A 288358-nucleotide genomic window follows, 5' to 3' on the forward strand; every position below is an offset into this window, starting at 1 on the left:
GAATGCCATGTCAAGCAAAGTGAAAATGCCCTATGGTGTCCCTCAGGGATCAATATTAGGGCCAGTCCTTTTCATAATTTACGTCAATAGGTTGACGTCATCAATCCAGAATGGAAAGGTGACTCAATACGCTGACGACACGACTCTCTGCATCAGATTCAAAATCAAAACACGATCTCGAAGTGAAGGCATTTATTGAGTTGAATTCATGCATCGAGCATTTCTCAAAACTCAATCTGAAAACAAAACAGCTCGAAATCAAACGTCATGAATTTTTGCCTCCGGCAGCAACAAGACCAAGAACTACGGCCTGCAGTGATGGTGGACGATGTTCTTCTTGATGAAGCTGAATCCATTAAGTTCCTTGGAATGCACCTTGACCGAGGACTGACATGGGACGATCACATTGAAAAGGTTTGCTCCAAGGTTGCCTCGGGCATTTTTGTCCTGCGCAATCTTGCAAAATTTTGTTCTTTTGGATGTATTGAAAACTGCATATTTTGGCCTGATACATCCACATTTGACTTACGGCTTGAGGACTGTGGGGCAGCTGTTCTAAGTACAAATTCGAAAGAGCATTTTAGAACTCAAAAGAAAGCTGTCAGAATTCTTTCAAAATTGAACCCTAGAGAGTCGTGTAAAGATTCCTTTAGGGAGCTTGGATTGCTGACTTTACCCTGCCTCTACATTCTCGATGTCGCCCTGTACTGTAGACTCAAATGTGAGTTGCTGCAGTGGTAGGGATGTCCATCAGTACGAGACTAGAGGCAGGGACAACTTTAGAATCGACCAACACAGAACAAATTGCTTTTGAACACTTGCCGTCACAAGTTGGTGTCAGAATAATCAATAGGCTCCCTGAAGTTATTATCAAACAACTCGATGATCCAAAAAATTCAAAGCTCGTCTAAAACACCTCCTGGTATCAAAGGCATTTTTATTCTGTTGATGAGTTCATGATGGGCCGCTGGGATGAAAATTTTGAAAATTAAGAGCAACGAGAAAAATCCCTGGTTTCTGATTATTGCCTTTCATTAAATAATAATTTTAGTTCACAAATCATCAAATAACTGATGTATTTTTTGGACCATTACTGACGCTTGCAATGCAATTGTTGTAAATTGTTTTTATGCAATAAAGGAATATTATTATTATTATTATTGTTATATGTTGAGAGGTGGCACTGCGTTTTATTGCCCTAAGCCTCAAATCATATTCCTTCTTTTTCCGGACCATCAATTCTTTAACTTTTTGATCACCACTGGTTTGGTACTGGTGCATAGCCGCAAGGTATTCAGATCTGTACCGATCAGCAAGTTGATCACAAAATAATCTAGGGTTAGTTCTCACTTTTGATCGTGATTTTTTTCAAAGGGCATGTGCCATCAAGAGCTCTTCTTACTGTTTGATAGAAATTGTGGTATGCTTGATCTGCGTTTAATGCCAGGTGAACGTCTTGCCAGTTTTCTTCGTTTAAGAGGTCTTTTAAGGAGTCCAGGTTCTTGTTGCAAAAGTTTCTTCTGTATGTTTGAATTTGCTTTTGTTTTCTTTTTGTGTCAAGTGTCAATTTTACAAACTTGTCCAGTGTGGTCTGACATGCCAGCTTCAAAAACTTTAAATTCAATATGATTCTCCTGAATATTGGTGCATGTCATATCAATTTAAGTAGCCGTAGCTGTAGTAATGCGGGTTGCTGGTAGAGGTAATCTTCTAATATTATGTGAGGAGAGTTCATTTTCGAGTATTTTATTTCCTGCTGAGTCCTTGAGTCTGTCTATGTTTACATCACCCATTAAAACTATTGGCCTCTCTTTAGTGTGTGTTGCTTCTAGAATATTGCCAATAGTTTGTATAGCTGCCTCAACTTGTCCTCTAGGGGAACGGTACATTCCTAAAATGTAGAAGACTTTGTTTTTTGTTTTTATTTTCGCCATGGCAGCTTCACATGTAAATTGTGTGCACAATTGAGAGGTGTCGATAGCGCTTGTCTTGATACTCTCTGAATCTTTGGTGTATATGGCAACTCCTCCAAGTTTGTGGCTGTCTGTATTGTAGTCAGTCAGCAGAGTATATCCAGGGATTCGTGTGTTGCTAAGATTTTCGTGGTTTAATCCGTGTTCAGTAAGAATCAATATAGATGGCGAGATAAAAGTTAGAAAGTGATTTAATCTGTCAACTTTCTTTGCAAGCCCTCTTATATTCTGATGTATCACACTCAGTTTTGGTTTGGGACATGAGATGTTTGATAAAAGTGACTGTTGCAAGACCTCAAGGTTTGGCATTTCTTCAATTTGGAATTGATGAATGTCATGGACTTGTATGTTTTTGTCTGCTTTCTGACCTCTCTCGAAGCACTAAAAAATTATCTAGTTGACCTGATTTGATGTTTTTCCTCAACATTGCAACAATTCAGTTCTTCACTTGGCTGACTCTGGTGGATAGATGCATAGATGCAGGCCCTGTTAGGATATTATGAGGCAAACGGTGCAAGGAAGTTACAGTAGAAAGTGGTCTTTCTTTATCTTCAGAATCTGCTATTACTAAAAAAGTTCTTTGAATGGAGCCAATTAGTTTTGCACTGTATTTCAGAGTTTCTCTCTAAAAATTTCTCGTTAAGTGTCCCCTTGCTCCAGTAGTTTGGCTGTACAAGGAGGCTTTTTGTTGCTAATAGTATTTTTTATGTTTCTGTCTTCTTTTACAGTTAATATTGTTCCTTCAGAGTGAATGTCTGGCCTGTGCACTTGTGCTACAACTTGCAATTTATTTATGTTCCCCTTGTGATGGTCGACTGTAGAGTGAAAATATTTGCTTTCAGGAAGCTGTGTGATCTGAGTTTGTTGACCTACCCACATTTCACTTTCATTTAGACTAAGTCGGTCAGTTTCTCCTTCTTTTCCTGACGATGGACTTCTTGTGATTGAGAAGTGATATCAATTTGAATTGAATAATATAAAATGAACAGTAAAATAATCTTGGTTAACATGGGAGAATTCAAATTCGTACCCCTGGCAGTTTGCAACACTTTTAGAAATTTTGTAGTATTAAGATTAACAATATCAGCAACATGGGGAATCTCATATATTTCTTGACAAGATCTTTATATATATATATATATATATATATATATAATTATTATATATATAAATATAATTTATATATATGTGTGTTAGTGTTTTATTCACTTTGTTTTTAAATAATTAAAATGTTGACTTCTGCAATCAATTAGGCAATATTCCCATATACAAACATTTCAATTTAAAAATCAATCACTAACGTATAATAAATTAAATTACATTTTGTATGTTATTCTTTTATTAGACACAGTTTCTTTTGTAGTATAAACTATTTACTTGCGCGCAACCTGCTGTGTAGTCTAAATTGTACGGCAAATAGTACAGTATATGTAATATGTTTTTATTGATACAGTTTTATTAGCAGGTAATTCAACGCTCTACCTGCTGGCCATTTATCCCTACATGCTAGTATGGTTTAAATGGGTTTTTTTACTCTTAAAAGTACTATTATGGTTATGATTTAATAGTAAAGACAAAAAATAAAAACGTGTTTTGGGTCTGGTACACTCAAACCAAAATACACTATTCTGTCAACTTCCACCCAAGCCAACCACCATTAATTTAAGGTGGGCCCTCCCACCAGCTTTACAACGACCAGTGACTCTCATGAGTGCACAACAGACCGCAAAAATCTCATCTTCAGGCATTGGAATCAAACCCGCGACTCCAATGCCAACTCCCGCTTTCAAGAGTAGTGCCTTAGACCACAGTCATCCTGACTTGATGCTTGAGTGTGTAGATAATACACAATTTCACTCCAACAGAGCTTACTCACTTATTGCTTTGGCAGTGGTCTAATGTGTCACGATCACAACTCGTAGTGCTTATATGGTTAAAGTATTATATTCTGAGACAGTTATTTAATCTAATCACAGATATTTTGAGAAGATTTCCTTTTAAAGGAAAATAAAAGGCAAGCATGAGCAAATTAACTTCGTATGACCTCTTGCTTACTGAAAGGGGGTGTGACATCTTACGTGCTAGTATGTTTGATTTAAAGAATAAAATGGATAGTCAAATATTTGTTTTTTAAATAATAAAAGAAGACCAGTAAAAGCTTTTTCATAAAGTATGAAAAGAACACAATTTTTGTAATAGAAGAGTAAAAAAACAATCATACAATTGGTTAAAAAAATTGAAAAAAAGTAAATTATTTTAGAGTGGAAAAATAAATACAGTACATTTCCTTGTTATTAAAGAAGAGTTCTTTTATTTAAACATTGAAAGTCATAATATTTTTGAAAACCTCTAAGTGGTGGGATGGAACCAACGGGTTACTCACTAAAACACCTCTACTCTTAGGGTCGAATTTGGGACTGTTTTTTACATTACTTCAGGCTAGGCCTAAATTTAGCTTACAACCATAGGGCTCTCCATTTCGAGCATGTAATCATTTGGCCTAGTCCGCTTCTTCGTGGTCTAGATCAGTCTTCTTTAATCGAAGGACACTGGACAAATTAAGAAGTGCAATCCTAGTTGCCTCATCCTCCAGTATCTTTCCCCACACCGTGAACGTACTAAGTGAACAAGTGGCCTCCAAGCGAGGCCTTCCACAATGCAGGCAGCAGAGGAAAGTGTGTTATGCGTTGCCGAGAATGTCTGGGCAAATATATACAGTTAGGTAAACCAGTTTTCACATCCGATGCAAGTACGATTTGAAGTAGCCGTGAGCTGTGAGAAACAAGGTAAGACAATTTTGCACCCACAGTTGGACGAGTTTGATAAGTCTTGCAGTTCACAGGTGTCTTATACTCAGCTATGTTGCCACTGGTGGTAGGCTAGCAAAAGCTCTTCTGATCTGGCAGCTTCCTTGCTGATATCGCTGTCTCAGGTAAAATGCCTTCATCGCCCCTGCCAAGAGCTTGACAGGGATAACTCCAGCAATCACTAGGACGGCAAGTCGGACTCTGTGCGGTAGGCGGAACAGACTCGAAGCGCAGTCTGACGCTGCATCAGATAAACCTCTTTGTTAAGAGCGCCTCAGCCCTGTATAGTAGCACAGACTGGGTTCCAGACATCTGCTAGCCATGGGATTCCTAAGATCTGGAACAATCTTAGCAGCCTTGTCCGCCGTTCGGAAGATGTGGTTTCTCTAACAACTTACTGTCCATTATTACATCAAGGTACTTGGAGGCACACGTCGTTTGGACTACCTACCCCCACTTGCAGCGGGAAGACTGTCAATCCATTGCTTTGTGAGAATCATGACCTCAGCTCAGTCTTGCTCAAAGCGAACGAGAGGCCGTGATCGAACATCCAGGCGTTAACAACACGCGTTACTTGATTTCACCATCTGGGCCAGTTCAACATTGGGTGAAGTGATGAGTGCTGCGACATCATCGACGTACCTAACAAGATCGGTCTTCTTAGGTATATCGGATCACAGGAAACAGTTGTAAGCGACATTCCAGAGATCCGGGTCTAGTATCGAGCCCTTTGCTGCATCGGAGGTTAGGCTATATCAATCGTCCACATCCTGTCTTTCATGTCGTAGACCAACCGCCTAGAGCTCAGATAATTTCCGATACTCCACAAAAGATACGATGTGACATGAAAGGTGTTTAGCAGCGCATCCAACTCGCCAATCCACCTTGTCAAATTAAAAGCGTTCGTGACATCAAGAGTAATGAGAAGCACCACTCGACTGGAGCCCAATTGTTGTGGTTCTCAGTTGTTATTACGGTCGGTTGCAACTGCTCATGAGAGTTACTAGCTTACACAGGAGTACAAAACTAAAATAAAAACGTTTTAATATATTGAATCCGTAGATCAGTGTAACATTCATTCTACTACTGTTTGTTAGGATATCAAAATATCTTAGGTCTTCTAAATATGGATGAACTTTTAAAATTCTTGACCGCCCACAGCAAAAAATAAATTTATTGTTTTGTGTAGTCGTTGATGGTTAATTGATTCCTAAAAACAGCACTGAAATTATATGAAAACTACTTTTATCTATTCAAAATTAAGGAAAGGGTTCTGCTTGCCAACTAACCTTAAAAGGGTTCTGCTTGTATGTTTAAAGCACAACCACCAATACACTAAACTCTCACAAACCACTATATATCCAACTCAGAAAGCTCTAATGTTGCACGCTATTGAAAACAACTCTTCAGAGTTACCAGTCAATGTAATCTTCTGGGGAGATTCACTACCCTTGCCCCGGAGTGTTAAAGATGGCATAATGCTCCCTTAATTGCAGGGTAGTCAAAGAATAGGTGTTCAGCAGTTTTCTTCGACTCATTACACAATCTACAGAGCAGATCGCCCCGAAATAAAAAAATACTGAAAATGTATGGTTACACAAGCTGTAGTTGACAGAGAGATTTGTAAATTTATCACTAGCGCAAATAACAGATTCCACCCAAAAGTATTGGTCTCTCATCTCTCCATGATTAATGAAAGTTTTATAATGTTTGCTACATTGATGGATTAACAATAAAAATATAGTAAGTAAGAGGGCTAGAAAAGACAAGCTTGAAAAATAGCAGTTAAAAAGTTAAGTCTAGTTGTCAAAAATCACTTAAGTAACAAACACAGGTTGAGAATAATTATAGGTGTTAATACATTATGCATCTTTTGCATATAAAAGTATTTTGTATGGAGAACGCTAGAACACTCAGCAGCTATGGTACTCTTTGGACGAATATTTAAAACACGATTACAAAAATCCTACCGAAACTATGTTTGTATATCATTACTTGAAAAAGGAAATGTATTTAAAGAAATACTGTAATGTAATAAATGTGTTAGATGTGTAATAAATCTCTTTAGTTTTATAAGGATGTTTATTTTGTTGCCTCAGCCCTATTTATAATTTATAATGTCTTGAAGGCGGTCTACGCCGATATATAGAAATTGTTTGATATCTTACTCTTTATTATTGAAGATTATATATATATATATATATATACAAATAAGATAATATGCATTCATTTTAGGAAGTTAACAATACAACATGCATTATGTATAGTACAATACAAAATGTACACGATGGTTTAGAAATTTTCAACCCTCTGTTGGCAGCATTGGTAACGTTTGTTACTGTGTTGTTCTCTGCTCTTACTCATTGGCTGTTGTCTTTTGTTCTTCCCGAGTAGATCAAAGGCTAAAGGGGAAGCATTTCCACTTCGTTCGCTACAAGGATATTAGTAGTGCTTGTCCCTGTTTATATTGGTTTTGAGTAACGGAATGGGTTTTTTATTTTCGGTGTTAACTGTTAATCTGTGATTTTATGTTAACAGTTTGTAAAGTTTTTTAACTTTTGAGTTCTGTATGATCTAGTTTTACGAGGGCATTCTCTGTCCCGGTGTTCAAGCGTTGAACCGAACTAGTCGGTTTTGTTTGAGAAGGTAAGTTATACGTTTATTTTGTGAACTAGTACTTAAACTCAGAACCATATCTTTTCAACGGCTAATTCATTTATGCTTTTAATTATTTACTCAAAGTAGACTTTTATGCATTAGTCTGCAAAACTAATAATTATATTCATTGTTTTGGAGTTGACAGTTAAAATGGCGGCAATTTCGCTTTCCCGCCATTTTTGGTTTTAAAATCTAAGCCATAGTTTAGTTACAAATTGGAATAACATTGGTTTGTACACACAGTTTCTTATCATTTCATAAGTTTTAACCAAGTTTAGGTAGCTCACATCAATCATGTAGGCTATCCCTACTAGGTTCCTAATGCTCTGTACATTTGTACTGTATTGAGACTTAATGTGAAATTAGAGTGACTAATGAAACAGTTTGCTGCTTATATAGAGCAGCTATATGAGATAAGGTAACAAGTAGAGATGGTTGTTATGTAATTCATGGAATCAGGATGCATATTATGATATATTTTATATGAGCTTGCATTAAAATATAAGTATAAATAAATTAAAGGGGTAGGGTGTGATAAGCGGACACTGTTTTTTATATCGAAGAATGTAATCATCGATACCTAATATTCGCATCTCAAATCCTAGACAATCAATCGATATTAAAGTATCTATAGTTCTCAATAACAATCATATGTTTTAAATTAAAATATGAATCTAATATTCACCGTGATCAAACAAATTATTATAACCAAAATTAGGAAAACTGAAGACGACCATATTTATTTCTCTCACAGTTATACAGTTGTTTCTTTCCCACAAATTTCACATAATGAGGTTTTCGGTACGAGTCCAACATGTTGAAGCCACGAAAAACATGTCATCATCTTCCAAAGCAATGTCGCGTTGTTTTCTAAAATTGACTGTCATTTAAAAAAATCAAATGTTACTTATATAATATTGAAATATTAAATTAAGAGTATTATTTGAGAGTGTTTACAGCTATTGATATAGATTATTTAATTAATCGTTAAAAATAATTAATCAGTATCGATTGATTATATTGATGGTTATGATTAAGTGATATCGTTTGCCAATTTCGATATAAAAAACCGGGTCCGCTTATCGTACCCTACCCAATTAAAGTTTTTAGGTTATTTTTGGAACTTTGGATAATATTTTTCAAGTTGGATAGGCTATTCATATTCAGAAATAAGTAGCTAGTGAAAGAACATGGCTTATTAAAGTCTACCCAATACAGCTAACTAGGGATAACAATCACGTAAGCCATGTTCTTTCACTAGCTACTTATTTCTGAATATGAATAGCCTATCCAACTTGAAAAACATTATCCAAAGTTCCAAAAATAACCTAAAAGCTTTAATTTGTTTATACTTATATTTTAACCCTTTGAACCCCAGGCGACGAAATATCGTCGCCGAGAAGATATGCGAAGATCCCCGCGGCGACGATGTATCGTCGCCAATGAAGTTGCGAGAATCCCCGGGCGACGTAATATCGTCGCCATGGTATATGCGTTTAATACATATTTATTTGAAGTCGTAAAATACTTATTTTATGAGTATTAATACATATTTATATGTATTTTATTAAAAATACTAATTTTTTTATTTATTTTTTTACTAATTTATTTTTTTAGGTAATATCAGTGATATTTGTGTTGTACGCTTAGAGGTTTTTACAAGTCACATACTTTTATTAAAAAATTCAAAAAAAGTTTATTTTTAGAGATATCAATATAATTTTTTTTGTACATACACAAAACTAAATTTAGAAAAATAAAATGTGGGTGCCCATGATAAAAATATTTCTTATTTTTTAATTAAAAAATCTTAAAATCAATTTTTTTGCCTAAAAATTTATATACATATATTTTAAAATTATTTTAATGCTGTTAAACATTTTTTTATACTTCAGACTAATCTTTTTCTGTGTATACAATTTCATTCTGGACATTTTGGTGTGTAATACAAGACAATAGCATAAAAAATAGCAAAAGTATTAATTTTTTACAAACAGTATGCAAAACAGCTGTTTCTGCTCCGGGGATTCTCGGTAGTTCTTAGGTCAAATGATTTTGGTACGTTTTTTCCACCATCAATATTTTGGTCTGGGGTTCAAAGGGTTAATGCAAGCTCATATAAAATATATCATAATATGCATCCTGATTCATGAATTACATAACAACCATCTCTACTTGTTACCTTATCTCATATAGCTGCTCTATATAATTAAAGACCCGCTGTATTACGTGTGGAGTTCTATCATTTGAATAACGTTTTCGTCTTTACTGTTATTGGTATTGGTAGTTGGCGGTAGTCTATGGCACAAGGGATTTTTTTTGTTAACTCTGATGGGCACTTGGTACGTTCCATGTGTTTCAATAGAAACAAACACATTTTTAAGGAGAAATTATTGAGTTTAATAATTCCAATCACATATTACAGGATGGTTACCCGACTGGGAAACCAACAATTTAATGAACTGGGAATTAACTGTTGTACTGGAAAAATCTCCAAAACAAATTTCCGTTTCTAAGAATTTATGAAATCAATTTGATGCCTCCTTGGATCAGTATCTGATTAATCTCGAAAAATCATATTTTACACAACGTGGTCTGTGAAATTATGAATGAAGGTCGACATATGTTTGCGATGCCCACCTGATCCTGGTTGTCTCCACTGTAGTAGTGGAGTTTATCTTGGTTAGTTTTACCCCTGTGTCGCGGCAAGCCTACAAACTGGTATTGTCCAATACATTGGACAATTAAGTCAGCCAATTTATTGTCTCAGGCCTCGGCCAGGGTAGGGTACGATAAGCGGACCCGGTTTTTTATATCGAAGAATATAATCATCGATACCTAATATTCGCATCACAAATCCTACACTATCAATCGATATGAAAGTACCTATAGTCCTCAATAACAATCATATGTTTTAAATTAAAATATGAATTTAATATTTACAGTGATCAAACAAATTATTATAACCAAAGTTAGGAAAACTGAAGACAACCATATTTATTCCTCTCACAGTTACAGTTGTTTCTTTCCCACAAATTTCACATAATGGGGTTTTCGGTACGAGTCCAACATGTTGAAGCCACGAAAAAGCAACGTCGTCGTGCAGTTTTCTAAAATTGACTGCCATTTTTAATAATCAGAATTACTTATGTAAAATTGAAATATTATCCTACTTGTATTATTTTAGAGTGTTTACAGCTGTTGATATAGATTATTTTAAGTTAATAGTTCAAAATAATTAATCTGTATCGATTGATTATATCGATGGTTGTGATTAATTAATATCGTTTGCCAATTTCGATATAAAAAACAGAGTCCGCTTATCGTACCCTACCCCTCGGCCATTATACAAGTTTTTTCTGTAAGCGGTAGTAAGTAGGCACAATTCATACAATGTTTTTTGTGTTTGTTCTGTTCAGTCACAGAAATGTGGCAAACGAATTTGTCCAAGTCATTCTTGAGTAGAAATTTCATTTTGAAAAGATGTTTGTTAGAGATGACACCTAGGCCTAAAATGTAGTGTTTACCCTATAAACAGGATTAGAGTTTGGTTGATGGTTTGATAAAAAATGAAAACCAGTTTTTTGAGTACACCAGAATGTTAGTTGGATTTTTACCAGACCTGATTAGACACTTTTGGAGAAGGAAATAGTGGGTTTGCGACAAGTAAAACTGAGAAGGGAGTGTTTGGGTCCAACATTGTGGGCAGCAATGACAGAATGTGCTGAGTGCTGAGCGGCAGGGGAAAAATGTAATAATAGTAATATTTTATTGCCGTAAAGGTTTTACAAATTATTAACAAAGTTATGGTTACAGTAGAGTAATGTATGGAATTGGCACCGTGTGGTATCGCCATGCTGCTCACATCTGTCGTTGCCAGTGTCAAACGTTCTCCATATATGCATTTAAACATTAAACTTTAAGTCGACGATCTAATGCCCACCATTATCTGCTTGTATCATGGTTGTGGCATCGGTTGGTCTATGAACGATTGCTCCTCACACACACACACACGGTCCGATTTACATCTGTTTACATAAGTTAAAACCAAGAAAGTGATTTTATGTTTTGATGTCATGGCCACATCCAAACCTCAACTTAACTAGCTGGAGGATTAAAAAGTTGTGCAAGATTTGTGTACAACAGTTATAATCGCTAGTCTAAGTGGGTGCAAGATCTCGCAACTTCTGCTGCAACCAGTGTCAGACAGCTGTATACTAGATCTGGATAGCGGTGTTGGCCATTAAAATTTCAATTATAGGCCTAAACATCGTCGAGAAACCACTGTCATATGTGAACAACTTCTCTGCACATGTGACATTCGGTCGGATAGTATACAAACTGTTTAATTCAAATAATCCAATGTATATTATAAGGAGCCTTACATCAAGTTTCGTAGTCCATGCCTATAATATAACAAACCCATTCTGCCTTTCTTTTATCTATTTATCTTGTATTTGTGTTGTTGTGATGAGGTGATTCTATTCTTGTATTATATTACAAGATCAAACACATAATACTAAAGAGCTTGTAATTGATTACATTAATTGTGTTTGGAGGCAACTGTGGAAGATTCTGTTCTGTTCTGGTGTCTACTTATTCTATAGATTGTGAATTAACTCCAGAAAACTTTCTGATGCATTCTTCATATATTGGCTGTCAGTGGGATTTATTTGGAACAAGATACTTTCGCGAGACTGTAACCAGGGCTGCCATCAACGATGATAATCTGCAACAACGTGAATTATAGATGAATTTTGAGTTCCGGGCAAACATGTAGATCATGCGTGAATTTTTATAATGTCTATTAAATTTTTATTATATATATATATATATAGTACTTTAAATAAATAATTGTACAAATAACATTATTTTTAAAACATTGGCAATATATTTTGGTAAAAATCGTCTTCAGGCACATAAATAGTATAAAATGTAAAGGAACACAATACAAACAAAAGTAAACAAACAGTGAATAAATAATGAATACAGATTTGAACTAAATATTTCTTCCATGTGTTGTTTTCAGATTTAGACGTTTTTGTCTAATCTATCTGTGTATAGAATTTTCAGTTGCATCAGTGCAATGAACCGGGCTGCAGTAGGCTATAATATGCGGTCACCATTACAATTAAACCAATATTCATGACTATCTAAACTACCAAAACCAAAATATTAACCCAAATTAGGAGGCCACTATTTTTGGAAGAGGTTTTTTTACAGGTGATCTACAAATCTATGATATTATTAGAAAGATCAACTTTATTTGAATTAAAGTGAAAATTACATGTCATTATAACGATCAGTTCTTGTTTTCTACCTCCTAAAAGGAAGCGATGTTGTCAAGAAAGAGTCAAATCTGTTCCTATCTAATATGTTATTAGACTATAAAAGTAGGTTAAGATAAGGTTATCATAAATATGTTACTAGTAGCACCAAAGTTGAATAAAATAAGCGGCACAGCTTTTTGACCTCATGTGTAGATTGAAAAAATTAACTGCAAAATCAGTTATTAAGCAAAACATAAAGTGTATAATTATATAATTTTATTGGGAATAAAATATATATTAGAAAAGGAATAAAACTTTGATTTACTTTTACATTCGGATGTGTTGTGCTCAGAAGTTGAAATTTGTATTTTCTAAAAGCAGTTTTATATTTTCTGCAGCGCTTAAAAATCACTAAAACTATTTAACGTGCAAATTAAAAAAATGGTACTTTGGGATTATACCGACCACACCAGTATGAAGAACACAAAAATATAAATTTATAGAAACAAACATGATAGAACGAAAAATCAACTCTATAATTACAAAATTACAAACTTACAAGCATTTCCAGGTATTGTTGTCGCTGTTATCTTATCTTTCTCGAGAATCCCGATTACGGCAGGTCGCGCGGCATCACATGATTTGCACGGTACATAATTGCCTTTCCATTACAATTCAATTTATATCTGATCAGCCCCTCTAGAATTTGATATTTTACTGATAGGTACTATCTCGAGGGATGTTTTTCTTTCGTTGACATCAGTGCGGGGCAGCTGCCGAAGCCCGTGCTGATGGCCGGAGGCACTCGCATTTTGGGTGGCGGAATGTGATCAAGAATAAAAACAAGTTTTGAGTGTTTTTTCAATAAAGAGTTTAGTTTTAGTTTGGTAATGTTTGTTTTTGTTGAATTTTTGTCTTTGGAGAAATGTAGAGGTAAAACACGGAAGTAGGCCTACAACAAAGCGACGTGACTCTGCAATCACGTTATCTACTATACCGCTCGACTTTGACCTCTGTCTGAGGATGGGGAGGGGTTTGCGATAAGACAATTCCTGTTTTATATTGACGAAATATTGTTTTACGCTAATCTAGTAATCAGTAGAAGCAAAATGTCAAATAACAATTCATGTCTGGGTGTGGTCGGTATAATCCCAAAGTACCAAAAAAATATTAATTCAGGTTTTATGCTTATCAAGAAAATGTCTACTTGTAAGACTTCTATTTATAAACAAAATGAAAACAAACTAAAATCTTAACTATTTACATGACAGGTGAAAATACCTGTCTCTACTCTCAGTCATCTTCATCAGCATTGGCTCTTTCAATCCGATCATATCAGAAATACCACTACCATTGAATAATAATTAATGTATATCTATACTCTAGATGGTAAATCACAATTCATTTTCAATTACTACAGAACAAAAACAGCAGCAGCTGTCAACATTGCATAGCATGTCAGACATCTTTGGATTTTAATGACTGATAACAATATAAAGACACATTATACATATAAACATGAGTACATAAAAGGAAATCGTGTAATCTCCCGATTCAATGGTGTAACTGTTATTATGATTTGAATGAGGATTCTTTGAAAAATAACGTAATTAGCAGATGTTGTTTATTGTGAAAATTGCAAATTACAACTCTGCCACTTCATAACGGGCAAAATGCATTGTAATTTAGGACTTTACCTTGCCATTTACAGAATTTAAAAACTTACTGAAATTAAACGGTTTGTGGAATATTTACGTGTTTATATTGTGTGACTCCTACAGTAGGCTTGTGTGTGTGTTGCAGAATATCTGTAAAAGATGAGTGAAGGAGATAGTATGCAGGAGAATGGCATCTCTCCCGACACAGGGAGTGAGGAGCCACCAAAGAAGGCTCCAGCCAAGAAACTGACGGTGGAGAAGATCTACCAGAAGAAGTCACAGTTGGAGCACATCCTGCTTCGTCCCGACACCTATATTGGTGAGTTCTGTTCTTGTATGATTTGACTCTGTTAATAAACTCATAAAAGTTTGTGCAATTGCTCAAAATTGGGCAGTATGTTGTAACATTATATTATATAACATAAGTTTCGTCTTTACTAACACGTAGATATCACTTCTGTTATAGATTTTTCAAGTTAAATTAAATAGATATAAATGCCTTTTTCTTATTATTTGTAAAACTGTACAAAACCTAAAACATGTTATAGATCAGAAAACTTTATATAATTTAATGTCACAAAAAGGATTAAAAAAATTAAAACTACACAAGGAAACATAGCAAAGCTGTTTCTTGCATTTTTTTACTTCTTTATCGCTTCTAGGTACCAATTAGATCTTCTGTGTGCTCTAAGGATGTCTAGAGATACATTGAGTGGATGTCTTTGGTTTTTTTATTAAGTTAGTGCTGTATATTTCCATGATGTTGTTGATATGGTAATTTGTTTCCGTAGTGTTAATGATGCCTACAGTATGTTGGCCATCTAAAGAGAAGACTAGGACTTGAAAATTAATGTTTTTCTGGTAACTGCCATCAGGTTCTGTCGAGCCTGTCACTGAAACCATGTGGGTGTATGACGCTGAGCTGGAGGCCATGTCTCAGAAAGAAATCACATATGTTCCTGGACTCTACAAGATTTTTGACGAAATCTTAGTCAACGCAGCTGATAACAAACAGCGGGACCCAAAGATGGATTGTATCAAAATCACAATAGACGCGTAAGTATATTTGTGTATTATTTTTATTTATGAATTGTCTTAGTGCATGTACTTTGTTATGTTATACAATACTTGCGTGCATTACCCTGAAACCATGTATTATTTTGGTCTTGCCTAACAGTACACTGTTCTAAATATCACATATGAATGCAATCAAAACCCAATTACTAAAACTTCCATGATTGGAAAGCCTGGATTTTTTTCCTGAGGGAAAAGGACAGTTTGTCCTCGCGCTTAGTCCTAAAAGGACCGTTGCGCCTCCCTTACTTACATTTGTGTCCTCAAAGTCCGAGGCTTTTGCAGAAGCCAATCAGATTGAGGGTTTTTGTTCTCTGATATCCTTGGGGCTGAGGAGATATGCTCCCAGGAATCATTTCTGAATTTCTAAGATAGCAGGACAATCTAACCAAATATGCTCTGCTGATTCCTTCTATTATCCACAGAGTCTACATTCGTCAGTCTGACTAAGGCCCACCCTCATAATATGTTATCGCCCAATTTCCTTGATACCAATATTTAGTAAAATTTTAGAAGGGTGTATAAAAATGCAACTAAATCTTTTCTTTGTACAAAATAATTTGTTCTGCGATCAACAATTTGGATTCATCTCTGGACATAGTACTGTAAAAGCTGAAGAAAGAGTAGTGGAAAAATTCTTTTAACCCCGGCGTCAGATATATCGGGACAGAGGTGGTCTAGCTAAAATGCCCAACGTCCGATATACCGGACGTCTCGAGAATTTAATGTAGCTGGCTAATAATATGTCCCAAATGCCATCAGTTTCGGTATAGTAGTCGGTGAAGAAACGGGCTACATGCAAAAATAATAAACCTTCCAATTGGCATCGTATTTCGTCGTCATTGAGCGTCGTTAATTTGTCGATGTCAGTTGTCAGACGACTTCAGTTGCATTGTTGTTGTATGCTGACTTATAACCTCAATTAGTTTGCGTGATTGAAAGCGGTTGTTTTTCGTGTGATTTATTGTATTATTAGTAAAAAAAAACATGAGTAAAACGTCGTAGAGAAAAGTTACCAGTGAGTGAAAATACTTTGATAAACACTGGTACTTTGGGATTATACCGACCACACCCATACATGAATCGTTATTTGACATGTTGCTTCTTCTGATTACTAGATTAGCGTTTTTTAGAACAATATTTCGTCAATATAAAACAGGAATTGTCTTATCGCAAACCCCTCCCCATCCTCAGACAGAGGTCAAAGTCGAGCGGTCTAGTAGATAAGTGATTACAGAGTCCCGCCGCGCGGCCTGCCGTAATCGGGATTCTCGAGAAAGATAAGATAACAGCGACAAAAATACCGATCACAATACCTGGAAAATGCTTGTTGATTAATGAATGTTAGTTCTGTTACTCAACTACATCGTTTTATAACGTTCTAAGTTCATTGAAAAAGGTTTAAGCGTATTTAAATATTTCGTCAATATAAAAACAGGAATTGTCTTATCGCAAACCCTCCCCATCCTCAGACAGAGGTCAAAGTCGAGCGGTTCTAGTAGATAAGTGATTACAGAGTCCCGCCGCGCGGCCTGCCGTAATCGGGATTCTCGAGAAAGATAAGATAACAGCGACAAAAATACCGATCACAATACCTGGAAATGCTTGTTGATTAATGGAATGTTAGTTCTGTTACTCAACTACATCGTTTTATAACGTTCTAAGTTCATTGAAAAAGGTTTTAAGCGTTGGGGGCATATAACGGAATCTGACCCCCATTCCCAAAGTTACCATAAAATGTATATATATGTAAATATTATTTCTTTTACTTTTTTTGAAAAAATTAAACAAGTTTTAATCTTACAAACCATTACAATTAGTTTGTGTTATTTTTACAATTGTTATTATTTCAAAAGTGCAAAAAACAAGTAAACATATCTGTATACTTCTTACTGACGTGTATGTGGAAATATATGAAGAAGTGCTTATGCAGCAATTAATAGGATATATCTCCTGCATTTATCAAGGAAAAGTTCTTAAAATTTTGTGTGTGTAGTAAGAAATATGTGTACAACAAAATTGCTTCATTTTGCAGGGGCTACAATTTTTTTTTCTACCGTTTATGTATGTCCAAACTATAAAAAATATAAAAAAATAAAAATAATTTTATGTATAAATACGCTAAAAAAACAAATCATTCTGTAAAAGTACTTTTTAACTATTGCATCTAAGAGTTACACTTATTTGTGAACAATTTAAAACAAAAACCTAAAAATTATCTTAAAAAATAAGAAAACTAGATGAATTTTACCCTCAATTCTGCACTACGGTCCCTTATCGCCATGGGCTTTCTGGCAAGTCCATGGAAAAAATGGCTGGGGTTAAAAGGGTTAAATTTTGAAAGGAAGTTTCTGACGTCTGCAACACTGATAGATTTGTCAAAGGCCTTTGACTGTATTTCTCATGAATTAATAGTGAAAAAATTTGTTTTGTTATGGTATTAAGAATAATGAACTAAATCTTTTCAAATCATTCCTTAGTTATAGAGAGCAGATGGTTGTACAAGGGCAAGACAAAAATCTAATTTTAGAGAAATAAAAAGTGGGTGTCCCGCAAGGTTTCAGTGTTTAGGACCTTTACTCTTCGTTATTGCCATCAATGACTTAGCTTTTAATACACCGTGTACAACAATATTGTACGCTGACGATACCACTCTCTTAAATTTTGATCAAAGTCTTGATGAACTTGTTAAGTTAGAAAACCAGGCAGTTTAAAAGGGCATTAGATTGGTTTGAGGCTAATAAACTTATGGTAAACAAACAGCAAAACTGAAAACATAATTTTCTCTTTGAATCACACAATATATAAAGACATTAAGCCTGTAAAGCTTTTGGGAATGTATCTAGATAGTAGGTTAAGCTGGGATTATCACATTGAAGAAACTGTGTAAAAAAAACTGGCAAGGGTAACCTATCTTTTTGAGAAGGTTAAAAAACTGTGTATCAAGAAATATGCTAATTATGGCCTACTATACATTTTTCCAATCTCATTTGCGTTATGGCATAACCCTATGGGGTAACTCTTGTAATTCCGAAAAAGTTTTTGTTATGGCAAAAAAAAAGCCCTTAGGATAATAAAAAATGTTGAACCCAGGGCGTCGTGTGTAGAAATTTTTAAAGAACTAGAAGTAATGACCCTTTATAATTTTTATATATATTGTTGTTTAATTGGTGTTAAAGAGAGTCTTGAGTTGTTTAAAGTACGGCAGGAAGTACATAGATATCCAACTAGATCAAATTATTTTTTAGAATTGCCTCAAATAAAATTAGAGAAAAAACCAATAGAAGTCACATTAAAATGAAACTTAAATTTTTTAACAAATTACCTGAAAAGGCATGGACTGTACCCCTGCAAAGTTTTTAAAAAAATAACAGAAAGGTGGTTTAAACAAAAATGTTTTTTTATTCAGTGAATGATTTTTTGAACTGTGATAGTAGTAGCCTAAGATTTTAAATTATTTATTCATTTTTTTATGGTATTTTTAACTGTGTGTAGATTCAACTTTTAAACCCTACATTAACTTTAGTAAATAATTTATGTACTTAGTTTTAGTTTATTTATTGACTGTCATATTTATTCAATTGACCTACATGATAAATATGTGGCCTAATATGTATTTTTTTAAGGTTTATATGCTATGATCATTGTAGATAATTAGCTATGACTTTGTCAATTGCATTTCTATGGATTGCCTAACGACAATAAAAAACCTTGAATCTTGAATGTTTCCGGTGTCATGTCCTGTCAACATCCCTAACATCAGTCTTATTTCCTCCTTACTGTGATCCAAGGGAGCTGCCCACCCTTTATCGTAAGGAGAGATAAAACATTTTGGATAGTCAAACCTGAGGCTCTACTCAAATTAATGTTTCTTATCCTCTTTTCCCAATTTTTAAGAAGAGCTTTGCTATTGGAGAAAGCTATCCCGCAGCCTGGCTCAGGCCCCACCATAATGGACTCCGCTCCCTTTTTGGCGAGGATGTCTGCTTTTTCATTTCCATGAATGCCCTCATGGCCTGGCACCCAACCGAGTGTTACTCTGTTATTCGTTGCCAGCTCAGCTATAGCATTCTTACATTCCCAGAAACCCTGGTTATCTAAGACGACTTGAGAAGTAATGAAAATAGTCATTTGGACACATGGCAACAACAGTATTATTTTGACAGCACTCAAAATACTTTATGCATGAACTGTCAATGGAGGATAACACCTCAACTGTCTTACCACCAGGCCAATGTTCACAGAATAATAAAATACTTCTCTCCACCATCCCAACTTTCACTAACTGCACGTCCAGACATATCTGTACCGTCAGTAGAGAATCACCACAATCTTTCTACCCCTATTCACCACTCTTCCCACACTGTCGTCCTTTCCACATCTTATGTTGCAGTGATGAGTTAAGTTTAGTTTACTGTTGCCTCTAACTGAAATAAAATGACATGATTGTAAATGTTTGTAAAAAGTCTTGTTCTATATATATTATAAAATAATACAGTAATAATATAATTTTAAGCATTAACTTTTTTACTTTTCAGAAGTTTTTCGTATTAAAATAACCTTGTATTATCAAAAAGTTTGGTATTATGAAACTTTAGACGTGATTATTGATGTTTCACTGTGTATATAAAACTTCTCTGGAACCCATTAGAGTTTGGTACGTCACAAAAAACCTGCTACGAGCGCAGAGCTGCATATCTAATGAGGTTTGCCAGGGAGTGTTTTTAGTCTCTAAATTCCGAGGTTGGGAAGACTTCTTTATCTTGTGGCCTCCAACTAAAGGCACTCACTGTTCTTGCTTTCTATACAGCCAAAACAGAATATATCCTATTTCATACAAATTTTGTTAAATCAAAATACAAATTCTATGAAAGAAAGTTACACATCCTGCACAGCTCGCTCATCTGAGCTAATATGGGCCACAGTTCTTTTAGTGCTAATAATCATTAACCCAGCTGTCCCTGTATACAAAGTAAATATTTTAGTAGGGTAATACTGTAATAAAAATCACTCTAAAGATAGTTTTAATATTCTTCTTACTTTGTAATTTTTATAAGACCAAAATATCTCGGCAAAATGAAAGAACTGATGAATACTATGTCAGGGAACTAAGTGTACCAATACATAGAAAGCGATGTCATGTAACATGACGCAAAACTATCAAACAGATGTTAACATATGGAATAAAATACATGGAGCAAGATGTAATCTGTGAATTCTATTCCTTTTGTTTACTATGTTGAATGTTTCGCATCGCTTAATATTTATACTTTTTGTTTTTTTACATTAAAAATTCTGTGAATTTTACCTTATTTAAAATATTTTTAGTTGCAACACATGCCAGTAGTACAATAATTGCATGATTTTAATGAGTTGTAACAATGTACAGAGAAGCCAACACGGTGTCCGTTTGGAACAACGGAAAGGGAATCCCTGTGGTCGAGCACAAGGACGAGAAGATGTTCGTCCCCACCATGATCTTCGGGCATCTGTTGACTTCCTCCAACTACAACGACGAAGAGGAGAAAGTAACAGGCGGCAGGAACGGGTTTGGAGCAAAGCTCTGCAACATATTTAGTACCAAGTTCACTGTCGAGACTTCTTCTTCAGAGTACAAACGCTGTTTCAAACAGGTACAATGCATCATTTAGAATTGTAGAATTTTTCTTAGAGAGGGGCAGAGGAGTATAGAGTATCAGGCAGTCATTACAATACCACATATGCTCTTCAGCTTTATAATAGATTATTATTCTGAACAACATTCTTTGTAACACAGTTTAGTTTCAATGGCATTATCATAATCTAAGTATCAGTGTTGTGAAATACTTGCAAATCATTGAGTAACATTGTGGTCTAACACTCAAGGTTTAAGTTCAACCAGAAATTTATTTTAAAGACAAATATACATCATAACTTAGCACCTTCAAATAGTGTTTGGCTGTTTAATATACGTAACTGTCTCGTAGTTTCAGTTTGTACAGTGAAATTACAACGCTTGGATAACTTTTATGTTTTGTAGTGCCGCCTGGTGGCTAGTCACATCAATGGGCCTAGCATATAAAACCTTCTCTGTGGAAAAATACATATACATACAAACTTTCATAATGATCGGTCGCATAGTTTCCGATTCTATAAAGGACATACAAACAAACATTCATTTTTATATATAGATATATGTTGTTAACAATATTTTCACTTTCACAACTGATATCAGATTGATTGCTGGTGTGCCTAACATAGATTACTGTAAAGCTTGGTTTGCAAAGTTTAATCTAACCCTACCATCTGTTTATGTATTGGTGTTTTGATGTATGTTAAAGATAACTTGAATGACCTTGTTAGCCTCTGTGATAACCATAACTATTTTACGAGAAATAGGAATGATCTGTTGCTGATGAAGTGTAAATACACAAGCACCAAAGTAGCTTTAGGTATCTGGGAATCAAATTGTACAATGCTTTACCTGAACATATAAAAAAATTATCTAGCCCTAGGTTTGAAACCTCCATAAAAAACATGTTGCTTAAGAAGTGTATATATAGTGTAAATGAATGTTACAATGCTAGTAATAGTATGCTTCTTTAACTAGTTTCACATGTTATAACTTGTTGACGTTGTTATTCACTATTGTAGTGTCCTGACAATAAATGATTTGATTTGATGAAATGTTGCGTTTTGCATGTGTACATTCACCAAATGATTCTGATGATGAGAACTGAATAGCTTCATGTTGGATTGAGGTGACTTTGGATGGGATGTTTAGACGATAAAGATGATCAAGATAATTTTACAATTTAGAATTGAAAAATAGATAGATCTGGACATCTGACCCATACAATCAAATAATATGTAAAGTGACAAGTTATGATCAAGATAATTTTACAATTTAGAATTGAAAGGTAGATAGATCTGGACATCTGACCCGTACAATCAAATAATATGTAAAGTGACAAGTTATGATCAAGATAATTTTACAATTTAGAATTGAAAGATGGATAGATCTGGACATCTGACCCATACAATCAAATAATATGTAAAGTGACAAGTTATGATCAAGATAATTTTACAATTTAGAATTGAAAGATGGATAGATCTGGACATCTGACCCATACAATCAAATAATATGTAAAGTGACAAGTTATGATCAAGATAATTTTACAATTTAGAATTGAAAGGTAGATAGATCTGGACATCTGACCCGTACAATCAAATAATATGTAAAGTGACAAGTTATGATCAAGATAATTTTACAATTTAGAATTGAAAGATGGATAGATCTGGACATCTGACCCATACAATCAAATAATATGTAAAGTGACAAGTTATGATCAAGATAATTTTACAATTTAGAATTGAAAGATGGATAGATCTGGACATCTGACCCATACAATCAAATAATATGTAAAGTGACAAGTTATGATCAAGATAATTTTACAATTTAGAATTGAAAGATGGATAGATCTGGACATCTGACCCATACAATCAAATAATATGCAAAGTGACAAGTTATGATCAAGATAATTTTACAATTTAGAATTGAAAGATGGATAGATCTGGACATCTGACCCATACAATCAAATAATATGTAAAGTGACAAGTTATGATCAAGATAATTTTACAATTTAGAATTGAAAGATGGATAGATCTGGACATCTGACCCATACAATCAAATAATATGTAAAGTGACAAGTTATGATCAAGATAATTTTACAATTTAGAATTGAAAGATGGATAGATCTGGACATCTGACCCATACAATCAAATAATATGTAAAGTGACAAGTTATGATCAAGATAATTTTACAATTTAGAATTGAAAGATGGATAGATCTGGACATCTGACCCATACAATCAAATAATATGTAAAGTGACAAGTTATGCCTTGATTATTTTTGTTGATTTATACACAGGAGAATTTACTAGAAAAGCTACAATTGGAGTCTTTTTCTATAGAATTCAAAGCAGGTGATAAATGAAGGATTGTGATCCCTGATAGCTGGACTCAACAAATTTTCATTTCAGACTTGGGGAAACAACATGGCAAAGGCTTCCGAGCCCAAAATCAAGCCGTGTACTAAAGATGACGACGACTACACGAAGATAACTTTCTCGCCTGACCTCACCAAGTTCAAGATGGATCGACTGGATGACGGCATCGTCTCTCTCATGTCCCGGAGAGCCTACGATGTTGCGGCCTCCACACGTGGCGTCAAAGTTTTCCTAAATGGGAAGCGTTTGCCTGTGAGTTTGGATTAGTAATTTTTGGTTTTAGAATGGTGTTTTGGTATTTAAGAGAAATTTACAGCATTATAATTGTGTAGTGTCAAACCTTTTAACATCCTATTAATTGTTGTGTTTGAGTGTATTATATGATGCTGTAAAATATGTGTGTAATTAACAAACAACATATAACATAAATAAATTATTGCATAAGACATTAATAGTTTGTTGATATCCACTAAACATTATGCCAATATATACAATTTTTAATCAAAACTACAAACATGAACACATTTTACCTTTCTTTGTTTTTTAATCTTGTACTATCCATATAAGGTTGTTCAACAAGATCAATCTGATCTTGAATACAGCTAAATCGTGTAATAACTTGATCCTTTAAATTTAAACGCATATTTATCCAATCACTGTTCAGATGAAGATGGAACTTAAGCACAATTACGTAGACCTAACTTGACTAAGACTTGGTTATGTTTACAATCAAACTACTTCAGTAATTTGATTATTTTACCCTTAATTACTTTACTTATGTTTTATATTTTCTGTTTGAAATTCTTACTTATACTATAAGTTTTTTTTGAAATTGATACTGTCACTTTGAGTAGCCATTTTCAAGTTGCTGTGTTTTGTTGGTTTTTGGTACAAAGTTAAAAAGTACCAAAAACCAACATACTACTACTTTGTACTTTGTGCTTTTTTTGTTAGTTAAATTATTTATTTTTGTGTAACAATACACTTCTTTATTAATTAATCGTTTGAGCACTGCATACATTATATGTATAAAACTATGATGACCCGAAATAGTTGGTACTTTCAAGATCCACCTGTATCCATGTTTGTATAGTTAAAGAGTAGTATGACCTAACAAAGGATTAATTCAATATTTTTTCTAAAACTTTGTAGGGCAAACACGTTATAATTTTTAATAATGATTATTGAAATTTTCCACCTTACTATACTAGTAAGATTCAAAATACAAATAAGGGCAAATTTATAAAGTTTTTATTAATCTGCTTGGGGTTTCTTCAGATCAAGACCTTCAAGGACTACGTGGAACTGTACATTAAAGGCAAGGAGGATGAGACAGGAAACCCGTACAAAGTGATTTACGAAAACGTCAACGACAGGTGGGAGGTTGCTGTGACCATCTCCGATCGTGGCTTCCAACAAGTGTCGTTCGTCAACAGCATTGCTACGACCAAGGTTTGTGTTGCCACACTATGGTAATGTTTCTAGCTGTAAACTCTGAATGAATGTGTACACCTTCCAGGTTAAAAACTATATCAGTTCTTTGCTTGCACTTGATATAAATACTCATTGTAATATTGTGAAATTCCTGGACTTAATTTAACTAACCCATTGTGGTTATAAGGATGCTGCATCCTTCTGTTCAGTGAACCAGGGCCCTAAAGGCACACATGTTGAGTCCTCAATTCTGTTTTTATACCAATAACTGTTGAGTTTTTTTTATATTTATACTATATTACATTTAAACGCTTTAAGTTTAATGTGGTATATTGCTATTGTTAATAATAATAAGGTATTTATTTAGCAAATGTTCATCAGTACAAAAACTGTTTTTCATGAAAACTTTTGTCAGACATATAGAATACATGGAGAACAATAACGTAAACAATAAAATAAACGTAAAAACAATAAACTATAAAAACTAAACTTACCTGATGCATATGCATGGGTCAGGCAAACACCACCTTCACACTCCCCTTAAATTTCTTACAGCTATAACTTTTTAAAGTGGGTGGCAAAGCATTGTATTTCTTTGGTCCAAAGTAACTAAAACCCTTTTTCCCCGTTTCCAGCTTTGTCTTTGGTAGGTGCAATAGGCTGTTCTGACGGGTACTACGCACATTAATTTCTTGCCTGATTACCAGCTTATTCCTGAGGTATTCAGGTTTTCCCGTCTGAAGAATTTTGTGGACCAGATTGACGGTTTGCAAGTCGGATACACCCATGATAGACAACACCTTAGCATTTAATCTGTACTCGCTGATGTGGTCGAATTTTTTCAGATTGTAAACGAATCTCAGTGCTCTGTTCTGCAGACGAGTAAGTATCATCAAATTTCCCTGAGTCAGACAACAAGCAAAAGCTGGAAGAGCATAATGTATAGCAGGAAATATTGTTGACCGAACAATTTCCAGCTTGGAAGATTCTGGCAAAATTGTGCTTAATCTGTAAATTGCCTTTAATCTCATTGTCACTGTTTTACATATAGCTTTGACATGATTGGAAAAAAATTGTGTGGTGAAAAATAACAAACACTTATAGAATGAGCTCATATGGGTATATTTTGCTCTACTACGTCATCAGTTTTGTTTGTAACTGAAGGTTGCTAATGTTTTTGTTTATGAAACAAATTGAGAAATTATTTGTGGAAAGTAGAAATGACGGAAATTATAGTAATACTAGTAGTTACTCGTGGTTTCACATGCAATTTCGTAAGTTTTGCACCTGTATGAGTACTTCTGGCTCGAGCGAATTTATATTTCTAAGACCAATGTTGAATTTGCCTTCGTGCCACGATCAAGAAAATATGCCTTGTAAAACATTATTAATTTACTTTGGATTTTATATTTTAAGGCGTTCTTTAACTTTGTAATATTATTTTTGTAGTGGTTAAGACAATTGTTTAAAACAAGAACATAATTTAAAGATTTTTGAAATGTGTAGATTTTGTTTAAAGTTAAAATTCCCATTCACATTTTATATTTTGAAGTGTTTTGAATTCATTTGCACGGTATTCAGTGTTGAAAAAAATGTAAAGGAGGATTTCACTTCCCTGTATGCACAAAGCTGTAATATTTGAGGGATGCTACAGGTCAGGGAAAAGTCAGGGGAAAAAAAAACAGGACTGGAAATCAGTTAAAAGTCAGGGAATCCGGTCTCAAGTCAGGGAAAAGTCAGGGAATTTCGACGTTGGTCAGGGAAAAATATAAAATCCCTTTACACAAATAGACTTACTGCTGCCGCGCCGAGTCCAAGCCTGCAGACGACGGGGCGCATGAAGCAGGCTTTTTTATATTTGCCACCTTGTTAGCCTCAACACTGCTTTTTTACACCCATTAATTGCCAAAAACCCTGTGGATTGCGTCGAAAAAAGTCAGGGAAAAATGAAAAATTTGGTCTGGAAATCAGGGAAAAGTCAGGGAATTTCATTATTGGACTCCTGTAGCAACCCTGTATTTGAAGTAACTGCTCTCTGTTCACAATAGAATAAGTGGCTAATTACTCCTTTGGTATGTCTAGGGTGGGAGACACGTGGACCATGTAGCTGACATGATCGTTAAACAGCTGATCGACACCATCAAGAAGAAGAACAAGGGTGGGTTAACAGTGAAACCCTTCCAAGTGAAGAACCACATGTGGATATTTGTCAACTGTCTCATCGTCAACCCCACGTTCGACTCCCAGACTAAAGAGACCATGACACTTCAAGCTAAAAGCTTTGGATCCAAGTGCAACTTGCCAGAAAAGTTCATTAACAGTGTGAGTTGTTGCGTCAGGTTTGAATAGAATGATCGTCCTGTTTGATAGTCTAGGCTACTCTTACTCTTCATCATCATCTTTCTTTCATTCCAATATTGCACCAAATCTGTCTAACATGTTGCCTTTTCTTAGTATTCCATAATTTTTCTGAACTTTTTCCTCCACTTTTCTCCCTTCATTAAAACACTCTCCATCTGTTTCCTCATTTGAATCCTTCACTATCTCTTGGCATTCTGTATTTCTTTCATTATTTTTACACTTGTAAAATATTTTATCATATCCTCATCTCTCTCTAATTTTAACCTACTTATCTAGAATAATTATTTAAATCTATTAATTTTTCCAATGATCAATCCGTATGGGTGTACTCCAGAGGTGAAAATAAAAATTTTGTTCTGTAGAACAAAACTTTCATTTGAAGTTCAGTAGGGTGCTTCAAAGTTTGAACATATGTGTTTTTATATCTATCAGTTATGTTCATTAAACACGAATATGAAAGACTTTAGTAGAGTAGAATTGATTTATGCCATAATAAATTGTTCATGAAGTTCAAGGATGGTTTTACAAAAGTTTTGTTGTAAGGGACTTTTTTGTGTCTCATTGTAAAACTTTCCCAAAATGTTGCTGGTGTGGCCTAGGTAAATTAATTGTATACAGTAAGGCAATTATCTACAGGAAATAATTAATAGGTTGAATGTGTGGTAAATGGTAAAGTGCACTGCTATCCTAGGACATTTCAACTGGAAGATTTATAGTTAGCCACATATGTTCGCAGATAACGTTTCCTTCATTAAGATTTTGTTTGGCTTAGATTTCTTGATGTGCTTAGTAGTCGTTTTGTGCCTAAATATTCGTTGCATGTACCCAAATATAAATATGGAAAAGTAATTTAAATAGTAATACTAAAACCTCTAACGCTACTATGTTACCTGCAGGTCTCAAAGTCGGGGATCATCGAGAACGTCTTGTCTTGGGCGAAGTTCAAGGCACAAACACAGCTCCAGAAAACTTGCAGTGGCAAGAAACAAAACAAACTTAAAGGTAACGTGTGTTCAATTTATACCGTTGTAATTGGAATGTTCTGTTGTCTGTTAATTGTAGTTATACCACAACCCACACTGATACAGACAACTGATTGAAAAACAGTTGTATTGTCGTGACGCAAATTATATTAAACGTAAATATATCATTGTTTTTAATCTAAAATAGCAAATGTGGACTAGTCACACATACAGACTGTTTAGCATAATATAACAGTAACGACTTTGTAAGAAACAATTTTTCAGTGAAAATGTCAATAAAAGCAATCATAAAAGTGTTATTTAGCTTGTCGCATTGTGTATTCAGAAAATGTAACAAATACACAGCCAGCGTGGTCTGCAACAGATAGGAACATCTTTTGGGCGTAGATAGTTCTCTTCTGGTATCATAAAGAGAGCTGAAGACCAAAATTGCTGATTCCTCAAGATTCCAATGATCCAGGAATTAAAATCCATCTGTAATTCGTATAAAAACTGTCCTTCCAAGATTTTAAACATTGCTGTCAATTATAAAAATAAAAACAAATCACAATTATTTCCACAAAATACTAAAAACAGAAGTAAATATTTTATATTGAAAAAGAAAACAAATGTAGCATTTGGATATCTAATGGTAATAAAATATACAAGTAATACAATTCAAAATAGTTAACATTAAATAATTTAATGCTAATTATAGTATTGAAAAGTCATATCACAAAGGAATAAATCCATATATTGAAATAAAGAGAGAAATTAAAATTACTATATATATATAGTAATTTATATATATATATACATAGTATATATATATATATATATATATATATATATATATATATATATATATACTATGGGCCTTAATGGCCTGTGTGCGTAGACTCGAGTTGAAATTTTTAGGATTAGAATTTTATCTTGAGCACTGTGTAGATTAAATTTAAATTTATAAATTTTTTAATTGAAAGAAGTTATGTGAAGCAGAATAGCTTATGGATATGACTTAAGAATTCTGATAATTAGCAATATTGTAGAGAAAGTAGACAAAACAAATAAAAATATTGAGTGAACAAAAATTACTAAAAGTTGATTTAATAACTCATGTACATGGATTTTTTATCTTTAGTTTGGAGAGGAATGATTGTTACCAAAAGTTCAGAGTTTATTATTTTCTTATAAGTATGCAGATACGGGTTGAAGGGATGGTTGTAAATATGTTACAAATATTTTATGCATGACTGTTTTTTGTCCAGGAGTGCCCAAGTTAGAAGACGCAAATGACGCAGGCACGAAAAACTCACTGGACTGCACTTTGATATTGACTGAGGGAGATTCAGCCAAGAGTTTGGCTGTGAGCGGGCTCGGTGTGGTCGGCCGTGACAAGTACGGTGTGTTCCCACTCCGAGGTAAACTGCTCAACGTGCGCGAGGCCACGCACAAACAGGTGTGTAACGGTTTCGCTTCATTGTGACAAACCGAGAACTGAGAAACTCACTCTATGCAAATAGCATTTTAGTGTGAATAAATAAGATTAACTAATTCATGGTTTACGTTTCTCTTTTGTCAGATTTTGGAGAACGCGGAAATCAACAACATTATCAAGATTGTTGGGCTTCAGTACAAAAAGAAATACGAGACAATGGACGACTTGAGGACCCTACGATATGGCAGGCTCATGATAATGACAGATCAAGATCAGGTGAGTTGTCCAGGATCTAAACGGAGCGGAGTAGAGTATGGTTAACTCTTATACTGTAAGTCCATGGAGTTGGTACAAACCCTATACTAGTACAACAGTACAGACAAGTGACTTGTTACAAGCCTGCAACTTTCAGTAGGCAGTGGCAATTTACAAGGCATCACTGTTTCAAGGTCTGCTTGAAAATAGAATTGGCTTGTGTCACTGTCGCACTTCTCTGAAATCACGTGACCACAAATTCGAGACATATCGTTGAAAGCCTAAGCCCCTTTTATGTTAACTAATTGCTTGATCTGCTCAAAGTTCTGGGTGTATTTAGATTAATGCATTGATTCCATATAGTCATAATGAGGAACGTAGAATCTTGGAGCATTGGAAAAACAGATATATAATTTAAAAAATTATATATTGGAAAATGTTGTATTCCTTTATCTAGTGATACTACAATAATGAGGAACATTTAAATTTCAGTCTCAACAACTTTAGCATCCTTCTTCTCTTTGTGACATTGATATTGGGCATTTGGTATTGGTCTTGTCATCACAGGGGCTTTTGCCAAGTGCTCCAGGAACACCCTTGTAATCCTTATTGCAATATAAGCAGGAAAAACACTTATTGGTCTCTAGTTACAGCAGTTGGACACTACAAAATTAGCATGTGGTAATCCAGGTATATGGTGTTAGGTACCTTTGGCAAACTCTTCAGGGATGTTATCCCTTTTTCTTTTTTCTTTTTTCCTTGGGGCGGCCTACTGCCATGCACTTAAGCCTCAAGGGCTTTTTGCGCACCCCGGAAACACCATGAGGCCCACCAGTCTACAACTTCAGCAGTTCAACAAACCGCCGAAAACAACCTATCAAGTCCTCCTGGGAAAATTCACCACCCCTGTCCAAGCTACCAAAGATGGCATACCGCTCTCTTGCTATTGCAGGGCAATCAAAGAGCAGGTGCTCAGCAGTCTCCTCCTGCTCATTACACCTTCCACAGAGCGGATCCTCTGACCCAGTCCTAGGGAATCCAGTCCGTTCAATCTTTGATGGTACTTTCAGTGTTCTTATGAGTATCTTCATTTGGGAATGCTGATAGCCGAGCGGTCTGAGACGTTGGACTTTGAGTCTGAGTTAGAGATAGCGCAGGTCAAATCCTGTCTGTGACCGTTGCACTTTTTATCAGTACCATCGACCTTGTACTGTATCGTCTTGCCTCCTTATTCTGTTTGATAAGATCCTCGCACAGGCTAGTGGTCCATGAGGATGGGCATAATAAGGCTTAAAAGGAGATTGAAAAAAAATTTGCAATGTAACGGCAAGACGTTAAACATTTTCTTCACTGATAACCGAGTTGTTTTGAAGACACGTGGGTGTTCACTCCAATCTTGTCTGGTACTGCTATCAACCCATTAGGGGAATGAGAGAAGTGGATGAAGCCTTCATTTTATACCTTGTGTTGGGTCTTAATTGAGGCTTAACTACTACTTTAATTGTTTACTCGTTAATGATCAATTTGTTATCAGGTGGTCTTAGTGGTGTCTGTAGATTACAAAACATCCAACTGTTCCGTACTGAAGGACTGACATAACTTGTACTGTTCACTTAGGACGGATCACATATCAAAGGGCTCATCATCAATTTTATCCACACCAACTGGCCTTCGCTGCTCAAGCTGCCGTTCCTGGAGGAATTCATCACTCCCATCATCAAGGCGTCGAAAGGGAAGGAGGAGATCTCATTTTATTCTCTGCCAGAGTTCGAGGAATGGAAGAAAGAAAAGGACAACTGGCACACGTACAAGATCAAATACTACAAAGGTTTTTATTTTTTGCCATTCCTATTTGTTGCCTACTCTGTTTGGTAATTCAAGATACTTTATTTGTCTTTAAACATATTATATAAATGAAATTGACATTGTTAGTAAATTCATAACATTAGTATAACTAGCCAATACCAAATTCCTCAATTTCGTATAAACAAAATAGTTCGATAAGCCTAAGAAAATTAATAAATGATTAAAAACTAATGTACAACTACAATAAATAAATAAGTTCATAACATAACAACAACAAATAAAATATATAAGAAGTAATAATAGAGAATAAAACAAATAATAACTCAATAAATTTGTAACTGTGGCCTCAAAATTGACACAGGACAAATGCTCATCAAAAGGCTTTGTCCAATGAGAAATAATAAATAAATTTGAACAGAAACAACAAATATAAAAACAGTAGACTAAAATTTTATTTCACTAGTGTCATAGGACAAATGTTTGTCAATTGAATAAAAGGTTTTGTCCTTCAACCAAGTACTAATAGAGCTTTTACTCAATAAAACTGTATTATTTTTCATCTAATATAGATGTTTTTGTTTGAAACAGTGTAACATTGATATTTACAGGGTGTTCTGTAATTTGTCGAAAATTTTACGGAATTGCTCGTTGGGTCCAAGCAAACAAAATAAAAATGGACTTTTTCCTGTGTTTTCATTCCCGTTGATTTACTTTTGTGTAGTATACTTTTATTTCCACGATTTCGATTCAGTATATGACCAATTGGGGAATTGTACAGGTTTGGGTACCTCCACTTCAAAGGAGGCCAAAGAATATTTCTCAGACATGAAGAGGCACAGGATCTTGTTCAAGCACGGGGGAGATGAGGATGATAAACACATCCTGATGGCCTTCAGCAAGAAGCTTGTAGACTCACGAAAGGAATGGCTCACCAACTGGATGACAGACTGCAAGCGGAGAGCTGAACTCGGTGAGTACTCGTCGCTGTTCAAAATCTCGCATAAAAACCGGTACTTGTAAAAATTCCATAATTTTGGCAACAAAATGTTTAAAATCTTTACAGTTTATTGTGTTAAAGTCAAATTATAAACAGATGTTTTTGGCGTCTGGTTATTGGTACTTACACAGTTGCTCTTTTACAATTTTCTGGTACATTGGATGAGAGTTTATATGGTCGATGGTTGAATTACTCGTACATCTACTCTTACTCACATCTTGTGATGAATTTGCTCGTTAGATCAGTATTGTCCATTGTCTCACAATATGCCTCATTAAGTACTCAAAGCCAATATAGGTTATACAGGATGTTCATTATACTTCTCCAAATCACCATTCACTTTTTGATTCGTCAGTTCAAAATAAATACAATATGCCATATAAAGTATGGTCTAAAGCAGGAGTGCCCAACCTTTTTTACCCAAGAGCCACATTGTAAAGCCTTTATGGCCAGGCGGGCCAACATCCCAGGGAATTTGGAATCCCAAACAAAACGTATTGCCCGGGGGTTTGTTCCAGAAATCTTGTGCAAAATATGATTTTTAAGGTTATTTGGCGCTTGTTTCCTGATTATTGTAATTTCTTATTATTTATTAGTTGTTAGATAAAGGTTTATAATATATTATGTGTTTAGGTACTTTTAGTAGAAATAAATATAAACCCAGACTTTTGGATGTTTGCTCTAATTCTGAGAGAACAATAAAAAAGTCACCAATAAATTGAATACATTGATTTTAATTAATCCTACTAGGATACTAGGACATACAAATTACATGGCGAGTGGTGACCTTGAGTTGGGTAGGGGTTACGTCGCCGCACCGCGCGCTGTGCCGTGCTTTACGCGCGCTCTATTCGCCAGCCGGCAGCCACCACCGTAGTCAGTGAAATCTGTCTGCAACTACTTTACTTCTTTGAACACTCATACTCCACCAAATGAATACGGCTCGTTCTACGTGAAATCGGCTGGACTGCTTGGTTCTCAAAATTTGTATTTATTTAATATTTCAAATGCTTGTAAACAAATTTGGTTGTTTTGGCAACAAGGCGGGCCACATAAAACTGACTCGCGGGCCGGATTCGGCCCGCGGGCCGTAGGTTGGGCAGCCCTGGTCTAAAGTATAAAGTTCAAACTTAGCGTATTGTTTAGTCTAATTAAGATCTTTTTATTTTTTTTTACAAATTTCAGAAAGATATCATACCAGGTTTTGTAAAGGCGGCCTTACAAAATGTTCAAACGGTAATAACTAAAAAAAACGGGAGATTTTATGAAAAGTTTATAAGAATTACAGTAAATATAGATTACTTTTAAATGAACATTTTGATACAAAATTTATGTCACTACGGCAAATAATAACTGAACATTTAAGGTTTTACTAAGCTCCATCCCTCACTTTAAAGTACAATAATCGAGTTATTAATGTTGTTCAACTGCTGATTAATTAAGTAATCAGCTCTGATTGTTGCAGATTACTAGCTCATTTTATAAACTTGTTTGCATGCTGTACACATTTTTGCCGACTTGATCTTTAAACTTCATCTCTCGATTGATATTTCTCCTCGAGCCACTTCATCCATTAAAATGCAAGCGTTAGTCACTCATTTTCACGATGCAGCTAAATACATACACCAAAAGTGTTATTGACCTCGTACTTCACCGGAAGTAAAGAAAGAAGTTATAGCAAAATTTACGAAACAGTTGGCACACCTTGTGTAAAAGTATTTTGCTGTAATTCTAGTAGGTGTGGTGAAATTTAAGTTATGGCCACAAGCACTGAAAAGCATATCATGCATTTTACGATTATGTAGAGAAAATCAAGCATACTGATGGTCTGTGTTACGCAGGTCTGCCTGAGGACTACTTGTACACGAAGACTACTCGTGTCGTGAGCTACAAGGATTTCATCAACAAGGAGTTAGTTCTGTTCAGCAACATGGACAACGAACGCTCCATCCCCAGCCTCGTGGATGGTCTCAAACCTGGATCCCGGAAGGTCTGTACCATCCTGTCGACCGTTTATCACTAAGATCATTGATCTATACAAAGAAGTATTTAGTATAGGTTGATCGTGATGTACGAGATATATTAAAAAAAACACAATTGGGATTGGAAATATAACAAGTTAATGGATATATTTAAGGATTTAAAACTTGAATTGTTAACAGTATTTTTTTTCTCCTGTGTTTTTAGATATGCTTTCACCCAGTGCCACTTACATTGCTAGAAGCAGGTCTTAAAATAATTTTTTAACCATGTAATGTCCATTGCTCGCATGTTCTGATATCTTTGCAATATCTTTTATTTAAAACCTGTATAATACTAAAATATTGGATACAGATATTCTGATAGATTATTTTATGATAAATTAAAATGCGATGAATGTGTTAGGAAGGATACACTATTGTGAAAGACTTAATCATATTTGGTCCACTGTGCAAGTAAGTGGTAGAATTTCAAATTCACTGAGTTTTTATACGGTAATATTTTGTTGTAGGATCCTTGAAACAACCATGAGTATGAACGCAATAGCACTTAAAAAAAGACGGATCATTCTTTATAAAATTGACCAAATCTCTGCAAACGGAGCTGTAGTCTTATTTTATTTAGCATCTGAGCATTCAGTTAAAAAGTCAATATTCCCAAATGGAATTAAGTGGCAGCATTAAATGCTTTCATGAATTTACTTGCTTCAATCTAAATGCCTTAAAATCTGTAATGAGAACATTTGAATTAAGAATAAAATCTAATCCCAAATTAAAAAAAAAATCTTTAAAAAAATCCCTTATCAAAATTAGTAACAGTAAATTTGCAGTTTCAAGAACTCAGTTGTTTTATGCAATAAGTGGTCAATAAACTGTAACTCTGGTTCTGATCTAGGTCCTTTTCACGTGCTTGAAACGTAACGATAAGCGGGAGATCAAGGTGGCGCAGCTGGCAGGTTCAGTGGCCGAACACTCGGCGTATCACCACGGTGAAATGTCGCTCATGTCCACAATCATCAATTTAGCGCAAAACTACGTCGGCAGCAACAACTTGAACCTGCTGCAGCCTATTGGTCAGTTCGGCACAAGACTACAGGGCGGCAAGGACGCGGCCAGCCCCAGATATATCTTCACAATGATGAGGTTAGCAGTTTAATCACATCTTTGTCATCACTCGAATCATAAGGCTTTAATGTGTTAGTATTAATGTATAATTAATTAAATTCTTAAATAACGTTTTTATCAGCTCTTTCTGGTTGATAAAACTTTGTTTTCATTTAAATCTATTGGGAATATGTGAATAAAATCGCAATAGTTTGTCCATAAATAATATGTTATTTGAGTCATTAGACCTTGTGTCATTGATAGTTTATTATTAGTATAGTCTTTGTTTTCTGAAATACTTGTTTTTGGTATAAATATTATTTATTACAGTTTATTAGGGTATATATACAATATTTCATTGAAAATGAAGTTAAGATAAGAAACTTATACAATAAATAAGACATTTTTACTCTAAAGGCGTTAACAAAATTGTATTAAACTGGGGCTTTAACTTAAAATTAATATACAATTTTGTAAAAAAAAGTAAAATCAAACAAAAATTATAGTTTTGTACCTTGTTTGAGACTATATTTTTTAAAACCTAATCATGAAAGAAACCATGCATTACCTTAATATTTCATGATAAGATGTTGTAGGTTAAAAACTATCATGTCGTATTTTGTGAATTTGAATGCAGATTCATGTAAAAATTTACACTTTTTATGTAGTCTTGAAAGGATTAAAATTATGTGCAATTACTTCTATTTAAGATTTTCAACATAACTGTTACGGTGATCTCTTCCACAATTTTATTAACACTGCGTCATGCTGCGTACTAATCTCTTATGTCATATATCCAGTTTTGTCTCCAAAATTCCAGTTTTTCTTTAGTTTAGGAAAACTAAAATTATCAGTTTAAAATTTGGATTCCTCAATTTTCTTAAAATAAAGTATTTTTTGTATGAAATACAGAAGTAACGTGTGTGTACTACTTTGGAAAAATTTTAAAGCTGATGAGTTTAACCTTTCACACGTTTCTGTTTGTGATATATCTCTGTATCTTGTCACAGCCCCCTGACAAGACTCATCTTTCATCCCCACGACGATCCACTGCTCAAATATCTAAAAGACGACAACCAGAAGATTGAACCTGTTTGGTACATTCCAATAATACCGATGATCCTGGTGAACGGCGCCTCCGGTATCGGCACTGGCTGGATGACAAAAATACCCAACTACAACCCTCGTGAGATCATCCAAGTGCTAAAAAGGATGATGGAGGGAGAAGAAGCGCACAATTTGGTAAGTAGCTTGTGCTGATTGTTGAAATCAAGTGAAATTTCCTCAAGGAGCAATTTGAGTGTATCTCGGAGTCAGATTGTATGTGCTGATAACCTTTTTAGTAGTAATAACTGCCTTATTTTTTTGTCCATGAAATCTGTGGGTGGACAATACAATATTTTCTGTTTTAAGGTTTCAGTGAAGTTGTGGTTGCTTTGGACTTTACCCTTAGTGTTTTAATGGAAAAGACATTTTTCATACTTCCACATTTAATTTATTTAAAAAGCACTTTCGCCGGTTAAGGCATCATCAGTTAGATATTTAAAACCTACTCACTTCCATCAAGAATACAAAGCAGAAAATTTACCCTTAGTGGTTTGAAGCGTATAACTCCTAGTCCCTTTCAACTAATCTTATTAATTAAAGATTCTTTCTTGATCAGCAAGAACCTAAATTATCAGCAAGACTATACATCACCATATTTCATTCAGTTAAACTTTTAGAATTTTGTCTGAAAATCACATTTTTTCTAAACATTAGCAGATCAAATATGTCTTGACTTTCAATTTATGTTTTGGTTTTTCAAAACTAAATGGATTATTTTTGTTAAATTCATGTTTATTTCCTTCAATTAAAGAATCACTTTTGAATTGTTTCCAATTTGTTAGATAATGTGATGATTAATTGGTTGTCATATCGAACAATCGGCACAGTAAATTATGGTAAGAGATTTCCTGTAAGATTTTCAGTCAGTAGAAATGAAATTTGGTCAAAACACAGTATACAACATCTTAAGTGATAAAGAACTTGTAGCCATGACATTAATGAACTTGTATATTTGTCAGTGTGTGGCATTATAATGTTTATGTCTGTCGTTTGTAGAAACCATGGTACAAGAACTTCCGCGGAGACATAGAGCAGTTCGGCATGGACAGCTACATGTGCAGTGGGGAGTTGTCTGTGATGGGGCCAGACAAGCTGGAGATCACGGAACTGCCTATCGGTACGTGGACTCAGGCCTACAAGGAGGCCGTCATGGAGGTGATGCTGCACGGAGACACCGATAAGAAACCCGCAGTCATCTCGTAAGTGCTCTCTCATGTTTTTTTTTTTTACATTGAGGTGTAACTGAGGAATATCATATCAATGCTGGCATGTTATCAAATTTCTTGGTAGCTAGATACTCTATTGTGCTTACAACTTCAAACTAACACTTGAAAATACTTTTGAACTTTTTGAATTGTAATAATATTCAACAACTTAATCACAATGTGGTGGTCCACTTAATTATTGATGTAGCAATTCTCAATTTTAAGTTTTAGGTCATCAAATAGTTTTGTGAATGTTGTGTAGCTATAATTTTAACCTCTGTGTGGATTGAAGGAGGAAGATTACGTTTATATTTTATAAATAAAAATAACAGAAGCAAGTAATTTTCTCAATCTAAATATATCAATGATATTAGCAATAGATGGAAAATGAAATACATTAAATGTAGCGTTGATGGTCTTTGCTCATAGTATGAAGTCCACCAGCAAAATACCATGCTTTTTCCGGAATGCAGCAAAGTCTTTGCGCTGTAACTTTTCATCTCCTGTAATAATTTGATTCAATATGTCATCTCTCTCTTTGTTGTAATAAAAGAGTCAAGAAAATGTCAAAAATCTTTTACTTGTCTGGAGTTTGGGTACCCACCGAGAACATAATTTTAGATTTTTTGTCACAACTTATACTTTGATGGAGTGGTTATCTTGAATTTTTGTCGTGGCGGACATATTTTTCAATTTCACTTATCAAATCCAGTAATCACAGATGGTCTACTGGAACATCCTACTTTTGAAACTAACTTTTACTTATTTCGTTTCACCATAAACTTCACGAAGCTGTCAATGATCACTGTCATCCAAGGGACAACAGTCCTTACTCCAAAAACACCCCTCGTATTTAGGGAAGTATGTGGAATTTAGCCTTGTATTGAAGCTAGCCATTGTTTGATGACATCTGTGTGTCCCCAGAGACTACAAGGAGTATCATACTGACACGACAGTCAGATTCGTCGTGACACTGTCTGCAGACAAACTACTGAAGTTGGAAGAGGAAGGTCTCCACAAAGCTTTCAAGCTGCAGTCCAGTATGAGCATCTCTTGCATGGTACGTTACAGTTGTACAAGTCCTTGTGTTTTGTTTAGTCTTATTTATGAGATTGATGAAATAAACACAATGAAGAATTAGTTTGGGGTGGCAGGTGGGTGGAATTGTGTAATGTGTACCAACTGTGGATGTTAAAGAGAGCCTAGTGGAAAGCATAATAATGTGTTAATTGCGTTTTACTCTATGTCTCTGTATTTATTATATTTTACTTTATCCTAAACGATATCACAATTCTGTACACCGAACGCAGAACTACATATACTCAAATTACTACGACTTCTTAGAATAATTTCTAAAGAATTACTCTACCATCTCAGTGTAGCTCTCCAGATGGTACAGATATATTACTAAAAAATACAACGTAATTATATAAAAATAGGATGTTCACGTCAAATTAAGCATTTTGTTTTCCTTGTGCTGAAGAAATTTGTGTTTTTAGTCTTTATCCAGTTGTATTCGGGTGCATAACACATGCCATAATAGTTTTAGATCCGTTATACAGATTTTAATCTCTGAGTGTTATGAGTTTTAAGTCATTGTATTAATTTTCGTTTGACTTTTCTAATGTTTCAGTGCGCATTTGACAAGGACAATGTCCTGAAAAAGTACGAAAACATCAAAACAATCCTCACAGAGTTCTACGAGGTGAGACTGGAGTACTACGAGAAGAGGAAGGCTTACCTGGAGGGGATGCTGCAGGCTGAGGCGGCCAAGCTAAGCAACCAGGCCAGGTAAGCAGTGATGTGTTTAAATGTAAAATAAACCTCTGTGGATATTCCCGTGAAGATACCGTTGGAGAGTGTCTCTCACCTGGATACCTCCATTCAGCTGTTTGGCACGGATTTCACTGAAAACTCCACAATTCATCACCACAGTTAATGTCAGTCACTGCTCCACATAGTTCCTTAATCCTCAAACTCGCTGCTCTTTCTGCTCTTAAAACAAATTATTCACGCAATTTTCCTTTTTCCAAAAACTTGTGCACTACCATACCAATCTGCTCGACTATTAATTTGTTGCTAAGGAGCCGATTTTCAGCGAGTAGTGCACTCAATTTTCAACATTTTCTTTTGTATTTTTTTAAGAAGCCGATTACCTTTTATGCTTTATTGCGCCCGTCCTCAAGGGCCTGTGCGAGGATCTTATCAAACAGAATAAGGGGGAGAGCCGATACAGTACAAGGTCGATGGTACTGATAAAAAGTGCAAGGGTCACAGACAGGATTCGAACCTGCACTATCTCTAACTCAGACTCAAAGTCCAACGTCTTAGATCGCTCGGCCATCGGCACTCCCATTTCTTACTGACAGTTGACCTGTTCTTAAATCATCTTCAAGATGACCACTTTTAAAACACAAAAACTACTTGACACCTTTGGAGGCTCAAGCATTCATCGCGATGTGCTGTGTGTATCATTGTATACACTTCCGATGCAGTATTACCGCATTTAAAACTGAATTTAATTGCAGCTCATTGCTCCATTTTGCAAATTCCGATTTTGGCCTCAGCAAGCAAATGATCTTTAATCAACTAAAGCTACATAGTTCAACAATTTTCCGAGAGATAGGAAAGTCACTTGTAAGTCTGTAAGAAACTTTTTCAGAATGTTTTGAAGGCACTGTGTGTTAAATATAAATTATAAACTATTAGCATTTACAAATCATTGTGTATTTAAGTTTTCATTGGCAGAGAGACACTAAAATCTAAATTTCTGAAGTGTAACATTTTTGAATTTGAGTTGAGATGCTATTAATAACACAATTTTTAACTCCAGCCCATGTTATAGGCAAAGCCTTCAGATGTGTACTGACAAATTTTCTTTGCCTTAACCCTTTAAAGAGTTACCTTTTTCCTTTTAGCCTCCCTTTATGCGAAATATTTTGGTTTAAATATATGAGAACTATTAAACCACAGAGGTCCTACCTTTTTACTATTCAGTTATTTTGTATTTAACCTTTTAGGTCAGATATATGTTTTAATAACCAAATTAACATAATTATGATCGGAAGACCAAATACTTGTCAAACAACCTTTTACATTTATTACATTTGTTTAAATGGCAATAGCCTGATTAAATTTCAATAGATTGAATCAGAATATTGCTGTTTATACAAATTTAATGTACGAGAACTATTAACAGTATATTTAGGTGATTAATACTAATGTCGTTTATAGTTACCTTGCTTTACAGATAAAATAAATCCAAAGAATACAGTTAAACTTTACATTTAAATAACTGCATGCATACTGAAATAAATGTATTGCCACAAATGCTTTGTCCGAGAAACATAAACCTCATAAAAGTAAAATAGTGTGTAACGAGGAAATTTATCACGTATTTCAGGACAAAATTGAATTAATTCATCAAAAACCATTTAGATGTTAACTTTTTTATTAAAATTTTGAAAATGTATGTAATGACTTTATACAATTGTTGAATTAATCTCGTAATGTTTCAGGTTAATTTTTTGAAGATTGTGGTGGCATATTAAATAAACGATTACCTTGTTATTTTTAGTTTAATTCTTTTAAGCTGTAACTGCTTTGTTACTTCTTATATCCATTCTTGAGAAACGTGTCAGAATATTAACTATTAACTACGGACTTGTTACTCCTCAGGTTCATCGTTGAGAAATGTGATGGCATTTTGACCATTGAGAACAAAAAGAAGAAGGCCATGATTGAAGAGTTGGTCAAGAAAGGTTACGACTCCGATCCCGTAAAAGCTTGGAAACTGAAGCAAGACAGGGAAGCAGTTTTGGTGAGTAAATTGCTGGTTTTTAAATATGTTTATTTTATTTCTTAAAATTAGACATTTGAATTGAACTTGATCAGTAATCGTAATTTTGTGCTGAAATATTTGTTGTAACAAACAAATACTCTTGTAAGAGCAGTGCTGCATTATTCGGCTCAGCTGATGTCCTAATCTTGTAGTGGTAATATTTTTATTACGCCAAATAAATGTTTTTTTAGCATTTTTGTTCTAAATTTAATATGTTAATGAATGCTCTTATAATTGAAGAATAATGCACCTCAGAATTTTATTCAATATAGAATTAAAACGTAAAATTATATAAAAGTTTATAAGAAATTGAGAAGAGCAATTCTTTATTATTAAAGTTGTTCCTTTATTGGTGATTAAAGACTGAACTGAAATGTGGTAGATGGATGTCTGAATCGACATTTTTAAAAGCCGTGACCCTATTCAAACTTAAAATTCTTGGGATGTTTGAGGCTTGAAACAATTTGCATAATTCTTGCGGATAACACAAACTTTTTTTTTTTTTTTTGAGAAAGAGAACATAACTGTATTATTAATGTAGGTGAAACCAAATAATTTTCATCTGTTATTAAAACTAACATAATATCATTCGAATAAGCGTAATTGATGAATAAATTTATCATTATGAGATAATAAGCTCATCAGAAACATATTACATGAACATTTTTGTTTATTTCGAATGTTCAGGTCTCTTTAACACAGAATTCAATGTGTAAAAAATAATGTCTAAAATAAGATTTGTATTACGATAACAAAATATACTAGTATAGTATATTATGTTTATGATTAGAGGTTGGTGGCTTAAGTCTGCTTGTTATTATTCCACAAATTAATTATATATTACATTTTCACTTCCCCCAGCTCCCCCATGCCTATCAAAGTTTATTTTAGATAAAACAATTGTATTCACGTTGCTTGTTGATTAAAAAGAGGTAATACTTGTATTAATCCATTGATTTACAATTGTCGTGTTTTGACAGTTCCATTCATGTGATTCATGAAACGTAACATTTAGATCAGCTCACTATTAATAAATAATAATAAAAAAACAACAACATTGAATTATACAATGCATATTTCAGAATGGGCTTTGAAACTAAATAATTTTGCACTACTTGCTATTAACCCTTTGACCGCCGTGAGCCACTATAGTGGCTCGCTGTATGCGGTACCTTGAGCGCCGCGGGCCACTATAATGGCTCTGTGAACTTTACGTCTTTGTCCTTATAGTTTAAACATAATATATATAAAATATATTTATATCAACTTTGAATTGTATTGCTCTGCTTCATTTCAACTATAAAATATTGATATTTACTTGTTTCTATAGTAACAAGTGTATATTCATCCTACAGTGGAATTTTTGAAATTTTTGAATTTTACTTAAATTACATTATTTTATGCAATTTCTGTGGAATATATTTGTAACTTTTAGTATATGCTCAAAACAATACGTACTTTTAGGTTAAAAAACGTTATTTGAGCCCAAGTTACTTATTCAGTGTGTTTTTGGACCTTTTTTATTTTTTATATTTTTTTATTTTTTTAATTACGACAGGCATACATACTACTAAACAAATGTAAAAAAAAATAATAAAACTGTAATTTATTACATCAACTGAAAGTACATCTCTTCCCCTCAAAAACAAAACCAAAACTAAAAGGCTAGCTCAAAATTTACGAAAGTTATGTAATTTTAATATGTGACCATGCAAAAACGGGTGATTTTGCCGTGGCGATATTGGATCCGTGCGGTGCTCAAACGTCTGGCGGTCTAGTGAACGACGGCGCGCGGGAGCGGCGGCGCACAAAGGGTTAAAAAGGGCTGTCTGTGTCTAGTTTAAAATGTGTAAACTTAAACTCTTGAATCAGTACTATTTTTTAATCATCTTGCTTTACATCAACACCAATAAAAAAAAAAACAATGGTAAATGGTTCTAATTTTGAGTTTTATTCCATTCAAGTCAATATAATTTTAGATCAGCCTCATATTTTATTTGGAATCTTGAATTTTTACCTATCCCTGATTTTTTTTTAACTTTCTAAAACGTTCCTTTCCAAGGCACCCATTCCTTTCTCATATACGAGTAGTATTGTCAGAAATATGTCCGCAATTGTATCATTAACATAACATTGCTTAATTGTTTTGCTTCTGGGCTGCAGATGAGCGGGGTACGTAACTAATGTTTGTGTGTGTGCATGTTTGTTGTCAAATTAATGTCGGAATAGATGTTTTTACAGTAAATGTTGAATATAAAGTTGCATTGTAAACTATTCCCAAGATACTAGTTGTGGTGTTCTGCTCCAAACCGTTTACTTATTGTTTGTGCTTGAGGGCTTCTCGAATATATTAGTTTTAATAGTTGTTTTTATTACCTTAAGTTAATCAGTTTCTAATTGCCTTCAGTATTGCTTTCTATGTCTAAAACTTACTTTGAGTGCAGGGTAGCTGGGATGAAAATTTTCTTAGCAAAAATGATACAAGCTCTATAAACCCTTAAACAAAAATATTTTTTAGCACTTATTAATAGCATGTTTAGTGGAAATTCCAATTATACGTATCAAAACCTGTCTGAAGGTTTTTTTTAACACTTTAAACCTCCAGAACCTGAATATTAAGCAACGAGATTTTTGTGAAGAGGTTAACTAAACATTAACATTTGAAGAGGTTAAATAAATTAACATTCTAATTTATTGTAAAAACATACATAATTAAATAATATAGTGATTTGTTTTTAATATGAAACAAGTTACTTTTAACATAAGTTTAACTTAAGAAAACTAATTTGTCCTAGATTAAGAACCAACCTCATTAAATCTGAAACCCCTCTCTGTTTTGTAAACACCAGTGTTTAAACCTCATTGAAATCAATTCCTTTCTATTAAATGCTTAAATTGGTTATACTTAACCTTTTAGAAATGTTAGTCATTCCAAATAAAATCTGACTGTAACATAATCAAAAAATCTGTAACAGTACTAGTCATAGACGTTCGTGTTTGTTTGTATGCATGTCAGCTACAGTGCATTTGTTGTTAATGTTATAATTATTGTTTGTAAATATTTTTATTTATATGTCTAGACAAAAAAATAAACAAGCTAAATTTTATTGTAACTCCCATAATTTTTGTTCTATTAGTTAATTTGTGGTTAACGATCTAACTCTGGTATCTACTTTTAGTGATCATCTAATTATCATGTGCTTGTGTTTAGACTTTTGGGGGCTGTCAAGTAAGGAAAACTGAGAGAGCATTCCACCTTCAGAAATGGTGGTTATATATATATATATATATATATATATATATATATATATATATATAAAGCCACTTTACAAAAGTACTTGCACCATGAGAGTGACAGGAAGGTTGTTCCCCCCCCCCCCCACAGTTCACGTATGTACATGCCTCATACACCACCAGCCCTTGCCACTTGTGAAAGTGGAGCGCACAACTGCCTAATACTGCTGAGAGACCAGCATATTAGTTTAATGTTTTTTTTAAAAATTAGTTTATTTTTAAACAATTATAAATTGAATAACAATTTTTTTTAATTGAAATTGTCTTAACCAGAGGAATATTTTTCTTTAAATACAAAAAAAGACTTAAAAAACAAACTGTTCTTAAAATAATTGGTCAGGATCAATGTATTTGACTGGAACTGGTCTTAAGGACCTGCAACACTGAAGTTGGACTCTGGTATATTGGAATTGGGTTGGGTTTTCCATGCCACTAATTGATGGCAAGCAGATGAACTTGACATTAGAAATTGGAATTCATCAAATTAATACATTCAGGATTGACATTCAACATTGACTAATTATACTCATTTCCATCTCAAATATTTCCATATTTAAGAAACTCCTCATTCACATATATTTTTGCTATTTTTTTTAAAGGCCAATCCCATTTTTAGCCTCATAGGGTGCGTTCTCATGGCGAGAATCGTATGAAACAGATGAAGGGGAGAGTTGATACAGTACATAGTCGACAGTACTGTTAAAATGTGCAAACACACACAGACAGGAATGGAACTTGTGCTGTCAGTGACTCACTGATAAAGTTTTAGACTATGCGGTCATTGGATTCCCCCCTTGTTTTCAAGGAAGGATGAGTAAGATTACGTGTGCGTGCGACGGGAGTAGGCCAAAGTTGTACAGCCATGAGTAAAAACATCGGTCTGCATAATTATAATCACCAGCAGGGGAAGTTGCCTTGTCTATGTTTACAGAATCGCGTGCAGTTTTTCTCTGCACCATGCCTTGTACTTTATTTATGGCTGTGTCTGGGTCTTGTGTTGGGAATTGGTATTGTAGCGTTTTAACATTAAACTTTTATGCATTTAAGATGCCATATTCTCAGAAAATAGAACAGTGGAACCCCCAAAAATATTTCTAGTAAATCTCTATTCAATAGCCTATGAGCCGTTGTAAAAGGTACAAAAGTCTTATAAATGTGGTTTGACACAAACTACTCTGTATTAATAATTTGTAATAGTATGCTGATTTATCTAAATATATTACAGGAGGAGCAGGGAGATGATAGCCAGGAGGAGGTGGAGGAGGAGGAAAGTACGAAGGGTCCAGACTATGACTACCTGCTGGGCATGACCATGTGGAGTCTGACCAAGGAGAAGAAGGACGAACTGCTGAGGAAACGAGACGAAAAGCAAACCGAACTGAGGATTCTGCAAGCCAAAACCCCTAAAATTATCTGGAACGAGGACTTGGACAATCTTCTTGAGAAAGTAAGAATATAATATTCTATAAATAGTCTTACAGTTATGGCAGAGGTTTAAAAATAATAGATTTAATTAGTTTTCTAGCTTATGCTGATTAGCTAACTCATGTACCTATGCTAATTCTTGCGAATGCCATGCTGATCAATTTTTCAACATGATTGAGGTGCCATTGAAAATATGAATTTGTGAGTTAAATCAATGCATATATTTCATTAGATAAACGGTGACTAAAATCATGTTTGTCTAACTATTTTGCCAAACCTTGTTTCAACCACAAATCAGGTGTGTATTGAAGCAATTTATCAATCTTTAAATAGTATTTAATATTGCTTTATCATTTATTTGTACTTTTAGCCGGACATTTTTGTACAAATTAAGAAATAAACAAAATAAGTATATTTCATTTTACAAATAAAGTGTTTTCTTTTCTCGTAATATTTTAATTTAATGAGAACAATGGTATATAAATATATATTCCTTTATACACCCTATACTTTACTAAAATAATTGGTAAGAATACAAGAATAATTTTCAAGAAATATTAGGTTTTTTTTATCATGAAGTCCTTTCTAATTTAGTTTTTCAATCCTTATTAGTTTTCAATTACAGTTCTATATTTATGAAGTAGTTGAATGTTGACCTAAAGTTTAAAATGTGAGTTGACACTGTCCGTTTGTGGCAGATGGATGAGGTTGAGACTCAGGAGAGGCTGGAGGAGGCGGCAGGATCGTCGCAGACAGGTGGCAAGAAACCTCTCAAGCTCAAGCCTGGCGCCACCATGTCGAAGAAGGCACAGCAGTTGGCAGCTGAAACCATGCCGTCGCCCAAGGGCCGTCGAGTCGAGCCGAAAATCCCAGAAGAAACCAAGAAGAAGCTGGAAAAGGCCATTCAGGCCAAGGAGAACAAGGGGAAGAGAACGGTAATATAAACTTACTGTCAATGTATAATTCTATTATAATTGTTATAATAAAGTAAACACCATACTCTATTAATAATATCCATATATTTATCAATGATAAATTAGGATTCAGAGAGGTTTTTGTAAATTTTAGTATAAAAAAATATAACGTATAGGTGATCCAAGTTGAAATGTTCCCTTTGGAAGATAGGTACTTGAACAAATTGTAAGTTCCAAATAATACTTTAAAACTGTATTAAAATAAATTAAAAGAACCAGTTTTAACACTTCGTACCCTGAGCCCGAGTATAGGTCGGGCCGCGTCGGCAGCGCCTGCTACCGGCGCCCGAGTATAGCTCGGGTCGTGTTATTTAATTGTATTATTTAGCTCAGTCATCTTATTTTTGGATTCAAACATTTTGATTATGTTCATTGGTTGTCTAAGTTCGTATTTGTTGGTTTTGAGATCCCTGGGTCACGTTTTAGTAATGAAATACGTATATTTATCGTCGTACTACAAGCGAGTCTAGACAGCTGATCGTAGGCGCCGCGGCTGATCGTCTGTACTGTCAGTTTGCTTTGTTGTGTTTCACGTTGTGTGTTGTTGTAAGTCTTAGTGATGTCTTCTACAAATCTTGCCGACAAATACTGAAGCAAATATTATTATAATGTATTATAAATGTGAATTTAACTGTTTGTAAATAATCATAACTTTAGTTTCTTACTGAATGAAGTAAAGGCAAATGCAAGCAATGTGAGGTTATCCGTGTGTTTTGTTTTGTATTTATACTCGCTTTGTTCTTTCTTCTAGACTTTCCGTTGATTTTATTTTATATTATTTACTTATTATTTTCGAGTTTAAATAATATGGGTGATGAAATCAAAAGTGATGCAATTCGCGATCTTTTGTTTGACTGCGAGTCGGAAAGTGACGATGATTTTGATACACACCTGGGACCAAATATTGATTTTATGAACGATCTAAACGAAAATTTGCGAGATCCTGTATTTGATTCAGACCATTGTACTTTAAAAATTACCACTCTAAGGCGAATTACCTGAACTAACAAGCTATGTAGCAAAAACTTTTTTTGTATTTTTACATAACATTCAATATTATGTAATAATTTTATTTTGAAAATAAACTTTATATTTGTATACATTTAAAAAAGTATGTATCTCTATCTTTAAAAATATATATAGTATGAGTTTATAACATAATTACTGTAATAACACAGAATTTTTTAAAAGCATCATAAAACCCCCAGGGAGCCACGCCGAAACATGTATTAAGGGCCCAGGGTACAAAGTGTTAATGAATAGTTGAACTCACTAGTTGAACTCACCGAAAGACACATAAAATTAAAGGCACTGCCTTTGCTCGTGTCTGTTGACAGTGTAGACAACTGTTGCTGCTGATTTGTACGATCTATTTATTTAGATTAACTACATCTCAATCAGTTCCTGGTCCTTAGTGTCAAGTACTTAAAACACTTCTCTACTTTGTTTAAAATAATGTATAACAAATTACATAGGGTTATGGAAGTGCAAATGATCATGGTGCACGCCACAGGTAATAAATAGCTGATAAAAACAGGCAGTTGGCATTTTATAAATTCGCAGTTTCCTCATAGTAACTTCATATTGCTTAAACTGGTCTTAGTATTATGATTCTCATCTTCATCCTTTTTTAACCCTTCATGCAAAATATCTTACGCAAAATCGGATCTAAACCATATCAATTAAAAAAATATATATAAATCATTTAAAACTGAATCTATCATAGGTAATCATGGAAAATATAATTTTAAAAATTGGAAGGCAGTCGCGGGACTGACCAACAGAATTGACTACTTCTTATAACAGGAAGTTGTATTTTGCTCATTTTAGGTTGTTCACGAAGGGTTAAAACTATTTAATACATGATATCGTAAAAATCATATCTACAACATAATGCAATTAAATTGTAGATTTTGAAAATGAAGTATATTGGTTACAAATGGTAAGTATAAATAAACTTTTGTAAATCTGCTCACGTGATACCTCTTATTTGGTTGCAGAAAAAGATAAAAGAAGAACCGGATGACAAGGACGAGTTTGACATGATAGCGGAGGATCAGAAGTCGCTTGTGGACAAACTTGGCTACTCACCAGAAAAAGGGATGAAGAAAGCTAAGGGAGTGAAGAAGGGTGAGTAATCGAGGAATAAAACACAATCCCTTCTGGCTGGTTCTCTATGGGTGAGGTTCATATTCCTGTTCCCAGCACCAATTGGTAGTATTCCTATAGAACATTAGAGTCTGGTATTAATAAAATATTTAGTAGTCGTTTTGATCACCTCAAATTTACACATCAATAGTTAAACAAATATTATAATATTTTTTTGTCCAAGACTTGCCGTTGCAAAATTATTGTTACTCCGAGTGTGTCAGTCTTAAAATCAATTGAATCTGAGTCAAATAATAAAAATATTGAGTTTTAATTATTTGTGTACCCTTACCGCTAGTGTATATTCAGCAGAAAATTTACCCAACATAGTCTCCATTAATTAAATCACAGTGGCTTGTTCAATTTCGGATTCTTTCTGAACAGTAAAAAAAGGAACCTAAAACATATTTATTACTACTAGATTAAATGTGATTAAATATGTGGTCGGTTGTTTAGTCTTTTCCTGTTTCTTTGAGAATATTTTGTGAACTTGGGGTATGTGCATTGTTTATTTACATTTTACACTATTTTAATGGGTACAAAAATAAATTGTTTTCACTGTCATAATAATTTTATAATTTTTAAGTCTATATGTTATGTAAATTAAATGAGTATGTGTCATTCTTTGATTATTCTAAATAAACTTTACTAGTGAGGAAATTTAAGTGATTTTATGTTTGTGTTTGTTCTAATTTTTACTGACAAAGTGATCAATGTAGGTGAGATTGCAGATGGCTTTTGGGTTTTGATACCTTTTCTGACTTTCTCTGGCATTCATTGGAACTGTATTTTCAGAACCGAAACAGTCAAAACCAAAAACGAAAGGCTCGCCTAAGAAGAAGGGCAGAAACCCCTGGAGTGATTCTGAAGACGACGGATCATTCAGTTCTGGCAGCGATTTCGATCAGTCGCCACCTGAAAAGTCTACTCCCGTCAGGACCACTGCAAGACGTTCTGCTGGTCAGTGAAATCTTCTGTTAAATTCATATTAATTACAAAGCATGCACCTCTGTTTTCTACTGTCAAGGTATTGTAATGAGTACTTTGTTAAAGCTTTCTACATTTTTACCTGCCATTTCACAGATTTGTTTGACTTATTAGAATTTAGATGAATAATGGAATAATGTGTGGTAGTAATAATAATATGAAGAAAGTTGTGAAATTTAATGAAATGGAAACTGATGTGCATGCTAAGAAAAGGGAGTACTTAAACAATTAATGATATTATGTTACTAAGAATATACAACATGTTAATGGAAAACACTCTAAAATTGTTAGATTAATTAGAATACACAAATTTCAAGATCTATGTCATAAAATTAAATGTTGCTAAAGAAGTGAATGCCTTAAAAATAACTTTTTTGCCATTTATTCATTTATTTGGTTTATATATATATATATATATCAAACAAAATAAACAGTGTTTATTTTTCCAACATGCTTCATTCGTCATTAATTAGTTGTGAAAAGGGTTGATTTTCTGGAAGCTATTATTGGGAATTATTAAAGCTATTATTCTAGTATTGGGAATTATTTTTCCTCCCAAATATCGGGGATAAAATGCTGTTGATGGAGCTTATATTGGTTACTGTTAACTTACATTAAAACATAAAAATAGCCTCGCTATCGAAAGGCCTCACAAAAAAATAAAAGTATTAAATATTGGTTTTGTTTTAATGTAAGTTAAATCGAAGATAAACATTTAAATTCTCTTGTACAAGATCATATTTTACAATTAAATAGCTTAGAATAACTTATTACTAATAATTTATTATTCTTAAATGACTGCCTTTGATATATTCTACTTAATGTTTATTCATTTTAATTTGTATGTATTGAGATATCTGTTTCATTTTTGTAACTGTGTCGTGTTTCAGCTGCCAACATAAAATTCAATTTCGACGAGAACTCCTCGTCGGATGAAGAAATGGAACTGAAGGACAACGAGGCTGTACTCAATGGAGATGATATAAAACAGGAAATTGATGATGACCTTGACGACGGTGACTTCCAGTAAGTAACTTCTAGAAAAAACAAAGTCTTCCCTGGGAGGGGTAGTTTCCTAGGGCATTGTTTTTCATTCTAGTTCATCTAAATCTGTATTATGTTGGATCAGCTGGCCTGACTCAACAAGATTCTGCTATATAGTAAATAGATGAAATTGTGTACTTTATTTTATAGTTCTTGTGATACAATTTTACATGCTTTATATATTTTATATTGTACAAGATCATGTTTGCCCAATCATTTACAATTAATTAGAGGAGTATAACTTATTTTTTATCTCAAATTGTTGTTCATTGTACAGCTCAGAGAACAACGTGCCATCAGACAGCGAGGATGAGAAACCAAAGAAGAAGGCAGGTGGTGGCCGCAAGAAGAAGCCAGGTTCAGATGGAGAATCAGAGCCTAAGAAACCCAAGAAAGGTAAGATCATTGTTATTTTTACATTTCACAGAAACGGACAGTTCGCTCAGCATAATGTAAATTCTTAAATTCTTCTAACATTCCATAATTTTCAGCCTCTTTTTGTAAGTAAGAAAAAATGTGTTCGGGTTCTCTTTGAATACCATTATTCTTGTTTTGTATTCCTCTCGACATGGTTCCAAAGAGTGAAATGGTGCCTCAGCTTAAAAAAAAGAAAGAAAAACCGGAACTACTTATTTACTGCATCTGTCTTGTCCTTTTCTACCTCTCTTTCATTTTTCTCTTGGTGAACTTCTGATTAGCCAAGCCGGTCGTTGAGCTGGAACAGTTAATTAAGGGGCAACAGCAGTTTAGTCTCTCACTCCCTCTTAGCTAAATTTAATATGACTAATTAAATAAGACATACTTAATATACTTAAAACTAAACTGTGCTTTTAGTTGAATATGACCGCATTGATTTAACAGTAGGAATAATACATCTTTTGTACGAATTTCTTGTTAGTCTTTTCTCTTGTCATATCTCTTATTTTATGATTCTGTTCTATCATTAACCAATAAAAACGCTGTTGTAGCACCAGCAAAACCCAAGCCCAAGAAGAAGAAGGGATCAGACTCAGATTCGGAGGACGATTTTGCACCCAAGAAAACTAAAAGTAAAGGTAAATAAATTTTTATTTTTATAATGTGTTTTACATCTGTGATACTATCCTTAGATGTATTCAGCTGCAGTTTTCTTATTGATTCTTGTTTAGTATAATGACAATAGGAAATATAATGTGAGTGCCAAAAACGTGTTAAGGCACAATGAGTGTATATGCTACTGAGGTATTGTGTCTGTTACAGCTGCCCCCAAGGCCAAAAAGGTGACATCCACTGCTACCAGTGAAAATGACAGTGACTCGGACTTTGGAATGAAACAACCTCCCTCTAGAGGTAATTTTAAACAATTTTTGATGAAATTTATTTTTAATTACTCTCACTTTTACTTTTATCTCAAAACCTCTTAATTTAATATGTTAACAATGTGTTAGTTTTTTTTATACTTACAATCTATTTTCAACATATGCTTGCAAAACTCCTAAAGAACATGCAGTACTACAAGTGAACATAGCACTTTAGGGTTAAAAAGATGTTATCGTTACACTTTTAAAAATTCCCTAACAGATAAACCTGCAAGGACTTCTGCAACTGTTATTGTTTTTCAAAAACAGTAGTTACTTGAGTGTCATCCCGGTCAAAAACTACACAGCAATAATTAAAATGATTGGTTTTTTGCCCCACAGCGGTGGAAGAAGACAGGGACGCCCTGTTTGACTCGTTATTGATGTCAGAACCAGTGAAGAAGACAACAGTCGATACTTATAGCACAGAACCAGATTCACCTGTAAAAAAATCAAAACGTAAGTAGATATACTTTTAGATTGTTTGGTTTTAAACACGGACTATCTTTAAAAATTTTCAATATCGCTATTTTTTTTTTTTTATCGTATAATATATTTTTATATCAAAGATAAATAACTGTTGTTTGAAACTATGTTAATTTGTTATTCATCACGAAATTCGAGTAATCGTTATCCACTGTAATATTTGTATTTTCAGAACAATTTAGTTTCTAATTCTTTTATACTTTTTAGTCTTAGTGAGTTTAAAGCATTTGATATGCATGCAAGATGAATTATTGTTTAAGCACAACTCTGTTGTTTAAGTTCTAATTACAGTACAATGTTTTGTGCGTGCGCGCACGCGCACGTTTGTGTGTGTGAAGCAGCATTTATGCCTATTGCCAATCCATGATTTAAAATCACTGTTGTGGGTAATATTTATTCAGGCTCTTTGTATAACCATTTGCATATACAATGGAATCAACTGCTTTTTATTCAAGGCTGAATCGTACATTGATTCTACTGTGATTCAACATTTCATAGTCAGTATTGATGACACTTTTAAATTACTGATGCTAATCAAACTTCGGTTGACCAAGCAATTGATTAGGCATTTGATAGCACACCAACTTTATTCGACTATTCATTTTTCATTTGGAAATCAAACTATTCATGTCTCTACACGTAACGTAGCTACGGTGGAAAAGGTTGATTCAATGTGAACGTTGAGTTGAATTATGTTTTGATGATTAAAGAAAGTACTCCACAAGTGAACAACTACATCAGGTATATCTCGAAATAACGTCTTTCTACTAACATACCTCGTATAGAGATTCCTCTTGTAAATGCTGAAAATTTCAAACCTACAAATCAGATGCCAAAATGCAAGTAAGTTGGATGAACTGGTTAATCAAATCACCCATTTTACTCATAGGATGAGTTCTATTACAGAGGAAAGATATTTCTCTTTGAAGAGAATTTATATTTCCTTGATCACATGCAATACTGTCTGGCTCACCTGAGCTGTGTTGTGACCTTGGCAACATCTACTGTCCGATAATACCATTCGGAAATTGTTTTATTTTTAATGAGTGCTTCCTTGGACTAAAAAACAATGTGATACAATACAGTGAGTGACTTGACACACTCAAATCTGTTGTGTATCCAAGACAAATTCCATCCGTTTCGCCCATTTGCAGAAAAACTGGTTAGAACCACAGGTCTCCTTTGGTTTCATATAATTGTTTCGTTGAGCCATTCTTTAGTTGCGATTACCCTCAGTAAGTCTAAAGCGAGTTTTGCTTACCTGCTTTCAAAACGTACCAACCTTCCCGGCCGTCAATCAGTTCAAGTAACAATTCTGATATAATAATTTATGTTGTTTTTTCAGCTGCCCCTAAACCCAAAAAAGCAGAGACAGCGAAGCCCAAGAAAGCAGCGACGAAGAGGCCTAAGAAAGCAGCAGGCTCTGACTCCGATGACATGTTCGGTGAAGAGCCCAAGAAAAAAGCAGTGAGTATTCCCGAATTTGGTTTTTTATTCATACATTAGTGGTGGCAAATCGTCCGGCCACGTCACGTGACCTAGTCTCGACCCCACAGGCTGAAATAACTACCTCGTGAACGTATTACATTTAAATCATTATAACCTAAATTTGTATTACAAAACGTAAATTTGATTCCTGTTATGGCGGAAAAAGCGTTTGGGTACGATGTTGAAATGGCCATAGAAGTTCATTTTGGCCTTAGACCCTGAACGAGCCACACCTGCGAGAGTTCACACACATTTTAATACAATGTATTTTAGAAATTATTAGTGAATCATTGACTTTAATGAGTTATCGTGTTAATTTGATGCAGTATTGATTAATATACACAAGAGAAGTTTTATATGTGTAATAATAGATAAACTTTAATTACTGAGCACATCCATGTTCCTGAATGCGCTTTAACCTATGTGTGTGATATGTGGTGTTTCATAAATAAAATGTTAATGTGAGATCGGTATGAAAATAAAATCTGGATTATATTACCCAAAGTGGTAAATTTCTCACCGCCTCCTATTTTGGGCTTGAGCATAGCTGAGTTGAACTCTCAGGCTTATATTTGGTTTGATAGGTATTGTGTCCAAATTAATTGTTTTTTTGACAGTTGGTATAAGCTGTTCGATTTGCTACTTTGCGATTGGCTACTACTCAAAGGGAATCTTTCATGGAACTTGATATAATACATATACATTTCTAGAAAAATTAGAAAATTAATAAATTTGATACAAATACAGGGATGCTACAGGTCAGGGAAGTCAGGGAAAAGTCAGGGGAAAAAACAGGACTGGAAATCAGGGAAAAGTCAGGGAATCCGATCTCAAGTCAGGGAAAAGTCAGGGAATTTCGACGTTGGTCAGGGAAAAATAAAAATATAAAATCCCTTTACACAAATAAACTTACTGCCGCAGCGCCGAGTCCAAGCCTGCAGACGACGCGGCGCATGAAGCAGGCAGCCGAGGTGGCTCGGCTGGCTCACCCATTAATTGCCAAAAACCCTGGGGATTGCGTCGAAAAAAGTCAGGGAAAAAATGAAAAATGAAAATTTGGTCTGGAAATCAGGGAAAAGTCAGGGAATTTCATTATTGGACTCCTGTAGCAACCCTGAAATAAAGGCAACTATATATTTTTTATTGGGGTTATAAACATATAAACACGCTTATTAATATTTACTGTTTATAGTACTCTTGTTTATTGCTTAATAAATAAAAAATGTATACTAACCTATTTGTTTTTTAGAAAAAGAAGAAAGCTGCAAACTCAGACAGTGAAGACGACTTCATCATCAGCTCCGGTGACGAGAAGGCCAAAGCCCCTGCTCGATCGACGACAGGGAGGACGAGAAAACCGATAAAGTATGATTTTGATATTGAAGATTCGGATTAAACCGGCTCGTATTTGTACAGTTTTCCAATGTGATTTGTGGAGGAACCTCACTGTTTACAGATGAAAACAATGTGTCTCAGAAATGGATATTATTTTTTTTATATACATGGCTAGTACCAGTACTTTTTTATCTTTGATTTTATTGTATTTTTTAATTCAGCTCCTTCAATTTTATCCGAGTAAGTAGTTTGTCGAGACCACACATTGTACACGAGGCGCGCGAATGTTTGGTGGTCAATGCGTGAAGCACAGACTCATCTATTTGTATAGATTTTAAAAGTATTTACGATGCGCATCACTTTGTTTTTTTACTTGTTCATAGTAGTTTTGTTTTAAGTTAAGTTGTACAATACTGTATTAATTGGTGTTGTGTTCTTTCCACTCTGTCTAAAATATACTGTTGTCTTTCAACAGTTAAAACTTAATTTAAAGTACTCTTGTAATGTTTTAGTGATTAGTTTATAAGAATAAATTATAACTAATTGTTTATTATTTTATAAAAATGTGTATTTTTTTCCCCATGAGTATACCTAATTGTAATATCCATTAGTCTTATATGATTTAATGTACTCTTATGAGTGATAGTCAAACCCTGTATTTTTCATCTTAAATTCAATTTCAAATCAGTTTTCAAACTAAGCGTCATATTATATTTTAGCCTTTTGAGAACGTCCCTGATAACGTAAAATGTAATCCAAGAATATCACTCTTTTAAGGAATATGCAGAGCTTCAGAGAAATGGTTATTATAAGAACTAGGTTATATCATCCATCTTCTACTTTCATCACATAAATCACAAAATGGACTTCCAGAATATATACCATTTACTACTTGAAAAATTCTAAATACTCCTATCTATAGCAAAAAAAGGTATATATATCTCCGAGCCCCAGCGGAGCAAGTACATTTTGCGATTCAATTTATACTGAAATTAAACCAGGGTTTATACAGATTTAATGAATGTGAAAAGTTGATTGATAAGAAATTTGTTCCTCCAATCATATATTAGTTTGGTTATTTAAACAAATGTGACAAATATAAAACAATATAATAATGAAAGTAAGGGGTCTGTGGTATAGAAGTAGCATTCTTGCCCACCAAATTAGAGATCCGGGTTTGAGTCCTGATGGAGCAGGTACTTTTTGTGATTGGTCTTTATTGAAATTAAATCAGGCTATTGCGATTTTTATACAAATTTAATAATGAATATATAGTTATACAGAAGACATAGTTATACAACTACACGGTACAAGAGATAAATGGGGAAAATATTCTGGTTTAATTACATTCAAATCTTAACCTAATTTTATTGATTAAAAAAATACAGAAAAATTATTGGTTTTTAAATTTATTTATATATATATATATATTGTTAATTTATATTTAAACGTTAGGGTGTAACTGGGCATTAGGCGACATTCAAACCGTGCTTTTTCCTTCAGGTGCAGTTTTTCAAGAAGGAAAAAAAATATAACTTGGTTGTGGCTTATTTTATTCATAGCTTTTGCATTACTGGTAATTATGATGATTTTAAACTTATATAAAGTATTGAAACTAAATTTTACCAAGAGAATCTAGTTTAAATTTGGTGAAAACGCTTGGGTAAATTATTCAGAGAAGAAAGCACATATATTGCATTATAAAAAACAATTTGTTTAAAAAAATTAGCTGATTTCCATTCTTACACACAACAAATTTAGAAGAAAAATATCTCTTGATATTTACAAATTGTAATAGAGCATTTATTTAAAACAACAGTTTATTTTTGTAACTATACGTATATATTTTCATTATTTTTTTATATTTTAATGTGAAGGCCGGCAAACTGTCTTGAAATGGGCACACCAATTTAGGAAGTTTGCAGGGCCAAAGCACTAGGGTTAATAACAAATAGCCATAACCTCAATGAAAACACTACCAACGCTGCTGACAGCTGAGAATCACGTGAACAAAAAGGAGGTTCTGACTGGCTTGCTGGAGAAATCACTGTTTGACTGAACGGTCTTTTGGGAGAAACATGTTTTGATTGAAAATGATATTTCCGTTAAGTGTACTTCAGCATAGAGTTCATACAAGTATCAATATCTCAATTATTGTTTTATTATAATTAGAGTTGAAGAAAACACAGTTTGAATGTATGCTCATCAACTAATGAGCGGGGGCGGATGTGTGCCAGGCAAAGAATGATTCTTAATTTATTTGGTTTTATAATATAACTAACTGGACGTTAAAGATCTTCACTACAACCAAAGAGACACGAGCACTTAACTCTCCATGAATGACCGTCGTCGGTAGGTTCAGTTTTAATAGCTGCTCTCACTTTTTTATTTCACTTGATACTGACAGAATTAGCGGATTTGGTATATTACTCTTTAGTCAAGGAACGTAAGTTGATAAAATATCTTGTTCCAAAAACATTTAATTATGAGGTAACTGGACATTGAAAAATACTTCAGCACTAACCAATGAGCAGCTATGAGCCAAGATTGTCAGCTGGTTTCGTCTCTGTTGCAGGTCTGACTTTTATCTTAATATTGTGCAGTATTGACACAATAAGACATGGGGTAAATTACACTTTAAGGGAGAAAAATCGTTAGCCAAAGAAAATATCTTGTTTCGATAAATTTATATATATATATATTAGAATAATGAATGGTCAACTAAAACCCAGACATGTTTCAGTATTATACCATCATCAGTATAAACATTTTTTTTTTTTTTTGAACAAGGAGAAGCCAATCCCCCTTTAAGCCTTACTCTGCCCGTCCTCATGGGTCACTGGCCTGTGCGAGGATCTTAACAAGCAGAATAAGGGGGAGAGTCAATACAGTACAAGGTCAATGGTACTGATAAAAAGTGCAAAGGTCACAGACAGGATTCCAACCCACGCTATCTGTACTCAGACTCAAAGTCCAACGTCAGACCGCTCGCTCTCGGCTATCAGCACTCCCAACCTCTAAATAGATAATGAACAAGTAAATATACATATGTGGACCACTTAAACACATGTTAAATTTATGACACAGCTGTAATTTTGATTAGTATTCTGTATTTAATATTTTAATTTTTTCACAGATTGGGTTTGTCTTATTTTTTAGATTGCTATTTAAAATGTTGTGAGGATCTTTGTTGTAATTTAGATAGATGTGTAATTCTTCTTTCGTGTTTTAATTTTTCTCCTTTTCTTTTCGATATCAAAAATTTTCAATATTTGTGTAGTTATGGTCAGTGTTTAGCGTCAAGGGCGTGTTCGTCTATTGCCGGTTCTTGCGTCTCAATTCTGCTCGAATACAGGTGTTTTCTTTTCAGTTCTGATGTTATTACCTGTTAAAAAAGGGCGACTTAAACTTTGAACGGCTTATAATAGAAGTAGAGTGTAGTCCTGTGTTGTGGAATCAAGAAACAAGTTAATATTCCGCATGTGTTCGTAGAATGATTTTTCGGACATTTGGTAATAATTTTTTAAAATTATGGCTTCTTTCCTAAGCTCAAAGTGCAGTAGCATTATGTAAAAATCGTTGTGATTATTTGCACAATTCCCGCTTGTGTGAACCGCTCCTACAGGCCAAGTAATAGTAAGAGCTTTTGCTTACGATCGGTTTTTTAAGTGTGTTGCCCCTCGTTGGTTGTGCGACTTGCTTACGACCAGCTTTTTAACGAGTGTTGTGGTCCCCTGTTGGCTGACTCATATTGTTCCAAGTCGGTATATAAATAATGATCAAACTTCAATGTCTGTGGTGTTGTTGGAAGTGTACTTTGTGTTAATGAAAGAAGGCTACACTTTATATATCACTAGCACTAGGTCTATATTTATCTCAGGTTTTTTTAAGTAGGTTGAATGATAGTTCAAACTGAATATCACTCTATTGAAGGCTCTGATAAATATGATTATTTATATCATGATAAAGTTCACAAAGTGTTCACTGGGTTCTCATCAATCATTTTGATTTTAATAAGTTTTGAAATGTAATATTCTTTAAGCTAAAGCTTATTTTCTTTACTTACCACACTTCTACGCAGATGGGATAGTCAATGAAAAACAAAGCAAATCACTGATGTCAATTTATTTTGATGTGATACTGACTAATTGTACCTACTTTGCTTTGTTAATTTATTCACTAAAACAATGTCCCATCCCTGATTATAACTTTAATGCACTATTGCACAATTTCGTATTGCATCACTACTGTACCAGGTGGATCTACACGAGTACACGTCCCTGCTTCAGCTCTAGAGAAAGGAGAAGGATTCTCCGGCTAAAACCCAGCGTACCGGCTCAAACAATGCTCATCCCCCTCCCCGTTCAAATCAGCGTCTTCACGATTGAATATAATTTAATTCTTTTCTCATAATTATCTAAATTTATCACGTTCACTATAATTGATCAATTTAAGTCTTTCTATTTTCTTTTATTATTTTTCTATAGCTTTTTGTTTAAATTTTTTGCAACATGTGCTTTCTGATGTCATCAATACGCAAGTCATTTTATCCCACAATTGGCTTTTTTGCGTAATTTTATTTGGTACTTTTGTAAAAACGAATTTTGGTTATGTTTACTTCATTTTAATTAATCAAATCTTTTCCCGTATAAAGTTTAATATATTTCTCCATTATTAATTATTTAAATCTCAATTCCGATAACATGTGATTTACTTACGTCACAGTCTGCTAATTCCCCGCGAATATTTAAATGTCATAATTTGACCTGTCACACTTTGGTATGACAAAAGCTGTAAATGTTGTCTCCTTTTATGTTAATTATTTAACAAACCATACCATTTGGACGCTACCACCCCTTTGCTGCTTGTGTCGTAGCCAAGACCTAAAATCAATTCTTACTTTTCAGATGAATCCGTCCATTTCTGCACAAATGATCGACATCGTTAGTGAAAAAAAGAAAAAGTTTGAAAAACGGAAACGCTTGTAACAGAGCTTGCAACAGACATCTAACGCGCTCGTGGCGCTAGATACTGAAATCGGCCACTCAATGAGAAAAACACCAACTTTTTCTATTTTTGTACAGTAAAACTCGTGAATTTGATGATTAAGATTGAGTGGGAACCCTGTCTGGACAAAGGTGGTGAATTTCTCAGGGAGGACCTGATCAGTTGTTTTCGGCGATTTTAGAACTGCTGAAACCGCAAGCTGGTTGGCCTCATGGTATACTTTCGAAGGGTGCAAAAGGCCCTTGAGGCTTAAGTGTAAGGTAATAGGCTGCCCCTTAGAAGAAGAATAAGGGTGTTTGAGCTGGCACGCGAAATATTCCAACCAAGATGGCGGACATTCATCATATACTGTGATAGTGCTCCCTCTTTTTAGTGAAGTTTAGGTGGTAAAAACCAACAAATACCTACCTGGCTACTCTACAAAACATACCTCTCTACTGTAAGTACACTTTAAAAAGAGAAACCAAGACTTTAATACCTTGAACACAAAAACATTTCAAAGAAACAGGACACACTGCTACACAAGCTTTACTCAGTAGCTTAAACTCATTAACCAAGACAATCAAACACAACTAAGAGCCTAAAACAAATATCATAATAATATTTATGTCAGTGACTAAGGCAAATTCAAAGAATATTTGAATAATTATTACAGAAAGGTTTAACTCAATATACAATACTAATAAAAAAAGAACTGTCAGTGACGTCACAAACACTGCCAACACACAAGTTGCTTGTATACGTCACTGTCTATATAGAAAACTATGCCAACAAATTTATTGATGAGGACTTTCTGTTAAAGCAAGCTTTTCTTAGTACTTTGAATAGCTGAACATAATAACACAAATATCTTGAACTTGTCAGACAAAGTGGAATGTTTGGAAAGAAACTCCATCTGTGGGGGAAGGCTATAATGGCTAAAGGCGATTACACAAGATTTCTCACTCTTAAACAGTTTATTGAAGAAAACGATTTGACGGTGGAAGACGAGGTTAATGACATGTTTTTGCAGAATCTTTATAAACTCAAGGTGTTTTTATTAATACTTCCTTATCAATTCTATAATGTCGGTATCAAATCCATGTAAAGAAGAAATACCCACCCCCTTGCATCAGTTGTTCATGAGAGTAAACAACTGATTCCTAACTTGTTTAAGTCTGACGGAATTCCTTGTTAGAGTTTTGGTTCAACGTCATAAAACGATACTTGCAAACTAGCAGGAAAGTGTTGTGCATGTAGGTACCATTTGCTACTTCCTACCTTTGTGAGTCTCCAGGGATGCTACAGGTCAGGGGAAAAAAACAGGACTGGAAATCAGGGAAAAGTCAGGGAATCTGGTCTCAAGTCAGGGAATTTCGACGTTGGTCAGGGAAAAATCCCTTTACACAAATAAACTAACTGCCGCCGCCGCGCCGAGTCCAAGCCTGCAGACGATTGCGTCGAAGTCCAAGATTGCGTCGAAAAAAGTCAGGGAAAAATGAAAAATTTGGTCTGGAAATCAGGGAATTTCATTATTGGACTCCTGTAGCAATCCTGGCAGACTTCTCTCTCGGCTGTGGCAGTCATAAAATCAAAATACAGACCAAACTTAAAAATTAAAAAAGAAGTGCGTGTTACAATTTTGAATATGAGTCTAGATTTTTATGTATTAATTAAAGAAAAACGACTTCATCCTTCGTACTAGACTTTTAGCAGATATGCCCGATTAACTGAAACTTCACACAAATATTATGATGAATTTATGAATATATATATATATATACAGTAGAACGTCGGTTATCCGAACGTCAATTATCACGAAACGTCAATTATCCGAACACGAAAAAAGGTTGCGTGTTAACCTGAACTAGACCTAACGTCACCGCGTAATAAACAGTCGTCAGTTTGACCTTGGTAGTCGGCGCCGCCGTGCGACGTAGCAGACGTTTAGACGGCACTCACAGCAGTCGCTTCCTTGTCAATCATTCACTCGCATAGTGCAGCGCTGAAAGTACATTACAGTTTAGTTTATAATTTGTGAAGTTAAGTTTGTTTGGAAAGTACAGTACAGTTTAGTTTATAATTTGTGAAGTTAATAGTATTGGACTGTACAGTAGTTTCAAGAACATCCAGTAAGTTAGTTTTTTCTTTTATTCTGTACATTATTGTTGTTTTAAGGTTAGATTAGTTGCAATATTGTAGGCCGTAGGATGTTTATAATTTGACATGGCGACCTCTAGTAAACCTAATAAAAGAAGCAGAAATGTTTTATCTATTGAATCAAAATTAAAAATCATTGAAAAACTAGAAAAAGGTGAAACAGGGACATCTTTTAGCAAAACAATTTAACGTTGGCAAGGCAACAATTATCAGAGATAAAAAGTAAAAAATCGGAAATCCTTAAAATTTGCCTCCAAACTGGACAGCGAAGATGGATCTAGAAAAAGGAAATCGATGGAAAAGACCTCAAGATGAAAAATTAGAAGAGGCGATGTATCTATGGTTCATTCAAAGGCGAACAAAGGGGGAACCAATATCAGGCCCTTTGCTTTGTGAAAAAGCCATCCAAATCAATAACAAACTTGGTGTGGGTCAGCCGACTTCAAGGCTAGTACCAGGGTGGTTGAAGAATTTTAAATCACGCCATGGTATACGTGAGCTCGACATACAAGGTGAAAATATTATCTGGAGATTCTCGCAGCTGCAGAAAAAATATAAAGAGACATTTTCCAAACTGTTAAAAGATGAAGGATATTCATTGGATTTGGTATACAATGCTGATGAAACAGGCCTTAATTGGAAGGCACTGCCGCGTTAAAATCATTGGCATCAAAACAAGAAAAGGCGGCGCCAGGATTTAAGGTTAGCAAGGAGCGTGTAACAATCATGGTTGCAGCAAACGCTACTGGTACGCATGCATTGCCTCTCCTAATGATAAGCAAATCTAAAAAGCCTAGGTGTTTTAAAAATGTGACTTGTTTACCTCTTACCTACAAATCACAAAAGAATGCGTGGATGAATTGTGAAAATTTTTTTAGACTGGTTTACTAATGAATTTATCCCTGATGTCAAAAAGTACAAAAAAGATAACAATAAGCTGGGGAAAGTACTTTTTCGTTATAGACAATGCCCCAACCCACCCCGGATGTTGAAATATTGAACTCAATCGACGAGGACTTTAAAAGTGAACCTATTTACCACCTAACGTGACAGCGTTACTTCAGCCCATGGACCAGGGCGTTATAGAAAAGCTTAAAAGGATGTACAAAAAGAAAGTTTCTTCGTCGCTTGTTACTTGCTGATGCCAATGAAGAAAGTGTTGTGCAATTTTGCCAAAAAACTCAATGTCAAAGATTGTTCTTACATGATAGCAGACTCTTGGAGCACCATGAAAGAAAGCAACTTAAAAAATGCTTGGAACAAAATTTTAGAAAAGACTCGTGAAAACATAGAGTCTAAAGTTACAGACAAGGAAGATGTTGATGAATTTTTTGGAGTTGTATGGAGAAATTCCTTGATTTTCAGAATGTGACATACAAGATACTGAAGATTGGCTAACAATGGACAACGACCCAGGCTTCCAGATCCTTAATGATGAGGAAAATTGTTTCTCTGGTGCTGGCTGAAGATACCACCCAGCATGACAGCGATGAAGACTGTAACACAGATACTGCAGAAAGCACCAAGAATCGTCCCAAGTCATGAAGAAGCTTTTTCGGCCTTTAATACTGCGATGTCTTGGCTTGAAAAGCAAGCAAGAGGAGAGCTGCCAACTCAGCTTTTACTGCTAAAGAGGCTTAGGGACTTAGCAGCTAAAAAAACGGTCCTCAAGTTTAAAGCAAAAGACAATAAAAGACTATTTTACAAAGTATTTTTTCCAATGCAATACATTACAGTATTAAAAATGTTACTTTATCATATTTTTTATGTTTCTATTTTTTTTTTTTTAATTTGACATTACTCTTTATAAAATGTGTGAATATTATATTAAATTCAGTACAAAATTACATAAAAGAGTTGATTAATATAATAAAAGTATTATGTATACGTAAATATGTTGTGTTTTTTAATTTCCACATGCTTAATCAATAATTTACCTATCAGTAAGCGCCTCAAATGGCATTATTAAAAACTATGTTTGATTATCCGAACATTTGATTATCCGAACACCCTCAGGTCCCAATTAGTTCGGATAACCGACGTTCTACTGTATATATATATATTTATGAAATATTGTGATGAATTTGAGTAGATATGATTGAACCAGCCAAACTGATTTTTGTATTAACCAATTATTGAATTATTTAAAATGAGTTTTCTACATATGACATGGGGGAAGGATTGATTGAATGCAAATAATGAGTTTAGCTCCATTACTCGAGATTCCTGGAGCCAAAACGATAACAGTGTGATTTCAGACACTGCACTGTGCAGAAGGCAAAAGTGGAGTTAAACTCAATATTCACAAAGTTATAATATTAATATTCAGGTAAAGAAAAAACACATTGAACATTTTTGTTAACTTTTAATATACAACAAACTGTATCAAATATAAAAAATACTACGTATCTTGTTTTTTTTTATTATTTGGCAGTTTTTTTTTATTATTTGGCAGATAAAACTACTTTTTCTTTTCATAACAGTAAATAACTTAAAATCTTGATTCCTTAAAATGCTATATTTGCTTAGGATGATGTACTTTCTGGTTGGAGTGCAATAAATAGTGGCTTCATCAAGAGAAGGTTCCATCTTCAACTTTAACTGTTGCGCTCTTACACATCTGTAACAGTAACAATGTCCTTTTACAAACAAGTTGATACCTTCCATTTTATTCATTATTTCTCAGGCACCATTCACTATTTCATGATGTGCAGATTTTTCACTTTGGCCCTAACATTAGTAATATCTAAATCAATCCATCAAAATTAACATTATTTTATATTGTACAATTTGCACATTCCTTGACATACTATAATACATGTATGTATTTGTATATCCATCACATACACGTGTGTAAAACATCTGGAAACACCTTAATATTTTTTTAAACAGTATTACATAAAATCTATAATCTTTGCACGTGTTAAACGGCTATCTTAACTACATTTTAATGCAATAACCATCACACACCTGTATTCGGGGAGTATAGCGATCGGTGAAGAAACAGGCTACATGCAAAAACAATAAACCTTCCAATTGGCATTGTATTTCATTGTCGTTGAGCACAGTTTATTTGTCCATGTCAGACAACATCTGCTGGATTTGCTGTTGTATGCTTTTACTTATAACCTCGATTAGTTTGCATGAAAGAATGGTTTTTTTATCATGTGATTTATTGTGTTAATAGTAAAAAAAATGAGTAAGTCTTAGAGAAAAGTCACCAGTGAGTGAAAACATTTTGATAAACAATATTGTTAACAGTGCTATTTTTGTGTCCATGATGCTTGTTTTGAATGACACCAAATGTTAGGTCACACAAAAAAGTTGTTTATATAAAATGTAAATATTATATCTTTTACCTTTTTAAAAAATGAAACAAGTATCGTTGTTATTTTATTTTACAAATGTTATAAATTCAAAAGAATATGAATAAGTATGCGTATCTGTACACTTTTACTGATATGCGTTTGTGCAAATGCGTGAAGATGTACTCATGCAGTAAGTTCTTCAAATTTTGTGTGTGTAGTAAGAAGTATGAGTACAACAAAATTGTTTAATTTTTTTATGGGCTACAAATTTTTTTCTACCTTCATATATGTCAAAACAAAATAACAAACATAAATTTTTTTAAGTATATATATATTTTTTTTATTTAATGAACTTCTGTAAAAGTACTGTTTTAACTATTCCATCTAAAAGTACACTTGTTTGTGAAAAATAAAGAAACTCAAAATTGTTTTAAGAAATAAGAAAATTAGATGTATTTTTCCTCAACTCTGCACTACGGTCCATTATCACCCTGGGCTTTTTCGCAAATCCACAGAAAAAATTGCGGAGGTTCAATGAAGCTTAGGTTAATATATTGAGTCTACAGATATATTGGTGTTTGTAGCTACATTGTAAGGGCACGGGAGTTTGTTTTAATTGTTCCATATACCATTTTGGTTTCTATCAAATAATTTTAAACCTTTAGTAGAAACAGCTGAACTTAGAAATATTCATATAAAGAGAAATAAAATAATATACGTGTAAAACCACCATAAAGAAACGTTAAATGAAGCATATTAAGTTAGTACATGTTATAAACAATCCGCTGATATTAAGTTGTTTAGTTGATTGAGAATATCTGCGTAAGTAACATGTGTTTTAGTAATTAGCTGTTTTAAACTACAAAATATTTTCATAAGATTAAGGTTACTTTGGAAGACCGTAAGGAGAACCTTATTGTTGGATGAATTTCAAATCCATAAAAAGCACATTAACAGCTTTCAACTGATATAAATTATGCATATAAAGTGATACCTAAAATCATTGTACATAAATCAAGAAATTCTTTAAAAATATAGATACTTGTCCTCTGAGACCAGAGTAAAATAAAAATTAGTATGCTTACATATGGATCATATAGAATCACTGTGAAACAAGCTGAATGTAACTTATTCAAATTGTAATAAACATGAGATCTGGGATTATAATGATAATATGGACACTTACTTTCAAGGAGTCTGAAAAACTGGAGAAAAGTACTTTATAAAATTGGTGATGTCCTCTAGGTAGTACTGTATCACTATGAAGAAATCCTGAAAATAAAAAAAAATAACTACAGTAAAATCTCAACTTGCAATCTCGATAAGGGAAATAATATATTTCTGGACATTATCGTCTAGTCCATCTCATTAAACTGTCAATGATAGTAATAAACATTACAACAGGTTTAAATAGGACAGCAATTTAACTTATGTTTTGTTAACACAGTACTCTCTCACCTGCTCGGTAATACTGAAAACATATACAACGCTTCATGTAGGCAAGTAATAGAGAGAGAAAATTGAGACGGCACAAGTACCAATTTTTAAACTTATTAGTTCTACATTAGTAATCTTTGGATGGTAAATTCAGAATAACTCGTGTTATTGTCAATTAACGCAATACTGTGTTACTGACCAATTTTCAATTTTGCTCTGATTTCTTATCAAGAAATGAGTGTGATCAATCTAGCCAAGAACTTTGATTTGAACGAAGAAAATGTTTGACGAGGTTTCAGAAGGAACCTTAACGGGAACATTTCATAACCTCCAGGTTCATAATGTGGGTCCATTCAATTTCAGTTTGGAGATCTGTGATTTCAAAACATCCAGATTTTAATTCATAATGTTACAAAAAGAGTGAGTTTTATAGAGTAAAGTTTCATATCACATTTAAATTAAAGATAAATTCGACTGAATAGTAAATACCAATCTAATTTTGAAGTAAAACATAACTAATCTACATTAAAATATATTATTAACTCTTTTGAATCTGCAGTCAATATGTAATGCAATGATTTATGTAATGTTTAGTTTTCTTTCATTGAATGCTCTTTAACATACAAAGGCTATCTAGAAAGTAGGTTACATGTAGCCGCTAGGGGTTTATCACAGTTTTTATATGTCAGGGCATTTCTCCGTTCAGTGGCTATCCAGCCGTGAAAGGTTACTGTCGCTCCTTGTTGTTTTACAATAGCAGTTTAAAATATGTGACGCAATTGAAAATCCTGCAAGTTGTGAAGTGCGGTCGGTAATACGGTTTTAGTTGGCTAAGCACAATACACCAATTGAGATTTATATCTCCAGTTTATGGGAATGAAGTAATTACTGAAAATGGAGTGCGTCAGTGGTGCATTGGGTTTAAAAATGGCCAAACTAATATGAACGATGATGAACGAAGTGGACGACCAAACATTGTGACCGATGATATTGTCTTTAAAGCTGATGAGAATATTAAAGAAGACTGCCAAGTTATCAGAACAGAACTCTCACTGTTTTCCTCAAATTTTAAGAAGTTTGTTACGCAGAAGTTAGGTTACCATAAATTTTGTTTTTGCACGACAACGCCCAACCACACACAGCAATTCGGACTCGAGAAGTCCTGGATGCTTTTAAGTGGGAGATGTGTCCACATCCGCCTTACAGTCCGGACCTTGCACCCAGTGACTACCACCTATTTCCTGGCTTGTGACGCAGCACTTTGATGATAACATGGAACTGCAGGAGGGTGTGACTACCTGGTGGAAGTCTCACGTTCACGGCTATGATAAGTGCCTACATTTGTAAGGTGACTATGTTGATAAATAGTATTGTATTGTCACTTACAAAATAATGTACGTAATACAATTTGTTTCTTGTACTTTGTTTTTGCTTATACCAAAATACAATCTACTTTCTGGATAGCCCTCGTAAAATAATATTATATGTTCCTTAATATTTAAAAAAAAAACCAAAGATGTGTACTGACTTTCTTTTGCTTGAGAAAGTCGATGCCGTTGTTCTCTCTCTCACGGATGAAGTAAGGTAGAAATATGGTGTTGTGGGTGAGGTCCATCACCGTGTCCAGGTCCACCTTACACTTGAGCTGGTTGGTAATAGACTCCTCGGACCACTGCTTTAACACAACGCCGTCTTCCCTCCTGGACATCGCCTGTCACAGCCATACATGCACACCAGCATTTAGTGACAGTACACCAATTCTTCTGACAGTTTATAGTTTTGATGGGTAAAGTTCTTTATTAAGGGAAACATAACTTTAGATAAGGGAACACTAAAAAGTGAAATATTTTTATTCAATCTCATGTGATAAGAAGGCTACTATTAATAATACATTTCTATTATTAAGAATCTCTATTAATACTAAACAGAATATTTACATTTATACATAGACTAGCAGTTACCTGCGGCTTCACACGCAATTTCACAGGTTTTGCACCTGTATGAGCTCTTCTGTTTTGAGTGAATATTATTTATAATTTCCTCAATAAAAGATTAGATTTCAAATGACAGATTACACACTTTTCCAGAATAATATCAGCTTAGTCACAGCAATCCTTATCTTCCGTATTTTCTTCTCATCAAATTGATTACATTATAATATAAGTGGGTATCTCTGATCAGATACTGGTTTTCAAAATATCTTAAACGAACAGGATGGATGTTGTTTGTGAGGCACGCCTATGACTGATGAATAAAACTAAAAATGTAATTTTAATCGTAATTGTCTCTGAGTTAATTACGTTTTCACTTAACAAGTTCTGTCACGTGGAGCCACAATAGTGTGTGACGATGAGTGAAGGAGACGGAAGTCTAACATACCTGTCCAGTCCATAGCATGTTGATGAGCTCTTGAACATACTTCGAGCTGATACTGATTTTGTTTTGACATTCATTGTAGAACTGAGGGTGGTGCGTCCGTAGTTGCGGCAAGTAGTCCCTGTGGTACCTGTAAAACACAGCACTATCAGCTGATGGATCTTTTGGTTTTAAAAGATTAAAGAGAGCAAAAAGTCAGGTTTTGATATGAGATTTCTTTCTGACATAGGCTATGACTATGTCTACATAGGCCCAACAAACAGTACATACTGAGCAAGGCAGTGTTTGCATGGCTTGTCAATGGCCATAGGCTATTACATGTGAAGTCTACATAGAGAGATAGAGAGAGATAGAGAGAGAGAGGGAGGGGGAGGGAGAGAGGGAGGGAGGGATGGATGGATGGATGGAGGGAGGGAGGGAGAGAGAGAGAGAGAGAGCGCTTTAATCGAAATCATTAAGATCTGACAGGCGTCATTTTTTACAAGTATTGAGTTACAATCACATGCTATTTTTGATATTTAAAAGTCGTGTTTGAGAGTTCTATATTCCAGAGTCTCTCCAGGTCAGGAATTCACCGACTGTGTAGAAGGGCCGCAACGATAGCCACTGCTTCAGGTGAGGCTTCATCCTATGAGAGGGGCAACATTTTGAGCTCGACTGGAAGGATGTTGAAGTATCTCGAACCGTCGTAGGATGGTTTCTTCTCGAAAAGTGTTCTTCTATGGGATGGAAGGTTGAAGTTTTTGGCGAATCTGGTGTTGTGGTCGTGTATCTGGGCATTTCGAGTGATCCCCCTTGAGCAAGAAGAGATGATCACCTCGAGAATGTAAGCAGCCACCACTGTCATTATTCCCCATTCAACAAAAGCCCCTCTACAACTATCTCTCGCCCCCAGATCTGCCATTATTCTCACAGCTCTTTTCTGGAGCACCAAAACTCGATCCAGACTAGTACGAGATGAGCCACCCCACAATACTATGGCATATCTCATCTTGCTGTCAAAAAGCGCATGGTAAGCGGTTAATGCTGTTTCTTTAGTTCCAATAGCCATTGATCTTCTTATGGCGAAGAGAGCAGAACTTAATTTTAAGCAGAGTTCTTCAATGTGGGTGGACCAAGATAGATTGTCATCTATTGAAACTCTAAGATGTTTAATCCAGAAATTTCATTTTTGTGGGCTCCAAACATCAACTGCTTTGTTTTTTTTTATTGAATACTAAGTCGTTATTTGAGCAGTAGTCGATTGCAAGGTTCATTGCTACATACGATTCGATTTCCAAGTTTTCAATGGACTTGTTGGATGAGAGTATCACAGAGTCGTCGGCGTACATGTAGCATCGCCCGTAGGGGCTGACATGGGCCGGGAAGTCATTAGTAAAGAGGGTAAAAATAACCGGTCCCATGGACTGACCCTTGTGGCACACCTCTAGAGACAGGTAGAGAGGTGGATCTTACTTTGAAGATTTCATTGTTGCTGAGGTAACCCAGCTCCACAATCTGAGTCCTATCACCCAAATAACTTGTGAACCACTGCAGGGCTTTTCCGCAAATGCCCAGCGAGCCGAGTTTATTAAGGATGAAGTCGTGGCTTAAGCAGTCGAATGCTTTTACTCATGTCAATGAAGATTCTGGTGGCATTGTGACCATTTTCAAGGTTATTGATAATATCTTCGATTAGGTCTACAAGAGCTGTGATGGTCGGCTTGTCTTTTTTGAACCCGTGCTGATACTCTGTTAGTAGCTTATTAGCATTCAAGAATTGGAGCAGCTTCTTAAGGACGACTCTCTCGATAATTTTCGAGAAGGTTTGGTACCAGTGATATTGGCCTATAGTTGTCCATGATGTCTTTTTTGCCACGTTTGTGAAGAGGAAAACACCTTCGAAGTTTTCATCCTTGACGGGAAACTTCCTAGTTGGACGGGATAGATTTGTTATATGTAGAAGCGGTAGTAAGAGCTCCTCCTTGCAATGCTTAACTATTCTCGAAGATATCACGTCAAGCCCTGCAGAATCCTTTATCTTCAGATTGTCTATTATTTTAGATATTTCGGCCATGGACGCAGCTGAAAACTCCGATAACTTTGGTTGTAAGCTGTTATTTGGATTGGTTGAAGAGGATGGAGTAATCTGGTTTTGCTCTAGAGTCTTTGCTGCAACTGTGGTACATAGGCCTAACAAACAGTATATACTGAGCAAGGCAGTGTTTGCATGGCTTGTCAATGGCCATAGGCTATTACATGTGAAGTCTACATAGGCCTAACAAACAGTATATACTGAGCAAGGCAGTGTTTGCATGGCTTGTCAATGGCCATAGGCTATTACATGTGAAGTCTACATAGGCCTAACAAACAGTATATACTGAGCAAGGCAATGTTTGCATGGCTTGTCAATGGCCATAGGCTATTACATGTGAAGTCTACATAGGCCTAACAAACAGTATATACTGAGCAAGGCAGTGTTTGCATGGCTTGTCAATGGCCATAGGCTATTACATGTGAAGTCTACATAGGCCTAACAAACAGTATATACTGAACAGGGCAGTGTTTGCATGGCTTGTCAATGGCCATAGGCTATTACATGTGGAGTCTACATAGGCCTAACAAACAGTATATACTGAGCAAGGCAGTGTTTGCATGGCTTGTCAATGGCCATAGGCTATTACATGTGAAGTCTACATAGGCCTAACAAACAGTATATACTGAACAGGGCAGTGTTTGCATGGCTTGTCAATGGCCATAGGCTATTACATGTGAAGTCTACATAGGCCTAACAAACAGTATATACTGAGCAAGGCAGTGTTTGCATGGCTTGTCAATGGCCATAGGCTATTACATGTGAAGTCTACATAGGCCTAACAAACAGTATATACTGAGCAAGGCAGTGTTTGCATGACTTGTCAATGGCCATAGGCTATTACATGTGAAGTCTACATAGGCCTAACAAACAGTATATACTGAGCAAGGCAGTGTTTGCATGGCTTGTCAATGGCCATAGGCTATTACATGTGAAGTCTACATAGGCCTAACAAACAGTATATACTGAGCAAGGCAGTGTTTCCATGGCTTGTCAATGGTCATAGGCTGTTACATGTGAAGTCTACATAGGCTTAACAAACAGTATATACTGAGCAAGGCAGTGTTTGCATGGCTTGTCAATGGCCATAGGCTATTACATGTGGAGTCTACATAGGCCTAACAAACAGTATATACTGAGCAAGGCAGTGTTTGCATGGCTTGTCAATGGCCATAGGCTATTACATGTGAAGTCTACATAGGCCTAACAAACAGTATATACTGAACAGGGCAGTGTTTGCATGGCTTGTCATGGCCATAGGCTATTACATGTGGAGTCTACATAGGCCTAACAAACAGTATATACTGAGCAAGGCAGTGTTTGCATGGCTTGTCAATGGCCATAGGCTATTACATGTGAAGTCTACATAGGCCTAACAAACAGTATATACTGAGCAAGGCAGTGTGTTTGCATGGCTTGTCAATGGCCATAGGCTATTACATGTGGAGTCTACATAGGCCTAACAAACCGTATATACTGAGCAAGGCAGTGTTTGCATGGCTTGTCAATGGCCATAGGCTATTACATGTGAAGTCTACATAGACCTAACAAACAGTATATACTGAACAGGGCAGTGTTTGCATGGCTTGTCAATGGCCATAGGCTATTACATGTGAAGTCTACATAGGCCTAACAAACAGTATATACTGAACAGGGCAGTGTTTGCATGGCTTGTCAATGGCCATAGGCTATTACATGTGGAGTATACATAGGCCTAACAAACAGTATATAATGAGCAAGGCAGTGTTTGCATGGCTTGTCAATGGCTATAGGCTATTACATGTGAAGTCTACATAGGCCTAACAAACAGTATATACTGAGCAAGGCAGTGTTTGCACTCATGTTGTTTTATTAGATTTGTAGTGGCACAAATGTTACATCATTTTTTTTGGTAGATGACTTCTTGAACTGCTTTTTGGATCTTGCATAATAAGTCATGCTCTTGTTCCCACATATATAAGACCCACATTCTGGGATGGATTACGATGTTCTAGGGATCTGTAATATCGACCTGAGCATTGTACGCACATTATGCTCCAGAATCATATAATTAAATATACATTTTACAGTACAACTTTTTCTTACCGATGAGTTACCAGAAGTCTATGAAACAAACTATAATGTGCTGTAACTCACTTGAGCAGAAGCCTACACACTCTGCAGAGTGCGACAGGAGTCACCTTGAACAGACTGTGGTAGATGACTCCAGCAGACATCATTGTCCACATGGGTAACTGGTAACGCGACTCTAACACGTTCATTGTGGACACAACATGTCATCAGCTACCGCCGCTGTGGCTTATGCTTATTTAGAAATTAAAACTACAAAAATTGGTAAACATGTTGAATTGTTTTATTTTGAAAACGTACAAACAAATTTTATTTTAACATTGTCCGAGGGGAACATTGTTTGTTCGGAAAGTAAGTTACCTTAATAAATAAACACTTACAAGTGTCTTTACAACATTTTTACTAAACATATTTGAATGAAAAACTCATCAATACAGTAGTTGCACTTACATTTAATCACTTATGATAACTACGTATTAGCTTTTCGATACCTTCTGTGCTGTCTATCTGAAAACTTTACAATATCTTACAAATATCCCAAGTTTCTTGATATATATGGAAAATGTTTAGAAAGGTCTGTGATTGTGAAACTTCCGACTGTGTTCGTCTATTTTGTTTTTAAGTCAGTATCAAAACGCGATGAGGAAGAAGTCGTTTGTGTCAGTGCGCTGCAGGTTGTTGAGTTGTCTGTAAGATATGGTGAAGATTCAATTTGCAACTTCAGCATGACATTTAGCCTTTTATTTTTGTTACTATAATCCTTACTGCTGTCATCACCACTCTTCAGCAAGAATAGCAACAAACCTATTTTATGTTAAATGATCTTAGTTTGAAGTCCAAAACACAGATAATAAAAAATATACGCAAATTACCAAAATGTATATTTTTTATTAAATAATTGGCTAAAGGAGTGATCGACTACCGTAAAATGTGGCTTTCACCAACTTGGGGCTTAAAATAATCGTCATACAAAATCAGCAAGAACATTACCGTCTCATAAAAGTTGATTGCTTGCAGCAACAGGGTGCTACTTTTGGGCTCCAGACACATTCCCACCTTGCAGAGGTCCTCCGTCCAGCGAACCAAGGGTGCCAACATCTCAATGGGTTCGGAAGTCCACGCTCGTGGTTTGTTGAGGAAAGGGTGAGGCAAACTGGCGAGAAACTCTGCCTATTTCTCCTACATACTGAGGACAGAGACAATGTTACTGTAACCAAATGTATCTTGTATCTTTTTAGCATCAAGCAAAACTACTATTTCCAATATTAATGTTTCTTGCTGAAGTTAAATTTACAGTATTATGTATTATGTTGAGTTTTTATATTGCAATGTAGTTGTAACCCAATGCCATGTTGAATCACTCTTCGCTCTGCTCATTTCTATCAAACTACTGCCTCCTAGAAAATTCAAGAGATTTAGCACATAAATGAAATAACAGTCTTTTCTTAACCTCACCCATCTGTCCATATTAATCCATCTCATTCACACCATTTTCAACCTCTCCCAAATTCCTGCCCATCATTTTAAAGAATTATAGCTTAAACAGAACTAGTACTTTATCCTAAATTAGGTTCAATTAAAAGATACTTCAACAATTCAAACATAAATGTACGTAATTAAAATAAACATTCTGATTTTAAATTAATAGAACAATTAGCACAATATTACTATTTGTTAATGTTGATTTTTGTGTTTTTTAAGTAGGTTTACAAGTTGGCATATTGCTTTCCTGTGATAAGTTAATTAATACCCTGTTTTTTATTGTGTGTGTTTTATTGCTGTTTATACGTGTTTTTTATTGTATTGTGTGTTAGGTTGTTTGGATTTAGTTAAACAAGAGTAGTGTAGGTTATAATTGACAATGTCATTTGTTTTATAGCTGTGCTATATTATCATGAAACATTTGTGACAATAAAGATTTATTATTACTATATTATTATTGTTATTAATTGTTCATTTATCAAATGATTTTAGGTCCAGAAAAACAAACAAAAAACAGATGTAAACTAAAAAAAAAACCCATCTAATTTCCAAGATTTTGCATTAATACATCCCTTACTTTGCTTACTCCTCAAAAGCTACAGATCTTCACCTGAGTATTATAAACTAGAATAAGAATGAGGTTTTGGAACAATGTAGGTAGATTGTAACTGGTTAAAACGCAATCCTGTCTAAACAGTAACAAAACAAGTGCTAATTCCTGAAGGAGTCCAAAAAAAACGTCATGCCCACATGGCCACCAATTAAAAAAAAAGTCAGTAGAAAGGACAATTTTGATGTCCAATTACAATAAAATGCCAGCACCGATATAATGGTTTTATTCATAGACAACAATTCACTCCACTTCACTTGCAGGTTTATCAAATAAATAATTGTTGAAACGGATTGTTTACCAAGTTCTTAATCAAGCGCAGTTGTGACGGTCTGGATAATCTGTTGCTTCATCGTAACGTTGTACGATACAAACAGATGCCCCCCCCCACCCCCCCCCCCCCCCACCCCCCCCCCCCCCCACCCCCCCCCCCCCCCACCCCCCCCCCCCCCCACCCCCCCCCCCCCCCACCCCCCCCCCATAGTTCTTTAATTTTGTTAAATTTGACTCAACAGTTATCAGTAATTCTTTGGGGAAGAAAAACGTGACAACTGTATTTGGACATGAAGGCATCATCTCCAGCTTGCTGGAAAATTATAGTTATTTAGGTAATTGACATCATACCATACCATATAATACATAAACAAAAATACGAGTTCAAATCTCAGTGGACCGGGGCATGTTTCATTCATCAATCTTTAATTGAAATTGAATTAGGTTATTCCCACTTATACGAACTCTATTAATAATATGTATTTGTGTGTGTGTGTCCATCATACTTTGTGTAAAAAAGTAGCTAATGATTTTAATTCCTTTTTCTCCGCGGTTGGACACAGTCTGGCTAGTGCCATCGACTCGAGTGGGGACCCAGTTTTGAGTGATGCGGATTACAGACAGAACACCGTGTTCACATTGACCACTGTTACTGAACTTGATGTAATACGGCACGTGACTGGACTGCGTGGGGGATCCGCCCCCGGACGTGATGGTGTCTCGGCTGACGTGTTAAAGGACAATGTTTATGTCTTCTCTTAAGCCCCGGCAGCATTTAAATAAATTTCTAAGGATTTCTTTTCTTCCGGTATTGTTCCCGGATATCCTTTAAAATCGCTAAGTCCATATCCACATGCATAAAGGAGAAAGCTTCTTAGATAAAAATAATTTTTCCGCCCCATCAGCCTTCTTAGTGTATTCTCCAAGATCCTTGGAGAGCGTATAATTAAAGAACAATTAGATGCCTTATCATTCTAACAACCAAATCTTGTGGTGAGTGGTCAGTATGAGGGTTCAGAAAGGATTTGAACATTTCTGTTGCTCTTTTATGATGTCAACAGACAAATCAATGATGCTATTTCTAAGAAACCTGCGCATTATTTTAATATATCTCTGATTTGAGGAAGGTCCTTTGATAGCATTGATAGAAATAGGTTGCTCCTTAAATTTCGGAGGCCACTGGAGTTCGGTGGTTAAATGCACATCACTGGTTCTCCGACCTACCTCACAAGTAGGCTGCAGACCGTGTCTGTCTGTGGGACCGAGAGTGACGCGCTTCCGGTGGACCTACGGGGTGGGTTCAGGGCAGGTACGCTGGGCCCAATTCTGTTTTTGATTTATATTAACAATATCTCTAAATTGAACTTAAATGGCAATCCTGTTTTATTTGCAGATGATAGCTTAATTTTTAATAAAAGGTATCGACTGGGTTGATGCCCGTTCTAAACCACTACATGACCTCATGGTACTTAAAAAAAATGGTTTAACCAAAATATCCTTTCATTAAATACATCAATGACTAAAGTTTATGCCCATCTCTCTCCGGAGACCACAGACTATGCCCTCGGCGACCTCGTGGTACATAATTGTGGCAGTTACAACAATGAACTATGGTTCTTGTGAAACTATTGAAAACATGTATCGACTTATAAATATTTGGGTGTATTCTTTGATAAGTGCATAATAATGGTCCTGTACAAGTTGAATATTAAAAAAAGAGAGCAAGGAAATATATATTTGCGTTTAAACAATTAAGTGAAATTTTAAATGAAAAAGAAATTAAACTTGCTTATTTTGCCTATGCCCAATCGTTTGTTCTTCGTTTGGAATAATAGCCTGGGGTGGAGCGTATAAAACTCAATTTGCAACCTCTGCAAGGGTTTCAGAAGGCAATCTTAAAAAGCCGGTTTCCAAAAAAATCTAGGAGATATACAACTTGACACTTTATATCAAGAAACTGCCATTCTATCAATTCGAAAAATATTCATTAAAACACTCCTCGTTCATATTTATAAACAATTTTATAACAATTTTCTCTACAACTTCGCATTCTCATACACATCCCCCCGCACGATTACTCACGGAATAATTGTGTCTCATCCTATGCAAATCAGTAAATCCTTTCTCATCTACAAATTCTCTTTATAAATCCCATAATCTGTATAGAAATATCTGTAAAATTCTTTCCTGACAACCAAATATACCAACTCACCAGTCGATATATACATGCAAGAAACGCTCGAATGAATGGCTGTATGCCTATCAGCCGCAGAATAGGCCGAGGCAAATATCACGGCTGACTACAGTGACGGACCTGACTTTTGACCCTGCTCTCCCTCCTCTTAAATAAATGGCCTACTTCAACAGTCACGTGATGCCTCTACGGTTTTTTCCTAATTTTATACATTTATTTTTTATTTCATAACATTTTCGTCAAGAAATCTGCTAGTATATAGGTTAGGTTGTTCATGCGTGTTGACCTTTTTATCTTGAAAATACACCATTCCTTAATGTTTTTTTCATCTCAGTAAATCTATCCTTTAAAACTATTGGTAGGTATGTACGCTGATACATTTTCAATACCGAAATAAGTATATAAGCGGTTTTTTATTTTGGCGCGCCGCGCGTTTGTGTAGATGTGTTGTGAGTGTGTGTTTTGTGTTGATGTTTATATGATATTTAATCACACCCGATTCAATTCGAATTTCGCCACAATCTCCATGAAAGCAACTCGAGCCTACGCACAGGCTTTCTGCCCATGTAAGGCTCATTTCCCTAGGCCACTTTAAATTTTGATTGAGTGTTAATATTTTCTTGTTTAATGTTTTTTAAGTACACATTAAAAGTATTATAGTAACAAGATAATATAGATTTGATAGTAAAATGTGCTAGCATGTAAATATTTTTGGGAAATAAATTATGATTTGATTTGATTTGATTTGATCATTGTGTAACGAAAATAGTCCATTCTAAAGATTCTATTTTAGAAAACTTGAATGAAAAAGTGAGCATGAAAATGAGGTATCTAATAAATTCTTAGCGTTGGACTGGCAGTGGGTCATGACTATTACGTTTTCCTGGTTCACAAAGCGCATCATAAAAATTTTTTAAACACAGTTAGAATTTCCTAAAATGAATCAATGCCCACTACAGCCATGTTAGGAGCCTCATCTACAGTGAACCTGTTTGATAAAACCGAGGCATGTTCATCGTTTAATGAAAACGTTTTGTGAACCAAAAGACTTAGATGGCAGTACTTGATTGTTTAATTGTCATTTAAGATACAGTGGTGAGAAGCAGGTTTCAGTTGATTTTGCATCTCACAAAATTCCAATATACATGAGTTAATCCTTAACTGAGACAGCCTAGTTTAATTCTATCAAATCTAATATAATTGAATAGATATAGAAATAACTATTTTAAATTTGAACTACAATCTATTAAATCTGAATCAGCTTATCAATGTGCAGACTATTAATTAGAGGTAAAATACTAAAGTTCTCTGTACTGTTAAATTTAAATTTTTTGTAAAAAAGATTCCTAAAAGGATCTTTGCGCTGCTTCAGGAGTGACAGGATATTCTTGAGTGGGTAAATTTGGGGTAGAAAAGGGGCCGCCGTCTCTGTCCAAGATCAACGATGAAGAATTACTTAAGGTGTTAATCTCAGTCATGTCTCTCGTAAAAGGGGAAGCCCAGCTCTGAACCCAGCCTCTCCAGTCAAAGCATGGCATGGGAGCACACCCCTTATGTCTAACTTAGCAAGAACCTTTAACAATTAGGGAGCCCCCATCAAACTCCCAATCAGTCATCTTCCGCAGTAACTTAGACCTATACAACTACCCTTGCACCCCCCACAATCTCGACATTTGTCAGTTAGTGATGTGTCGCTCCTGACATTCACCATAAGGTTGGCCCAGATTTAAGTGACACATCGGTTTTTTTGCTGTGCCCATTGTGGGTTCAAAACTGAGAAAGTATAAATCAAGCCAGAAGTGAACCATCTGGGGATTGAAAAGAGCCACATAGCCTTCTACTAAACAAAACAGTGTATGTGAAGTCTTTTCTGCCCTGTATGTTCCTTAATTCTCAATAACAGGTATTTTCTAAATAGGAAACTATAAGACAAAGAAAATAACAGATTAACTTTTACACTCGATGAGCTTCCCGAACCTCGCAAACACAGAACCGTCCTGCAACAGAAAAAGTACAGTATACAGATGGCGTTTGTCCTCCATCACGCCCAGCCCGGCCGTGCTTCTTGGTAAAATATCCTATCGATGGACTTGGCCGAGAGTGAAATGTATGAGCGAATCGGACGTCAGGTTTTGTCTACTTTCCCATGGCCCGAAGGCAAGATGGTCGCCACCCCGACCACCTGTGATTCAGGCATTGTGAGTGTTTTATTTATACATAATTTATGTCTGTTTTGTGCTAAAGATTATATCGAACATTTTTCCAACAATTGTTGTGTCTTTAAAATGGCTTCTCAAGAAGTTTTTGCAACAACGAACTTTTGTTCTCCCTCTGCCTTTGATTGTGTATTGTAATCAATTGACCATGTTCAGCAGCTCTAGTTTAAGAGTACTTCTAAAAAACTGTGCGTAATATGTTACATACTTTGTTAGAGTTGTTATATATTTTATTGTTATGGTTTGTTACTGCTTATTATTTACATTGTTGTTGTTTTTTAGCATGGTTATAATCGGATTGGCTGAAATTGAGCTCTTTTTCAAGCACTCCAATTTCTGAAACAACTCAGAATTGGTGTTTTACTCTTACAAGTAGTAATCCACCCATATTAAAGCTGTTTCTAATCTTAATCCTAGTGGCCGATCTTGATATGCACTGACATTATAAAGTTGTTGTAATATAGTATTAAGGATAAAAATTAAAATGGCGTTGACCATAAATAAATATAATATTTATTTTAAACGTGGTATCGAGTCAGTGTTTTTAAAATAAACCAGGTTGGAGCAAACTAAAATCCAAAGAAAAGAATTCCAAGTTTTTAAAAAAAGGGTGCAAATCAAACACAAATTAGATTTAATTTCGATATCAAACATGAAATTTATCTCTAATAATAAATTAAAGTAAAGATATCTTAATTTTAATCCCCAGGTGAAGTTAGGGCTTAGAAACCCTTAAAAAAACCACCAAAACAAACAAAATAATTACAACAAAAAATAAGACTGTGTGGAAAATTAATTAAATTTCTGTCAACCCCTGGAATGAAAAACAAGTAAAGGTTTGTCACCTTAATCTTGTTGAGCACCCAGTCGGTCTGCACTTTGGTCCTGCTGCTTAATCATTGAGTCCAGCATGGCTAGCAGTCCGCTGAGTATCCCTTGTGACTTCAGAGTCCTTGCAGTCGACTCTGCACTTCCTGACACCAGTCCAGTTTTCAGTTTGTATCCAAATATTATTCAGTAAACAGTGTTTGTAAGTGAAAAAGTCATACAGATCAATAGTTGAATTGTTTCCGACAGAGAATCCTAGCTTGAGCCATTAATCTAGCAAAGTTTCCTGTGTTCCTCTAGACCCCTTAGTCAGTTATTAGCTCAAGACTGGACACATGTATATTAAAATTACTTCCTTTAACTATAAAATCATGCCTGGCTGTTTTAATACCCCTTCATGGGGTTTACACGTAATATTTAGTACACTTCATAGCGATTGCCGTAAAGAAGTGTGCTATGATAATATTACGCATCAATTTGTTAATGTTTATTCCCGTTTTATATTTATATACTTTCTTTGAAAATGAATTTTTATATCACTGATGTTCTGTGAATTTGAACTTTCATTTAATTGTAATTTAAATTGGAGTGCTGGATGTATTTGAGAATTTAAACTTTTTATTATATTGTTAAACTTCTATGATTACGTTAGTTTCAAATTCACTTTTCTTGTTCTTTGTTATTAAATTAAAATATTAATGCGAATCTCAAATCAATTTTCGTTGCTATAGTTACTTTCCTTTTTAGATCAAAACCTTTTCTCCTTCGAACCTATCACTCATTTTGGTAATTCCTTGGAAATTGTCTTGAGGCAAAGAATTTACTTTTTGAATCTCAAAACAACATATGAGGAATAATGATAATTCACTTGACTCAAATATGTGGCCTTGTAGATTTTATTTCCAACTGAGCCACTAACAATTTACAAGTAAGCAGTGTAAACAGGGGATAGAAATTAGGCCTAAACAAATTGGAAAGTTGTTAATGTATATCATAAGATTTTAAATAGAGGGAAATAGATTATTGTTTGGTAACAAACTACAAACTATTTAAGTATTCAAAATCATAATATAATAACCTTTTCCTCTTTGGTGGATGAATTTGATTCCCTATGACTCTTTAAATGTAGTCCTTATCTGGAAGGGAATTCAAATGACGCAATAAAATAATTGTTTTAACTTGATTTATTGCACAACTTGCCATACAGAAATTTCAATTTCATTTTATTGAACAACTATTAATTTCGAATTCCTAGTACTGATGAAATAAGAATAATTGTAAAAATAAAAGAATACATAGGATTAGTGCAAAAGATAATAATATTTGTTGGTCCTTTTTACAAAATAGATCAGCTCCTACATTTATTGTAATTACGCGTTCATTATGTTCTATTCACACTGGACAAGGGTATTTCCAAAGTCAAACCAGGTTTCACAATTTTTTATTCTAACCACATATATCAGGCAAACAGCGATCTTTCCATAGTCATATTTTCGTCACTGTCGCATCATAGCTAGTAACTGAGAATTAAAAATTTAGTTTACATATTACAAGCTTTAAATATAGAATATTAGTTTTTTTTTAGTTATAAAATTAATTTACTAAAGTTTCTACACAGAAAGGTTTTTAGTCTGTACATTGATATAATAATAGTTCACTAGTGACTCTGTGTGCAGATGACATAAGATGATTTGATGGATTATCCACCTGAAACAACTCTGCCTACAATAACCAACCATAGACGATGTTTTGGTTTCATTGCATAGAACAATAAAAGATTTTATAGTTTATTTTTAACCCGCCTTTGGATAGGCCTTATTTTTTAAGTTCTGCGCCTAAAATTGTGCTTGACTTGTTTTTTCAATGCTGTTTATATTACTAATAGACCAAATTTTATGGAGTATATAAATATACACTTTTTGTATTACACAAAAAAAGTTATTTTTGAGTGTGCCTATTTTTACAATTTTTGTTATTTTTTATATATAAATTAGTTCCAAGCGTTAATTTTTCACTATTCAATGTCCGGTGGTCATCAGTTAGAGTAGTTTTTTAAGTCTTGAGAAAATATTCCCGATATTGATTATTTTGGCAATTATTTATAATATATATAAATTGATGGTCATAAACCCCCCCTTTTTTGTTTTCTATTTTTGAAGCGTGGTCAACTCTCTTGAAATCGACTGTCGATGACATTTTTCATCTATTGGATGGTTTGTTTTGATTAGATTTCCATCTGAAATGATGTCAACTGGTTACCACCCTTTTAGATAGACGTAGACAGAAATGAAATTTTACCAGGCCACCACCGAATGATAGGCTTTGCTAACACTGCAGCCATTAAATAGAACCAGATATTTTTCCCTGTCCACAAGTATTTAGAAATTTAAATAATGATTAGAATCAGTAAATTACTGCTGTACACAAAAGTGCAGTTAGTAAACCAATCATATCTACCTTGCCGAGAAAATCCATATATGATGCCAGACCTTGCGTGCGTACTTGCTTTTTATCGAGCTCTGCGATTTCTGTCAAGGTGTTTTTTTCCCTTCCCCAACACACCTGTTACGCCAAGGTTCGGCCGGTTCCAAAAACTTGTTACAAACCTGCAACATTGACAATTTTTGTGAGTCCTGTACAGAACTGTTGAGTAACTTATTTTAAGTTATCACCGATTTACGGTTCAAACTGCATAGAACACACAATAATCTTGAAAATAGTTCCGCTTTGGCTGTAAGCAAAAACTGTTGGAGCCAAGATTGAATTTTGATCCAACATTTTAAATTCCCCCCCCCCCCCCCACCCCCCCCCCCCCCCACCCCCCCCCCCCCCCACCCCCCCCCCCCCCCACCCCCCCCCCCCCCCACCCCCCCCCCCCCCCACCCCAGAACCTGCGGAGGATGGTGAACTACTGCGAGAACAGATCGGACTGCAGACGTGCCATCCAGCTGCAGTACTTTGGCGAGAACTACAGACAACGTTGTCCCAACAACCCGGCTGTCGCTTGTGACAACTGTCTCAGTCAGGTACGCGTAGCTGAACTGTGTGTACAATCTATCAAAGTGTGAGGGCGTACAGGTGGTGGCTGATGCCTTTGCATACCCACACCCTCCCTGCCTTCATTAGTGGCACATGTCAGGTAGCAATTTGATCTGTTAGTAATGACTATGTTAATTTCACATGCTAATATATAAATCTCTAATGTTTACAACAGCTCAATTCATTAAGGTTATTGATTTTTTCCCTATTTGTTCTACTCATGTAATTTTGTAGTTGAATCGTTACAAATTTTGAGCACAATTTTTTCAATCAGATTAGTATCATTTGTAAAATATTTTTGATAAAAGAAGTATTATCTTGTTTACAAGAAAGAAAGTGTATCTTGGTTTGATGCTTAATGATTTTTTTGGTACTTAACATTAGAAGGTTAATTGCAGTCATGTTTCTAACCCTTAAAATTATTTCTTTTATACAAGAAATATTGACCCTTTGCATGCTGCTGATGAATTCCAAAATCTTCCTTTAATGTCAAGACATTTATAAAATATTTTTTTAAAGTTGAAAGCTAATTTTTATTATAAATATACTATAAGAAGTAAACACAAAAAAATATATAACAGAGCATTTTAGTTAAAATTTAATAGATTTATTGATAAAAATCTAAAAATAACTATTTACCATATGGTTTTAAATTCAAATACATGTCACAACCTTATAAAACTTATAAATTACAGAAACTAATAATTATTAGAGTATTTTCTTATTTAAGGTTTCTTAGATAAGGTCTATCAACTTATCTTATCATCTATGCAGACAAGGGATATATTTGGTTATGGCTCTGTAGGACTGCAAAACATGATCTGGAGCTAGACAAAGGGCGCCTTCCTCCCCCCCCCCCCGCTACAGAATTTAGGTTGTTTAAAAATACTTCCTAGTCAACCATGATTAGCATGGAGTGTTCGCCTGACATTCTAAAGGCTTTTTGTGAACTAAAAACTCTCCAAGACACACAATGTATAATTTAGGATAGAATCGTATTTGGCATCTCGGTCAAAGTCTATCATTAGAATATATCCATCTACTATAAGTTATATTTAGTGACATACAAATTTTATTGAAATTTGAAGTGAAACGTAATATTTAACATATTTTGTATATTATTATACCATGTAAAAAATCAATTAAATTACATTGTGAAATGAATAATTCAGATTATTCACAAAACAAGAGAATAGTAACATGTTGTAACTTGCAGGAGAGCTACAAGGTGGAGGACGTAACAGAGCAATGTCAGGTGCTAGTGGAGACGGTACAACAGATCTGCACATAGCGTCAATACAGTAACGTGTTGTAACTTGCAAGAGAGCTACAAGGTGGAGGACGTAACAGAGCAATGTCAGGTGCTAGTTGGAGACGGTTACAACAGATCTGCACATAGCGTCAATACAGTAACGTGTTGTAACTTGCAGGAGAGCTACAAGGTGGAGGACGTAACAGAGCAATGTCAGGTGCTAGTGGAGACGGTGCAACAGATCTGCACACAGCGGCAATATAGTAACATGTTGTAACTTGCAGGAGAGCTACAAGGTGGAGGACGTAACAGAGCAATGTCAGGCGCTAGTGGAGACGGTGCAACAGATCTGCACACAGCGACAGTACAACAACTTCACGATCAACCATCTGGCTGACATATGGAAGGGGAGCAAGTGCCGCAAGGTTTTAGACAATGGTGAGGAACATTATCTTTTGCTTTTTTATAATTCTTGCTCAATCTGTTTAAAAATCACTTTTGACCAGTTGAACTAGCTTTGGCTGTTATAGTGTTACAGTTTTGAATATTCTCCCACTACAGTTAATTTCCTTATAATTTTTCATATTAAAATTCATTATGTTCTGAGGAACTTGTATGTCAGAGATATTTTCACATTAAATGTTACGTATTTTTTAAAAGATTTTTTCAAATTATTATATCAGAAAATTAATTATTGGAGTGTGTTATATGGGAAATCCACTATATTATATAATGTTTGTAAGAAGGAAACGTACCAAAGATTAATAATTCTTGTCCTTCTGCACAGATAAAATCATGTGAAGTATATATTGTCTAGCTATCTCTTTCCACATACTTTGAAAACACAATTACTTCAGTCCATTGTAAATATAATTATAGGTATTAAAAAAAAACAATTAAATTCCCTAAAAAAAATTTTTTTCCTATGTATGTTGTTTTGAAACTGATAATAAACAGCTGAAATGTCACAAACTTACAGAAAGGATTAAATATTTCACTGTCTCTTATAACACATTAACGATGTCAATAAAAATCATCTGATGGATTTAGGTCATGACACTTTGAGATCGTTCGGCCAGCTAACGGGATGGGACAAGGTAGACGTCTGTCGGCTCATCAACAAGCTGGTGATGGAAGACTACCTGGCCGAGTATCTGGTCACCAGCAACGACAACACACACTCCTATATCCGCATGGGACCTCGGGCCAGGGAGTTGCTGCACGGAGGGAGCAGGGTGCGTTACTGTGACACAATACATTCCAGAAGCACTGTTCTTATTGGAATTACTTAAAAATTTAAAACTAACACTCCAATAATATACTTTTTTTATTTCTGTGAGGCCTTTTGTGCTCAAGGAGCACATCATCAGACCCACATAAATGAATAAAAGTAGTTACAGTAATAATATAAACAATTTTGTACTAAATAAAAACATGTGTTGTTCCAAACAAAAAAAAGTTTAAAAAAGTTAGCTAAGGAACATAGAACATGTTTAAATTACCAACAAGAAGAAAGATCGGCCGTGGAAAAACATGCACTTTGGACTTGATACTCTTTTTCAAATGCAAAATTATTAAAAGAAGTCCAAAATAAAAAATTCCTTGATGCATGTGAAACAATGTTTATAAAGAAGAACTGAAATAATCTAGTAAATAACGAAACTGAGCCTTTTCAAAATTCACCATTACTTTATTTGATCTAAGTAATATCAACTTTATTTCTTTATATATACATAGACATACTGTACTGTGATAGAGATACTGTGTCTTCTTGTATTTTTAATGACATGTGTTTTTATTTAAGTAAAAGATTGTTTATATTATTATTGTAACCACTTATATTCAGTTATGTGGGTTTGATGATGTGCTCCTTGAGCACAAAAGGCCTCACAGAAATAAAAAAAGTATATTATTGGAGTGTTTGTTTTAAATGTATAACTATTACACAAGTTGACTGCCTTCAAGGTCTAAATGTTTCTCGAAATGTCTTTTAACTCTCTCCTGTATGCATTAAGTAGTGGCGATGCACCCGTAGCAAGACCTATTTATCCAGCTGCTCAAGCAAAAAACGTAATGGTTAAATCTTCCTTAACCTTAAATTATTATTTTTAGTACCGTTTTTAAAGCGTAGAAACGTGCCTTCAAAACTATCACTGACTAAAGCTACCAAAATGTGTTTTAAAGGTATTTTTTAAGGTGATAAATAAAATACTTTTAGTTTTTTGTCTTTATTTTTGAAGTAATTGTTTTTATTTTTAATGTCTAAGTTGCAAAAATACTAAGTAAAATAATTTTTGAACAGCATACTTATCACATTCACTTATGTCGAAGATGTCTAATTCACAATCTATTTCGCTGCAACTGTTGTTACAATTTGAACTCGCCATGTTTGCAACGATACTAAAATGTAACAGCAAACAACCACAATCGTGCTGAAACATAAACGATCAAGAGAAAAATAAAAAAAGGAAAGGGGAATAATCTGCAAGTATCAACTAGTCAAAATAGTTCCCAGTATCACATCTAGAGCGCAGCATTTGTCAAGGAACTAACATATTGCGTAGTTATGAATGATGGGCTGATTCTGACTAATTATACGGGAGGGGCTATTTAGCCTGCGAGTCGATTCGGGCCTCTTGTATGGGAAACGGTTAATGGATGAAAAAAAAATCAGAGGTTTTATTTGTGATCAGTTAAAGTTTCTATCTGTCCTTAAAAAATCATAGTAATTTCGTGATTTAGCCAACAGTGGATTAATCAAACATGTACAGGAGAGGAGATTGTTAGTTTTACACATTTAGAGGATAGTGTAAACTATCCTGTTGAACTATTCAGAAATTTATTAACTTCATCATCCATTTATTATTTTATTCCTGTACTTCTAATTAAGATATTTTTTTATTTCAGGTTGTGTTCTCAATGCGAGAAGTGAAGGCCAAGAAGTCAGCCGTCAACTCTCCAGCTGCAAAGAATGGAGAGGAGTCGAGGTGTCCTGAGTTGGACGCTATCTACGAACGCTGCTTCAGTGAGCTGATGGATGTTGTCACAGCAATCGCAGAGATCAATGAGGTCAATACCAACACCATCATGAATATTCAGGTCAGTTTGCCCACCGTTTCTACCAATCTGTTCTGAACTAACCTAGATACTGGCAATTGTATCAAATCCACATCTACGCAATTATCGCTGTAAACATGGAAAATCCACAACTTCGCAATATGTGCTTCAGAATCATTTTTATTGTAAAAATATGTGTTAGCCGCTCACATTTTACACATCATCCAAAAACTTGTGTACCCAGCAACAATTATACCCCATCAACTCCTTTTTTTAGTTATTGTTGCATATCAATTATTGTTTGTTATTGTTCCACTTTTAATAAATTGAAATCAGGATCTGGTTCTGCTTTTTTGTGTGTTCTTGCATAATACAATCCAGTTTTGTAGCTGAGGCAAGTAACTACTCTCGGATAAAAACGTATAGATACACGAGTTTGAAAGCTAACCACAAACTGACTAGCAGAACTACAATAACAGGAGTTACATTAAAATTTAGCTTGTTTATTTCTACGTTTAGATATATAAATAAAATAATTTACAAATAATAACTTCCAGTTTTTATTTCAATAACACGAAAAAGGTACCAGTCTTTAGCACTTTTCAAGCAAACTACAACTTTAAAAATCAATAACTTGGAAACTTGTGATCCAATTAAGACCAAATGTTTACTTAAGATAGGTACAAATGTACTCTTAATGATTATATAACTTTATAATTATACGAATAAAATGTTCTTATTAAACTATTATGTTAACCTTTATTCGTGACTGGCTAGATAAAAAAATTTGGTATTGGTCACATTATTGAGCTCTTAAAGTTATCTTGGGCATGTTAATTTACACATGCTCATTTGAAAGTGTGAACTACTAGATTTCCAAGGTAATACCGGCTTATAAACAGTTGATCCAGTGAAACTTCTATATTTGTCCTCTTTCCAGTGCTGGTGTTAATTTTCATTGTATTGGCTTTTACACAATATTTAATCAAAAGCTCACTTTAGTTATTTATTTTCTTTGTCATTAAAAGTCTAATAAATGGGGAAAAAATCAGTGATTGTTTACATTAATGTAAGGATGTTTCCTTAAAATTTTGTTGACGTCTTCAGGCACTGAAGGGCATGTCCCTGACTCTCCCGGAGTCCCGGGAGGAAATGCTAACCATCACGGGAGTGACTCAGGCCAACTACGAGAAGTACGGTAGAGACCTGCTCAAGATCACCTGCAGATACGCTGAGGAGAAGAGCAAGCTGAGTGAGTAGAGTACAGAACAAAGTCTCACTGAATAGTTTAAGTACTTTAGTTTAATATCATAACATTTTAATTGGATTGGAACACATTTATTTAGTTCCCACTCTCGTATTTCATCTTTTAATGCCAGTCAGTGATATTTATTTGTCTGAAGTTTCTCACCCTACCAATTTCACTACTAGATGTTATCAGCTCAAAATTACTTTTTCCACTTAAATAATTTTACAAAAATGGTCCCTCACAATAGCAATAAATGTATGGGAGATTTTTATAACCTGTTATCAGTGACCATCCGAGCAAAGAGAAATACAACTGTGAAAATCACAAGACGGCGAGGAATAGGCTGTGAAAATTAACTCTCCATCTGCTGATAAAAAAGTTAAACGTGTTACACCACTTGCAAGATTTCAGAGGATTTGCATAATTTCTTCTAGGTAGACTTTGTTTACAAAATCGGCCTGTTGCAATTGACATATAAGATTTATTTAATATTTAATGTAACACACTTAGTGATTCTTTGAAATCCCTATAAAAACAATGTTTAAGAATACCTGGTATCAAGAAGTCAAATTTTGTAACGTGAAAAACAAGTACATTCTTTGCCCTAGAAGTTGGTATGTAAAGTAACCATAGTGGCACAGTATTTTAGGTCAACTGTTCATGTATTCATGTATCTCTTACTTTAATCACAACAAGTGCTCAAAAAATAACAAGTTATACGCCATTTAACTCATGAAAGAACTCAGAAAATTATTTCCTAATTCATTTTTACATAAACTGCATGGCTATTTTATAATGCTTCAAAAAGTATATAAAACTGTAATAAATACTATCCCGACTTTATGTTTTATATCTAACTTGTAGTGTATAAAGAAAAAAATGTAACATGTATATACATTATTTTCAAATGTTATGTTAATTTCAGAAATATATAGTTTATATGGTTTAAAAATGTGATAAGACTTATGTAAAACAAATATATAGAAAAAAGGCTTAAAACATTTTTATTTGTAAATTACATTTCATACCAAATACTAGTATGTAAAATCAAATCAAATTTTTTATCCAGAATTATATGCTTAAATCAGCATATAATATAATTTATATGAAAAATTAATTTTTATAATTATTTTATGCAACTTTATGGTTTATTGCAAATTTACTCTGGGTTTGCATTTTAGAGTGTTCACTGTTGATTTCTATATTACTCATGTAGGGTAAATATGTTTTATAAATTATAAACTAATGTTCTAGGAATAATTTATTGAAATACTTTTTTTTTTTTTTTTTTTTTTTTTTCTTAGGACAAGAAGCTTATAAATTGCACTTAGTCCTGTAAGGACCTTTGCGCTGCTTCCGGAGTGATAGGATATTCAGGATGGGTAAGGTTAGGGAGTAGGGGCCCCTCGCCTCCTATCGAGATCCATGAGGAAGAATTAGGGCACTACATCTCAAAGTCATCCCGGAAGAAGGGAGGCCAGCTGTGAACCAGCCTCTCCAGTCAAAGTAGGCAGGGGGTGGCACACCCTTGTTGAGGTTAACAAGAGCCTCTGAGGTAAGGGAACAAACCCCACCAACTCCAACAGCCATCCTCCACAGTAGGCTAGACCTATCGAATTGCCCATGAATCCCAGAATCTCAACATTTGCGGTTAGTGATGTGCCGCTACTGGACATCCATAAGGTTGCCCAGATTGAAGTGGCACATCGGTTTTTGCTGTGGCCAGTGGTGGGTTCAACTGGTAGGTATAAACCAGCCAGAAGTGATCCCTGCTGGGTGTTATTGAAATACTTCCAAAATAATCACTCGTACAAAAATAAGAAAATCAAGATTGTGCGATAGCTGATGTGCCGAGCAGCTGCTATAGCCGCAACTGACACGTAAACATTAGAGGAAGGTCAAATCAAAATAAATTCAACAATTCCCAATACTAGGAGAAGTTTGATTTTTCCTCTTTGCAGGACCGTTTGAATGTGACCAAAATTGGATAATACGAGGATCATCCAGAAAGTAAGGTCTAATGACTTATAAAAACTAAATAACAGTTAAAAAAACTTGTTTCCATTTTGTTTAAGCATTTGTTATAATGTTCTATGAGCTTTTGAATGTCAATGTCATAGAAGTCTGCCACCTGTGAGGTTAACCAATCTTTAATTGTTTCTTTCACCTCGTCATCAATGTTGAAGCATTTACCACCAAGCAACTCCTTTAGGTACCGGCCATATCGCTTATTCTGTATAGAAAGTCGTAGTTAAGTCAGAGCATTGCAATAAGTAGCTGCATTTACTGTTACAAAAACAAAACCGTTACTGGGTTAAGTAAAGTCTCCTGATTTTAAGTATAGTGCAGGAGCCTGTTCAAACTTGTGTACATAGATGACATCAGGATTTTTGACGTTGGTTTTATTTCAGATTTTACTGACATAACAAAGAAAAAAGAGGTCTCTGTCACCCTCCTCCAGAAGCAACGGGGGAGCGAAAAAGAAGAGGAAAAGTGGAAATGCAAAGGAAACTCCTGCTGGTTCATACGTGGCACCCTATGTGGCCAAGTTCAGGTATGTATTGTGTTGTATTTTCTATTTCAGTACTATAAAAGACTCTTTTTTAGGTAGACCCTTTAGTAGTATACTTTGGGCCGTTCCTGGGACAAAGCACCTGAGACCGGTTTCTGGGACAAACCGTGTGAGAACCGAATCTGGGACAGAATTGTTAGAGAGCGACTAAGAGTGTGAGTATGGGTAGTCAGAACCGCGTCGCGCGAATCACCCACGCATGTCATCGCTGTCCCGTCACCGCCACCGCGCAGACACCACGCGTTGTTACTGTAAGTATACAAGCAATCGGCACGCGCCTCGTCATCACCGCGCCGCGCGACTGCTGAACCGTCACCACCACCGCGCCGGTGTGAGACACCGCGTGTTGTTTCTTATAAGTATACAAACAATCGGTACGCGCCTCGTCACTGTCCAGTCACCGCCGCGCCGCGCGAGAACTCCGCACCCTTACTCATCCCACTCACCCACCTTCTTCCTACTCCTCTTCCTTTCAGAGTCAAATGTATTAGTAATGCTATCATCCCTCCTTCCACTCATCCCACCCTCTTCCTACTCCTCTTCCTATTCTCATCCATCCATACCTCATCCTTTTCCATCGTCAATCGCCCATACAATAAGAGAGTAACCAGCTCTATAATAATGGTGTCTTCTCCTGCTAGCAAGCAAACAGCATTTCTCAATGCTACGGATGGTCTTCGAAGATCATCAGTCAAGAAATGTTCGAATTGTGGAGCAGAGGTTACTGCATCTAACCTATCCCGCCACAAAAAACAAAGAAGTGCATCCATACCTCATCCTTTTCCATCGTCAATCGCCCATACAGTAAGAGAGTAGCCAGCTCTGTAATAATGGCGTTTTCTCCTGCTAGCAAGCAAACAGCATTTCTCAATGCTACGGACGGTCTTTCGAAGATCATCAGTCAAGAAATGTCCGAATTGTGGAGCTGAGGTTACTGCATCTAACCTATCCCGCCACCAAAAAAACAAAGAAGTGTATGTCAGCGTCAAATCCACCAGCTTATGCTTCTTCCAACGGATTCAATGAAAAACCTCCTTCGATGAAGCAAGTATGTTCAAGGTGTGGTGTTGAAGTCAGGAACTCCTCCATGTCCCGCCATAAAAAAACAAAGATATGCATGTCCACGTTAGATAGACAAACTCCGGATTTTGATATGTCTATGTTGGAAAACTACGCTGATGCTGTGAGTGACAATCAATTCCAGAACGTGATTGCTGATTTTGATATGTCTATGTTGCCAGAGTCCTATTCAAATCTCAGACCTGAAGAACAAGACGTGATTGCTGATTTTGATATGTCTATTATTGCCAGAGTCCTATTCAAATCTCAGACCTGAAGAACAAGACGCGATTGCTGATTTTGATTTGTCTATGTTAGACACTCCAGATTTCTATTCCAAAATTAGAGCTATAATTGGTCCATCTACAGCTGACGCTCCAAAGTTTGAACCACCAGTAAAAAGGATACACCCCGATTCATCGAAAAATTATATCAATACTTGGTCCACCACCATTTGAAGTTCCGGATAAGTCAGGACTATTCACTGCATATACCATATAGTCCTGTATACCATTCACCACTACATATCCCAGAGAGTCCAACATACAACGTGCTTAGTCCGACCGATGTACGTGCTCAAATAAAACCCCAGAAGAAACCATGTCCAAAATGCAGTAAGGAAATAACGGTTTCCAACATGGCTCGGCACCAAAAATCTCAGAAATGTGCCAAAAACCAGCATGGTATGACATATAACGAAACGTCTGAAAAAAGATGGAAATCAAACCAGCTCCTAAAAGTAAAATGTGTTGGATTTGTGAAACACCAATAGAGTCATCCAACTGGAACCATCACAAACAATCGAAACGTCATATCCGTTTGTCAGCACTTCATGAAGGTCCTCGATACAGGAGTGAAATATTACCCATTACGAGACTGACACCAAGACTGCCGGCACCCACTCCAGACATCAACATGCTGGTAAAGAAATACCCAAAACGACCAAGGGAAGTCAAACAAGTACCGAAGGTCAATACAAACGATATAGCTCTTGAAGCGATGATCCGAAAACCGACTAGACCACAAAAGATTCCTACAGGCCGTGAAAAAGATTATTAGTGAGACACCGACTTGTGTACAATTAATAGTGAGAATTCGATTAGCCCTACCATGGAAGAGAGACAGCTTCTGTCTGAAACAGAATCACCTTCAACACCTCATCTGGTTCCGGTACGTACTCCAGAGGAGTCGCAGACAATACTTGATGAAATATCAGAAGTCCAGTCGGCATTCACGGAAGATTGAAAACGTATGTGATTATGAACAAACGTGGGATCAAAGATCCAAAAATGTTTCTTGAGATATGCAAACCACTCGTTGTGAAAAACTTCAGGAAGCTGTAAAAGAAAAAAATCTTAAGGTAAACATGGTTTATCATGCTGAATTCAAGAAAATAATAAACGATGTGGAGGTGACTCAAGTCATGAACTTTAAAAACGAAAAATGAAATTCTTTACTCGACAACGTCTCTGTCTGACTATTATAACTCAGCAAAAACTTAAGATGTTGGTTGAGATGGAGGAGTTTGAGGCAAACGGTTCTCAATGGTCACTAAAAAGTGTGAAAGACTTGGAGATCAGAGTCAACCGATACGTTCCCTTTTCATGGATCCAGCTATGTGGTTCTACCAAAACAGATTCAATCCAAAAAGGCTGTTATTAATGTAAAAAAACGAAGATCAGAAATGTTTTATGTGGTCTATTCTGGCAGCTTTACATCCAGTTAAGGTTCATCCAGAAAGAATCAGCAATTACGAACCTTTCAAACGAGAGCTGCTTCATGCACTAGCAACTTGCGAATGCCCCATGAAACTTGATGATATAGCAAAGTTTGAAAGACGTAGTGGAATTTCTGTTAATGTCTATGCTTATGATGACAAGTTCGATATATTCCCGCTGAGAATAACTGATAACGAGATGGAAAAACATGTTAATCTACTGTTTATCAGAGAAAAAAACAAACACACTCACTACTGCTGGATCAAAGATATGTACCGTTGGTTAGTTCACAGATCTCACGAAATGGACATAAGATGTGGATATGCAATAGGTGTTTTGCAACACTTTACGAGAGAGGATTTACTCATCAAGCATAGAGAAGACTGTAACACACACGAATGCTGTGAAATTGGAACTACCAGAGCCAGGAACTGTAATTAGATTTAAAGATTTCAATTGCTCAATGAGAGTGCCCTTTGTGTATTACGCAGACTTTGAATGCTGTCTAGCACCTATTTCAACATGTCAACCGTGTAAAGTGGATTGTAATGGTAATCATCAGTCGTTCACTATCAAATATCAGAAACATAATGCCATTTCCTTCTGTATGTATGGGGTGTCAGAGGACGGCTTTTCCAAACCACCGATTAAATACTTTGGAGACGATGCTGCACATGTATTTGTAAAAATCATTGATTGAGGAGTCGATAAGGATTAATGAACTTTACAAGAGTGAAGCAATAGTCCCCATGCAGTTGATGACAAAAGAGCAACAGGAAATGTTTGAATCTACTACTACGTGTCATATCTGTGGAAATTTTCTTGGTGATGATCGTGTTAGAGACCATAACCATTTGACGGGTTTGTTTAGAGGAGCAGCTCACAACAAGTGTAACATCAATTTCAAAAAACCTAGGTTCATTCCTGTTTTCATTCATAATTTAGCAGGTTACGACACTCACCTATTCATTAAAGAGTTTGGTAAGTTCGAAAATCGCATATCATTGATACCCAACAACGAGGAGCGGTACATTTCCTTTACGGTCAGTGTGGAAGGTGGAATTGAACTACGATTCATCAATTCATTCAAGTTCATGTCACAAAGTCTCGATAGGTTGGTAAAGAATCTGACAAGATCTCAATTCAAACACATCTCAACATATTACAATGGTAAGGACCTCAATTTATTGCTACGAAAAGGAGTGTACCCTTACGACTACATGGACAGTATAGAAAAAATATAGTGAAACATCACTACGTAAGTCAAGAAGAATTTTACAATAGAACTGAATAAACAACACATAACAAATGAAGATTACAAACATGCGTGCGATGTATGGACCGCCTTTAACATTCAGAAACATGAAAGAATATACAATGCTATATAACGAAACGATGTCTTGCTGCTTGCAGATGTTATGGGAAACTTCAGGGATGTATGTCTCAATACATACAAATTAGATCCTGCCATGGTATTTCACAGCACCTGGGTTGGCTTGGAACGCAATGCTAAAAATTACAAAAGTCGAACTGTCCCTATTGACTGACATCGATATGGTACTCATGGTTGAAAAGGGTATTCGTGGTGGTATTTCACAGTGTTCTCATCGATATGCGAAGGCAAACAATCCCTACATGAAAGACTACGACAAATCGAAACCAAAACAACTACCTCATGTACTTGGATGCAAACAACCTGTATGGGTGGGCAATGTCTGTAAAACTACCATATACAAACTTTCAGTGGAGCAGTTACAGACATCGATGTAATGAAAGTTAGTGACGATTCACCCACAGGTACATATTAGAAGTTGATTTGGAATATCCTGAAGAACTACACGACGTACACTCTGATCTACCTCTCGCTCCAGAACGTAGAGTCCCACCAGGATCGAAAATGGCAAAGCTTCTGACAACTCTCTACAGCAAAGAAAAGTATGTCGTACACTACAAAAATTTAAAGCTTTATTTGAGTCTGGGTATTGAACTAAAAACATGTTCATAGAGTTCTTAGTTTCAGTCAAAGCAATTGGTTGCAGCCGTACATTAATCTGAATACCATGGAGCGTACAAAGGCGAAAAATGATTTTGAGAAAGACTTTTTTCAAACTTATGAACAACTCAGTTTTTTGGAAAAACTATGGAAAATATGAGAAATCGTGTGGACATTCGTTTGGGTACTAAGTCCAAATTAGTGGAAAGATGGGTTAGCAAACCGAACTTTAAGAGTTCGAACCATCTTTACAGAAAACCTAGTTGCTGTACATTTTAGTAACAAAAAACTTTTGTTAAATAAACCTATTTACGTAGGTATGAGTATTCTAGACATATCAAAGACACTGATGTATGATTTCCACTACAATGTAATGAAAGAGAAGTATGGATCTAATATAAAAATGGTGTACACCGATACCGATTCCCTGATATATGACATCAAAACTAAAAACTTCTACGAAGACATGAAACATATAAATTGGATTATTTGATACAAGTGACTACCCCAACCCCAACCAATATGGGCTCCCCCACGTAAACAAAAAAGTTCTGGGGTAAAATGAAAGATGAACTTATTGGTCGAATCATGCGAGAATTTGTAGGACTACGATCCAAGATGTATGCGAGCAATATAGAAGACAACCCATTACATTAAAGAGGTCTAAGGGCGTGAAAAAAGCTGTAGTTGAAAATGAAATTACCTTTAGCAACTATAAAGACTGTTTGTTTAGTAACATCGAGCACTACAAAACGATGAATACAATTCGGAGTCAAGCACACAATCTCTACAGCGTAGAACACCATAAAGTGGTACTTTCATCAAAGGACGACAAGCGTTTCGTACTCGAAGACAATATCCGAACCCTAGCATGGGGGTCATCATAGAATATGCGAAAACTGTTAAATTTTAAATGTATGTAAGAGAACATACTATGGAAATTCAAGTGTATTGCAGAAGAGAAATTCGAAGACCAATTTTTACCTAGACCGTTACGGTGTCTTATTGTAGGACCGTCTGGGTTGTGGTAAAACGAACTTGTTATTGAATTTTCATTTACAACAAAGATGGAGTTCCGTTCAAGAATCTATACGTGTTTAGTCGTTCAATAGAACAACCTGCATATGTAGATCTGCGTGAAACAATACAGTAGATTAGAAAAAAACCTTAGAAGACACATTGCGTTTTTCTATTCTTCTTGTCAAGATCTCATTTCTATCGATGACTGCAAACCAAACTCACTCTTGTGGTATTCGATGACTGCCTCCTAGAAGAGCAAACTAAAAATCAAAGACTATTTCATTAGAGGGACGTCATAAAGGGATTTCTTGTGTCTACCTGAGTCAGAGCTATGGTCGGATTGATATGCAGGTCATACAAAAACAATGTTAATCTGTTGTGTCTGTCAAAGAGAGTGTTCCAGGACTTTGTAGGTTCTGACATGACTTTCAACCAATTTGAGGCTCTCTGTTTTGAGTGTTGGAAAACACCTCATGGATTCATATCTATTAATACTACAGCTAAACCACAAGAAAGGAAATATATGTGCAATTTAAAAAGGAAAACTAAGTGTTGAATAATACTTCGTTGTAAAACGTACCAGTATAAACGTAATTTGACGTTTAAGTATAAACGTAATTTGACGTTTAAGTATAAACGTAATTTAACGTTCATAAACGTAATTTGACGTTTAAGTATAAAACGTAATTTAACGTTCATTAAACGTAATTTGACGTTTAAGTATAAACGTAATTTGACGTTTAAGTATAAACGTAATTTGACGTTTAAGTATAAAACGTAATTTGACGTTTAAGTATAAACGTAATTTGACGTTTAAGTATAAACGTAATTTGACGTTTAAGTATAAACGTAATTTGACGTTTAAGTATAAACGTAATTTAACGTTCATAAACGTAATTTGACGTTTAAGTATAAACGTAATTTGACGTTCATAAACGTGACTTGAAAGATTTGAAGAATAACTCTGTGTTATTACTATAAGTATACAACATGGCGAATAAACTAGACGCAAAAGAAGCAAGGCGACTTGAAAAAATTCAGAGTGTCTTGGCTGCAAAGTTCAAATGTGCTGAACAGAATGAATTAAAAAACTTCTCAAACAAAAATACTATATCATCAAATGCTAATGAGACGTCTGCCAATCGTAACATATCAATAACACATGATCGACCGCTCTCACTGTTTCTAAAGCTAGAAAGTTGGATGAGTTAAACCGGAAATTACAAAGTGAGTTTGCTCAGACCCATTTCAAAGAGTTAGAAGATGTTCGTGGAAAATGAGAAAAAGTACGAACCAATCACCAGAGCCATTAGGGAACAACAACATAGAGAATTGGAAACACAAAAGATACGTAGTCAAAACCGTATGAAAACAGTTGGTAAGATTTCAACCTCAAGCATCAGATCGTCGAACGTTTGAGGATGTAGATTACGATGATGAGCCAGAAGTACAACCTCAAGAGCAATCGATGAAACAGTTGATGGATTCTAAAGTAGTAACACTTGGTTCTCTAGGAGCCCGATACCTTCCAAAATCCAACGACAAACAGTTTGGTATTTGGTACGATGAAAATCTAGAGCAGCCGATGATCGGTTCCGAACCGATTACATTTGATTATGATGACATTATATTAGTCAGCTCTCAAAAGAAAATACAAAGGACTGAGGGTCTTTGGAGATTGTTGACGAAAAACAATATAGTAGAGAAGGATCTGTACACCGATGAAGACTGGAACACTTACAAGGACATATTGGTGAGGACAAACTCGCTTTTCCAAAGAAAACAATCCCAAAAGTGGTCGTCCCAAATCAAGTCAAGGACCTAAAGTGGAAACATATGATAAAACCTATTTGGGATGAGTTGGTGAATGGAAAAGTGGCAACAATTGGTTCAGGGTTTAAAGGTTTACAATGAAAGTCCGGTCGAATATAGGTACATAAAGAACTTCAAAGACCTCATTGACAGGTTACACTACATTCAAGCTCAGGAAGAAGCTGGGAACAACAACTTTCATAATGAAAAACTGTCTGTGGTTGATTTCCTTCACGATGAAATGGAAGACCTAATTGCTACACCTAAAGGGTTGAAGTACCTAGTCAGATGTTTGTCTGTTTTGCCTGAACATGTTATAGAAGTAAAGGGCTTTTGAACGACATCATTAACAAGTTACCATTCGAGTTACATGCGCCCAAGAACTGGAATCTTGACACGTACAACTACTGTGGGCCCGGCACCCAGCTTGACAAGAGACTTGCTAGGGGAGATAAGGGAATTAATCCCCTCGATGAAGCTTGTAAGAAGCATGATATATGGTATAGGGATCATAAAAAACACAGAAGACAGGTGGGAGGCGGACAAAAATATTACAAAAGAAAGCTTGGGAAGAGGGTTACCTCAGATGATGCTGACTTGAATGAGCGTATGGTCGGTCTAGCAACAACAGGAGGAATGTGGTTGAAACGTAAACTCGGTATGAGGTTAAGAACTTCAGGATGTATCTACCCATCAGATATATAAAGCAATGAAAGCAAATATTTTTTACCCTATATATAAGAGAGGATATAATAGAACAGTGATCAGTGGTAAAACCAGTGATGGAGAAACTGTATATTGAATTTTCGAGCGGTATAGCAAGAAGTGAGTATAGAACTGCAATGCCAGTTTCAGAGCTCAACTTCAAATCAAATCAAATCAAAATCTTTATTGTCTTTAGGCATATAGCAATCGACATGGTCATCATTTTATGTTACAAATCATAACTTGTCATAGTTAATGTTTATACTACTTAGGTAGGACTAACTAGTGTAAATTGATAATATAAAACATCATTTTTGCCTATACCTAATTCTTGAATTAAAAATAACATTGATAAATATCAAATAAAATCTTAAACTAAATAATTAAACTAAAATAAATAGTCAATAAATAAAATAAATAAATCTTACATATATAACAAACTTACAAAACATTAATTTCAGAATTTGGCATGTTTAAAAAAATCATCGATACTATAGAAGGGGATGAGCAGCCAGCCATCTATGTAACTTACATTTAAAGAGACTAAAAGATAAATCTTTGGTTGAGAGTGGTAACTTAATTATATAGTCCTAATACACATTATAGTATGGCTAGATCTAATTTTTTCCAATCTTGTGAAGGGTACATCAAGATGATTACCATGCCTTGTAAATCTTTCATGGATTTCATTCCTTACATTATATGATAAAATATCTTTATGAATATATAAGAACAAATAAAAATATATTGAGATTAAAAACAGTTAAAATACCTAAATTAATAAAAAGTGGTTTACAATTAGTCAGGTAGTGAGACTTGGTAATTATTCGAACAGCCTTCTTCTGTATCACAGGGATATCTTTAAGGTTGCTGGAATTGCCCAGAAAATCAAACCATAGCTTATTATGGACTGAAATAGACCATAGTAAACAGTAACAATATACTGTTTAGGAACACAACTCATAAGACGTCTTAATAGATAAATCACACGAGATAGTCTAGTTGATATTTGTTCAATGTGTTTTGCCCATGACAGCTTACAATCAATGTACACACCTAAAAAACTTGACACAATTATCAAACTCAATATCATCTTTAACAGGCCTAAGACTAAACAGAACTGATTTAGTTTTGTCATTATTTAAAAGTAAGTTATTAGCTGAAAAACCTCAATTTTGAAGCTAGTTCTAAGGTATTATTGACTTGTAATTGTAAATCAATGAAGTTATTATCAAAAGAAAGAAAAATTGGTGTCATCAGCATACATACCAAGTTTTTAGACTGTTGAATATTAATAGGTAAATCATTTATTGCTATTAAGAACAAAAGAGGGCCCAATATAGACCCCTGTGGAACACCACATCTAAGCTCCCTAGCTGAAGACCACCGGCCATCAAGATAAACAGCTTGACTCCTCCTAGACAGATAAGATCTAAAAAAATTGTTTTGCAGATCCACTGATGCCATACTGTTCCATCTTTTCAAGCAACAAGCTATGATCAACACAGTCAAAGCACGGCTTAGGTCAATAAAAGTGGCCCAGGCATACTCTTTGGACTCAAAAGCGTTGAGAATCTCCCTTACTACAGTATCAATGGCAGATATTGTTGATCTACCTTGCCTAAAGCCAAAACTGTTGATCAGACAAAAAATCCATGCGATTCCAAGTACAGGCTTACCTGCTTATAGACAATGTGCTCAATTACTTTACCAAAGACTGGAATAAGCGAGATGGGACGGAAACTTGCTGGACTTGTTGTAGGCCCTTTTTAAATACCGGTATATTACTTTAGAAATTTTCAGACTATCAGGAAATACACCCTGCTCAAGGCATAAATTAATACTAATGGTAAGTGGTTCACTGCAACATGATCCACTATTTCCTTCAACATATTGCTAGATAGGCCATAGAAAATCCTTTACTATCTGTTTTTTTCATTTGACTTATAACAGACCTTATTTCAGAAACTGACACTTGATTCCACTTAAAACTATCTGGGTTTGCAAACATTGGGCACATTTCAGTAGCCAATACTGAGCTAGGCTTTTTTTATATTAGACCTTATTTCAGTTATGGAATCAATAAAATAATTATTAAAACTATCAGGGTTTAAGTCCCAGTTCGACTTATATTTAACTGTATTGTTAATATCATTAACAATGGACCAGGCAGCTTTACACTTGTTTATTTGAGTTTTCTATAAGATTAGCATTGTAATTTATTTTTGCTTCATCAATGGCTGCTCGATAAGACCGTTTAAGTCTGGCATAACAATTTTTATCACATATAGACATAGAAACTTTGTACTTGTCATAAGCAACCATTAACAAAGATCTAACATATTTTAAATCGTCATTAAACCAGTTACCCCTGTTTTTAGTTTTATTATTGGGCATACAACTTAATTCCTTAAGAGGAAAAATATTATCAAAGATATACATAAATACCCTAAAGAACCTATTAAAAAAGGCATCAGCATCATTAAAAACACAAAACACTAAAACATAATGTATGATTTCCAGTTGATCCTTGAGAGTTCATTCCTTAGTTGAAAGGTTTTTGTCCCGTGAGTAACTCGCTTCTGCACCGGTTGACTCCTTACAGGTGCTGGGTGGACAGTTGAGGAATTACTGGTGACATAGACCCTGAACCATAGCGCGTTGTGGTCTGAATATGGGAAATGTTCCACAAAAGAAAAATAGTTTTGAAGTGGGATATTTGAAAAAACATTATCCAAACACGCATTAGAACGAGTAGGTTCAGAGTTATGAACAATACATATTGAATTGTCTCAAAAGATTTAGAAATTCTTTGACAGACCTTACATCTTTGGTTACATCAAACTGAGCCATTAAATGTCACCACCACACACACCAGTCTATTAATTAGCCCACTTAATCAAGTCAAAAATATCAAGAGACTTTCAAGTTTTTTCCAAAAACAAACACTCATCACTTGCAGGAGTACGATACAAACTGTATAACAATATTAACTTTTCTCTGATATATTGAAACTAAATTAAAGTGTTTTATGCTACAGGCATTAATTTCAGAACTGCTCAGCCAATGCTCGGATAAACAAATAATGTCACAGTTATTATTCATAATCACAGACTCAAGAGCGTTTAGCTTGCCAAGCAATCCGCCCTGAATGTTTAAAAATAAAAAGGACAAAGGAAAACTGTTCAAAAAAACTAGACTCAGAAACTAGTTGTTCCCAAGCCTCCTGACCCAGGGCCTGTGTTAAGCTGTAGATTTCTTATAACATTAGGCTCAGTTCTTAATGTAGTCTTAGGTTCTACCGAAGAGGGGATCTTTAGAGGACAAGAAGAGTTTCCCAGAGACATACATCCAACGTCTTTTTGTGACTTAAGAGCAGGACTAGAATTGTCCATCGGAATAAACTTAAGTTCAAAATCTTCTACCCGCCTTAATTATTTGATTAGACAACCATTTTTTCCCTCTAAGATTAAAATGCATCCCATGCCTTGTATGAAGAGGTCCTTTCAGCCTTACTAGCCTCTACTAAAGCTAAATTTGGATTTTTGCTACATAGTTCCTTAAGAATTGAGTTAGTTTTTATTAACTTCCATGTTTACACATGACCATTCCACCAGATCATACCTTGTTGGCAAGTCTACCAAAACTATCTTGCAGGTTCCATTAACTCTCTTGAGAATATCAGAAACTCCATTGATGAGTACCTGTGACTCATTCTTTGCCACATCGTTCCGTCCCACACAAGAGAACCAGAGTGTCTTCCTTGTGAAGTTCTTCTAGATTGTTACACATTTCTATCACTTGTTTTGAACCAGCACCGGGTCTGACAAAGCCAACAGCCTTATGTTTATCCTGTTGCGAGTTTACATACCACGACAAATCCTTGCCATGGCTGTCAGCACAAATCCATATTTTCTTTTCAGTATTTCGTCCGGAAGACTCAGGCCCCATACCAATCTGTATACTCTCTTTTGCAACCATATTTTCCTCTTCGACTTCCAATACCTCAAAACGGTTAGTGGAATTAAAACTATAGTTTGACCTTCTAAGCCTACGCTTAGACTGATTTAGTTTTAAATTATTACTTTTGTTTTGTTCCAATTTCAATGCACCCAACAACAATACAACATTCAAAACTGGATCATGGAGACGCATTTTATGATTCACGCATAATGTACCACATTCAAGGGAAAGTATGTGCAAAAATCTGATGGATCGGATTATCAAACTAACTCTACCGTCAAACTGGTAGACAACTTCGCGGCCTTCTTGTTTTCAAGAATAGAGCTGAGGAAACACAATACATTGATCGACACAGTAGAACTCCCCGGCATCACCAGCACTATAAAGGGGGATTGTTAGTTACAGTAACACTGAAAAACAAACACTCTCAAGTAGTGGTTTCTCATCATCGTTTACAGGAGGTGGGAAGTTTGAAGCACTCGGCACACTTGGGCATTTAGGATTAGGGTTCTTTGACCACCTACGTTACCCGATGTACAAGGGAGGTTTTGAAATCACATTTACTAGGAATGAAGATAATGATGCGTTGTTTCACTGGAAAGGGGCAGGGTCCACAGCAACGGATCCTGGTGATGGAAAAATTGTGATAGAGTCGTTTGTGTTACGAGTCCCCATAGTCGAATTTATACCAGCACTTCCAAAATCCAGTTAATTGATGGTTTGAAACATCTGAGTGACAAGGATGCTTTAGTCTACAACTTCTTTCAATGGCAATGCATCGACAAAAGAGGGGTGTTCGGTTCATCGTTCAGCTTCGATATTACAAGTGTTTACATAAATGTGTTACAATCCTAGATTTGTTATAATCGCACTTCAAACAAACAGAACAAACACCCAGGCAAAAGATCCTAGTAGATTTGACAGCTGCAACATCAAAAATGTGTCTGTGAAAATTAATGGAGAAAGGTACCCTCAGGAATTGCAGAATTTTGATATTACTAATGGTATATACAGGATCATGTACGATCAGTACCTAGGGTTCCGAAAAAATAAACTTCGGAGACAATAACGTGTTAGTAAACCTGAAAGAATTTATTGATAACTCACCTTTGGTTGTAATTGACACACATCTACATCAACCAACAACAGACAGATCACGAAGTGACATTCAGATTGAATTAGATTTTGTAAAAGCTATTGCATCTCCACAGGGGAGCAGCGGCACCACAGCATATGTTGTCGTTGTATCTGAGGCACATTTCTCATATGACATTACTCGAAACATAATCAAATTCCTGTAAAAAACAAATAAAAAAAACAACAAAAAACAAAAAAAGTAAAATAAAAATGTTTTTTTTTTTTTTTTTCATTAGTAGGCGGCAATTGTTGTTTTCATGTAAGTGTTTTGTATATAAGAAAGCGTATAGAATGGAAAAGTCAGCATAATTATACAGTTCGGGCTATCCGTAGCTCAAAAACGTAAGCTTCGTACAGCGTACAAAAGACGGAAAACCTACAGTAATCAGATTATCTAATGAACAGCTGTCTCACGGAAGTGATCGTATACTTCTTTCTGGAGAGCAACACAAAGCCGTTTCTAGAGCCGTTAAGAACAAAAAAGGTTTACAATTGCTTCTAAGTTACAACCAACTCGTATCTAATAAACAAGGAGGGTTTTTTGAAGGAAATTATGGAAATGGTGGATTCGTCAGTTCCTGGAGGTAAAACGCTTCATCTCTCCATTAATAAGAAGAAAGTTGGCTCCTTTACTGAGAGAAAAATTTATACCTTGGTTAAAGAGTTTAGTCGATGAGGAGTTGGACACCATTATTGAAAAAAGACCCTACGGTAGAGGGTTGAAACGAACGTATTGGTCGGAAGCTTGATGCACTGTTGTCTGTGAATAAAAAAAGAGATCTTCCCGCTGTCTCTTGGTGAAATAGAAAAATTAGCAGGTATATTAAACATTAATGAGTTTAGAGGTGTTTTCATGCGACAGTTACTTCCCGACAAACCTACAAATATCGAACGTGGTATTGTAAATCTTGGTGACCTTTCATCTGGTGGTACTCACTGGACGTGTTATGTGAAACGTGGTGAAAAGAAATTGTACTTTGATTCATATGGCGATGTCAATCCTCCAATAGAAGTAGTCAGGTACTTGGGGCCAAAAGGGTTGGTTTATAACTCAGAGCGTTATTCAGGGGTTTGATGATCCTCCTATCTGTGGACATTTGTGCCTGGAGGTTCTACGACGAGATTCAGCTGGTGAGGACTGGGAACATATTCCTTCGTAATATAAGGAACAATAAAAATGCATGGAAACCGTGGTTTTATTTTCAACAGATTTGGAGAAGAAATTGAAATTGGATCAATACCAACTCAACCCAATTCAGACCCTTCTCCTAACGAGATAATTGAGCTTGCAAGTGATGTATCAAAAGTCTCACAAGATTTATCCGAAGTCAAGAAATTATTGAAATCGCATTTGGTAAAATCGGAAAAAATAATAAATGCGATCGAGATTGTCCCCACTAGTACCGTAAATGGTGAAAAGATATGGGGCAGCTTCCTACTGAAAAAACCACCAGAGAATTGGTCAAGTGAGCAAAGCAGTGGAGCCATATGATGTGTGGTTGTCAAAGTTCAATTGAGTGAATTAGAAGGCAAGATATACATCATGCAGAAAAAAATTCAACAACGAAATAAAAAATATATGGAAAGAGGTTTTGAAGACTTCCATGATGGTAGTAACTTCATCTAAAACTTGTATAGAATTATAAGTATATAAAAAACTGCAACCATGCCATTACTCAAACTAACTGGAAATGAGTCTGTATTGACTCTCCATCTAGAACACCCCATCCACTTGGATCCAAACGCGGAGTATTATATAGCTCTTGTTGGATTTTACTCTGAGAACAACATATACAACTTGTTGCAACATGCAAAAGTCTATTTTTGGGACTTGGAAATACATTTCATTCCGAAACCGCTGATACTTCAATGCGGTTACTGGACCATCTGAAAAACTTGAAAAGAGTTTCAGAGATTACATACAATCGTTGAATCTTAGTGTAAATTCTAACGATTTTAAGATCTTCAAAGATGGTGACAAAATATCAATTAATTCTCCAATTAAATTCTACTTGGATAAAACCGTTATGATCTCTTAGGTTAGAAAAATCGGATGCAACAAACTTACAAAAAGAATCAACTTACTTCAACTCAAATGAAAATGTAATTGCATCGAATCCACCGAATCTCAGAGCCGTTGATGTCATCGAGATACACTGCAATATTGTCAACAACAGTCTTGTCAATCATGATGTTCACTCTCACAAACATTTGGAGACAGCAATCCTCTACTCCTTTTCCCCTAATGTACCACACGGCTACAAAATATCTCAATCACCTCAAGAAAAACACTACATACCTCTTCGGAGCGGTTTACGAAAGATTCAACAGATCACAATCACACTTGTAGACCAAAACAACACCAACTGCTCCAGAACAACCATGTAAACAACATCGTCTATTTAGATCTGATCAGTAAATCACAAACACATACATACTCACAAATTGTGGTAAATAAAAATGCGTGGTGTCTGCGCGGTGGCGGGACAGCGATGACATGCGAGGTGATTCGCGCGGCGCGCGGTTCTGACCACCCGTACTCACACTCTTAGTCGCTCTCTAACAATTTTCTGTCCCAGATTCGGTCTCACACGGTTTGTCCCAGAAACCGGTCTCGGGGTGCGTTTGTCCCAGGAACGGCCAAAGTATACTACTCCCTTTTTTTGTCTTATCCTCATGGTCTGTGCAAGGATTTTGTTATCAGACAGAATCGATCATACTTATTATTTGTGGTCACACAAATAAGATTTGAACCTCCTTTTTACATGTCCAAAACATCCCTTTCTTTTCATTCTTTAGTGGCCCATTATTAATCAACCTGTTATTTCTTATGTCTCTCATTCCAACCACCATTTAGCTGTTATTCGTAAATCTAAAATCACTTACCTACAGATTTTGCTCTTTCTCCAGCTTTCAAAATCTTTTTTATGCGTATAGCAAAATTGATTCATGATTTATTTACACTTTTTGGGATTTATCTTTACCTCTGATCAATCCCCAGGAAGGATTTATTTGAATTGAGAAAGATTCTTAAACCATTCTTATCATATTTTAATCTATTTCTCATACACAGCTGTCTAATAAGTAACAGACTTTTTAAAATAAAAAATTAATGAAAGAAAGAATTTTATCATTTACATTTGAGAGGTGCATTTTTAACTATTTGTTTTTTGTATACGTCATAATCTCCACTCTTAGAGTTCTTAGTAAATTAAAATCTTTGAAAAATAATTAGAAAATTAATAATAATTAATGTGGATATGTTTGAGTCAATAATGACTTGTTCCGCATATTTGGAAGTTTTTCAATATGCGGAACAAACTTCATTGTAAAGAATATAAAGAGTGATGTGTTTTAGTAATCTCATTCTTCTTTTGCAGGAACAATGGAAGGAAGAAATACAAGTCTTCTCGGGGGAGAGGAGGGGGCAAGGGTAGGGGTGGGAGAGGTGGGGGGTCAGGCTATAGGGCGACAGCGTCCTCAAATTCGCACCAGACCATGCAATCTTCTCGGCCTCTCCCACCCAGCAACAGACCGGGCTTCATGCCTGCTCCTAAAGTTACTCTTTTGCGTAGATGATCATGCCCAAGGCATTAGATAGAATGTATCCACCAATTGAAACAGAATCATCCTTCTAGAAGGTTGAAATTTCGTTTTGGTTATTTCAGAATGTACAATTTGTATATTTCCCTTATACAGAGCAAGGAATGCTCGACATTTATGGACAGAAGTTTTAAACTTCACGTTCTTCTTTGACAAAGTGATTTATCAGCTTCATTTACGTGAATCCACTTTACAGACACATCACATCTGATATGACAATACTATGACTTAGAGTCTAAGAGATTCCAAATAGAAATAGTATGGCATGTTGTAATATTCATTGTTATCGTAGCATTAATGAATTACCTATGTTATTGTAACTGTAGTGAATAAATAGTAGCTGTGCAAGTTTCAATATGCACAGCTACAATATGCAGTTTCTCGATGCATTGGATGTATTAAAAAAAAATGTGACCTTCAGGTCTTTTGGTGAATGATCAACGTATCATCATTTACAACTGTATTACATACCTGCACAAGAAAATTGGTATGAGATGAAATCCTTTGATTGTACGAAGAAAATATTTTGTAAATTAACATTGAAATGTATTCAATTTCATAGAATGCGTGTTAACTGTAAATAAAATCATAATATTCTTGTATGTAAGCTTTTTTAAGACTATATAATATGTAACAGTTATTGTTAAAAACTAATAGAGAAATATTACGAATCAAATTTATTAAAATTAATTCAATATTTTAAATAGTTTGTAAATTAATTTTTAAACATTTTTAGAATAACAAATTCTGGGAAATTAGTGATTGTAATATTTTTTATTTTCAACTCAACATCGGCAAACGATAAAAAGCTAACACCATCAATAAGGCAAACTTGCTCACTTTCTCTTACATGCCTTACATACTCTTTGATCTGGAATCTTTTTAATGATATAAATTTTCCAATTATTATTTTTATATTCTTATATGCATATGTATTTATATTAATCTAATTGTTATTAAATTATTTTTAAAAAATGTTGTCTTCTATCTACATTACCCTGCCTTTAACCTGTTGACGAGTGCGCACAGCATGTGCCGTGCCGCTATGACGGTCCATACTGAGTGCCTCATTGACCAGTGACAGACTTTTAGGGAGTAAAACAAAACAAAACTTTTAAATGTTAATAAACTTGTTTATTATTGTTTAAATGTATATAAAAATACATTGTAGATTGTTAAAAGCAATAATCTCGTTTAAAAACTTTGCTAGTGTGTGATACTGACAATAGACAATAGACAATACACTTTATTGACATGTTCGTTGAGAACAGTACATGCGTCATTGGTACAGATTTCATGGTTGTATAAAAAATTACATAGCTTAAATCTAAATTACAAGTTTAAAAATTCACTTTCTGAGTAAAAGGGTCTCTCTTGTAGCCAGGCAGTAATGCTTTTTTTAAACGTTTGGGTGGTTCATTCTTTAGGGATTCTGGAAGTTTATTGAAGTAGGCCGCTCCCTTATATGATGGTTTCCTGGCTGTGAGGCTCAGGTGGTGTACAGGCAGTGTGAAGTCAAGGACATGGCGTGTGTGATACTGGTGAAGGTCTCTGTTTCTAGTTTTTCTTGAGTGTACCGCATGCAGAATTACTTCTAGGATGTACAAGTTTTACTACTGTGAGGATCTTCAATTTTCTAAATGCTTCCCGGCAGCTTTTTTGGTATTGGAGTCCTTCTAGAGCTCTTATTGCTAGTTTTTGCTACCTGAGGATCTTCTCCATGTTGCAATTAGCTGTTCCTCCCCATAGTGCTATACCGTATCTGAGATGTGTCTCAAATAGTGAAAAGTAGGCGGTTTTAGCTGCGTCTTATTGCTAATCTGTTTAATTCTGCGGAATTACAAATATGCTGGTGCTTAATTTTTTTGCAAAGCTGTTCAGTGTGTGCTTTCCAGGTTATATGTTCATCAATTAATATACCAAGGTGATTTGTTTGGTTTTTTTGTTTCTAGGTCAGTGATTGGAAGATGTGTATTTTTTGCCTGGTGGAGAAGTTTATTTGAACAGTTTTATTGCCTTTTAGCACTAAGTTGTTCAAGATGCAGTATTGTTTTGTTGTGATTAGGGCGCTGCTTAGACTTCTGGCAAGGTGTTGCGTGGTTTTGTTAGATATTGTTATTGTTATGACAGTGTCATCTGCGTACATGGTTGTGTGACAGATGCGCTCTAGGTAGTCGGGGTAGGTCGTTTGTAAGCAGTAGGAACAGGACCGGGACCGGCCCAGCACTGATCCTTGTGGCACTCCCATCTGCATGTCGGCAGTTTTTGACTGAACTTTTTCTAATAAATTGTTTTTAGTGTATTGGATTTCCACCAGTTGTTTCCTGTTGTTTAGGTTAGTTCCAGAAACCAGTCTGCAGTTTTAATCTTTTACACCCATGCTTTTTAGTTTTTGAAGAAGGCGTTTATGATTTAAGCAATCAAATGCTTTTGTAAAGTCTAAGAATAAAACTAGTAGCAGTGTGGCCCTCTTCCAGTTTGTCTATGACATGCTCTATAAGTTGAATTAGGGCTGTGGTTGTGGATCGTCCCTTTCATGAAACCATGCTGATGTTTAGTTAGTAGGTTATTGTGCTCAAGATATTGTAAAAGTCTTTCTAGTACTATCTTTTCAATAATATTGGATAAGGTGGATATGAGTGATATTGGTCGGTAGCTAGTCATGTCGGTGGTTGGTCCTTTTTTTTGTATTTCGGGTATACTTTTTGCTGTTTTTAGTTTTTCAGGGTAAATCCCTTGTTGTAAGGATATGTTTATGATGTGTGTTAGGGGATCAGAAATTTCTTCTTTACAGATTTTTTGCTAGTTTTGATGAGATGTTATCTAGGCCAGATGAGGTTTTTGTTTTCATGGGAGTCTATTGTTTTCTTCACTTCTTCTTTTGTTGTTGGTTCGAACTGAAAAAGTGTTGTTAGTGAGTGTGGCGGGGGATTTTGGCTTGTAGTATTTGTGGCATTTAAGTGGCTGTCTTGGAGAGTTCTTTTCTTTGTGCTATTGAGGAGAAAAATTTGTTAAAGCAGTCTGCTACTTCTGCAGGGTTGTGAAGTATTTTTCCATTGATTTGAAGGTATATTTGGTTGTTCGATTTGTGTCTGGCTGTCTTCTCTTTGTTTATTATTTGCCATAGGGCTCTGGGCTTATTTTCGGAGTTACTTATATGTGCTGCTACCGACTCTTGATCAAAACAAGGATATATAAAAAGGGCGACCTCACATGTTGAACATTCATACCTGGTTTCTTTTCTTCTTTGTCCAGTTCGAGTGGTGTGTTTGCACACATAGCACTGCCTGAGTAGTTTACGCTTCTTTGTGTCATTCTGGGGGAGTGGCCTTATATAATGGTGACCTTGGTGGCGTAGCGGGTCTTGTGTCCCGCCTCCGTAAAATAGTCACCAGGTGCCACCACGATACAGGACTAGCAACACTGTACAGCGACACTATTAGGAACAACTGAAAAGTTCCAAAAATCTCCGCTAGACGTCACAGTAAGTCAGTGAGAACGAATTGACAGTCATTAGTTGGAACAACGGAAAATGCTGTGCTCCCTCATATGGGACCAAACGGCAAATGCCATGCGCACTCATTTGGGTATGTTTTGCTGCACTCGTCAACAGGTTAAAGAAATAAATATTGAATTATATGATCAACAGTAGATTTGGATTATTTCTACTTTGTAATTGTTACAAGCAGTTTTACCGTGTTTTGTCTCGCTGATCACATATTAGTTTGGCTAGATAACACGTTCGCTACGGGTAAATAGTAGTGTGTTCCTCGCAAAACTACAGGGGACTGTTCGGACAGCGTTATTTTGTCTACCACGTGCTGTAATCTTGCCACAGATCTCTGAAACTTTTCAAACATGTTCTATATATGAAATATACTTATTTCCTGTTATTTCAGTTTGGCCTGCAAATGCTGTTTGGAAAGTTTCAGTAAATTACATACATATGAACTCTTAAAATGTCCTTTCTAAATGAATGTTATATTTCTCATGCTACAATTAGTCAAAAAATATTTCTCTGTTTTTTATTCTGTCGTACCAATACGTCACAGGGCTGTCCACATTGCCCAGTTATGTACTATGTAGGGAAGCACTGTGTGGACAGTTACGTTGCTTAGAGACAGAACTGTGTATTTACACTCTGTATCTGTGTCATCATCACGCAATCAAAGCCAATCGTCTATTTGTGTGTCAGATATTTCCATGATACAATAAACACTAGGAATAAAACCATAAAATACTCCAGGACGGGTAACATATAACAACACGTGGTAGCTGTCTACACTGTGTGACTACATCGAACTCACCAAGGTGCAAACACTCATAACAGAAGACCAAGGAAGTGCTGACATCTAGTAGAAAATACCAGAACTACTTGTGCAGTGTGAAGTTCTCATATAAATACTTCTTATGCAATATTACAGCAGAAAACAGAAACAATATAACGATGCGCATATTACGTCAGCAGCACACTTCTTTGCAATTACTATAACGTAATATTACGTCAAAACTGTGAAGAGCTTGCGTATTATTCTATATTTAATTAAATAATTATGAGTAATTTCCCTACAAAGCAATATTTTTTATGAGTCTATAAGATCTTGGACAAACTTTTGATAACAATGTCAACACCATATTTTATGTAATTATTCTACTTTTCAATTCATTCAACACCATATCTAATGTATCAGTTTTTGAACAATTTTTACAAATGTATTGTATAAAACTCACCTACATTTCATGTATCCCAAACCGTCACCTGTGACCAAACAGAACGGTTTTTGTCTCATTATTTTGGCCAAGCAAATTTTGCATGCAGGTACAGTTGGCACCAGGTTATGTATGTTGTTTTTCTAATTTGTATTCAAAACAAACTTTGGTTAATCTGGTGCTTTACTTAATAAAGCCACAACTGGATGAGGATTGAATTTCATAACTGAGCAATATATTGGGCCACATGTAGTAGCCTGATAAGCTGAACGGTCAAAACAGCGAGGACCACTAAGAGTGGCCTGGGCGAGCTGAGGGTCAGGACAAGGTCATAAACCTCCCACCTACCAGATGGCGGCCTCACGAGCCGAGAGACTGACGTCACTTAAGTTCAAAGGGTTAATCCCCCCTTAACTTAAAAATTAAGTTAATCCCCCTTGGTTAAATTTTTTAAATTCAATTCTTTAATTATTTAGTTTTTTACTAACAATATAGTATGTGTGTGTGTGTTGTATGTATGTATATATATATATACAGGGTGATTCATGAAGTTCTCCCCCCACTTCTACAGCACATTGTACTAGTCAAAATAATGAAAAAAATGTTATATAAACATAGGTCCGAAAACGCTTCGTTAGCGAGTTACAGCTAGCGAAAGATTTCGCCTGAATTCCCTGGGTAAAGAGTAAAATAAAGCCATACTGAACTTTTGGAAAGGTTAATTAAGTAAGAAATATCGTGGATTCTTATGTATTTTTACCTGATAAAGCTAATAAAATAGGTTTCAGAACTGTACCTGTAGTAGTTTTTGAGGGATTCAGGTTTTAAATGCAAAAAATTGGGGCACGAAAACAATGTTTTTTTTAAGTTTGATGTACAATAACTTTGTTTAAATTGGTAATAAATACATAAAATCAACAAACATTAATTGTAGAGAATTTAATTCTGAGAAAATTGAATATAATCAAAGTCTAAAATAAAAACAGAAATAAGTACCAAAAAAATCGATTTTATTCAGTATAATACATTACTAGTTTTAAGCAAAATTAATCAGGTTGGGCCAACCGTACGCACCTTTTTATAATAGATGTTCGAAAATGAGGCAATCATTATCAATACATTTTGCAGCACGTTTGTGTATTGCTTTTGTGTTGCGTTTCTTAATTTTTCAGGACTTCCCTGTATCTGCACAGCACAGCGAATCCATAATAAGGGCAATTAAATCCATCACGAGAATTCACTTTTGTCTTGTATACAATGTCTTTTCATCCATCCCCAGATGCAATAATCCAATGGAGATAGATCTGGTGATCTTGGTGGCCAAGGGTGAGGCCCTCCACGACCAATCCAGTGTCCAGGAAATTGATGATTTAAGTAAGCAGAAAACGGCACGTGAAAAGTGGGGAGGTGCTCCGTCATGCTGGAAGTTCAAATTTTGTCTGAGATGTAAAGGAACATTCTCTAACAGCTGCGGCAAACTCTTCTTGAAGGAAATGCAAATAGAACTCAGCATTTAGGCGTCCAGTAATATGAAAGGTCCAATCAGCCGATTGTGCAAAAGGCCACACCAGACATTGACGCTAAATCGGTGTTGAAAGTTCTGTTCCACTACCTCATGTGGATTTTCTTCTGCCCATGAGTGTTCATTGTGCAAGTTATTGACACCATCCCAAGTGAATTGTGCCTCATCCGTAAACAAAATACGCTTGTAGAGTTTCATTATTAATATTCAAAAAGTTGCAAAACTCCAAGCGAAGCGGACCATCCCCTAGCTGTAGATGTTGAACCTTTTGTTTATGAAACGGATAAAAATTTGTTTCGATTAAGTGACCTCCACACCGTTGACTGCGAAAACTCCTATCCGCCCTAGAAGAAATACGTCGTGTACTTACACCTGGACTGCGATGAACAGCATTAATAACAATATCATCATCAAATTGGACAGCTCGTTCATAATTGGTTCTAGTACTTGGTAGTGATCCTGTTTCCCGAAGAGTACGAAAAGTTCCTGAAATTGTTTTGGTATCTGGAATCCTCCTATTAGGGTAACGTAGTTCATATTTTTTCTACAGCAGGCTCTAGCATTACCATTACAGTAACCCAAAATAAAAAACCATATCAGCGTATTCCTCTGATGTAAATAAGTAAGGCGTTTTTTCGCTGAATAAACAATCGAATTATAACTCACAGAAAAATTGCATTTAATAACACGATTCACAGAACCCGATCTCCTGCTGTAGCTTGCAAAACACCACTAATACACAGTTCTAACGTAACAGTACAGAATACCATTGTTGATCAGCTGTTATTCGTGCGTTACCAACTTAGAAATTAATAAAACAAAAAAAACTGCATTTCGATGATTAGTAAGCAATAATGGGAAAATGTTTTGCTTCATTTATTTTCAAACATTTGATGTAAATTTTTATTAAAAAAAAAATTCAACGTAATAAAACATGATATTTTTTATTTACAAACAAATTTATTTAACAGTTAATCTTGTTTTCTCAATTTATCTCATCATTAAGGAACAAACATTTTGTTTTTGTTTTATTTTAACTAAATATTGTACGGTATTTCTTTACAGCTAGTAATGTATTATACTGAATAAAATCGATCTTTTGGTACTTATTTCTGTTTTATTTTAGACTTTGATTATATCAATTTTCTCAGAATTAAATTCTTTACAATTAATGTTTGGTTGATTTTATGTATTTATTACCAATTTAAACAAAGTTATTGTACATCAAACTTAAAAAAACATTGTTTCGTGCCCCAATTTTTTGCATTTAACCCTGAATCCCTCAAAAAAACTACTACAGGTACAGTTCTGAAACCTATTTTATTAGCTTTATCAGGTAAAAAATACATAAGAATCCACGATATTTCTTACTTAATTAACCTTTCCAAAAGTTCAGTATGGCTTTATTTTACTCTTTACCCAGGAATTCAGGCGAAAATCTTTCGCTAGCTGTAACTCGCTAACGAAGCGTTTTCGGACCTATGTTTATATAACATTTTTTCATTATTTTGACTAGTACAATGTGCTGTAGAAGTGGGGGGAGAACTTCATGAATCACCCTGTATATATACTATTTATTCATATTTCATTATTACATATGACTTTATTAAAGTAAATTCTTCGTATACGAAAGATTTAGAATAATAACAGGATTGTTACCGAATTATTCCTATTTTTTTTCTTACTGATTAGGTGTAACAGCATGGAAAAATGATTAAAATTATTTGATACTTCATAGCAAATTTATATTGCAAGCAACTATAATACAACTAAATCTACATGTGGCAGCCTATGTTTTCTGTTCCAACTTTTCTCTGTAGAACTCTGGTATGTTGTACATCTGAGGGGAAAGCGGTTTCCCTTTGCCCCCTTTGTAGTCAATCGTTGGAGTTTGATCTTCCTCAGCTAAGTGGTACATAAGATCCTCTCCACTAATGTCTTTCTGGCGAATTATAACTTTCATTCTCGGTTCCTCATCTGAAGGCAGCCCCTTGGCAATCCTTTCTTGAATTATGAGTTCCTAAACACCAATATTCGTTACTACTACAAAATTTCATTCTTTATATGAATACAATCATTATTTGCCATACTTAAAATACTACAATTACTGTTGACTTGTCATTGAGTAGTTTTGTAGCTTTGCCTAATATTGTATGGAGTAAATCTATTCTATTTGGAGTTGCACTTGAGAAAGTAACAAATAGCATTTTTAGATCTTTGTAATATATCGGATAATAAATGTACATAGTCTAAAATTTAATCTGTCTGTTTAGTATGGCAGTCTCTTTAGCACCACTCGTTGGTAATTAGGCAACCTACAGAAATTGTAGGTGTGTCATGTTGCCTTATATACAGTTCGAGGACTTTAGCTGTGTGCGTGACCTTGAGTGTGTGGTGATAGGCGGGAGGGGTGGCGGGGTAGCATTATGCGCTGCGTCCCGAAAATATTTCCTGTGACTCAAGGGTAAAACCCTCCTTTCAGGAATCGTATTGGCCCAAATAACTCATCACACTCGCTAAAATCAGTCTGTTTTGTGACAGTGCTGTGTGGTGGTAGCTTGTGTTTCGCTTTTACCGATAATGTCTGTTGAGTTAAAGTCGAAAGTCAAAGGTAGAACTATTCATAGCCAGGCTCGCGAAATTGTGAGTAATACTTATACATTTATGAAAGTAGAGGCAGACCATCAAATAGTTGATATTCCGTTGTCAAAGGCTCGCCAAAGAACTGTTGCAGCAACTGGAGTGTCAGAGTGAGTTGTGACTCAAATAAACAGTGAGCTTAAAAAGTTGAAGGTTAGTAACCTGTGTAAGGCAAGTTTTACTTCGCCAAACAAAACCTGTCAATGAAGTAGAACAGTTACTCATTTAGATGACTTCGATAAATGTGTAGTGAGAAGACTAGTGTACAATTTCCATATTGAAGAACATCGAATACCGACTGCAAAACTATTGAGGGAGGTGCTAAGGGACAAAATAAATTTCCAGGGTTGTGAGAAAAGTTTGAGGTGAGTATTAAGAACCTGGGATTTACTTGGAGAAGAACAGCAAACAATAGGAAATTATTGATTGAAAAGCCAGAAATCTGAGAGAAAAGGATAACATACTTGAGAGCGTTGAAAAATTACAGGGAACAAGGACGCCCAATCATTTATTTAGATGAATCTTATATACTATCGTCTCACGTATCTAACCAAACTTGGTCGGATAGATCAAATCGAAATCGTGAGTTTAAAGTCGCTAAAGAGATAGTTGCACCTTCACCTCAGCGGCTAGCACGTAAACGCAACCCGCCACACAGATAGCGTTTATTTGTTGAAAGGGTAGTACTGGGGCAACATGAGCACAGCTAAATTCCTCCAACTGTACTTGGGCACAAATCCGGATTCATTGTTTCCATTAGATTTATTACAAAATTTCACAGGGCAATCACACGTATGTTCTAACACGCCTCATTGTAATCACACTCAATATCCAGTATTTTTACAAGATAAATTGAAAGATCTATCCATAATTGGTTAAAGTACCTTTTTTTATTTACTATTACTTTTATAGCAAGAAAATAACTGTTATTGGTTAAAATGTTGAATTTAATTCAATTGCCAAATTGTGCTTGGTTGGGATGCAGAAGGGAGTGCTGATCTATCAGAAACAAATCGCCAGTGTTATAAATTACTATACTCACATGGGCTCAATGCTCAAGTAAAACTGTCACAAATGCATGCACTTAACCCATTGCGGATCACTGACGAGCTGGGCTCGTCACGCAGCGGCCGGGCCTAAAGGCACGATGACGAGCTCAGGTCGCAAAAGCAAGTTTCCCTCCAAATAGTTCTAGTAATGTCTGAGAGATCGGGCGATTGTCTTCACTTGTCAACTAAGAGTGTTTAACAACGGTCTACGTTTAGAGTTTTCAAAAGTTTTATAAATATCCTACAGATCGCAGTTGTATGTCGAAGTTGAAAAATCATTCATATGAGTTACTCTCTGCTTTTTAGCGCTTCTGATTGGGTGTTTTCCTCAGTTGTTATTATAATACTTTTGAGGTTAGTGACACAACTAAACGACGCAGACGTACATATTGGGCGGGTTTAGTCTAGAGAATGGCCCGGATATTGTAATCGCTTCGCCCGAGCCGCTTTATTTAGACTTTGATTCAGACATCATCCCTCCCAACCGCGGAACCTTGCTCGCGTGTTATCGTTCCTACATCACGGATACCTCAGCAGGCCCATGTTCCATCTGAACGAATACCTTCACAGCTGAATATTCTAGTATACAATAGCGAGCGACATGATGTGGTGCACCATTGCTGTTCGTTCGGCCGCTGACCGTAAATTAATTCGTGCCCGCTGGTGCCCGCACGCCAAAACAATACGATCCGCAATGGGTTAACTGACTAAATAGTAATCTTTCTTATTGACAAAAATCTAAGTCCCATGTACATGAACATGATATTTTTTTCTCATATCTTAACATCTCTCTTGAAGGTGTAGCCAGGACTACAAGTGATTATTAGATACAATATTAAATGTACACCCACCTGAAGGAGTGGGGGGAAGGGGATGGTAGATGGCAGAGATCTTTTCGTCACAGTTTTAGCTGCTGCTTCAGCTTTTTCAATCAACGTTTTTTCCTCCGACTTTGGCACCAGTACAAAATCAGGTTTCCATGACTCATGGCAAATTTCAAAGATTTTTTCAGACTTTCTACCTCGAAAAACTTTTTCTGTGTATGCTCGTACTTTTCTTAAATCTCTTGTGTCCTGAAACAAACACACTAATACTGTTAATCTAATGACATAAATAAATTAGCTATGGTAGATTATAATAATTAAAATTGTTTGTTTTTCACAAGCGAGCACATATGCTTATTTATTTCCACGATGGCACCCATTGCAGTAATTTGCTCAAATCTTATTATATAAATCCTTTTAATACAATTTTTTTTTTGTATTGTTTGGTCCTTAATAAATAGTTGATATCATCAAGTAATATTCATTTTATAAATTTGATCCCAACATCTTGCAAATTCATAGTTTTATTTAGCTATGCAGTGGCATGTACCATTAGCAAATTGCTGCGTATTGATATGAGTGTATATGATTTGATATTGATACGAGAATAATTTAGTTTCTTGAAACAAACAAAATACGTTGACAATAAGATGCGCATTATAACAGATTTATTTTTCCTTTCTGCGCCACCTCGCACCTCTGGCGAAAATAAAAAAGAAACTTCGCGAAAGTACCCAAATTCAAGCTCAGTGTGCGATTATAGATATTAACTTTAACTTTGGTAGTAAACAGATTTATAATAACCTATTCTAAACCTCTTATATAACATAATAACAAGGGCAAACGTAAATAGGGACAGAGTGACCTCTAGATAATACTGTTATTGTTTTCTTATACAGTCTGATTCTATAGCTCTTTACACACAAAAATGGTGTATAATACTTATAAATAATTAATTATATTTATTGTAGACATTTCAAAAAGTTTGTGAAACCCTTGAAAACAGGTGGTGTTTCCTAAATCCTATTAGGAATTTGAAGAAATAGTAAACTAAGAGCCTAACAAGTCTCTTCTCTGAATAGTGAAACACAACTGAAAAATGTAATTCATAATACTGTACTAGACAGGACAAGATCTAAAATTTACATAAATTATATAGCAATGTTTACAAACTTACTGTAGGTGGAGGAAGTGTTTCGATTTTAAGAATCCTATAATATGTGGGTTCGGGATACCTTTCATAAATGTTACGTTGAACTAATCTTCCTACACCAAAGTTTTTTAGATTACCAACAATCTCCCAAAGTGACTTTCCAACGTGATGAGTGGAGGGACCGACAGGAATTAATTTTGGCATTTTACGTAATATATAGAGATATTTTAATAGAAGTAATAGGCTAAATGTTCAATATTTTACAGGTTTGTATCTACATCCACTTATTCACCACTAAATCACACTAGGTCTATATTTGTTTACACTTTTAACGACACATAACCTCAATTCTAGATTCAAGCCAATTATAAGCAATAATCCGCAAGAAATAAGGAAGGACTGGTATGTTGCGAGACATTTCAGGAGCAAAATTACGTCACGTATTTATGATAACGTTATACATATATTTAATTCCGTAAACGAGTTGGTTCCCATGACATTTCTTGAGCTGTAAAGAAAATTAGATAACTTTATGATATATTTAAAGCTTAGGTGCCAAGGACGGTGAGAAAATACCAGATATGAAAAAATTACCCGAGCTCCATCCCACCAAAAAGCCGGCCTGTATCTTTAAAGTTAAAGAAAATCCCATAAGAAATGCATTTGTGAATAAACAATCTGAATTTTAGTTACATATGCAAAGTATAATTTGTCTAAATTATAACTTTGATCACCCTTATGGGTTATAACTAGGTAATATTTGTTAATAATGTGAGTAAAAAGTTATTAAATAGGTTTTTGTATTGTGTATAGATTATCAACTTTTAAACAAATTGATGAAATATATGGGCATTTTGATAGAGTACGAAAAGCTGACTTCATATCAGTATTATCAAATAATATTGCTTAATTACTCCATCGATATAATCAACAGATATCAATGAATTAATTTTGAACTGTATCAGTCAATTTTCGTCTGTAAATATTAATTTATTAAGTTACTTCATACAATATTAGTTCACTTCAGTAAACTAAACAAAATACCATTGAAAGATGAATACCTATGTGTCTTTTGTTTCAATTCGTTTGTTTAGATGTTATTGTTTCTTTGTTATTTCTTTCAATGGAAAATACATTACATTACATAAAATTCATTATAAATTAGAATTTATATTGAAATGTATGTATTTAATTCTTATTAGTTTTTATTTAAGTTTTGTCTTTGTCTTATTATTTATAATAGTTTAGGTCTATTGTTTGTTTTAGGAGTGACATTTAGCTTATAAAATTGTTTAAAGAGACATACAACTTAAAAGTAACTAATACAACAACCTGCTTCTACATAATGGATGTTTAAAAATGAATTTACTTACAGATTTTTAAGCGCACCACTCCATTTAAATCAACGGTATTACCGAACAACTTATTGACAGCAAAGTTAATAACCAATAACAAAATTACCTTGAAAACGTATAAAAAGTTATTAATGTGTAATAACTAAGCGTTTGAAAACCTACACTATAAAATTCTTAAATTCTGTTAATTATGATACACGATAATATGTGGCACTACTATAATACAGAGCCACCAGTTCGGGATTCGAATGCAAGACTCTACAGTTCAGTAAGTACTTACTTACTTCAGGTATGCAGGTATACAATATTATCTCTTTTCCAAATAATATTGTAATGAAACAAGACTTGCTTAAAGGAAGTCAATACTAGGTACTTTTACAATATATAAAACAAAGGCCTCCAATTAAAAATAAAGAATTTGTTCTAGTCTTGAGTTCTGTCTTTCGTTAGGACAACGATGGTTCGTTTTTTATTTATCTATCTTTGGTACATTTTTTTTATATTGCACTGCATATGCGGCATGATATTGCTTGCTAAGCCGTATTTCGATTTTGTTCAAACACTCACTGTGTATTGTGTAGTCTTAGCGTGGTAGTGTTGATTTTGACGCACATATGTCTTCTTGAGTAGTTACAATAATTTACACTGTCAATTAATAATATTGGAGAAATAGAAGATACTCTGGATGAACCTTTAACAAATTTGCATTTTATTAAATACAGTAGGTGCATTAATTTTGTATAGCCTAGCTTTTTCTCAAAATTTATAATTTATAGGAGGGGGTAAAAATATAACTGCATTGAGTGGTGAAAAAGACCTGTACACTCAATGAAAATTATTTATTATGATCTTGTTAAAGGGTGCATAATTATATTGCTTTCATATATTATTGGGTACAGATGTTAAGTGTATTTACTTATGCTATTATGATGTAAGTTGGCCTGAACCTGTTTTGTTTCATATTTTCACCATGGAAATGTATCTTTACATAAATATCTTCACTGAAGCACTTTACTGAGTGACATTAGTACTCCAAGTACTGACTGTAGAAGGTGTCTACCACAGATAACCTGCAAAGTGTCATATCAGGCAGGCTGCAGTATAATTAACAGCCACCACTGCAAATGAGTCATCGGTATTCTTGATTAGGCTGCAGTATAATAAGCGGCCACCATCACAATCGTACGGCAGTATTATCAATTGACATGAAATCATAAATATTCATAACCATCCAAGGACTTAAAGAAACATGTCAGACCAAACAACGTAATAGATATTTTGGTATTTATTTACATTAGCGTGACTATGGAAAATGGACTTTATTTTCATGGGTTGGGCATTTATAGCCAAGTATTACTATCACAGGTGCATATGAACTGGGGGGAAAGTATATTATTGTATTATATTGATGCCTTTCGGACATTATTGCATTAACGAGTAGGGGCATCACGTGATCTGGGATTCGACTTTTGCAAGCTCGAGTTAATTTTTTTTCTAAAAGAGCAAGCAGTGCGCAGCGGACAGGCATCGTTGACAGGATTAACGTATTAGTCAGCATCAAAAGGTGTGCCATGTTACCACTACTGAACTAGGAGGTTAAGAATAGACGCGGAGGAACAACAGTAGTTCAAAATGGCGTCCCTTCTTTATTTGAGAAGGCGCTGAGTAATACCAAACTGTCAAATATGTATAGTGTTGCCAGAGGTACGATAATTTTATTGATTTTATGCACCGGTAAGATACACGATGGGTAGTTATTATCGTACCATGAAAGATTTTTGACAAATTTATACAAGTAACAAACCAAAAGTTAATTATAACATAATTTATTATACGAACATAACATAATTTTTCATTAAATGTGTTTGGTACGATTATTTTATATGAAAGTACGATAATTTCTCGTTGTTGGTATGTTAATCAGTTTTTAAAATCTGGCTATATTGAGTTTGAGCAGACGCGGAGTTATAGGAAACTGTCAAAAACGGAGTTTTGAGAGGATTTAAAAAAATCGTAGCTCCTTTGATTTTTGTTGCCGACGAATTTTTTCTTCAATATTGTTTTCAGAAAAAATTGTAGTTTTCAGGGAAAAAAAATGAACATACCTTTCCATGGTCACGTTAATGTAAATTGATACCAATATTTTAAAGAACTATATGATTCGGCTAGTTTTTAGTTCGAAATTAATGTATAAATATTAATATAATGTACAAATGGGGAGACTTTAATAAGCAGTCTACACTCGTTATTCGATTGCTATTATCGAACAATTCGATATATAAAAATCATATAGAATATGAGTTATAAATAACTGTAGCAAGAAGAATCTCGTACATTACAATTTTTAACCCAAATTTAACAATAACATAATAAAACCAACTATGGCTTAGACTTAGATATCAAAAAACCTTACAATATTACAACTTGCCCAGCTTGATATCAACAAGTAACCGCTTTTGTGATATGGAGGAAGGAATTCTCCCCATGGGTTACCAGGAACCAAATCTACATTTTGAAGCCACTTAAACAGTCACTTGTGAGAAATATCTCGCATATTTTCCTCATATTCATCGCTATTTTCGAAGTTCCGAAATATTAGTTACCTCTTGTCGTTTATTGTTTACATTAAAATTACTATGACTTATAAGTTGAAATTATATGCTAAGTTAAATAAAGTGAAATATTGAATTATTCCTTCGGATAAAAACAATCAAACTGTTCGATAGTAGCAATCGAGTAATGAGTGTAGGCCGCTTATTAAAATCTACCGTACCCTTACAAATTAAAATGTAATATTTAATTACAACAAAACAATAACACGTACTTTATAAATAAAATATAATTAACACAACTTGCTTTTGCACAAAACATAACGATAAATTAAACCTGTTAACTTGTCAACAAACTCTCAACATATTAAAAAAAAATCAATAATTGTTCATAGTGGTTCTTGTATAATTTTTTTACAACATACTAAATAAGTCAATCAAAAGTTTATATATAACAAAAATCACTCTATTGTCCATCAGAGAAATTATTGTCCATCTCAAATAAGTCGTTTACAGTTTTAATTGAAATAAGTCACTCAAAAATTTATATTAAGAAAAATCACTCTATTGTCCATCAGAGTAAGATTATTTCTTAAGTCTTATTAGCACACTGTTCATTATTACATCAAAAACTTGAGTTTATTTAAGTTACATCTTCTTCAAATTTAATTACCTATTGTGTTCATTTTGCATTAATATTCTTCATTATCTTGGTTCACATTATAATTCAAGTATGAATAAATTTTCTCCATTACCTCATTGTATTTCAGACTTCACTTTAAAAAATATTATTGCCATTATACATTATATCTCGCTTCAAAGTTTGTATAAATTGCCATCTAATAACTATTCATCAGTCAACGCACTTAAAATGTTAATTTTTTATCAACATTACAATTATTATTTATATTTATTTAAGTGTATTCATTAATATTTAAATGCATTAGCCAGCTTAATATATCGTAAACTATTTCATTCCATTCATACATTCTTCTATACTAAACATATTTCATATACATTATACTTCTCAAATAAAATATCATATTACTTTAAGGTAATAAACAAAATCTTCCAAACATGTTTTTTTTTTTTTTTTTTTTTTTTTTTTTTTTTTTTTTTTTTTTTTTTTTTTTTTTTAAAAAAAAAGATTAATGCTTTGTTGAACTTCAATACTTCTCTCTTTGTATTTTCTAAGTGATGTAACATGATATGGTCCAAGTTTATTATTTGAGTTTTCTTCTTTAATATAATATACTGTACATCCTACTCTATTTGTAACAATAAAAGGTCCATTGAAAATTAAAAAAAAACTTTGCTGTTACCCTTTCATAACTCTTTGATACTGGATGTTGTAATAATAGTACTTTGTCTCCTGTCTTGAATTCAGTAGCTTTTCTAGGTTTATTAAATTCTAACATACTTCTCTACATTTATCTTGATTCTATTTCTAGCAATTTCAATCTTATTAAGTTGTGACATCTTCTCTCATTCTGGTATTTTAATACAGGGTGACTGCCGGGAACCGGACGAATTTGCAACAGCTGTTACATTGTTGTTACACGTTCTAGGGAGATTGAGGTTATGTCATTGTTTTGAGTGAGCTTTACCATTTTAGTCACGATGGATCAGTGGTCAGTTCAGCATCGTGTTTTTGCATATGACACATTTATTAAAAATGGCGAATCCGTTATCAAAACACAGCGTATCTTCCGACGCCACTTTAATATTGCGCGAAATGACACGGTTCCAAGCCGGAATACATTGCTAAGATGGGTGCACAAGTTCAGAACAACAGGAACAGTATCAAAGAAAAAGCCACCCGGTCCAGCAAGAACAGTGAGAACACCAGACAACATCGCTAGAGTGAGAACTGCTTTGATGAGGAGCCCGGGTCGCTCTGCACGAAGACACGCACAAGAGCTACGCATGAAGCGCGATTCTGTCAGAATAATTTTAAAATCAGATTTGAAATTTCATCCCTATAAAATACAGGTGGTACAGCAACTGAAAGAGAGGGACTATGGACAAAGAGAAGATTTCGCAGTACGTATGCAGGTGTTGTTTACTGATAATCCTGATGTAATGATGTTAATGAGCGACGAAGCTCACTTCCACTTAAACGGTTCCGTGAACAAACAAAACTTACGATATTGGGCTCCTGAAAATCCATGTAACTTTCATGAAAAACCACTCCACTCTCCAAAAGTAACGGTTTGGTGTGCTGTAGGCCACTTTGGGATAATTGGTCCGTATTTTTTTGAGGAAAATGGAGTCACAGTGACAGTGAATTCTGCACGCTATGTTCACATGTTGGAAACATATCTCAAGCTACAACTTCGGAGGCGAGGAATAAACGTGAAAAATGTTTACTTCCAACAAGATGGGGCTACAGCGCATACTGCCGCTGCATCGATGCGAGTTGTGAAGAAGATGTTCCCTGGCAAGTTGATTTCACGTTTTGGTGACGTGCCGTTGCCGCCGAGGTCACCAAATTTGTCGCCCTGTGACTATTTCTTATGGGGGTATTTGAAAGCTCGTGTCTATGTTCACAAACCACGAACATTATTGCAGCTAAAAGATGCAATCACCGAAGAGGTGAATTTGATTGGACAAGACATGTTGATGAGAGTGCGTAATGATTTTCTCCAGAGGTTGGAAACCTGTATCCAGGTTAACGGCCATCACATGCATGATATCATCTTTAAGAAATAAACCCAAACTAGGATAAAAGGTTCCATAAAACATATGTTTTTTGAAATGGTATGTTTTCACCAATATATATTCCACAATTAAATAATTTTACTATATAAAATAAGGTTGTACTATTCATTTAAAATACGTCCAGTTCCCGGCAGTCACCCTGTATGTGGTTCCCAAAATCTACGACACTCTTCTCCTGTTTGTAGTTCCTTTGGTGTGAATTCGGTTGTTGTGTTGTGTAGCTCATTTAAACAATTATTTATCCATGGAATATACTTACACCAGTTTTATTGATCATTATGACATAGTGTCCTAATAGCTCTCTTTATATTTTGTATGTATCGTTCAGTCATGTTCATTTGTGGTCGTCTTATTGGATTAAATATAACATCTATTCCTAAATTTTCTAATGTGGAAATGTATTTGTGACTTCGAAATTGTATACCATTATCTGATTGAATTCTGTGTTGTGTTCCATATTTAGGAAAATAATCTTTAAGTAATTTGTTCAATACAGTGTTAGTAGTACATTTCTTAATTAGATAAAGCATAATAAATTTTGTGAAAATATTCAAAACAACAAATATATATTGTACACCTGTTTGACTTCTTGGTAAAACTCCAATAAAATCACAAGAAAGTTGAATTACATTTGCGTCACATTTAACCCTCCATCGGGCGCTAAACGGAGTTTTCCTCCGTGTATTTTTTATTATTAAAAATAGTACTACTTTTCTGATGTTAGCAGTCGTGTCCCGCAGTGTACTTCACGAGCATCTTTCGGGGAAGCGAAACAATAGCCTCCCGCTTATCTTTGTCAAAATCTGTCAGTATGAGGTCTACTTCCGTGCGAGACTGGACGATTCCTCCGTGAGCGCCCGATGTCGTGTTTGTAGTCCTTGGACGAAATCTCCTTGAGCGCCTTATAGTGTTTAGTTTTTATGGAGTAATAATCCGTGTGCGCCTAAATGTCTGACCTGTGATGGTTTCTTTTTAAGTTTTACAATATATTTTATTTCAATTTTGTGAAATGGAGAATGAAGACGAGAGACTTGTCAGTACAGTACCCGTGTGCTAGGGAACATTTCAGTACTGTTTATGGAGTGAACATTGTCGTTATAAGAACCAGAAGGAAAATGTTTTGAAACTTTGTGTAGTGTTTAAAAAATGTTTAGTAAAGAATAAATTTTGATTTTAGAATAATAATTGACATTACAATTGTATAATATCTCAAGAATTGAAGTAAGTTGTTTTTGTAAGAAGTTAAAAACTAAGTTAATTTCCATATATTATTACAGAAGGTTAAACATTTTTACAATTAATTGCATTATTCCTTAAAATAAATCATGTTGTTACTATACAATAACATTTTTTTAAATTTCGAAATTCTTATTTGGAAAATTCATTACATAAGAGAGTAATTTTTATTTAAATTCTAAAAATGAATATATTACATTGTAATTAAATCAGTATGAATATTTAAACAAATAAAAACAGTTTAAACGACTATAATATCCATTATTCACTAACCTGGAGGAAACCTCCGTGAGCGCCTGATGGTGTTTCTAATTTTAAGCGCCCGATGGAGGGTTAATTCCAACATATTCTGCAATGCTTGGATGTGTGTCTGGTTTACTTTTCTGACATGAGTCACATGTTGATATAAATTGACGAATACGTTTTGCCATTTGTTTGAAAGTAAAAGTCTCTTGTAAGATCTTCAAACATTTGTTTGCCCCACAATGTATATAGTATTCATGACACTCGTGTATCGTAGGAATTATTAAAACTTCAGGTAAAATAATTTTCCAACCATCAAAATTTTGTTTAAAAACGATGTTGTCATAAAGAATATATTTTCTTGGGTACAATGGTGAAATAAAATCCTGATCTGCTTGTAAAGATAGCATACGGTGAATATAACTTAATTTTAGGTCCTCTTTCTGTAAATTAGATATACCTAACTTAAATAATTCTGAGTTCTCCTTTTGACATTTAAACTCTTCTAAGTTACCCTTTTGGAATTTTGAAATATTAGTGAGTGCCTTAATAAGTACTGGACTATTTTCATAGTGTAGAAAATTTAAGATAATCGCAGGTGTGTTATTTTCTACTGATGCGACTTCATCCTTGATTTCGATACGACTTAAAGTATCAGCTACTATGTTTTGTCGTCCTTCACAAAATTTTATAGAATAATTATATTCCTGCAAATTGAGAATCCATCTAGTTAGACGAGAGTTTAACAATCTACATGTTTTTAAAAACGTAAGTGCTTTGTGATCCGTGATTATATTAACATGGTTACCAAGTATTATATGTCTCACCTTCTGCATGCAATGAAGAATTGCCAAACACTCCAATTCTGTTGTAAAATAGTTTAATTCACTCTTCTTAAGTGTCCGAGATATAAATACTAACGCTGCCTTAGCCTTACTTCCATCATCACATATTTGATACAAACGACCGCCAATAGCCTTAATAGAACTGTCAGTCTGAAGAAAGAATTCCTTCTTGTAGTCAGGATGTGATAATACTTCTGTCTCTAAAAATAATGATTTATCTGAAGGCTGTATCCTTTTATGCGTAATCGTCGACACAACACACGCCGCCAGATGGACATGTTGAGCTGTCGAGCAGCGCAGCGAACGGATTTCTGAGGGCTGCGTGTGAAGCAATGGCGCTCCATGTCTTCATCGGACACTCTGGGACGGCCCAGTGACTTGCCTTTACACAGACAACCTGTTTCTTAAAATTGTGCATACCATTGTCTAATGCTCTGTGATGTAGGAGGATCAACACCATTTTTTTTTTTTTTTTTTCTCTTAGGACAAGAAGCTTATAAATTGCACTTAGTCCTGTAAGAACCTTTGCGCTGCTTCCGGAGTGATAGGATATTCAGGATGGGTAAGGTTAGAGAGTAGGGGCCGCCTCCTATCGAGATCCATGAGGAAGAATTAGGGCACTACATCTCAAAGTCATCCCGGAAGAAGGGGAGGCCAGCTCTGAACCAGCCTCTCCAGTCAAAGTAGGCAGGGGGTGGCACACCCTTGTTGAGGTTAACAAGAACCTCTGAGGTAAGGGAGCAAACCCCACCAACTCCAACAGTCTTCTTCCACAGTAGACTAGACCTATCGAATTGCCCATGAACCCCAGAATCTCAACATTTGCGGTTAGTGATGTGCCGCTACTGGACATCCATAAGGTTGCCCAGGTTGAAGTGGCACATCGGTTTTTGCTGCTGTGCCCAGTAGTGGGTTCAACTGGTAGGTATAAACCAGCCAGAAGTGATCCCTGCTGGGTGATCAACACCATACTTATTAAGAAAGTCACGCTGAACAGTTATTACAGACTCACACTGCGAAAAACGTAGAACACAAAATGCTTTTTGTGGTGCAGACGCCATTTTTACTAGAAATGAAGTAGGCGTTCACTCAAGCGCACTGCTGCTACCTAGCGGGAACCATGTAAAACTTTAAAAGATACTCTTTTCAACATTACATTGTTGGCGCATTAGCTCAACAAACAGAATAGTTATGATTTTATTAAATCTGATGATGATTCTTTTTGATACACCCTGTATTTCCAAACATGTTTTTACTTTGAATAAATTTTGAACGATGATGTCGAACTGAATTATGTTTTAGGGTTTAAAAATGTGAATATAGAGAAGTTATATACTTTTATATGTAAAAGAAATGTATTTGTTTCAGATTACATAAATTAACTAAACTTTATTTAAAGTCTGTTTAAGCAGGGTAATACTTAAGATTAATTTATCCAGTCTGAAATGGTATTACTGCTGGTACTGATGCTGTAAAAACTACATTCTTTAGTTAAAATGTCGTAGTTTGTTTGATTTCAACTAAAATAGTATATGACTTTTGGTATATTCACAATATAAAATGTTCCAAGAAAGTCTTCTCAAGTGCATTTTTTGCAACATCGTGTTTGTTCTGACTTTTCTTATAATGAAACACTTTGATTTCCACCTTTAATTCTAGTTTTCATCTCATCACTACAGAGAGGATACTTCAGATTTAAGGAGCTAGCTCCTTTACTTGCTTACCATAGCTGGCAATAATTATTTATGAATATCTATAGGTCAAATGTCTTATTCAATAGTATCAATATTTAAAATCAATAATCATCATCTGATTGTTGGTGGCCGCTTATTATACTGTAGCCGATGATTATTTAAACTACAAGTAACCAAAATCTCTAACCGCATTATGTTGTAGGTATTTCAAATTACAGCATAGCTCAACTGTTTTTTATATCTTAAAAGTAATAATGTAATGATAAATAAAAGCTGTCTAGGCTGTGTGTATTTGTAAAATGTAACTAACAAAACAGTGTAACATTTAGTTACTTTTAACTAGTTTAAAGGTTTTTACTTCCTTTGAATTAATTTGGAACAAGATTGTTATTTAATACATTAATAAAGAGCTGGCAATTTTAATTAACTATAATTAGAATATTTTCGTATTCAATAGTTTAGATCTCTAATTGATAATTCATTTGCAGTGTTGGCTACTTATTATACTGCAACCATCAGGCATGTAATGTCATGTAAGTGGCAGAGTCCAATATCAGACATGAATGAACACGGTTGTTTATGTTACTCCGAGGCTGCAGTATAATAAACACAAACACTTGAGTGATTAATAATTTCAAATCATCGATATTCATGAGTAAAAAGTTTTCGCCACAACTACTTAAACCAAATTACGTTATATTTAAATTTATAATATGTTTGTATGTATAGTCTAATAGCAAATAGTAGATAAGGCCTTCGTAGTACCCAATGTTGTACCCAATGTGTTGTATGGTCAAATTTGAATTAACCCGTTTGTAAATTTATTAGTTTATCAGTCAGATTGAAACTTAAACAGGTGAGATTCAGTAAAACAGCTATTTAGTAAGCTCAAAATTCCAACAATTTATAGTCTTTATGTTACGGAGATCATTAAATACGTTAAAAGTAATTCTACAAAATTGTAGCTATTGGCTGAGTTTCAGTGAAGGGCTAGACAAGTGTTATTTCTGTTTGTCTGTCCGCACAATAGTATGTAGAACATCTCGAGATAGAAATGAGCTATACTTTTGCATTTTTGCATACCTCAGCAAAGCCTGCTACGCAACATATGGTGTGGCGTACTTCTACATAGTAAATGCTAGAATGAATATTATATTTTCCTACTTTAGTATGTTTCTCCCCTTAAAAATTAACAGCAAAATTTAAAACGTGTCTAGGAGGGAGTTGCAGATTTTAAAGATAAGTAAGCATCTCTCCCTAAGTGTATTATTATGATAGCTTAATATGTATGCTCTATCATGTGATGTATCCAGATGCCCGCTGCCTGTAGTGAGATCATAGGTGATATTGAAGATTTGATCTCATCTCAAGATCTAACACCAAAAGAGAGGTACAGCAATAAGAAGAATGTAACTGCAAGGGTCAAAAAGCGAGTCGTCAAAGCTTCGAACATTGAAGAGTTTGTCAATAATGATGATGTTCCTCGCAGTATCATACCGGGAACACAGACAATTTACGTCAAAACTTGGGGATGCACACATAACAGCTCGGACAGTGAATACATGGCTGGTCAGCTGGCAGCGTATGGCTATACTCTTACTGGTGAGTGACTCTTGTAAATGTTACTACCTTAATCGGAAAGTACTTAGAAGAAAATAGGAAAGCATAATGGGAATACATTTTTTTTGTACTTTTAGTACAAGAAGCTTATAAATTGCACCTAGTCCTATAAGGACCTTAGCACTGCTTCCGGAGTAACAGGATATTCCGGATGGGTAAGGGATGGGGGTAGGGGCCGCCTCCTATCGAGATCCGTGTAGAAGAATTAGGGTACTAATCTCAAAGTCATGTTCCCCTGAAGAAAGGGAGGCCAGCTCTGAAGCAGGCAGGGGTGGCACACCCTTGTTGAGGCTAGCAAGAACCTCTGATACTTAGGGAACAAACCTCATCAACTCCAACAATCATCTCCTGCAGTAGACTAGACCTAGTATCGAATTATCCTTGCACCCCAGAATCTCGACATTTGCGGTTAGTGATGTGCCACTCCTGGACATCCATAAGGTTGCCCAAATTTAAGTAACACATCGGTTTTTTGCTATGCCCAGTGGTAGGTTCTACTGGAAGGTATAAGCCATCCAGAAGTGATCCCTGCTGGGTGCACTTCAACATCTTAGATAAGGTGGACAATGCTGTGTTTCTGATGGTTAACTTGTTCTTGTTACAAATGTATTGAAGAATCACTGTAATTATTCCCTTTGTTAGCCAAGAAGCTAAGGTTCAATTATAAGGACCACTTCACATTCTGAGACAATCGGAAATTTTGCCAGTTGATTGTGCCTGCTGAGACTACAATTTTATTGAAATTAATAACGATAATTTTGAGAGAGCCAGCCACAATTACTGGTTATCTGGTTTTATTGTCCATTTAGACTACTTAACTCAATCACCATATGTGTGAGCCCTAAAAGTGTTGACTATCATTTTTTTCTGATCTCTTCTAAAGCAAAAATCAAATTGTAAAACAGTCAATTCATATTCACCAATAAGAATTATACCATCATTATCGGTTGCAGATGCTTAAATTATTCACTAAATAAAATACTGTGAGTTGTATTTTTGTACTTAAGAGTTTTTTACTTTGAATTATTTCAAACTTGCAAAGATTTTTATGCCTGTTGCGGTGTTCTTTTCTTTCAATCGTGTAAGCTCAGATAGTGAATTAACTTAAACAAATTACTGTTTTTTATCGTTATTACTGGTCATTTGTTTCTTGTAGTATTGTATTTCAATTGTATTCATCCCAATTAGCTTTAGGCTAATATCACCTCAATAATAAATAAAGCAATAGAATCCAACACAGAAATAGAAGATGCTGTAAAAAGATATTTGATTAACTTTCAGCCAAAACCATTATTACAGTACACCTTGCCCAAAGAAAATGTAATGGCCCCTTGAGTCAGGTTGACCCCTTTTGGATGACATGCCCTAAAAATTTTAAAACACCCATAGGGTAGCTACTCCCATTAACTCAAAAATCTTGGATCCAAACTCCCAAACTCCACTTGTGGGTAGGGCTTTAGATGGTTATCATGAGATAACTATGGCAAGCAGTCAATATAATTGTTTCTAGGATAAGCTCTCATGTACTTGTAAGCAGTCCAACCATCAACAATGATGTGGAAAACACCTGATGATACTGTTAATCCACTGAATTTATAAAAGAAACATAGGTACAGTCATTAGGCAAGACAAACTGTCCCTTCACTGACGTCCTGTTACTGGAAGTTTTTCAGTAATCTAATTTCAATTCCTTATGTTTTTTCCACACTCTGTAATTTCTCAAAAATTATTAGAGAGCAGAATTTTAATCACTTTATACAATTAATTTTGTTTTTATAGATTAGTTTGTATTGAGCGTTTCAATTGAAACTTGATTTTTAAAACATGACCCTGCCCAATGTTATATTTTAAAATCTGTGTAATATTTGGAAATAAATACTAAAGAGTATTAGTTATCTTAGTTTTTTAGTCCATCAGCATATGTGGTCAGTGTCATAACAAACTTCTAGTTTTTCTATTTCAAACGGAATCAAAACATTGCTAACACAATGTTTTAGATATTTCCTTCTTCTTCTTCATTGGATTATAATTATGTATGAGTTACTATAAAATAATCCTCTGTATTGGAATATCCAGGCTTGGTCATTGACACTAGACCTTGTTTGTTACAGATGAAAAGGAAAAGGCAGATCTTTGGCTTTTAAACAGTTGCACGGTGAAAAATCCAGCTGAGGATCATTTTAGGTCAGGTAGTACTTCATTGTATAACCATTACTTACATAACATTATTTAAACCATATGTGTATTAAAGTAAGTTATGTTTAGTTATAAAAACTAACTTTTAACACATTCAAATTTTCCTTGTTATCGAGAATAAAAAAAATATGGTACTTTTCCTTGTTGACAGTTATAAAATTAATTTTTATTGAAATATTACCACATGTTTCAGGATGAAAGTCTTATCGTCAGGTGTATAAAAATGCGGAAGTTAAAAATAACATGTAATAAAACACACAGATTCAAGAAATAAGACATTTACAGGATAAATCATTTACAGTGCATATAAGAGGTGTGTCCAAAAAGTATCCGACTTTGACGTCTGGCATGAACTGACGTTACTCGGCGGCAACGGCAATCTGATCCCCTTCAAAGTACTCCCCTCCACAAACCACTACCTTATTCCCACTTCCGGAAACACTCCTTAAATTCATTTTGCGGAATGGCTAACAGGTCCTTCGTCGCATTTTGTTTTATTTGTTCAACATCGTCAAATCTTTTTTCTTTCAAAGGAATTTTTTATTTCGGAAATAGCCAGAAGTCACAAGGAGCTATGTCAGGACTGTAGGGAGGCTGTCGTAGTTGGTTGATGTCGTGTTTGACCAAAAAACCCTGAATAAGATTTGAGGAATGAGCTGGCACGTTGTCTTGGTGCAGGATCCAGTCACGGCTTGTCCACAGTTCAGGTTGTTTCCTTCGCACTGCATCTCGTAGCCGCCTTAGGACCTCAAGATAATACTCCTTATTCACTGTCTGGCCTCTTGGAGCATATTCATGATCAACAACGCCGTCATGGTAAAAAAAAACTGTCAGCATTGTCTTGACATTGCTTCGACTTTGTCTTGCTTTTTTCGGCCGTTGCTCTTCGCGAGTTTTCCACTGTGAAGATTGAGCCTTTGTTTCAGGGTCTGTAGCCATAAACCCATGACTCATCACCAGTAATAACTTTTATAAATAGCCCTGGGTCACTTTTTATCAAATCCAGATTGTCCTGTGCGATTTCAAGTCGACAGTTGTTTTGGTCTTCTGTCAGCAGCCGAGGAACAAATTTTGCCGAAACACGGTTTATTTTAAAATCTTCATGTAAAATGTTACAAACTGACAATTTTGGTATTCCTAAATTTTCTTCCAGCTCTCAGACAGTCAATCGACGGTTTTCATTAATTGCTGCACGAATACGTTCGACATTTTCAGCATTTCTGGCCGTTGAAGGCCTGCCAGATCGGTCTTCACTTTTCACTGATATGCGGCCATTTTTAAACCGCCTAAACCACTCTTTTATTTGTGTATCGCCCATAGACACGTCACCATAAAATTTTCGTATCATAGTAATCGTCTCTGATGCTGAATGGCCAAGTTTTTGGCAAAATTTAATGCAAATGCGCTGCTCAACACGTTCAGTCATATTGAAATGCGACGCACACACATGGCAGTACTGTACGGAACAGAGTGCTGTGACTCACTGAGTGACCGGATCGTATTCAATGCCTAATATGGGAAGGATTAGGCTCGCCCCTCCCCTCCAATAACCGGTTCGAGCCAATCGGTTACGCCGCGGCCGCCTACTGGTCGGCGGTCGGATACTTTTTGGACAGACCTCGTACATGGTAGACCTATTGCACAACCACGGACACAAACTGTACCGGTCGGCAGCGTAAACACTCCTGACAATGGGATTTTCGTCCCGAAACATGTAGTAATAATTCAATAAAAACGTATTTTCGAACCACTGTTGACAAGGTAAAATACCATATATTTATCTATAATTATTTAGAGGGTATTACATACATGGATTTATACAATATAAAACTACAGCTGAGAGCTATTTTTCCTCACAAATGCCTTCTTCATTATGACACTTGTGACAAACAATTTTTTCAATGATCTCATAGAATTCTGTCACTTGTGAACTGTGCCACAGATTACACATACTATACCATTGGGTTTAGCTTTACATTTAACGTTCAACCTTTACTTACTGGGATCGGAAACATTACAGGAATGAAATCGAGGCAGGAGTGGGCCGAGGCAAGGCGGTGGTGGTGGCGGGGTGTGTGCCGCAGGGGGCCCCACGTGCCGACTACCTCAGGGGCCTTAGTGTCATCGGTGTCCAGCAGATAGACAGGGTCGTAGAGGTTGTTGAAGAGACTCTTAAAGGTAACCAAGTAGAACGGAATTGGTTCAACTGACTGTTCTTAAATTTGACATGGTTTGTAAATAAAAATGACGGGATACTTTTTTTATTTAAAAAAATCTAAACGTAATATTTCTGTAAAAAATCATGGTTTGGTCAAAAAGTTTAGTGTTCTTAAATCTGCAGTAACGAATTTTATCACGTTACTATTATTAATTGTTACTGCTTAAAATTATTTGTAGTCAACTTATTACTTAATGATGCAAACAAGATCTATCTAAAATGATTTTCAGTTATGCCATGTGGACACATAAGTACGTACAATATTTATACCCCAATGTGGTACTGTCACTTCATTACCTAGGCTAATTAGGGGGAAAGTTAATTTTTTTGTGAAATGCTTTTGAAACCATTATACAAACATGTTGAAAAATGAAACATGTTTCATTTATTTTTGTTGTAGTTGAAACATGTTGTTGTGTTGTTGGAAAATGTTGATTTTTGTAACATGCGGTTTTAATTAGTAACAAATTTTTAGAGAACCTCCCAATTTTTTAAAATTATAAATTCAATATATTTTGATATTTATGTTTAATATATTTTTTGTATGAAAAGAACTTTCTCGGTTTAGAGCTCAATATTTCATTACCTGTTCTGATTTAAAATTTCAGTTATTTCAAATATATAGGAAATACCTTTTTGAATCGCTTTGTTTTAAAGTACTGTAGATGAATGTGTGTAAGATGCTGAAAAGCTGAGCATTAGCAAAGGGGTTTGGCAAAATTTCGGTCTGTCGGGACTGTTTGTCTCCCTGTCTGTCCACAGGATTGTCAAAGACAAATTAAGCTATAGAGTTGAAATTGTGTATCAATCTTCATTTCTAAATAGGCATGATCAAGTACGATGATAGTGCATATCCACACTTTTTATTTGTGGTTTGCCTGAGAGTTAGCAAAGCCTGTCACTTAAGAGAATATCTCGTTCTCATGATTATAAATTAAACTACTGGTTTGAAATTTAGCATGAAATATCATTTCTGTCATTAGCGAAGCATTTTACGCAACACAGGTCTGGTGTATTTCTACCTTGTTCATTTGTAGAATTATTTATTACATCCCTTGGTTTGCTACCGTACTTTATTTTGATATTGGTTTTTGGTTGTGAACAATAAATTGAGATTGAAATAGAGGCAGATGTAAATAAGCCTGAGTGGCAGTGGAGGGAGAGTCAGCAGGTGAGAGAGAGTTATTTATTTAAAGAATAATAGAGAAGAAATATATCCATCACTTAATTTTCATGGGTTTATTCTTGTATCGTACACAGGTCACTCTGCTTCACCACAAATCTTCCTGGTGGGAATTCTGGCACTTATATCGTTGTGTTATCTCAAGGTTTTTGTTTCCCCATTTATGAGTCATATACAACAATGAGGGGTATGAGGAAGCTTGACTCCTCACAACAATACACAAAACCTAATACATCTTTTTAGAAACTCTTAAATATGAAATGAGTGATGAACTCTAAATTTGATCGCCTTCTTTAGGCCAGAGAAGCCAAAGCCATCGTGACTTCTATTGGATAGTGTCAATTGTAAGTTTTGGGAATGAAATCAGAATTTAAATTCAAGATAGATGTGAAAGTTTTTACACAGTGTTTTGTATTTCTTATCACCAAAATTATCAAACAGTCACCCCCCCTCCCCCACAAATTTAAAACTATACACAGCAATGAGTGGATGTAACAGTGTTTTCGAAACTGTATTTGGCTGTCTTGGCTTAATCACTCTCGTAAGCTTTGACAGGTGTAGTGATTCACCATTCACAAAAGTATTTTTTAAACCACTAGAACAGTAGACTTTTGTAGTCATTAGCAAAATGTGCAGGGAAAAACAATCCATAAGACTTATTAAGATAAGCTTTATGGTTTATTCCATCTTTTTAACATTTAGTTTATATTGTGTCATTTCATACAAGTCTGATGTAGGTAATTCGGTGCGACTATTTGGTCAAAAGAAGGTGGCTGGGAAGAAACTGGGTGGTGCTTCTCTCACTCTGCCGAAGGTGAGACGCAATCCTCTTATCGAGATAATAGCCATCAACACAGGCTGCCTCAACCAGTGTACGTACTGCAAGACCAAACATGCCAGAGGGGACCTGGGAAGCTATCCTCCAGGTATGTAATGTCTGGATGTATGTATATGCATTATCAATAACACAGAGATCACCTGTCGTCAGTGCATCCAAAGTATTGTTAATTAACAAAAATGATATATTTTTAAGCTTACACAAAGCTTTGTAAGCCATACCCAGCAGGATCACTTCTGGCTGGTTTATTCTTTCCAGTTGAACCTACCACTGAGCACAGCAAAAACCGATGTGTCACTTAAATCTGGGCAACGTTATGGATGTCCAGGAGCAGCACATCACTAACCGCAAATGTTGAGATTCTGGGGTTTAAGGGCAATTCGATAGGTCTAGTCTACTGTGGGAGATGACTGTTAAGGTTGGTGGGGTTCGTTCCCTAAGTTTCAGAGGTTCTTGCCACCCCCTGCCTGTTTTGACTGGAGAGGTTGGTTCAGAGCTGGCCTCCCCTTCTTCCGGGGAGACATGACTTAGAGATTAGTGCCCTAAATTGTTCCTCATGGATCTCAACAGGAGGCGGCTCCTACCCCCAACCTTGCTCATCTAGAATATCCTGTCAATCCGGAAGCAGCGCTAAGGTCCTTATAGGACTAAATGAAATTTATAAGCTTCTTGTATTAAGAGAAAAAAAAACAGCTATACATGCAAAACATACACAAAAAATTACATTTAGAGTTCGACAAGCACATAAAAGTCTCAAGGTTTTGTCATGGACAGTGGTTGACACCCGCGACTGGTAATGAATTATGGGTAGCAGCATTATTCATAGTCATCGCTGATAAGTCTGTTGGGTTATTTTTGAAACATCTGGTTTTGTTTATGGACGGAAATTGATGGCTCATGGGTCAAAATTTCTTGTACAAAGATCAATTAAAAGTTCTTATAAAAATCATAGGTAGTGTAGACATAAAGGAACAACAGAAAGTCAGGTTCTAATCACTTTCTCAATCAGAAAAAAAAAATAAAAAAAGGATTGCAGTCACAAAACCACAACTCTTTCTGCTTTAGTTATCATCAAGAGCAGAATACTCGTTGAGGTGATACTGCTCCCGTCATTGCACATTTTTCATCCATACCAAGAATATACTCTGTGTGTGTGAAAACCTGCCTATAAAGTATTTTGAAATAGTAATGTGTAAGTAAGACCATAATAAAAGTCTCAAACCAGTTCTTACTCAGAAAATATTAAATGTGATTTACTATTGAAGTCAAACCTATCTTAAACGTGAATATAGCAAAGATATACTATTTTATTTCTCAAAAAATAAATATATTGAATCGGTTATATTTTCTAAATCTGAATGCTGTTGCAGAGGAGATAGTAGAGCGAGCGCGGCAGTCGTTCTCGGAGGGTGTGAAGGAAGTGTGGCTAACATCGGAAGACACAGGGACTTACGGAAGGGACATCGGGAGCTCACTGCCTCAGCTGCTGTGGCGATTGGTCGACGTCATTCCAGAGGATTGCATGTTGCGCGTAGGCATGACCAATCCCCCGTATATTTTAGAACATCTAGAGGTGAGCGGGCTTGTCTCTTATTTACTAGGGATGTATTACTGTATTTTAATGTAACTGATTGCAACATAAAATTTATTTTGTAATTTGTTGTCTAATTTTATTATTTTATTGGCTGAGTACTAGCAAAGCCTACCATTTCAGGAGGCGGAAATATCTCATTTCTCCTATGTCAAAAAAACTGACCTATAGACTTGAAATTTCGCATGAAGCTTCATTTCTCTATGAGTAACACAGAGTTTGATGATGGTACATGTTACTACATGGGTTTTGGCTGAGCGTTAGCAAATATTTTTACAATGGTCTTTTGGGTAATCATGATAGCAACGAGAAAATGGTAAAATAAATATGTACAGTCATTTGAGATTTTAACATGTGATATTTTTATTCATAGTGTAAAAAGATAAAATAATAGAGAGGAAAGTCAGTATTAAAAGTCAATGACAAGATTTTATTTTATTGTGCTCTTGCATTGTGTACCCTCACTAGCTCACCGGAACTTATTATTTAACCATTAATATGAAACCTAATTTAATTTTTTTTAATTTTGAATGTATCATGTGGCGAAATATCTCGAGAAAGATTTCATCTGTAGATTTTGAATTTTGCATGAAACTTCAATGCTACATAGACAAGAATGAGTTCTGTAATGGCGCATGTCTATCCAGTGAAACCTGTTATGTAACACTTGGTGTGGTGTACTCATACGTTGTATATTTTATTTCATCTAAACATAACTTTTTCCTATCAGTTGTCAAGTTGTCACCTGGTTGAAAGATCTCATTTGTATTCTTTAAGTCAGCATATTTTTAATGTTAGCAACAATATCTACGTAAAAAGATAGCATCGGTGTGTTTCCTTGCAGGAGATGGCTGCCATATTGAGTCACCCACGAGTGTACGCCTTCCTCCATGTCCCAGTCCAGTCCGGTAGTGACTCTGTGTTGGCTGACATGAAGCGGGAGTATTGTCGGGAGGACTTCCTCAAGGTCGTGAACTTCCTGCGGCAGAGGTGAGCTTCATTCATCATATCAGTCTGATCCTCATATATTGCAATATTGTGAGGCACACAGAAAGCAGTTTTTATTTTCTAAAAAAATGCAAGGATTGATACAATTTGGAAACTGTGATTAAATATCTCCAATAGCTCCATATCTCTTGTTTTCAAACGCAATTTGCAAAAAACTCAATCCATTTTATAGATCAGTTATTCCATTTTTATACAACTCTTACACCATTTCACCCAACCAAGGTTAAATGAATGAATTCTTCCACTTTTTTTGTGTCAGAAAATCTTTTTACCCAAACTCAATTTTATTTGGTACTTTCTGATTAAACAGATGCCACTGATAATCAATGGGATTTAACAGCTTTGGGTGGGCAGTTACACAATAAATACTAACCGTTAGGTTAGGTTAGACCTAAATCGCCTAACCACATCAGCTGCAGCGTGCTTTGAATAGTTGGCCTCTGTTTAATCAGAAAGTACCTTTTATTTTAGTAATGTACAGTTTGTATGTAGGAAATCAAGACTAAATTATTTTTTTCTGAAGAATCCAGAAAACTTTCACAAATTATTCAAGGAAAGCTCATCTATTTTCAACGTTTTTGATGGCAGTGAGCATTTTTTGTACTATCAAGGACAACATGTTTTTAGTAACTTAAATAAAATATTCAGGAATTGTATCATTCAGAAGAAGGTTTGTTACACCTTAGGAGATATATCCTGGAATCTCATTGCATTAAAAAACATTCTATTCACTTTTAACACATATTCGTCAGTAACGATGAATGGGTGCCAGATATGTTGTCATGCTGTTTGTGCGTTTCTCACAATTTTATCACATTATAGTGGTTTGTTGAATTTTAACTATTTGCGAACAGTGGATTTTCAGCTCAAAGGGGAATTAGTGAAGCAGATTCACATCTTAGGTAAGTTTGAAATTAATGAAAATTCTTTCCAAAGGGTTCCTGGGATCACGATTGCTACGGATATCATCTGTGGGTTCCCCACAGAGACCGAGGCTGACTTTGAGGACACAATGAGTCTCTGTGCAGACTGTCGTTTCCCCTCTCTGTACATCAACCAGTTCTTCCCCCGCCCAGGTACTCCAGCCGCCCGACTACCCAGAATACCCCCAACAGAGGTGAGTTTTGGAAAGCTTTATTTGAATAATTTATTTATATAGACATAGAATTTTGTGTTTTTCAAAGCTCGCGTCAATTCTATTCTCAATCTTATGCAGTACATGAATTTTCAGCAAGTTAATCTCGGTGTGGCTAGATAGAACACCCCGGGCTTAGTCATCAGCTTAATCCATTTCTTGAGATAAGCTATATTTATCTCTCAAGAAAGACTATTTAAGTCTCTTGAGATAGGCTACATCCATCTCTTCAGATAGGTTACATCCATCTCTTGAAATTATGTTCTATTGTCTGAAATGAATTCACAGTGGAGAGAATTGGCGAGTAAGTGGTATGGATGAATGTAACGATTGTATGTCTGAATGTGGTATTGTGAACGAATGTAAAAATTTTAGATTTATTCGGTATGACCTTTGCCACATAATTGTAATATTATCAACGGCAATAAAAGACTTGACTTTGACTTTGACAAGGAAGAAAAAAAAATATTTCAACTTTCTTTCTAGGGACTATCCTAATAATGAAATTGCTAAACTGAATTAGTTTGATATCCTTTTGAATTTTTCTTATCGATGCTGCCAGTGAGGATTTTAAATGTTGCATGGTTTGAAAAATAATGTAACTCTAAAAAAAGCTGACAGAAATAAGAATACATAATTGTTTTTTTTTCTTCTGTCTATGTTTTTATGTGCAACATTTTATGTTCGGACACTTTCAGATATACTTGTAATTAGGGAAAAGTTATATTAACCCTTTGGATGCCAGCCCATTTTCCAAAAGTACTACCCAGAAACGCCAAGGGCATTTACAGAAGTTTTGCAAGCTTTCACTAAATGTATCATAACTTTTTTATTTTTTAACAGATATTGATGATTTTTTTACCATTATTTTTCTTATGAAATGCCCTTGTTCTGTTGGTAAATTTTAGTTGCATAAATGTAATTTAAACTTATAAAAAAGTTAAAAATTAAGAAAAAAAATATTAAAATTTCCAAAAAACATTTTTTTTAGCACAAATAAGTGGTTTAAAAGAAAATGTATGCTGATTTTCTGTTATATCCTAGTAAACTATATCTAACCCTTAACCTAATTACAGAATTTCAAAAGCCTACCTTATATAGAAGTCCAGTTATGATTTTTTTCACTAAATGTGACACGGGCACAGTTTTTGTAATTTGCATGGACGTTGTATGTAATGTTACACTATATTCACAAATCAATATTTGACACTATACAAATCGGTACTTTGGGATTATACCAACCACACCACTATGAAGAACACAAAAATATAAATTTATAGATATATTATAAACAAACATTGTAGAACGAAAAAAACAACTTTTTAATTACAAAATTACAAACTTACAAAGATTATCAATTGTTAATGAGGTCAGATTCGCTTAAACTTTTTTCAATGAACTTAGAACATTATATAAAACGATGTATTTGAGTAACAGAATTAACATTCCATCAATCAACAAGCATTTCCAGGTATTGTGATCGGTATTGTGGTCGCTGTTATCTTATCTTTCTCGAGAATCCCGATTACGGCAGGCCGCGCGGCATCACACGATTATTTAAGTTTTTTGCAAGGTACATAATTGCCTTTCCATTACAATTCAATTTATATTTCTGATCAGCCCCTCTAGAATTATATTTACTGATAGATACTATCTCGAGGGATATTTTTCTTTCGTTGACATCAGCGCGAGCTTCGGAAGCACCTTCGGCCGGAGGCATTCGCATTTTGGGTGGCGGAGTTTGATCAAGAATAATGACAAGTTTTGTGTGTTTTTTTTTTCAATAAAGAGTTTAGTTTTTGTTTGGTAATGTTTGTTTTTGTTGAATTTTTGTGTTTGGAGAAATGTAGGGGTAAAATACGAAAGTACAACAAAGCGAACGGGCGGCGAGACTCTGCAATCACGTTATCTACTACACCGCTCGACTTTGACCTCTGTCTGAGGATGGGGAGGGGTTTGCGATAAGACAATTCCTGTTTTATACTGACGAAATATTGTTCTACGCTAATCTAGTAATCAGTAGAAGCTAAATTTCAACTGTCTGAGTATGGGGAGGGGTTTGCGATAAGACAATTCCTGTTTTATATCGACGAAATATTGTTCTACGCTAATCTATTAATCAGTTGAAGCTAAATGTCAAATAACGATTCATGTCTGGGTGTGGTCTGTATAATCCCAAAGTACCAATGAATCTAATAAAAGGGGCATAGTAAAAATGCCCTAACAACAAAAGTAATGAGAGAATTACAAACGTAAACAACGCATAGCAACACGAACGTAACCTCAATCTCGACCAAACAATTCAACAGCTGCGAAGCTCAAATACGACCAAACAAACAGTCCATAAACGAATTAACTACTTTGTGGTTGCAAAGCAACTAATCGACTATCGATTAGTCAAAATTTTGCGGCAATAAGATGAACTATAAGAAAATTACAGGTGAAAAGCGTGACGTACCTATATTACGGCCGTTGGCGATTTTCAGTTGAGTAGCCGACGGCCGTAATACCGGTACGTTGGCATCCAAAGGGTTAAATCAAAAAGAACCATTCAATGATTTTGCTTTGGTGCTCATTAACAGCTTTACTAAGGTCAGTTACTGTAGGGAAAAAGATATTTCTTCAAGTCCTGGAGCAATATAATTGAAAATCCTTAATTTGTTTGTGAAGTTTCATTATCAATTCCACAACTTCTTTTACAAAGTGGCAATTTCTTAATTCATCTTATTTCTTTACAATCACTATTATAATATGAATAGGATAAATATTAACTAGACTCACAATAATATAACAAGTAATTAATTTATGTTGATTGCTAAAACACAACTGCTTAGTAAGCCTAATACCAACAAGAAAAGACACAATTTTGTCCAAAAATATTTACCAAGTAATCAAACAACAACCATTTCAGTTTGTTGAATAAGGATTTATGAAATAATACATGCTACCATTTCTTTAGAATTACTATCAATTTTCACTAATTTGCCTGCCAGTTTGACTCACAATTCAACTCCACAGATATCTTTAAACTGAGCAAACCTCTCAAAAATATGTACACATGTTGAACGACCATCATAATCTTGTTACAACATTAGAATGATTATAGCATCTTTGATGTTAACCCATTGCGGATCGTATTTTTTGGCGTGCGGGCACCAGCGGGCGCGAATTAATTCACGGTCAGCAGCCGCAAGAACAGCAATGGTGCGCCACAGTATCGCTCGCTATTGTATACTAGAAAATTCAGTTGCAAAGGTATTCGTTCAGATGGAACATGGGCCTGCTGGGGTTTCCGTGATGTAGGAACGATAACACACGAGCAAGGTTACGGCGTGGCAGGGATGATGTCTGAATCATAGTCTAAATAAAGCAGATCGGGGCGAATCGATTGCAACATCCGGGCCATTGTCTAGACTAAACCCACCAACATGTACGTCTGCGTCGTTTAGTTGTGTTACTAACCTCAAAAGTATTATAATAACAACTGAGGAAAACACCCAATCAGAAGCGCTAAAAAGCAGAGAGTAAACTCATATGAATGATTTTTCAACTTCGACATACAACTGCGATATGTAGGATATTTATAAAACTTTTGAAAATTTTAAACGTAGACCGTTGTTAAACACTCTTAGTAGACAAGTGAAGATGATCGCCCGATCTATCAGACATTAACAGAACTATTTGGAGGGAAATTTAAAAAGCAGACCGCTTTTGCGACCTCAGCTCGTCACCTTGCCGTTAGGCTCGGCCGCTGCGTGACGAGCCCAGCTCATCAGTGATCCGCAATGGGTTAAAGGCCTTGTGTATTAAATTTAAAATTATTAGAAAATCGTGTATTTCTTTTACTGCAATAACTTTAGAATGGTTTCTGTTGCGTTATTCTAAGTGTGAATATAAATATCATATATGCTGTATATATGCTTTATATGCTCTTATTCATATGCTGGTTGATCTGAATCCTCAGCATTTTTTAAACAGTGTCAAACCGCATAACCTTAAATTATTACCTTATCGTAGACTGAGTAAGCTAGGAAGAAAACTCAATTAGTACGTTAATGAAATCAACAGTAACAAGCTACGGCCATTTTATCATTTGTTAGTCATAATAACAGTTTAGTACTTTTTTGTCACACTTCCTGTATGTATACCACAACCAACACTTTAATAGTTTTCTATTTATATGTGAGGTCATATAGCCAAGAGATATGTATAAAAATCTTTACTTTATCCTGCAGATACTCAAAATTGACTACACAAAATTTCTGTTTACGTGCTCACAGTGTTGTAATGTCTAGCGACTCTGTGACAGGTGAAGAAAAGGACCAAGAGGCTTTCAGAGCTGTTCCAGTCGTACGAGCCGTACACTGACAAGCTCGGCACCACACAACGGGTACTCATTACTGAAGAAGCTTTCGACGGCAGACATCTTGTCGGACACAACAAGTTCTACGAGCAGGTACTAAAATTTAATGAGAGTGGTTCAATAAGTCTGTGAAAGTCAGAAGACAAAAGTGTTGGTTACTAGTGAAGTTGTTTTTCAGTAATTAATTCTCTTGAAGGACCAAGAATATTTTCAGTTGTATTGGAGTATATTCTGTGTATTAGATCTAGTTGGTGAATAATAAAAGAAAAGTAGGTATTTGTTTTAGCAATATCATTCTTGTTGCAATTTTTTATACTGTGTGATAAGTAATCATTAAGGAACCTATCTCTAGAGGTTGTGGATCATTTCAATAGTGCTAGAATTTAGTCTTTAATTTTTCTGGCCACAGCTCCTTCATTGGGATGAAGCCAACATAATACATCGGGAACCACATTTCTTCAAAAGGAAATTAATTGAGGCAACATACATTAAATTGGCAGACCAACCAATCAGTCAACCATCAGTCGAGATTAGGCCGCTTTGGTTGCCAATTCTAAAAAATGAACTAAAGAAAAAACCAAAAGTATCAAACGGATCAGATATTTGTAATAAACCAATGCGGAGTCACAATATGGTTTTAAGAAGTTCATCTCGCATGAACCAATAATAACGAAAGGGCCCATTCCTGTACCCCTTCCCTTTTATTTCCGCCATCTTGTTTTAGCCAGCCGTGACGATTACCATTGGCTAGTCCCTCTGGTCAGTCGTAGGTGGTTAGTAGACGAGTGAAGACGTATTGTGACCTGTATTCCGTAGTTCAGTTTTAATGATTAGTTTGTGTATAGTTTTTTATTAAGTGCATGTTTATAGAGTTAGTGAAGTTGACAAACAACATGTAGGTTGTGATTCCTGACTTAGGCGTGCCACAACGCTTTGGTAAGATTTGTTTATTTTAACCTAGTTTGTAATTATGTATTAGGTTAGTTATTACCTGAAGAAGAGATCAGATTGCAGATCTCGAAACGTAGTGTTACTGATTTCTTGTTTCACTGAACGGAACGATGGCAAAGCAAATGTCCGGAAAAATCCTGTTTCCTTCACAGCTCCAGAAAGTTGAGCTGATCTGTTTCTGTGAAGGGAATAAACATTTTTTTCTGCCTAACTAAAATGTATTTTTTCCAACTTTTTTTATTTAATATTATAAAAATTCTTTATTGTCATTATGTTATATATTGTACTACAGCGATAGTTACTACAAATCTACTCTGTTCAAAATAATCTACTAAGTTTCTTAATTTCTCAGAAATGTAATAAAACAGTCTCCATAATTGCTAATTTTATTGTTTCCTGCTAGGATTATCCGTAGTGTAACGTAGTGTTTAGTGTGTCGCACTGATAATTGAAGGGTTGCCTTTTCAGTCCAGCTGCGAGCCATTGTTCAGGTACTTTTTCTCATCTGATTTAGCTAATCTTATAGGACCTGTCAAGACAAAAGTTTAAAAATACAAACAAACAGATCAACTCTTCAGCTGAAGAAAAAGGCTTTGTCTTTTTTGATGCACACTCTTCTCCAGCACCTCATTGCTTGGACAGATATTTCGTTTCAGGCATGTACAGGGAAATCCATATTCAATTCTTGAAGGTTATGGACAACTTCATTACACACAATGAAGTAACATCTATAAAATCATTATCTAACTTTGGTGGGAAGGGTTGATTCAATGCGAATGTTGAGTTCATCTCCATCTTCCGTTTAGTGCAAAGTCTGAATCTGACTTGATTCCTGGAATCTGGAGTCAATGTTTACCTAAGGAGATGCAAAATAGTCTATGACAAAGAAGCTGAAAACAACTGTTGTGCATCGTTTCAACATCACAGACACCTGGGCTACAAAATCAAGTGCAATCGAGATGAAAAGGAGTTCTCATTGTCTCATCAAATGCACAATTGAGTGCACTACGATGTTTTAGACACAATCCAAAAGCATGGCGGACCAACCGAGTCTTCTGAACTCAACATTCATGATCATTAGTATTTGATTGAGCAAATGTTTTTCCTCGTTACACTATGATTCAGATACAACTCTGGGATACCAGTGAGACCTTTGTATAAATTAAATGTTCCAACATTCTGTTTCAGATATTGGTGGAGAATAGACCGGACCTGATGGGGCGTTCCGTGGAGGTAGTGATTACGGCTACCAAGAAACACTGCATGATAGGCACCCTCAAGACCGAAGTAGTGAAGCCACCAACCAGACCAAACATCTGTAGTGTGCTTCAGCCTTCTCTGTGTTCATTTGTACTGGTTGCCTTATTAGCCAAACTTCTATGGTTTTTATTTGTAAATATATGAAAGTGTAATATAAAAAGTGTATATGAAAGTGTGTGATTAATTGTCCTAGTATCCTCCAATAATAACTTTGTCAGTAAATAGGTGTAATTAAAATAATCATTTAAAAAATTTGCAATATAACCTTATATATTAGTAATACTAGCCCACTTTATGTGCTATAAACAGAAATATGTATATAGTAATAAGAAAAAGATAACTTAAAACACATGAAAGTTGAGATAGGCTCTATCTCACCTTACATTTAGTGCAGCGTCTGAAATCTGACACTGTCACAGACTTGACTCCTGTAATCTAGAGCCTACTCTGGCTGAAGAGGTCCAAAAAATGTCTGTGACAAAGACGTTCAAAACAAAGTCCGTGGCATTGTCAAAGTCAGATGCTGTACTAAGCAGAAGGTGAAATGGAGCTGAACTCAACATTTGCATTAAATCAACCCTATTCGTCATAGCTACATTGAAGCGTGTGGTGTAGAACGCTGGTACAGTCATTAGATCTTTTTGCAACTAAATAATATTTGGCAGCAGCAATTTACAGAGAACTTTGTGCTGTGAGTTGGCTGATGTGAATTAGTAAATGGGTGTTTTGGAATGGTCATGCTTGTTTAAAAGTGTTAAAACAAATTAAGGAAGACAACAGTCTGCCTGTGGTTATTGAACTTTTTGAGAAAGTGAACATAAAAATTCATATCAATCAATATTTCATCATATTCTCTGAATTCAATCATACAAACTTCCAGGACTGTTTGCATAAGATAGTGACAGAAACAACTATAGGCTACTGAAAGTTACGCTCACAAAATGAGGAACAACGAGCGACAAAACAACAAATTGCGTTGGCTTTAGGCTTTGTTATGCGCTGTGATCTAGACGAGTGGTTTTTGAATAGAACTGTACCTGAAATGAACTTGGTCTAAATACATGAATCCTGAGACCAGAGTAGAATCAAAAGATGTGGGACACAGCTTCATCACACAAACCAGTAAAACTTCAGATAGAAAGCTCATGGGGACAGTGTTTTGGGATAAAAAAAGAATATTGCCGGTGAAGTTCATGGAATAAATACAGTAAAACTATCAATGTAGACATACATGTACCGTAAAATGGGGTGAGTAAAACAACTATGAACATGATATCGTAAAGTATTATAATTTATGTGGAATTGAAACATCTTAGTTTATAGGTCTTCCTCTGAGAGCCTACCGTACTGGCTTTATTTTTAACAAAACTCCAGCAGTTGGGGTCAATAGAAACAGATATTGATTTATTCGTTACTATAACTGTGAGTTATGTTAAAGGTTATATAGAAACGCATAAATCAATGAACATAAAATGTATTGGGTGTCAAATTTACTTTTATACATAATAATAATATAGTTGAAATAAAAAGAAAACATTACAAAAGTAGTCTGTCTGGCCATATTAACTTAATAAATTCACTAAGATCAGCAAGGAAACTAATTTTATTTTTCAAACGTTTTAATGATGTGGTGGCATCTGCAGGTGCCATAAGTTTTTGGTGTTGTCATTCCTCTTCAGTTGTTAAAATGTATTGCTGTTCAAATATATCTTGTAAAAAGTTCAATATGAGCATTATTTTGATACTGAATGACTTTGCAAATGTACACTCTAAACGTATTTTGAGTTTTTCCATTCAATTTTACGACTGCAAAAACATGTTGAAAGCATGTGTTAAACTCTTGAAAGTGGCTTGAATTCTCAAGATCTGCCGTATAGTCAAATATTATGAGATCTTCATCGCCGTCATGAGCAGAATAGGCCGTTTTCTTCTGATGACTATGCCTCATAAACATAATTTTTATTTTTCTTCTTAATTGTACCGGTATTAGTGTCAGATACGCTTGGCGAGTTCTGATCTGGATGAGCTGTTAATGTAAACTCTGTAGTGGAAAACACTCTTTCCAGGCTTAAAAAGCTACTTTAACTCTTTTTCTGTGATCTAGTTGTACCTGGATTTCTTGGAGCTTTGAAAGTTCTTTGAAAGAACACCAATTATAGCGGCAACGAGGCCGAGGTGGAGTTACCAGTTAGGCTCCTGAAGACTGTCGTGATTCACTTGAGACATATTGACAGCATCTTCACAAACTAGTTACGATATACAAGCACAATACCTTCCTAAACACTGAAATGACATTTTGTGATTTGCCTGCTACTGTAACATACTTGTTGGTATGGTAGCTTCATTTTGACCAGGTTTTACCTTCCTATCTTGAATAATTATACATCATGCAATTTTCATTGGCCGAAAGAAAGCTACATCCAGAGGCTGGATTAAGTGTGAGTTCCCTGGTAAAAAATGACGTGTACATTGCTAGCAATGCATTTTTTATTATGTCAATTTAGAGGTGGCCTGCTAAAGTGTTTCCTAAAAAATATATACATTTTTTTTACCAACAAGACGGCTAATAAATGGAAGTGCTATGGTTTTAATATAATAAAAAAACCAATACTTCTCAAACGAACTACTCTTGATTCCCTTTGGTATATGCACCACCAGGGCCTCCTTCCCTACAACTGTCATCCAAGTTTAGGGATTTTGTAAGACATATAAGGGGGGAACATTTGACCATTACCTGTAACAGAAAGCATTACAGAGGTAGAACTTTTGGTAGAATTTATAACTCTCTTAGGATTACTTATACTTACTGATCAGTTTCGAGATAATTTAGTACACTAGACAATGGAATGTCTGCAAGTTCTGTCTCTAGTCTGTACAAATAACCATTCATCGTTTCTGAGGTGATCGCTGCTCTGACCCGTGAATGTTCTGGCATAATCTTGATAACAGTTGTGATTCTAAAAATCGCAACCTAAAACAGGTGATATAGCAAAGCCCAAAATTAAGAACTAGGCTCTTGACAGTCTTAAATGAAATCCTGGATAAAAGTATCTACTATAAACCCAGTCTTAAACCCATTTCAAAGATCCAGAAAATCCAGTTGCAATTTTGTTTAATCCATCACTTTCTTAACATTGAACATTGAAATAATATGTACCTTATTTATGTGGTATATGCCTACTTCCTTTTAAAAATTACCATAGGGTCCCACTATTGGTATTTCCCACTTGGGCATTTCTCCACAATTGCCTAAAATAATTCGTGTTACAACGTTAAAACTATATTCTATCAAATATCCTGGAGCGTAGGTTGTAGAGAAATTATATTTATTTTATTGCCTTAAAGACTTCCACTCTCATACTTCAAAGCCTAAATGATCTTGGAACTTAAAAGTCTAATTATTCAGAAGTAGATCAGAATATTGTAATTATTTCAATACTAACCTTAGGAGTGTTTGGAATGTAATTTAAAAAGAATATGCTTATGAAGTTCCAGTTATTCAACAGGAAATGGTGTGGCAAGCAAATGGTGAGTGCCTGTTAGTTCATTGTATACATCCGGAATCCACTAGATCACCAGGGTATTAATTTTCATCATACAAACTTTCCCTTAGCTACATCGTTATGCATAAATTCAGTGCGTCTATTTTTGTAACACTATTCGATGGTAATGTTTATTCTTTGCTATAATTCACTTAAAATACAGGAAATTGCAAGAATTTTAAAATTTCAGTGCATTAGAAATACCTAAAATGCTTTACAAATTTTTAATGTACATTTTATGACATCAACTTCAGATAAATGGATATGAATATTGGCAAACCACTTTACAGAATTTTTACATTATTTCTGTTTCATATAATAAAATTTGGATGCGAGAAGATGTCAAAGTAGTCTGTTAGTTGATCAACGAGCTATGTCTTTGTAGTATAATAATTCTACACGCATACATAGGGATTCTGAGACTACACCACTTCGGCATTAGACTGTTTAACAGTTGTTGGACTTTGATTTTATAGTGACATGTTCTCTTTGAAACGTTTAATCTATACAGACGTATCTTCCAGTTGAAGCTGAGAGAAGACATTTTTTATGGTGCAGAGGTAGTAATGCTACAGATTCTATGAGAATGTGTGTTGAGCTATTATACCCCTCATACCTCAATGTTTTGCAATGTAACCCTTCCGACATGGTTGTCTGATAACAGAAAGATTGTGTATTACTCCACTACTCCACACGCTGTGCAGGTCGTTTTTAAGACTTCATTACTTTTAGAGTACGTCGATCACATAACTGATTTTATCAGTTACGGTACTTCAATCTTGTGATCGATGATACAAAGTTGTGGATAATTATAATCCCCTCAAGAGAAGTGGACGCTCCAAATACTCAGTTATGCTAGATTTCCCGAGATTTATATAAGTCGTGATTGAAAAAAGTGGTTTTTACGTACAGTGTTACTTACTCTTTACAAACTTGGTGAGTTATCGTATAGAATAATCAGATATTTTACAGTGAGTTCATTTTTTTAGAGAGTTGTTGAGCATGAGCATTTGCATGTATAAGACTTTCTTAACCATTATTTACAAATAGATTAATTGGCCTACACTCTTTCTAACCTAACATCAAGTTGGACATTTCACTGATCTATTCTGCATGCTTTTTTTTTTTTTTTTTTTTTTTTTTTTTTTTTTTTTTTTTTTTTTACTTTAATTTATTTACAATCTTGTTTATATACAACAAACAATAAGTAAATTTGATGATAAATCTTAAGGACATGGTTAATCAAAGTTCATCAACCTTAATTAACATAAACATTTAAGAGATTGTTCATCTTTAAAATCGATCAGCCAAGCTTAAGAAATCATGTCTTTTTAGCCGAAATTGATGGTCACTGTTGTCCAGCAGATTAATAGCCAAGTAGTTAGGATGAGAGTTTAATTTGTTTTGATACTTGATGCAGAACTTTGGAATTTTATTCAGTAACAAAAGGGATATTCGTGTCTCTGTGAATGACTTCATTACGAACATACCATGGGCCTGTAATATCTTTCGGGAGAACTTTAGATTGGAAACGCTGTATAATTTCAATATTTGATGTAGAAGCAACTCCCCACAGTTGAATTCCGTACGTCCAGATGGGCTTTAGAACAGTCTTGTACAACAACAGTTTGCTTTCTATTGATAAATGGGATTTGTTCCCAAAAAGCCAATTTAGTTTTGAAAATTTTGAATTTAATTGGAGCCTTTTGTTCCATATGTGTGGTTTCCAAGTCAGCTTCCTATCGAGATGTACACCCAGATACTTAGCTTCATTTCTTTGAGGAATTTGAATGTTGTTTAAAAAACACTGGTGGACAGGTGTCACGTTTTCAACGTAAATGTGACGTGAACAGATTTCGTTTCATTCACTTTAATTCTCCAAGTTTTAAGCCAAACTGTGATAGAATTTAAGTTAGTTTGTAGAATTTGTGATGCTATAACATGGTTGGAGTGGGATGCCAGTACGGCAGTGTCATCGGCGAATGTTGCTGTCAAAGAATTTTGATTAGTTGGAATGTCTGCAGTGAAAATTTAAGTACAGCACTTGGTCCTAGTACACTTCCCTGAGGTACACCAGAGTTTATTTCATTCAGATCTGAAAGACAATCATCAAACTTGATTTGAAAATACCTTCGTTCTAAAATAAGATTTTATAATGTTGTAAACAGTGTGAGGTAGATGACTTTTTTATTTTAAATAGAAGCCCTTCATGCCACACTTTGTCAAAGGCTTGACTCACATCGAGAAATGCTGCAGAACAAAATTTTCTTGATTCTAAATCTTATATTAGCTACTCTATGGACTTGTTCGATAGTGGAGTGGTGCACTCTGAAACCAAACTGATGATTGGGAATTAAATTGCATTCAGTTATAAAAACCTGAAGTCGTTTTAAAAATAACTTTTCGAATAATTTAGAAGGTATAGGTAGTAGACTGATTGGCCTGTAGGACATTACTTCGTTTTGAGGTTTTCCTGGCTTAGGAACAACAATAACTTGAGCCACCTTCCATTGTGATGGGAAGTATTCAAGCCTCAAAATAGCATTAAATACGAAGGTAAGAAAGAGTATGGCTTTCCTAGGAAGCTCTTGTAGTATCTTACCTGTTTATTAACTCATAACCCAGGGGCCTTTTTGGGATTAAGATATTTAATCTCATCATATATTTCAGATGGTTTAAAGGAGCCAATAGGTAATGAGAGTTGGTTAGGTGAATCAAGAAACTCCTTTACAACATGTCTATTATCAAAGTTGTTATCTACAGGGTATGGTTTGAAAACATTACTAAAATATGCAGCAAACAAATCAGTTTTCTCTCTGTTACTTTTCGCCCAAGAACCATCTTGTTTAGATATTGGAGGAATGGGCACTTGCGGTTTCTTTGTGCTTTTTGTTACTTTCCATAAAGAATAGTCTGTTGCTTCAGTTGGGGAGAGATTTGAAGTGAATTCTTGAAACCATACGTTTTTAAGTTTTTTAAGCAAAATCTTTAACTGTCTTGATGCTCTGTTTAAACATTGTTTTATCTCTTACATTTCTAGAATTTTGCCATATTCTTCGTAAGCGACGTTTTTGAGCAATGTGCTGCTTAATATATATTGGGTAATTGATATTGCCACACGTTGTATTATTAAGTTCAGGCGTTGCACTCCAAGCAGATTTCTGAAACAGTATAATTAAAAATTTCCACAGCGTTGTCTATTTCCTCTCTTGTTTTAAGTGATATATTAAGACTTAAACTGTCATTTAACGTTTCACGAAACTTCACCCAGTTTGTGCCTTTATTCGATAAGGACGCTGCCTTTTCTTTCAATGCAAATGATGAACTTATTGATAGGATGACCGGAGAGTGATCGGACGACAAATCAAGAGATGAAACAGCCTCCATATAGTTAGGAGAAATACCTCCCGTAACAAAGAAATCAAGAAGATCTGGAATTTTGTTGGGATCTGAAGGCCAATAGGTTGGTTCCCCTGTAGATACGTAACTCAAGTGATTGTCATTCATGCAATTTAACAAATTTCTACCTCTAGGGTTAATCAACCTTGAACCCCACATGACATGTTTGGCATTAAAGTCACCACCTGCTACAAAAACGAGGCCCTAAAGTTTCGAAAAATTCGTTGAATTGAAGTTTGGTAATATTGTGCCTCGGGGGACAGTAAACACCAGAAAATGTAAGTGGTCCCATCCAGTCCTCAACCACTATGCTTGTAGCTTGAATATGATCTTCTTGAAATCTAGGTAATTCATAATGTTTTATTTGTTTTCTGATTAGCACAGCGCTACCTCCATGCGCCGTATTGTCAGGGTGGTTTGTAGAATAAAAAGTAAAAATTTGGGATTTTGAAAAAATTTAAGTTTGTAAAGTGGGTCTCAGAAATTAACATAATATCTATTTTGTGTATTGAAATAAAAAGTTGAATATCTTGGCCATGTCGGGCCAAGCCATTGGCATTCCAGAGTCCAATCCTATAAAATCTATTCATTTTAGTTTTGATATGACAGTTGCCAATAGGTTAATCAATGTACCTATTTGCTGGGCTTGTTGAGACATCATCATTTCGAACTTATTTAAAAATCCATCAATTATTTGATTCAGATTGTGATTTGCTTCTACATTTGATTGACCTGATGCCACTCTAGCATAAGATAAGGTTGGTGATACTGGTTGAGACTGATTACCTGTTGAATTTTGAGTACGAACAGATATAGGTCTATCTACTTCTCGATCTTGCACTGGAGGAGTGTCTTTTTTTAAACGCTGGTCTTAGAGGTGGAAAAGCCTTTTTCTTAATATCTTTGTAAATAGAGCAACCTTTATAGTTGGCTGGGTGCTCACCACCACATAATACACATTTGGGAGGAACATTTACAGATTTATTACAGCTGCTAGTATCATGATCTGAGCCGCATTTTACACAGCGGTTTTTGGTACCAGCAGTAAGCCTTTGTGTGCTCATATCTTTGACAACTTTTTTGCACTGCACCACATCATTTACGTTTGTAAGGGGGCTCAAGTACAATTTTGGCATTTAGTAGGAATTCAATTTTAAAAATGTCTTTGTTGTTTGATGCTGGCTCTAAGTCTACAAAAAAAATTGACAGTGGATCTTTAGATTTGCTACTTCTAAGGTTCGACACATTCCTAACTTTGTGGTTATAAGCTTCTATAGCTGTTTTAATTTCCTGGGGTTCCGTAGAGAAGTGCATATTCTTAAGCACTACTCTATAAGCTCTGTCACCCTTTATTTGGTATGTATGGAAGTTTACTTTCATGTTAGTTAAATGTTTGACTAATGCGCGGTAGGCTTCAATAGTATCAGTGTTAATTTTTACTTTATCTCTAGCTATGCATTTAAATGAATATGACTCTTTTTTAATTACTTGTTCAATGTTTACCATCATTTTACTTATGTTGACAATGTTGGGGACAAATATAGGTGGAGGCCTCACCTTCGTCCTACATTTGTCGTCATTCATCGTTTCTTCTTCAGAGCCTAGGTTGGCGTTACTCAGCATTTCAAATCTGTTGTGCAATTCAATAGGTCTAGCAGTTTTTGCAACGTACTCTGTAGGTCTACAAGGTTTCTTAACATCTAAAACGTTGGCTGTTGACAAATGTCTTTTGTTTCTAGTTGTTTCGATTTGCCACTCGTTTTGATTATTGACATCGTCATTAGAAATAGTTTTTCCTGAAATGATGTTCATTGTTTGCTTATTAGAACAAATAATTGTGATCATTAGTCATGGTATCAAAAATCCAAACAGTTTGAGTTGTTTGAAGGGGCAAATTTTAAGTTGTCCATTACCTTCTCACTTGAAAAACTACTAATAGTAAACAAACACTGAAAACAATTAAAGTTAACGGGTAAGGTTTAGTTGTAGGAAAAGTACTGGAAAAAAAAGGATTTACGAAAAAAATCTAAACATTTTTACGTAAATTATGAACAAAAATGTTTTAAGAACTGTTTTATATAGTTTTTTAACCACTAATTGGGTAAAAAAACTACATTTTAAATTAAAATAAAGGACACAACACTGAAACAGCCATTCTGCATGCTTGACTTTGATTTATTATTTCGCTTGTGAGTGATCACACACGTTTGCATCAAAGCCACGACCTTCTCGATCTCATCTTTATTGTGTGGTTGGTGCTATATGGAAGAACTTCTATCCTACATGTTCTGATATATTTGTAACAACAATAATTGTATCACATTTATGGCACCAACTAATAAGGATGTTTGCCCTCACTGCAAGAGGTTGGTTATCAATCGGGGTATTCAATGTGACGGTGATTGTTCTCGGTGGTTTCATCCCGAATGTGTTGGGTTGAATAAAACAGAATATTCCGCATATGCCAACGATGTTAATAAAAATGGAATTGCGACAGAGTGGACTGCTACCCTCTTAATCAAGATCCCTTACTAGAGATTTCGGCAAACGTCACCGCTCTGCTGGCAAAGTTTTCGACTCTAGCCACCAAGGACGAATTCAAAACTGAAATTGAAGAGGTAAAAAGAAATATATTGCGGCTCTGTCTACTCAGATCGCTGATTTTGAACCTCGTTTAAGCACAGTTGAAGCTAAAATCTCTGCTCTCGAACAAAAAACCGAAAAAGTTGGTTCAAACTCAAACTCCAATCCGGCTAATTATGAGAACGTCATTGCGGAAATTAATGATCGCAGTTTCGGAGCAAGAAATTTAATTTTCTTTAAGGTCCCAGAGTCGCCCAGTCGCGATGTTCAGGCAAAGAAAACCCATGACAAGACGCTGATTAAAAGTATCTTAGCAGCCAGTAATCTTGAAGAAGAAGATTTGGTAACTTTTCACCGCCTGGGAAAAACTACTGTCACTAACCATCGTCCCCTGAAAGTTGTCCTGGTGAGCAAAGAAAAGGCAATCAAGCTCCTTAGAAATTTCAAGCGAGATGTTGTTGTTAAAGTTAATGCCTCACTATCTGAAATGTCCATCTCTTCTGACAAGACTCCTGCAGAGCGTAGTTTTTCTGGCGGATTTGCGATCAGAGTTAAACGATCGCATTGGAAAGGGTGAAACTGGGCTTACCATCAAGTTTTTTAACGGCACACCTAAGATTGTTCAAACGAAAAAAACGATTAAATTTCAACGGGAAATCCAATATATCTATTTACTATCAAAATGTGAACGGACTGAGGACTAAGTTAAATGATCTAAGATTATTGTTAGCTACCTGTACTTATAATATAGTAATGCTTACTGAGACTAACCTAACTCCAGACTTTCAAGATTGTGAACTTGGCTTTGTTAATTATAACTTATTCAGATGTGACAGATCTCCAGAGTCCAGTGACAAATCCAGTGGTGGAGGTGTCCTAGTGGCAGTGGACAAGGACCTCTCCTCTCGTCAAATTGTTACTCTAACATATGGCCCTTTTGAAACACTATTTTTGTCTATTACGTTGAATGGTAACACGAAGCTTCTGTTGAACTGTGTATATATACCGCCAAGTAAGCCCCATAGTGTGTATAATGATTATTGTCTTGCGGTTGAGGATGTCATGTCTGCTGAGTCTGTGAATTTCATGGAGTCGGTCCTCATTGGGGACTTCAATATGCCTCAAATTGATTGGCATCTTGATGATTCTGCTGGTCGTACTGCCTCTGCCAGGGCTATCAAGGATTTGGCAGGTATGTTTGGGCTATTGCAAAATAACCATGTATTGAACTCTAGGGGAGTTCTCCTTGATCTTGTATTTGCCTCAACTGAATTACATGTAAGAAAAGAGTCATCTCCATTGCTCCCAGTTGATGTGCAGCATCCCGCCCTGAATATTGTCCTTCAGACTGGTAATATTAATCCTAAACCTAGGTGTACCTATGTGCCCAGCTTTGGAAAATGTCGTCTTCATGAAGTATAGAATAGTCTGATAGCTGAGGAACTTATTCTACCAGATGAAACTCTTGATGTTAATATGCTTTTTGAACGTTTTTGTGATGTACTGAGGGAAATCGTTGCAAAGCACACTCCACTCAAGAAAATTGGTGTTTCCAGGTTTCCATGTTGGTTCTCCACCGATCTTACAAACCTTACAATTGAAAAGAAGAGAGTACATCGGAAATACAAGGATTCACTCGATGAACAATCATACGCTGAGTTTTCAAGAATCCGAACTCAATGTCGTAACTTGTCAAGAGTGTGCTACTACGACTACATTATAACATTATAACGTATGTTCAGGATTGCATTACCTCTGATCCGAAGGCTTTTTGGAACTTTGCTAGGAACAACAAACGTCTCGATATGTGCCCCTCTACTCTTAAGTATGGAGATCAATCGGAAACTGAGGCCAAGCAGATGTGTGATTTATTCGCAAGCTGCTTTTCTTCTGTTTTCTCGCCACCTTCACTCGTTAGCAACAGTTACAGATTCAACACTCCTTTCTGCCTTAGTGGGCTGTCCTTCACTACCTCGGAGGTTTTTGATGCCCTGGGTGAACTTGATGTTACCAAGGGATGCGGCCCTGATCTTATCCCATCGAGTGTCCTTCGATACTGTAGGTTACTGCTTTGTAACCCTCTGCAAGCTCTCTTCAATAAGTCACTCCATGATGGAATCTTTCCAGACGTCCTCAAGCTGAGCTATGTCGTACCGATACATAAAGGTGGATCTAAGGAAGATGCTACAAACTATCGTCCGATAGTAATCCAATCAGCTGTTGTCAAGATCTTCGAAAAGCTCGTTGTGAAGAAACTCAACCCTCTCTTTCTTAATGTCATCTCACCAAAACAACATGGTTTCTGCAGAGGAAAATCTACAACTACTAATCTGATTGTATTGGAAGCGAACATTGTTAAGGCCTTTAGCAACCGCAAACAACTCGATGCTATCTATCTTGACTTTTCGAAGGCCTTTGACAAAGTTAGTCATTCTTATCTTCTGGCCAAATTGGAAGCTTATGGTGTTGTCGGGTACCTTCTTGAATGGATTGGCAGTTATCTGTCTAATCGAAGACTTGTGGTAAAATCTTTTGGATCCCTTTCTTCTGAGTTCGTCGTTACATCTAGAGTACCTCAAGGCTTGCATTTGGGACCCCTTTTATTTAACATCTTCATCAATGACATTGTTGACATCATTAAGGTGGACTCTCTTCTTTTCGCCGACGACATTAAGCTGTACAATTCCGTGGAGGGTGAAGTCGATTGCTTGAATCTTCAGTGTGGCCTAGATGCAGTCGAGAGTTGGTGTCGACAGAATGATATGACGCTTAATATTAATAAAAGCTCTTGTATCACATTTCATCGAACCAGGTCTCCCATATATTTCAATTATACGCTTGACGGTGCCCTATTATCAAGAAGCAACATTGTCCGAGATCTTGGCATAGTTCTGAGTGAAGACTTAACCCCCCACGAACATATTAACAGCATTTGTGCCGGAGCTGCTAAGGCACTTGGTTTTATAACTCGCTCTTCTAGGGACTTTCATGGTCCTACTGTACTCAGGACGCTATACTGCACACTAGTTCGACCTCTGCTTGAGTATGGTTGTGTCATGTGGTCTCCTCATCAAGTAACTTTGGTGTGCCAGATTCAATCTATACAATACAAATTCATCCGTCTATTTGGTTGTAGGCTGGGATTCGTCTACAGAGACGTACCGCTGCGGCTTATCGAGGAAGAATTGGGACTTTGTTCTCTGGAAACCAGAAGGAGTATCCAGGGGGTTATGTTTCTGCACAAACTTATCACTGGCGGCATTGTTTGTCCAGAGATCTTAGGAGGAGTTTTCTTTCGCTGTCCAATGGGTACGAGATCTTCAGAACTATTCGGCAGACGTCACGTTGGTTCGAACTATGAAGCCAATAGTACCCTCATACGTATCCAACGTCTAGGAAACATAGTATCTCCTCACGTGGACTTCTTCGCTGATAGTGTCACTGTGGTCAAGACGAAAACTGTAAATGCCTTGGTATTATAGAAATTGCAAGCGTCATTTATGGTTATTGATTTTTGTTTTAATTATATATTATTAACGACATTTGTTATAAATATTATTATTGTTATTATTATTTATTATCTATGTGTGTGTGTGTGTGTGTGTGTGTGTGTGTGTGTGTGTGTGTGTGTGTGTGTGTGTGTGTGTGTGTGTGTGTGTGTGTGTGTGTGTGTGTGTGTGTATGCACTACTTAGATTCTTTGGAAATGTATTTATTATTCGTTTTCTAACTTTTCAGATATTTATATAAATTGTTATCCTTTCATAGATATTAATTCTGTTTACTTTTTTCTTCTAAATATTTTATTTTTCTTTGTTGTTGACTGGTAACTTACTGATGTTTGTTTTGATATCAATTAATTATGTGCTTGTTTGTAAGTGATACGTAGCTCCTAGTCATTCATCAGTTTATGTATGTTAGCTACAACTTGTAAATTTTTCATTGTATATTTTTTTATGTATTGGGTTTTTTTCCGTTGAAATAAATAAATAAATAGAAGATGCTTACAAGAAATACGTCACTGGATCTGGATGACTATTGAATTTAATATTATTGATGCTTCCTCAAGAAAAATCAGAGGGAATATTTTTTAATTGGCGAAAAAACGGGAATATTTGATGCGTGTAGCGGGATTTTAGTTTCTTCGTTGTGGATGTACTGTAGCATAAATAAAGCGCGGGAAGAAAAAAATTAACATTTTAGTATTGTATTCAGTTCAGTTCAGTAATTCATTTTCAATCAAAACAGTTCTTTGCTGAACAATCGTTAACGCAAAAATTAGTAATTTAGAAGTGGTTGATAATTTAATGATAAATGGGTTTGTTTTGTTCATTTTAGATATAGAACGATGAGTCTAAAACAGATCTCATTTGCAAACATTGCACCAAATTTTATTCATTCTATAGAAGAACATTTGTCAGGTAGGCCTGTTACTATTATTCAATTCAGTGTTTTTCTTTATATTGTATGTATTTAGGTTATAGTAAAATGTTATAGTTTGCTATAATACACGCTAAATGTTTTATTTGTTCACGTTTGTTAGTTTTCATCACTAGGATTTCCTAATGCATCCTCTGATGAGCTAATACACCTTAATAAGCTGATAAAACTTTATAAAAAACAAGGGTAGGATGGGTAATAAATGGGGTTTGGGTTTTTCCATACGAGTCCAACATGTTGAAGTCACGAAAAACATGTCTTGTCATCTTTCTAAGCAATGTTGTGTAGTTTTCTAAAATTGACTGCCATTTTTAATAATCAAAATTACTTATGTAAAATTAAAATATTACCCTACTTGTATTATTTTAAAGTGTTTACAGCTGTAAATAAATACCAGATTATTTAATTTAATAGTTAAAAATAATTAATCAGCATCGATTGATTATATCGATGGTTATGATTAATTAATTTCGTTTGCCAATTTCTATATAAAAAAACCAGGTCCGCTTATCATACCCTACCCAAAAACATTTCTAACAATGTCAAAAATATTATTTTGTTGAGGAAACAGGAAAACCTATGTAATTTAACTACCTGAGAAGTCACTAATTTCACCCAGATCTTTTCATCTACCCTAAATGAGAGCACTGTCCAACAGAGCCAAACACAGCTATAAAAATAGTATAGTAAGCGGCCACGACCATAATTGCATTATGATTATCGAATGATTTGAATCATCGATATTCATGACTCTCCAAACGACTGAAAGCAAACTGTCAAAGACTAAAAACAAAATGTCATACCAAATAAAATATGGTTTTGCTTGTTTTCAATTTTAGAAATTAACATATAAATATTGATATAATTTATAAATTAAAATATGATATATAATTACAACAAAACAACATTTAATTACCTTATGTATGTTCAAGAATAAACAAAACTGCTTCTAAAACAAAGAAGACATGTAACCTGTACGTCACTGTTCTTGCCGCCATTAGTCAATAACGAAACACATGATTTTAATTTTTAGTGTCCTGTTTCTAAACACGATTTTATTTTGAATTAATTTTGATCGAACTGAATTAAGTTTTATGCTTTTAAAATCGTATTATGGTCAAGCTATACTTACTCTTATATGTAAAATAAATTTATTTGTTTCAGATTGCATAAAATAACTAAACTACAGTTAAAAGACGTTTGAGCAGCATAATCCTTACGATTACTTTAGCCAATCTGAAATAGCATTTCTACAGGTACTAATGCTGTCAAAAGCTAATTCATTAATAATTAAAATTCATAGTTTGATTTCAACTAAAATAGTACACGATTTTTCATTATATTCATAATACCAAATTTAGAATGTTCAAAAAAAGTCTTCTCAAGTTCGTTTTTAGGTACATCATGTTTGTTCTTACTTTTCTTGTAATTTTCACCTTTAATTCTAGTTTTTATCTCGTCAATACAAACTGGACAATTTGGATTTTAAGGAGTAAAGGAGCAAGGTAACCATTAAGGTAATCTTATAACCATTTAAAACATTGTTCAGTGTTTATAAAATTATTTTGAGCCTGTATCTGCACATTCATCGCCATCGTGCCTATCGTCACTAGCCTCCTCCTACATAAACGATAACAACAGCTGGTAATGATGTCATTAGTCTAAATAAAGCTGTCAATGATTATTTATGAATATCTATAGGTGAAATGTCGGATTCTATAATATCGATATTTAAAATCGATAATCATAATCCGATTGTGTTGGTGGCCCCTTATTATACTATAGCCGAATCATGGTACCAAATTATTGATTAGAAATACCTAAATCATAAAATAAAGACTGTAACATAAAGAGTAAATTTGGTTGATTTTTATAAATATGTAGGCTACATGATATGCACAGGTTAGAAAGTTTACTTCAATTGATCGTAAGTTATGCATAAAAATTACTTTAGGTTAGTTAGTATTAGTTTAAAATTTTATATTAAGCCATGTTATTATGCAGCTGGTTAAAAACACATATAATGATGAATGTCTTATTCTACATAAATTCACAGCATCACATAGGACGACAAAGAACCTCAAGATAGTATTCTTTTGTGATGGTTTGGCCGTGTGTTGCGTACTCATGATGCACCACTTCACTGGAGTCAAAGAAGACTGTCAACATGACCTTGACGTGGCTGCGAACTTGCCATGCTTTTTTTGGTCTCAGAGATGTCGTGTGTTTCTACAGCGATGATTGCATCTTGGTTTCCTGGTCGTAACCATGAATCCAGTATTCATCACCAGTGATCACTGTGTTCAGGAAGTTAGGGTTACTGTTTGCACTGTCCCGCATGTCTTGTGCAATTTCAAGGCGAAGTTGTTTTTGCTCCATTGTCAGCAACTTTCGAACAAATTTTGCAGACACTCTCTCATTTTCAAATACTCGGTTAAAATCGAATATCCTGATCCAATGCTGACTCCAACACTTCTGCTAGTTCTCAGACTGTAAGACAACAGTCCTCGGTGACTAAATTTTGCACTTGTTCAAATAACATTTTCATTCCAGCTTGTCGATGACCTGGCTGAAAGTGATTCACTTTCCACTAAAGTTTGACCATTTTTGAATCGATTGTACCACTCTTTTATTTGATACTACCCAAAAGCCTGTTGAATCTTGCGAATTGTTTCCACTTGTGAATCGCTAAGCTTTTGGCAAAATGTAATGCAGTAACGCTGCTCAAGTTTTTCTGCCATTTCATAACTTGATAAAAACCTCCAAGCACAACAGAGAAGTCTACACTACTAGGCTGACTGCCAGCGACTGAAACTTAGTCATGATACAAAACAGTGCATGATGCGCATGACAGTCTCCTCCACTTCCCCAATAAGCTTGGCCGTCTGCACTTCATTCGTTTAAGTGGGAGGACAAAAGGTCCGATACTAATTGAACAGCCCTCGTATATTATTGTTCCTGATCTCTGTTTTTAATTTAGGAGATTTTAAGGATATCAGTAGAGTTAGTCGTACAGATTTAGGCTATTACTCTAAATATTCTTCATAGATTTCTTCAGAAGTTTAGTTTTGTATTTGAACAATATCAACATTTTCCAGTAGAAAATTTATTTGATTAAATATAGGTTAGGTGTTTTTGTACAAAGGATACTTAGCTAGCTTATAGAAAAGTTAGTGAGTAATACAATTTTACTTTACAATATCCTGAAGGAAATAACCTAAATTTACACTTACACATGTGTTTAAATATAAAACAAGAATTAAGTATTTTTGTTAACAGTTGGCTTACTGAAATATTGTCAACAGGAAATGATGAGCACGCGGTCAAGTTCAAAGTGATTCTGGATGAAGTGTTCTTGATAGCAGTGGAACGTGGCTTCACCAATGATGAGTTCTCAGTGCTGCTCAAGTTTTTCGCCAAGGGATCCATCAGTAAGTCTACTGTTTTCAACCAAAGAGATGTACATAATCATTTTACACGCAATAGAAATAACTTAATAACTCCTAGATGTAACTATACTAGTACTCAATGCAGCTTTCAATACCAGGGTATCAAGCTTTTCAATGCTCTACCCATGCAAGTAAAGATCATGAGCAGGACTAATTTCAAAAATACCATAAAATGTTGGTTGTTAAAATCTGCTATTTACAGTGTCGATGAGTTTTTTCTTGTAGTGCAAAATCTCACAAGCTAGTTTAATGTATCATTATTGACGTTGTTATATACATTCTTTGTATCCTGACAATAAATGCTTTGATTTGATTTGATTTCAATAGAGTAGGCTGTGGTGAAATGTATGAGTGCGTAAGATGGCTGTTAATAGAACTTTAATACATTAACTTATGTTCTTTATTAATAAAAAGTAATCAAAGTAAGAACAATGTTTAACAATTAATGACAACAACAAATAATATATACTGTATCGTAAAAAATACAAAAAATAAACATTTTGTATTACTGTAATTTTCCCACACTATTTCTATTATGATTTGCACTATTTCAAGATATTTGTGAAGAAATTGTTATTAATGGTCTAGTATATTAAATTACCAGATAAATTTGTTTTAACTTTGACTTCTGATGATATGTTCATTCTGTTTGTGTCGTTTACAACGATTGTATCATTGTCCTTGAGGGAGACGTATTATTTCCACCCATTGCAGTTAATGGTTAAATTATATCATGGTGGTACAGTGTGCAATAAAATCCTATATCTTCATAATTTAGTTTTCTCCCAGTTTTACCGCAAGAGTCGTTGGAAATATTTGCTGAGGGTTTAAAAGAATCATGGATCAGAGCGTAAAGATTGCTGATGATCGCAAGCATCATCAGAAAGTAGCCTTCTTGATTGGCAAAAATCGGCTTCTCAACAACTTGATTCAAAGCTCTCTTTCAAATTATTTCACAACTGCTCCTATAACAATCTCCAGCCATATTTCAGACATATTGTTATCCAGAAGTTTTATATTAATAATAAGTTCCATCACTAAAGAATGCTCACCAAGAATTAAATTGTGAGCAAGGATTTATTGTGTTTAATTTGATCCATAAATATTTTTTAAAAGAACTATGCGTTTACAGTAAGTTAACCAACGTGATTTTTACATACTTGAACTTGAACATTCTTTTGAAACTTTATTTACTGAATTAATGTCCTAACTTATAAACAAAAGTCAACAAAATTATTTCTTGTTCTATTACTATCAAACTTTTATTATTTATTCTATTTGTCTTCCATACATAACATAGCTATGGTTGGAAGAGATGATTCAGCGTAAACATTGAGTTAGCTCCAGTTCATGTCACAGTTCAGTTTAAGCCACACAGCATTTCTTCCGTTAAAACTAATCACTAGTAGCATGTTGAAAATTTTTTGGAGTCATAAGACTAAAAATCTCATATAGCAATACAATTTTCTTTGTATACAAAAATTATGTTTGAATTAAAAATCATGACTTAATGAAAACGGTTAAAAGTTATGTCTTTACTCTAAATAAAAATGAAATTTATTGTAACTTAAATCAGGTTTAAACAGGGTTTTTATGATTAAAGAGGCCAAAAATCCAGATTTAAACTTGAAAGTCTGTATAAGGTAAGAAGAGTATGTTTACCTTTACCAGATTGGAAGGGCACTCCTTTTCTTCTTTAAAGAAAAATCAAATAGAACACAGAAAAATAAGATATTTTGGACCCCCTGAGTGTGGTTGACTTGGTGTGTCTGACGACAATATTGTTCTGGAGGGGATTGGCCTATTCATAATATATATATATATATATATATATATATATATAAGTAATATACAGTGAAGTAATGATTTTATATTGTAGAGATCTTGATGAGTTGCTATCTAACTACTTGGTTACAAATAAACCACGATGCAGAAAGTAAAGGCTTGCATTGTTGTTTTATTACTAACACATTAGTTTTATTCTATAACTTATTCACTCCTTCTGCCATTAATACATACAATACACAAAATCTGTACCTCCTTTCTTCTCTTTACTCCTTCACTTGTTTTATTTCCTACTATTACGATCTAACATGAGACGAATGTTTATGAAGGTGCTACTAACAAAATAAAGCTGTTGCCCAACCTGGTACCATGCAGTACGGCTCCCAGCCCGGCTGTCAAGCAGTTCTTGGCTTGGTACTTTTCAAGCAACTGGAAAAAAATCAACAGGAAGTTGTCCGTAAGCATCTTGCAATGGGTGATTGGTGAGTAGCTACATTAACCTTTAAGGAAAATTAAAATTTTTGTGATTTAAAACTTTGAACTCTGATGAATATTTAGAAAACTCTAATTTCAAATGTTCTTTCTGAGTAAAGAGCATGTTATTGTAATGAGTTTTTAAAGCAGGAACAGGTGATAGCCACAGTTTTGTGGAGTGTAATTAACTGACAGTATGCCTCGTGATGAAATATGTAACATGGTTGCTCTAATAAATATGTATATTATTAGTTATGCACTGTATCCTCTGGTGGAGATACTCCATGACAAATAATTATAACCAGATTATTTGGTTTGTATCATAAATAATAATATTTAAATGGAGTTTGTGTTCTGCCAAATGAAATTGTAGTCTTGTAATGTTAAAAATTGTTTTTATTTATCTTGTTGCAATCTTCAATTGACAATTAATTTGATGTTTTGTACATTTTTGCATTTCTTAATATAATATTAGTAAGAGCACATTTCATTATAAATTTTCAATAGTTAAACCATTTTATATTCCTGACTATAGCTTGAATTGTTGTATCCAACAAAAATAAAATACTTCTTCTTAATATATTAAACTAAATCACTTACACCTTTTATTTGGTTTCTTGTCCGGTTCACCGAAAACCCTAATAAGAAACAAATTACAAATCTGATTAGAATTGTAATCTAGTTTAGATTTTATTACTTTGTTAAAACAATTTACTTCTTAGTTATTTAAAACATTTTAGTGAAATTTTATTGATATTTAAATTTTTTTTACACAATAAAGATATGTATGAATTTTTATTTAAATTAAAACAATTTGTTGATTGGTTCAAAGTTCTTATAAAATGTACATACCCGTAAACTGGGGTCTTCTTTCAATCCGGACTACTAACTATGTGCCTACAAGGCTAAACTACACAAGATAATGAGCAGAGCTCTCCAGTAGTTTTGTTCTAACATTACAAGACAAGTAACCAACTAGGTTTCCTATTGGTTAGCAAGTTTTAGACCTCTGAACCAATCAAAAAATTCAGTTTCTTACAATGGAGTACTATTGTTTTAAATGTACAGAACTGAACTTGTCCAATTCAAGCTATTTCAGGGATGCCTTATTTTAACATTATACCAATCTTAGGTTTTATTTTTATTTTTTTTTTTTATTAAACTAAGCATATTACATATAAAAATATTTGGTTCAATTTTCCATTTTTTTTTATTTAACAATGTATTATTGTAACTATTTGCATATACGGTACAAAATCTCTCCCTCAAAAAAAAGGAAAATTTTCCAAAATATTCAAACTTGCCAACATGTCATTTTTCAAATATATATTTGTTTTACACATAAAAACTCAAAATTCAACTAATTCCTATCTTCAGGCTTAATTCTTAAAGTAAATAATCCCTTTATATTTTAATCTATTTGAAGATATATAAACCAAAACTTTATTTTATTAAATGATTAAAAGTTCAATTCATCATTCCTTCTACCCGTCCCATGACACTGAGGTACGGGCCCGGTACCAGTAATGTTAGGGGCTAGTGAGAGTAGGAACCAGCCACATGCGGCTGAGGTGCGGGCCGGGCTAGGGCGCGCGGCAACAGTCAACAATGACAACAATGTCCGTGCCACTACCGGAACCGCCGCCGTGCAGCAACAGAGGTTTGAACTGCAGATACAACTCAGCTCCACAGCACATTCACTACAACTTAAATAGAGTCATTAATCACTGTCAACCTTATCTATTGCACGTTATTTCAATGATGTTTATAGATAGTCTGTTATCATCATTATAAAATAACCTAATGGCATTACAATGTCATTACATCATTATCATTCTAATGATTTCCTGCAATGATGTCTTTCTAATGAATTTCTTATCGTTTTGTAAGTGTACTTTTATCTTAGTCTATTATGTACATTTTGTTTGAATTACTGGATTTATTTTTAAGCAGGTTAAAACCTTACCAAAACTAGAAAATATCCTGAAAGCTTTCAGTTCAGTCGAGTGCGTTCCGTGGAAGTAGTCGTATCAAAAAGTTTGTTTCGTGATACCGTGATTCAAATTACGTAAAAGTTCAGTGTGTAGTCGCGGCGCATGTTGTTTTGTCTCGTCAGTGTTAGTTTTTCGGTTACAAGGAAAGCTTTCAAGTGTAGATTTCCAAATTTTGAATTTATTTTACATCCAGTGAGTCAAACATATTTAATACACTTTAACATATTAAATTCAGTATTATGAATTCTATTAACTTCAAGTATTTACATTTACAACTGTTTAATGCCTTGTATTTACAATAATTATTTTATGCAGTATATTTTACAACTTAACTATTTAAGTTAACACTTAACTAAATTCAGCAATTCTACAATATTCTATGCAATTGACTGACTAATATGTGCTCTTTTCACAATATGTGGTTCACCAATTTTTTGAATAAGTACAACAGGATTTAAGAAATATATCACAGAGTAAATGCCAGTGTACCTTAAACCAAGCTTATTTTGAAACTTATTCGCTTTATTACTGAGAAAATGAGTTTTTAAAAATACCTTTGATCCTAATTTAAATGGGTGTTTGACCTTTTCCTCTGAATATCTCACTCTTCCTCTATTGTGTTCTACAGATTTCTTTACATTCTTTATTGCATTTTTAATTTTTATACTAATTTCTTGAGGTGTTACCTTATTGTCTATCAGGTCATTTATTCGCCATAAATTACTTAAAGCATGGTTAGGACTATGATTAAACATAAGCTTAAATGGAGTACTATTTATACTTTCATTTAAAGCTGTGTTCAAACTCATTTGTAAATAATTTAAATCTTTGTTCCACATATCTTGCTTATCATGATAAAATGCTTGTAACATGCTTTTTAAATTTCTAAGGTATCTCTCAGATCTATTCCCTGATGGTTTGTAAGGAACTAACTTATGATGTTCAATACCATACTTAAAACAAAACTGCTTAAACTCTTCACTTTTAAAACAACTGCCATTATCTGACACAAGTACTTGACAAGTTGAAAAATTATTAAAAACAATTTCCTCTAATTTTCTTATGACAGATATACTCTTACAATTTCTTAAAGGTATTAACCAACAGTATCTTGTCATATCATCAACCACAATTAAAATATTATTATAACCATCTTTAGTTCTAACTAAGCTACCAAATATATCAATATATATTCTTTCCAAGGCTTGTTTGGCATGAGTAGCGATTAATTGGCCCTCGTATATACGTTGAGCAGGCTTAGACATTTTACATAAAGCACAGTTCTTAATTTTATTCTTAATTTCATTAACTAAGTTTGGCCTGTAAAAATGTTCTGTGACTTTTGCAATGGTTCTTTTTATACCTGGATGACCTCCAAGAACACTTGAGTGATAATAATTAAAAATCATTTCAATCAACATTTTTGGCAAATAAATTTTACCCTTATTTCTATCACTTATTCTAAACATAAGTACACCTTTATTTAAATAAAACTTATCACTATTTTCTTTTCTCTCTATACTTTTAACAATATCTTGAATTTCTACATCATTTTTCTGGTGTTGTACAATTTTAGTGAACGCTAATGGGAAATCTTTTATAACATTTAATTGAATAACATCAATTTTGTCATCTTTAACTACCTTCTTATTTACACATCTATGTTTCTTGTATTGCTTATTTTTCTTATTACTATTATCTGTACTAATTTTATTCTTATTATTAGCTTCATCTAGAACAATTTCATGCATCCTTGATAAACAATCAGCCACCTTGTTGTCACTTCCTTTCACATGCTGTACTCTAAATGGCAAGCTTAATATTCTTTCTACCCACCTACCTAACCTACCAAGCTTTCTAAAATGACCTAATACCCAAGAAAGTGCGCTGTTGTCAGTAATTAATAAAAAAGGCTGAATTTCTAGGTAAGAATGAAACTTTTCCATGCTTAAAATGACAGAGAGTGCTTCCTTCTCATATACTGACATACATTTCTCTGCGTCTGTGAATTTCTTTGAATAGTAAGCTATTGGTAACCTATCTCCATTAAATTCCTGAAGTAAGGTACTTCCTAAACCAATCTCGCTTGCGTCACACATAAGTATAAATGGTTTATTAAAATCAGCTATCCTGAGCACTGGGGGGTTACTTATACATGATTTTAGCTTCACAAAACTGTCATTACACTCAACTGTCCAATTAAATTTTACTTTCTTTTTTCTGAGTTCATTTAATGGACTAGCTATTTTAGCATAATCTTTTATGTATTTAGAAAAATATGATACCATTCCTATAAATCGACTGACTTGTTTAACATTCTTTGGAGGTTCAAATTCCCTAATTGCAACTGTTCTTTCAAGGTCTATTTTTATTTGATTTTTACTTATTTTATGGCCTAAAAAGCTCACTTCCTTATAGGCAAACTTCACTTTACTGGGATTGACTGTTAGATTGTGATCACTTAATCTTTTAATGACTTCTTTTAAATGAATAATGTGCTCTTCCAAACTTTTAGAAAATACTATTAGGTCATCTACAAAATTCATACAATACTGAAATTTTATACCATGAAGGACTCTATCAAGATATGAGCTTAATAAGCCAGAACCACAATGCAGGCCGTAAGGTACCCTATTCCACTCGTAGCTCGAAAATGGAGTAGAGAAAGCTGTTAAGTGTTTACAATTTTCTTTAATCTTTATTTGATAAAAGGAATTACATAGATCCAAAACTGTAAAATAACAAGCTCCTTCCAAGTAATGATAACTTTGATGTAAATCACCAATAGGATAGTTAACCTTTTCGAGCTTTGAGTTCAACTTAGAGTAATTTATGACCATGCGAAATTTATCACTGTTTGGTTTACCAACTAAAAAGGTAGGACTAGAGTAGCTCGATAAACTAGGTCTAATAATATTTTGTCTTAATAAGTCATCTATGATTTCCTTCATAATTTTCATTTTTGGAGGGCTTAATGGGTAAGGTCTAATGTTTACAGGCTCTTTATTTATCTTTAAGTTTGATTTCATACTCAAAAGTCTATTGCTTCCCCTATTTCAGCGGTAAATACATTAGGGTAGGCATTGGACTAGCTTACAAATTTCATTTCTAGCCTTAAAACAACCAATCTGGATATTTTCATTTACATTATTACTCATAACATTAATGTTGTTAACAAGGCCAATATTTACACTTTTATTAAATTTAAAATAACATTCATCGTTGTTCAAATCTATAACTAATCCAACATCTCTCATAAAGTTTGCTCCTAATATCATATTCCAAGCAACATTTTTCCCAATCATAAATTTAACATACCAACTAAACTTTCTAAATTTTAATTTTTAACAATGCAACTACCAATAAGCTCAATTTTATCATTTGTATAGCAGTTAACATTCCCTGTCAGAAGGATACACCTTTTTTACAAGTTTTTCCTTAACTAACATATTTAGCATGGTCTCGTTAATTAAATTAATGCTACTCCCTGTGTCAATAAGGACATTTTCTTTTAAATTTTTACTAAATTCAAACTTCTACACTAGATAAAGTACAACTTTTATTTTGATACTTAAAACCAGTTTTTACTATTTTCATTGTTTAACTTCCTTTTTACTTTATACATTTGCTTTTTAAATTGTGTTTCTTTCATCTCTGGCTTTATCTATAAATAAATGTACATAACCTCGCTTTTTATACATACTGTTTTTCAAAGTACTAAATTTATTACTGTTATACATCCATTTACTATTTACAAGTTTACTGTTTATTTGGGAGAGGCTTCCCGAGGGGTTGTAAAACCTCTCCCTTGATTCAAGTTTTTTTGTTCAAAATTCTTAGATTATTTCTAGGTCTGTAAACAATTTTTTGCAATATGACCTACACGATTACAATTAAAGCATTTCTTAACTTCCTGAATATTACTGACAAATTTTGGCTTAACATTAAAGTTTTTTAACATTCACATTTCTTCTTTGGTGATCTGCATATGCCACATTTTGAGCTTGTATACATAAACCTATCAAGGTCCTCAAAAGTTTTTGGATTCTTCATGAATACTAACCTAGCTCTATCGTCCTGATTTATTCCAAGCTTAATAATTTCCACTTAGTTCTTCCTCACTGTAGTTGCAATTTAAAATATTTGAGTTTTTCCCTAACCTCAGTTATATACACAGAAAGGGGTTCCCCTGGTTTTTGTTGTCTAGTTACCAGTTCCCTTTTTAAATTTTCTTTTAAGCCCAGTGGTACAAAAATAATGTAACAATTCACTATGTAACTCCTGAATGTCTTTTTTGTCCGATTTACACTCCATTATTTTGGAAAGTAGAGGTCCCGGTCACATAACCCAAGCACAGTTCTATAACTTTCTGTACCCAATAAATGTGTTTCGTTCTTTAATTTTAATAAGTTTTTTATGAACTCAAGTAATTCACTAATATTTTAAACCATTCGTAATTTTAAAGTTTTTTTAGTGTTTCTCAACGGGTTAGGAAGTTTTGAAAATATTGATGTATTAGTAACTTCATCATTACCACACTCTCCCTCTTTTCTATAAGTTAAGCCAGCTATTGGGGTTTTATCACTACTTTTTACTTGCACTGAAAGTTAGTTTATTTTCAAACACATCACTTAAGTCTTCTTCCTCCATATTTGTCTCACTTAACCTTCTAACTATATCTTCTTTTAGCTTACTGTCAACTTCGAGGGTTTTAAATTTTGTTTCAGCTAAACCTAGTTTTTCCATATATTTATGTAACTCTTCCTCTTTAGTACTATCCAATTTAAATTTTTAGCAAATTTTTTTATTCTAATTTGTAAATGATTTAATTTTTGTTCGAACCTAAACAATGTCAATAGTTGATTTACTTATTAATATTTTTCTTCCACTGAACTCTCAATGCTTGATAGTTTCACTTTTTATTATTTTAAATTCCTCAGCAATTTTAAGTTTATTTTGTAGGTTATAAAGTTCGGCTGGACATTTAATTTTATCACACTTCTTAGCCTTTTTCTCAAATCTGTTACTTTATCTGTCTTATCTGTATTTACATTTCCTTAACATTAATTCATAAACTAGTTCTTCTTTGGTGAGAAGATCAACTTTGAGTGCCATTTTAAAACTTTACAAGTACTGTAATCAATGAAAACTAATTAAACTGTTCACTTTTCCAAACTTTTACACTTTACTTTGCAGATACACAACTCCATGTTCTTTTTTATATAATTTACTTAATACAATTTTTTTTACTAGCAGATTGGCGCAATTTATTTGTAACATGGTTGCTCTAATAAATATGTATATTATTAGTTATGCACTGTATCCTCTGGTGGAGATACTCCATGACAAATAATTATAACCAGATTATTTGGTTTGTATCATAAATAATAATATTTAAATGGAGTTTGGTGTTCTGCCAAATGAAATTGTAGTCTTGTAATGTTAAAAATTTTTTTTTATTTATCTTGTTGCAATCTTCAATTGGACAATTAATTTGATGTTTTGTACATTTTTGCATTTCTTAATATAATATTAGTAAGAGCACATTTCATTATAAATTTTCAATAGTTAAACCATTTTATATTCCTGATATAGCTTGAATTGTTGTATCCAACAAAAATAAAATACTTCTTCTTAATATATTAAACTAAATCACTTACACCTTTTATTTGGTTTCTTGTCCGGTTCCACCGAAAACCCTAATAAGAAACAAATTACAAATCTGATTAGAATTGTAATCTAGTTTAGATTTTATTTACTTTGTTAAAACAATTTACTTCTTAGTTATTTAAAAACATTTTAGTGAAATTTTATTGATATTTAAATTTTTTTTTACACAATAAAGATATGTATGAATTTTTATTTAAATTAAAACAATTTGTTGATTGGTTCAAAGTTCTTATAAAATGTACATACCCGTAAACTGGGGTCTTCTTTCAATCCGGACTACTAACTATGTGCCTACAAGGCTAAACTACACAAGATAATGAGCAGAGCTCTCCAGTAGTTTTGTTCTAACATTACAAGACAAGTAACCAACTAGGTTTCCTATTGGTTAGCAAGTTTTAGACCTCTGAACCAATCAAAAAATTCAGTTTCTTACAATGGAGTACTATTGTTTTAAATGTACAGAACTGAACTTGTCCAATTCAAGCTATTTCAGGGATGCCTTATTTTAACATTATACCAATCTTAGGTTTTATTTTTATTTTTTTTTTTTTATTAAACTAAGCATATTACATATAAAAATATTTGGTTCAATTTTCCATTTTTTTTTTATTTAACAATGTATTATTGTAACTATTTGCATATACGGTACAAATAATAAATGGTTTTGTTGTAATATCTGGAACAAAATGGCCAGAATTTTTGTTTCGGAAGGTTTTATTTCATCACAACAGTGCCAGAAATGTAACTTCATTGTTACTAATATATCACTTAAACTAAATTTAATACTTTGAATCTTATCTTTATTCAAACATAAAACATTAGCTGCAGTCCAATCCTCAACTACAGAGTTAAATGAGACAACAATTGACAAACTAAATTAAAATTTTTACAACTTATTTTTTAACGCTAATTTATCTGTATGCATAAAAGATGATACACAGGCATTGCTAAAAGATCATTAACATACACAATTAACATACTTGGGCCCAAAATTGATCCTTGCGGCATACCAGTAAGAATTTGAACATATTGAGAGAAACAATCATAATAAAATACAGATGCCTTTTAGACAAATATGATTAATAAGGTCAATAGAATTAACATCAATTCATAAAATTTAAGTTTAAAAAAAAAGTATAACATGATCAATAGTGTCAAATGCTTTGGACATATCATAACAACTATGTACTGCACATTTTTTCATCCACATTTATTGTACATTCTTTCATAAAATTAACTACAGCAAAACTAGTACTCTTTCCAGCTCTAAATCCATTGATTGTCGAAGAACAACAGATTATGTTCAAAATATTTCATTACTTGTTTGTTCAATATAATTTCAAGAACTTTATAAATAACTGGTACTATGGACACTGGGCGATAATAATTAGCATAGTCCCCTTTTAAAACCTTTTTCTGCAAAGGAATAGCTTTTACCCACTCAAGACATTGTGGAACAGTACAACAAATCAATACAGAGATTAAACAAATAAGACATTATTTCAGAAACAAATGGTGATGCTAATTTTAAAACTTGAATTGAGATTATATACATCTAGACATGAACTGTTACTCAATGATAAAATAACACTATGAACGTCACACTAAGTGACTTTCATCCATTCCTAGAGTTAGAAAATCATTGTGGAAGTTAACACATATCCAATAACTTGTCTTGTAAAATAAGATGGATACCTAACATAGCAGTCAAAGCCTCAATGGAGAGTTCTAACTTTATGTGCTCCTGTTCCATTTATGGACATCATATAATCTCCGGAAATTGTGTGTGGAGCTCAATATATTGGATAATTTATTTTGTTTAAAATCGTTCCTGGCAATATTTAATGGACTTTGTTATTACATTTCAGGTCTGTTAGAGAATGACTTGGTTGACTCTCGTGTCATTGACATATTTTACCATGACTTCTACAATATGTTACATTATGATGAACTGGTAAGTAGGACTCTTATTTCAAATTATAACCCTTTTGGGAGTTGAATATTTAACTTTTGTAGCATTGTGGGTAAATTAAAAAAATAATAAAAAGACAACTGATTCAGCCAAGATTTTACTTTAATGGTGCTCTTAAATATCTATCTAAATATAGATTTTGGTTAATTGTTTAATGGAATTAGGGGCTACATTTCCACCAAAGGTATTAAGACCTCCATTATCTGACCACTGTGCCTTGGACATTACTTTTAGGCTAAATTCTCCCTCTATTTCAGAAGGTACAAAAAACCGACGTACTGTTTAACGCTGTTTTGCTGAAAGAAACATTATTGAATTTAATCAGTTTCTTGCTGATATTGACTGGAATACTGTGTTTGCCAACTCCTCTGATGATCTGCCTGTTTGATACTTTTATTTCATATTTCCTTGAAGGTATGGATAAATGCTTTCCTTTTAGGCCTTATATAGAAAAGAGGGCTCCACAAACATCAAGACGTAAGCATGTTCTACATGGTTTCACTGCTTCATCAAAAACTTAAAGAAGATGTACTCAATTTTACATGTGATTTACTTGTGGTCTTGTAGGTATGGTCTATTCAGGGATGAAACAAAGAGACTATATACCGAAGCAAAAAAATATATATAAAAGGGAGATTAAAAAGGCCAAAGCTGGAGGCCAATGCTAGCTATATAAATGCTTCTTCCAATAAATGCAAAGCTGCTTGGAAGGTTGTGAATGCAGCAAGGGGCACTTCATCACCATCTGCTCAGCATGATATAATCAACCAGAATGAGTTTCAACAACTATTTTCATCGATGCTGTAGCTGCAATACAAGATGAGATTGAGTCCTCAGTTGATGCGTCCTTGGATCTTCTCTCAAACCACCCTCTGCCTGATGTCATCTATAAATTGGAAGCTTGTGTCAAGTGAAAATGTCTTATCTCTCATTTTAATAGCATAAAAAAAGAGCAGTGTAAAGATATCTATGATATCAGTAGTGGCCTGTTAAAGAAAGTGTTACCGTGTGTTGTGGAGCCCCTAACAACTTGTGTCAACGATTGTACTGGTTAAAGGTGTTTTTCCTCAAGCTCTAAAAGTTTCTAAGGTGGTCCCTATATTTAAGAAGGGTGAAAGGTCATCTCCTAGTAGCTACAGACCGATTTCTGTTGTGCCAATTTTTTCAAAAATGTTAGAAACAGTGATGAAGCACCAGGTGAGTGATTTTTTTGAGTTGCACTCTCTTTTTTCAAAATTCTCAATTTGGTTTTTCGAGAAGGTAGGTCAACTGTGGATGCAGTGGAGGGTCTTGTGGTATCTGTATTGGGGGGTTTTGAAACTCACTGTAGCACTTTAGCAACCTTGTGCGATCTCACAAAAGGCGTTTGACTGTGTTCCGCACGTGACTCTTTCTCAAAAAATTACATTATTACGGCATAAGTGGTGTGGAGCTAAATCTTTTTCAGTCTTTTTTAAGCAGTCGCACTCAGAGAGTTTGTATTGGCAGCAAAACTGTCTGAAATAGTAGATATATAAATTGCGGGAGAGTACCACAGGGATCGGTCTTGGGCCCTTTTTTGTTTCTTGTACATATAAATGATTTGCCTGTAAATGTTAATTGTAATTCTGTTGTATTTGCCGATGACTCAACTTTTGTCTGTAGAAACAAGCTAGAGATGCTATTTGGTATAATGGATAATTATATTACTGAAAGTTCCATTTGGTTTCAGTCTAACGGTCTTTATGCTAAACCAGTCTAAGACTCAATCTATAATTTTTAGTTTATGTAATCGTGAAACTGACTTAGGCTTTAAGATTAATGATAGTGTCAAAATTATTAGGTATAACCTTGGATTCTAAATTAGCTTGGAATGCCCATGTAAATAATGTTTCTGTCAAGCTCTCCAGAGTAATTTACTTACTTAGACAAATTAGAAAGCTTGTCCCAAAACAATATGTAATTAATGCATTACTATGCTTTTTTAATAGTATAATTTCTTATGGTATTATTCTTTGGGGAAACTGCAGTGAATGTACAGGAGAGAATCTTAATTCTACAAAAGAAAAGCTTTAAGAATTTGAACAAACTCTCCTTATAAGGCACATTGCAAACCTCTTTTTTGTTCAAGGAAGGTGTTCTTACTGTGATAAAATCTGTATATATTTGTTTGTTTATAGAATAAACTTGTTAAAGAATGTTAAGAATGACTTGCAGGACTATTACACGAGGAATGAATTTCATCATTACCATACTAGATTTAATGCACTGTTAGATTTACCATATGTTAGGTTAGCAAAAACTCAAGCATCACATAAAGTTATAAGCATCAAAGTTTTTTAATAGATTACCTTCTAGTGCCCGATCTGTGCCTATAAGTAGATTTAAAAGAGTGTTATATGCCTGGTTAAAAGAAAAAAACCCATTTTATCATGTACAAGAATTTTTTTATATGCCTGACATTGATGTTATTTTTTTAAGTCTATATGTTATGTCTTTTAAAGTTTTTATTGCTACATGTTGTGTTTTTAAAGTAGTCTAGTCATTGTATTTTATACGAAAAGGTTTAAATCATAACTTAGGCTGTGACGGATGTCTATTGCAACTGTTTCTTGTGTTAAATGACAAATAAATTTTCTGATTTCTGAAAATTTCTGATTTCTGACTTATCTTTTTTTAATGAGATATGTGACATCAAGTCAAGGCTGACTATAAGATGTTTGATTTGTAAAATGAGTGGTTGACCTTGCAAAAAAGAGCTTTTAGAATTATAACAAAATTAAATTTTAGATCATCTTGTAGGTCTATATTTTAACAGCTAAATTTATTGGCCATTCCATCACTTTATATAATATGAGGTCTTATGTATACCCATAAAAACTTACCTCAAAAGATCATGATTACACTACAAGACAGAGAGACTTACATACCCAGTCCATAGAACTAAATTATTTGAAATGTCCCCTTATTACAAAGGACAACAATTTTACAATAAAATTTCAATATCTCTATCCTCTTTGCTTCTAGAAAAGTTATCTATAAAATTAAAAAAATATCTTGATAGAGAAAGAATATTATTCAGAAAATTATTTTCTAATTGTGCAAATTCAATTTATTTGCATTGAATAAATTACGTTCCAACCATTTCAAAACTTTTTAAGTTTTATATATATATATATATAAGTTATATAATATATATATTAAAAAGTTTTGAAATGGTTGGAACGTAATTTATTCAATGAAGGTTGCACAATTAGAAAATAATTTTCTGAATAATATTCTTTCTCTATGAAGATATTTTTTAATTTTATAGATAACTTTTCTAGAAGCATATATATATATATATATATATATATATATATATATATAATATAAATTCCACTGTATTTATTTTATCACTAATTATTTTTAAATGTGTTTTATGTTTTGTAAATTATTTTATTTTAGGATAAGAATAGCTACATCTAGCTTTATATAATTTAAAATGAATAATATTGTAACCTGTACCTGTACCGTTAGAATTTAATGTTTAATGTGTGCTTATGTATATATATATATATATATATATATATATATATATATATATATACATACTGTATTACTGTTTGTGTAATTAATAACGATTATCATCAATGAATTACTAGTTATGTTTATACATTTTATTTAAGATAAGTATATTTTAAATTATATTGACAAGTCACCTGTTCAGTCTAGATCTTATCTACCACAATTATGTAATGTTACGTGACAATAAATTTCTGATTTCTGAGTGTGTTTGATATTTCCATCTGCTGACCAGGTGAAATATGCGTGTAAGCTTCTGTGTAAGCTGACCAAGCCAAATGATGTGACGGCCAGCTCTGTGTATGTTGTCAATGAGTTACTGTTCAAGCGGAAGGATGACAAATACCTACTGGCCTTGCTCAGGTTAGTCCTGTTTTCCTGTCATGTTGTTTATAATATTTAGCTTAAAACGTACGTGCTTAGAGACGTACGTGTGTAACATAAATGTTAATCACAAAATAAAGTTTCTTTAGCGAAAATTTACAACAGTAATGGTTTGGAATACGGTGTTGTCACAATCAAGTTGTTCAGTTTGTTCAAGGGCTACAAGCCAAGACTAGTGACGGAGGAGATCAAAAGAGTGGACATCAACAAAATCCTAAGCACTGTCCCCCAGAACATGGACACGCTGATCAAGTTGGCCAACCGCCGGCAGAAAACAAACTATGCCCAATAGAGACCTTGGAGTGTTTGAAGTGGCAATTGTTAATCAAACATCATCCGTGAGTAATGTTTTATTGTTGCAGTTTTATCATGTGTTATTATTTTTGAAAATTGATTAATAGTATAGTGTACGATTTATACAAATCACTAATTCGTTACTAACCAATAGAAATGATTTAAAATTTGTTTTATATAGCGCTGGTTTTGAGGTTTCATGTCTCAAAATGGTCCTAACGCTTAAATATTACATATACCATTTACCAAATTATGATTTACTTTGGAGAGCAGGAAACTTTGGGGATAAGTTTATGACATAAAGACATAATTTTTATAAGTAAAGATAAAAATATTGTAAGTTATCAAATAAAAATAGAATAAAGTAATCTCTTTACCTGTATTTTCTTTGACAAAAACAGTGGTGTTGTATTATACTCATAGAGTTTCCAAAGATTTTATCTCATAAATGGTAGAACTCAACCAAAGTGTAGACTGGTCTGTTTGTAAGCTGGTTTGTTAGGTTGTTTTTCAGTTTTGCCAGTCAATATCCGTAGATGGTCTGGGAGATGCTTATTCAGTTTGTTGCCAATATAGTCATGTTTCTTCTCAAAAAGTGTCATGGAGTCACAAAGTGGGGTGCATCTCTTGTTTGATATCCATGGATATTATTATTTCTTTGTGGCTTTTGTTGTCTGCATATAAAATTACATCTCTTACATACAAGTTAACAACTGCCAAGTTCCTTAATTCCTTGAATGCATTTAAGCATGTTTCCATTTGCTGTAGGTTAGCAAGGATCCTTATTGCTTATTAAAAAAAAACCAAAACTCTCCATATTTGTCTTAGGTGTATCTCTATGCAATTCAATCATATCTGATGTAGGCCTCAAAGTCCGAAGTATGCTGTTCTAGTTGTGGTGTTGTCAGCAATGGTTTTTATTTTTTTTCGAGGTAAAGTGTTCAGTCAAAATCCTTTTGCGTAATTAGTTAATGTGGGGTGTCCGAGTTAGGTCTGCATCAATAACTAGCTCCAGGAGTTTCACTTCTTTTACAAGATATATGTTGTGAGCTTGCCAGGTTGTTTATGTTTTGAAAGAGGATTTTTTTTTTGTTTTTGCTATATTTGTGACTGGTAATTGTCTCTACAGTATTGCTAGCTACTAAGCTTTGTCAAGGCTTAAGTAAGTCCTAACCTGCAATCCATCGATGGTCTTGTCACTTAAAAAACTTCAGCATACATTAAGCGTGAACACGTTGTCCAGTTGAAGAGGAAGGTCATTTGTAGCTAAATTGAAGAGAACTGGTCCCAAAACGGAGCCCTGTGGAATACAACTGGTAAAATTTTTTTGAGTAGATTTTAAAATATCCAGCATATTGTTTTCTGAATATCTAACTTTCTTCCACTTGACTGCACCCCTTCAAGTAGGAGCGAAGCCAATTTTTTGCTTCACCTCTGAGTCCTAGAGCTTCAAGTTTTGATATAATTAGGTCATGTCCCAAAGAATCAGAAGCTTCGCTATGGTTATGTAGTATTCCCGAGACCCCAAAACCAGTTTCCTTCTTCAAGCTGGTTAATTATTTCTTCTATAAAGTTCACCAATGCTGTTGCTGTAGATGTTGTTTCCTCCTATAAATCCATGTTGTTTCTCTGACAGTAAGTAAAAAATAGTGTTAAAGTATAGAGAGCACAATATTTTCCATTACTTTAGAAAAAGTAGAAAAAATAGTAATTGGTCTGTAGTTAGTGGAATCACTCTGGGCTGAAGCCAAGTTGGCTTTATTTTCGAACACAATAATGTATAAAAGATGACAGATTCTATGAAGATTGTCAAAACGTATCTCTTTCAAATATGAAGTAAAAATCATTTTTATGCTGAAAACTTAAAGATTCTTTATTGTATTGTAAATAGAAATAAATGCAAAATTTATAAAGTTTTTTTACAGTTGAAAATTTTTTTTAGATTGCAATATTTTAAATGATGTTTTAACCTCATATGATGTTTTAGAGCCATCTAGATGGGGAGTACAAAGCTAGTTCTCTAGTTCCTTTCCCCACATTTAATCTGGAGGGATTGGACAAAATAGCATCCTGTTATCCTGATAGGTGAGTCATACTGATATTATTTCACAGTTTCCTTCCTTATGTTAGGACAGCTCTATCTTTTGAAATATAATTTCTTTAGTGTGTATTTGGTTTTAGTTTTATTATTTCGTGTCTATGAGCATTGTATATTAGACAATCGAAATTGTATGTGGTGTATAAAATCATTTATATCATCAATAGATGCTGGTGGATACTTAACTTTGTAGAAATTAATACTTTTTGATGGACTAGTTAGTTTTTGAGTAAGATGAAGGGACTAAAATTTTGGATGTAATTATTTTTGTATCTCTTAACTAACCATTTATTAATTACAGTAAAACCTTATTTAACGGAAATATGGGGAGGAGGCAGCAGCCATTTCAGATAAAAAAATTTTTAGGTAACCCAATTACATCTAAAAATAACCTATTAGAAAAGGTGTTTAGGAGAAGTGAATTACGTACAAACAATTTTTGTAAGTTATACTTTGGGAATGGTTGGTAACAGGGGAAAGAGATGACTAATAACAACAGCGTGGGCCGGCTCGGGTTTTGGTTAAGCCGGGTTGGAGAATGGTTACATCCTAAAGCATTATTATGTTGTTTGGTATAAATGGTGAAATTACTTATGAAACTTAAACTTATTAAAATAAAACACTGATATATTTTCAAATCATACTTGTAAGTAATAAAGTACATTTGAGCAAGAATTTCTGAAAGATCGCGTTAATGTTTTGGTGGCCGTTAACGATTATAATGTTTGCAATAGACTCAGACTTAAGTTTGAATCAGACAATTTGTTCCCAAGAATTTGGTCACTTCCATTTTCATACATTTGTCTGCAGGAGCAGCATTTACACGACTGCCACACAACGATAGATTGCTCTTTTCAACAGGGCAACTTTCACCAAATTGTCCGAAACTTGGTTTTAGTTTGAAACACTGGTTTCAAAGGTTATCTATACATAATAATTTTACCTGATAATTATTTTGCAGAATGTACTTGTTTCTTTGTTTAAAGTTCATTATTGACAATTGATGAATACAATAATTACAATACAATTCATATGAATTACAATTGGTTGAAAGTATAACAGTATTACAAAACTTGACCATCTTTAAATGTTTCAAAAATAAAATGTTTCAAGGATTGAAATATATTTTCTTCTTCAGACGTCAGTAAAAAAACATGACATATAAGGTTATACATGCACAAAAGAGTGAAACACACATCAGTATGACGATGAACGTGTAAAAATCAAATTTCACATTATAAACTATACATAAAATATCATGTTCCTGAAAGCGGTCATAGAAAGCAAGAACTGTATAATTGCACAATAAATTCTGCAAGCACCTAAGAAGATGAGACGCAGGGGGAAAAATATCAGCGTATCCCATGTGATAGCATTAAGTTCGATGGTGGTGATGGTTGGGAGAGGGTGAAGAAGAGCAGATGCTTTCAGACTTAAACTCTTTGTTCTTGATATCAAAGTCATAATGCATGTTTAAATTTTATTATCTGACTTTTATTTATTTTTAAAGTTTCACTGTTCATTCTTTTTTAAACATTTTAAGCCAAAATAACCTAATTTCAATAGAAGGTAAGTAGTAAATCAATTAATGTTACAAAGTCTAAATTACTTTATCTGTGAACCAGCACCGTTAAACGATTTTAGACTTTTGTTCTAACCCTTTTCTCGCATAGTCTTTTATTCTTTGACTCCACATTTATTTGTTTGTTTGTCTCTATTTATTGTATTGCTCATAATTTTTTTCTCCCGTTTCACTTAACACGCTGATTGACAGATTTTTTATATACTTTGCATCCAGTTTTTGTTACCGTTAAGATTTATTTTTTTTGCCTGAATTTTACAAAGTTTTAATTTCTAATGGATTATTTTGTTCCAGCATCAAGGAAACACTGAAGAAGTTCAAACGAGTTTCGATACCCCAGAACATCATGTCTCTACTGCGAGACTGCACAGGGTTTACTCTCATCATGTTTGGTGGGATTGACCTGCAGAGGAGGTTCTCAGACAGTCTGATGCAAACTTTACAAAGTGGTAAGTGCTGCGCTCCTATCTAAGTGTCTACTGCGAGACTGCACAGGGTTTACTCTCATCATGTTTGGTGGGATTGACTTGCAGAGGAGGTTCTCAGACAGTCTGATGCAAACTTTACAAAGTGGTAAGTGCTGCGTTCCTATCTAAGTGTCTACTGCGAGACTGCACAGGGTTTACTCTCATCATGTTTGGTGGGATTGACCTGCAGAGGAGGTTCTCAGACAGTCTGATGCAAACTTTACACAGTGGTAAGTGCTGCGTTCCTATCTAAAGTGTCTACTGCGAGACTGCACAGGGTTTACTCTCATCATGTTTGGTGGGATTGACCTGCAGAGGAGGTTCTCAGACAGTCTGATGCAAACTTTACAAAGTGGTAAGTGCTGCGCTCCTATCTAAGTGTCTACTGCGAGACTGCACAGGGTTTACTCTCATCATGTTTGGTGGGATTGACCTGCAGAGGAGGTTCTCAGACAGTCTGATGCAAACTTTACAAAGTGGTAAGTGCTGCGTTCCTATCTAAGTGTCTACTGCGAGACTGCACAGGGTTTACTCTCATCATGTTTGGTGGGATTGACCTGCAGAGGAGGTTCTCAGACAGTCTGATGCAAACTTTACAAAGTGGTAAGTGCTGCGTTCCTATCTAAGTGTCTACTGCGAGACTGCACAGGGTTTACTCTCATCATGTTTGGTGGGATTGACCTGCAGAGGAGGTTCTCAGACAGTCTGATGCAAACTTTACAAAGTGGTAAGTGCTGCGTTCCTATCTAAGTGTCCAGCTAAAGCATAATTAAAATCTTAGAAAATGACAATAATCTAGGTTATCAAGAAAAACCCAATACAATAAAAACTGCGGGAAAATCCTCATACCTATATTCTTCCCCTCCTCTTGAGGGTAGTCCCAAACAGCAAACCCTCCCTGTTGCTAACAAATGGCAGAAAGTTTCTACAATTTGCGATCGTAAGCCACGCAATTATCACCACACAAATAAGAAAATAATAGAACCTGACTTTACTTCAAAAAATCCTTATGATGTGTTACAAAATGATTTTGTATTTGACAAGTCTGTTGAACAGGACTGTAACAGTGTAAACACCTCAAATGTCAGCCAGCGTTCAAACCTAAAGAAAGCTAACTCAGTACAAGAAAAACCTCTCCACAAGTACAAAACCGTCAATAGCACAAGAAAACAAAAAAATGCTTGTATGTGCTGATAGCCATGGGCGCAACTTAGCTTTTCACTTGAACAAACAATCAAAATCATTCGAGGCCGTTGGTTTCGTTAGGCCGGGGGGTTTGGCTGGGCAGATATTAAATTATGATAACATTGATAGGGAGGAATTAGGTTCTGAGGATGTTCTAGTAATAGCATGTGGGTCAAATGATGTGGCTCATAATGAGGCTGAGAGAGCACTCGGTCCAATTTGCGAAACATTGAAAAAATACAGTGATACCAGAATAATACTACTAGATTTACCTTTTAGGCATGATTTAAAGGGATGGTCCTGTGTTAATAAAGAAGTCATAAAATCAAATACCGCACTTGAGAATTTAAGTAAAAAATTTCCTAATGTTTCTCTGGTCAAGATTAGTAAAGCAGATAGACTTTTCCACACAAGGCATGGAAGACATTTGAATCAAATGGGAAAAGATTGGCTTGCAAAGAGAATCTGTGAGGCACTGATCAAAATAACTGAACCGGAACTGCCCTTGTCCCAGGGCACAGACAATGACCAGACGACAGGATTACTGCCACCTTCAGCACGAGTAGAAGATCACAGCAACACAGATCACAGTATGCTGCACAATGAGACCATCAACTCTACCATTGCTGCTGGTGTCACGGACGTTACATCAAGCCCAGAGCTTCTAGTTGCGGAAGAAGAGGAGGAAGAGGCATCTTTAGGAAGATTCTCTAGCGTCAGCAATAACCAAGAAACCTACACTTTAAACTCAAGTGTTTGGCCTCCTTTAATACAAAAGTGACAAATAACAATGGTTATAACATAAGTGGAGGATGTAACTATGTGTACAAGGAAAAATTAACGGAATGTTGTACATTATCAGTGGATGCTGTAGACAAGATTTATAATGCTGATGGTTACGAAAACTATATTGATAATTTAGAAATTTTAGAGAATACTTTTGTGAACAAAACTAATTGGATAATGCATTATAATGTACAGGGTCTTATTTCTTTGGCTAAAATAACAGAATTACAAATATTTGTAAATAAATTTCCTGTAAGAATAATTAGTCTCAACGAACATTGGCTTAACAAAACTCAAATATCAAAATTAAATTCTTTGGAATGTTTTGAATTGGCTTCTCATTATATTAGAGAGAATGGTATCAGGGGAGGTTCTTGTATTTTAGTTAGAAAAGGCATGCACTTCACTGCTAGGGATGATCTGTTGATATCTCTAAAAGAAGATTTTGTTTTTGAGAGCTGTTGCATTGAAGTTTCTGGATCCTGTCATGAGAATTTAATAATTGTTTCCATTTACCACAATACAAATGTTTCCAATGTGGATCAGTTTCTCTTGAAACTTGAGAAGCTATTTAGGGCACTTAAAAAGGAATCTAAAAGGAAGAAGATCTATATTATGTCAGACTTCAATATTGACACTTTGGAGTCCTGTAGAAATTACAATATAAGAAATAGGTTTATTAATTTATTGTCTGCATATGGTTTTGTAAATAATTTTAAAATGCCAACCAGAGTGACGAAAGAATCTAGATCTTGTATAGATAACATTACCACTAATAAGAGAGTTAATGAAAGTAAGTTGTTAAATATTGAACTAGGATTGTCTGATCATAGGGCTTTGTTGATGTCTATTGAATACAGAAATGACTTGTCAGCACAACACTTTTCGACAAGAAAAAGAATTTTTTCAACTCAGAATATGGCTTGTATGGTAGGCTCTGTTAGTAAGAGTTCATGGAAATTTTGTGAGTTTAGCACAGCACAAGAGAATTTTAATAGGTTTCTAGATAGTTTTAAAACATGTTTTGAAGTTTCTTTTCCTTATACATCTGTCAAATTTAAATGTGGTTCCCAAAGTGCATTTAAAAATAAGAAATGGGTTACGAATGGGATAATTGTGTCAAGTAAGAAAAAAAGGGCTCTTCACAAAATGGCAAAATATAGCAATGATGTAAATTTTAAGAAATATGTAAAAGATTATAAACATATTTTTAAAAAAGTTTGTGCTGCTGCTAAAAGAATGTATAATTGTAAATATATCAAAGATTCTGAAAATAAAAGCAAAGCTGTGTGGAATGTGATAAAAACTGAATTAGGTATGAATACAATTAAAAAATCTGACTGCATGAATCTCAAGGTACAAGATGAAATGTATACAGATGCTAAGCATATTGCACATTATTTCAATACAATGTTTGTAAATATAACTAAGAATATTGGTGCCAAACCACAGATCAATTCAGCTGTTCAGCTACTAAGTAACGTTTCTTGTAATAAACAAGCCTCATTTGCATTTAAGTGTGTTTGTGCTCAAGAGGTTTATAGTGTCATAATGAGTCTGAGAGACACGAAGTCTATAGCATGGGATGAGATCCCAGTGGGAGTGCTCAAAGCTACTGCAATGTACATCTCACATCCTCTGGCTTTGATTATTAACCAATCATTCATGTCTGGTGAATTTCCCATCCAACTGAAATATGCAGATGTAAAACCAGTTTTTAAAAAAGGTGAAAAACAGGATCCAAACAATTACAGACCAGTCTCCATCCTATCCAGTATCTCCAAAGTCTTTGAAAAAATAGCACACAAACAGTTATGTAACTACCTAGAGAGTAATAGTTTTCTGTGTAAAAGTCAGTATGGTTTTCGCTCTGGCCATAGTACAGTTGAGGCTGCCTCTAATATGGTTGAGCAGATCCTGGGGGCTTTGGATGGGTCACGGAGTACTGCTGGTGTATTCTGTGACCTCTCCAAGGCCTTTGACTGTGTAAATCATTCCTTACTTGTCAGTAAACTAAAATTTTATGGGATTTTGGGCAACTCTTTAGCATGGTTTCAATCTTTTCTTCATGGTAGAAAGCAAAGAACGCTAATCAACAATAATGGCATAAAAAATATATCATCATGGGTGAATATATGTGCTGGTGTACCACAGGGGTCCATTCTGGGCCCTTTGTTGTTCATTATCTTTATAAATGACATGCCACATAATATTAGAAATGACCTGATTTTGTATGCTGATGACACAACATCTCTGGTAAAATGTAACAGGGAGCAAGATTTAAAATTAGAAATAATTAATTCCCTAATAGACTTAGAAAAATGGTTTACTTGTAATGGGCTCGCATTAAACAGTGATAAGACACAAATTGTAAAATTTCAGACTGTACAAAATAAGGCTATGTCCAATTTTAATATAGATTTTAAGAACTCAGTGATTGTTACAGTAAATACCACTAAGTTTTTGGGGCTAGTTATTGATAAGAATCTTTCTTGGAGACCACACATAGAACTGCTAAATAAAAAACTGAGCTCAGCTTGCTACCAAATGTACACATTGAGAGAGCTGGTTGATATTAAGACTAGGCTCATAGTTTATTATGCTTGCTTTTGTTCATTGGCACAATATGGGATCCAAGTGTGGGGATGTAGTTCAGGTATTTTCTCTGTTTTTAAAGCTCAAAAGAGATATATTAGAACCATGCTATTTTTGAATCAGAGAGATTCATGTAAAGATATTTTTAGGGATATGAAAATATTGACCATTCCATCATTGTATATCTATAGCTGTTTAATATTTATTCATAATCGCCTAAATTCAGAAACTATAATTCATCATGAACATCAGTATGGCACCCGTTTTAAAGACAATCTGCAATTTCCTCTTCACAAATTAACATTATTTGAAAGCTCTCCACATTATATGGGAATTAAATTTTACAACAAATTACCTCTACATGTAAAGCAGCTAACACTGTTCAGTTTTAAAAAATCTGTGAAAAGCTTACTAATTAATAAGGCCTATTATAATATTTCTGAATTCTTGCAGGACAATCTGCAGCTTGTGTAGTTTTAGTGAATTTGACAAAAACATTGTTAATGTATAAAATGTTGTACAAACTGTTTTTACCATATAGTATGTATTATTGACAAGCAACCTGTTCACACAACATGTATAGTTGTATAACTGTGGATGTTATGTTGCAATAAATTTCTTGATTCTTATCACCCGAGGGACCCAGTATGAAACATTGAAATGTTTGTGTATCATGTTATAAAATATTAATCAGAGCCTAGCTTAAAATGAAGAACTTTAAAATAATTTGTATGTTGTCTACAGTTTTTATCAATCAGGACAAAGAAGCCAGTGAGGAAAATCAAGAATTCTTCCTGAGCAGAGTGTACGACTTGCAGAACTTCTTGAACCAGGGAATTCCTTGTGTGTCCACATTCCTGTCTGGGTGAGTCGACCTCTCCACTATATCTCACTCACCACAATATCTATTCTGAGGCAATACACCAACGCCTCCTGTTATTCACATACTAATCGGCTTTTCATTTTTTAAATTTCAGATTCCTCTTGAACTGGGATGGACTGGTTCACAGACCTCAAATAATGAGTCTATTAGAGTGGGCTACATTTGACTCTTTCCAAGGTAAGACGCCATATTAATATAACTTGTTTTTGGGGAAATATTCAGTTTCAAAGGGGAATTTTATTAAGCATGATAAATCACAGTATACAGTACTTTTTAAATTTACCAACCTCCATATTCTACGCCAACTATATAACTGTGTTGCTGAAGTTGTTGACTGTTTCCATGACAGTGTAGAGGTGCTCAAGACAAAAATCGCGGGACATTCATGTTGAGAAAAAAAGTATTTTGTGACTTCAATTAATTTGTATATATATATAATCTATCCTGTCATTTTGTTATTGTACTCTGCTGTATCATTATTTATTTGAATTCATTGTTTTTATTGTTCTGTTTATTATCATTTATTCATATAAATTTTTCATTTTTAAAATTTTCGTCTGTATTATTTGCATATTATACCCTATCATAATTTATTTTCTATATTTATTTACTTTATTATTTACGATTGCTTTATTTAAACCATAAAAAAGAAAATTTTCGTTTCAATGTAAAATCAAATAAATTAAGGAAGTATACGCAGTGTTAGTAGTGAACTATTTTACTATTTTCTTTATATTTTGAAAAAGTTCGCTTAATTCTTGTGTTTTTCTTTTACTTTGAATCTGTTTATATTACAAATAGTAAGCTATTCACATGTAATTTTCTTCTTTCAGGTAAAATGTGATAAAATACATTAAAAAATTATATAACATATAAATATATCTATATATTCTTTAGCTAAATAGCATATTATTCAAAAGAATCAATAAAATGCTGAAAAACATCATTTAAGTATCTTAATATTTACTTGAATAAAACATATAATGCTGAATGCTTTTTACTGAAAAAATGTCATATCCTGAAATTTGAAATAAATTTCTTGATCCTAAAAGTGTTAAAAGTAATGAGGTACTTTCCAAACAACTTTTGTTTGTAGTCACCTGGTTCTTGTTACTTACTAACATGGATTGTTACATTACAGAGCTGTCAATAAACATCCTGAGGCCGCTGTACATGCTGTTTGTATCGTACAACGTTACGATGAAGCAACAGATTATCCAGACTGTCACTGCGCTTATTAAGAACATGGTAACAATCCGTTTCAACAATTATTTATTTGATAAACCTGCAAGTGAAGTGGAGTGAATTGTTGTCTATGAATAAACCATTATATTGTGTGCTGGCATTTATTGTAATTGGGCATCAAAATTGCCTTTCTACTGACTTTTTTTTAATTGGTGGCCATGTGCATGACGTGGACTCCTTCAGGAATAGCACTTGTTTTGTTACTGTTTAGACAGGATTGCGTTTTACCAGTTACAATCTACCTACATTGTTCCAAACCTCATTCTTATTCTAGTTTATAATACTCAGGTGAAGATCTGTAGCTTTTGAGGAGTAAGCAAAGTAAGGGATGTATTAATGCAAAATCTTGGAAATTAGATGGGTTTTTTTTAGTTTACATCTGTTTTTTGTTTGTTTTTTCTGGACCTAAAATCATTTGATAAATGAACAATTAATAACAATAATAATATAGTAATAATAAATCTTTATTGTCACAAATGTTTCATGATAATATAGCACAGCTATGAAACAGATGACATTGTCAATTATAACCTACACTACTCTTGTTTAACTAAATCTAAACAACCTAACACACAATACAATAAAACAATTACAATTAATTATACGTTAATTATGCCTAGATCTGATTTAGAGTCCAGTTGCATGTTTGGTTTGGCCCTTTTGTTTAAGAATGATTTAATCCTATTATAAGTTAACAAATGTAAATTGGTTTTTGACCGTTGGAAGGAAATAAATAAATAAATAAAAACACGCAAAACAGCAATAAAACACACACAATAAAACAGGGTATTAATTAACTTATCACAGGAAAGCAATATGTCAGCTTGTAAACCTACTTAAAAACACAAAAATCAACATTAACAAATAGTAATATTGTGCTAATTGTTCTATTATTTAAAATCAAATTGTTGATTTTAATTACGTACATTTATGTTTGAATTGTTGAAGTATCTTTGCTCTGACAAACTGCCGTAAATGTAGCACATTGAGTTGCTTTCATGAAAGCTAATAGTGTAGAGATAAAATGTAAAATATTTTTAATTGAACCTAATTTAGGATAAAGTACTTAGTTCTATGTAAGCTATAGTTCTTTAAAATGATGGGCAGGAATTTGGGAGAGGTGAAAATGGTGTGAATGAGATGGATTAATATGGACAGATGGGTGAGGTTAAGAAAGACTGTGATTTCATGTAGTCTATGTGCTAAATCTCTTGAATTTCTAGGAGGCAGTAGTTTGATAGAAATGAGCAGAGACAAGAGTGATTCAACATGGCATTGAATTACAACTACATTGCAATATAAAAACTCAACATAATACATAATACTGTAAATTTAACTTCAGCAAGAACATTAATATTGGAAATAGCCCTCCAACTGTTGTTCATCAAAATTTTGATAAACATAACCCTTTGTGGATTGTTGTTCGTCAAAATTTTGATAAACAAACATTCCCTTGCATAATCACTCATTACAGTATATTCCGGCAACGTATCGATTCGATTCATGCACCATTGGATTTGGGAAAAAAAAGCCTAAGGAATACTATAGTTTTTATTCTCTCTTTGTATTGTAGCTGCAACGTACCAAGGTTCGTAGTTTTGGAACGTAAAAGAAGATTGATGCAATTCATTGTGACCGCCATGTTGTCGATGCCGTCTGATTTGTTTATGTGACGAACGTGTTTATTTGTAAGTTTTATTTGTGTTTTAGTGTTGTGTTTAGTGTGTGGTGAGTTGTTAGATATTGCAGTAGTGCAAATAAATATATTTTAGAATAAAAAAACAGTAGCAGTCGTGGGACTGCAGATAGAAGTGAAAACAGAACTATTAAGTTGAGAGTAATTAAAACTATATGCAAAAATTATATGAAATTTTTTATGTTTTATTTATTAGTTACATATGATGGGTTAAACATATCATGAACAAAATATAAATACAAAGTGGTTGAAAAAAATAATTAATATACAATTATCTTAACAATATCTTAATAAAAAAGTACTGTAAGTATTAAAGAATATTATTTTAATGAAAAAAAGTTCAATGCAATCATTATACTTGTTGTAATTGCTCAATATTAATAGTTAGTTAAACATAGAATACAAGTGAGTAAACACCGAGTGAACAACAGTGAGTTGAACACCGTTGTAAATAATACAGTTATTGCTACGGATAAAGTATATAATTGCAATAACAATTAAACCCACAATATTTTTAAAACTAATAAATTAGTTTAAATTAACTTGGTTCTTTCGTAAAGGTATTTTTATTGCACAATAAAACTAATTTATTGAGTAATACGGTATCAGTGAGCCAATGCGCCAACTACAGTTCTGGCAGAAACGTTCACTCATCACTTCATACGCTACTACAGGCTAAACTAAACTTCCAATAAAAAAATGATAAATTAAAAAAAAAATATTCATCTATTTTCACACAACTTTCTCGTTGACAAATTTTGTCTGACCAAAAAATAAAAAAAATCCTCGCTTACTACTTTTTTCTTGTCATTGTAAACGCTATGTAAAATGTAAACAATAATCAAAATTATTTCGAAATTTTTTTAATATTTAAAAATGTAACCAATAGATTGCCAATATTAAGAGCTTTAATTTGACGCATCTTACAGAATTGTACGACATTGGCTTCACTTTTAAATCGCGAGAGTAAGCCGTAAAGGTCACTGATTTTCGCAGTCTGTTTTCATACTCCGCCCGGGACAGTTTTAACACAGCGAGACTGAATTTTTCATGCAGGTTAGTAGTCCGCGGCCAAGTCTACGGTTAAAAAACACAGCGAGACTGACTTTTTCATGCAGGTTAGTATCATTAGCATGTCGGTGACGCGAACCGTGGATTTTGCCCTCTAACCAAAACGCTCAACGCGCCTAAAGAAGTTTTCACTTCAAATACATTTCTTTTTACTGAAATATGTTTGATGAATTAATCGAATCTGTGTAGGCTATGGCAAAATGACTTGGCTAAAATTCATTTCACGTAGTTTGTTCTTGTTTTTCACTCACTAAACGTTATTTTAGGCACTCTTTTAGTTCTGAAATAACAATTTTTCACAACCAAATATATATTTACCGTAATTTCTTTGGTTATGTATGATAACTGTTTGGACCATTCCAGGGTCACTGTTAGTCGCGTAGGCTATATACTGTTATTTTAGTAATACATGTAGTTGTAGAATCAAAATATATGTAATATATTTAGACACAGTTATAGTTTTCTAAAACTACATAAAATTCCCATCATATGTAAACCATAGATTTATAAATTTGGATATAATACAAGCTTTGAAACACATTTTATACTTTGCTGTTTGAAAATTTTTCGCAAAAGTTTTGAGTAATGACAAAATGAAACTTTTTCGACTCTTCAAAAAAAAAAGTTATGGAATTTATTTTTACTTCTGCTGTATAGTTTACTTCATTCTGAGTAATAAAATATGCAACATAACATGTATTGAAGTAAAACTGTATTAGTAAAACTTTTATTAGCAAACTCTTACATATACACCCTATTTTCACAATTTATGCGCGTCGCTGCTTTTTGTTATATAGTGTTATTATAGTTTCATAAATTTGTATAATGCTTATGTGTTTCTGAAACTAGAATAAATTTGACACAAAATGGTAATCTCACTTTTATAGTTTTTCTTACTATAACTTGGTTTGCTAGGTATGGTCCCCCCCAAATTAAAAAAAAAGAAAATGTAAATTTTGGAATGTCATGGGAAAAAAATTTTAGTAAACATTTTTTTAAGGCCAAATTTTAAATACTAATATTATTATATGTTTAATTCTGAACACAAAAATATATACTTCTATATATATTACTTTTAATTTATATTTTTAATAAATTTTTTAAAAAAACCCTTGCACGAGGCTCGAAAACATGCCGCCACTACAGGAAAAAATGACCGCCAGTTGGAGGGATAGTAGTTTTGCTTGATGCTAAAAAAATACAAGATACACTTGGTTACAGTAACATTGTCTCTGTCCTCAGTATGTAGGAGAAATAGGCAGAGTTTCTCGCCAGTTGCCTCACCCTTTCCTCAACAAACCACGAGCGTGGACTTCCGAACCCATTGAGATGTTGGCACCCTTGGTTCGCTGGACGGAGGACCTCTGCAAGGTGGGAATGTGTCTGGAGCCCAAAAGTAGCACCCTGTTGCTGCAAGCAATCAACTTTTATGAGACGGTATGTTCTTGCTGATTTTGTATGACGATTATTTTAAGCCCCAAGTTGGTGAAAGCCACATTTACGGTAGTCGATCACTCCTTTTGTGGAACAGCCAGTTATTTAATAAAAAATACACATTTTGGTAATTTGCGTATATTTTTTATTATCTGTGTTTTGGACTTCAAACTAAGATCATTTAACATAAAATAGGTTTGTTGCTATTCTTGCTGAAGAGTTGTGATGACAGCAGTAAGGATTATAGTAACAAAAATAAAAGGCTAAATGTCATGCTGAAGTTGCAAATTGAATCTTCACCATATCTTACAGACAACTCAACAACTGCAGCGTACTGACACAAACGACTTCTTCCTCATCCGTTTTGATACTGACTTAAAAACAAAATAGACGAACACAGTCAAATTTTCACAATCACAGACCTTTCTAAACATTTTCCACATATATCAAGAAACTTGGGATATTGTAAGATATTGTAAAGTTTTCAGATAGACAGCACAGAAGGTATCGAAAAGCTAATACGTAGTTATCATAAGTGATTAAATGTAAGTGCAACTGTGTTGATGAGTTTTTCATTCAAATGTGTTTAGTAAAAATGTTGTAAAGACACTTGTAAGTGTTTATTTATTAAGGTAACTTACTTTCCGAACAAACAATGTTCCCTCGGACAAACAATGTTAAAATAAAATTTGTTTGTACGTTTTCAAAATAAAAACAATTCAACATGTTAACCAATTTTTGTAGTTTTAATTTCTAAATAAGCATAAGCCACAGCAGCGGTAGCTGATGACATGTTGTGTCCACAGATGAACGTGTTAGAGTCGCGCTACCAGTTACCCATGTGGACAATGATGTCTGCTGGAGTCATCTACCACAGTCTGTTCAAGGTGACTCCTGTCGCACTCTGCAGAGTGTGTAGGCTTCTGCTCAAGTGAGTTACAGCACATTATAGTTTGTTTCATAGACTTTTGGTAACTCATCGGAAAAAAAAGTTATATTACTGTAAAATGTATATTTAATTATATGATTCTGGAGAATAATGTGCGTACAATGCTCAGGTCGATGTTACAGATCCCTAGACATCGTAATCCATCCCAGAATGTGGGTCTTATAAATGTGGAAACAAGAGCATGACTTATTATGCAAGAGCCAAAAGCAGTTCAAGAAGTCATCTACCAAATAAAATGATGTTTTATTAGATTTGTGTAATGGCACAAATCTAATAAAACAACATGAGTGCAAACACTGCCCTGTTCAGTATATACTGTTTGTTAGGCCTATGTAGACTTCACATGTAATAGCCTATGGCCATTGACAAGCCATGCAAACACTGCCTTGCTCAGTATATACTGTTTGTTAGGCCTATGTAGACTTCACATGTAATAGCCATTGACAAGCCATGCAAACACTGCCTTGCTCAGTATATACTGTTTGTTGGGCCTATGTAGACTTCACATGTAATAGCCTATGGCCATTGACAAGCCATGCAAACACTGCCTTGCTCAGTATGTACTGTTTGTTAGGCCTATATAGACTCCACATGTAACAGCCTATGGCCATTGACAAGCCATGCAAACACTGCCTTGCTCAGTATATACTGTTTGTTAGGCCTATATAGACTCCACATGTAACAGCCTATGGCCATTGACAAGCCATGCAAACACTGCCTTGCTCAGTATATACTGTTTGTTGGGCCTATGTAGACTTCACATGTAATAGCCTATGGCCATTGACAAGCCATGCAAACACTGCCTTGCTCAGTATGTACTGTTTGTTAGGCCTATATAGACTCCACATGTAACAGCCTATGGCCATTGACAAGCCATGCAAACACTGCCTTGCTCAGTATATACTGTTTGTTGGGCCTATGTAGACTTCACATGTAATAGCCTATGGCCATTGACAAGCCATGCAAACACTGCCTTGCTCAGTATGTACTGTTTGTTAGGCCTATATAGACTCCACATGTAACAGCCTATGGCCATTGACAAGCCATGCAAACACTGCCTTGCTCAGTATATACTGTTTGTTAGGCCTATATAGACTCCACATGTAACAGCCTATGGCCATTGACAAGCCATGCAAACACTGCCTTGCTCAGTATATACTGTTTGTTGGGCCTATGTAGACTTCACATGTAATAGCCTATGGCCATTGACAAGCCATGCAAACACTGCCTTGCTCAGTATGTACTGTTTGTTAGGCCTATATAGACTCCACATGTAAACAGCCTATGGCCATTGACAAGCCATGCAAACACTGCCTTGCTCAGTATATACTGTTTGTTAGGCCTATGTAGACTTATTTATTTATTTACGGACAACCCATTTTAACAAAATATAGTACAAAGTTACAAAGGCTAATATAGATAAGCTGCAACACAATACAGTAATATTAACAAAGTACTGTAGTATGATAATATATACAAAATAAACTAAGATTAATTAATACATGTAAGATGCAAAAGACCAAATGAATTAGCAAACAATAAGAGGTAACAATAATAAACTATGAAAAATAACATGATGACTAACAGACAACAAGGCAATAAAATATGAAAGAGCTAACAATGATCAACTATGAAGAAAAAAAACAAAACCTAGAATATCAACAAACGAAAGAGAAAAAAAACACAACTTTTAACCATTATAATAAATAACAATGATAAATAATTTATGAACAATGAAACATAAATAAATAACAAATGAACAATTTGGTACTAATGAGCAGTGCAAGCAAGCAGAAATAGATATGAATCAATAAATTTTAAACCGCGATTAAGGACAAAATAGTTAATATACTGTATTAAAAAAGATAGAAATAAAATAAGTATTAACAGTAAGAAGCGTTAAAGTGATTACAAGCAATAAAGAAATCTAAAAATAATAATAAATTAATAGTAATAACAGAAACTACTATACGAACATAAAAAACAATGCATATTTTACATGGAGCCTTCCTTTCTTAATCTTCCATGGAGAGCAGTTGGTTAATCTGTCTCTTAAACGATACAGCACCAGTGTTAAAAATGTCTAGTTCCAGTGGTAGGGTATTCCCAAGCGTCTGGATCCGGACCATCGTGCTGTTCCTTTCGTAGCTTGTAGAGTAATGCAGTCTTGCAAACAGGTCTCTCGATCTTGTACTGGCAGGAACGTGGAACCTTACCCGCTCCAGTAACTGAGGGTAGTTGAGATCTCCATTAACCAACTTATATAAAAACACCAAATAAAAAATTCTTCTCCTCAAAGCAAGTGGTTGAAGGCCAAGTTCAGCCGCTAAAGAGTTCACAGGGACATCAGCATAACGATGACCCAGGCGATAACCAACTAAGCGGATGAAACAAGACTGAATCGATTGGAGTCTGTCTTGGAGATATTGTTGATTAGGAGACCACACAACTGTGCAATATTCAAAATGAGACCTAACAAGGCAACAATATAGAGTCTTTAACGCCAAAGGAGCTGAGAAAAAACGTGAGTACCTGATTATCATGCCGAGGTTCCTATTTGCTTTGCTACAAATGTGATTCACGTGATCTTCAGAGCTCAGAGAGGCAGCACACATCACACCTAGGTCTCTAATCTCGCTTGTTCTTTTGAGACTACATCCACCCAATTGATAATCATGGAAACGAGGAGATGTTATCCTGTGAAAGGTGATAACGGAGCATTTCGTTGAGTTTAAGGACATGCCATTATCAGAGCACCGTTTCTCAACAGCCTTTATACTTCGCTGAAGGATTTCAAAGTCGCATTCAGATGTGATTTCAGAGTAAAGTTTAATATCGTCAGCAAACAATAGGTGATTGGTAGGAACTACGTCAGATATATTATTGATGAATAGATTAAATAATACGGGACCCAAGTGCGAACCCTGTGGGACTCCTGAAATCGCCATGAACTCTCTGGAGAAAGAAGAAGAGAATTTCACCATTAGCTTGCGATTTTGAAGGTATGATGAAAACCACTCTAAAAGAGGGCCATGGACGCCATATGCAGAGAGCCTTACAAGCAGATGCAAGTGACTGACACTGTCAAAAGCCTTGGAGAAGTACATAAAAATTGCATCAACCTGTTTCCGTCTTGAGAAGGATGAGATAATGTCGAACTGGAAGACTACTAAGTTCGTTGCTGCCGATTTTCCAGGAGAAAACCCATGTTGATGGGAAGATATACACCTTTGCAGTAGGGGAGACACTCTAGAAAGCACCAATCTCTCAAAGACTGGAGATCACTGACTGGACAGCAATAGGTCTATAATTGGTAACTTCAGATGTTGTCCCGGATTTGTGTATGGGTACAACATAGCTTTTTTTAAGAACGTCAGGAAAAACACCACTGGATACTGATTTGTTGAAGAGCTCCTGGAGCGGACCAGATAAAAGGAGGTGGCAATACTTCAGGACACCAGGAGGTATCATGTCAGGCCCGGAGCTTTTATTTACGTTGAGATTGAGAAGCTCCTTTCTGACTTCATCTTCACTAAAAGTACAATGAGAGATAACATTGCAAGAGTCGACACTGTCTAAACTAGTAGGAGGTTGTTGTTAAGACGAACACAGAGGAGAAGAAATCAGCAAACATTTCGCATTGTTCATTCACACAGGTCGATGAAGTGCCATTATAAACCAGAGCTGACGGAGTTCCATGGTTCTTCTTTAACCCATCAACGAAGCTCCAGAACCTGTTGGGATTAGAAGGAAGGATATTTTGGACATGGTTTATGTAATTGTCGAAGCATTCTTGAGAAAGCCGTTTACAATTTGACCTGGTGCGAGAGTAAGAATAGTATGTGCAGTCATTCAAAGTTCTCTTATATTGTAAGTGAAGTCGTTTCTTTTCAGTTACCAGTCTCTTCAACTCCGGACTGAACTACGGTGGGAATGATGATCCGACTTTAATCAAAGGTGTATGTTTTAAGACAGAGGTTTTTAACGTTTCAACAAGGTTAGAGAATTGCATGTTTACGTCATCAGGTGAAAAAGAGTTTTTGTAACAAACACGCGGGATATCATGCTGCAGTTCTTGATAGACATTTATAAGGTGACATTTCTTGAAGTTATGGACGTAGGAAGTCTTGTTGCCAGCTGTGGGAACGGAAGGAAGAGCAATCCTAAGAGCAGGGTGATGTACATCCTCAGGTACCAGTGGCTCATCATCCCTGGAGACAACAGTGTGTATATCCGAGGAAAGGATGACGTCCAGAATTACACCACGAGTGTTTTCAATGAGATTTACTTGAGTTAAATCAAGAGTAGAAGTAAGATCGCTCAAGGCTCTCGCTGGACCGGAACGGAGATTAGTCCAAGGGAAAGTGCTCCAATCAATTTCAGGTTGGTTCAGATCACCCATAAGTAGCACTCGAGAGAAGGAATCCAACGTGACAGCTTCTTCAATTGACGTGACGTATGTTTCGTAAAAATTGACAGATGCGTCAGGAGGGATGTATACAACGCCTGCTAGAACTTTTACACCAGCTGAAGTCGTTACTGAGATTAGGGTTTGCTCGACAGATGCTGTTGAGATGGGCATACGCAGAGAAGGATAACAACACTTGACTGCCAACAGGACACCTCTGCCGCTGGCCTTGACACTAGTTTCGTAGGATCTGTCACTGCAAAATACGTTATAAGAAGAAAACCCCAGCTCGGCATCACTAATGTCTTGGGACAGATTTGTCTCAGTGAGAGCAATGATGTCAAAATCAGTTGTGGAGAGGGAAAGACTTAAGTTATTTAGTTTACTCCGAAGCCCATTTACATTTTGATAGTAAACTGTTAGTTTTGGTTGTCCGCCTTTACTTAGTTTTTTGAGTTATTTTTAACTATTCTGGGTACCCCATTCAAGTACTTAATTGTAATGCCAGTTTCTCCATTCGCAACCCTCACATCAAGTTCTTTGCGCAGGGCAGTAAGAGTGGCTCTCTCATTTGGAGTGCGGTCGCGGGAGACTGAAACATTATCCATAGAGGGATCAGCCAGGGACACTTTGTCCCCAGAAAAATTCTTCATAAAGATGGAAACCTCATTCTGGGAGCCCAGAACAATTTTTAGTGGCCGAGGCCCCCGATTAGATTTCTTGCCAACTCTATGATAGGAAAACTGAGTGGGCTGAAAATTTACAGCATCAAAGACAGTGTAAATCTTCTTTCGGTCATCTTCTTTTTTTCCAAAGGTAGTGACTTGGTGCTTTCTGGAATAGCGTACATAAGGATGTTTTTGGTCCTACCAGCTCTATCATGAACTTCAGCGACAACAGCGTCCAAGGACGTGGCAGGACTATTATCAATTTTATTTAACCTAGTAGTGTTTGACAATACTTGTGACTTTACGTCAGCTATTTGATTCTCAGCTGCAAGCAGATTTTTCTCAATCACCTCCACTCTGAGCTCCAATACAGATAAGCTAGCTCTTATTGTAGTAATCTCGGTTTTTATGTCAACAATATCTTTAGATATATCGTCTATCTTTTTAACCTTGCCTAAGAGATCGTCCAATTTGGTCAATACAGTTGGCATTTGGGAAGACAGCAACCTGAAAGGCTGATTAGATGACCCCAAGCAATCAGTTCTAGCGCAGTACCATTTATTTTTCGTATCGGCACATATACTTTGATATTCAGCTTTTGATATTTTGATACATTCCCTATGGAACCACCGCTGGCAGTCACCATCACAACCAATCCCCTCTTCGGTGTCCAACACCATCTTAACACAGACAGGGCAAGAATCAGACATAATGGATGTTATATAGAGCTGAGTTAACAATGCTTATCAGTAGCTACTCGATCCACCACTGATGTTAAGCTGTTGTTATAGTGCAGAATGTTGATAATAAGAAGATTACTTAAATTAAATAATAGATTAAGAAGTAAATACGCAGGTTGCAAGAATAAAATTAATACAGTTCACATGCACAATAATACTTTAAGGCTGCATGCATAAAATGACGAACAAGCTATAATAGGTAAATTGATACTTCAGCTGTCCATGATTGATGGGAAGTTGGTGAGTTGTTAAATCGTCTGCAGTTTGTATGTAATCCAAAGATAGGCTTTGCAGTTAAACCTTTACAAGAATTTTATCATGCCATGTTAGTTAGAAACTATATATAGTTAAAACTCACTCAGTCTGTATGATGCAATAAAACAAACTCAGGACAACTTGTGTACCAACCAATAGCAAATAAACACAAATTGAAAAACCACTAGCAAAAGTTCGTTACAATTCAAACAGCCATCCAAAGACCCAAAAAAAAGAGTTCATATGTAATAGCCTATGGCCATTGACAAGCCATGCAAACACTGCCTTGCTCAGTATATACTGTTTGTTAGGCCTCTGTAGACTCCACATGTAATAAGCTATGGCCATTGACAAGCCATGCAAACACTGCCTTGCTCAGTATACACTGTTTGTTAGGCCTCTGTAGACTCCACATGTAACAGCCTATGGCCATTGACAAGCCATGCAAACACTGCCTTGCTCAGTATATACTGTTTGTTAGTCCTATGTAGACTCCACATGTAACTGCCTATGGCCATTGACAAGCCATGCAAACACTGCCTTGCTCAGTATATACTGTTTGTTAGGCCTCTGTAGACTCCACATGTAACAGCCTATGGCCATTGACAAGCCATGCAAACACTGCCTTGCTCAGTATATACTGTTTGTTAGTCCTATGTAGACTCCACATGTAACTGCCTATGGCCATTGACAAGCCATGCAAACACTGCCTTGCTCAGTATATACTGTTTGTAAGGCCATATTCCATCAAAATGTAGACCGGATACAAAATAAAATTGAAATATTGAACCACACTCTCCTTCAGCTGAACCCAGACCTCGTAGTTATCACAGAACATGGAAACTCACCTGAACAGATCTTGAACACTAAACTGATAAATTTCTCTCTGGTGGCGGCTTATTGTAGGGAAGATCGCATGAAGGGTGGAGTTGCGATCTACAAAAATAATAGCTTGAAGAATGAAACATCTCATCTGGAACTCGAACACCTTAGTATTCCTCTTGTTTGTGAGGTTGCTGCAATGAGGATCACGCTGAGCAACTCCAAAGTGTTGCTTATAGTGGGGATTTATCGACCTCCTTCAGGTAGTCTAGCCCACACCAGACAAGCTCTTGAGATACTAGCGGAGATCCTGGATCTACTTCCTACAAATAATAATTCGCATGTCTTACTCATTGGGGACATAAACATTAACGATCTCGAATCAACAACTGAGAGAAACATGTTAAATGAACTCCTGGCATCTTTTTCCATGGCAAGAATACAACTTCCACCAACCAGGATCACCCCAACTTCGGCTACCTCCATCGATGCCGTATGTACTGACTTGAACTTGGACCAGGTAACGGTACGGGTGGTTCCTACTGGAATCTCGGACCACACTGGACAGATGTGCTCACTGCAGCTACCGATCTCTCTCAAGAAACCCATCATTGTATCCAGAAGAATCACCAATCTCACCAACTTGACCCAGTTAAAAAATCGTTTGGCTCTGGAATCTTGGGATCATGTATTAGGCTGTAGTGACACGAACGATGCATACAACAATTTCATTGCAACAGTCACACTGATCCTTGACCTTACTTGTCCTCCGAGAAAATCTAGGAGTGGGAGAAACAAAACAAGAGAAATTTTTCTGCAGTGAAGAGGTCAGAGAATTGAAGAGAAGGTTCTTGGAAGCCAACAATCAATATCTTCTCAGTGGAGGTCATGGAGATAAAATAAGAGCGAACACCTTAAAAAAGTCATATGACCTAAAATTAAAAGAGCTTCGTCGCACCTTTAACTCCAACCACATCAGCACATCCGATAATAAAAGCAAGGCCATCTGGGATGTGATTAACTGCGAGCGAAACCCTAACAAAGTCCCACAAACTGAAGTAAAATCCTTGTCTGTTGACGAAGTGAACATCACGGATCCTAATGAAATTGCTTCCTGTTTTAACCAGTTTTTTGTCGATATTGCGGAAAAAAACTCTTCAGTCTTCGGCTGTTGCCTCAGGTCACTCACCTCCTAATCCTACTGTCGAGGAAGTCTACAACGGCCTAGTAAGACTGAATGAGTTTACAGCTACAAACGAGGCGGAATTGATTAGGACGATCGACTCTTTAAAGCAAAAACCCTCTGCTGGTTTGGACGAGATCTCTTCCAGAATGGTTAAGTTCTGCAAGGAGGAGCTTCTGGTGCCACTTGTACACATATGCAATCTCTCCTTTCAGCAGGGACGCTTCCCTTCTAAACTAAAAGTGGCTAAGGTTTTTCCTCTCCATAAACGAGGGAAACAAGAGGACATGGGCAACTATAGGCCAATATCGTTGGTTCCAACTTTCTCAAAGATCGTCGAGAAGATTGTCGTAACAAGACTATTTCAACACCTCAATATAAATGGCCTTCTTACCAAATGTCAGCATGGTTTCATGAAGGGTAGGTCGACACTGACAGGTTGGGTGGAACTTCTAGAGGACATCATCAACAACATAGAGAATGGCTACTCCGTCTCCGGGATCTTCGTCGACATGAGTAAGGCTTTTGATTGCCTAGACCACGAATTGATTCTATCAAAACTGAGCTACCTGGGAATAGATGGAAGGGCTCTCTGCTGGTTCTCTGACTATCTGGAAGACAGGTCACAAATTGTGGAAATTTCTCACGTCACTGGGGGGAAGTTGTGCAGGTCAAGATCCTGTCCTCTGCCTGTACACTGGAAATAATTAGTCTGGGCTCGCGGCTCTGGCACTACTAGCCGTTCAACTAAGGTTCGGCTCGGTCGAGGTTCTATTTCGCTGTCACGCGCAACGTTTCACAAAACTCATTCCATTTTAATACATGAAATGAGCATTTTGCCATTACTTTATCGTAATAAAATTTATATCAAATTAAAGAACACATTCTTGTCTTTCCAACCAATACGTATAAAAAATGTCAATTCTAAAATAATAATGTCTAAATTAGTAAAAACCAAGTACAGTTTTAGTTTGGTTAATTTTATGACATGAAATTTTCGCTCTGCGAGGAAGTTTTTTATTATTCTGTCAGTATCAAACTTCCCGTGGAAAAGTTTTAGAAAATCGATTAAACTGCATTTTTTGTCTAAAAAACTTTTTTTCTACGACCCCTCATTCCGGGGGAAATTAAGCGTTATCTTAATATTTATAAACACTCGGCGCGCGAGCTTCTCCCAGTCTCAGTACGGTCTTCAGTTCTTTTAGCGTGAAAGCAATGACATTTTGGCTTACATATAAACCTCACCTAATATATTTTCTAGGATAAAATAAGGATAAAAGTTTAGTTTTAACATTTTAAATCTTAAACTGTCTTTAAATGGCTTAAATATAAAGCTAGATCCTTACATAATAGAATAGAACAGAACAGTGTTGTATTCAACATTCTCCACAGTTTTGTAATGACAGAAGTAATTTAAAACATGTTAATAAATAATAATAAAATATGTACAAAGTTAATACATACGCTTCAATCCAAATCTTCAATGCCGCTCAAATCACCCAAGTCTTCAATGCCGCTCAAGTCATCTGGCGCGTTTTCACTGCTTTCACTGTCACTGCTGCCGAGTGAAATTATCATTGATTCCACGAGATTGTCGATTTGGGGCTCAGCTGAAGCATAATCATTTTCAATTTTTTTTACGTGTTCGCACTTTCTGGCCCATTCCTCTGCACCTATAAGTGAAAACTTTTCTTCCGCTAAAGACTTAATACTTGAAAAACTGCACTGAATATTTCTACTGGCTACGTAGTTTTTCACTTCAGCCCAAATGAGTTCAATAGGGTTTAAGTCCGGGTGGTATGGTGGGAGCCGAAGCACAACATGTCCTCCACTGCTGGTCACTAGTTCATCAAGCTCATACCTAACAAATCTCGGTTTATTTAGGAGAATAATCCTGTACAGCTCCGGGACTAGCAAATCATCCGAAAAAGGTATTTGATGTTTAGAAAGCCAATCTTTCATCAATTGTTTCTTACTTTTTGAAGTAGGTGCTTTGTCTTTTTGTACATTGTGATAGGGGGCGTTATCAACAACAATAACTGATCTTGGTGGTATGTTAGGCAGAAGTTTTTCTCTCATCCATTTCATCATTGATTCCGTATTCACGTTATCGTGGTAATCACCCGAATGACTCGATGCCTTCCACATTGTCAATGCATTGGGAACAAAACCAGCTTCACTTCCTGCGTGTATCATGATCAACCGTTCCCCTTTCGAAATGGGAACACGCATTCCTTTAGTTGATTCGTCAGACCACGATGAACTTGACACGTGACTTGTCAGTATATAAGACTCGTCTAAGTATATAATTGGACGTCCTTCATCTCTGTAACGTTTGAGTGCTCTTAAATACGAAATTCTTTTTTCTCTTATTTCATTAGTCTCGATCAAAAGCTTGCGGTTATTTTGTGTCCTTCTCCACCGAAAACCAAGTTCTTTAAGAATGTTGTTGAGGCTTGATTTTGATCCTTTAAAGTCGATCCGCTGTTTCAATTCTTCATGTAACAAAGATACAGTTGGTAGCTTGTTTTTTAGAAGATGGAACTCGTACACAACTCGCCTTATCAGAGCTTTGTCAAAGTCATCCAATCCTGTAATAGGCTTTTTACGATTCCTTTTCAATTTGTTTGGGGTGAGAAAGCTACTTTCACCATTGTCATTATTAACGGTTAAATTTTTAAGCTCTTTATTAATTCTTGAGATTTCACGTTCTGAGACGCCTGTAGCTACTGCTGTTCGGACACGGGCCTTTGCCAAGGGAATACTTAAAGTTTTTTCATCAGCCTCCTTTTTCATGAATGTATATACATTACTGACAATTTCACGACTTTGACTGTGCAAAACTCTACCCTTCAGTTTTGATTTCACGCGGTCACACATATTGCTTATGAAGTAAGCTTCTTACTAAAACAAAATAACACAATACAAAAACACTGAACGTAATAATTATTCACAGTTAACTGCACACAGTAAATACACACAGCTTAGAACAACTCACTGTTAATACTGAAGTTTAGCGATGCTCACTCTATGACAACAGATGTCACACTGGTATTATATTGTTTGGAGGGAAGGTTTGCTGGAGGGAAAGATGAGTCACAAGTCAGCCAAGCCCTTCCGGCTGGCCCGACCTTGAAGTCCGCCACCGTGGCGCGGGCGTGATGTTTTCAGGAATGACCGATTCACACACCCCTCTTCCCCCCCGCGCCATAGCCTACCACCGACCGACCGGCCGCGCGCCCAGACTAATTATTTCCAGTGTACGCAGAGGTGTGCCTCAAGGATCAGTGTTGGGTCCTGTTATGTTTATATTGTTTACTAATGACTTACCATCTTATGTCAACCCCTATGGCAATTGCTATATGTATGCCGATGATACCGTCATCTTATCATCAGGGAAGAATGTGGATTCAGTTGAGGTCAATTCCTTCATTGCTTTGAGTGTGGCCTCTGACTACTGCTCCAGGAATGACTTGGTTCTAAACGAGGAAAAAACAAAGCAGTTGCTGTTTGGACCAAAGAAAAAGCTAATATGTGGTATCCCAAATCTTCTGATCACAAACAACACCAAACACCTGGGTGTTGTTGTGGATGTTGACCTCTCTTGGAAGAGTCATATAGATTGTCTTTGCAGGAGACTTAGCACTGCCTTATTTGCCATTAAAAGAATTGTAGCTGTGGGAACTGAGGAGGCAGTCAGAGCGACTTACTTTGCCTTGTTTGATAGCCATATGACCTAAGGGATCGCTTTGTGGGGTGGATCGTCCTGCTTCAATTTGGAGAGAATCCTACTTATCCAGAAGAGGGCGATTAGAGCAATGGCTGGACTGGGATTCCGTGAAAGCTGTAGGGAAACCTTCCGTAAGTGGGAAATCCTAACCGTGGCATCAGCTTACATCTTGGCAACTATAATGGAAGCCTGCAATAGTAACTCACCGATAAATTCATCTATCCACCAGCACCGAACCAGGAATGCGAACAATTTCAACCTTCTTTCTCATCGCACAGCGCTGTTTGCGAAGAAACCTTCCTACGCAGGGTTCCAGATTCTACAATCTCCTTCCGGATGAGCTGAAGAACTTAAGGGAGTTCACCTTCAAACGACACTTGAGGAGGTGGTTTGTGCAGCGGCCATTCTACGCAGTGAATGAGTTTCTCTCTTGGAAGGACAATGACCTAGCTTTTGCAAGTCTAGTCTAACTCAACTTGTATTTGAAATTTGAAGACTGTATTGACGCTTATCAAATCTTGATGATTGTGAATAAAAGATGTTCTCTCTCTCTCTCTCTCTCTCTCTCTTTGTAGACTCCACATGTAACAGTCTATGGCCATTGACAAGCCATGCAAACACTGCCTTGCTCAGTATATACTGTTTGTTACGCCTATGTAGACCTCACATGTAACAGCCTATGGCCATTGACAAGCCATGCAAACACTGCCTTGCTCAGTATATACTGTTTGTTAGGCCTCTGTAGACTCCACATGTAACTGCCTATGGCCATTGACAAGCCATGCAAACACTGCCTTGCTCAGTATATACTGTTTGTTAGGCCTCTGTAGACTCCACATGTAACTGCCTATGGCCATTGACAAGCCATGCAAACACTGCCTTGCTCAGTATATACTGTTTGTAAGGCCTTTGTAGACTCCACATGTAACTGCCTATGGCCATTGACAAGCCATGCAAACACTGCCTTGCTCAGTATATACTGTTTGTAAGGCCTTTGTAGACTCCACATGTAACTGCCTATGGCCATTGACAAGCCATGCAAACACTGCCTTGCTCAGTATATACTGTTTGTTAGGCCTCTGTAGACTCCACATGTAACTGCCTATGGCCATTGACAAGCCATGCAAACACTGCCTTGCTCAGTATATACTGTTTGTAAGGCCTTTGTAGACTCCACATGTAACTGCCTATGGCCATTGACAAGCCATGCAAACACTGCCTTGCTCAGTATATACTGTTTGTTAGGCCTCTGTAGACTCCACATGTAACTGCCTATGGCCATTGACAAGCCATGCAAACACTGCCTTGCTCAGTATATACTGTTTGTTACGCCTATGTAGACCTCACATGTAACAGCCTATGGCCATTGACAAGCCATGCAAACACTGCCTTGCTCAGTATATACTGTTTGTTAGGCCTATGTAGACTTCACATGTAATAGCCTATGGCCATTGACAAGCCATGCAAACACTGCCTTGCTCAGTGTATACTGTTTGTTAGGCCTATGTAGACTCCACATGTAATAGCCTATGTCAGAAAGAAATCTCATATCAAAACCTGACTTTTTGCTCTCTTTAATCTTTTAAAACCAAAAGATCCATCAGCTGATAGTGCTGTGTTTTGCAGGTACCACAGGGACTACTTGCCGCAACTACGGACGCACCACCCTCAGTTCTACAATGAATGTCAAAACAAAATCAGTATCAGCTCGAAGTATGTTCAAGAGCTTATCAACATGCTATGGACTGGACAGGTATGTTAGACTTCCGTCTCCTTCACTCATCGTCACACACTATTGTGGCTCCACGTGACAGAACTTGTTAAGTGAAAACGTAATTAACTCAGAGACAATTACGATTAAAATTACATTTTTAGTTTTATTCATCAGTCATAGGCGTGCCTCACAAACAACATCCATCCTGTTCGTTTAAGATATTTTGAAAACCAGTATCTGATCAGAGATACCTACTTATATTATAATGTAATCAATTTGATGAGAAGAAAATACAGAAGATAAGGATTACTGTGACTAAGCTGATATTATTCTGGAAAAGTGTGTAATCTGTCATTTGAAATCTAATCTTTTATTGAGGAAATTATAAATAATATTCACTCAAAACAGAAGAGCTCATACAGGTGCAAAAACCTGTGAAATTGTGTGTGAAGCCGCAGGTAACTGCTAGTCTATGTATAAATGTAAATATTCTGTTTAGTATTAATAGAGATTCTTAATAATAGAACTGTATTATTAATAGTAGCCTTCTTATCACATGAGATTGAATAAAAATATGTCACTTTTTAGTGTTCCCTTATATAAAGTTATGTTGTTTTTTTTTTTAACAGACAAACTGAAAATTCACTATTGTGCATAATTATTTTACTGTAAAATAATAAGTAGTCCAACATTATAATTTAAAATAATTTTTGTATTTACACATATCGACTCAGGTTAAGTTTAAGAAAGGATTATGAAGTTCTTCTGGTAAAATAAAGAACTTTTACCCATCAAAACTATAAACTGTCAGAAGAATTAGTGTACTGTCACTAAATGTTGGTGTGCATGTATGGCTGTGACAGGCGATGTCCAGGAGGGAAGACGGCGTTGTGTTAAAGCAGTGGTCCGAGGAGTCTATTACCAACCAGCTCAAGTGTAAGGTGGACCTGGACACGGTGATGGACCTCACCCACAACACCATATTTCTACCTTACTTCATCCGTGAGAGAGAGAACAACGGCATCGACTTTCTCAAGCAAAAGAAAGTCAGTACACATCTTTGGTTTTTTTTTTTTTTTTTTATTATTAAGGAACATATAATATTATTTTACGAGGGCTATCCAGAAAGTAGATTGTATTTTGGTATAAGCAAAAACAAAGTACAAGAAACAAATTGTATTACGTTACATTATTTTGTAAGTGACAATACAATACTATTTATCAACATAGTCACCTTACAAATGTAGGCACTTATCATAGCCGTGAACGTGAGACTTCAACCAGGTAGTCACACCCTCCTGCAGTTCCATGTTATCATCAAAGTGCTGCGTCACAAGCCAGGAAATAGGTGGTAGTCACTGGGTGCAAGGTCCGGACTGTAAGGCGGATGTGGACACATCTCCCACTTAAAAGCATCCAGGACTTCTCGAGTCCGAATTGCTGTGTGTGGTCGGGCGTTGTCGTGCAAAAACAAAATTTTTGGTAACCTAACTTCTGCGTAACAAACTTCTTAAAATTTGAGGAAAACCGTGAGAGTTCTGTTTATTGATGAATTGGCAGTCTTCTTTAATATTTTCATCAGCTTTAAAGACAATATCATCGGTCACAATGTTTGGTCATCCACTTCGTTCATCATCGTTCTTATTAGTTTGGCCATTTTTAAACCCAATGCACCACTGACGCACTCCATTTTCAGTAATTACTTCATTCCCATAAACTGGAGATATAAATCTCAATTGGTGTATTGTGCTTAGCCAGCTAAAACCGTATTACCGACCGCACTTCACAACTTGCAGGATTTTCAATTGCGTCACTTATTTTAAACTGCTATTGTAAAACAACAAGGAGCGACAGAAACCTTTCACGGCTGGATAGCCACTGAACGGAGAAATGCCCTGACATATAAAAACTGTGATAACCCCTAGCGGCTACATGTAACCTACTTTCTAGATAGCCTTTGTATGTTAAAGAGCATTCAATGAAAGAAAACCAAACATTACATAAATCATTGCATTACATATTGACTGCAGATTCAAAAGAGTTAATAATATATTTTAATGTAGATTAGTTATGTTTTACTTCAGAATTAGATTGGTATTTACTATTCAGTTGAATTTATCTTTTTAAAATTTAAATGTGATATGAAACTTTACTCTATAAAACTCACTCTTTTTGTAACATTATGAATTAAAATCTGGATGTTATGAAACCACAGATCTCCAAACTGAAATTGAATGGAACCACATTATGAACCTGGAGGTTATGAAATGTTCCCGTTAAGGTTCCTTCTGAAACCTCGTCAAACATTTTCTTCGTTCAAATCAAAGTTCCTGGCTAGATTGATCACACTCATTTCTTGATAAGAAATCAGAGCAAAATTGAAAATTGGTCAGTAACACAGTATTGCGTTAATTGACAATAACACGAGTTATTCTGAATTTACCATCCAAAGTTTACTAATGTAGAACTATTAAGTTTAAACATTGGTACTTGTGCCGTCTCAATTTTCTCTCTCTATTACTTGCCTACATGAAGCGCTGTTTATGTTATCAGTATTACCGAGCAGGTGAGAGAGTACTGTGTTAACAAAACATAAGTTAAATTGCTGTCCTATTTAAACCTGTTGTAATGTTTATTACTATCATTGACAGTTTAATGAGATGGACTAGACGATAATGTCCAGAAATATATTATTTCCCTTATCGATATTGCAAGTTGAGATTTTACTGTAGTTATTTTTTTTTATTTTCAGGATTTCTTCATAGTGATACAGTACTACCTAGAGGACATCACCAATTTTATAAAGTACTTTTCTCCAGTTTTTCAGACTCCTTGAAAGTAAGTGTCCATATTATCATTATAATCCCAGATCTCATGTTTATTACAATTTTAATAAGTTACATTCAGCTTGTTTTACAGTGATTCTATATGATCCATATGTAAGCATACTAATTTTTATTTTACTCTGGTCTCAGAGGATAAGTATCTATATTTTTAAAGAATTTCTTGATTTATGTACAATGATTTTAGGTATCACTTTATATGCATAATTTATATCAGTTGAAAGCTGTTAATATGCCTTTTATGGATTTGAAATTCATCCAACAATAAGGTTCTCCTTACGGTCTTCCAAAGTAACCTTAATCTTATGAAAATATTTTGTAGTTTAAAACAGCTAATTACTAAAAACACATGTTACTTACGCAGACATTCTCAATCAACTAAACAACTTAATATCAGCGGATTGTTTATAACATGTACTAACTTAATATGCTTCATTTAACGTTTCTTTATGGTGGTTTTACATGTATATTATTTTATTTCTCTTTATATGAATATTTCTAAGTTCAGCTGTTTCTACTAAAGGTTCAAAATTATTTGATAGAAACCAAAATGGTATATGGAACAATTGAAACAAACTCCCGTGCCCTTACAATGTAGCTACAAACACCAATATATCTGTAGACTCAATATATTAACCTAAGCTTCATTGAACCTCCGCAATTTTTTCTGTGGATTTGCGAAAAAGCCCAGGGTGATAATGGACCGTAGTGCAGAGTTGAGGAAAAATACATCTAATTTTCTTATTTCTTAAAACAATTTTGAGTTTCTTTTCTTTATTTTTCACAGACAAGTGTACTTTTAGATGGAATAGTTAAAACAGTACTTTTACAGAAGTTCATTAAATAAAAAAAAATTATGTTTGTTATTTTGTTTTGACATATATATGAAGGTAGAAAAAAAATTTGTAGCCCATAAAAAAATTAAACAATTTTGTTGTACTCATACTTCTTACTACACACACAAAATTTTGAAGAACTTACTGCATGAGTACATCTTCAACGCATTTGCACAAACGCATATCAGTATAAGTGTACAGATACGCATACTTATTCATATTCTTTTGAATTTATAACATTTGTAAAATAAAATAACAACGATACTTGTTTCATTTTTTAAAAAGGTGTCATTCAAAACAAGCATCATGGACACAAAAATACCACTGTTAACAATATTGTTTATCAAAATGTTTTCACTCACTGGTGACTTTTCTCTAAGACTTACTCATTTTTTTTACTATTAACACAATAAATCACATGATAAAAAACCGCTTTCTTTCATGCAAACTAATCGAGGTTATAAGTAAAAGCATACAACAGCAAATCCAGCAGATGTTGTCTGACATGGACAAATAAACTGTGCTCAACGACAATGAAATACAATGCCAATTGGAAGGTTTATTGTTTTTTGCATGTAGCCTGTTTCTTCACCGATCGCTATACTCCCCAAATACAGTTGTGTGATGGTTATTGCATTAAAATGTAGTTAAGATATCCGTTTAACATGTGCAAAGATTATAGATTTTATGTAATACTGTTTAAAAAAAATATTAAGGTGTTTCCAGATGTTTTACACACATGTGTATGTGATGGATATACAAATACATACATGTATTATAGTATGTCAAGGATTGTGCAAATTGTCTATTATATAAAAATGAAACTGTTCGTGTGTAACAGCATCACTCACAAACGGCTGGACGGATTCGCCTAATTTTTTTTTTAATTTGTTCGTCTTGATCTGTAGAAGGTTATAGGATACTTTTTATCCCTTTCCCGATTCAGGATTCCGCCCCACTGGTTACAGAAATACCCGTAAGAAATGCATTGCAGCAAACATATGTTATTAAGTGAAAGAGTCTTTTCAAATTTTTAATCAGCTGTTCTTTGTAAACATATATAATGCGACAAAAAATATATATTTATATATAATTTAATTACTACACTTATAGTTTTAAAGCATAGAGTAAGCTTAAGAGAAACGACAAATTTTGTTTAAACTGTTTCTGCAATCACTGTTAAACATAGACTTTACTATCCAGATAATACAATTCAAATTTGACGTAAAAATTCACCTTTAACTGCAATATTTATTTAATATAAACCATGCTCATGCTTGATCAGAAGAGCAATGCAGATATCATAATTACTATCTTACGTTGGCTACAAATATAAAGAATGTTATAAAATCAACCTTAGTTGTTTTTTTTTGACAGAAGTATCAGGAATGTGGTACATACCTTCATAATGCGCCCAAGAAGCTCACGAAGGAACGACTATCAATTATCTCAGCAATGTTTAGAATGTGATAGAAAATGAATAAGTGAATATAGTGTACTGTTTTTCAACGGGAAATTGCGTGCGAAGCCGCGGGAAACTTATTGAAATGCGCAGCGAAGCGCGCCGGGTCCGCTAGTACAATATAAAATAATGTTAATTTTGATGGATTGAATTTAGATATTACCAGTGTTAGGGCCAAAAGTGAAAAATCTGAACATCATGAAATAGTGAATGGTGCCTGAGAAATAATGAATAAAATGGAAGGCATCAACTTGTTTGTAAAAGGACATTGTACTGTTACAGATGTGTAAGAGCGCAACAGTTAAAGTTGAAGATGGAACCTTCTCTTGATGAAGCCACTATTTATTGCACTCCAACCAGAAAGTACATCATCCTAAGCAAATATAGCATTTTAAGGAATCAAGATTTTAAGTTATTTACTGTTATGAAAAGAAAAAGCAGTTTTATCTGCCAAATAATAAAAAAAAAAACTGCCAAATAATTAAAAAAAAAAACAAGATACGTAGTATTTTTTATATTTGATACAGTTTGTTGTATATTAAAAGTTAACAAAAATGTTCAATGTGTTTTTTTCTCTACCTGAATATTAATATTATAACTTTGTGAATATTGAGTTTAACTCCACTTTTTGCCTTCTGCACAGTGCAATGTCTGAAATCACACTGTTATCGTTTTGGCTCCTGGAATCTCGAGTAATGGAGCTAAACTCATTATTTGCTTTCAATCAATCCTTCCCCCATGTCATATGTAGAAAACTCATTTTAAATTATTCAATAAGTGATTAATACAAAAATCAGTTTTAGCTGGTTCGATTATATCTACTCAAATTCATGACAGTTCATAATATTTGTTTGAAGTTTCAGTTAATCGGGCATATCTGCTAAAAGTCTAGTACGAAGGATGAAGTCGTTTTTTCTTTAATTAATACATAAAAATCCTAGACTCATATTCAAAATTGTAACACGCACTTCTTTTTTAATTTTTAAGTTTGGTCTGTATTTTGATTTTATGACTGCCACAGCCGAGAGAGAAGTCTGCCAGGGTTGCTACAGGAGTCCAATAATGAAATTCCCTGATTTCCAGACCAGATTTTTTCATTTTTTTCCCTGACTTTTTTTTTCGACGCAATCTTGGACTTCGACGCAATCGTCTGCAGGCTTGGACTCAGCGCGGCGGCAGTTAGTTTATTTGTGTAAAAGGGATTTTTTCCCTGACCAACGTCGAAATTCCCTGACTTGAGACCAGATTCCCTGACTTTTCCCTGATTTCCCAGTCCCTGTTTTTTTTTTCCCTGACCTGTAGCATCCCTGGAGACTCACAAAGGTAGGAAGTAGCAAATGGTATCTACATGCACAACACTTTCCTGCTAGTTTGCAAGTATCGTTTTACGACGTTGAACCAAAACTTCTAACAAGGAATTCCTCCAGACTTAAACAAGTTAGGAAATCAGTTGTTTACTCTCATGAACAACTGATGCAAGGGGGTGGGTATTTCTTCTTAACATGGATTTGATACCATTGATTGTTTTAGGCCCTTAGTTGTGTTTGATTGTCTTGGTTAATGAGTTTAAGCTACTGAGTTAAAGCTTGTGTAGCAGTGTGTCCTGTTTTCTTGGAAATGTTTTTGTGTTCAAGGTATTAAAGTCTTGGTTTCTCTTTTTAAAGTGTACTTAGAGTAGAGAGGTTATGTTTTGTAGAGTAGCCAGGTAGGTATTTGTTGGTTTTTACCACCTAAACTTCACTAAAAAGAGGGAGCAACTATCACAGTATATGATGAATGTCCGCCATCTCGGTTGGAATATTTCGCGTGCCAGCTCAAACACCCTTATTCTTCTTCTAAGGGGCAGCCTATTACCTTACACTTAAGCCTCAAGGGCCTTTTGCACCCTTCGAAAGTATACCATGAGGCCACCAGCTTGCGGTTTCAGCAGTTCTAATATCGCTGAAAACAACTGATCAGGTCCTCCCTGAGAAATTCACCACCTTTGTCCAGACAGGGTTCCCACTCAATCTTAATCATCAAATTCACGAGTTTTACTGTACAAAAATAGAAAAAGTTGGTGTTTTTTCTCATTGAGTGGCCGATTTCAGTATCTAGCGCCACGAGTGCGTTAGATGTCTGTTGCAAGCTCTGTTACAAGCGTTTCCGTTTTTCAAACTTTTTCTTATTTCACTAACGATGTCGATAATTTGTGCAGAAATGGACGGATTCATCTGAAAAAGTAAGAATTGATTTTAAGTCAAGTCAAGTCAAGTCAAAAATCTTTATTAACAATTTCTTCAAGAAATGTAATAGAGTCACAGAATTTACAATCTTGTTTACAAATAAAGTTAAAGGATTTAACAATAAGTCAAAAATTGGTTTATTTATTAATTGTGTGCAGTTCTTCCTAGGTGGTCCTGTAGTTCCTGCAGCGGTCAATAAAATTCATTGAGGGTATAGATGGTTTCTTCAAGCAGCCAGTTTCGCAGTCTTCTTTTCAGAGTGTTGTTGTCTCCTCTCTTGATTTCAAAAGGAAGCAAGTTGAAGAGCTTTGCGCCGGCATATGATGGTTTCTTCGTAAAGAGTTCCATCCTGTGTAGTGGGAGGATGTAATCCTGTGCGTTTCTAGTTGCATGCCCTCGAAAGTCTCCAAGCTTCTTCAAGTTTTTCTTTGTGGCGTGAAGAATTACCTCCAGAATATAGATAGCTGTTACTGTCAGGATTCCGCGATCCTTGAACACCTGTCTGCAGCTTTCATGCGGCAATAGACCCACCATAGTCCTTAGAGCACGCTTTTGCAGGACAAGAACTTTTTGAATATTTGTACTAGATGTACTGTCCCACAGTACCACACCATATCATAGGTGACTCTCAAACAGAGCATGGTAAGCGGTGGTCATAGCTTCATCTGTACTGGTGGCCTTTACCCTTTTCAGAACAAATGTTGCTGTGCTTAGTTTTTGGCACAAGTAGTCAACATGCAGAGTCCATGAAAGACAGCTATCCAGAATCATTCCCAGGTGTTTTAGTGAGTCAGTCATTATTATATTAGGAGGTCCTGATACCCTATCTTTTAGTCGTCCCAGGTTCATCTGCTTTGTTTTTGTTTCATTGAACACAAGGTCGTTCTTTTCACAATAGTCTTGTGCCATACTTAGAGATATGTATGCATTTATTTCCAGTTCTTCCTGCAGACCTGCTGGTAGTGAGTAAGGCCGTGTCATCAGCATACATGATGGGATAGCAGTAAGCTTCTAAGTACTTTAGGTCTTGGCTACGACACAAGCAGCAAAGGGGTGGTAGCGTCCAAATGGTATGGTTTGTTAAATAATAAACATAAAAGGAGACAACATTTACAGCTTTTGTCATACCAAAGCTCTTACTATTACTTGGCCTGTAGGAGCAGTTCACACAAGCGGGAATTGCGCAAATAATCATGAATTTTACATGCTACTACCTGCACTTTGAGCTTAGGAAAGAAGCCATAATTTAAAAAAATGATTACCAAATGTCAGAAAAATCATTCTACGAACACATGCGGAATATGAACTTGTTTCTTGATTCCACAACACAGGACTACACTCTACTTCTATTATAAGCCGTTCAAAGTTTAAGTCGCCCTTTTTTAACAGGTAATAACATCAGAACTGAAAAGAAAACACCTGTATTCGAGCAGAATTGAGACGCAAGAACCGGCAATAGACGAACACGGCCCTTGACGCTAAACACTGACCATAACTACACAAATATTGAAAATTTTTGATATCGAAAAGAAACGGAGAAAAATTAAAACACGAAAGAAGAATTACACATCTATTTAAATTACAACAAAGATCCTCACAACATTTTAAATAGCAATCTAAAAAATAAGACAAAACCAATCTGTGAAAAAATTAAAATATTAAATACAGAATACTAATCAAAATTACAGCTGTGTCATAAATTTAACATTGTGTTTAAGTGGTACACATATGTATATTTACTTGTTCATTATCTATTTAGAGGTTGGGAGTGCTGATAGCTGAGAGGGTCTGAGTACAGATAGCGTGGGTTGAAATTCTATCTGTGACCTTTGCACTTTCTATCAGTACCATCGACCTTGTACTGTATCGACTCTCCCTCTTATTCCGCTTGTTAAGATCCTCGCACAGGCCAGTGACCCATGAGGACGGGCAGAGTAAGGCTTAAAGGGGGATCGGCTTCTCCTTGTTTAAAAAAAAAAATGTTTATACTGATGATGGTACAATACTGAAAGGTGTGGGTTTTAGTTGACCATTCATTATTCTAATATATATATATAAATTTATTGAAACAAGATATTTTCTTTGGCTAACGATCTTTCTCCCTTAAAGTATAATTTATCCCATGTCTTATTGTGTCAATACTGCACAATATTAAGATAAAAGTCAGACCTGCAACAGAGACGAAACCAGCTGACAATCTTGGCTCATAGCTGCTTGCCTGCTGCTCAAGGAGACAGAAGCTTGCCTGAAAACTAACCGTCCCATTGCCATTGTGCCAATCTTTAGTAAAATTATCGAGTCTTGCCTGCTGACACAGCTTTTTGATTACTTTGTAGATAGGAACTTATTGTATAATCTTCAATTTGGGTTTAGGCCAAAACGCTCTGCTGCAATGGCGGTTGAAACTGTTGTAAATGTTATATTAAAAGGCTTTGAAGATAAGTTAGTGATAGGCAGTAGTTTAGTCGATTTAAGCAAAGCTTTTGACACCATTGCTCACAGTGTCTTATGTAAAAAGTTAGAGTATTATGGAATTAGGGACAAAGAATTACAATTAATTGAAACTTATCTTTCCAGCAGGAAGCAGATAGTTAAGGTTAACAATATTGAGTCTGGTTACCTTAATGTTACTGCAGGAGTTCCTCAGGGCTCTATTCTGGGGCCCTTTTTATTTTTAATCTATGTCAATGATTTCAGTTGTTAATGTGCCTTGTCTTTTCAATACTATACGCTGATGATACCACAATGATTAGCAAAGGTTACGATGTTCCTGATGTTACTTTACAGCTAAAAACATCTTTAGAGTTAGCTAAAAATTGGTTTTCTGCAAACAAACTACTTATTAATGAGGACAAAACAGAGAATATAATTTTTACATTACGAAGTCAAATAAATAAAGAGGATGAATGGTTACTTAAACCTGTAAAGCTATTGGGTTTTTACCTTGATAGTAAGCTAAGCTGGCATGTACATGTTGACAATATTTGTAAGAAACTTGCAAGGGTAACTTATTTGCTAAGAAAACTCAAATTTTGTGTAGGTTTGGACACACTTGTGCTGACCTATTATGGACTGTTCCACAGTCACCTGTGTTATGGTATTCGTTTGTGGGGCAACTCAGGTGCTGCAAAAAAGAGTATTTGTTTGGCAAAAAAAGGCCATTAGAACAATTGCAGGCTTACCTACCCAGGCATCTTGTAGAAATAGTTTTGCTGGGCTCCATATTTTGACCTTGGCCTGTATTTATATTTTTCAAAATGTGGTCCATGTAAAGGAAAACTTGAATATGTTTGAGACTCACAGTAATATCGACGGCCATGACACCAGAAGTAAAGATACCTAATGTTAGGCTTGATAAATCTTATAAGAGTCACTACTATCAGCAGCTCAAACTTTATAATAAACTCCCCACTACCTTAAAAAAACTTGCCATTATCAAGGTTCAAACCAACATTGTGTGACTGGTTAAAGAAAAAGGAATTTTACACCATTGAAGAGTATTTGGCCTGTGATGATTTTGAGGGGATAAATGTAAATAGTTAGGGCTTAGTTTCTGTTAAAAATTTTATTTTGTTAAGTTTTGTAATTTTAAGCTATGTTGTTCTCATTTCGAACTCAGAACTAAGTGAAAAGATTGTACACCCTGTCCTTTTATTGGTTGAATATTATTAAGTACAAATGTTTAGTACTTTGTATTAGGCAACTAGACTGTATAGTATAGAGAACTGACGAGACCTATTGTAATTTTTCTGTTTAATTGCCTAAAGCTCAATAAAGATTCTTGAATTTTTAATTATATGTTTGTCTCGTTTTAATAGCTGTTATATGTCTTTGTTGTTATTTTAAATTTTATTTTAGTATTAGTATTTTAATCAAAAATCCCTTTGTTGTCTTGTCTAAATGTGTATCTGTAGAACAAAGTTTATAATATATTTTAATTATGCCATTGTTATTTTGTAATATTTTAATTGTTAATTTGTTATTATATTGTATGTTAAACAATATATAACTGTAATTGTTAGTGAGTATGAACAGAGTAATTATAAGCCTATGACTTGTCAATTACACAGTTTGTGTTTAAAGACAATAAAAAACTTCTTGATTCATTGGTTAGTGCTGAAGTATTTTTCAATGTCCAGTTACCTCATAATTAAAATGTTTTTGGAACAAGATATTTTATCAACTTACGTTCCTTGACTAAAAGAGTAATATACCGAATCCGCTAATTCTGTCAGTATCAAGTGAAATAAAAAAGTGAGAGCAAGCTATTAAAACTGAAACCTACCGACGACGGTCATTCATGGAGAGTTAAGTGCTCGTGTCTCATTGGTTGTAGTGAAGATCTTTAACGTCCAGTTAGTTATATTATAAAACCAAATAAATTAAGAATCATTCTTTGCTTGGCACACATCCGCCCGCTCATTAGTTGATGAGCATACATTCAAACTGTGTTTTCTTCAACTCTAATTATAATAAAACAATAATTGAGATATTGATACTTGTATGAACTCTATGCTGAAGTACACTTAACGGAAATATCATTTCCTAAAAGGACCTTTGCGCCTCCCTTACTTTTATTTGTGCCCTCAAAAACATTGTGCTTTGGCCCTGCAAACTTCCTAAATTGGTGTGCCCATTTCAAGACAGTTTGCCGGCCTTCACATTAAAATATAAAAAAATAATGAAAATATATGTGTATAATTACACAAATAAACGGTTGTTTTAAATAAATGCTCTATTACAATTTGTAAATATCAAGAGATATTTTTCTTCTAAATTTGTTGTGTGTAAGAATGGAAATCAGCTATTTTTTTTTAACAACAAATTGTTTTTTATAATGCAATATATGTGCTTTCTTCTCTGAATTTACCCAAGCGTTTTCACCAAATTTAAACTAGATTCTCTTGGTAAAATTTAGTTTCAATACTTTATGTAAGTTTAAAATCATTATAATTACCAGTAATGCAAAAGCTATGAATAAAATAAGCCACAACCAAGTTATATTTTTTTTTTGCTTTTTTGAAAAACTACACCTGAAGGAAAAAGCACGGTTTGAATGTCGCCTAACGCCCAGTTACATCCTAACGTTTAAATATAAATTAACAATATATATATAATATAAATTAAAAAAACCATAATTTTTCTGTTTTTTTTTTAATCAATAAAATTAGGTTAAGATTTAAATGTAATTAAACCAGAATATTTTCCCCATTTATCTCTTGTGCCGTGTAGTTGTATAACTATATACATTCATTAAATTTGTATAAAAATCGCAATAGCCTGATTTAATTTCAATAAAGATGAATCACAAAAAGTACCTGCTCCATCAGGACTCAAACCCGGATCTCTAATTTGGTGGGCAAGAATGCTACTTCTATACCACAGACCCCTTACTTTCATTATTATATTGTTTTATATTTGTCACATTTGTTTAAATAACCAAACTAATATATGATTGGAGGAACAAATTTCTTATCAATCAACTTTTCACATTCATTAAATCTGTATACACCCTGGTTTAATTTCAGTATAAATTGAATCGCAAAATGTACTTGCTCCGCTGGGGCTCGGAGATATATATACCATTTTTTGCTATAGATAGGAGTATTTAGAACTTTTCAAGTAAATGGTATATATTCTGGAAGTCCATTTTGTGATGAAAGTAGAAGATGGATGATATAACCCAGTTCTTATAATAACCATTTCTCTGAAGCTCTGCATATTCCTTAAAAGAGTGATATTCTTGGATTACATTTTACGTTATCAGGGACGTTCTCAAAAGGCTAAAATATAATATGACGCTTAGTTTGAAAACTGATTTGAAATTGAATTTAAGATGAAAAATACAGGGTTTGACTATCACTCATAAGAGTACATTAAATCATATAAGACTAATGGATATTACAATTAGGTATACTCATGGGGAAAAAATACACATTTTTATAAAATAATAAACAATTAGTTATAATTTATTCTTATAAACTAATCACTAAAACATTACAAGAGTACTTTAAATTAAGTTTTAACTGTTGAAAGACAACAGTATATTTTAGACAGAGTGGAAAGAACACAACACCAATTAATACAGTAATTGTACAACTTAACTTAAAACAAAACTACTATGAACAAGTAAAAAAACAAAGTGAATGCGCATCGTAAATACTTTTAAAATCTATACAAATAGATGAGTCTGTGCTTCACGCATTGACCACCAAACATTCTCGCCTCGTGTACAATGTGTGGTCTCGACAAACTACTTACTCGGATAAAATTGAAGGAGCTGAAATTAAAAAATATAATAAAATCAAAGATAAAAAAGTACTGGTACTAGCCATGTATATAAAAAAAATAATATCCATTTCTGAGACACATTGTTTTCATCTGTAAAACAGTGAGGTTCCTCCACAAATCACATTGGAAAACTGTACAAATACGAGCCGGTTTAATCCGAATCTTCAATATCAAAATCATACTTTATCGGTTTTCCTCGTCCTCCCTGTCGTCGATCGAGCAGGGGGCTTTGGCCTTCTCGTCACCGGAGGAGCTGATGATGAAGTCGTCTTCACTGTCTGAGTTTGCAGCTTTCTTCTTTTTCTAAAAAACAAATAGGTTAGTATACATTTTTTATTTATTGAGCAATAAACAAGAGTACTATAAACAGTAAATATTAATAAGCGTGTTTATATGTTTATAACCCCAATAAAAAATATATAGTTTGCCTTTTTCTTGTATCAAATTTATTAATTTTCTAATTTTTCTAGAAATATGTATTATATCAAGTTCCATGAAAGATTCCCTTTGAGTAGTAGCCAATCGAACAGCTTATACCAACTGTCCAAAAAATACAAATAATATGGACACAATACCTATCAAACCAAATATAAGCCTGAGAGTTCAACTCAGCTATGCTCAAGCCCAAAATAGGAGGCGGTGAGAAATTTACCACTTTGGGTAATATAATCCAGATTTTATTTTCATACTGATCTCACATTAACGTTTTATTTATGAAACACCACATATCACACACATAGGTTTAAAGCGCATTCAGGAACATGGATGTGCTCAGTAATTAAAGTTTATCTATTATTACACATATAAAAACTTATCTTGTGTATATTAATCAATACTGCATCAAATTAACACGATAACTCATTAAAGTCAATGATTCACTAATAATTTCTAAAATACACTGTATTAAAATGTGTGTGAACTCTCGCAGGTGTGGCTCGTTCAGGGTCTAAGGCCATTTCAAACATCGTATCCAAACGCTTTTCCCGCCATAACAGGAATCAAATTTACGTTTTGTAATACAAATTTAGGTTATAATGATTTAAATGTAATACGTTCACGAGGAGTTATTTCAGCCTGTGGGGTCGAGACTAGGTCACGTGACGTGGCCGGACGATTTGCCACCACTAATGTATGAATAAAAAACCAAATTCGGGAATACCTCACTGCTTTTTTCTTGGGCTCTTCACCGAACATGTCATCGGAGTCAGAAGCCTGCTGCTTTCTTAGGCCTCTTCGTCGCTGCTGCTTTCTTGGGCTTCGCTGTCTCTGCTTTTTTGGGTTTAGGGGCAGCTGAAAAAACAACACAAATTATTATATCAGAATTGTTACTTCAAGTTCAAGTTCAAAAAACCTTTATTTATTTAGGAATTTACATGTATTACTACATTTCATATGCCAACATGGCACGTGCGAAATGAAAAAAAACATATACAAATTTTATACAATTATATTCATCAGAGTCCTTCAGCTGGCTGTGCGGTTTTACTTTCAGTCTCTAATATATTGTGTACAAGAAAAACATACACTCCCACCCAAACATTCATGTGAATTACAGGACGGTAATATACCCATACCTCTATTAAGTATAATAACCAACAGAACAACATATAAATAAATTACTAAACAATAAATAAATAACTAATTAACGTATATAATCCAACATGATAATAAATAACTATAAAGACCTAACATAACAATAATTAAATGAATTTATGATATAATTTTTGTAATATTCAATAAAATAAATAATTAAATAAATATCCAACAAACATAAGTAACTAATGACCAATACATATCTAAAAATCAAAACCTGCCAACAAACTCCAAAAATCCAATAAATAAATATCAACAATTATACCTCATATATACGTACAATAACCACCAGAATAACATAATAAATAAGTTACTAACAAAAAATAAATAACTAATTAATGTATATAATCCAACATGATAATAAATAACTATAAAGACAACACAACAATAATGTAACAATAATTAAATGAATTTATGATATAATTTTTGTAATAGTCAATAAAAATAAATAATTAAATAAATATCCAACAAACATAAGTAACTAATGACCAATACATCTCTAAAATCAAAACCTGCTAACAAACTCCAAAAATCCAATAAATAAGCATCAACAATTATACCTCATATCCATTATCAACTATTAATGTATGAACCGCAATTCTTGCAATAAATTTATCTGTCTCTATTGGTATCATCACATCAAACCCAAGCTAACTATAAATTCCAAGGCCTTCATTTTAAATTTGGGTTTCCTCTCATACAATATGTTGTCGCCACACTCAAGTACGAAACGGTTAAACCATCTTATCCCTGAGTAGCAAAACTGTCTACGTCCGATTTCTTTAAGATAATTTGGAGTCTCTATGACCATTCTAGCAGATAATCTAGTGTCACGATTAAACTTTTGTAATTCATAATTTATTAAATGCTTTCTCATATACATTATTGCACTCAATATATATAGCTGAGAAAAAGTCAAAATTTTCTCCTGCTGAAATAAGCGTGACACACTATCAAATTTTCCTATATGGTACACATTCCTCACTGCAAATCGCTGTAACATTATCACCTGCCTCAAAACTGAGTCATAAGTCCCACCATAGTGTATAATACCATACCTTATGGTTCCCTCAAACCAAGACAAATATAGTTTCTTTAAATGGTCAGACTTTAGATACTCTCTCATATGGTATAAAAGCATAATTTATTTTTCTGAGCTTTCCTACTAGATATTTTGTGTAGAAGTCCCATTTTAAATTTCTATCTATTATAAGCCCTAAGTACTTGACATTATCAACTACCTCAATACCCTCACATAAACATTTATAAAGGCACAAATGTTGATGACAGAAAAAGTTATTTTCATTTTTTAGTTCTCTACATTCTTTATTTCGGTTAAAAAATAATATAACATTTTGACTTATTACTATTTATTATTATCTTATTTTGAAACTAACCAAATTGAAATAGATTTTAAGTCTTGGTTAACCATTTGTCTTAATGTATTTTTATTATTTGCAGAACAAACCATTGTTGTGTCGTCAGCATATGCAAATATTGTTGAGTACAAGGGAATTTGCAATATCTCATTTATATATATAATAAACATTAAAGGTCCCAAAACACCCCCTTGTGCAACACCATAATTTAACTGCAATTCTTTGCTCAAGACACCATTCACCTTTACAACCTGCTTTCTGCCATTACAAAAAGACCTAAGTCTCTTAGCTTTTTGGCATTAAAACAACAGACTCTTGTTAAACGCAGTTAGATGCTCATTAATGTACACTTTTGTTTCTGGCACATTGGAAACAAATCTAGTTGATAATAAATTATTCTTTTTATCTTTACTTTTAAGCAGTACCTCATTTCTCTTTTGTCTGTTTGAAAATTGCAAGATAACAGGTTTGACACCTGTTTTACTCTTTGTAGGTACTCTGTGGCCAGCCTGTATATCCCTAGAATAATCCAATTGCACCTGAATGATCTCTGCAAGTTTGGTTACAATTTCAGGTATCTTCTCACCCTCAACTTCAGGAATACCATCAATCTGGATGTTATGGTTGCGATTATATTGATCAAATTCCTCAAATCGCTCTTTAAGGTTACTTAGCTCATTTTTTAGTGAGATATTTTCCTTAACTAGACTACTGTTTAATTTTTCCATATAAATTTAATTTAGAAAGATACCCTACAACTTTTTTATCGTATTCATCTACTTTGTCAGAAAAAAAATTGAAGTGAAGCTTTAATTTCCACAATTTCATCTTTAACTAATTTTGTGTGAGTAATTAACTGTTCTTTTATTGTGCTTTCAATTTTCAATAAACAATCATGCATTTTTTGTATTAAATCCTGAATATTACCTGATGAAGGCTTACTACAACTTCTACATTTCCATTCACATCTTCTTTTCTGTCCCATCCTGGTCCAAGTTTGTTCTGCAATTCCGGCACACTCAAAAATGTAATCTACAGTTATTAACAGAACACAATGCATATTCACCTTCCTCATCCGGCACTATATCATTACAAAACTGAAACAATTTTCACTCATGATTGAGGTAGGATCACTAATAGACGTCTGAACTGCATTGGACGGCCGGGAAGGTTGGTACGTTTTGAAAGCAGGTAAGCAAAACTCGCTTTAGACTTACTGAGGGTGATCGCAACTAAAGAATGGCTCAACGAAACAATTATATGAAACCAAAGGAGACCTGTGGTTCTAACCAGTTTTTCTGGAAATGGGCGAAAACGGATGGAATTTGTCTTGGATACACAACAGATTTGAGTGTGTCAAGTCACTCACTGTATTGTATCCCATTGTTTTTTAGTCCAAGGAAGCACTCATTAAAAATAAAACAATTTCCAAGTGGTATTATCGGACAGTAGATGTTGCCAAGGTCACAACACAGCTCAGGTGAGCCAGACAGTATTGCATGTGATCAAGGAAATATAAATTCTCTTCAAAGAGAAATATCTTTCCTCTGTAATAGAACTCATCCTATGAGTAAAATGGGTGATTTTATTAACCAGTTCATCCAACTTACTTGCATTTTGGCATCTGATTTGTAGGTTTGAAATTTTTCAGCATTTTACAAGAGGAATCTCTATACGAGGTATGTTAGTAGAAAGACGTTATTTCGAGATATACCTGATGTAGTTGTTCACTTGTGGAGTACTTTCTTTAATCATCAAAACATAATTCAACTCAACGTTTTCATTGAATCAACCTTTTCCACCGTAGCTACGTTACGTGTAGAGACATGAATAGTTTGATTTCCAAATGAAAAATGAATAGTCGAATAAAGTTGGAGTGCTATCAAATGCCTAATCAGTTGCTTGGTCAACCAAAGTTTGATTAGCATCAGTAATTTAAAAGTGTCATCAATACTGACTATGAAATGCTGAATCACAGTAGAATCAATGTCCGATTCAGCCCTTGAATAAAAAGCAGTTGATTCCATTGTATATGCAAATGGTTATACAAAGAGCCTGAATAAATATTACGCACAACAGTGATTTTAAATCATGGATTGGCAATAGGCATAAATGCTTTACACACACAAACGTCCACGTGCACGTGCGCACAAACATTGTACTGTAATTAGAACAGAGTTGTGCTTAAAACAATACTTCATCTTGCATGCATATCAAATGCTTTAAACTCACTAAGACTAAAAAATATAAAAGAATTAGAAACTAAATTGTTCTGAAAATGGATTACAGTGGATAACGATTACTCGAATTTTCGTGATGAATAACAAATTAACATAGTTTCAAACAACAGTTTCTATTTATATTTGATATAAAAATATATTATACGATTAAAAAAAAAAAAAAAAAAAACAATAGCGATATTGAAAATTTTAAAGATAGTCCGTGTTTAAAACCAAACAATCTAAAAGTATATCTACTTACGTTTTTGATTTTTTTACAGGTGAATCTGGTTCTGTGCTATAAGTATCGACTGTTGTCTTCTTCACTGGTTCTGACATCAATAACGAGTCAAACAGGGCGTCCCTGTCTTCTTCCACCGCTGTGGGGCAAAAAACCAATCATTTTAATTATTGCTGTGTAGTTTTTGACCGGGATGACACTCAAGTAATTACTGTTTTTGAAAAACAATAACAGTTGCAGAAGTCCTTGCAGGTTTATCTGTTAGGGAATTTTTAAAAGTGTAACAATAACATCATTTTAACCCCAAAGTGCTATGTTCACTTGTAGCACTACATGTTCTTTAGGAGTTTTGCAAGCATATGTTGAAAATAGATTGTAAGTATAAAAAAAACTAACGCATTGTTAACATATTAAATTAAGAGGTTTTGAGATAAAAGTAAAAGTGAGAGTAATTAAAAATAAATTTCATCAAAAATTGTTTAAAATTACCTCTAGAGGGAGGTTGTTTCATTCCAAAGTCCGAGTCACTGTCATTTTCACTGGTAGCAGTGGATGTCACCTTTTTGGCCTTGGGGGCAGCTGTAACAGACACAATACCTCAGTAGCATATACACTCATTTGTGCCTGAACACGTTTTTGGCACTCACATTATATTTTCTATTGTCATTATACTGCAGCTGAATACATCTAAGGATAGTATCACAGATGTAAAACACATTATAAAAATAAAAATTTATTTACCTTTACTTTTAGTTTTCTTGGGTGCAAAATCGTCCTCCTCCGAATCTGAGTCTGATCCCTTCTTCTTCTTGGGCTTGGGTTTTGCTGGTGCTACAACAGCGTTTCTTATTGGTTAATGATAGAACAGAATCATAAAATAAGAGATATGACAAGAGAAAAGACTAACAAGAAATTCGTACAAAAGATGTATTATTCCTACTGTTAAATCAATGCGGTCATATTCAAACTAAAAGCACAGTTTAGTTTTAAGTATATTAAGTATGTCTTATTTAATTAGTCATATTAAATTTAGCTAAGAGGGAGTGAGACTAAACTGCTGTTGCCCCTTAATTAACCGTTCCAGCTCAACGACCGGCTTGGCTAATCAGAAGTTCACCAAGAGAAAAATGAAAGAGAGGTAGAAAAGGACAAGACAGATGCAGTAAATAAGTAGTTCCGGTTTTTCTTTCTTTTTTCCTAAGCTGAGGCACCACTTCACTCTTTGGAACCATGTCGAGAGGAATACAAAACAAGAATAATGGTATTTAAAGAGAACCTGAACACATTTTTTCTTACTTACAAAAAGAGGCTGAAAATTATGGAATGTCAGAAGAATTTAAGAATTTACATTATGCTGAGCGAACTATCCGTTTCTGTGAAATGTAAAAAATAACAATGATCTTACCTTTCTTTGGGTTTCTTAGGCTCTGATTCTCCATCTGAACCTGGCTTCTTCTTGCGGCCACCACCTGCCTTCTTCTTTGGTTTCTCATCCTCGCTGTCTGATGGCACGTTGTTCTCTGAGCTGTACAATGAACAACAATTTGAGATAAAAAATAAGTTATACTCCTCTAATTAATTGTAAATGATTGGGCAAAACATGATCTAGTACAATATAAAATATATAAAGCATGTAAAATTGTATCACAAGAACTATAAAATAAAGTACACAATTTCATCTATTTACTATATAGCAGAATCTTGTTGAGTCAGGCCAGCTGATCCAACATAATACAGATTTAGATGAACTAGAATGAAAAACAATGCCCTAGGAAACTACCCCTCCCAGGGAAGACTTTGTTTTTTCTAGAAGTTACTTACTGGAAGTCACCGTCGTCAAGGTCATCATCAATTTCCTGTTTTATATCATCTCCATTGAGTACAGCCTCGTTGTCCTTCAGTTCCATTTCTTCATCCGACGAGGAGTTCTCGTCGAAATTGAATTTTATGTTTGGCAGCTGAAACACGACATAGTTACAAAAATGAAATAGATATCTCAATACATACAAATTAAAATGAATAAACAATTAAGTAGAATATATCAAAGACAGAATAATAAATTATTAGTAATAAGTTATTCTAAGCTATTTAATTGTAAAATATGATCTTGTACAAGAGAATTTAAATGTTTATCCCTGATTTAACTTACATTAAAACAAAACCAATATTTAATACTTTTATTTTTTTTGTGAGGCCTTTCGATAGCGAGGCTATTTTTATGTTTTAATGTAAGTTAACAGTAACCAATATAAGCTCCATCAACAGCATTTTATCCCCGATATTTGGGAGGAAAAATAATTCCCAATACTAGACAGCTTCCAGAAAACCAACCCTTTTCACAACTAATTAATGACGGAATGAAGCATGTTGGAAAAAATAAACACCGTTTAATTTTGTTTGATATATATAACCAAATAAATGAATAAATGGCAAAAAAAGTTATTTTTAAGGCATTCACTTCTTTAGCAACATTTAATTTTATGACATAGATCTTGAAATTTGTGTATTCTAATTAATCTAACAATTTTAGAGTGTTTTCCATTAACATGTTGTATATTCTTAGTAACATAATATCATTAATTGTTTAAGTACTTCCCTTTTCTTAGCATGCACATCAGTTTCCATTTCATTAAATTTCAAAACTTTCTTCATATTATTATTACTATCATACATTTATTCCATTATTCATCTAAATTCTAATAAGTCAAACAAATCTGTGAAATTGGCAGGTAAAAATGTAGAAAGCTTTAACAAAGTACTCATTACAATATCTTGACAGTAGAAAACAGAGGTGCATGCTTTGTAATTAATATGAATTTAACAGACGATTTCACTGACCAGCAGAACGTCTTGCAGTGGTCCTGACGGGAGTAAGACTTTTCAGGTGGCGACTGATCGAAATCGCTGCCAGAACTGAATGATCCGTCGTCTTCAGAATCACTCCAGGGGTTTCTGCCCTTCTTCTTAGGCGAGCCTTTCGTTTTTGGTTTTGACTGTTTCGGTTCTGAAAATACAGTTCCAATGAATGCCAGAGAAAGCCAGAAAAGGTATCAAAACCCAAAAGCCATCTGCAATCTCACCTACATTGATCACTTTTGTCAGTAAAAATTAGAACAAACACAAACAAAAAATCACTTAAATTTCCTCACTAGTAAAGTTTATTTAGAATAATCAAAGAATGACACATACTCATTTAATTTACATAACATATAGACTTAAAAATTATAAAATTATTATGACAGTGAAAACAATTTATTATTTTAAAATAGTGTAAAAAATGTAAATAAACAATGCACATACCCCAAGTTCACAAAATATTCTCCAAAGAAACAGGGAAAAGACTAAACAACCGACCAATCTAGTAGTAATAAATATATGTTTTAGGTTCCTTTTTTTACTGTTCAGAAAGAATCCGAAATTGAACAAGCCACTGTGATTTAATTAATGGAGACTATGTTGGGTAAATTTTCTGCTGAATATACACTAGCGGTAAGGGTACACAAATAATTAAAACTCAATATTTTTATTATTTGACTCAGGTTCAATTGATTTTTAAGACTGACACATTCGGAGTAACAATAATTTTGCAAACGGCAAGTCTTGGACAAAAAAAAATAATATAATATTTCTTTAACTATTGATGTGTAAATTTGAGGTGATCAAAACGACTACTAAATATTTTATTAATACCAGACTCTAATGTTTCTATAGGAATACTACCAATTGTGTGCTGGGAACGGGGAATATGAAACCTCACCCATAGAGAACCAGCCAGAAGGGATTGTGTTTTATTCCTCGATTACTCACCCTTCTTCACTCCCTTAGCTTTTCTTCATCCCTTTTTCTGGTGAGTAGCCAAGTTTGTCCACAAGCGACTTCTGATCCTCCGCTATCAATGTCAAAACTCGTCCTTGTCATCCGGTTCTTCTTTTATCTTTTTCTGCAACCAAATAAGAGGTATCACGTGAGCAGATTTTACAAAAGTTTATTTATACTTTACCATTTGTAAACCAATATACTTCATTTTCAAAATCTACAATTTAATTGCATTATGTTGTAAGATATGATTTTTTACGATATCATGTATTAAATAGTTTTTTAACCCTTCGTGAACAACCTAAAAATGAGCAAAATACAACTTCCCTGTTATAAGAAGTAGTCAATTCTGTTGGTCAGTCCCGCGACTGCCTTCCAATTTTTAAAATTATATTTTCCAGATTACCTATGATAGATTCAGTTTTAAAATGATTTATATATATTTTTTTAATTGATATGGTTTAGATCCGATTTTGCGTAAGATATTTTGCATGAAGGGTTAAAAAATGATGAAGATGAGAATCAATAATACTAAGACCAGTTTTAAGCAATATGAAGTTACTATGAGGAAACTGCGAATTTATAAAAATGCCAACGGCCTGTTTTTTATCAGCTCTTTATTACCTGTGGCGTGCACCAATGATTATTTGCACTTCCATAACCCTATGGTCATTTGTTATACATTATTTTAAAACAAAGTAGAGAAGTGTTTTAAGTACTTGACATTAAGGACCAGGAACTGATTGAGATGTAGTTAATCTAAATAAATAGATCGTACAAATCAGCAGCAACAGCTGTCTACACTGTCAACAGACACGAGCAAAAGGGCAGTGCCCTTTAATTTTATGTGTCTTTCGGGTGAGTTCAACTATTCATTAACACTTTGTACCCTGGGCCCTTAATACATGTTTTGGCGTGGCTCCCTGGGGGTTTTATGATGCTTTTAAAAAATTCTGTGTTATTACAGTAATTATGTTATAAACTCATACTATATATATTTTTAAAGAATAGAGATACATACATTTTTTTAAATGTATACAAATTATTAAGTTTATTTTCAAAATAAAATTATTACATAATATTGAATTGTTATGTAAAAAATACAAAAAAAGTTTTTCCTACATAGCTTGTTAGTTTCAGGTAATTCGCCTTAGAGTGGTAATTTTTTAAAGTACAATGGTCTGAATCAAATACAGGATCCTCGCAAATTTTCGTTTAGATCGTATCTTTATAAAATCAATATTTGGTCCCAGGTGTGTATCAAAAATCATCGTCACTTTCCGACTCGCAGTCAAACAAAAGATCGCGAATTGCCATCACTTTTTGATTTTCATCACCCATATTATTTAAACTCGAACGATAATAAGTAAATTAATATAAAAATAAAATCAACGGAAAAGTCTAGAAGAAAGAACAAAGTGAGTATAAATACAAAACAAAACACATGGATAATCTCACATTCCTTGCATTTGCCTTTACTTCATTCAGTAAGAAACTAAAGTTATGATTATTTTACAAACAGTTAAATTCACATTTATAATACATTATAATAAATATTTGCTTCAGTATTTGTCGGCAAGATTTGTAGAAGACATTACTAAGACTCACAACAACACACAACGTGAAACACAACCAAAGCAAACTGACAGTACCGACGATCAGCCGCGGCGCCTACGATCAGCTGTCTAGACTCGCTTGTAGTACGACGATAAATATACGTATATTCATTACTAAAACGTGGACCCAGGGATCTCAAAACCAACAAATACGAACTTAGACAACCAATGAACAATAATCAAAATGTTTGAAATCCAAAAATAAGATGACTGAGCTAAATAATACAATTAAATAACACGACCCGATCTATACTCGGGCGACGGTAGCAGGCGCTTGCCGACGCGGCCCGACCTGTACTCGGGCTCAGGGTACGAAGTGTTAAAACTGGTTCTTTTTAATTTATTTTAATACAGTTTTAAAGTATTATTTGGAACTTACAATGTGTTCAAGTACCTATCTTCCAAAGGGAAACATTTTCAACTTGGATCACCTATACGTTATATTTTTGTTTATACTAAAATTTACAAAAACCTCTCTGAATCATAATTTATCATTGATTTAAATTATATGGATATTATTAATAGAGTATGGTGTTTACTTTATTATAACAATTATAATAGAATTATACATTGACAGTAAGTTTATATTACCGTTCTCTTCCCCTTGTTCTCCTTGGCCTGAATGGCCTTTTCCAGCTTCTTCTTGGTTTCTTCTGGGATTTTCGGCTCGACTCGACGGCCCTTGGGCGACGGCATGGTTTTCAGCTGCCAACTGCTGTGCCTTCTTTCGACATGGTGGCGCCAGGGCTTGAGCTTGAGAGGTTTCTTGCCACCTGTCTGCGACGATCCTGCCGCCTCCTCCAGCCTCTCCTGAGTCTCAACCTCATCCATCTGCCACAAATGGACAGTGTCAACTCACATTTTAAACTTTAAGTCAACATTCAACTACTTCATAAATATAGAACTGTAATTGGAAAACTAATAAGGATTGAAAAACTAAATTAGAAAGGACTTCATGATAAAAAACCTAATATTTCTTGAAAATTATTTCTTGTATTCTTACCAATTATTTTAGTAAAGCATAGGGGTTGTATAAAGGAATATTATATTTGTATACCATTGTTCTCATTAAATTAAAATATTACGAGAAAAGAAAACACTTTATTTTGTAAAATGAAATATACTTATTTTTTGGTTTATTTCTTAATTTGTACAAAAATGTTCCGGCTAAAAGTACAAATAAATGATAAAGCAATAGTTAAATACCATTTAAAGATTGATAAATTGCTTCAATACACACCTGATGATTTGTGGTTTGAAACAAGGTTTGGCAAAATAGACAAACATGATTTTAGTCAATAGAAATATATGCATTGATTTAACTCACAAATTCATATTTTCAATGGCACCTCAATCATGTTGAAAAATTGATCAGCATGGCAAATCGCAAGAATTAAGCATAGGTACATGAGTTAGCTAATCAGCATAAGCTAGAAAACTAATTAAATCTATTATTTTTAAACCTCTGCCATAACTGTAAGACTATTTATAGAATATTATATTCTTACTTTCTCAAGAAGATTGTCCAAGTCCTCGTTCCAGATAATTTTTAGGGGTTTTGGCTTGCAGAATCCTCAGTTCGGTTTGCTTTTCGTCTCGTTTCCTCAGCAGTTCGTTCCTTCTTCTCCTTGGTCAGACTCCACATGGTCATTGCCCAGCAGGTAGTCATAGTCTGGACCCTTCGTACTTTTCCTCCTCCTCCACCTCCTCCTGGCTATCATCTCCCTGCTCCTCCTGTAATATATTTAGATAAATCCAGCATACCATTACAAAAATTATTTAATACAGAGTTAGTTTGTGTCAAACCACATTTATAAGACTTTGTACCTTTTACAACGGCTCATAGGCTATTGAATAGAGATTTTACTAGAAATTATTTTTGGGGGTTCCATTGTTCTATTTTTCTGAGAATATGGCATCCTAAATGCATAAAAGTTTAATGTTAAAACGCTACAATACCAATTCCCAACACAAGACCCAGACACAGCCATAATTAAAAGTACGAGGCATGGTGCAGGGAAAAACTGCACGCGATTCTGTAAACATAGACAAGGCACCTTCCCCTGCTGGTGTTATATGCAGACCGATGTTTTTACTCATGGCTGTACAACTTTGGCCTACTCCCGTCGCCACGCACACGTAACCTTACTTATCCTTCCTTGAAAACAAGGGGGGAATCCAATGACCGCACAGTCTAAAACTTTATCAGTGAGTCACTGACAGCACAAGTTCCATTCCTGTGAGTGTTTTGCACATTTTAACAGTACTGTCGACTATGTACTGTATCAACTCTCCCCTTCATCTGTTTCATACGATTCTCACCATGAGAACGCACCCAATGGGGCTAAAAATGGGATTGGGCCTTTAAAAAATAGCAAAAATATATGTGAATGAGGAGTTTCTTAAAATATGGAAATATTTGAGATGGAAATGAGTATAATTAGTCAATGTTGAATGTCAATCCTGAATGTATTAATTTGATGAATTCCAATTTCTAATGTCAAGTTCATCTGCTTGCCATCAATTACAACTAACTACAATATTAGACACCTATGCTGGCCGGTGGACCGTCTGGTTGGAACACGCTTGCCTACTCTTGATTGAATCAAAAAGTAGTATACCAGAGTTTGATCGTTAACCACAAATTAACTAATAGAACAAAAATTATGGGAGGTTACAATAAAATTTAGCTTGTTTATTTTTTTGTCTAGACATATAAATGAAAATATTTACAAACAATAATTATAACATTAACAACAAATGCACTGTAGCTGACATGCATACAAACAAACACGAACGTCTATGACTAGTACTGTTACAGATGTTTTGATTATGTTACAGTCATATTTTATTTGGAATGACTAACATTTCTAAAAGGTTAGGTTATAACCAATTTAAGCATTTAATAGAAAGGAATTGATTTTCAATGAGGTTTAAACACTGGTGTTTACAAAACAGAGAGGGTTTCAGATTTAATGAGGTTGGTTCTTAATCTAGGAACAAATTAGTTTTCTTAAGTTAAACTTATGTTAAAAGTAACTTGTTTCATATTAAAAACAAAATCACTATATTATTTAATTATGTACGTTTTTAACAATAAATTAGAATGTTAATTTATTTAACCTCTTCAAATGTTAATGTTTAGTTAACCTCTTCACAAAAATCTCGTTGCTTAATATTCAGGTTTTTTGGAGGTTTAAAGTGTTTAAAAAAAAAACCTTCAGACAGTTTTTGATACGTATAATTGGAATTTACACTAAACATGCTATTAATAAGTGCTAAAAAATATTTTTGTTTAAGGGTTTATAGAGCTTTTATCATTTTTGCTAAGAAAATTTTCATCCCAGCTAACCTGCACTCAAAGTAAGTTTTTAGACATAGAAAGCAATACTAAAGGCAATTAGAAACTGATCAACTTAAGGTAATAAAAACAACTATTTAAAACTAATATATTCGAGAAGCCCTCAAGCACAAAACAATAAGTAAACGGTTTTGGAGCAGAACACCACAACTAGTATCTTGGGAATAGTTTATACTCAACACTTACTGTAAAAACATCTATTCCGATATTAATTTTACAACAAACATGCACACACACAACAAACAGTAGTTACGTACCCCCGCTCATCTGCAGCCCAGAAGCAAAACAATTAAGCAATGTTAATGATACAATTGCGGACATATTTCTGACAATACTACTCGTATATGAGAAAGGAATGGGTGCCTTGGAAAGGAACGTTTTTTGAAAGTTAAAAAAAAATCAGGGGATAGGTAAAAATTCAATATTCCAAATAAAATATGAGGCTGATCTAAAATTATATTGACTTGAATGGAATTATAATAAAACTCAAAATTAGAACCATTTACCATTGTTTTTTTTTATTGGTGTTGATGTTAAAGCAAGATAAATAAAAATTAGTACTGATTCAAGAGTTTAAGTTTACACATTTTAAAACTTAGACACAGACAGCCCTTTTTAACCCTTTGTGCGCCGCCGCTCCCGCGCGCCGTCGTTCGCTAGACCAGCCAGACGTTTATTTTAAGCACCGCACGGATCCAATAACCGGCCACGGCAAAAATCACCCGTTTTTGCATGGTCACATATTAAATTACATAACTTTCGTAAATTTCGAGCTAGCCTTTTAGTTTTGGTTTTGTTTTTGAGGGGAAGAGAATGTACTTTCAGTTGATGTAATAAATTACAGTTTTATTATTTTTTTTACATTTGTTTAGTAGTATGTATGCCTGTCGTAATTAAAAAAATAAAAAATCTTAAGTTTGAGGTCCAAAAACACACTGAATAAGTAACTTGGGCTCAAATAACGTTTTTATAACCTAAAAGTACGTATTGTTTTGAGCATATACTAAAAGTTACAAATATATTCCACCAGAAATTGCGGTTTTTCCGGACGTTCGAAAAAACATCGCAAAAATCCCCCGCGTCCGGTTTTCGGACGTTAAGAAAAAAATTTTTTTTTTATGTTTATTAACTCGTAATATTTATATAAATTATATATAAATGTTCGGAATAACATATACCGTTATAAAAACATCGATTTATTACGCTATAATGTTTTATTACTGCACAACAACTTATTTACTTCTTTCTCTTTGTGTTGCGTCATCAACTGTGCTGAATTTTATCAGCAGTATTTGTTGGGTTTCATTCCAGCTTGTTGTTGAGAGGGGTAATAACATAAGTATTACAAGTAAACCAAAAATGATAAGGGAGTACAATGACTTTATGGGAGGGATTGATAGAAATGATCAGATGCTATATCATTATTTCAATGAAAGGAAAACCATCAAATTTTGGAAGCAAACTTACATTTAATATAATTTCTAGAATGGTCTTAAATTTATATACATTGTACAAAAACAACACAGATAATCCTGTAAAAGTAGGCTTCAATACATATCAAACTTGGTTGATGAATGGGCACATGTGAGAGGAGTAGGCCTAGGTACTCATCAAAATGAAGTGATGAGTACCGAAAGTAATGCAAACAACGTGGTGGTTACAAAATCATTTTTTATTGAAAAAAATACCAGAAAATAAAGACACAAAACTGCTGTGTGTGCAGTGCAGAAAGTACAAGGAAGTGGAGGGAAAATAAAAAGTCTACTTTTATGTTTGTTAACATGCAAATAAGGGGCCTGCACCACTATAAATGTTATCCCTTTTCCCATAGATGTTTTTCTAAAGAAACAGAAAACAAAATTTTATTGACGGATGGTAAATTTTTAGTTTTTATTTTGTTAGGATTAGGAGTATTTTTTTTTAGAGTTAAAAATAATGAAATAGTTTCATGTGTTTGCCTATTGGGACATCGTCAATATAGTTTTGGTTAGATACTATATGTTATGTAGAAGTGGAACATGATATGACCATATCGTTGTTTATAAACTGGGGAAAACTCTTAAACTACAGTGGATTTAAAAAAAAAATTCAGAACTTTTTTTATTTCTCAACATATCAGTGTGAAGTATGGAATTTTTTTTGAAATGACTGGTTAAATATGGTTTTGTCAAGTGTTTTTAATCAATCTTGGTTAAAATAATTTTTTTGTATGTCCCCAAAAATCCAACAACGCGAACAAAGTAAAAAAATCCTCAAAATAATTTTTTGGTAAGTACATATTATTAAAAAAAAGTTAATTGTAAATATGTTGCCATGTTCTTTTATATTTTATTTTATGAGTTATTTAATAATAAACATGTTTTAGGAAGCTTAATACAACACTTAAACTAATAAATTTGTTCAATAAATAAATTTTTTATGGGGTTTTCTCTAGTAAAACAACGACCAAAAATTAACTAAAAGGATCCTGGGATTATTTTTGGGTATGTCATTAGTTAAAAAATACTTAGGATTTTTTGGAAAAAATTTTAAAAAAAGTTGTCTGGGATGGAAAAGGGTTAAGTAAAAAGTTCAAAATAATTTCAAAAAATATCCACTGTAGGATGAAGATATCAACTTGTTACTATAGAAACAAGATAAATATCAAGTATTTTAATGAGTTGAAAAAAATGAAAACAGAGTCAATAACAATTCAACAGTTGATATAAATATATTTTTATATAAATTATGTGTTAAACTAATAAGGACAAAGACGTAAAGTTCACAGAGTCCACTATAGTGGCCCCGCGGCGCTCAAGGTTACCACGCAATAACAGCGTAGCCAACTAATAGTGTGGCTCCCAGCCGGCGGTCCAAAGGGGTTAATAGCAATGTAGTGCAAAATCTATTTAGTTTCAAAGCCCATTCCTGAAAATATGCATTGTAATCTTTTTGTATTATTAGTGTAATATTATTTATTAATAGTGAGCTGATCTAAATGTTTACGTTTCCATGACTGTCCAAATACAACGGACAATTGTAACCCCCACCCCCCCCCCCCCCCACCCCCCCCCCCCCCCACCCCCCCCCCCCCCCACCCCCCCCCCCCCCCACCCCCCCCCCCCCCCACCCCCCCCCCCCCCAACGGATTTTTCACAAAAATGACTGAAATAGGATGATAAGTGAAACACAAAAAACAAACAATATAAAAAATGAATGTTTTTCTGTATGTCCTTTAAAGAATCGTAATCTACTTGACCGATCATTATGAAAATTTGTACGTATATGTATTTCTCCACGGAGAAGGTTTATATGCTATCCGCATTGATGTAACTAGCCACCAGGCGTCGCTGCAAGATAAAAGTTTTCAAAGCGCCTGCACATTATAAACTGCAATTCGAGACAATTACGTATATTAAATTGCCAAATACTGTTTGAAGGCGCTAAGTTATGATGTATATTTGTCTTTAAAATAAATGTATGATTGATCTAAAGCTTGAGTGTTAGAACACTTTAGAATAAAGTACATGTATGTGTACAATGGCTACAAACGTACACTTTCGACAGATTATCTTGATCTTGGTTGTGGCAACAAGGCAAACTCTACACTGGAGTTTGAAATATAATTCACTTGAAACAGAAGTGCTCAAGCACGGTAAAGCTTGCGAAAAGTGCGCGAAGCCGCGGGAAACAGCAAGTTTACTATGTGAATAGATAAATGTTAACTATATCTCTTAGTTTTAGTGACTTCAATTTACATATGTCACACGCAAGGTTCAAATTCCAACAAGTTTAAGCTAATTAAAAACTCCTGTGCATTGTAAAACTCATTGTCTAAAAAAAGTTTTAAAGTTTCATTTCGACTTTTATTTGTCTGACTAATAGAAGTTTATTAAGAAACAAAATGCCCGCATGTGCCACCTTTATCTCTCAGACTAACCTAGATGATGTTTTGAAATTCGAAAGGGCTGTCCAAATTGACTGGGAAACCCGTGGTTTCTTTGATTGTTGTAATGGATCCTAACTTAATTGGAGCAATTAAAATTATGTTTAGAATATAAAGAGAGGGAAAGATATTCACAAAAACCGTGGAAAGCACCTCTTTTAAGAGTTGAAAAGAGATCTATAATTCGAGCAACTTTTTTGTTCAATGAAAGCTCTGTGAACATAAGCAGAGCCTCTCCACACCTGCACCATATAAACCATGAGAGAGCATAAATCCGTCATATACTGCGAGCAAAGCTCCCCAGTCCATCAAGTCGTATAGTGCCCTTAAAGCAAAGGTAACTCAACTTAGTCTGGCTCATATATGATGAAATACAAGAGACCCAAAGTAAAGTAACTGTCAACTGTGATGCCGAGAACCTTCACGATTGTGTATTCTACAATGCTGGAGAACGAATATTTTTTAGGCTTACTTCGCGTGAATAAATGAAAAGCCAAATTGATTTTACTTTGACCAGTTTTATAAAATCACACATCGTCCTGGATACTATATTCAGCCAAATCGCAGAAACATGGCTTCGCTTTTGCCATATGCCGTCAATAGCAATTGTAATATCGTTTACATCTTCATTTACTGATATTGCATTTCGAATAACATTATACATAGATAAGAAACATACATCTTTAACAGCAGAACTTAGTACTGCTACATACCTATCAAATATAGATGGTGGTGGAGTTATATTCGTGACAATACATAGAACTTGTGCTGCTTTCGAGATTTCCCGATGGCCTTTAACCCATAGACTAGTCTTGTCCTGAAATCATATTTCCACCTCTCCATACGTTAGGAGAGGACAAAAATGAATTTGCAACGTGAAAAATACAACTTCTATTTAGCACACAAAACTTTAAAGTTTTGTGCTATACATTTCTAAGGCTACAGACTCACATTTGACACATTTTACTGAATAAAGTAAAACGTCTGGGAATAGTGACAAGTTCATAACAATATTTACATTTTATCTATCTTTGAGGTATCTTAAAATTCATTAGACTTATAGTCTATATCTCCAAGTTTCTTTTTAGAAACGCTTGTAACCTCATAAGGTCCAGAATCATCCGGCCTATCTTCTGACATATCTATGATTACAATCACACTTGAGTTAGGCATATTTACATTACAATCACGTGTACAATAATACTTAGGTAAATAACAACTCTCCTTCTTTCTCCTTTAGGCATTTTTATAACACTAATGAAATAATCCACAGAGCACAAAAAATTTAAAGTTACAGACTAATCCTAGCAGAAGACTGAAGATAAATCATTCAAATACAAACTAGTTAGCTGCATGCTGTCTATTGATTGCAGGCTCGTATATACATTGCAGGATGTCTATTGATTGTAGGCTATCTATTAGATTGCAGGCTATCTATTGATTTCAAACTGTATATAGATTGCAGATTGTCTATAGATTGCAGACTGTCTATAGATTGCAGACTGTCTATAGATTACCAACTTCCAATTGATTGCAGGCTGTCTATATTGATTGCATGCTGTCTATTGATTGCAGGTTGTCTATTGAATTCAGGCTGTCTATTGATTTCAGACTGTATATACATTACAGATTGTCTATAGATTACAGACTGGCTATCGATTGCATATCACCCACTGCATTGAGTGTAAACATTTGTAGAACACTGGTCTCAGGGTTGCATATTAATGTACTCGTAAAAGTTTCGATTACTCAAAAACCTTACAAGACAAATATTGTTATAAGCATATACATTTGTAAGAACTTGGGCGTGATCTAGTTATAAATCAATTCTTATTATGCTTGTTAACATGTTCACTTTTAATTATTCTATGTACTTGTATACTTCCAAATCTTTTGAACGCCAGCAATATTGAAATCTCAAGAGTAAAAAAAGTAGTAAGAATAACGTTTAGAAAGTGTAGGTTCTGATGAATGTTATGAAATGTCCAAGATTGGAATGTTACGCAAATGCTAATGGCCATAATCTCGTAACGCTTTATTGGTTGTGGTAAGGAACGTAAAAATTACAGCCATCGCGTGATCACCATTATTTCTATTATACTGTATATTATTAAAACGTAAGTACCGCCGTTATACGAAAAGCTTTGCGAGGTATAAAATACACGCAACAAATGTTATGAATGGTCTGAGTGGCGGAATAAAGTTTGTGCGAAATATTGTTTTTCTGAATGTTTCTTTGTCACCATGAGTCAACAAGTCCCAATTTCTCCGACTACTTGAACTTCAATAGGGAGTTTTCGCTCTCTTCCATCGAAAGTAGAATAAATTGCCGGAAGAAGATGATTTTAGACCAACGTAGTCTTCTCAAGCCCTACACGCGTATATACAGGTATGTATAAAATTCCATATTACACATATATAGATACATCCGACCTTTGTCATCTCTTTCCGATGTAAGATAATTCCAGTGTCACAGTTCAGTGTGCCTTTTGCCACTGTATATACAGTGGAATGCTCTGCCGGAATGCTTGCGTAAATATTGAGTTTACAGAACTCCCTCTCATTTCTAAAATTATTTGTTTGATGGATTTGATGGATGAGAAAGGTTCCCTTTCTTCGGAAAATAATATTAACCGTTTTTATTTCCTATGTGAGATAGAATGACCATCCAAATACGGGAAGAATTGCGTCCTAATACGAGATAATGGCTCTTTCAATGTTTATGTCCTTTACAATAAATTTTTAATGCATGAACACTCTTCAGCGATCAGGTAAGTACTCATCTACCTTATAAAATGTCTTATTAACATAATATTATCAAAATTTTACTCTGAAGACTCCCCTTGAAGCTGTCGGCAAGAACTATGCTAGATGAAAGTTCGCTGGACTGTGCTTTTGAAATAATTTACCAATTTCAACTCTAAATTTTCTAAAATATTTTTAAGTTTATAAAGAAACAAGTACGTAAATAGTATTATTGTTAATGTACTTTTAATTTTACATTTTTATAATATTATATCAAATATTAAGTATTAGATATAAAATACAAAGTTACTATCTAACTTTTACTAGATATTTAAGACTGTTGTAAAACCCATCATGCATCTGGTCATACACTTGCAATGCGTTAAATTTCTAACAAAGCAGCGGGTAACTGCTAGCAATACATGTAGACTAAGTAGTCTAACTAATACTGTACATTTAAAGAGTGTTTTTAAGCCAATCTTAGTTGTCTCTTGACAGAAGTAGGCTTCTCAAAACTGTGTTTATAAATATATTTCCTTGATCAGGAAAAGGCCAAATCGACTTTGGTAAAACAAATAATCAGGCGGAGTAAATTACAATGGCCATGAATATACACTTTTTAACAATTTTTTTCATCGTAGCAAGAAGGCGAACTCAACATTGTCGTTGGAAATACAATTCACTCCAACCATAAATACTCATACAGGTGCAACAGCTACGAAATTGCGTGCGAAGCCGCGGGTAACTGCTAGCGTTTTATAAAAATTTAGTATTCTGCAAATGAACGAATATAATGTGGGTTTGGCATCCATACTGTAATAAATAAATTAATTACTTGCCTACAATGATGTAAGGCATGAAATCATAATATTTTTAAAGTTTTTAGCATGGATTCAAAAGTGTTACTCAATTACGATTCATACGTAGTATCATGAATCAGTATACAATTATAAATGTATATTAGTAATTATAGATGTGTTGTGCTGGAATAAATAAAAGAAGCCCCCGACTTAGCGGATAGAGTGGAATTGGCATGGTCCTGATGAAATATTGCCAAACAAGTGTCGACTATTGGTATAAAATAAATTTTTCAGAGGATGCATCCCTCATGTGCTCTGACCGCCGCGCCGTGAAGATTATCTGGGCAGGGTGACAGTTTTGACACCCGGACTGACCAGACTAGTCACCTTTCTCGCAATCGTCAGGTAAGACTCTTTAGAGAGAAATGCACAGATTTATATACAACATATAGAGTACATATTAAAAGTAATATTGTACGATTATTTCTTAACCATTCTAACGTGTAATATAATATTAAAAATTCTATATGTTCACATTGTAAATTTGGTTGCATAAATATACAGAGTGTAACAGAAATACACCGACAAACTTCAGGAGGTTTGTTCCTGGGGCCAAAACAAACCAAAAAGTTCATATACATGGATGTCCTAAAATGAATCGTTTTCCGTCATTCCATCTGTTTTGTTTTTTTACATTAAAGTTTTTTTAACAACCATTAAAGGTACAAAGTTAAAATTTTCAACATATGCTAATCTACTAAAGATCGTTAATTTTAAAATATTTAATATTTTTAGTCAACAAAATTCAAAACACGGATTGTTACAATCTATATAACAAAAGCTGTGGCATTATTTTATTGGCATTTGTTATATACGATATATATTGACATTTTATTATTGGCACCTAGTAAAATATATCATATTTACAAGTTTTGAAAATTTAAGTATTATACAATTAGTGTTAAGAAAATTGAACAAAAATATCTCACCATCAAAAAGACTTTTAAGCTGTCATTACATTTTCATGTAGTCCCCGTGAAGAAAATATGATATACATAGGTCTTACTGAGAAAGCTATTTCGGTCAAAATATGTCTATTTCCAACCGTTTTGATTTAATTATAGTGTCACAGTTGAGTTTGCATTGTAGCCCAAATAAAAAAAATATTCACGTATGCAGCTCTCTGAGATCTACTTCGGTCAAAAAACGTCTACTTTCTGGTCTTATAATTTACTTACTCTTATATTTCCAGTGCCATACTGATTCATTCCTCTTGTCCCGATGAAGAAAATATATGTGGAGAACTTCGCATTATGTAGAGGAGGGAATGAGGAGGGAATCGCATCAACTTCATGTATTATTTCAAAATTATCGTGATTAAGATTTTGTGTTATATAAGTCTTGTTTTTCGGACTGTAGTCTGGGAAAGAATGTATTGTTGAGGCATGTTAGTGTTCATTTCTGTTTTCCTTAAGCCACTCTTAAAATTCAATACACAATGCCCACCAGTTTCGAGTACCTTAAATGAAAGCATACACAGCTTTGTTCATTAAAATAAGTTTTTTAACAATGTTTAAATAATATTGCCAATGCATTAAATGTTTGGAATTCGTCAATGGCGCAATCTGGAGTAAAAGTTAGATATCAACTTTGTCTTAGCTATCTGGATCACTACCGATCAAGCACTGTTCTTAAATGTAAATAAATGTCTGTGCCTCTTTTTACTGTTAATATGCCCTCCTCCGTAGACTAGTGGATAATAGTCACGGCTCTCTAACTGAGAGATCGCGGGTTCAAATCCCGTGGAAGTCCCATCATGATGTGACAGCAATAACAGCCACAGTGACCCAGACAAGCCAGCATAGCCAAGAGCTGAGGCTTAGAAGAGATTGAAAAAAAACTGTTAATATCAACAGCTGTTTGGTATCAATTAAATATTTTTATTTTATTTTATTTTTTTATTTTTATTATTTCAACGGCATAACCATTTTAACAAGTAAGTTTCAAAACAATAGAATACATAATGAAACAAATAGATATGAATTGTAAGATGCATAACAAGAAAGTATAAATAGATAACAAGTAATGTGTAACAATAAATAGATAAATATTATAACAATAACAAAGAAAGATGCTTAACAAGAACGATGCAAAACAAGAAATGAAATATTACGTAGGTAACAGTTTTGAAAAACAATAATAAAATAAAAGACTGAGACACAACACAGGCAGGGTAAGTGTAGAGACGAGCCAATAATAATAACAGCCAATAATGTTGATTGTGTTACGTAAATAGTAGCTTTCTACATCTTTCTCTGCATATAAACATTCTTGCAATTTCAACAACTATTTAACACAAAAGAATAGTCGAATTGTTGTAGCCTTTCTCGAGATTAACTCTTAGCTACACATTTTACGATTCATTTTTAATTATGAGAAGATTGTTTATTGAAATGTATTGAAGAAGATTGTAGATATTGAGACAGACAAACCAATTTGTATTCATGTTTATAATCTATAAATTTATAGATTATTGCATTATTAAATCCACTTTCCTGCAAGCGTCGCAGCTTGAATGATAACACCACAGTAATATAATCTTTTCCATGATTGAAACATTTGCAATTTGTAATTTGAGAACTGCTAGTAATTTATATCCGTATCACAGATTGTTATTTTATAGACTTATTCCTTAAGACATTTTACTCTGTAGTATGCCGAGTTTTATGTACAATACGCAACATTATGCTATATTTGCTAACAAACACATATTGCCATTCATATTGGGCTAAACGTAACGCCTAAAACTTAATTCTTTCGAGAATGTTACAATATACTCGATAGCATCTAAGGGTGCGTCTTGTGAATTGTGTTGTAAAGAAGTGTAAACTTATTACAGTTGGATTGATATATTTGGCCAAACCATTTACTTAGATGAGGTATATTTTTCTATATCCAACATTACCTTTATATTCTGAAAAGTCGAAATGTATGTGCCCTAAATAAAAAAGCCTTTTTATTCGGTGTAAATATCTACTGTTCCAAAATTAGTGCATAGCACAATGAAGTGTTACTATCTCAGAATCTGCATGTACTTTTTGTATCCTTTTGTTAAGTCTGAATGTACATTTGCAATAATCCGAAGTTGTAGACGCGGCCCGTGAAGCGAACAGGTGGGACCCTTGTTTTAAAGTAAAGTAAAAATAAAGATGTCTTATTTTACCAGGCGAAGTTACAGTTGAGAAACCCTCTCTAACACAATGTGAGGACCAACGGCTTAAAGGTGACTTCCGAACCACCACCAATGGCCGGGCAGGCGGGCTGCTTGCAAGAACAGGATCACTATGCGGTCAGCTATCCAAGCAGCAGCCACGCTCGACGTTGCTTGATCTGGTTATCTTGCGATAACCGTTGTACCCGCTACACTGCGCTTCCATTGGGAACTTGATGGGAACTTGTTTCAGATTAAGCTCTCAAATTTACCATAAACACTGTACCGTTAATTGATTAATTAAATTTCATATAATGTAATTTTCGCAACCTAGTCAGCCAGTATAATTTAATATTATTTTTATCCAATGTTCCGGAACTAAATTATTGGGCGGAGAAACTAACTAATTGGCACGCGTATGAATATCTTCTTCTAACCCTTTGTAGCAGCCCAACTATGTGACCGAGCAGACCTCGCGCGCTTTGTCCGTAAGTAAAATTTATCTTTTCGTATTATTAAATTAGCCTTTTGATGCCAAACGTATAAAAATGAATGTAACGTAAAGTAAAGTTGTAAATAGTAAAGTTACTTACCCTTGAAGATCTTTTATTTGCTTGATTGAGATAGATAAAAGTTGTGGCGTCATCCTTATGGCGAACACGTTTTTTATAAATAGTAATTTGTATCATTAAATGGCTAATACCGTCGCGAATTTGTTTTAGGCGAGTTTACGTGTCCCACGTGTCTCACGGCTCACAGGGCACATATTATTTGAGTAGATGGCTACCAGTTTCCCAACTCTACTCCTCTTCTAGAAATAACCGTTCTTAGACTGCAGCTTCAATGTCTCGTGCCATGACGCCGACACCCGGGTTGTGAGTCTACTTATTGCGAAGGGAAGTGAAATCTTATTGTTTTATAAAGTAGAACGTCGTAGGCTTAATTCCAGAGAACTTTGGATATTTTAGGCCCACTTAGAAGATATTCGTTTTTAGTTCTTGTGTTCAAATTGGCAGCAACGTGGCATTACATACTTTTCCTTTACTATCTAAAAGTGGTGCTTGTAAGTTTTCGTAATTAAACTGAACTTATAAGAAACTTTGCATTTCTAGTATTTATTACTACGACCTCAGAAGTCACCACCCTCATGTGCTATCGTCCAACGGTACAACACAAAATTGTATTTTACTTTTAAGTACTGCTATGTCTGGTTTTTATAATTATTCTGTTTAAAAGACCTCTCACGCAACAGAGTTGGTGCTAATGAAGCACGACACCACGGAGGTTGGAAATAAACACACGAAGAGAGAAACAACTACATTTGTTGGTACTATATCACGGAGCGTGCGGAATATACTTGCATAAATTATTAATACGCCACCTTGTAATAAAGTGGTTCATGTACATGTTGATTTGCCACAAACTGTACAGATACGTTGACGTACTTTAACTGACAGTTTATATTTTTACAATGTGTTTAACCGTTGATAGTATTAGAATATCTTAATTTAGTATAAAATAAAATAATTGATGTTTGTACTCCGATCATGTCCGTCAGTATTCAAAACTACCAAATACGAATATTTATATGTATACACAAGATGTTCATAAAAGGAAATTACAAAGTTCCGTTGCTAGTAGTACTTATGCGTTCATACAAAAATGTCATATTAACTTGTCATATAAAAATGTCATATAAAGTGTCATATAGGTCGAGAAATATGACGTTAGGCACAATCCGCCATTATATATTTTTATAAGAAAACTATTATCTCTAGAACTAATAAAGCAAACCATTGAACATAGGTAATGACAAATAAGAAGAAAACTTAAAAAATAATTGTTTGATCTGCTTTAATATTCACAAAATGGGCCACGTTGAAATATTTTTCAGTTAAAGGACCAACACCCCGAATAGTTATAAAATTCTACAACATACCATCTGTTTTTGCAATTTCTATTACAATTTCAACGGGTTTTAACAAAATCCGTTAACGAAAGAGCGAGCATGACCACTTTAAGGTACGTTCTTTTTCTTTTTTAAGCCTCAGCTTATCTATTCTGGCTTTGAAGTGCACTGTTTTTTATTTATTTGCAAAGTACATTGTTTATTCGTTTATATGCACGATTGGCCCTCTCCGGGATTTGAACCCGTGATCTCTCAGTTAGATAGCCGAGACTATATTCACTAGTCTACGGAGGAGAACAAAGGTACGCATGTTCAAGCCAGGAGCAATAAACTCGTCAAAACTGCTGTTAAAAGCTGAGTTCAACAGAGAGAAGTGGATCCACCAAACTCAATAATTTTATGTTCAATGGTCATATAACTAAAAAGTAAATCTGCCACTCTCAGTACGTGAACCTTACAACCCTTCAATGCTCCCCTGACTGAGCTACTGAAATCTGGTCCCAACACCTATTCGGTAACCTTCAAAAGTTCAACCCTCTAATCTCTGACCTGGCTGAAGCGTTGTTTCAGATTTACAGTGTCCACCTGCTCCCAGCTGGGCTCCGCCAAAAGCAAATATTATCCGAATTATTGACAAGCGCGAGCGCTTTTCAGCTGAAGTTAGGGCCTTTCTGCTGCGGACTCGGCGGGAGAGACGGTTGTTGGATCTTGTGGTCACACTTGGGGTAACTGCGTGTAAGCTGAGTGAATGGAGAATGAAAGCTGACAAGGATGTCACAAAGTCTATTAGTTGATTATTGTATTAAAGATAGATTTGTTGTAGTTTATAACCAATATACTCAAATTAAAATTTTTTATGGTATATCATAATTAATTATTAAACGTAATTTTGTTTTACATGCCAGTTACGATTTTGTAATAGGAATTATGTTATTTAATTTTCTTGTGTTTAGAGGTTAAGTGGAAGAGAGAACTTTTATTCCTAACGTTGCTTCTGTAAGTAAAGGCATTTTATCATTTAATTTACATTGTAACGGATTTTTCGTTTATTTTATTTGTTTAATCTTAACCCAGCGAATGGTACAATATTCCACTCTATAGGAAAATTGGTTTCAGTGCACGCTTAACATTTACAGTCACAATTTTATCCGCAAACAAATCTCTCCTCGAATAACCAATAAATACTAATTCTCCTTTTATCTTCCCTGTACCGAAATGTGTTATCAATGGAAATTTTCTCGAAATAAATGCCTTATCTCCTGAACCAAATACTCGGATCTCTTTACTTCCTTCCTTCCCCGCCCATCATCTGTCTTGTATATACCCTGATTAAGCCCGTCATCGTCTTTTAGGCTCGATGTTCACTAAACTTGCGTTTTATCAAGCTGCGTGCACGCTTAGCGAGTGCTACCTTGTCAATACACACTAGAGCAAGCGGGTGGGGTCTCGGCGGCTTAGCACTAACGATAGGAGAATCGAATACTTAAATGAATCGAATATTGTGTATTCAAAAACAGCCTTGCATTCGAATACTTTTTCTAACAGACAAGTCTAGACTTGTCTTATTTCTCTCCCATAACCCATTGTTTCGTGGTTATTTGGAATTGCCTTGCCAAAAAGGTGGGAAAATCCTTTGCCTGTTTGTGCCTCTTGCAAACATGTCATACCCATGGTTTATGTACTCCAGAAAACATATTATATATATATATATATATATATATATATATATATATATATATATATATATAAAATGCATACATTCTTTTATAACCTGCAATGAATATGAATACAGAACTTGAATACTGTATTTGAATATTATTAGTCCAAACGAATGAATACTTGGTTTTGAGTTCGATTCTTCCAGAAATATTTTATTCATTTCAGAAGCATTCGATTTAAGTACTCGAATATTTGAATACCCGAGCTGTATTCGAATACTATTCTATTCTGTATTCGATTCTCCTCTCACTACTCAGTACTGTACTGTCGACGACCGACCACAGGCAACGAATTCCCTTTGTGTTGCCGTAATGAGTATTTATATTAGTACCCATGCACCGCTGAGTCTATCCACTCGCGTGATTTGTGTTGCGGTTTTGTGTGCAGGTTTTGTGTAGTTTCGTATACTGTGTTTACAACGAAGTTCGGAATAACGCTCAAAATTTCCTTTATTCCACAATCTTTACTTGCATTCACATTACATACAGGGTGATTCAGATAAAAGTGCGCATTTTTTCAGGGTTGATAGAGGATGTGAATACAAACATGTTTGTCCAATACACATGGCGTCACAAATGTTTCTTTCCCGAGAAAATTTAGAATTTTCAAAACGCTTTCTTGTGAATAAAAATGTAAAAAACTACTAATACAGCAAATGTTCAGCATTTCTCCCGTTTGTATCGATGCAAAGCTGAGAACTTCGAACATCAACTTTCTTACATTTTGAAAGAGTCGGGGGCTTTCTCCCACTTCTACTGCTTAATAATATTTTTTTTAATTAATATTCTTTTACATTCTTTTTTGCATGAAGTGGTTCTTTTATTTTTTTTTTTTATTTCAGTAGGTTTTTGCATTTTCTTGGCCGAATTCCAAAGAGAACACTACGCGTTGTTTACAAGTAAATATTTCACACATTTTCTCGGAAATGGAACATTTGCGACCCAATGTGCATTGGAAAAAATTTGTTTTCACGTCCTCGATCGACCCTGAAAATGCGCATTTTTATCGGAATCACCCTGTATCATCCTTTTATATTACTTCGATATAATTACACAATACAATTCAAAATTGTATTCTATATTAATGCACAAAACATTATAATATACAATAATTTTTGTCAGTATTCATTCTTATTTATACAGCACTATTTTCAGAGAGTTTTTTTACTTCAAAAATACTTTTACCTACTAACCCTTTTTAACTGACTTTAAATAATACATTTGTCACTAATATCCTGAGTTGATACAGATACAGGGTTCAGGGAAAGAAAAGAGTTGAAACGTACCCAAAAGCTGCTTGGAGTCCAGTACAATACAAAAATACTTTTTCTTCTTTCTGTTCTTTATTTTTGTTTCTAATAATACCTCTCTCACCTGACGAAGAGGATAGATTCCAAACCTAGAAATGTTGTGTTTGTTATACCTTGTCTAACATATAACGAAGGCATATGTCCAAAGTCCTCTAATCTTTCCTTTTTATTTTTATTTATTTTCTTTGCTTATCTGCCTCTATCCAGCCAATGGTATACATAAAAAAATCCCGAAGTTTCTCTATTTCATGATTACCAAATGACAAATCTTGTAGAGTGTGTTGGTAAACCCTGGATGGATCAAAGGTTTTCAAAAGTATATAAAAGTTTCCAACACTTCGCATTAAATAGTAACAAGTCAACCAGAGAATAAAGTATTTTTGGAGTTTGATTCGGTCAGTAATTGGAATTTACTTAGAACAAAGTAATAATTCAGCTGACTGAGTCCAGTATAATTTAAATACCTGGCGTATTCAATGTTATAGTTATTGGTTTTAATGGTTCGTTGAACTTTAAAAAATAAACCCCAAACCGTACAGTCAAGTTCTTTACAGAATAACTTTAATACTGTAATCTTTATTTCATTTTATAGTTATATTTTGGAAAGTTTTATTCTTCAGTGCGCGAAAAAAATGACGGGTGGTTAATGACAAAGTCGCGTGAGGATTAAACGGGTTAATTTGAACGTCTTTGAATACAATTACGTCACTCGCGACAACTGCACGCAACCTCTCGTCGCCAACACCTCACGGTGTTTGTGACCCATGGGTAGTATTGTGACCGCCATGTAGGAACCACCATCTACAGGTAAACTGTACAGAAACTCTTAAGAGTTCCGATAAACTTTAATATTGTGGTCGTGTGGAGATCACACTGAGGTATCTGAGTATTTTTTATCACAAAGCTTTTTATAAGTTGTTATTTTAAGACATAATAATAATCGTTATTGAATTATACCTTCTGAATCTATAGTTGACAACCACATTGGGGTTGTAGTTAAAATAATTAGAATATAATTTTAAGATTTTTCCAAACATTTGCCATCATTCAGTGATACAAAAAATCAGTATCACTACGTTTCGAAATCTGCAATCAGAACTCTTCTTCAGGTAAAACTTACCAGAAGAAGAGATCGAATTGAAGATTTTGAAACGTAGTGTTACTGATTTTTTGTGTCACTAAACGATGACAAATGCCCGGAAAGAAATCCTGTTTACTTCACAATCCCTCCATCGTAAAAAATAAACATCAAACCAAGTAATCGCTGATGCTGAAGGGTCAGTCGTGCTTGTAAATTACGACTACGATTGCATCGCTATCAGTTACTGCAACTAGCACATACGTCACATGTGTAGATACTACGATTACTAAAACTCGAAACTGTACCTAAATCGAAACAACTCCGCCACTGTTGATAGAAAAATACAAACACGCCTAGTTATAATCAATCACGGGAACTCGTAAAACAGTGCGATATCTAAATCGTGAAAACTCCCTTACTGTTGATACAAACAATATAAATATGCCTTTACAATCAATCACGGGAACTCGTAAAACAGTGCGAATCTAAATCGTGAAAACTCCGCCACTGTTGATACAAACAATATAAACATGCATTTATAATCAATCACGGGAACTCGTAAAACAGCGCGAATCTAAATCGTGAAAACTCCCTTACTGTTGATACAAACAATATAAACATGCATTTATAATCAATCACGGGAACTCGTAAAACAGCGCGATATCTAAATCGTAAAAACTCCGCTACTGTTGATACAAACAATATAAACATGCATTTATAGTCAATTACGGGAACTCGTAAAGCAGTGCGAATCTAAATCGTGAAAACTCCGCCACTGTTGATACAAACAATATAAACATGCATTTATAGTCAATTACGGGAACTCGTAAAACAGTGCGATATCTAAATCGTGAAAACTCCCTTACTGTTGATACAAACAATATAAATATGCCTTTACAATCAATCACGGGAACTCGTAAAACAGTGTGATATCTAAATCGTAAAAACTCCGCTACTGTTGATACAAACAATATAAACATGCATTTATAATCAATCACGGGAACTCGTAAAACAGCGCGAATCTAAATCGTAAAAACTCCCTTACTGTTGATACAAACAATATAAACATGCATTTATAATCAATCACGGGAACTCGTAAAACAGTGCGATATCTAAATCGTGAAAACTCCGCCACTGTTGATACAAACAATATAAACATGCATTTATAGTCAATTACGGGAACTCGTAAAGCAGTGCGAATCTAAATCGTGAAAACTCCGCCACTGTTGATACAAACAATATAAACATGCATTTATAGTCAATTACGGGAACTCGTAAAACAGTGCGATATCTAAATCGTGAAAACTCCGCCACTGTTGATACAAACAATATAAACATGCATTTATAGTCAATTACGGGAACTCGTAAAACAGTGCGATATCTAAATCGTGAAAACTCCCTTACTGTTGATACAAACAATATAAACATGCCTTTATAATCAATCACGGGAACTCGTAAAACAGTGCGATATCTAAATCGTAAAAACTCCGCTACTGTTGATACAAACAATATAAACATGCATTTATAATCAATCACGGGAACTCGTAAAACAGTGCGAATCTAAATCGTGAAAACTCCGCCACTGTTGATACAAACAATATAAACATGCATTTATAGTCAATTACGGGAACTCGTAAAAGCAGTGCGAATCTAAATCGTGAAAACTCCGCCTTACTGTTGATACAAACAATATAAACATGCCTTTATAATCAATCACGGGAACTCGTAAAACAGTGCGATATCTAAATCGTGAAAACTCCCTTACTGTTGATACAAACAATATAAACATGCCTTTATAATCAATCACGGGAACTCGTAAAACAGTCATCTAAACTGTTAGGAGTTGTTTACTAAGAAAGTTATTGGTGAAATTTATGTCATAATTACAACTTCGCATCTTTTGTTACACAATAGGAGTTTACTAAGAAAGTTATTGGAAATTTATGTCATAATTACAAACTTCGCATCTTTTGTTACACATAGGAGTTTACTAAGAAAGTTATTGGAAATTTATGTCATAATTACAACTTCGCATCTTTTGTTACACATAGGAGTTTACTAAGAAAGTTATTGGAAATTTATGTCATAATTACAACTTCGCATCTTTTGTTACACATAGGAGTTTACTAAGAAAGTTATTGGAAATTTATGTCATAATTACAACTTCGCATCTTTTGTTACACATAGGAGTTTACTAAGAAAGTTATTGGAAATTTATGTCATAATTACAACTTCGCATCTTTTGTTACACATAGGAGTTTACTAAGAAAGTTATTGGAAATTTCATGTCATAATTACAACTTCGCATCTTTTGTTACACATAGGAGTTTACTAAGAAAGTTATTGGAAATTTATGTCATAATTACAACTTCGCATCTTTTGTTACACATAGGAGTTTACTAAGAAAGTTATTGGAAATTTATGTCATAATTACAACTTCGCATCTTTTGTTACACATAGGAGTTTACTAAGAAAGTTATTGGAAATTTATGTCATAATTACAACTTCGCATCTTTTGTTACACATAGGAGTTTACTAAGAAAGTTATTGGAAATTTATGTCATAATTACAACTTCGCATCTTTTGTTACACATAGGAGTTTACTAAGAAAGTTATTGGAAATTTATGTCATAATTACAACTTCGCATCTTTTGTTACACATAGGAGTTTACTAAGAAAGTTATTGGAAATTTATGTCATAATTACAACTTCGCATCTTTTGTTACACATAGGAGTTTACTAAGAAAGTTATTGGAAATTTATGTCATAATTACAACTTCGCATCTTTTGTTACACATAGGAGTTTACTAAGAAAGTTATTGGAAATTTATGTCATAATTACAACTTCGCATCTTTTGTTACACATAGGAGTTTACTAAGAAAGTTATTGGAAATTTATGTCATAATTACAACTTCGCCCCTGTTGTTACACATAGGAGTTTACTAAGAAAGTTATTGGAAATTTATGTCATAATGACAACTTCGCATCTTTTGTTACACATAGGAGTTTACTAAGAAAGTTATTGGAAATTTATGTCATAATTACAACTTCGCATCTGTTGTTACACATAGGAGTTTACTAAGAAAGTTATTGGAAATTTATGTCATAATTACAACTTCGCCCCTGTTGTTACACATAGGAGTTTACTAAGAAAGTTATTGGAAATTCATGTCATAATTACAACTTCGCCCCTGTTGTTACACATAGGAGTTTACTAAGAAAGTTATTGGAAATTCATGTCATAATTACAACTTCGCATCTTTTGTTACACATAGGAGTTTACTAAGAAAGTTATTGGAAATTTATGTCATAATTACAACTTCGCCCCTGTTGTTACACATAGGAGTTTACTAAGAAAGTTATTGGAAATTTATGTCATAATTACAACTTCGCATCTTTTGTTACACATAGGAGTTTACTAAGAAAGTTATTGGAAAAGTTACAATATAGGAGTTTACTAAGAAAGTTGGAAATTTATGTCATAATTACAACTTTATGTCATAATTACAACTTCGCATCTTTTGTTACACATAGGAGTTTACTAAGAAAGTTATTGGAAATTTATGTCATAATTACAACTTCGCATCTTTTGTTACACATAGGAGTTTACTAAGAAAGTTTTTGACTATTTATAACTCAAAATTATAATTCGAACTAGTTTTAACACGTAGGTGTTTTTTAAGATATTTATTAACAATTTTTTAGTTTAAATTACAATTTTGAGCCTGATGTAAGAGAGGGTCTGTTCACCCGTTAGGTCATCCTTCGGCCCGGAATAAAACTCGGAAATTTTGTTTAGGACGTACTTAGCAACTACGTTTAGTAGTTAAAAAATCTCATAATCAGGTTTCATTTACATGATTATCAAATATTTAGAATACAGTATATTTTCTTATATTAAATTTTCACTACATTCGATGCAGCGAAATACGAATACCCTAAAATTTACAGATTAACCACGAAGACTCGTACTTTTAACTTCGACTTTTATCATTTTGAGAAGTATTGAAAAAAATCAGCTCATATGAGTTCCATAGGTTATCTAACGACAGCTTTTTGCATTCTTTCTTAACCCATTTATTTCAAACAATAATTTTTATCATAGCAGTTGGAATGGGAAAAAACATATTTTTCTTTTTACGCGTACCAACTTTAAACTTGTGCATTCAAATTCTAAAACAGTGTAAACAAGATTGTTTTATTTGGAGACAAGATTTAATCTTCCAGAAAAACTGTCATTGTACATTTTTAATCGGATTTATCCTTGTCTTTGTGGAGTTGAAAAGGTCTGGCATTAATATCAAATTAATAGTGACTTAATGTAAAGTTACGTCAATTTAATTGTTACGTAATTTAAAGTTCCGTATTATCAATATGAAGGTTAATGAAACAAATAACTGTAAAATGATTTATAATTATATTAGTTTCATGAAATTATGTAGGGGCGAAAAATACAGTATGATGTTATGCAAATATACTCGTATAACGTTAATAATATAAAGTAGCGAGACCTACACAATTCAGGAGTTCCGTGTGAAGAAGTTGCGAGACTACAGTGTACAGTTACCAACTGCTGAGTAGAAAAGTTGAGGGAACGTAAACACTTTACAAGTAGAATAGAAGTCGAATGTGATACTCGGGTATGTAAGGTGAAGGTGGCAACACTGCCTGTGTTGCAATTCATAATTTTGGAATGGATTTCTTCTTTCACTAATGGTATAAAAATATCACTGAAATTTACGGAAGGTTGGGAAATGAAATTTATTTTTTTAAACTGCCATACATGCACTTTCAATTTTATTTCTTTTAGTCCAGGAAGATTCTTTAAAAACTACACTAGATGATTCAAAATTTATATGATGATTTTGAAAAAAACCCGATTAAAAAATGGTCCTATACAGTAACGCCCCCTCCCTACACTACAAGTACCTAGAGTACTACAACAGAAGATCAAGGAAGCGCGGTATCATGGGCGTGGAGGGTCGGGTTACTACTGCAGAATAGGACATGTAGTGCATGGTGTGCACAAACTATTTATTACATATATTTATCATTTTATCTAGATAAGAAAACAACGGAAATTAACAGAAATCGACAATTAATAAAGTAAAATGTTGTTTAGTAAAACTCCAAACTATCCTTAACAAAGCACTGGCCAATACATTGGATTCCAAATAAACTAAGGCAAACTCAAGCCTAGAGACCATCAAATAGGGGTTGAAAATAACTTTTTGTTATTTTCAACTTTTTTGAAACTCTCACAACTCCTTATAATGAAACTCAATGATAAATTCACTCTTTTTACGACCTCCGAATGCTTAGACCTCTCATAATTAAACTATTTCCAACTATAGTTGGTATATTGTCAGTAAGATATTAATTATTTACTTTTATAAGATATAAGAGCTCACCAATATCAGCTTGCAGAACCAAGGCGTCTAATATTCATCTCACAATTCTGCACATTTTGTAAGAGCCCGACAATCCCAATTTGCAACACCAAGGCATCAACCACCAGTATCACCTGGCTCTGCCTGGCTAGGGACGCTGTAGAATATGTAGAATATGAAGTATCGCCACACCATCTCCGAGACAACACAGGGTGGGCTATAACTATCGATGAGTCTAATTTCGCACATTATACAATCGATAACAATCCCGAGTTGACACAGTTCTGGGCGTGCTTGTAAATTGTACTTACACATCTCAGCTTACCCTGTTTTCAGAGGCGCTTTAGAACAGAATGTACCTTAATAAAACTCCGAGACAACACAGGGTGGGCTATAACTATCGATGAGTCTAACTTCGCACATTAACAATCGATAACTATCCCGAGTTGACACAGTTCTGGGCGTGCTTATAAATTGTACTTCACACATCTCAGCTTACCCTGTTTTCAGAGGCGCTTTAGAACAGAAGGTACCTTAATAAAACTCCGAGACAACACAGGGTGGGCTATAACTATCGATGAGTCTAACTTCACACATTATACAATCGATAACCATCCCGAGTTGACACAGTTCTGGGCATGCTTATAAATTGTACTTCACACATATATGCTGGTCGTACTTTCAGAGGCTCTAGAATATAAAACAATATCGCTAAATAATCTCCCAGGTAACACTACGCTGCACACAAAGTAGCTGACCCTGCTTTATGGTTGCTTTTACGTTAAAAGGAATAAATAAAACATATAGTTCGTTTGAAAACTAGGAGCAGTCCAAGCGCTAGTTGGACGTCACCATAAGTCGCCTAACATCTTCGTTCGAAGCCACAGTTACCTCGACTGCAATAGTCGAATGGCCCTTCCAAAATCCTAAAGCTTGGTTATAAAATTCAAAAACATTAAAATAAAACCTTAGAAACACAAAAAACCCTTTGACCGTTTATTGTTTCAAATTATTTTACCAGAAACCAAAACCTCCGATAATATTACTGAACAACATATTTGCCATAAGTGTACGCACTACTTAACACCTTTCTACGGATGTAGTCAATTTCAAATCTGACCAATAAAGGAGGTTTATTTTATTTATAAATCAATACTCTAACCGAATTCTTTACCGGACCACATTCAATGGAGCATGGGAGCTTGTGGGCGTTGTGAGAAGGAACACGACATCCTTGATAAATGAAGAATGTACACTGCATCCTTGACAAAAAATGAAGAATTTACACTGCATTCTTGATAAATGAAGAATTAACACTGCATCCTTGACAAATGAAGAATTTACACTGCATCCTTGACAAATGAAGAATTTACACTGCATCCTTGACAAATGAAGAATTAACACTGCATTCTTGACAAATGAAGAATTTACACTGCATCTTTGACAACAAGTGAAGAATTTACACTGCATCCTTGACAAATGAAGAAATTACACAGCATCCTTGACAAATGAAGAATTTACACTGCATCCTTGATAAATCAAGAATTTACACTGCATCCATGACAAATGAAGAATTTACACTGCATCCTTGAAAAATGAAGAGTATACACTTCCACAACTATTCTTTGAGAATAAGTTGATTTTCACTGTGATCTTTTACAAAACATATGTACAGGAAGAGATAGATCTCACGTGGTGTTTGCTTTATTCCAGTACCCATTCACATGAGTAAAGCAATGCACCATCTCCAGAGATTAGTCAAGTTGAGCGAAATTAAAGCTAAGACCTCTTTGCGAACCTACTACTCCATTAAGCAAGATGAACTCATAACACTCTGTTCGTACTTTTAATAGTAAATTTGATAATCAAATATGTAACTGTTTTACTATATTATTACTTTTAAATTGAATGTATTATTTTACATCATGCGCTCATAACCATTTTCCTAATATTAGAATAAAGGATTACGTCCAATAAACGAACTCCTTTGCACAAATCCATTGGACCAATGTTGAATGATCTCCTTTGAAAAATGATGTTGGTAAGATTTTTTGTAGAAGGACTACTTGAGTGATATTTTTAACTAAACTTTCACCTCAAATATTAATTAGATACGTTATAAGTAATTAAGATAAATTAAGTACAAAATCACTTGCACAGAATTTACTTGATGTCCAAACTATTCTTGGCTCTCCTGAAAAATTAAAAAGGTCACCACTTTTATCCTTCCAGACCTTCAAATAAAGTTATGGTAGGGTTTAATTTCTTTTAGCTACGATTGAGAAATTCATATATCTGAATTACAAATGTGTATTTGAGATTTTGGTAACTATTTTACTCACAATATTGTTTTAACATTTTACTTATTTACTATATGTTCAATTTGAGAAGAAACATTAACAATTTCAATTGAGTTAGATGTTAACTACTGTTAACACTAACATAATTAAATCAAGAACCTAAAAGGTAGATCCAGGATAGAAGTTCGGTGGAGTCTTTATAGTTTTAGAATTAAAAAGTAGATTTACCTCAAGGTGGTTTGGATGATCTTCCAATATGAAAGATAATTGCGAATGAAGTTGATAATTTCTTCTTTGACTGTTGGGATGATCAAACCTTGATTTAAAGTTTTATTGGATACATACAATGGCGGTTTTGCAATTTTTCTTAACAATTTTAATTGATACCAATGATATTATTGATACCTGCACAACGCAACAATTTTAAGATTTTATCATTGAATTATGTAGCACTAAATTTACGACAAAAGGGCATCCAATCCAGATCCATCATGGTGTGCGTACTTAATACCGGCCACCACAAATAATGACCGTGATCCCATCCTTTGATGACGCTATATTGTCGCGTCACGCATTAATGAGTTTCCAGTCCCGGTAAGCCGCTGATGTTACCTGAAAGCCTGAAGTAGCTTCGACACTGAACACTTGTGTTGCACGCTATTATAATCACTAATTTAATAGATCTGTTTAATTTTGCTTAATAGTTAGAACAGAAATTTTAGTGTAGAATGTAAAATATCTGACTGATCTCTCAGTTGGGAAGCTAATAAGCTTTAGCCTATTAAGCATCTGTTTGGAATATAATGGAATTATTGCTCCTATATCTACAACGATTTTCAAATTAGGGTCAGTGTCCTCAAACCACACAACATGCTGCTTTCAATCCCTGTTATCTCATTTAATATCATATTTCAAATTAGGACTAGTTTCCTCAAACTACACAACGTGCAGCTTCCAATTGCTTTTTAATCATTTAAATCATATTTCAAATTAGGTATAGTGTCCTCAACCCACAAAACATGTAGCTTCCAATTCCGTTTTAATAACTTATAATCATATATTTCAAATAAGGGCTTGTGTCCTCAAACTACTTAACATGCAAGTTCCAATTTCTTTTTACTAATTTAAATTTCTAAATTAGAACCAGTGTCCTCAAACCACATAACATGTAGCTACCATGTAGGTCTGGGGCACTGATGACATGCGTTCTCGTTTCATGACAGGTGTCTGGGGTATAGATGGCTTGCATGCATTATAGATTCATGGCAGGTGTCTGGAGCACTGATGATGACATGCGTTCTCGTTTCATGGCAGGTGTCTGGGGTATAGATGGCTTGCGTTAGAGATTCATGGCAGGTGTCTAGGGCACTGATGACATGCGTTATATATTCATGGCAGGTGCCTGAAGCACTGATGGCATACGTTATAGATTCATGACAGGTGTCTGGGGCACTGATGGCATGCATTATAGATTCATGGCAGATGCCTAGAGCACTGATGACATGCGTTCTCGTTTCATGGCAGGTGTCTGGGGTATAGATGGCTTGCGTTAGAGATTCATGGCAGGTGTCTAGGGCACTGATGACATGCGTTATAGATTCATGTCAGATGTCTGGGGTATAGATGGCTTGCGTTAGAGATTCATGGCAGGTGTCTAGGGCACTGATGACATGCGTTATAGATTCATGGCAGGTGCCTGAAGCACTGATTGCATACGTTATAGATTCATGACAGGTGTCTGGGGCGCTGATGGCATGCATTATAGATTCATGGCAGGTGTCTGGAGCACTGATGACATGCGTTCTCGTTTCATGGCAGGTGTCTGGGGTATAGATGGCTTGCGTTAGAGATTCATGGCAGGTGTCTAGGGCACTGATGACATGCGTTATATATTCATGGCAGGTGCCTGAAGCACTGATGGCATACGTTATAGATTCATGACAGGTGTCTGGGGCACTGATGGCATGCATTATAGATTCATGGCAGATGCCTGGAGCACTGATGACATGCGTTCTCGTTTCATGGCAGGTGTCTGGGGTATAGATGGCTTGCGTTAGAGATTCATGGCAGGTGTCTAGGGCACTGATGACATGCGTTATAGATTCATGTCAGGTGTCTGGGGTATAGATGGCTTGCGTTAGAGATTCATGGCAGGTGTCTAGGGCACTGATGACATGCGTTATAGATTCATGGCAGGTGCCTGAAGCACTGATGGCATACGTTATAGATTCATGACAGGTGTCTGGGGCGCTGATGGCATGCATTAGAGATTCATGGCAGGTGTCTAGGGCACAAATGGCAGCGTTATAGATTTATGATAGGTGCCTACAGCACTGGTGGCATGAGTTATAGATTCATGGCAGGTGTCTGGGGCACTGATGGCATGCGTGCTCGTTTTATGGCAGAAGTCTGGGCCAACTATAGCATGCTTCGGGAATAAAAGTGTGAATAATTAGAATGGATGCTTCATTTATTTACTACGCATTTATAAATCAGTAAGTTGTAAAATAATTAAATGTAATACTATGTTTTGTTTTTTGTTTGTACGGTTATGATCCTTATGTTAATCACTATATTTTAAACTGGGTTGTAAGTATGTTATTTTGTTCAGTTTTTATGTTTTTATCAAATAACCTCTATACGTTTCATTGCGATAAACTATTCTAGGTTTAAATTAAAAGAGAGGCCTTCATAGTCATCTTCATTTTGTACATGAGAATCATTTCTGCACAGCCAAGTTTGTAATTTACATTCGTCATATGAGTAATCATGATGGTACGAGAAAAGCAAAATAAATAAGTTTGTAAAGAAACACGTCAATCTGTTGAGATTTTAGTGTGATCTTTTTCAGTTTTAGAGAGAAAATATATCCAGAATTGTTATTATTTTAACACTACTACGAAACATGAGATAAACAAAACCGTGAATGCACGTGTGCCAATATACCTTAGAAATATCGAGAAAGATCTGTAGACTTTAAATTTTTCATGAAACTTAATTTTTAGATGCACAAGAATGAGTTAAACAGGACGTCTCGAGATTGGAATGAGTTATAGATTTGAAGAATTGCAAGCAACGTCAGCGAGGCCTGTTGCCCAACTCGTGGTGGGTGGGTATATATTTTTTTGGATAAAACAACACCACTACTTTATTGCGGTCATGTGTTCAATAACATGCGGTTAGTATTGTTTCGTCAAATAAACTAGTGTAATATACACGTGACAGTGAGCATTGTAGATCAAACCCAGCGAACAAAGGGTGAAAACCTCCAGTTTGAAACTAATTCCAAATTAATAATTGTTTGGTATATTTGCAGAAAAAGACTGACAACCATACAAAACACGTTATATACATTACTTCGTAAATGGCTATTTTGGAGTTTGTGAAGGATAAGAAGATTTTTAAAATCGTAATTTAATATCACAAACACAAACTCAGACCACATTCAAATATTCATTCCCCGTTCCTTCCCTACCAATTATACCCGTTTCCAGCGCTGGAGTCCCTTTCCTCATTGCTTAGTATCCAAATAAACTGCCAGAAATTAGTCAACACAATGAAAACCGTTTGACGCTAAACATAGTTTGAGACACCTTGGGCGTAGAGGCGTTTTTAACTGAGTTTGGCAATCTGTTTATAAAATGAAAACCTGCCTGTGAAAGCAAATTTTCATAACCACCATTATGTCCAACCCTGCACAAAAGATATCCCTACCTCTTGTCCCATAATTTATATCTCGTACTCTGGTTAAGGCACATTTACAAAAACAAGGTGTAGAGACATGGCGAAAGCAACAGGTACCAATTGTCGAACACTATCCAGACGGACTCGATAAGGTACAAACTTGGAAAATCATAAAAGTTCACATCGATGTACTCTGATCGTGACTCTCGTACCTAAAAATTGATCTAACCTTTCCAAGAATGTTGTGCAAAGTGCCGGTGTATGAAGAGAAGTTGAAGTTCATGCAGTTGTCTCAAACACAGTACTTAACCTTTGCAGAAATAAGGCAGCGAAACATTGTACGTTAAATTTCTAATATTTACATAATATATGCACACCATCGAAAATTCAAATGCTATTCCTTGTTGCATTTTAAATTCCGCCTTGCATCTTATCATGAAGCCGTTTAATGAGCTAGTGCCTACACGCGTCTATAATAGTCCACAAAACTCCCCCCTCCCTTCCCTACGACGTTTAACCTATTAACATTGACTGCAGCGAACCTTGTACATTTCATTACTAATACTAAGTAATATATGTATTCTACGAAGCTCCTCTCTTGACATTTAACTTTAGGTCTATCAGATTGTTGGCAGTGAAGCATTGTACATTGCATTACTAATCCTAAGTAATGTATGTATTCCATAGAACATTCAAATAATAGTTCATGAAGATTCTTCCCGGACCTTTAACCTTTTTCGATTGACGGTGGTGAAATCTTGTACATTGCATTACTAATACTAAGTAATGTATGTATTCTAAGAAGCTCCTCTCTTGACGTTTAACTTTAGGTCTATCAGATTGTTGGCAGTGAAGCATTGTACATTGCATTACTAATCCTAAGTAATGTATGTATTCCATAGAACATTCAAATAATAGTTCATGAAGATTCTTCCCGGACCTTTAACCTTTTTCGATTGACGGTGGTGAAATCTTGTACATTGCATTACTAATACTAAGTAATGTATGTATTCTAAGAAGCTCCTCTCTTGACGTTTAACTTTAGGTCTATCAGATTGTTGGCAGTGAAGCATTGTACATTGCAATACTAATACTAAGTAATGTATGTATTCCATAAAACATTCAAATAATAGTTCATGAAGATTCCTCCCGGACCTTTAACCTTTTTCGATTGACGGTGGTGAAATCTTGTACATTTCATTACTAATACTAAGTAACGTGTGTATTCTACGAAGCTCCTCTCTTGACGTTTAACCTTTGGTCTATCAGATTGTTGGCAGTGAAGCATTGTACATTGCAATACTAATACTAAGTAATGTATGTATTCCATAGAACATTCAAATAATAGTTCATGAAGATTCTTCCCGGACCTTTAACCTTTTTCGATTGATGGTGGTGAAATCTTGTACATTGCATTACTAATACTAAGTAATGTATGTATTCTAAGAAGCTCCTCTCTTGACGTTTAACTTTAGGTCTATCAGATTGTTGGCAGTGAAGCATTGTACATTGCATTACTAATCCTAAGTAATGTATGTATTCCATAGAACATTCAAATAATAGTTCATGAAGATTCTTCCCGGACCTTTAACCTTTTTCGATTGACGGTGGTGAAATCTTGTACATTGCATTACTAATACTAAGTAATGTATGTATTCATAGAACATTCAAATCTTGACGTTCATGAAACTTTAGGTCTATCAACCTTTTTGTTGGCGGTGGTGAAATCTTGTACATTGCATTACTAATACTAAGTAATGTGTGTATTCCATAGAACATTCAAATAATAGTTCATGAAGATTCTTCCCGGACCTTTAACCTTAGGTCTATCAGATTGATGGCAGGGAAGCTTTGTACATTGCATTACTAATATTAAGTAATGTATGTATTTCACAGAACATTCAAATAATAGTTCCATGAAGATTCTTCCCGGACCTTTAACCTTTTTAGATTGACGGTGGTGCAGCATTGTACATTGCATTACAAACCTAAGTAATGTATGTATTCCATAGAACATTCAAATAATAGTTCATGAAGATTCTTACCTTTAACCTTTTTCGATTGATGGTGGTGAAGCATTGTACATTGCATTACAAACCTAAGTAATGTATGTATTCCATAGAACATTCAAATAATAGTTCATGAAGATTCTTCCCGGACCTTTAACCTTTTTCGATTGACGGTGGTGCAGCATTGTACATTGCATTACAAACCTAAGTAATGTATGTATTCCATAGAACATTCAAATAATAGTTCATGAAGATTCTTGACCTTTAACATTGACGGTGGTGCAGCATTGTACATTGCATTACAAACCTAAGTAATGTATGTATTCCATAGAACATTCAAATAATAGTTCATGAAGATTCTTGTTAACCTTTTTAGATTGACGGTGGTGCAGTATACATTGCATTACAAACCTAAGTAATGTATGTATTCCATAGAACTTTCAAATAATAATCCATGAATTTTCTTCCCGGACCTTTAACCTTTTTAGATTGACGGTGGTGAAGCATTGTACATTGCATTACTAATACTAAGTAATGTATGTATTCTACGAAGCTATGTATTCTATAGAATATTCAAATAATAGTCAACGTAACTTTCTAGACGTTTATCGTTTTCAGTTTGACAACAGTTGAAAGTTGTACATGTCATTACCAATACATAGAACATTCAATTTGTGTCTGGATGGATATGAAGTTCGAACTAAGAAGTAACTTCGAAAACTTTAGACCCTAATGCATATATATAAGTCTTAATTATAATAATTAATAATTAATTACAGATGATTGTGTAAAATGCCTAATATCTAGTTCAAATAATTAGCCCCAACAGGGGTTTAGTAATATAAACTTTGATCTGAGACGGTTTTTTATATTATTTATGTTAGTAAAATAATAATTAAAATTAATGACAATAAATTATAACACTATAGATATTTTGCAAGAGACACACTTCATTGTAAATAACACTATACATTTTCTTTTTAGACATGACACTGTTATATATTTAACAGTGGTTATTATCATTTAAAAGATTGTACATATAAACACTGCTAGGCTAAACGTTAATCATTCATTCGTAACAATAAATGGTGCAATAAATGCGACATTAACAGTGAGACAGTCCGGTCTTGTATATTATCGATATACTGGACTCACCCACGATGGTCGATGTAGGCTATAAACTGTTGCACTTTCACACAAAGCGAAGATTTTGTTGAAGGCGGCCCGCGACACAACCGACCTTACCGCACACCTCCAACAGACTGAGGGTTGAGGGTTGTAGTACGAGCTACCCCCACCCCCACAATCGATACCCTCTCCCTTTCAGCTCGCTAACGTTTACGTCCGAAGCTCGACTTTAACCGGAACCGCTGACTAAATGTTTACACCTGTAGTTAAATTTTAGATGGTCCATCCCCCCACGTTGCTGTGACGCTGTGTTCTTTCCTGCACGATTTTATTTCAACCCTGTATGGGACGAAAATTCCTGTATTCGCTTGAAAAACTCGCTTAAAGTTGTACTCCAAATTGTGGATTTTCATAATAAAACTGTAAGTTTTGTAGGAAAATATATGAGAGGATAATTCAATCAGTGTTTAACACATTGGCCACATTACAATATTCTTTTTAATATAGGAACATTCTGCTAACATCCTCAGACAACTTCTATTTTTTTCATAATATTAAAAAATTAAAGTAAATTAATTCTTGGAGAAAGCCATTTCAACGTTAAAGCCACATTATACAATATTTCGCACAAATATTTATGCACTTAGACTTTTTATAAACATTTTACCGAATTAATTTAACGTGTTAAGAATATAATATGTTTTGAAATAAGTAATGTATTCAAAATTTAGTTTGTAAGATGCAGAACTTCTGTTTTCCCGTCTATCATAGTTACCTTACCGAGTTTAACGGTCTGACTCAAAGTGGTCGGTTGAGTGAAAAAGCCTACGTAGCCAAAGTTTTCCAGTCCGTCCCAAAATTGTGTTTCGCTGCCAGGATACATGTTGTATGTTTGAATATACAGGGTGTTCACAAAATGATGTCACAAACGTCTGTGGATGGTAGTACTCATGATTCCAAACAACAAAATGTTCTATAAATATACCTCGAGAAATGTGACGTACAGTATAGCCGCTACCCGCCATTTTGTACTTTTATACAAAGATTATCTCTAAAACTCGTAAAGCTAGGGTTAATTGTAAGACAGGGCCTTATGGACCTAAATTCGCCCTTTTGTATATATAATACAAATAAAGTCATTTGAATTTGAAGTCATTTGAAGCTAAAGATACCAAACTTTCCACGTAGATTATGAAAAATAAGAAGAAACACCCAAAAAATATTGTGTGATTTGCTTTAATTATTAAAAAACGGCGCCTGTTGAAAATATTTAAAGTCAAATAACAAAGAAAAACAGTATACCGGTAGTTATAAACAATTTCCCCATAAACCCCACCTATTTTCCCATTTTTTTTTTTTTTCAATTTAAACAGTTCTTTGTTCAACGAAATCCGTCAACCCATAAGCGAGTACGACCACTTTATAGGTACGCTTGCACAAGCCGTGTGCAACAAACAGGTCTTGGTTGAAAGGCATCAGCTGCTTGTTGATCCAGTGATCCAGGCTTGTGCAAAGGCACCTTTGTAGTGGTCGTGCACGCTTATGTGTTGACGATTTCGTTAAAAAAAAGGACCGTTGGAATTGATACAACATTGCAAAATAGTCTGTATCTTGTGCACTTTTTACTACTATCCTGGTTCTTGCGATTCTACTTAAAACAGTTTTCCTCTTATTTTTATACCCTGTGTGCAAAGTTTGCTATATGCAGATTTAATAGTTCTAGAGATAACATTTTTTCATAAAAGTACAAAATGGTGGCTGGCGGCTAAACGACACATTTCTCGAACTACGTTATGGCACATTTTTAGTTTGGATCATGAGTACTATTAGTCACAGAAGTTTGAGGTTTGTTTTTGACGATGGAAGGATTGTGAAAGAAACAGGATTTTTCCGGACATTTACCACTGTTCAGTAAGTCTGAATAAGAGATCAGATTGCAGATCTCGAAACGTAGTGTTACTATTTTTCTTCTTTATATTGTATCACTGAACGATGGCAAATGTCCGAAAAAATTCTATTTCTTTCACAACCACAGAAGTTTGTGATACCCTTTCGTGAACACCCTGTATATCAAGATATGTGTCTGTATTCCATTTTTATTTCTATTAGCAATATATATGAGACCTGTTATAAATCACTTTTACAGTATTAAAAGGTCAGCATTTTTCTCACAATTCTAGTTTGTGTTTTGGACGCCAATTAATTATTTAAAATTATAATAAAGTATTGGGCGCTTAGTATACAGTATATAAAGTAGTCTATAAATTTAAACCGTTTTTATTACACTGTTATTGTAAGTTTCGCAATGTAAGTTTTTAAATTACCAAAAACTGCCATGTTTTATTGTAACCCGGTCAAGTTTAGTGAATCCGGATTTAAAACTGTGGCGATAGCTTCCTCCGGGAATAAATTTTCAAAAATTGTACACATTGAAAAAGCAGCCTATAAATTTGAGAGCACCATATTCCACCATATGTGCTTAAAGTTCACTCGAGAAACCTCCTGCAACCTGCCGTAAAAGGGTTCATCCGGAAACTGAGATAACAATACACAGTAACGGTCTAGCATCACTGTTTTGTAATCTTATCTGTACTTGCAATGTTCAGTTTAATTCCACTTCACCTTCCGCTTGGTGCAAGCAGTTGTGCACCTGATGGGACAATGAGAACATCTCTTCATCTGGAGTACACTGGATGGCTGCCGAGTAAACTAGAGCTCTTTTTAAACCTAGGTGTGTGATGTCGAAAAGATTCAAATATTTCATTTCTGAACTTTGTCGCCGACATTTTTCTCTCTCTTTAGACGTGGACTTCAGATTCCAGGAGTCAAATATTGGAAAGTGCCAGATTTCAGACGCTGCGCTCAACGGAATTTGAAATGGAGCTAAACACAACATTCGCATTGAATCAACCCTTCCCACCATAGCTACGTTATGTGTAACTGTACTATTTCCACGCATGGTTAAGATCTGCTGTTTAGTCTCTACTTGATATTTAGGCGGTGCAAATCATATTATGTTGGTTTTTACATGATTACTTCGAAACTTAAAGATGGCAGTTTGATATTCCTAGTGTTGTGTTGTGCTATTTTTTACTTGACAGTGAATGCTTATTAGAACAATGTGTTTGTTTGAGATACAGCACAGGTATTCTAAGGAATGAAAAATAGATTTCAATCAAATCTTAACACAGTCAGTAACTGGGTTAAATTTAACTCATATGAATCAGCACTTGTATCCGGAACTTCTACTAATAGTAAACGGCCTTAAACCGTTTTTACACTGTGGGAAAAGAGCTCAGTATTGCAAAACTCACAGTTTATCAAATACTTACTCTCGTATAATTTCATCGCTACAAGATGAAAATAAATCTTGTCTTTTACGTAACTTCCACTTTAACCTTCATAACAAAGCTAGAATATCCAAATGTGTTCCGTATAACGTAATGAAAGAATACCTCAGACCAAGTTTCACGTAAAAGGCTTTGTTGTAGTTTCTAGCAAAATTTAAAGCCTATAGGTCAACTCGACAACGAGATATCCCTTAGAGCAATAAGTTTTGCTAACGATCTGCCATATACTACTGTGTAATCTGACTCGATCTTTGCCTTTGTATAAATTAAAGTTAATACATTTGCTACAACCTTAGGTCATTCCGTTCTCGAAATATTATACGAAAGATAGACAGACAGACAGAAGAATTTTGGCAGCCCACAGAGTGGTAGCAAAAGATGCAAATTTTCAAATCTTTAGCTCAAATCAATCTTGAGCAATCTTTCGTAAAGTTAAGTTACTCCCGTGGATGCTCACACCGTCAGAGAACTTGATATTGCCCACATTAGAACGAAGGCCTATACCTCAAATTAGTTTTCGGGAATCGTAAGGACAGATAAACTGACCGAATAGAAATGTTTTATGTCGCCAGATTAAAAGGCTTTGCTAACGCTCAGCCAATTAAAGTAGCCCTTACAACATGGAGATAGGACGATTCCTTCTCTTCCCTTAGTTCTCTTCTGATTCTGCATACATCTGGAAATGGCAGGCGAGATGTAGCAGGTTTATCTTGTGGCTCTCGTAAGTCACTGTGTATACCCCATAGAGATCGTGTATAATGATAAAAGCAAATATTTGACGGCGTGAGACTGAGTTAGAAATGTTAAATTGGTTTTGATAGCTTGGGTGTCACTCGTTTGGGTTCAGCGAAATTGGAAATGGCAGGCGAGATGTAGTAGGTTTATCTCGTGGACTGTGGTGTGGGGCAGAGCAATTCGTGCAGCGTTGTTGGTCGAAATGCTCTGAAATGTGGGCTTTGAGACAGATGATCAGTAGGTCAATTCTTCAGCGTTTGCAGACCAACTTCTCCTGTTTGCGACGCTCTTAGACAACTGTAAAGCAAGTGGAGCAGGAGGTGGCAGTGTAGTCTTATCTTGATGAGTCCATTGATTTGTCTCTTGTCCGGCGGTCAAAGTTTAGAAAATCTTTTTTATAAATAAATTTATGTCGTTTGGCACATAAATTATGGAAATTCATAGGTTTAAACAGTAGTCTTCTGTCAAAGAGGTCGTATGACCATTGAAATCTACGCCCGGTGTAGCCTAACGTATTTTCGGTGCCGGTAGCTTTTAGAGAGCTTAATACACATGTGTCTGATTCCACCTTTCTAGGACAGCGGGAAGTTTGAAAACTAAATATAGTTTTTTAGGAGTTGCGGCTCTATTTAAACCCTTATAGAATGTTGGTCTTCATAAAAATGTACCGATTGTATTAAATAGTAATTTTGGGGTAACTGGATTACCGGTCGAAGGAGTAGGTCCAGAAGAATGATAAGGACTGGACAGTACAAAAAAGCCTTCTATCAGCGAGGCGCGCATCGCAGATGGGAGAGTTTGATAACGAAATTAAGAGGTGGGGTGAGGTAGACGTGGTGCCGTACCTCCCGTCTCAGTTGATCTGTAGTAGTGGTTACGATATAAAGCCTTTGAAAGTGTTTAGAGTTTTTCTTGCTAATCGTCATCGAACCTGCGGGTAAGTGAATTTTTAACTGGAGTCCAGTTAATATTCATTCTTAGTTATTTTGAATAATCTTGGGGAAAGAAATACTGTAAAAATTAAATTTAATGGGAATCTAGGAACTTGTCCTTTTGATCTGTGCAATATAAAACTTGTTGGTGCAGTGAGCACATGTATATCAAATGTTATGTAAAAAATACTAAAAGAGTTTTGTGGTTGTTACAGATGCTTTCAGCAATTTAATTCTCTAACACTGAAGAATATCTTACCATATATTACAATATAATATAATACAAATATTTTTGATATTTAAAGTAAAGTAAAGAAATTAGTAACAGAATAAAATTGAATTTTGAAGATAAATTAAAGTGAAGAATTGCCAGATCAGATTAGAGTGTGAAAGTTTTGAATTTTGAAAATTGAATAAAAGACAAGCTGTGAGAACTTTGTACCTTTCTTGAGTGACGAATATATTGCAAGTTTGAACTTAAAAGTCATCAAGAAGTATGTATTTTAATTTTAAATCCAGTGATTGTTTTCAAAAAGAAGTTTTATTTTAGTTTGAACTTTATTAATTTCAAAAGATTTTCGTTTCCTTTTTGAACCTTCAGAAAACTTAAATTTCAAAGCTAACCCCTCATGTGCCAGTAAAACGGTACATAAAAATTCCTCTTTTCTCTGTATGTTATGAGCCACTTATGCGTGGAATTTCATTTTTCTGATGTATCAGAAAGTTTAAGAACAAAAATATAGTTCTACGAGTTACAACTAAATCTCAACCTTTATGGGTAATTGATCAGCGTGATAAACTTCTTTGTCTGTTTATAACATAACACACATGTATTAAAATTCATCGTCGTGAATTTTAAAAACAAATATATATTTTTCCAGGGCTTGCAATCTTATTTCAACCCCTATGATCTACCCCTATCTTTATGAAAATGCTTTACTTTTTCTATTTAAAGCATGAGGTATTTTGTTTCAAATCTCATCATTATACGGCGTCGGTAAGATTAAAAATAAACTTTTCTAAGGTTATAACCTTATTTTAAGCTCTATGGGTGGTCGATCTACGTGAAGACAATTTTGCTATTTAATTCATGATGCACGTTTGTGTCAAATTTCATCTTTTTAGGACATCTAGAAATTTAAAAACAATAGTACTTCAATCCCTGTGGATGTCTGATCTTTGTTAAAATATTTTAGTTTTTCTATTCAAGCCATGCATGAGGCATGCCAAATTTCAACTTTGTGAGATATCGGGAAGTTCGAGTGATGAGCGAGTGAGGGCTTTGCCTTTTAAATATAGACATTAATTCATATTTACATTATAATATTTTTTTATTTTTATTTAAACATTTTCTGAAAGAAGGACAAATCGCATTTTATGTATTTTTACCACAGTGTATGACATATTATAATATAGACTAATATCTAGCTTCCAGTAGTTCAGATATGACGTCAAAATAACAAACTCACAAGTGGTTTTACAACATACAGTATGTCAGAATTCGACACAACAATTTGCTCAGCGTTGCCATCTGTAGGAAAACTATTTCAACAAATTACCCCCAATGAAAACAAAAACATGAAAATCGTCTAAAAATGTTTGACCTTAGCAAACCTTGGCCTCATTTTTTTCGAACACAAGGGCATCTCGATTTTGGTTTAAACACGGTTTTCACGGGATCTATTGCGCATACATTGTCCTTTCAGGTTTAAGATATTTTAAAATCTCTGAGAAAAATTTGCATTCTAATTTGTTTAATAGTTGTATAATATTGACAATATTAACTATACAATTAATTGTATATAAATCTTAAAAAAACATACGAGATGATTATGCACAGACAGCTGATCTCTCCTCTTGTCTCTGATTGGTCGGAGATCGCGCTATGTTTTGAACGCAACGGCCAGACCCCACTATACTCGAGAGCAGTAAAGAAGACGTTTGGACCCGGCCAATGGTGGGTTGGTGTGTCGTCACTGCCGCCATATCGCTTCACCTCTGGCAAAAACATCTCTTAGGTCTTTGGTTTACAGTTTTGGATCGAAAAATCCACGTAGCATTTTACACAAATACTTAATTCTACCCAACATAATAAATCATAAGACACTTTACATTTCTTTTGAATCAAGGTATTTTACAATTACAATAAAGTACACACATTTGTGGACTGTCACTGTATTATAACATTTAATATAAATGTGATTTGCTTCATGTTTTAAAATACCTAAAATATTGTAATATTTTTCATTAAAAAGCTTATAATTTTAGTATCAGTATACTAATTAACTAAAACCCTTTTTTAAACATTTATTTAATTATATTATTAGCTATACGCTTTTCGACATTCTGCCATCTTCAGTGTACATTAACCTCTAATCAAAATAATAAACAACTAAATATACACACGTGGACCATTTAAAGAGATGGTAAATTTATATGGCACAGTTGTTTGCCGGTTGTCCACAATAGATGGCGTAGTCCAGTGATGTTCCAAAGACTGTACAATAAAATATTGTTTAAAACGAGGCTTAACGTAGCATAGCTATGGTAGGAAGGGTTGATTTATTTTAATTTTGAGTTTAGCTCCAGTTATCTTCCTTTTTGTTAGAGCGTCTGGTGTCTGACACTGTCTCAGACTTGACTCCTGGAATCTAGAGTCATGTTCCTCTGAAGAGATATAAATAAAGTCGACGACGAAGAATCTCAAAACGAAACATTTATAGACGTTATGTGTAAAAAAACTCGGTTGCTCCACCGTACTTAGAGATCGTGTCTATCACATCGTAGTGCACCTATTTGTGTATCTGATGAGACAATGAGACTACCACTTCACCTATTTATAGGTCTCTGACGTCGAAACGATGTAAATGTTTCGTTTTGAGCTTCTTCGTCGTCGACTTTCTTCGGGTCTCTTCAGACGAACATGACTCCAGATTCCAGGAGTCAAGTCTGAGACAGTAAGATAGCGACGCTTCAATAGAAAGAAGATGAACTGGAGTTAAACTCAAAATTCAAAGGCTTAACTCATCTCCAATCATGGTTACATAGTGCTTGTACTTAGTGCATACTAAACGGTTTTCGATATAAAAAAGACGATTTTGCGTATTATGTCATATCAATAGACTTATAGTGTAATCAGATTCATGGGGGAACTCTAATGTACTTTTGAAGTTGAACATGAGTTCACTCATCTATTACGAGAAGAATAAAGTACAGGACGAATTTTTATTTAAGGTGTGGGTAACTTCTCGCATTTCCTAAAAAAGCCCAATTCACGTTAACTACATAAAAGTAAGAATAGTAAGATATTGGACAATTGTCATGGTTATATGTTTTGAAAAGTGTAAAACTACGTTTCGAGGATTGAAATTACCCTCTTCATCAGGTGTCATAAGCCCTAAAACATAAAAATATGTACATGATGATACATGAATGTGTCCAAATTGAGCTATGACGCTGCGTCTATAAACTATGTTTTACTTTTTAAATTGGAAAAGTGTTTAGTATTAGATGTTAGAATAAAGAAAGGTTTACGATAAAATTTTACTTTTGCTGACAGCTAAGGTTTAGTTTAGGGGTATTATAGCCTAATCATGTTCCGACGCTGTGCAACGTACAGAACATTTCGCTGAATATCTCGTTTGTAGTAAAACAGCAGTAACTGTAACACGATACTCGGCCAGTGTTGCCATCTGGGCAGATATAAAACAACTACTTTACGTTATTCCTGAGCGCGCGGGAGTAAAACCAACTCATTGCTCAGGAATAAAACAACGCTCCCATTTCGTCAGCAGAGGGAGAGCCGAGCTATGAAACTACCGCCTATATTATTTATCGTACTGTACAGCCGCAGGTAGCCTATTATATATCACCGTCTTTCAACCCAACTTGTTGAATTAGAAAATATACTAAGCTCTCAACATTGCATCGTATTTTTGTCCATTAACCCTTGGCCTGGACGTACCTCATTCTGTAGTAACAGATTATTAATTGATTAAATTTAAATTAATATCAATAGAGATTTCGTTTGTCCAAAATGAAGATACGTATTGTTCACTAGCAAGCTTTCTAGTTGTATAGGGTGGCGCAGAGAAACGGGAAATTTTGAAATAATCATAATAAACCAATGAATTGTACAAAAAACTTTTTAATGCTTAAAATGTGTTAGGCAAGAGTGGAAATTGCATGAGAAACGTTGGAAATAACAATAAAGTTAGTAACTTAAAATAAAAAATATATTAGTTAAGTGCTGTCCATTGCGCCTAACACATTCATTCAATCGATTTCGAAAACTTATCACTGTGCGACGCAATGTGTTCTCTGGGATGGTGGCGACGTGTTCTTCAATCTGAGTCTTGATCTCAAGAAGGTTTCTTGGCCTAGTCTGGTACACAACGCTCTTTAGATGTCCCCATAGAAAGAAGTCGCATACTGAGAGTCTGAGACCGTGGAGGCCAAGTGACGTTAGAGTTCCTTGAAATGGTGCACTCCCCAAACAAACGCCTCAGTGCTGCCATTGACAGATTAGTAGTGTGTGAGGTGGCTCCATCCTGTTGAAACCAGGTTTGCTGAATATCAATATCTAGAAAAGCATGAAGCCGTGGAGAAAAAATGTCTCCAGCAGATGAATGTAACGTTCAGATGAGACAGTTACAGTGGAACCATTACCATCTCCAAAGAAGTAATTATCCCTCGACAAGACACTGCACACCATACACTAACTTTAAGGCTGTGTAACGGACGTTGATGAAGTTCACCGGGATCTCTGCGAGCCCAGTACCGCATGTTCTGCTTATTGACATGCCCATTTAAATGATAGTGGGCCTCATCAGATATCCAATGATTTTCAAGGAAATTTGTGTCCTCATTGATTTTAGTCAATAGCTGTTCACAAAATTGTAAGCATAATTCACCGTCATTTGGTTTTAGAGATTGAACTATCTGAAGCTTTAAGCATGAAATTGCAGGCCGTGCAATATTCTTTGCACATTCCGACGCTCAAGTCGCAATGATGAGTTGATTTTTCGTACAAAACGACGCGAAATCCTTTCCACTGTGACTCGCATCAACATTTTCTGGGGTTCGAACAGTCACTATACGCCCAGGAGGTTTTTTCTTTAAGGCCGAACCAGTCTCTTCAAAATTCCGAACCCATGATGATATGGCATGTGAAGAAGGAACTCGACTACGAGGAGGAATATCATAATGGCACTCGTTGTGCAGCTGTTACACTATCACCATTTTTGTAATACGCTCTCACGGCAACCGCACGCTCCATAACACTCCACTGCTCCATCTCAACTAAATGACCGTAACTACTTGGCATTATGACTTCCGTCCCCCACTCCTACAAGACTTATAGGTGTACCAACAACAACTTCCAAATTTCCCGTTTCTCTGCGCCACCCTGTATTAATCAGTGGTGTACTGGTAAATTTTCCAGTGTGGGAACGCTACGTACATTTGAAAAATTGTAATGAAATTTGAATGTATCTATATGATTTCCTAGAATGACTACAATAGTTACGAGCATAAAATTGAATAATGTATGTAAGTTCACGGAATAACACTGATCCTTCGGGAAGTTTACGTTTCTTGTATTTAAAATTATAGAAAAAATATAATAAAGTAATAGTAATCCTATTAAGCATTGTTATGAAGGTTCAACTAACTTTACTATCACAACCTATTACAAACTCTTTCTTTAAATTAATATAAATAATATATAAATATTATATAAATTAATATAAATAAATTATACATTCAAAAAATCACAACGAGAGAAGTAGAACAAAATATAATTAAATGTTTATTGAATAGTCAGCAAATACGTCGGTCAGATTCCGTTATATACCCCCAACGCTTAAACTTTGTTCAATGAACTTAGAACGTTATAAAACGATGTAGTTGAGTAACAGAACTAACATTCCATCAATCAACAAGCATTTCCAGGTATTGCGATCGGTATTGTTGTCGCTATTATCTTATCTTTCTCGAGAATCCCGATTACGGCAGGCCGTGCGGCATCACATGATTATTTAAGTTTTTTGCACGGTACATAATTGCCTTTCCATTAAAATTCTATTTATATCTCTGATCAGCCCCTTAGAATTTGATATTTTACTGATAGGAACTATCTTGAGGGATATTTTTCCTTCGTTGACATCAGCGCGGAGCTGCCGAAGCCCACGCTGATGGCCGGAGGCACTCGCATTTTGAATGGCGGAAGGTGATCAAGAATAAAAACAAGTTTTGTGTGTGTGTGTTTTTTTTTTTTAAAAAAGAGTTTATTTTTTGTTTTGTAGTGTTTGTTTTTGTTGAATTTTTGTGTTTGGAGAAATGTAGGAGTGTGGTCGATATAATACGTAAGTACCCTTTTTTTCTTAGCTAGTAACCAATTGTAATTCATTATAATCATCCGTAAATGAAAAATTAGCGTTGGGAGCATAATGTTAGTTCTGTTACTCAACTACATTGTTTTATAACGTTCTAAGTTCATTGAAAAAAGTTTAAGCGTTGGGGGCATATAACGGAATCTGACCAATACGTTCTCTTCCACTTCTTTTCTGTCAGGTTAAGCTCGTCGAATTCTTGTATCGTCGGCTGTGCGGTGCTGCAGCTATGTCCTGACGTAGTCCTTCGGTTTCCATGTCCGGATGTTGGTCCATTCAGCTTGATAAACATCAGCGCTGATACATGTCTGATGGTAAGCCTCGATCTAGATGGCGATATGATTACGTTCATGTGACTAAAGCTCCGCTCATACTCTGATGAACTGCAAGGAATGAGCTTGCAGCGATTGATTAGGGGGTTTAGATCTTTGGAATGGTTGTGCTGTTTTCTAAGTAATCTCTGAAGCTTTTTTTAATCTTGTTTGAATTCAGCTCGAATCTTGCACAGAGCTTTTCTATTTCTATTGGATTTTTCAGGAGGCCGGTATGGTTCATGCAGTGCCAAGGAATAATATTGGGAAACTGCTGTAGGAGCTTTTCTACGACACCAGATTTCTCACTAACATAACACTAGCGCCATCACAGGCAGATACAACTAAATTCTCTTTTAAGTACTCGTAAACAAACCCATACATTTTCAACAACCTAAACGAGTTTTAAAATAGAATCAGAAGTTTGATTAGGCAACTCAATCAGGTCCAAGAGTAAGATATGTGGTGGAAGATCTTTCCTGGTTTCACATTTCAAATAAACAATTAAAGATGTATCGCTTAAGCTTGTAGATGCATCAATCAGAATTTAAATTTTACTAACAACACTTTTAATATATTGAACAATTCGTTATTTCTTCTCATCAGAAGTTTGCTCAATGATTTCAGTACCACTAAATCTAATGTGTAAAACCTATACCAATGGCCACACTATTCATATTCTGTCGAAGTTCCAAAAGTTTGGTATTATCAGTAAAAGACCTATATTTTTTCCAAATAGTAAATTGGTATAAATATTTTAATTGTAGGTTAGAGGTTTTTTTCCTTCTGAGGGAAGAGGACACTTTGTCCCCGCACTTAGTCCTAAAAGGATCTTTGCGCCTCCCTTACTTTAATTTGTGCCCTCAAAAACCGAGGCTTTTGCAAAAACCAATCAGATTTAAGGGCTCCTGTTCTCTAATGTCCTTGGGGCTGAGGAGATATGCTCCCAAGCAACTTTTCCTAGTCTCTACGATGGCAGGACAATCCAACCAAATGTGCTCTGCTGACTCCTCCTCTTCTCCACAGAGTCTACATTCGCTGCTCCGACTAAAGCCTACCTTCAAAAGGTGCTTCCTCAGAGGGCCATGTCCTGTCAACATTCCTAATATCAGTCTTATATCCTCCTTATTCTGGTCTAGGAGAGCTATCCACCCTTTTGCATAAGGAGAGATAAACATTTTGGATATTCTTAAACCCGAGGCTCTACTCCAATTCTTGTATCTTGTCCTATTTTCTCAATCTTTGACCAGAGCTTTAATGTTGGAGAAGGCTATCCCACAACCTGGCTCAGGCCCCACCAATGTGGATTCTGCTCCCTTTTTGGCGAGGATGTCCGCTTTTTCATTCCCATGAATTCCTTCATGACCCGGCACCCAACCGAGTGTTACTCTGTTATTTGTTGCTAGCTCTGCTAGAGCATTCCTGCATTTCCAGACCGCTTTCGAATCAATCGAACAGGTATCCAGTGCCTTCAGTGCAGCCTGAGTATTAGGTATGATAATCTTTTTGTCCTCAACTGTGTGAGTCTTCTGGAACATGAATCTATTGCCATGACCTCCGCCTGAAAAACTGAGGCATGTCTTCCTAGGGGCACAGCCATGTCGACTCCAGGTCCATGTATTCCATATCCTGCCCTAGAGTCTAGGAGTGAACCATCGGTGAAAAACTTCAGGACTCCTTTTTTAGGGTAGGCCTCCCTTTTAATCCATTCCTCCCTACTTCCGATGGAGACCGTATATAGTTTTTCAAAGGAGTATTTCTTAACCATAGTATCAGATACTTTGGTTAGCATTTCAGCCTCAGGAAAATTTTCCAATATCTTCATGTGGCCTTCTAGGGAGGTAGCATTTATTACCTTTGTTCCTAGAAGCTTCATTGCGCTCATCGCAGCTGTTCTCATCACCTCCTGGCCAAGAGGAGTGTAACCCAGGACCGCTTCCATTGCAAGTGTTGGGCAGGAGCTCATTGCTCCCGTGATGCTTAAGCAAGCTAACCTTTGAAGACTCTGTAGCCTTTTTGCAGCTGTTGTTTGTTCGGCCTTCGGCCACCACACTAAAGCAGCATATGTGACCATTGGTTTTACTATGGTTTCGTAAATCCAATATATCATTTTGGGTTTAAGTCCCCATTTAAATCCAAAGAGTCTCTTACAGGCCCCAAGGGCCATTATTGCTTTGGATGTCCTGTTTCTAATATGGGAGTTCCAAGTGAGCTTCCCATCCAGGATTAAACCCAGATACTTCACTTCCTTTGTTTGGTTAATGTTGATTCCCTCCAGGACCGGTTTTGCTAGCTGGAATTTCCTTTTCCTGGTAAAGGTAATCATATTAGTTTTTGATGGGTTGATCCGCAGACCTTCCCCATGACACCAGTTGCTTATGAAGTTCAGTTCTGTTTGTATTAGGCGTTCCATCCTGCCTATGTTTTTCCCTTTAATTATAAGCACTAGGTCGTCCGCATAACATAGTAGCCTTATTCCCCTCTTCTCTGCTTTTCTTAGGAGATCATCCACTACCATCGCCCACAGGAGAGGAGACAAGACTCCCCCCTGGGGGCAGCCTCTTTGGGCCGTGATCGCAGCCGATTCGTCCCCGTACTTGGCTTTCACCTGTCTGCTTTTTAGGAGGGCTACTATCCATTTGACTACGTCTGGGGAAACTCCAAAACGTTCCATCGCAGTCTCCATGGATTGATATGCTACTCTGTCGAAAGCTCCTTTAATGTCCATAAAGACGCTGACTAGGGCTTCCTTTTTTTCGAACTGAACTGTGGAGAGCAGTGGTGGTTGATTTTCCTTCTATGTAGGCGTGTTGTGTGGGACTAAGCGGGTGTTCCAGTAATATTACGTCCCTTATGTGTCTATTTATTATTTTTTCCATAGTTTTCACCATGAAGGAGGTTAGGCTTATGGGTCTGTACGAACTGGGTTTTGTTGGATCCCTGTCACTTTTTCGCAAGAACACCACTAGTGCTA

General features: G+C 34.8%; 7 protein-coding genes and 1 long non-coding RNA gene across 9 annotated transcripts; 4 read left to right on the plus strand and 4 right to left on the minus strand.

The window, feature by feature from the left end:
- Positions 1 to 7157: 7157 nt before the first annotated feature.
- On the plus strand, positions 7158 to 56999 carry LOC124353540 (DNA topoisomerase 2-like). 2 transcript variants are annotated; one of them, XM_046803425.1, is made up of 31 exons: positions 7158 to 7426; positions 14512 to 14685; positions 15242 to 15422; positions 20830 to 21073; positions 23462 to 23680; positions 24707 to 24880; positions 26945 to 27184; positions 28120 to 28225; positions 29454 to 29644; positions 29768 to 29899; positions 31496 to 31706; positions 32463 to 32654; positions 34523 to 34671; positions 35556 to 35803; positions 36775 to 37006; positions 37868 to 38070; positions 39001 to 39136; positions 39710 to 39867; positions 41755 to 41896; positions 46437 to 46658; positions 47335 to 47571; positions 49611 to 49740; positions 50554 to 50718; positions 51636 to 51771; positions 52067 to 52185; positions 52758 to 52844; positions 53029 to 53118; positions 53469 to 53585; positions 54958 to 55079; positions 55297 to 55298; positions 56350 to 56999. In XM_046803425.1, exons 2-31 carry the CDS (start codon positions 14526 to 14528, stop codon positions 56462 to 56464), a joined length of 4860 nt encoding a protein of 1619 aa, XP_046659381.1. In that variant the 5' UTR covers positions 7158 to 7426; positions 14512 to 14525; the 3' UTR covers positions 56465 to 56999. The 2 variants fall into 2 exon arrangements, with proteins under 2 accessions (XP_046659381.1, XP_046659380.1); XM_046803424.1 differs by lacking the exon at positions 55297 to 55298 and having other exon boundaries at positions 7159 to 7426.
- Positions 57000 to 66025: 9026 nt separating this feature from the next.
- LOC124353541 lies at positions 66026 to 75034 on the minus strand. The gene is made up of 5 exons (XM_046803427.1): positions 74913 to 75034; positions 70706 to 70832; positions 69855 to 70037; positions 68076 to 68161; positions 66026 to 66201 (listed from the first exon to the last, which is right to left on the minus strand). Exons 1-4 carry the CDS (start codon positions 75002 to 75004, stop codon positions 68078 to 68080), a joined length of 486 nt encoding a protein of 161 aa, XP_046659383.1. The 5' UTR covers positions 75005 to 75034; the 3' UTR covers positions 66026 to 66201; positions 68076 to 68077.
- Positions 75035 to 85333: 10299 nt separating this feature from the next.
- LOC124353542 (Bloom syndrome protein homolog) lies at positions 85334 to 111603 on the plus strand. The gene is made up of 7 exons (XM_046803428.1): positions 85334 to 85475; positions 87025 to 87178; positions 87791 to 87975; positions 89648 to 89839; positions 90905 to 91049; positions 93458 to 93600; positions 110406 to 111603. Exons 1-7 carry the CDS (start codon positions 85350 to 85352, stop codon positions 110460 to 110462), a joined length of 1002 nt encoding a protein of 333 aa, XP_046659384.1. The 5' UTR covers positions 85334 to 85349; the 3' UTR covers positions 110463 to 111603.
- Positions 111604 to 118583: 6980 nt separating this feature from the next.
- Positions 118584 to 123006, minus strand: LOC124356199 (28S ribosomal protein S34, mitochondrial). The gene is made up of 3 exons (XM_046807383.1): positions 122551 to 123006; positions 121401 to 121622; positions 118584 to 118880 (listed from the first exon to the last, which is right to left on the minus strand). Exons 1-3 carry the CDS (start codon positions 122728 to 122730, stop codon positions 118650 to 118652), a joined length of 633 nt encoding a protein of 210 aa, XP_046663339.1. The 5' UTR covers positions 122731 to 123006; the 3' UTR covers positions 118584 to 118649.
- A 1400-nt stretch (positions 123007 to 124406) lies between these two features.
- Positions 124407 to 151704, plus strand: LOC124353543 (threonylcarbamoyladenosine tRNA methylthiotransferase). Its single transcript, XM_046803429.1, has 10 exons — positions 124407 to 124602; positions 134483 to 134771; positions 136901 to 136973; positions 139006 to 139163; positions 141124 to 141312; positions 142595 to 142797; positions 143660 to 143805; positions 144760 to 144940; positions 149268 to 149414; positions 151461 to 151704. Exons 2-10 carry the CDS (start codon positions 134483 to 134485, stop codon positions 151674 to 151676), a joined length of 1602 nt encoding a protein of 533 aa, XP_046659385.1. The 5' UTR covers positions 124407 to 124602; the 3' UTR covers positions 151677 to 151704.
- Positions 151705 to 152990: 1286 nt separating this feature from the next.
- On the minus strand, positions 152991 to 156187 carry LOC124353544. The gene is made up of 2 exons (XR_006921607.1): positions 155997 to 156187; positions 152991 to 154266 (listed from the first exon to the last, which is right to left on the minus strand). It is a non-coding gene; the product is annotated as an uncharacterized LOC124353544 (long non-coding RNA).
- Positions 156188 to 184915: 28728 nt separating this feature from the next.
- Positions 184916 to 214619, plus strand: LOC124355530 (centromere protein I-like). Its single transcript, XM_046806694.1, has 9 exons — positions 184916 to 185104; positions 187048 to 187145; positions 189035 to 189189; positions 194518 to 194638; positions 194751 to 194833; positions 195798 to 195904; positions 199911 to 200105; positions 200909 to 201033; positions 214484 to 214619. The coding sequence occupies exons 1-9, from the start codon at positions 185048 to 185050 to the stop codon at positions 214617 to 214619; spliced, it is 1077 nt and encodes a 358-aa protein (XP_046662650.1). The 5' UTR covers positions 184916 to 185047.
- A 14845-nt stretch (positions 214620 to 229464) lies between these two features.
- LOC124355531 (nucleolin 1-like) lies at positions 229465 to 237421 on the minus strand. The gene is made up of 8 exons (XM_046806695.1): positions 237418 to 237421; positions 236495 to 236664; positions 235482 to 235618; positions 235066 to 235185; positions 234402 to 234505; positions 234150 to 234239; positions 233682 to 233799; positions 229465 to 229518 (listed from the first exon to the last, which is right to left on the minus strand). The coding sequence occupies exons 1-8, from the start codon at positions 237419 to 237421 to the stop codon at positions 229509 to 229511; spliced, it is 753 nt and encodes a 250-aa protein (XP_046662651.1). The 3' UTR covers positions 229465 to 229508.
- Between the last annotated feature and the right edge of the window lie 50937 nt (positions 237422 to 288358).

Source organism: Homalodisca vitripennis, chromosome 2 (genome assembly GCF_021130785.1).
Source record: "Homalodisca vitripennis isolate AUS2020 chromosome 2, UT_GWSS_2.1, whole genome shotgun sequence".
Classification (NCBI taxonomy): domain Eukaryota; kingdom Metazoa; phylum Arthropoda; class Insecta; order Hemiptera; family Cicadellidae; genus Homalodisca; species Homalodisca vitripennis.

What these genes read in the sequence shown, in the direction of transcription:
- LOC124353540 (XM_046803424.1), top strand. Translation starts at nt 14,526, where the DNA reads ATGAGTGAAGGAGATAGTATGCAGGAGAATGGCATCTCTCCCGACACA. An exon ending in ATCAAAATCACAATAGACGC is followed by an intron (nt 15,423 to 20,829) that starts GTAAGTATATTT and finishes AACAATGTACAG; the next exon opens with AGAAGCCAACACGGTGTCCG. An exon ending in ACAAACGCTGTTTCAAACAG is followed by an intron (nt 21,074 to 23,461) that starts GTACAATGCATC and finishes TTTTCATTTCAG; the next exon opens with ACTTGGGGAAACAACATGGC.
- LOC124353541 (XM_046803427.1), bottom strand. Translation starts at nt 75,004, where the DNA reads ATGTGGACAATGATGTCTGCTGGAGTCATCTACCACAGTCTGTTCAAG. An exon ending in GTGTGTAGGCTTCTGCTCAA is followed by an intron (nt 70,833 to 74,912) that starts GTGAGTTACAGC and finishes TGTGTTTTACAG; the next exon opens with GTACCACAGGGACTACTTGC. An exon ending in ACTTTCTCAAGCAAAAGAAA is followed by an intron (nt 68,162 to 69,854) that starts GTCAGTACACAT and finishes TTTTATTTTCAG; the next exon opens with GATTTCTTCATAGTGATACA.
- LOC124353542 (XM_046803428.1), top strand. Translation starts at nt 85,350, where the DNA reads ATGGTGAACTACTGCGAGAACAGATCGGACTGCAGACGTGCCATCCAG. An exon ending in CCGCAAGGTTTTAGACAATG is followed by an intron (nt 87,179 to 87,790) that starts GTGAGGAACATT and finishes TGATGGATTTAG; the next exon opens with GTCATGACACTTTGAGATCG. An exon ending in TGAGGAGAAGAGCAAGCTGA is followed by an intron (nt 91,050 to 93,457) that starts GTGAGTAGAGTA and finishes GTTTTATTTCAG; the next exon opens with ATTTTACTGACATAACAAAG.
- LOC124356199 (XM_046807383.1), bottom strand. Translation starts at nt 122,730, where the DNA reads ATGCCAAAATTAATTCCTGTCGGTCCCTCCACTCATCACGTTGGAAAG. An exon ending in AAACACTTCCTCCACCTACA is followed by an intron (nt 121,623 to 122,550) that starts GTAAGTTTGTAA and finishes TGTTTGTTTCAG; the next exon opens with GACACAAGAGATTTAAGAAA. An exon ending in CCTTCCCCCCACTCCTTCAG is followed by an intron (nt 118,881 to 121,400) that starts GTGGGTGTACAT and finishes ATTGGTGTTTAG; the next exon opens with GAACTCATAATTCAAGAAAG.
- LOC124353543 (XM_046803429.1), top strand. Translation starts at nt 134,483, where the DNA reads ATGCCCGCTGCCTGTAGTGAGATCATAGGTGATATTGAAGATTTGATC. An exon ending in GTATGGCTATACTCTTACTG is followed by an intron (nt 134,772 to 136,900) that starts GTGAGTGACTCT and finishes TGTTTGTTACAG; the next exon opens with ATGAAAAGGAAAAGGCAGAT. An exon ending in GTGAACTTCCTGCGGCAGAG is followed by an intron (nt 143,806 to 144,759) that starts GTGAGCTTCATT and finishes TTCTTTCCAAAG; the next exon opens with GGTTCCTGGGATCACGATTG.
- LOC124355530 (XM_046806694.1), top strand. Translation starts at nt 185,048, where the DNA reads ATGCCCAATAGAGACCTTGGAGTGTTTGAAGTGGCAATTGTTAATCAA. An exon ending in TTGTTAATCAAACATCATCC is followed by an intron (nt 185,105 to 187,047) that starts GTGAGTAATGTT and finishes ATGATGTTTTAG; the next exon opens with AGCCATCTAGATGGGGAGTA. An exon ending in GATGCAAACTTTACAAAGTG is followed by an intron (nt 189,190 to 194,517) that starts GTAAGTGCTGCG and finishes TGTTGTCTACAG; the next exon opens with TTTTTATCAATCAGGACAAA.
- LOC124355531 (XM_046806695.1), bottom strand. An exon ending in GCAAGACGTTCTGCTGGTCA is followed by an intron (nt 235,619 to 236,494) that starts GTGAAATCGTCT and finishes GTCGTGTTTCAG; the next exon opens with CTGCCAAACATAAAATTCAA. An exon ending in GAAACAACCTCCCTCTAGAG is followed by an intron (nt 233,800 to 234,149) that starts GTAATTTTAAAC and finishes TTTGCCCCACAG; the next exon opens with CGGTGGAAGAAGACAGGGAC.